This window comes from Paralichthys olivaceus, chromosome 4 (assembly GCF_024713975.1).
Source record: "Paralichthys olivaceus isolate ysfri-2021 chromosome 4, ASM2471397v2, whole genome shotgun sequence".
NCBI lineage: Eukaryota > Metazoa > Chordata > Actinopteri > Pleuronectiformes > Paralichthyidae > Paralichthys > Paralichthys olivaceus.
In genome coordinates this window covers 20,769,909-21,040,093 of record NC_091096.1, presented here as the reverse complement: position 1 = coordinate 21,040,093, position 270,185 = coordinate 20,769,909, and the positions used below count along the sequence as shown (strand labels likewise).

General features: G+C 41.1%; 20 protein-coding genes and 1 long non-coding RNA gene across 39 annotated transcripts; 8 read left to right on the top strand and 13 right to left on the bottom strand.

Moving 5' to 3' along the window:
* Positions 1-23,906: 23,906 nt before the first annotated feature.
* Positions 23,907-34,228, top strand: atad1a (ATPase family AAA domain containing 1a). The gene is made up of 10 exons (XM_020094060.2): positions 23,907-24,062; positions 24,766-24,966; positions 25,132-25,230; positions 25,354-25,474; positions 27,144-27,344; positions 28,382-28,488; positions 28,642-28,731; positions 29,421-29,471; positions 29,677-29,855; positions 31,478-34,228. The coding sequence occupies exons 2-10, from the start codon at positions 24,793-24,795 to the stop codon at positions 31,605-31,607; spliced, it is 1,152 nt and encodes a 383-aa protein (XP_019949619.1). The 5' UTR covers positions 23,907-24,062; positions 24,766-24,792; the 3' UTR covers positions 31,608-34,228.
* A 6,375-nt stretch (positions 34,229-40,603) lies between these two features.
* Positions 40,604-43,235, bottom strand: LOC138407507 (kinesin-like protein K39). The gene is made up of 2 exons (XM_069524180.1): positions 43,087-43,235; positions 40,604-42,745 (listed from the first exon to the last, which is right to left on the bottom strand). Exons 1-2 carry the CDS (start codon positions 43,096-43,098, stop codon positions 40,799-40,801), a joined length of 1,959 nt encoding a protein of 652 aa, XP_069380281.1. The 5' UTR covers positions 43,099-43,235; the 3' UTR covers positions 40,604-40,798.
* Positions 43,236-43,362: 127 nt separating this feature from the next.
* Positions 43,363-45,839, top strand: LOC138407508 (uncharacterized). Its single transcript, XR_011240943.1, has 2 exons — positions 43,363-45,298; positions 45,449-45,839. It is a non-coding gene; the product is annotated as an uncharacterized lncRNA (long non-coding RNA).
* A 34,438-nt stretch (positions 45,840-80,277) lies between these two features.
* htr7c (5-hydroxytryptamine (serotonin) receptor 7c) lies at positions 80,278-107,850 on the bottom strand. Its single transcript, XM_020093716.2, has 2 exons — positions 107,240-107,850; positions 80,278-82,421 (listed from the first exon to the last, which is right to left on the bottom strand). Exons 1-2 carry the CDS (start codon positions 107,704-107,706, stop codon positions 81,683-81,685), a joined length of 1,206 nt encoding a protein of 401 aa, XP_019949275.1. The 5' UTR covers positions 107,707-107,850; the 3' UTR covers positions 80,278-81,682.
* Positions 107,851-113,099: 5,249 nt separating this feature from the next.
* On the top strand, positions 113,100-128,476 carry piwil2 (piwi-like RNA-mediated gene silencing 2). 2 transcript variants are annotated; one of them, XM_020094094.2, is made up of 24 exons: positions 113,100-113,256; positions 114,338-114,795; positions 114,895-115,000; positions 115,456-115,567; positions 116,074-116,252; positions 116,468-116,555; positions 116,756-116,866; positions 117,172-117,289; positions 117,523-117,647; positions 118,684-118,764; positions 118,856-118,969; positions 119,667-119,855; positions 120,005-120,089; positions 120,448-120,540; positions 122,393-122,533; positions 122,713-122,826; positions 123,569-123,757; positions 124,510-124,611; positions 124,723-124,839; positions 125,170-125,258; positions 125,558-125,663; positions 125,895-126,148; positions 126,652-126,759; positions 127,678-128,476. In XM_020094094.2, the coding sequence occupies exons 2-24, from the start codon at positions 114,382-114,384 to the stop codon at positions 127,832-127,834; spliced, it is 3,192 nt and encodes a 1,063-aa protein (XP_019949653.2). In that variant the 5' UTR covers positions 113,100-113,256; positions 114,338-114,381; the 3' UTR covers positions 127,835-128,476. The 2 variants fall into 2 exon arrangements, with proteins under 2 accessions (XP_019949653.2, XP_069380280.1); XM_069524179.1 differs by having other exon boundaries at positions 113,108-113,256; positions 114,371-114,795.
* A 1,083-nt stretch (positions 128,477-129,559) lies between these two features.
* LOC109633830 (poly [ADP-ribose] polymerase tankyrase-1) lies at positions 129,560-143,126 on the top strand. 2 transcript variants are annotated; one of them, XM_020093945.2, is made up of 28 exons: positions 129,560-130,103; positions 130,708-130,932; positions 131,217-131,312; positions 131,770-131,806; positions 132,135-132,210; positions 133,639-133,659; positions 135,288-135,382; positions 135,465-135,531; positions 135,875-136,061; positions 136,210-136,331; positions 136,539-136,630; positions 136,748-136,826; positions 137,001-137,172; positions 137,365-137,444; positions 137,679-137,824; positions 138,056-138,221; positions 138,321-138,540; positions 138,901-139,010; positions 139,245-139,433; positions 139,593-139,839; positions 139,977-140,059; positions 140,378-140,498; positions 140,604-140,701; positions 140,836-140,910; positions 141,073-141,178; positions 141,342-141,528; positions 141,650-141,806; positions 141,905-143,126. In XM_020093945.2, the coding sequence occupies exons 1-28, from the start codon at positions 129,647-129,649 to the stop codon at positions 141,989-141,991; spliced, it is 3,798 nt and encodes a 1,265-aa protein (XP_019949504.2). In that variant the 5' UTR covers positions 129,560-129,646; the 3' UTR covers positions 141,992-143,126. The 2 variants fall into 2 exon arrangements, with proteins under 2 accessions (XP_019949504.2, XP_019949505.2); XM_020093946.2 differs by lacking the exon at positions 133,639-133,659.
* An 858-nt stretch (positions 143,127-143,984) lies between these two features.
* On the top strand, positions 143,985-150,783 carry idua (alpha-L-iduronidase). The gene is made up of 14 exons (XM_020093695.2): positions 143,985-144,318; positions 145,325-145,465; positions 145,565-145,647; positions 145,818-145,925; positions 146,066-146,161; positions 146,712-146,914; positions 147,191-147,370; positions 148,096-148,312; positions 148,480-148,689; positions 148,829-148,950; positions 149,408-149,533; positions 149,926-150,002; positions 150,183-150,283; positions 150,376-150,783. The coding sequence occupies exons 1-14, from the start codon at positions 144,182-144,184 to the stop codon at positions 150,462-150,464; spliced, it is 1,890 nt and encodes a 629-aa protein (XP_019949254.2). The 5' UTR covers positions 143,985-144,181; the 3' UTR covers positions 150,465-150,783.
* A 45-nt stretch (positions 150,784-150,828) lies between these two features.
* On the bottom strand, positions 150,829-152,697 carry LOC109633709 (purpurin-like). Its single transcript, XM_020093735.2, has 6 exons — positions 152,561-152,697; positions 152,317-152,431; positions 151,968-152,104; positions 151,735-151,847; positions 151,440-151,652; positions 150,829-151,150 (listed from the first exon to the last, which is right to left on the bottom strand). Exons 2-6 carry the CDS (start codon positions 152,428-152,430, stop codon positions 151,140-151,142), a joined length of 588 nt encoding a protein of 195 aa, XP_019949294.1. The 5' UTR covers position 152,431; positions 152,561-152,697; the 3' UTR covers positions 150,829-151,139.
* Positions 152,698-159,730: 7,033 nt separating this feature from the next.
* Positions 159,731-162,991, bottom strand: LOC109633653 (potassium voltage-gated channel subfamily V member 2-like). Its single transcript, XM_020093666.2, has 2 exons — positions 161,519-162,991; positions 159,731-160,134 (listed from the first exon to the last, which is right to left on the bottom strand). The coding sequence occupies exons 1-2, from the start codon at positions 162,851-162,853 to the stop codon at positions 159,868-159,870; spliced, it is 1,602 nt and encodes a 533-aa protein (XP_019949225.1). The 5' UTR covers positions 162,854-162,991; the 3' UTR covers positions 159,731-159,867.
* Positions 162,992-167,424: 4,433 nt separating this feature from the next.
* Positions 167,425-177,905, top strand: tmem150aa (transmembrane protein 150Aa). The gene is made up of 8 exons (XM_020093536.2): positions 167,425-167,528; positions 171,095-171,377; positions 171,616-171,663; positions 171,743-171,829; positions 172,233-172,300; positions 173,462-173,589; positions 173,712-173,889; positions 174,435-177,905. Exons 2-8 carry the CDS (start codon positions 171,313-171,315, stop codon positions 174,731-174,733), a joined length of 873 nt encoding a protein of 290 aa, XP_019949095.1. The 5' UTR covers positions 167,425-167,528; positions 171,095-171,312; the 3' UTR covers positions 174,734-177,905.
* A 648-nt stretch (positions 177,906-178,553) lies between these two features.
* Positions 178,554-184,308, bottom strand: rnf181 (ring finger protein 181). Of its 3 annotated transcripts, XM_020093704.2 has the most exons (7): positions 184,177-184,259; positions 183,169-183,378; positions 180,538-180,665; positions 180,313-180,449; positions 179,969-180,084; positions 179,793-179,867; positions 178,554-179,715 (listed from the first exon to the last, which is right to left on the bottom strand). In XM_020093704.2, the coding sequence occupies exons 3-7, from the start codon at positions 180,621-180,623 to the stop codon at positions 179,656-179,658; spliced, it is 474 nt and encodes a 157-aa protein (XP_019949263.1). In that variant the 5' UTR covers positions 180,624-180,665; positions 183,169-183,378; positions 184,177-184,259; the 3' UTR covers positions 178,554-179,655. The 3 variants fall into 3 exon arrangements, with proteins under 3 accessions (XP_019949263.1, XP_019949264.1, XP_069380278.1); XM_020093705.2 differs by lacking the exon at positions 183,169-183,378 and having other exon boundaries at positions 184,177-184,308; XM_069524177.1 differs by lacking the exon at positions 184,177-184,259 and having other exon boundaries at positions 183,169-184,069.
* Positions 184,309-185,055: 747 nt separating this feature from the next.
* pxnb (paxillin b) lies at positions 185,056-205,167 on the bottom strand. 4 transcript variants are annotated; one of them, XM_020093931.2, is made up of 14 exons: positions 205,000-205,167; positions 194,266-194,474; positions 193,481-193,566; positions 193,233-193,372; positions 192,839-193,022; positions 191,957-192,071; positions 190,517-191,821; positions 189,310-189,576; positions 188,741-189,181; positions 188,428-188,589; positions 188,155-188,328; positions 187,988-188,069; positions 187,713-187,861; positions 185,056-187,229 (listed from the first exon to the last, which is right to left on the bottom strand). In XM_020093931.2, the coding sequence occupies exons 1-14, from the start codon at positions 205,010-205,012 to the stop codon at positions 186,963-186,965; spliced, it is 3,594 nt and encodes a 1,197-aa protein (XP_019949490.2). In that variant the 5' UTR covers positions 205,013-205,167; the 3' UTR covers positions 185,056-186,962. The 4 variants fall into 4 exon arrangements, with proteins under 4 accessions (XP_019949490.2, XP_069380274.1, XP_069380273.1 ...); XM_069524173.1 differs by lacking the exon at positions 205,000-205,167 and adding an exon at positions 196,683-196,793; XM_069524172.1 differs by lacking the exon at positions 205,000-205,167 and adding an exon at positions 195,851-195,978.
* A 1,491-nt stretch (positions 205,168-206,658) lies between these two features.
* Positions 206,659-209,632, bottom strand: ctu1 (cytosolic thiouridylase subunit 1 homolog (S. pombe)). Of its 2 annotated transcripts, none has more exons than XM_069524174.1 (3): positions 208,819-209,632; positions 207,818-208,318; positions 206,659-207,659 (listed from the first exon to the last, which is right to left on the bottom strand). In XM_069524174.1, exons 2-3 carry the CDS (start codon positions 208,311-208,313, stop codon positions 207,124-207,126), a joined length of 1,032 nt encoding a protein of 343 aa, XP_069380275.1. In that variant the 5' UTR covers positions 208,314-208,318; positions 208,819-209,632; the 3' UTR covers positions 206,659-207,123. The 2 variants fall into 2 exon arrangements, with proteins under 2 accessions (XP_069380275.1, XP_019949121.1); XM_020093562.2 differs by having other exon boundaries at positions 209,423-209,630.
* Positions 209,633-209,791: 159 nt separating this feature from the next.
* crybb2 (crystallin, beta B2) lies at positions 209,792-211,660 on the bottom strand. Of its 2 annotated transcripts, none has more exons than XM_020093776.2 (6): positions 211,511-211,660; positions 211,104-211,191; positions 210,792-210,910; positions 210,469-210,601; positions 210,229-210,371; positions 209,792-210,130 (listed from the first exon to the last, which is right to left on the bottom strand). In XM_020093776.2, the coding sequence occupies exons 2-6, from the start codon at positions 211,164-211,166 to the stop codon at positions 209,962-209,964; spliced, it is 627 nt and encodes a 208-aa protein (XP_019949335.1). In that variant the 5' UTR covers positions 211,167-211,191; positions 211,511-211,660; the 3' UTR covers positions 209,792-209,961. The 2 variants fall into 2 exon arrangements, with proteins under 2 accessions (XP_019949335.1, XP_069380277.1); XM_069524176.1 differs by having other exon boundaries at positions 211,505-211,574.
* A 3,278-nt stretch (positions 211,661-214,938) lies between these two features.
* On the bottom strand, positions 214,939-217,282 carry LOC109633739 (beta-crystallin B3-like). Of its 2 annotated transcripts, none has more exons than XM_020093774.2 (6): positions 217,128-217,282; positions 216,689-216,786; positions 216,342-216,460; positions 216,110-216,242; positions 215,784-215,926; positions 214,939-215,675 (listed from the first exon to the last, which is right to left on the bottom strand). In XM_020093774.2, exons 2-6 carry the CDS (start codon positions 216,761-216,763, stop codon positions 215,432-215,434), a joined length of 714 nt encoding a protein of 237 aa, XP_019949333.1. In that variant the 5' UTR covers positions 216,764-216,786; positions 217,128-217,282; the 3' UTR covers positions 214,939-215,431. The 2 variants fall into 2 exon arrangements, with proteins under 2 accessions (XP_019949333.1, XP_019949334.1); XM_020093775.2 differs by having other exon boundaries at positions 217,035-217,160.
* Positions 217,283-217,693: 411 nt separating this feature from the next.
* Positions 217,694-244,286, bottom strand: LOC109633737 (uncharacterized protein KIAA1671). 4 transcript variants are annotated; one of them, XM_069524170.1, is made up of 13 exons: positions 244,078-244,286; positions 242,223-242,307; positions 239,561-240,906; positions 239,362-239,452; positions 235,650-238,415; positions 234,027-234,152; positions 222,074-222,189; positions 220,844-221,009; positions 220,509-220,665; positions 220,189-220,322; positions 219,834-219,976; positions 219,374-219,458; positions 217,694-219,284 (listed from the first exon to the last, which is right to left on the bottom strand). In XM_069524170.1, exons 3-12 carry the CDS (start codon positions 240,889-240,891, stop codon positions 219,386-219,388), a joined length of 5,103 nt encoding a protein of 1,700 aa, XP_069380271.1. In that variant the 5' UTR covers positions 240,892-240,906; positions 242,223-242,307; positions 244,078-244,286; the 3' UTR covers positions 217,694-219,284; positions 219,374-219,385. The 4 variants fall into 4 exon arrangements, with proteins under 4 accessions (XP_069380271.1, XP_019949322.2, XP_019949329.2 ...); XM_020093763.2 differs by lacking the exon at positions 242,223-242,307; XM_020093770.2 differs by lacking the exon at positions 242,223-242,307 and having other exon boundaries at positions 234,027-234,149.
* An 836-nt stretch (positions 244,287-245,122) lies between these two features.
* On the bottom strand, positions 245,123-253,166 carry rnf10 (ring finger protein 10). 2 transcript variants are annotated; one of them, XM_020093772.2, is made up of 17 exons: positions 252,467-253,166; positions 251,436-251,620; positions 251,069-251,274; positions 250,890-250,980; positions 250,595-250,779; positions 250,370-250,506; positions 249,959-250,113; positions 249,437-249,559; positions 248,748-248,976; positions 248,317-248,450; positions 248,035-248,152; positions 247,850-247,951; positions 247,606-247,743; positions 247,405-247,496; positions 247,211-247,268; positions 246,357-246,521; positions 245,123-246,254 (listed from the first exon to the last, which is right to left on the bottom strand). In XM_020093772.2, exons 1-17 carry the CDS (start codon positions 252,627-252,629, stop codon positions 246,181-246,183), a joined length of 2,355 nt encoding a protein of 784 aa, XP_019949331.2. In that variant the 5' UTR covers positions 252,630-253,166; the 3' UTR covers positions 245,123-246,180. The 2 variants fall into 2 exon arrangements, with proteins under 2 accessions (XP_019949331.2, XP_019949332.2); XM_020093773.2 differs by lacking the exons at positions 247,211-247,268; positions 247,405-247,496.
* A 444-nt stretch (positions 253,167-253,610) lies between these two features.
* On the bottom strand, positions 253,611-255,979 carry pop5 (POP5 homolog, ribonuclease P/MRP subunit). Its single transcript, XM_020093938.2, has 5 exons — positions 255,614-255,979; positions 255,398-255,540; positions 254,681-254,830; positions 254,510-254,593; positions 253,611-254,319 (listed from the first exon to the last, which is right to left on the bottom strand). Exons 1-5 carry the CDS (start codon positions 255,631-255,633, stop codon positions 254,213-254,215), a joined length of 504 nt encoding a protein of 167 aa, XP_019949497.1. The 5' UTR covers positions 255,634-255,979; the 3' UTR covers positions 253,611-254,212.
* Positions 255,980-256,068: 89 nt separating this feature from the next.
* Positions 256,069-259,277, top strand: unc119b (unc-119 lipid binding chaperone B). The gene is made up of 5 exons (XM_020093937.2): positions 256,069-256,337; positions 257,697-257,810; positions 258,041-258,149; positions 258,278-258,450; positions 258,556-259,277. The coding sequence occupies exons 1-5, from the start codon at positions 256,103-256,105 to the stop codon at positions 258,666-258,668; spliced, it is 744 nt and encodes a 247-aa protein (XP_019949496.1). The 5' UTR covers positions 256,069-256,102; the 3' UTR covers positions 258,669-259,277.
* Positions 259,278-261,653: 2,376 nt separating this feature from the next.
* Positions 261,654-263,523, top strand: c4h12orf43 (chromosome 4 C12orf43 homolog). The gene is made up of 6 exons (XM_020093833.2): positions 261,654-261,854; positions 262,169-262,199; positions 262,323-262,421; positions 262,526-262,599; positions 262,696-262,783; positions 262,879-263,523. Exons 1-6 carry the CDS (start codon positions 261,734-261,736, stop codon positions 263,249-263,251), a joined length of 786 nt encoding a protein of 261 aa, XP_019949392.2. The 5' UTR covers positions 261,654-261,733; the 3' UTR covers positions 263,252-263,523.
* Positions 263,331-268,648, bottom strand: hnf1a (HNF1 homeobox a). Of its 5 annotated transcripts, none has more exons than XR_002203015.2 (11): positions 268,109-268,648; positions 266,885-267,084; positions 266,552-266,729; positions 266,087-266,322; positions 265,827-265,969; positions 265,587-265,728; positions 265,315-265,503; positions 265,120-265,235; positions 264,929-265,013; positions 264,433-264,549; positions 263,331-263,874 (listed from the first exon to the last, which is right to left on the bottom strand). XR_002203015.2 is itself a non-coding variant. In XM_020093825.2 (10 exons), the coding sequence occupies exons 1-10, from the start codon at positions 268,405-268,407 to the stop codon at positions 263,744-263,746; spliced, it is 1,719 nt and encodes a 572-aa protein (XP_019949384.1). In that variant the 5' UTR covers positions 268,408-268,648; the 3' UTR covers positions 263,331-263,743. The 5 variants fall into 5 exon arrangements, 2 of the variants coding, with proteins under 2 accessions (XP_019949384.1, XP_019949385.1); XR_011240942.1 differs by having other exon boundaries at positions 264,433-264,546; positions 266,123-266,322; positions 268,109-268,635; XR_002203016.2 differs by having other exon boundaries at positions 263,744-263,874; positions 264,433-264,546.
* Positions 268,649-270,185: the final 1,537 nt, after the last annotated feature.

Genomic DNA, 270,185 nt, shown 5'->3' with positions numbered 1-270,185 from the left:
GTTTCTCTTAACAGATCTTATATATTAAAGCTAGGGTGAGTTATCCTGGAAAAGCCAGCAAGAGCAGGCTAGAAAATTCACACAATACATCCTACCCCCTCCAATCGGCCCTCATGTTGAAGCTACGCCCCCAAAACTCATAAACGCTCACCGCCTGACAATTGCTCGAAGCCGACTTTTCCGTGACTCGCTAACTTATCGCTATTGCCCATACTTCCACAGCTGAAGAAACCCATCATGTACAGTTAGAGCACGGGCAGGGTGCAGGCCGACAGGCAGGTTGGTGAGTGACTAACAGGTTTGTCGACCAATGATTTCAGTCCAAAAGAAATTAATGATTTTGTTTATCACAGTCCTATGAGGGCCACAGACACCGAACAACTTTATTTAGCCTATCGATGGCTGGACGTGAAGAGGATTTTAACAAATAAGATCAATATTTTTTCAGATATATGTATTACCAACCCTACTTTTAACATGCTCGCATTGCAAAAATGTCTGGGTGCATTACGATGCTCACTGATGAAATACAGACGTTTGATGGTGTTACACTATAGAGAAAGAGCTCATGGTGCTATTGTTCTAAATTCTACAATCAGAAAGTGAGTTAAAGTCAGCTGAAGAGTGATGAGAGTCGAAACACTGTTCATGGCTCAGACAAGATCAGGACAGTTTTAAGTTTCATAGTGTGCAATAAGTTCTCGTTGAGGGTAGGATTCACTGATGTGGGAGGAGACGTACAGCTAGAGTCAGCACTGATCATGAAACGCCGACTGATTTCAGTGCACAGGATTATTGGGGATGCTGTTTATGTCACTTGCCTAAAACCTTGTCAAAGGCACATGGTGTGCAGCAGTGAGGTGTGAGCGGTGCTCTGTGCTATTTCTGTGGTGTTACTAAGCAGTGTGCACATGAACAGATCCCAGGGCTTAGCGAACCACGCTGTGAAAGTTGTCCGGTTTGACTTTGATATAATTCCCTCAAGCTGAAAAGAGTGAGAGCCGCCATTTCAGTCTACAGTATAAGCACATGGCTGTTTATGTGGGTGTGTGAGATAAAGATTTTTCAGGCAGCCATATCTTATAGGAGAGACCTGCTGTTGGACCCCCCCCCCCCCCCATAGAAAAACTGTCCCCATCATTCACTTGTTTGACTTACCAAGTTTAAAAGATTGGCTTGGTTTGTTCAGACAGCTGCTTTATTCGTTTTTATGCTAAAGTATATATGATAAATGTAAAATGTGTTTACATTTGCACTTTAAAATACTCTATCAGATATGTGTCCATGATACTCAGATGAATGGCAATGAGTACTGTTGTTAAGCAATGTAAAACATTAAACACCCAGTAAACCAGTGATGAGCAACTGAACGTGCCGTGTACTGTACTATTTTTTGCTGCTGTTATTGTATTGACTTCAATTTTTCAACTGGCAGATCACTGCTCCCCTTCAAACACTGACACACCTTCATTGACTATTAGTAACAACATGGATTTGTAGTGGTGTATGATTTCTTTGTCTTTTGTGGAAATGGTAGCATCCTCTACAATAGCAGAGCTATAACACATTTCCACATTTTGAGATTTAAATTGGTTTCACATAAACATTGTAAGTGACAGAGTAAATGTGGGTTAATACACTGTATGTGCATTCATGAGACAAGGTCAGTCAGCCAACCTGATCACAGCACACAGTAAACTGCACAGTATCCAGCAGAAGTGAGCTCACTAATCTTGTAACGCACAAATCCAGAAATAAAATTACAGGTTATGAGCAAAGCGCTGCAGCTGCAAGAAAAATGATTATATTCACTGATGGCTCACCAGTCATTTTGGAGAGAATAGGGGCTAGAGCTATAATTTGAATGTGCTTTTGTGCATTGTGAAATCGCTGATTGTCTCCACTGAAACCAATCTCTGAGCTGCAAATAGCAGCAAAAGCCCCTTCCGCCCATCTCCGTAACCCAGAAGTCCCTTTCATCCAATCAGCATGTTGCTTGCATTCACGGCACAAGCCAAGAATGCCTTCGCTTTACATAGGTTGACCGTCAGCAAAAACTACTGATGTAGGTCGTGTGGAGGTTGTGCAAAGATGAAGGCAGCTAATTGAATTGTCACCGTGCCTCTGCTGTGCCATACTGTACTGCCTCGTCATTGGCCGCCCTCCAGGCCTCTAATGACACGGATGAATGGAATCAATCTCACAGCACAGTGTAGTGGTAATGGGATATTCAGACATTCATGCATCTGGGTGTGCAGTAGGCTGAGAGGAGTAAAAAAGCTGGCCAATGAAGCTGACGCAAGTGATCAGGTGGTCTGTCCGATAATGCACTACTTCCTGAATGGAGAAGCTTCAGTTCTCTAGACTCTGTGTTCTCGTCCAGCACTCATTCAGTTCTTCTGTAGATCTCTGGTGAAGCAGTAGCTGGTCACACTCGAGTTTGCATATCAGCCCACACAGACAAAGATGAGTCCATGATAACCTGTACAACTCCTTTTCACAGGAGAGGTTTGGAAACATGGTGGAAATCATGTTTTCTTATTTCTCCACAGCTTGTCAGAGAAAAATAAAGCTCCATCTCTCTGGGAGAGTCAAAGCAGTACTCTGTGCCAGAGTCAGTGCAGGTTCATACCCCCTCCAGATGCTCACTGATGACTCTCCTGTTGTAGGACAGGGAGCACAAAGAGGAGGAGTGTGATGCAAATGTTGGCTTGTGCAGATCTGAATTTTAAGGACATACACACTCTCCTTTCAGGGTTAGGGTATTTCCTTATATACAAATGCATAGTTTGGAGGACATTCTGTTGTTACTGTTGTTTGATTTGTTTCGTGTTTTCTGAATTGTGTGGCATGGAGGTAATGTTTTCATTTCAGTTTGTCAGTTTTCTGTCTGTTTGTCAGCAGGATTATGAAAAACTACTGAACCGATATATTGAAACTTGGTGGAACGTGGGACATGAGTCAAAGAAGAACCCACTAACCTTGGAGCAGATTCGATTAAGTAACTTCTTTATCACTTTTCTTTGACATTGTGAGATTAGACATTTTTCAACATTTTGGGAAATTTCTTAAAATATAGAGGGGGAACAGTAGATTTTACAATTTGAAGCGTCATTTTGCTACACTTTGCGGGTTGGATGACATATTTCCTCCAAACTGTTTGCAACATCCTTCAAGGTACGTTTTCTCCCATTTGCTGGGGGGTGTCAGGGGAGTTGCCCATTCTCCAGTGACATCTATATAAACCACACAGTATCAAAAAGGCAGTGCACAACTTAAGTTCCCTTGAAATGGCAGCTGCTCCGTGGTGTTAAAGCTCATATTCCAGATGGTAAAAGCAGAGATTGTAGCATCAAGTGTGTTTTAATTGATATTTCCATACTTTATCTACCTCCCAGATTTCTTCCACAAAAACGCTAAAAATGACCTTCTCAGCTGCCAGTAGTTCAGTGCTTGTGTATTACAACAGTCTCCAATGCACCACTGTTAACATTTAAAAAAACATCTTGCTTGGTTTTGTGTATTTTGTCGTCTTTGTGGTTTTATCTTGAGCTTCTGTTTATCTTCCTGGCGTGACCTTGTGCTTCTGCTCGGTTCCTTTGTGTTCATTGGGTTTGGACTTATTTTGCCTGTCCACCTAACAACTGGAGTGTCTGTAAGTGTCTGTATCTTTCACATTAAATATTCTTCACTGCACTTACCTGCCTTGGTCCTGAAACCTTACTTTATGGGCAACAAATAGGTCAGTCAAGTTTTTATAGACAGATAACTAAACCCAAGGTATCTCATAGTCAACTGTCTTTGTTACAGACAAAAACATAGATTTTTTTAAATGCTGCAGCAAGTGCTACATTGAGCTTTTTTATTTTAGCCTCACCAGGGCTTTGGACTTAGAATTAGATGTCATTTTTGGCGAATTGAATTTATGTTTCTACACCAATGTGAACTCTTAGGTCTTGTCATTCATCTTTGTTGTGCCTGTAACCATAGTAACCATGACCTTATTGTCATTGTCTTCTTGGATTTAACATTTGATGATTACTTATTATGGATTTTTTCAATTTGACAACTTTTCTGTAAGCCAGCTTCTCTCTTTTGTGTAGCTTCAGCAGATTTTATTTAGTATTATGTTGTGGGTCTTGTCTGCTTTTATTTCTGTTAAGCATCCATTTTGTCAAATTATTATCACAGGAAGTAGTACATGTGACGTATATAGCAGTCAATATGCAAAATATTCCACCAGCTGAGACTCCCAGCTGAACCTGGAGGCCAAGCCTGTGTCAATATGAGCATGTATTGGGTCCTGGTATAGGAATGGTTTATCAATTCAAATATGCAAGAGGAGCTGGGAAGAATAAAATAGCGTAAATGTCAATCCTCTCCAGGATACTTGAAGCTTTGTTTAAATGCCAATCAGAGATTGGCTGAGGAGGAAATGGAAATGAAAGCTGGGAGACTAATTCTCAACAGATGTGACTCATCTCAGATGTGAATTTAGAATATTTATTCAAATATTCATCCTTCCAGATTCCCTTTTAAATTTTTTTTCATTTTACAAGGAAGCGCAGGATAGATGAGCTAAGTGATGGGATGGAGTTTTTTTGTGTGTGTTCTGCAAACTGTGCATTGTGGTTCTTTGTGGCATTGTTGAGGGGTTAAGTGTTATGAAAGATAGAAGTGGCCTCGGTTTGGCACTTTACAGTATTATCCTAGACAAGTTATTGATTTGACCTGTGGGCTGCTTTCATTTGCAAGTTTCAGTCCTGCCTGAGTGCAATGTACTCACTTCTCTCTCTGCACATCTCTGAATACAAATGAGCCTCCTTTTTATCTGTCTAAATAATCAGCTGTATCTGTTCAATGTAGGCAGCTGCTGATGACCTTGCTGTACTTCTTAAAGGGGACATTTGCACAACAAACCTACGTGACAATGCTAGTCCTTACCTCGACAGAGGAGGGCATTTAATATACAGTCCCTATAAAAACAAACAGTTTAAGACTTTCCAGGGAAATTTCAAAGAGTCATCTTGCAAATGGAGGGTCAATCAGTCCAAGGTTGTTCTCAGAACAGAGGAGAGCTTTGATTTTACTCCTTGATAACCTTTCCAATCAGTCTGTGAATAGTTGTAATCGGGAACAGTGAGGCAAAATACATCACTTGCAACCTGCTGCGATAGAAAATCAAACATTAATCACCGCAGCCATGCTCTGCCACGTATGATTATCATCAGTGGGAAGTGTATCGCCATCCAAAAATCAAAACACACCAAATAGTTGTTCTCTGGGGAAAATGTGCCAAAGACAAACTATTTCATTGAGGGCAGTCAAGTGCTTCAGTGAAGTGACATTGTTTACACCTACTTTAATATAAGCAATAGAAACTTTGATGACTGTTTATTTCTGATGGAAATTCTTAGAATGAATTCATAAATCTAAGCTGCAAATACATTGTTTGGATTCTATTCTAGAAAGGAATCTCTATTTGATTTGTGATCTATGCTGATATGCTCCCTTATACTGCATTAGTGTTCTTAACTTGTTTTTTCCAAGTTGATTAAACTCATGTATTAAACAATATACTTGTTTTGCCTTTAACAGGTATAGAAATACATTCACTTGAAACCGGACTTCTGTTCCTGGGGTGAATGAGAGCTCACTTGTGTGGCAGAGTAAAGCGAAGCTCTGGCTGCAATTTTCTTTCTGAGCCTAAGAGAAAACTAACCAAGTCTGTGCCGAACCCAACAGGCATTCCGTTTTGTCCAAAACCAAACCCAAGCCTGACATTTTGCATATATTGTGAAAAACTTTAGTTGATAGCCCAGCCATGACCCAATTTTAATTTCAATATTTTTGTCCAAATCCACACTATACAGTCAAGTAGTACAGGAACCATCCAGCATGGCATTGTAGTGTGTTGGGGGTAGATGTGCAGAGCCTCCCAACATGTTGTGAGACTGATAGACACAAGTTCAGCTATGTTCTAAGACACAATGTTATTTGACATGAACTGCTCTCAGAATAAGTGTGGAGAAAGTGTGTATGTGTGCATGTCAACCTTAAAGTTAAATGTCTTACTTTAGGGTCCTCAGAGATGACATAGAAAGCAAAGCTCAAGCTGCCAATAGGAACATTTCAAAATTATCAATAATTAAACACATTTGAAGGGTGAAAATTGTTTTGATTGTTGTAAAATAATCTATAATTGTGTGATGTGAATTACTCCTTCTCTCTTATTCAGTTACCTACAATCTGAAGTGCAAGTGGATTAATGAGAAAATATAAATTAAGCATTACTTAAAAGAAGATAAATGTACTTTTTTCAAGGCAATTGATTTCCCAGACTTTTTAAATTCAAAAAATAATAAAAATCTGGTGAGAACGACTCCATATGAGGGAAAACAACCACATTTTGGCATTTACATTCCAAAGCTTTATTTACTTTCATATTCACCTCACTAATGGGAATCTTTGTTTTCTTGTAGCAGCTGCGGAGAAGCTAGCGCTGGCCACACTGTCCAATCAGTAGTGATTTATGGTTTGTTTGTTTCATGAGAGAGAAAAGGGTAGCCTTTGATACACACAAACAATTGTGGCTCTGGGTGCTTTTTGCTTCAAATTGATTCTCATCTGTATCTGCTTTGGAAAATGCAATCGCTCAACCTCAAAGATCAATTGCTTTTCAGTTGTATGATCTTCAGACAAAAATGGCAAGAAAATAAGGTTTGTGGATAAAATAAATAATTATGGCCACCACAGAGTCCATACTGAATCAAATATCCAATGTATTGGACCTTTTTATATCTTTCTTGCAACATTGCAACACAATGTTAGGCTTTCACAAACACAATGTGTACAACATGACAGAGAGATTAAAAACAATCATCCCTGCGGCTATAACATGTGTTTTAACCTCAGATTGGTGCTTTGGAGTAGTTCACATGGATACACACTAACACACAGATGGCAGCATCAGTGCAGCACTGACTGACTCACTGTTCATTTAACACAATCATTTCAACCTTTTCCAAACATGAACATATTTGTTTCAGCAAAGGTGAAACACATGTCACAAGTCATGGCTCGCTGGCGGCGTAAGACACACACTGAACACAGCTCTTGCTGATTTCACTTTTTGTGAAACCTGCTATGATAAAAAAAACTTTGCTTCTTGGCAGCGCTGACATTTAGAAATGCCCAGTACATTTAGCACTGAAGACAAACAACAACAACACAAACAGTCCAGCGTGTGTTTTACCATGATTTGTTCCAGAAAGTTTCAACTAGCAATTAGGGAAAAAGAATTGTGTTCATTTAGTCTCATTAAAAGAGCATGTAAAAACCATATGATGCGAGCACATGGTAAAGTATCCGCAAGTTCCCCTAAATCTTTCTGTAAGAATTGTAAACTTTATGGATTATATACAGTATACCACTGATGTCGTCTCATAAAGCCTATGTTACATGTTGTTATTCACTATTTACTTGTGTTAAGAGCATTATAGAATCGACTGGCTCAATGTACCCATTTTTCACAAACTCTGACCGGTCCCTGATGCATCCTCGATGTATTCAACTACAGTAACGTAAAGAAGTAATTGTACTTTATTACATCCCACCATTGCAATGAAATAAATACTTTCAGATGTATTGCCATGATTTTTCAACAATTATTCATTGTCCCTAGAGGATGAATCCTGAGCACTAAAGTAAACTCCTCTGACATTTTTGATCCAGATTGAAATGTCTCAAGAATGGCTGGATGATAAAATGTGATATAGACATGTTCGCAAGGATGAACCCTATTACTTTTAAAAGTAAGGTTGCAAATATGCTAATCTAATCCAGCGGCAATGGTGAACATCAGCAGGTATAAACTTGTCATTTTGAGCTGGTTAGAATACTTATGTTGGCATTTACTTCAAATCAGTGCCTCGTGTGTCTTGTTATTCAAGACTCAAGGCAACTAAAACTACTGCTATTCATTTGACTGTTGGTAAGAGGTGGGATACAGATGTTGTACTTTGGTACCAAAGTCAGATACCAAGGTATAATTTATCACTTGTGGATAGTAATTTAAGCTTTTAAAAGCTGTTTGAAAAGACAACTATTGATGTTTTCTCATTATGAAGTGTAGTTTTTAAGTTTGAACTAAACTCATCTGTCCTGCATAGAATTGCACAAACTCCACATTTATTGTGGCAAATGCTGGAAAACCTACCTGCAGGGGGCCCCGTTTCCCTTCTCTGATGATAAAGAAATCCTGCGAATAAGTGAAGCAAGATTTAGAGTCACTAAGATCTCAGCCTACTTGTTGGCTCTCTGCCCACATATACCTTCCCTTCCTCACTCACCGAAGTCCTCTGAATGTTGTTCTCCATCCTGTATTGACAGCCTTTAGATTGCTTTCCATGCTTGATTGATGAGGAGGTGAAACAAGCACGCTCTATCCTCTTCTTTAGCAGGCTCTATCTCTTGTGTGAGACACTCCATAATTTATTTATGTTGCTCTAAAGATACTGTGCTGTCCTATAAGTCCTCATGACTTGAATAGCTGCAGTACTGTCCTTGTTGCATTCTTCAATGTATTTTCTCCTGCTAGGTGCCGTTCTCCCTCTAAAAAAATCAAATCAAATTCCTGTTTTCCACATTCCAGTTTGAAGATCATGTAACAGAGCCAGCAGTTCTCTGGATGCCACGTTATGCTCTCTTGAACTGCCTCTACCCCACCAATCAGGACATTGATTAGTGAAAAGTGAATATTATTAATGGAAGCTATTATGTTTTTTAACGTATCCCAATGTTCCTGAAAACAATTGTGTACAAGCTGGTGATTAATTATATCATGTCAGGATGATATGTAAAGCGGTGCTATTTTAATGTGGGGTCGTATAGAACACTCATTAATCTTTCTGAGATGCTGCTCCCTGCCCTCGGCCATGTGGTTTTCTGTTTATTCTTTCCTGTATTGCTCTGCATTGTTCTCATGCTTTGTCTCCACAGCTTCATGTTTTTGCTCTTTGATTTCATGAAATTATGTACAAGTAACACTCTCCCTGGCGCTTTGAGCGTGTAGGGACATGAAATGTGTTGTTTTGTAACAAGCCCCCCCCCCCCCCCGCTCAGTGCTCTTCGAGTATGGTCAGTAAGTAGGACACATTCATAAACACGCTGCCATGCAACGAAGACACAAGAAACTGCTGAGTGAACAGGTCAAAGCAAAGTGCCTTTTTGTCCCTGTTTCCAGCTGGTAAACTGTCGCGCCGCCTCTCACTCTGCTCTTCCCCTCATGATGAGAAGGGTTTTGACAGCCCTCTGCTGAATGTTTGATCTGTGAGGTTCCAAGAGAAGGAGCTCAGGCCCCAGGGTTTGACAGCAACGGTGCTGCGGTGCCCAAGGGACCGAGCATCAGCCACTGCTCTCAGATGTGAACTGAGCATTTTCCCCTTCTAACACAGGCAAACATTCCCCAGACCTCAACATGCCAACAAACACAACGTGCAGGGCTGCATGCACTGTCAGGGAGGAACAAGAGCATTTCGCTGTGTTTCCTGTGTGGCCTCGATTCATTCTAACCGTTCAAGACAAGGCCAGGGTGCTCAGGCTCTGACATTTACTGCTCCTGCCGTTGTTTCATTGGAAATTAAGATTTACTTTGGGTTTTTATTACATTTCAGTGTTTTAGTGCTCAGTGTTTACTTGAGACAATAATTTTCATAAAGCACATCCTGTGAGCATGAAATCAACGTTTTATTGATGCTACATAAACTGGTTATTATTTGGCAGTTTAAAATGTTACAACACAGAAAAATAATCGGGGATAAATCAAATGGCAAATCCACAATTGAATACTGTAGTGCAGTTTACGTGGAGAGGAATTTCCTTAACTAAAAAAATTACTTTGAACAATTTGTGCCAAATTTGCAGGAGAATTTCTGTTTGTCCAGGTGAATTGATTGAATTTTTAGTTATAGTAAAGATGTCTTTAGTAATATCATCGTCAATCTGTTCTTACTCTGGTCCTGACTGATCAAATATCTCAATAACTGTTAAATAGGTATGATGTGTCTCAGCAACTATTGATTTCTCGACCTTTCCTTTGGTTCCACCAATAGATCGGCGTTTTTTGATTGCCACCATTGCTGCTTCTGCTGTTTTCCCTGAAAGATCAACCCCAGCCTGACTATACCTCCTCCACCACACTTCATCACACTGCAATGTTATTATAACCACAATAAATGACCACTTGAACTTTTACACATTCTTTGATTTGTATTCTGCCTTTTGTTAAAATGTCTTAAAATTGCATTTATTCTTTCTCCCTCATTGTGAAATGAAGCTATAAATATGTAAACATTGTTTGTTTCAGAAGTTTAATTGCCGGTTGTGTCCTACTTGACTGAAATGTTCATTCTCAGTGTGTGTGCACTTGAGGCCTCAATTTTCCATCTCACTTGTATAAGTTGTATATTAAATTACAGTTCAATTGGTTCCAATCATTGTGATGTCACATATGCTTTTATGTTTGAGATTCAAGGTGAAGACAGAGACTGTTCAGCAGATGAATTTGGAAACAGAAGTTTGCCGTCATTTTCTGCACATACATCATTCTCCACAGCAAACTCAAACATCCAAGTGATAGAATAATATCGCAGCCATATTTCAGAGTGGAGTTGAGCTTTTCTGCCGTGTTTGCTGCCGAATAATTGTGCCACAGTGTTCTCGTCAGTAGTTACTGGCATAGCATTGGCCTGTCATATTGTAATCCAGATGTCTGAAAGGTTGTTTGTTGCCGTCTATCTGTTCTATCCAGATGTGACAACAACAGCCTTCCATATGGCACTCATTACTTATTAATAGTGGCTTTTACAGTACTGTAGTAATTCAGTAATAATTCACAAAACATTTAACTCGCAAAAATTAAAAATAATTTCATCATGGCTGTGCACATAACAGATGGAGGCTACAATATAAAACAATGCACATTTCAAAGATACTAACCTACTACTTCTAATAAAATTGATGTGAAGACTAGTAAAAGCAATAAAAACAATTGAAAATAATAGCAGAGGTTGCCAAACCATAGACACAGTAAGTGTCTTGCAATCACAAATCCAGTCTCTACAGCTCCAGAGGCAGAAATACATTCTACATGTAACTGAAAAGTAAATTCTACAACAGTTTACAAGCTGGAACTAAAGCTGCCTTCAAGTGTCTGATCTTGAATGGAGGAAGAGAAAATACAGGGGGTTGGGCCAGCATTGCAAAAGGAGCAGTCTTTGATACTCATAGTGCAGTTTGTTCTTCTTGGTTTCACAGGTCAAATACAGTTGGCATGAGAAAATCCTCTTCAGAGCCAGAGAATAACAGACTCCACTTACTGTTTCATTAGCACAAACAGAATGAGCCCATCGGCTTTCCATTTAAGTGAAGGAGATAAAACTAGTTCTGCAGATACAAGATCTACCAGTAGCCTAATATTGGTTTTAAAATAATAGAATAGATGTGAATTCTCATAGATTATTATACTTTTTAAAATAACTGATCACTTTTTTCTCTTCAATGTGGAACAATAATACCCATGTTTATTTTTATTCAATAGCAATTAGGCCTATTTATCCAATGAGTGTTGATTGAAGATTTATTTGATTGGTTGTGTTTTAGCTGTCCAACAGTTAAAATTAGTGGTGTGGATAAAACATGGGGACAAAGCTGATTAGTTCAGTCAGTAATAGTCTGCATATGTTCAATGCAGCTACAACAGGACATTGACAGCAGATAATGTTTTCAGCTATGTAAAACATCAGTGGTAAATGCAATGGTGTCAATCGGTGAAAATTAAAATTAAATCCAAAATAAATTGTTGAGCACTGGAGTAAAACATTTTCTCAGCAGCAAGCAAAGCTGCTGTTAAGCTGCAGAGACGACGACAAACCTGTAAATCAAACCTGCATATTGGACTGCTCTCCAAACTCAGCACATTAATGCTGAAAGTATATAGTGTTCCTGGTTATAGATAACCAGCTAGATGCTACTTCATGGATGAAGTGGAATCAAAAGGGTTAAAGGGAGCTAATTATCAGTAGCATAGTGGAAACAGATAATAAATAAAGTCGGTTGTTGGCAAAAACACTTAATAAACCTTTTGGAGATTAAAGTTGTGGAACATTGATAATCAACATTCACTTTCTTCTATCAGCTTTAGAATAACTGATGAGTATTACTGCACCCAGAGCCATGTGATATATGGAGGTAATTAACAGAGATGAGGGTTGTCAGAGAGGAGCTGTTGTTTATTAATGACAGAAGAGCATATATTCAGCTGTGTGTTTATTCACAGTGGACAGAGGAGGTCAAATCTGAGTCATTTGTTCAAAACAGAGCTTCGAATCCTTAATTCTTTTTACAGTGTCCAGAAATTCTAAATTTCTAAATTTAACATTGATGGTTTTCGCTTTGCACAGTTACAGATAATCACAAGGTTAGAACAAATTTTCAGCATCAGCCAGTTTTCTGTTCCCTCACTATCACTCTGTAGCTCTTCCTCTCCTGCTAGGGCTCATGTATGTAAAGGGAACAATACCTGATGATGGCCATGGCTAAGCTTTATGGTTGTTACTTGCAATTCTGCCTGGGTGTGTAACTGTTAGAATTATAAACTATTTGGCTCTTTAAAGACGATGTCATATGATGGAGTGAACTTCATTGCTTAGAAGAAGAGAGCGTAACATGCTGCTGCTGCTGCTTGGAGAAGAACTGCCCGAGGAGAGGAAAGCTTGTGCCTTAATAACATACCGTCCCATATTTCGGATTCATTAACCCCAGATCATCATCTGACTCTGGTGACATGAGCATGAATGTGGTACGTCAGATACACAACAGTGCTTTTCTGACATACACAGCACCATCAGATATCCGCAGGCAGCTATCTTCTGTGAAAAAGCAACAACAATCCCACTGCTCACTGCACAGCTCCGAACAGGAGACAGAATACATTTGAAAGTGGCAGGTGAACATAGTGGAGCTTTCAGCAGCTGAAGACACAAATGCTGTACTTTCATGAGGATTTTTGAAACCAGTTGGTTAGTCCTCTTCATCCCTTGAGGGGCACTGACGATCTGCTTCCATCTGGGTCTGTACTGGGCTGCGTGTTGGGCCTCTCCCTATGTCAGACCAATCTCTTTCAGCTCAGCAGTCACAGTTCCCAACCATGGTGTTCTGGGCCGACCTTGTTTTTGTCTTCCAGGTGGTGTCTATCTTTGGTATCTTCAGTGCCACACTCTTAGTATTTATGAGATTAATACTTCAACTCAAAGGTGGGATGGATATGATGAAAAATGGCCCAGCGGAGAACCATTTTTATTATTGTTCATGATATAAGGAATTGGATGATGCACTGCTCCATGAATTTTTTATAATGACTAAATTGAGTGTTTGACACAAAGGTGAATGATTAAATAGATAGAAAATACAATTCTGTCAGGAATCGTAATCCACTTCTTACTGATTTCAGACAAGATACATGATTACAAGTACGGGGTGACCTTTTGAGAGCTTAATCGCTGTGTAAATGTATTTCTTTAGGGCATAGGAGCTGGACAAAGATCATGAACGTTTGAAAATTATTCACTGTTCAAAAAAAGGGCACCGAGACACACACAAAAAATCCCATATAACTAGTCTTTCCGAAAATGTTGCAACAGAGGATACCTGCAACCGAATCTTGCAGATAAAATTGCAACCAAGTCATATTTTACACTAAAATGTAATTCATTCACCATTGCCAGTAGAATGTAATTAATTAATCAATTAATTATCGTTATTACAGTACAGGGCCAGTAGAGGGCTTCAACACTATTTGCATAGCTGGGATTAGATCAAGTCGTGGGCAGAGTTACTGACCATAGCCAGGAGAGGTCGTAACCATAAATATCATGTTGTAGTGTTGCATGGTGGTTTCCAGAAAGAAAGCCAGTTCAATTGAAGTTGTAGTAGATTCATCTGATCATTGATATGCCATATGTGTTGCTAGTCACACGATATAACGAAAACATTGATGTTCTGTCCTGTAGTGTATATTGTGTTCCTACTCAAGATTAAAAATAAATAAATACACAAGCGATCACGGATATGTGCGTGCCTAGGTTTAATACACATTATAACGTTGTGCCGGGAAAAGAGCAGCGTCTGCAAAATAAAGAACAAGAAGAAGAAGAAATTAGATTGTTTACCTGGGTGTCACGTTTCCATTTCTGCCAAACAGAGCTGTTGAAAACAAGTGTCTACTATTTGACCTGGGAGTAAAAGCAGATCGCACCCATTCCCATTGTAGACAAAAGCCAGATGTCAGTGGGTATTAGTGGGGTTTTTCAGTGGAAACAGAGCTTAGTGATTGTGCAGCACTCAAGGTTTACAGCACAGAACCTGGAAGCGTACAATACGACAATAACAGTATAAACAGTATATCTTTAAAGATGTCTATCTTTGTGGGCTACTGTTATTGCACCACGCAACATAACTCTGATGATCTCAATGAAAATAAGGAAAAAATACGTTGTGCTTAATTTTATGTTATGTACAACATTAACAATCCTTAGGTGATGGAGAACAGCAGGAAACAGCGGAAGAGAAATTGCTATAATAATTAACTGGCTGAAATTGCACCATGTTGTTATGATACACGTCGTCATTGCTGGACCAAGTGAGGATGTCAGTTCTTTACTTTCTGTTCCATTTTAGATTTTTTTTTAAAGGGTGTGATGTAAGTAGTTTAGTGGTTTACTTAATTTGAAAAAAACATCCCATGATCTACCTGAGGAGAGAAATCCATACAGCCAGCAAACATCTGCAGGCCTCTGTGGCTCAGACATGTTGCAGGGAGAGGAGGAGGAAGCACGAGCTCATTCGGGCTGCCAGCCAGTGTCCCCCAGGATGCATGAAACACTGATGAACTTGATACATTGGTGAGAGCGCCAGGAGGTTTCGGCCGAGCAGAGCGCTAACCCAGCTCTAGTGCCAGGAAGAAAATATAAATCTGTTTGACACCGGGCTAGTGAGAACCGCTCCACAAAGCCTCCATCCAGCAACTCTGGCTTATCAAGGAATAATCAGAAGTTCGATTGCATTAGAGGATAAATATGTCATGTGTAGTCATTGCAATGGTGAGGAATAGGTTCCATTGAGGGGGTGGGGGGCGAAATAAAGCTTCTGATATAATTTCCTGTCAAAGCACAAATACAAAAATATGGAAGGATGTTCATTATTTTTTGGACTTTGATTGACGTGGAAAATGTTTTATTATTTCAGACCTGCCTCAGGAATGACTTGATGCATTGAATAACAAATATAGAGGAAAGCTTCAATACCAGGCTTCTTTTTTGTGACTTGCAGAGACGGCAACATCAAATGAGAAATTGCTTTTTCAATGTAAATATACTGTACGTGTTCTGTGTAGCACGTCAAATATGTGTGCTTCTATATTAATATATATAGACAAAACCATATATCACCTGTCACTGACGGTGTCTCGTCTGATCCCGAGGTGTTATGTTTTGCAGCAGTTTTAATCAGCCAAAGTAAATGTTGTCTCTGGATCCCCCAGGGGTGCAGGGGGGACGATGTGTGGAGGGGGTAGGGTGCAGGCAGTGACAGTGATGTGCTATCCTCCATTAGCCAATCCCGGCGCGACGGAGACAATGCTAAATCTCCTGATGGAATCTCCACAGTGACTCAGATAGGCTCCGTACATGCAGCCAGCCATCTCTGTCATCGGTCTTCCCAAATGAAATATAATGGAGAAAACGGCCAATGGGTGATGGAGACCGTTTCAAAAGAAACATGAGTGGTAATCAATATGGCTCCCTGTGCAGCCAAGCAACATAAGACTCCCTGCAACCACCCACTGCTTACCCTGGGCTAAAGTTGGGTGCCATCACGCTGCCTCTATGTAATTCATGATGAAGGTGTCACTCAGAGAATGATACGCCACGGCTGAGAAGGCTCAGCTCATAACGAAAATAAGAGCTTCTTTGTCCTCGCAGAGGAAAAAAGGAGTTGCTCTCGCTGTTCAATTCGGTTTCATTTATGAATTGTGATGATGGATTTGATCTGAGGTATCCCATAAAAAGTTAGAAGTGAGAAATGCTTTCAAAGTGGCACTGAATGACAAATGATACAGATGATGTCCCCCAGGCCTCTGTTGTAGAATAGTTTTCATTTTAATTTAAAGCATTTATTTAAAGGAATATTTTGGGCATTTTGGCAGAAAGAAGATTGATACCACTGTCATCTCATCTGTATGTTTGATATTAAACTACAACCTGCAGCCTTTTGTAGTTTATTTTGTATCCATCAACAAATGCATAGCAACATGTTAATTGGTGGGCTTAAGAGGTGCTGAGTTAATTGACTCCCCAATTTCCACTCTCTATGCAAAGCTACTGTAACTTCACCACTATGTGTTGGCTGAAGTGCTTCGCCCTGGAAATTAAAAAATGCCTAAAGAATGCAGTGATGGGAGGTGGGGTAAAGACACACCACCCCACCCCCACACACAGAGACATTTCAACCACTTACACAGGTGGACAGTACCCAGATAAACCACTGGCTCAGGCAACTGTATCAGCCAGCGGTTTAAACAGTGTGTCTGTGTGTGTGTCTCTGTGTTTGCCTTTGTCTGAGGGACAGCAGAGGGACAGGAGAGGATAGGGGACATCTTTGGTTTAGAGATATAGTTTCAGCATAGATTTGAAAATGAGCGCAGCTTTCCAGATTCCAACTTGGGAGCCGTTCCTGGCAGGGGTTCGCCCAACTTAGATTAGAGGCTGTTAACTTTTTCATCAATGCCATGATATCGAGATTTCAGATGGTTGACTCTGTGTAATTGTTGGTCTTGCAAGGTCCAAGACGGTTTGAAACACTAGGTGGCGTTACGTACCATGTTTGACCAATGACTGTGGTCTTTTTAATGCAATATTAAAACCTGCATGAATGTGTTTCATCAAAAGAAGGTTTACAGCTCAAAACTTAAGTCTGTTTAATCTTGACTAACTATGTGTAAGAAAACAATGTTGTCTGAGAGATCAACTACAGGTCATGGATGTTTTAACATGAATATGCAGCTCATTAAATTTGCATGGTCTCATATTGAAACGATTCAGTTCAGTTTTTACCACATTTTACTGCAAATTGAAATATTCACAAAATTCCCACCAAGTACTCAAGCATAATGTCTCATTGTAATGATTTGAATTAGCTGCAGCCTATAATTACTCAAACAGCATTAGTGAACTGTAGTGAATCAACTTTCTTCGCTCTAAAGATAAAAGAGAGAAAGACTCGAGCGAGATGACCCCAATGTGTCTACAGTACAACCTCAGCAGAGCTGGCTGCTTCCTTATCAAAGACAGTCTTATTTCTTTTGAATTGCACATGGAAGGAGACTGGTAGGCCAGCGTGGATGCCTACAGGTAACCAAGGCAACTCAGCAGCAACAGAAAGCAATGATCAATAATGAATATGTGGCAGGTCATAGCTCAAGAGCTGGGTAGTGGGGGGTGAAGCATAGTTTTCTGTATCCACATGGGGTGCATACAAATGCTCTTCATCTCACAGTCAAAGACAAGAAAGGAAGTTGATATGCTTAAGTTCTTAGAGGTTAACTGTTCCTCTTTTTCCAGCATGCAGACAACAGACCTGCCATGACAGCAGCCCAGGAGGGGAAACGATATCAGCCCATGGGAGGTCGGAAGGGGGATTGCAGAGCTGACATTTTACATTCACTGTCAGGAATCATTTGGATGTGATGTATAGTGTGGCGGAGAGGAGGGAATCATATGCAAGGAGCGTCTCAGTCATGGGGGGGGGGGTGTCATTTTGCCAACAAGTGCTGAGAAATATATGTATACTGACAGTCCTCTGTGACAGCGTCTATCCAGCAGGCTCCACTTCATCTGCACACTGAATGTGTTCTTTATTTATCCGTTCATTTCCATTTGGCCAAGTGCTGTCACCGTGATGAATGGGAGCTGGAACTGGCCAATTGTTTTCACTCAACTGGACAAATCTTACACACTCTGAACTTAAACGTCCTCCATGTAAGAGGAGCTCTGCCATTCTTGTGAAGCCCCACGTAGCCGCCGCCATCCGTCTCAAAAGTAGGGAGACATCTCTGCTGCCGCCACCTCCACCTGACTTCCCCGGGCCTTTTCATTATTAGGATCTACCTGAGGAATTGAGGCTGTTTGCTTTAATATCATCTCCACCTGTCCGTGCTTTATGCCAAGTGGAGACTCTGAGGTGAGTAGCAAGGGCATAATCATGGTGGATGTGTGGAGGCGTTGTGTGGTGATGTAGTTGTTGCTTTGTAGGGTTGTGTTAAGTTAGACTCAATTTGTCAGTCTGAAAGGTTTTGGACCTTATAAGACATCACATTAAATACATTTCTTACTGTACATGATTTTATTCTGATAAATCTTGATGCTATAACAGGCTTGTACTGTGTTTGTGCTAAAAAGTTTGACATTTGAGGAAGAGCAGTATGACTCAGTACTTGTAGATGTTTTATTCACTTTCTTGCTTAGATGTTAGATGTTGAAAAAATTGACACCACTCCATGTCTTTCAGGTAGGTTTGACATAAAGATCTTCCACACACAACCTACCAAAAACCTCCAGGGGTTACTGCTGCCAATAGGTTATGTTTACTTGGGAGGATTAGGCTAAAAAATACTGAAAGTGATTCTGATTTCTATGAGGCTCGGTGGAAGGATGTGGTGTTGGTGAGGAAAGACACCATTTTAATGTCATTATGGATTTGGATCTGGATCAGAGGGAAGATGCAGGGTTTTTTTCACTTTAACATATGAGATACAGTGTTTTTCAACATTTTCTCAAAGAATGATCCATGAATTTTTTCATTATAAAGTTCACAGGAAATATAACTTTTTATTCTGTAATTTTAAGTGTAGTCAGTGGGCAGATTTTTTTCTATCAGGCTTTGGCTGTTTCCTTTCTTTTGGTCTTTATGCTAAACTAACAAAAACAACAAGTTATTCTAAAAGCACACTATCGCATTAGAGTTTGAGAGTTACTCAGTTCAAAAACAGCTTTTAAAGTCAGACTATGTAAAAATACCCGGGGCCAATCATATGAATATATCACAATTGTCAGAGGTGTAAAAGAGAGTAAAGATCAGAGCTGGATTACTGAATAGAAGTGAAGATCATGAATGTCAGCATGAATTGTCTGAATCAACCCAATCTGTCAAACCACTACTGCTGCTCTATTTAATGATAGTCAGAATAATCACATACTTGGTAATATGTATAATTAATGCAGTATACAGAACAATTGACCTCTGACCTTCTCCAGTGCGTCTATGATGCAGGCTATTAATTTCCTCAGGGATGATGAACATTCAATAAAGCTGTTAAGTCACCCTGACATAAACTGAATCTATGCCCATTAAATGTCAAAGGACGTGTTGCAGGAGCTTCATCCTTTTCATTTCTGAAGGATCGTAACATTCAAACTGAGAGATTTGCACAGCAGCTGCGAGCATGTGGATGTGAGCCGGAGCCATGTCATTTGAAAAGTGAGGCCTGTCACTGATGACGGGCGATAACACATTTCCATTCTACATGTAGGGACGAAGAAAATGTTTACGATCAATCCAATGTGACAATCTTCACATCTGCTATCAGCGTGTCCAGCCAGGAGAAATGAACACTGTTACTCTTGGATGATGTTCACCATTTTGAAACTTAGACCGTGACAGCTGCTCTCTCTGGGAAACCTGTTCTTCTATTGTAACATTGGGTTTTGATTTAAGACAACCAATAATGTAATTCTGATCATTATAATTTAACTTCTTACTCTTGTCATTATCATTATGTTTAACATCATCGCAAGCTTTAATGGCAGTGGCTAATTGTGTTCCCATTGTTGACCTCAGAGATGTTGATTAGTGATGTGAACACTCCCCACAGCTGTCATCATTATTATCCTGCTGTTAAATAGTATGTCAAAACATGTCTTCAGTTCTAATAGTTTTATTTTTATTTACAACACATTTCCAACCTGATGATTCACCAAACAAAATGATTTTTCTCCTCAGGACCAATGAGATCAGCTCAAGCTATTTGCACGAGTGGATTTGCCACAGGGAATACATCTCCCTCTCACCTGTCTCGAATGATGGAGCAGAAGGTGAAAACAAATTATCACAAGTCTTTTTACACAGTTTTTTCTTGCATTATCAGTGTCTCTGTTACCATGGTGAGGCATGTCAAGTCATGGGTATAGGGAAAGCTGTCAGTCTGGAGTCTACAGCTGTAATCTTCTTTCTTTGGCGATGTCAGTGGATTGTCGGCATGCGTGAGTTACCTTGGCAGGATGAACAAAGAGTGCGGGATGCCCGAGGAAGCCTCAGCACCGTGTGAAATCCCTTTGTTGAGCTGTATCGAGTCTCACCCAGACATTGGCTCTTTCATGCATCCCTTGTCTGCTCATCCCTCTGTCTTTTTATCTTTGCCAAATGACAATTATAGGCTTATTTCACATATAATAGACATGAATCATTTATATTACATCGCCGAAAAGTTGGCAGATGATCGGTGCCAGAAAAGGAAACAAGGACAGAGAATAGCAGTCTAGTTGTAGAGAGAGTGCATACAGTACATTGTGTTTTTATACCTGTAACTATTAATGCATCTTACAGTTACAAAACATACACTAACTGCACGACTGATAATCACTATTGAGGGTTTATAAGAAGCAACTAATGCCTCTGTTAATGCTTTACCAGTAACAAGCCATTAATATAAACAACTATTGAGTTACCAGGATTGTGAAAGAGCCCTCTGTGTGTTTATCCATTTTAGTAGTAATAATGCACATCTAAATGCTGATAAAGAGTTAACATATACTTGAGGGTTTAACTTTTTCTAATAACCTGATAAGTCAATCTCTACAACTTAATAAGCTGTCATTAAAAAGATATGACCCATGCCTGTTTTTATAAATGGTAAATTATCAAAGGGTCAAAAAGACAACCAACAAAAGAGAAGTATTTCATCCCTGTCACCTGGCAACAGGAAATGTTGTTCATATTAATGGCATATACCTGACATAAAAATCATATGAATATCATTTAATAGCCATTAATAAAGCAAGTACTTAAAACTCATACTCTTTTTAACTTCCTATACTGACCACATTTTCAAGCCTCAAAGAGATCACTATCTTCCTTATGTAAGACAGAGCTCGGTTTCTACAGAGTGGACTTAAAAGACAGCCCACATATGGTCAAAAGCAAATATAATCATGTGATGACTCCGATGCCAGTGTTTTTTTTAATCCTGTCCATTCCTCCTGCTAGCAGGGAAAATGAATAATCCACTCCCAACTGATTCTTTCTCCAGCCAGAGGTAATGTCACGTCCTTAGGGATTGAAAGGTTAATTAACTTCAACATTTACTGATGTGTTAAACAGATTAACTCAGTGTATATCCACTGACCAGTATGAAAAAATACAAGAATAAACCGTAAATATGCAGGTCAGATGTCGCACCAGCACCATCATCTCTGACCAAAACTATCATATATTTTATATTGTCAATATACACACAACCAGAGGCACAACTGAATAAAGTATCCCAGTGTACAGGAAACCAGCAAAGTAAACAACTCAGCTGTAGCTACCCTGCAGACTGGTAAAATAATGAATCACTCACATGTCTCGCAGTGAGTTGGTGCTCCTGTCAGTATTCAAGCCTCCATTAGAGATGTTTCAGTAAGAAATGTGTGTTTTTAAACTTTAAGGCACTGGGTGGGCAGGAGACCGGTGAGTTTACAGTGTTTGTGTCTCTGAAGGACGACACTGTGTGGAAAACAGATGAAAATTGGATTAGCAATTAGCATGGAGCCATCTTTCTCAGCAAAGCTTGAGTGACAACACACACAGAAGGAGACTTCTTTGCTCAGGCCACCATTAATCCACCACATCTTTATGTAGGAAATGGCTGTTGTATTTATCTTTAAAACTGTGTATATAACCTTCAAGTTTTATTTCAGTCTGGCGTGGTGGAGGTATTGACAGCCTTGGGAGCTCAATGTGTTGTTGTTTTTTTTCATTTTTATTTTTCGTCCACTCGCTTGAGAGTGGTTGTTTGGCCAAGGTGCAGGGCGTTGTGGGAGTATGGAGCCCCAGCTGCACTTTGCAGATACACAGGCCTGTGCTTTCATGCCCACACCCATCAAAATGGCCCTGTCAGGCTGCTATCTCCCGGGACTCGCTGCTGCAGTACAGGGGGATTAAAGCTTTTTATGAAGCATTTTCACAGCCAAAGGTGTGAGCAATAGCAGTCTGTGTGCCATTTACCACAACAAGGGTGGACTTAACCATGCTGGACTCTGGAGCCAGAACTGTCCTGGAAGGAATTTTGCATCCAATTTGGACAACTAATTAGGCTACAAAGGAGTGAGACAAAGAAAAGAAAACAATCCCCCTTTTCTAGCACATTGTTCACAATACAGTTAATTATGCTCACAGAGAACTGGGGGAAACTGGGCCAGGACTACATGTCCTGACTGTGAGGATTCCCTTACAATGAATTGTTTTTGTTTATCTTTGCATAAGAATTGTGAGTCTTGGACAAAAAAATACCTAATTAAATCTGTGTACTCATTATATCATTTGATCAAAATGTTGCATGTTGTTGTAGTGGGTTTGATTCGCTTCTATATTTCAGTTTCTTCTCATCAGTGTTAGTCTGTGATGCACTGATTAAATCCTGATGCAGAGGCCAGTCTTGATCTGTGCACACATTGGAACAGCGTTTTTAAATTTAGCTCTGCAATCTGTGACAATTAACAATCCCTTTGGCCCATGTGTGATAAATTGCTTGTAGGAGAAACCCATTTGTTACAGCCTTATCTGTGAGGCTGCAGTTTGGAAGACTGACTTATCCATTATCAGACAGCAGTGAAAATGAGTGGAAACCAAACACAGATTATGGCATCAGATTTAAGCTATTTCTGACTGGGGTACATTTGCATGGAGACTACCCCAGGTTATGCTTGGTTGTTTGGCGTCCAATCATGGTTTAATCAACAGATCCAGACATCTGCAGCCAAATACTAAAGTAGGTTTTGAATTTTAAAAAGTGTGTGCTTTATAAAAAATGAATCCATTATCTCTCCTGCTTCTCCTTTAAGGGCCATGGGGAGGCTAGAGGCAATTCCAGTGGACTAGGCGAGAGGCGGGGTACACCCTGAACAGGTCACCAGTCGACCATAGGGCCAAAATGCAGACAAAAACAACTACTCATGCTCAGAGTCACAGCAACGGTCAATATCTAGCCTCCAATTAACCTAATCCCCAACCTGCATGTCTTTGGGCTGTGGGGGGGAGCTGGAGTACCCGAGAGAAAACCCACACAGACAGAAGAACATGCAAAACTCTTCTCTTAGAACTCTCAGATCCTGTGACCAGCTGCTGGCTGCCCCTTGGTCAAGGCTAAAGGGTAAAGGTGATTGATCTTTTACTGTCGCCACAACAAAACTATAAAACAGCTTATCTTTTACAATTAAGTGAGTTCCCCTTCCTAAGGTTAAACTGAAGACCTGAATATTCTCTCAGGCTATTGACTGTCCATAGTTTTTTTTAATTTACTTTTTATCTTATTATATTATATTATATCATATTGGTATTTTTATTCTTGTATTTTTCTTTGTTTTTATTCACTGTGCAGCACAGTGGACAACTCTGGCGTGTTTCAATCTGCTTTATAAAGAATTTTGAATAAGAGAGATGTACTAACTCAAACCACCTATAACAATCACCACCTATACGTGATACTAACCTCAAATTACACTAATCACTGCCCCTCAAAATCCCCCACACTCATCTGTGTGTAAACTCTGCCATCCCGTGGCTGACTGCGTGAAACTCTTCACACTCCGGAACCAACGCGTTGGTTCCTACCCGAGCTGCAATGCGCGGTGCACCGTAAACGCTAATGTTTTGCATTGTGGTGACACCGCTGCTGCTCCTCGTTGTAGTTAGTGAGTAAAACCATTCTGACCTTGTATCTAATGAATGACGTGATGTTTGTGTTCACTTGATAAAGAGCAGAAGTGACACGTTCAGCTCTTCCATTTTAAAATGTCACAATCCCTCAATGACAGTTTGGTGCTTGCTGGTTGCGTTAGCTTTAGATGCTAACATGCTATTAACAGAATGTAGTCCGTGGTATTAAACCATGGATGTAGAAGTTGTCAGCCTTGGCTGGTGTATAAACTCACACACGCAGTATTAGCAGTAGATATTATAAACTGGTGGCAGACAGATTAGCTTTAACTGGGGGACTGTTGTTCAAGCCTAATCGAGCCGTCATTCACAAATTTGGAAATTAATGCTTTAATGCACATATTTCCAGCTTTATATTTGCAGAATCTTTTTTTTAAGGTTTGTCACCGATTCCCTACGATCCACTCATCAATTCGGCATGCATCTAATCCAACTAGTTTTAGGTTAAGTTATGCTAGCACAAATTACAATCATAATTTTGCTCAAGCTACCTACAGCCTTCCTTGGTGTATTTAGGTGGTCAACCAGTGCGACTGGTGTTCACTCCCTTTAAATATTATTGCTGAAATACACAGTGGATCATAGGTGTGCTTCTGGTGAGCTGCATGTAAATCCTGCTTTTTCCTTAGCTTCATTATTTTCTTCCTGTTTCTGTCTCTCATTCACCTGTTCATCCAGCCAATGGTCTGACACCAGCTGGCAGAGATGCCGTTCAAAGATCTTCCCAGGGAGGCCCTGCTGCGACCCTTGTCCCGGAATGAAGTGGTGGGCATGTTGTTGAGGTTGACCATCTTTGGTGCAGCCACGTACTACAGCATCAAATGGGTTGTAGACGCTATGGATCCTACGGCCAAACAGAAAAACCAAGCCAAGAAAAGGGTATGTAGATCACATACGCATGAAATTGTTCATTACGACAAGGTCAAGGTGGAGAGTGCTGTCAGTGTAACAGACATTGTTAAGAAATGAAATGAAAGACTGGAGCAGCATTTTTGCTCTTATCTTTTAAGTCCTTCTGTCTTCAGCTGTCGCTTATCTCTCCAGGCAGAGCAGTTGATGAAGAGGATTGGTGTGGAGGGGGTCAAACTAACAGAGTATGAGATGAACATTGCATCTCACTTAGTCGATCCACAAACTATGAAGGTAACAGTTATAATCCTCAGTCTGTGACGCTAAGCTGATCAATAAACAAAGACAAACTTCCACTGTGCTCTCCCTGACAAGAGCTAAAGACAGACTTTTTCACAGTCTTCTATCTTCCTGCAGGTGTCCTGGAGAGATATAGCGGGTCTGGATGAGGTTATCAATGAACTGCAAGACACCGTCATCCTTCCCTTTCAGAAACGACACCTCTTAGCTGGATCCAAACTCTTTCAGCCTCCTAAAGGTACCACAGCATGTCACCTGAAAATAACTGAAATGGTCAAATTGTACACATAGATTTAAATTTACAGACTTAAAGATTAAATTAAATCAACTCCTTACAGCAATTGTGAGAGATGTACTTACTAATGGAGTGGAAATGTCACATTGATATCTGGCAATTGATATGTCATTGATATCTTAACTTAAAATGTACACAAAATACAAAGTATGTGATCTGTAACAGAATAAGAAAGAACGTATAGGGGAATCCTTGAATACCTCCCTCTTACAATTAATGACTAATATACATGGTGTGCTTTAAACACTGTCTTACTTGATGATATGCCAAGTTTGTACTGTGGCCAACTTCTTGTTCATATTACGGATTTCGCATCAACACTCTGCTTGTTAGTGAAATTTGTGTTAAGTTGGATTGAGATCAGGAGACAAACTTGGCCAGTGAAGACTACTGTTGCAATAAGAATCAAATTACTGTTACATTCTCTGTTTGACTTCGATCACAAATATTATTTTAAATGATACAGTTTGCATTTCTCCTCCTCATTATTGCCAGACAGCCGTCCAGTACATCAGTTTCCATCTGTAGCTACAGCACATTTGGAAAGTTTTCTGATGCCAAATTTTAAGTTGCAACCTTATACTAAAATGTATTTAAATATGTGTTATCGGTCTAAGTTTAACATCCCATACTGGCAAAGCAAAAACATGATTGTAGAAAATCTGTCAAAATTATAAATAAAGGGCAAAACTGAAATATAATGATAACATAAGTACCTTGTGTCATAAGACATGACACAAGAACATAAGGACCTTTTTGACATCTGAACTTGAACTCATATCTTCCATTTCTCTTCATCATCTTTGTGATGTTTTTTAGTCTTTGCTTGGAGAAAAAAATCAAGCCGTGAAGGTTGAAAGAACTACCTGCAGAACTCAAATACTTTTTTTGTTGAGGCACAGACTTAAGGAAGGCAGCAAAACAATCTGTAACAGTGAAGGTTCAGAGGAGCCACAGTGGCCACAGTGTAATTCTCAAAAAGAAGAAGTTTGAGACAAAAGCTGAATACCTACTCAATCTGAGTGACAGAGTGGGGAGAAAGACCTTGGTGAAAGAGTTTACCAAAAAACCTGATAGTCACTCTTGCCAAATTCCAGAGATCCTGTGTGGAGACGTGAGAAACTCTTAGTGACAATCATTATTGCAGCACTTCACTGGTCTGGGTTTGATGGCAGAGTGGGAGAACATTATTATATTTTTATGTTAGCAGATGTGCAACAAAACAAAAATGAAAAGTTCTGAATATGACCACTTAGAGGAGTACTTTACTTTTGGTTTTATACAAAACTTCAGGATGAGTCATTCTCCAGAATTTACTGCTTTGTGGAATACACTTCCATTCTTAGACTTTTTATCTATGTCATGTAGCTATTAAAAAGTTTATTCTGTGGGAACAGATGTGGTTCAACTGGGGCAACCTCTCTGTTTGTATATGTAGGAGAGAGCACCATGTAAGGAAAGAAAGATCGCCTCAGTGTTTAGCAGTGGTCGATCCAAAATCGTGTGAATAATCTTCATATTTTATAGAACTAGGAATTTGAAAAGGAAGAACTAAAAAAGAAAAGGTTGTCAACAGTGATTCTCAGTATCTGTGTATGTTATGTCCTTACAGGAGTTTTATTATTTGGTCCTCCCGGATGTGGGAAGACCATGATCGCCAAGGCAACAGCCAAAGCTTCAGGGTGCAAGTTTATCAACCTTCAGGCCTCCACACTGACGGACATGTGGTATGGCGAGTCACAGAAGCTGACTGCTGCTGTATTCTCATTGGCTGTCAAAATCCATCCCTGTATCATCTTCATTGATGAGATCGGTGAGTGAATCTATTACCTGGAAAATGTTACTTTATTACACTGTCAGTTGTGACCTTCCTTTCCTTTAGAATTTCATCCTTGTTACACTGAAAGCAGCCTTTAAATCCAGAAGAGAGATATTTCTTTAGCAGCTCATTTATTGCTCGGCAGCTTGTTACAGAGTAGTGAGGGGGGTTTCATATCACTGTTTACAGACACATACCCCTGAACCTGCTAAGCTCATTCATAATGTCCTCTGTTATGTCAGTGTAGCTCAGGATTGGACACGGTGAGCACCGCCCACAGACACAATCGTGACTTGTTTATATTCTGATGAATTGTCATTTTTGAAAGACTGCTGAATCAACGATTCAAACAGTAGCTGATTGCAATGTACCCATGGATTGCAAACAATTACTTTGATTCTTTAGGAAAACTTAAAAATGTGAGGATTCCTAGAAAGTTATACAATATAAAGAACATCTTTCTTTCTATGTGGCTTTTATTTGTGATGGACATTATGGGTATTGGTGGGTTACAAATGTCTGAAATCACTTTCACATTTAAGTCAATGAGAGAATTTTGGACCCCGCTGTCTATCATTGTAAAGTCAAAGTCAAATAAATCTAAAAAATGTTTTTATCTTGTGTGAGTGTTTGTGTCACTTCTAGTTGAGTGTGATTTTTGGCACAAAGTGTGGTAATCAAGTACTGAGGTAGCTTTATTGGCTCCTTAGTAGTTTGTGAGTCGTCCAAAATTATCCAGCCACATTTTTATATCTCACTTTTTTTCAAAACACTGGCAAGCGTCTGTCCTTTTTACCTCATACAGTATCTTTGCCTTTCTTCTCTCCCTCACAGTTCTGGCGTAGGATAACACAACATGCTAAGAGTGATTTGGGCTATATCAGCCTGATGTATAAGCAGGATGATCCTATATCATGCCCCTGGAATAGCCCAAACCAATTTCAACCTTGTTGATTTCAGTCGATTATTCTGACTTTTGTTTAAACTCAGTTTTCGTGGTTTGATTTTGTCCCTTGTCTCTTGTCTGTTAGAGTCATTTCTCAGGAATCGCTCCAGCCTCGACCATGAGGCCACAGCCATGATGAAGGCACAATTCATGAGCCTGTGGGATGGTCTGGACACTTCGTTAACCACCCAGGTGACACAACCAAAGCTTTTTCATATTTAGTTTCATACCCACAAGAATCACACCTTGTACACATTGGAGTGTACACGAAAACAAGACATCCCACCTGGAAGCAGGTGCTTATTTTAGTACAATCTTTTCACGCTGTGGTTCTTATCGTTATAGGTTATGGTGATGGGAGCCACAAACAGGCCACAGGATGTGGATCCAGCCATCCTGCGCAGGATGCCCACCACTTTTCATGTTGGCCTCCCGGTAGGACGCAGACACATGCACCACAACAGTTTTCATGTTTGTAGAATAATTCACAACTGCAATACATACACAATAAAACATGTTGGAAGAATCATGTTTACTCCTACTCTGTTTTACAGAGGTATCCAAAGGTCTGAGACCACTTTCCCATTCAAATAAATAAGGAAAATCTACTTAATATTTTCAAACATTGTTCAATTTAAATAGAAAAACTCAAGAATGATCCTAAATTTGCAGATAATTAAAAATGTTGTGTGCCCCAGTGTATTATCACCTTCATTTTTGACTGTGCTTTTAAATTTACATCAAGTAAAAGAGGCTGAAACGTACTGAAGTGCGTTTCCCAGATTGTCTAATGGATTCTGGCCAAAGCACAAACTATATTTTCTATCCAGTACATTTAACACTTTCTTTACATGTCAGACACACAGTAACTGTACGTGAGCTGTTCATGTTTAACAGTGGAACAGGAAAGGAGATGAAACACTTTCAAAACACTGATGTGTACCAACCAATTGAGAACTTTTTCAGTGAATGATACTTGTATATGTGTGTATATGTTCACACTTGTATATGTTCAGGGAGTTGATGTGTGTCTTAGTGCAATTAGACAGTCTCCTTTATTTTTTGATTCACTGCACATTAATCTGACTCTTTTCTAACAATCAATTGTTATTTTGACTTTGCAGAGCACAAGACAGAGGCAGGATATCCTGAGGCTGATTCTAGCTGGAGAAAACGTAAGATGTGATTTCTTTTCATCCTAATCAGCTGAGGAACAAATAATTTAATTCATATCTTTGTTTTCTTCAATCTTAGTGACCATATTACTTCTGTTTTTTCGCTGTCAAATTACTCTACCATGATCAGTTGGCCGTAGCAAACACAGCTAAAGATTAATTTGCACATTATTTTCTCTTATTGCTGTCCTGCTTTTCTGTTCAGTTGAGCAACGCCATTAATCTGAAGGAGATTGCAGAGAGGACAGAAGGCTACTCAGGCAGCGACCTGCGGGAGCTTTGCCGCGATGCTGCCATGTACCGGGTGAGGGACTACGTCCGCAAGGAGCAGATGAGGCAGATTGCTCAGCAGCTACAGGACTATGAGGAGGAGGACGATGAAAAGTATGACTCACTCAGACACCCACAAGATTCCATAGCCTTTGTGTCCACTGGCATCTCTTTGTTCGACTACAGTACTTCCCTAAACACTCAGAGGTTAGACCACTGTGGGTTTTTGAAAGATATATGTACATACTGTTACTCTCAAACTTTAAATTTGGCTATTTAATGCTGCAATAATCTCATAAATTAATGATTTGACTTTTTTTAACAAAAAGGCAATATTTAGACTGGGATGTTGAAAGTGATCAGTGTAAAACACCAATGGACAATCATTCATAACAAATATTGTCTCAATAAGTTTAGGTTGAGCTCTCTTATTTATTTCAACTGCTGGAATATAGATTGCAAAATAATGTGTCATTGAACTGAGTTTTGTTACTGGTGGATCAGGTGGATTTTTAAAGCAGTCTAAATATCTGTGTAACCCATGTGACAGCTCAGTCAAAACACAAAAAGCTAGGAATGCTACCCAGATGTGGTGAGGTATGTTCCACTGGTGTTCTTCAGTTTGGGGACCCAGAAAGACAAGTTGGAGGAATCTGAGGCACTTATCTCATGGCTATTAAATCACATCAACAGTAAAAACATGTCTAAATAGCCTTTCTTGGGCTGTTGCCAGGTGACTTGAAACCCCTCCAACGTAGTATTGTTAAAAGGAGAAGTAATTTTATTTTCAATAACACTAAACTCATGGTTGTGCGTGCGTGTGTATGTTCACACTGGGAAAGTGACAAAATCACAAACTCACAGTCAAACCATGAACCAGACACCATTCATCTTTCTCTGTTGACGGACTTTTCCTCTACAATTCAATACATGAAGCTAAGGAACTGCTTGCAACTGGGAAAAATGAATTCTTGGTGGAGGTGAAACAGCTTCAGGAACCCATCAGAAAACAATAATGACAGTTTCATTTATGGTTCAGCGGTTTGTCGTCTCTGTAGATTATTTGTCAGTGGCATTCTACAGCCACGGGCTGTGTCTCAAATTGGATGCTTCTCATATGTAGTTCACTGTGTGCATTGCAGTGTGTGAATTTGCGCAGGGTGGTGTCTCAGAACAAACGTGGCTGTTGTGTGCTCATCGAAATGACTCTGGCAATATCTGGCCAAAAACATCTACCGGCTTTGATCACTTGACTTTAAAAGGAACATTTTGCTCTCTTGCGTGTGTAACCTATCATGCGACTTGGAAATGATGCCGACATGTCGCCCTTCTTCAGGCGCCATTTTCATAAGTTTGAAAGTTTGTTGATGGTGACTCCCTATCCAAGATGGCGACCGCTGAGGGTGAGAGGTGTCCATCATTTTACACTCAACCATGTGACCGATTAGAGTTCACCATGCGACATGTTGCCACACCTTGCAGTGTGAATGTACATGTATGTTTAAAATAGCAAGCGTGTGTATGGAAGTATTCACATTGAGTTACGGCAAAAGTTTGATTGATCAACAGCTGATGAATGATTTCATGTTAGTTTCAAATGTACAGTACAGTACATTGATTTATTTATATACTACTGTAATGCACTATAAAGAGTAGTATAATGTATAGTATGGAATTGCCACTGTTGCTCTTGATATTGTATACTTCTCTTCTTGACCTCTGACCTCTTCTTCCAGACCTATGGATGAGGAGAGGTTGCGACCGGTCACCCAGCTGGACCTCCTCTTTGGCCTGGACAAGATGAAGGAGTCTAAGAAGGCCACAGCCTTCATGTTACCCAGCGTGTCGGACGTTCCCCTGGACTAAACACCAACGCACTGGCAGGGAAACATTTTCTTCTCAGTTTTTTCCAAAGTGTGTTACAGCTCACAAAGCAGAGACTGCTCGATCATATCTGAGGTGCTGTTGGGCAAATGAATGGACATATTAATCATCTTTCTCAAACTCTTATTTATTTAGGCAGAGGTTGTTGTTCTGTGCATGTTCATTTTTTTTGCACAGCCTCACCACGTGTACAGTTAAAACACAGTCTTCTCTTAGTGACCCCTGACAGCTCCACTAGAGCAATTTACTGTCACTGTCTTGCTCCAGTGCACCAGGACAGTTTTTCTGGGAGGGGACAAGGCATATTTCATAAAGTTTATGAATCTCATAAGTCATTCAATGTTTGGACTCCAGATCAGCGTCACCATCCTTCAACGTTTGCTGCTTGATTTTTAAGGGCACTTGGAGAGTGCATACCCGCGCCAAGGCTGATTGGCCACTTTATCACCATATTGCATGTATTCAGAATGTGAAAACATTTGTTCATTTGTTTATCCGATCCAACGTTTGGTGGGTTCTTCCTTTGGTCGTGTTCCATCCCTCTACAAAATTCCATGGAAATCGCCTCAGTCATTTTTGTGTCTAATTCTGCTGACAGAGACAACAGACAGACAGACAGCAATTAAAACATGACTTCATTTTAGAGATTACTATCAATCCTAACGATTCAAAGACTTAAATCTTTTTAAAACAATGTTATCTTAGTTCTTAAAATGGTTCAGCTAATCCCAAAGTCTCATCACAAATACTCAGTGATGGATTTCATTAATATCAATTTTCCAAATGAGACGACATCTGGAAAAAATTGACTTTCAGGAGTATCAGTATCCACTCACTCAAGTATTAATCATTTGTCATCATGAATGTACTAGTCTCACTTTGAAAACCACTCCAGCTCTGTTTACTTGCTGTTGTCTTTACCTGAATCAGTTTTCTTTCTCCAGGTGGATATGCTGAAACTATTTAGACTTTTGTTAAGCTGACAAAAAGTTTTATGTCTTCACTTTGCTTTCATTTATATTTATTTTCATAGCTGAGTTTTTATTTTATTGTTTGATCACATTTATTTTTGCAGTAACTTGTAACTTCAAGTAAAAAATTTCCTGCCTGTAGTCATGAGGTCAGCACTGCTGTGGAAGCTGTCAGGTCACAATATGCACATGAAGAAGAAGAGGAAGAGCAGAGTCGGGCAGCCAGGGGTGAAATTTAACAGGTTGGCAGGAGCTGAGATAAACACCACTACATCCTTCCTCTGGGATATCATGAGCCCATAGTCATTGTACATTATGACAGGACTGCTTTAGTTCTAGGCACAAATTCAATCACCACACTATGTGTTTGGTCCAAACAGCCAATAGCAATGTAGCCTGAGTGCAGTTGTTTCCCAGAAGTGTAGACAACAACACGAACATCCACGTATCAAGTGGTACCAGTGTCCTAACTTTAATAGAAACCTCAGATATAATGATGCAAGCGCAGGGAAGCAATACAACACACATCTTTTAATCTTGCTGATCTTTATCCTAAATGGCCGTAAACACATACCTAACTTAACTGTTGTATCTTGTCTCAGCCGTTCGCAGGTGCATCACTTGTATCATGGGTGTTGTGCTGTATGAGTAAAGAAGAGAAATATCGGGTTAAAGTTAAGGCCAAGACTTCACTAAAGTTACCAAGTCTGCTGAAAGGTTTGTTTGTGTGTTAAATACTGCTTTGTAACTTCTCAGCTTCACATTTGTTACCATCCAAAGAGACAAAAGCTCAGACTTTTTTTAGTGTCACATTTACTGTGTCATTATTATTATTAGTGAGCTCCTGTGTTTTTTCCTTTGAATGTTTTTATAATGGACTTTTCATGAAGTGTTTTAATCTATCAATCAGCAACTGACAGCAGTGTTACTTTGACAGCACCCATCAGAGTTACTTTTATTCTCACTTCATGGAGGGCCTTTAAAATGCTCTCAATGAGCCACCAGTGGGAAGTTGTTGTGACAAGCTTTTCTGCCTCTGTACAAAAAGCCTCATTGTTTTCCATATGGTCACAGCGTGTGTCCGTGGGTCTGTTCAAGCCTCACCCGCAGACCTTTTCTCCCATGCTCTCGGAGCTGGAATCCAGGGCAAAGCTGTAATTCAAACATGACCAGGTGGTGGCACTATAGCCTCACTGTCCCTCACTGAGGCAGGTGTCACAGGCTGACAAAGGTACACTGCTTCTATTTTTGATCAGTTTTATAGCATTTTGGTGAGACAATGAAATAGAGAAGCCTGCATACTGGATTGTTTCTTCATTATTGGTTCATTGGGTGATCTTTAGAAATGTGCTGCTCTTCATTTGAGTACCTCAGCTTTCAGTTAAAGGTCAAAATGCCGTGTTGCCATGTAAACCATGTAACTGTCGCTGCTGGCAAGTCTTGTTTACCTTTCCAAAGGTAACACCTGTTTGTTTCTCTCTCGTGCAATATCACTCAAAAGGCTGTTCATCAGTTAGAGACTTGGATTTATGAATACACTCTCCATATGCACTTACTGTAAATTATACTGTCAACTATGTGTACGTGTCTGATATGTTGAACACTGTAATTATTAAATTACACTTATATGGATGTATGCTTGGCACTTGTGGCAATGGCTTTTTTTTTTACCAACGAGGCATATGTTGATTGTTTTGTTTTAATTTTGGGAGTCAGCTACTTTATATTTGTAATCGACTAATTTATTATGATCTGTGTGTACAATCTTTGGAGGGAAATCAGAGTTAATATTTATTACAAATAGGTTTTTACAGAATCGACTAATGAAAAATAAGGTTTATAAATGTGTAAAAGGATTTGTGGGGTACTCAGAGATGTGTACCCAGTTCTAGTCTCCACACAAAAAACAAGCGGTTTAAACCCATGTTAAATATTTTTTTTGCAGACATCACAACCTGAATAAATGGTGGCTGTTTTCCTAGCAGAAGAACAAGTCCACATCCTGGCAGTAGCTCATTCGAATCATAAATTTACACTCCTCTGTCTTTAGTTGGCAAATGTATGTGGTCTAACAGCTGGGTATAGGGGAGGTGTTCTGTCTGTTTAGAAAAACGTCTCTCCCAATTTCTCTATGAAATGGATTTTGTGGTGGTTTCCCTGCTGAGTGAATAGATAGCTTCTTACCGCCACTGGCCCGCCTGCGGGATGCTAGCACCATGGATAACTCTCCCCAACAGTTAAGTTATATATGAACATCTAAAAGATTTTCATCCTTTTGGAGAATGAAAAACATACTTGAAAGCTAATTTCTTGCAGAGGTGTTAGGATTAACGTCAGCATACCTCTGCTTAACATTCGTATCACATTGACACCAGGGAAACACTGTAGAACTGTTACTGCTATATTCAACCTGTGTGTCTGTATACAGTAGCTGTCTTGGGGGGGGTTGATGGGCGAAGAAGTTATTTCCATCCAAGAAACCACACACTTTCCTTAACATGTGGGATGACAGAACACTAAATTGACCTTTCTCTGCTCTGCATGTGCAGCCACCAGCACTACGATGACAAAGCAGCAGGGAAGGCTTCTAACATCCAAAGCCCCAATGTGTTCTGGGATTTCACGCCTAATGTAACCAGTATATTTCAAGAGAGTGATGCCAATAAGTGCAGATAATTGTTGCCTCCAGCGTGGACGGATGGCGAGGTGATATTTACTCTTCAGGTTTTAATGAGGCAAAGTCTGGAGTGGTTTCCACCAACTAAGTTCTGCAAGCATGCATGTCTGAGCTTTGACTCAGAACCATTGATTAGTTATTCATAAAGCTATTGATGTGTTATTCATGAAGAGGGAGTCAAAGTGAAAGTCTCCATTCCGGCTATTTTCAATTAGAGGAGGACAGCTCCCAGTCGATAAACATGATGGAAGAAGCTCTCTCTCGCAGCACAGCTGGCTGGAGATGTCAAAGGCTTCCCATGGAGCAGAGAGCTCAGGCGCACAGAGATTCACTTTTGTCTGGCCATGGTCTGTCAGTACAGCAGCTCTCAGCGCTGGTCTGATGGTCTCAACCTTTTTTCCATCAGATAGGAGAGAGTGTATAATGGTCCCACTCTCTGTGACAGTTCTCTGAAAGCCTCAGTGCCATCGGACATGATCGAGCGAGTCCAAAGAAATCTATGGCAGCTGTTATCCCTGCCGCAGTTCTCAGCAGGATATCCTGTTGCCTGCTGATGCCTGGGGTTTTATAGCCGGGGTAGATAACTCACAAAGCCACATTACATAAGCATATGAAGTGCCATAAATACAGTGGGATTCAAGGAGTCCCAGAAAGAAGCTGCAGAGTGAGAGGACAGCATTTGTTTATCCTCTACTGTGATCATTCTTGACTTTTTAAATTCAGTGGATCGTTGTGTTTTTAACAGCTAAATATCCCACATACATAGAGAACAAACTTAAAGGTTCAGTGTGTAGAATTTAGTGATACAGTATCTATTGTTGAGATAGCATGTTGCAGCTGAACACCCCTCACCTCACCCTCTCCTTCCAAACATGAAAAAGAAACTGTGGAAACCTTCAGTTGTCATAAAAACTCAAAAGGTGTTTAGTTTGTCCACTCTGGACTAATGTGAAAAACATTGTGGCCACCGTAGAGAGGGTCCACTCGATGTAAATATAATTTTCATATTAAAATATAAAGTATTTAAATATAAAGGGCCTTTTCTGGGGTAAAGAAAACAACAATTCATACAATTTAGATGAAACAAAGTACTGAAAACTTCATGAGGATTATTCTACATTAAATTTCTGCCAAAAGTTCCATTTCACCTAAATCTTACACACTGGACCTTTAATTAATTGTGTTTAAATAGATTTTTTTCCAATGTTTCAAACAATATCTTAAATTCAGAGGGAAGTATCATGTTTGAAGTATCTTTCACTATTTACATTTAAGTGAAGAGTCCATGTTTTTGTCTGTACACTAACTTTGAAGCTATAACTAGCAGCTAGTGAACTAACAACTAAGAATTGTCTGGCACTGTGCAAAGGTACCAAAATCTGCCCAATCACACATCTGAAGCTCAATTACTAATGTAATTTGTTGAATTTGTACCAAAATCAAAAGAAATGCCAGATTGCAAGCTCTATTAGTTGCCTGGCAACCTGACAACAACATGTATTTTTGCACTAGTTTTTCTAGCTGTTTCCACCAGCATCATATTTAAATAAAGATTAGATAGGTACTGTATTTATCCCGTTTATGCCATTGCACATACAAGAAGATTATTGTCAGCAGTCCACATAAGAAAGAAAGAGAATTCACTCAGAGAAAAGAGAAGCTCCTATATTTGAAAAAGACACAGACAAATGCATTGCACAAAACATCCCATACAGACAAATTATTGTGCATAAGGGTGTTAGGTAGAAAGTATCTCAGTTTAAAAAAAAAAAATTGTTTATTTAACATACAGAGTAGTATTTTCTTATCTATAACTCTTGAAGCGGACAAGTTCATTTCTCAAAATATGTATTCATGTCCCCATGAATATGATAGATCTGGGTTGGCTGTAGAGACAAATCATGACAAGAAATTCACATTACATTTTTCCATGTCCAAAAAAGGGCAGCCATTCAGGAGCTCCACAGCTTCATTTAAACTTGGCTTGAACAACTATGTGTTTTGGAAGTTATCCAAGAGCTTCTATGAGGCCATTGATAGTAGAATTTTCCAAGAGAATGTAAAAAATACCCAAACTGTAGTTTTTAATGACGATAGAAACGTGTACATTTTTATTACTGCACTGAATACACTGGTAAATCATCATCATCCATGGGTGCACTTCCCCGCCCTTGTGTGTGAGATCCTGCAGCCTCTGTGGGTCTGGGTCTTTGGTTGTGTGCTGTCTGTTTCTGCTGGATGGACAAGAAAGGTCTCGCCTACATTAACCAATCTCTGTATGAGCTCGGCCTGAACCCTTTAATAATGCTTGTGCTTCATTATTTGTGTAAATTCTACAACTGTGTTATTGTAAAATCCTTAGGAGCCTCACTCACCATTAACCTGGGTGCTGTGAAGCAGGGGCAGCAAATGATGCAATTCATGTGTTGACATCACATTAAAATATCTTTACAAATCAACTAAGCTCTGTGTAATCATTGCAGACTTTATGGCCCAAAGGGTTTAATTGAAGTCGCAACTAAAAAAAGGCTCAGGGATGGCTGGGAAGGGGGCAGTTGTGTAGTAAAAACCTCTTTAGGATGATCATTAAAAGCCAAATAAAATAAGACATGATGCATGATGAGACTAAGATACGAAGCTGACCAGCACCCCCTCAGACTTAGTTGCCTGCAGAGAAATTGAGTTGGGTTGTCTGCTGTCTGATTCCCGGAAACACAACCAAGGCAGCTTAGACTGAGTCATAAACCACAATCCAAAGATTAACTATTTGAAATTTTCGTTACTGAAGCTTTTGTTCTCTTCATTAATGGTACTTTACCTGACTTCTTCCTCTTGTTGTGACCAATAATCCACTGATAAAGCAAAGAGAAGCTGTGAAGCAATAGACACGTTTGCATGGACAGCATTATTATTGATATTATCCTAATTAAGACACTACAATGTAAAAAGCCGTTTTTGATTAACTTGAAGCAAAGCAAAACAAACAAAAACTGTATTAATATATAATATGTCTACGTCCTAACAACATGATAAAGTCCTTTTGGAGTTTTAACAGCATTTTGTATTTAACAGTTAAAAACTGCTTGAAGACACGTGACCAGGTGTAAACTAGTAGTAGGGCGTGATAGGAAATGGGAACATGAATGAAGAATGTCTTATTCAGAAAAAGGTCAATAATCCGAATATTGCTGTCCATGTAAACATAGTCAGCACCAAAAAGGATAAAATATGTTACGATGTATCCTACACCTCTGAGTGGAAAAGCTTTTAAATGAAAAGTAAACATCTGTTAAAGTGAAATGTTGGCCAGCAGCTGAGAATATATAATATGATATCAAGGGTGAATTTGGGTAATGTATGTTTATTTCCTGTTCTAACAATATCTAGTCGACAAGACTTTTACTCTAGGTTAACATGGACATCATGTGACTGAAATCACATGACTTCATGAGGGTGATGTCACATAAAGAGGCGGCGCAAATGTCAATCAGTAATATTAACAATATAAATCTGTCATAAATAAGACAATGTTCCGAATTGTTGTGTCTGTGATGTATTCAACGTGGAGAAGACAGTGGGCTGATAGATGATGATGGTCCTCACCTGCGAGCCCCAATAGAATGTAAAATTACTTAAGGAATAATCTGTTATTGTTATTTTTCCTGCTGTTCATTGAATTTTATTGATTGTTTTAAATATGAAATTTGATATAGTATTTTTTAAAAGCCTAAAACATGTGTGCTACATCACAAAGTGACCTGTCCCAGATGATCAAATTCAGGAAGAATTTCATTTTCGGCACAAAGACACTAAAAGCTGTGTAATGTCTTTCTTTCTTCTGGTGTGGTTCTGATGACAGAAAGGTATATGTTGAGATAATGTTTAAAACAGAATAAATTGCAGAAATTGCTAAACATTTCACAGATAACCCAAATTCAACCTACTTTGATTCCAAAATTCTGGATCAGATCCACATAAAATGTCACCTGTTCAAGATATTAGAACTGTGCAGATGGTTTTTCATCAACATTATTTGAGAAAGGTAACATTAAAGAGAGATATAAAAAAAAAAATCCTGGATCCAGACTATGATCCAGATCCTTACCAAAGTTTAATGGCTTCTACATCCGGATCCACTTTATATATTTACTGGGTTCCTCCTTGGGTCATGGCCCCACTCCTCCACAATTTAATGTAAATCTGTTAAGAAGTTTTTGTGTAATCCTGCTAACAAACCAACAAACAAAAAACATAATCTCCTCAGCGAAGATGATAAAAGAATCCTGTGACCACTTCAGTGAACAGGCATTATAAAGTAACAAGTGCTCCTGAGTCATCACAGTGCAGCTTTTTTTACCCTGTTTTTCTCTCACCTCTGCTGCCTCACACCTAACTACATGGAAGGCCAGGAGAAGAGGCTGCTGCATTAGCAGACGTAATTGGAGTGTATGATGGCCGCAACACACCAAGAAAGGTAATCAGAAGGTGTGTGGCTGTGGAGTTGGTGTTAAGAGAAGGGTCAGCTCTTCGGGCTGTGCTACTGCTGCTGTTACCAAGTATTACTTCTTGGACTGAGAGCACTCCCAAATCAGAGGCACAGAGGCAAAGGTTCAACAGATGACCTGACTGAGAGCGTGTCGGGTCCAGATTCATGTTTGTCTGCTCTGCTCTCAGCTGCTCTTCTTGTTTTTTTCTGGACTCCGCAACTGGAAGACAAAATATTTTATTGATCCTGAGCTGATCAGTCACTTGATTAATCGATCTTAGTCTTTCCCTTCCACTGTTTGTATTGGTCACTCATAATGCAGGACGATTATTCGTTGCCGTTTGCTCCGTTACGTGAATAAAACATCAAATTACCTCATCAGTGAACATGACTTACACCTGAGAAACGTCAGGTAGACAACAACTCCCATGATTCTACGTTGCTTCACAATGTCATCATACTAGGTCTTTAGATATTGTTTTGAATGAGAGACTCCTAGTAGCCAAAGTTACATATATATATTTAAATTCTTCTTTTTGTAAATTAAGCTTTGATTAATCACATTCAGGGGAGTAACCAATAAAAAAGGAGCTGTTCTTAAAATCTAAATGATGTTTATATTGTGTCCCTCTCAGTTGTCAGAGTGAAGCGTGCCCATCCACAGATCTTTGAGAGCATTAAGATTTGTTTCATCACCAAAATGAGTCGCGCACAAAATGATTCACAAGGAAATGTTGATATGTATTGTTTATGTGACATCACCAACCCTGTAATAGTGTAGTAATTGATCAGAGCCATGAATCCTGTGTCTGTGTGTATTCAGAAACATATGTACACCGGTTGATACGTTTTTTTTACATTTATTTACAATCTTTACTTACAAAAGCACACAGAGGGTTGGGGGTTAGAGGGTTTATTTTGGGGGGTAGGTGAAGGGTAAGGGGTGGGAGAGAAAGGGGTAAGACTGGGCAGTGGATAAAGGGTAGGGAGGGGGAAGGGAGAAGTAGGTAAGGTAAGAAGGGGTAAATGGTTCAAGTTTTCAGTAAAAACTGTGAGGCCTTTGACTTCTTCTCTTCTTCTTCTTCTTCTGATGCAGCTGCTTATTGTTCTTTGCTTTCTTGTTTGAAGATTTGTGTTTACTCTCCTCTGTCTCGTGCTCCACCTTCACATTCTTCAGTATTACCAACTGTTGCATCTCACTGTTGCTGCGCTCTTCGTCGATCTGAGGCAGCTCTACCTGAGTGCTGCACTCTCCTTCCACTTGAAGCAGCTTCCCCTCACTGCTGCATCCTCCCTCAGACTGAGGCAGCTCCACCTCACTGCTGCACTCTTCTGTGGCCTGAGGCAGCTCCACCTCACTGCCACACTCTTCCTCAGACTGAGCCAGCTCCTGACTTGCCTCTGGTGTTTCAGGTGTGACTTCACACTCATCCTCTGTGCTCTGCAGCTCCTTGTTTGAAGTCATCTCAGTCATGGAGTCACTTTGGTTATTGTGATTGCAGTGAGCTTGCCTTTCCTCAATCTTTGTTATCACAAGCTCAAGCTGGCTCTGTGCACTTTTCAAAAGGTGCACCTTCTCCTTCAGAGCCACATTCTCTTTTTCCAGAGCCTCTAGGTTTCTGATCCAGGTTTCCTGAGCCTGGGTCAACTCCTGGTGCAGGTTTGCCTCCAGAGCTGCACACCTGGCCTCAGTGCTCTTGAGCTCATCTTCTTTTGACGCCAGCTTGGCCATGAGCTCTTCTTGAAGTTGGCTGCACCTCACGCTGTCCTCATGCTCATCCTTGCATTTGAGCTGGGTTTGAGGCTGGCTCCTCTCACTTTTAAAAAGTTCCACCTCCTCCTTCAGAGCAATATTGGCTTCTTCCAGAGCCTCAGCTCTGCTCCAGCATCTATCAGCCTTTGCTGTCTCGTGGTACAGGTATGCATCCAGAGCTGCACACCTGGCCTCAGTGCTCTTGAGCTCATCTTCTTTTGACGCCAGCTTGGCCATGAGGTCAATCTGGGATCTTTTGTGAGCTTTCCTTGTCTCAACTGCATATATGATGAGCTCATCCTTGCGTTTGAGCTCGTCTTGAAGTTGGCTCCACCTCACGCTGTCCTCATGCTTATCCTTGCATTTGAGCTGGGTTTGAGGCTGGCTCCTCTCACTTTTAAAAAGTTCCACCTCCTCCTTCAGTGCAATATTGGCTTCTTCCATAGCCTCTGCCCTGCTCCAGCATCTATCAGCCTTTGCTGTCTCGTGGTACAGCTTTGCCTCCAGAGCTGCACACCTAGCCTCAGTGCTCTTGAGCTCATCTTCTTTTGACGCCAGCTTGGCCATGAGGTCAACCTGGGATCTTTTGCGAGCTTTCCTTGTCTCAACTGCATATATGATGAGCTCATCCTTGCGTTTGAGGTCCGTTTGAAGCTGGCTCTTCTCACTTTTAAAAAGTTCCACTTTCTCCTTCAGAGCAATATTGGCTTTTTCCAGAGCCTCTGCCTTTGCTGTCTCGTGGTGCATGTATGCCTCCAGAGTTGCACACCTGGCCTCAGTGTTCTGGAGCTTCTGGTGTTCTGCAGCCAGCTCGGCCAGGGCAAGTTTGAGAGCCTTAGTCTCATCTTTCCTTGTCTCAACTGCATTTATTATGAGCTCATCCTTGCGTTTGAGCTCTTCTTGAAGCTGGCTCCACCTCACGCTGTCCTTATGCTCATCCTTGCATTTGAGGTCTGTTTGAAGCTGGCTCCTCTCTCTTTTAAAAAGTTCAACCTCCTCCTTCAGAGCAATATTAGCTTCTTCCAGAGCCTCTGCCCTGCTCCAGCATCTATCAGCCTTTGCTGTCTCGTGGTGCAGGTATGCCTCCAGAGTTGTACATCTGGCTTCAGTGTTCTTGACCTTCTGGTGTTCTGCAGCCAGTTTGGCCAGGGCATCAAGTTTGATAGCCTTAGACTCAGCTATGGCTTTAATAAGGTCTTCTCTTATTTTCTGGAGCTGCATTGGTTCACAAACCTGAAGAATAGAAACATACATGGAATTCTTGAGTAAAAACCCCACTCCCACTTTGACCAGTGGTTCCTGCAGTTCCTTAAAAAGTCTTAAATTAAAATCAACAAATTAAGGTTTCAAATTGTCTTAAATAGACCATGAATTGGCTGCAAAGTATCACATTTGCCGGTGTTGTATTTAAGGCTGATGGGGAAATTGTCACGCATATGTGTATTGATGTATAATAGATGTTAAGAGTAATAGATTTACTCAACAAACGTTATGTGTAGTTGAGCTTTAGACAAAACATGAATCAAAAGCAGTCAAAAGTAGGTTGGCCAAGGGAATTGGTAAAACAATCTTACCACAGTGGCCATTTTGGTAAAGGAAGCAGATCTGATAAGCTGTTGTCTTCGTAAATGAAAGCTGCTGGCTTCTCAGTCGAAGGTTTCAGTAACTGTGCCATCACTCCTACAGTCTAACCCTAACCCCTAACCCCAGGATCAAAGGAAATAGTACAAAGTTAACTAGATCAGAGGATCTATAGTTATTTATATCGAGATTAAAGTACAAGGCTGTCACTGGGCGTTTCCAGTTATTGATATCAAAGGATTAAAGTACATGGTTGCCACTGGAGATTGTTGTTTTTATCAGGAATTCTCTGGCACACCTGCTTACTTGGACTCACAGAGTAATTTATATGATTTTGGTGGTCAAAGGGCAAGGTCACAGTGGCCTCTTGAATGTGATATCTTCAATTTTTGAGCAGTTGTCTCTCAACTGAGATCAGCTGATCAGATTTCAATGCTCAAAGGTCATGGTGACCATATATGAATTTGGGGGAAAAAAAATATGTCTACAAAAACTACACTACACAACTACATTGTGATCTAACTGATGAGCTCCTCCTCTGAGGTTAAAGGCGAGTGAATCACTGAAATCACTGGTTAAATTTAAAGCCATTTTCAGACATGACCTGTGGATAAAGGCCAGAGAATTGGGTCCAAATTTTCCCCACAGTTTGCCTTTCACACATGCACAACACAGCGGGAGGTTCTCTGCACAGACGCATTTACAACAGCAACAAATCCTCTGCATTATTCAGGCCAAAGGTGGGGCAGCCAGGTGCAGCAGACAGAGGCAGTAAGCAACGTATTAACTCTGTGGTGGAGATCACGTGATTTACACATAAAAAAAGCTATCAACCCCAGTAATTGCGTGATGTTGACTTTGGGTTTTTCTTCCTAATTGCAAGTAGCCTGTGCTGTGAGGATGACAAGATGGGGTGAAGTATTGCAGATTTTGTTGGATATCATGCAGCCTAAGTCTATTGCCACAATTGGTAGAAAAAGATGAATTAACACTGTGGGGTCCAAAAGTCTGCCTCCATATATCCAGCAAAAGCAAATACCTGAAAAGCCTGTAGAACACAATCATAACACAATCTAAATTTTATTTGAATTGCTGACACTGGATAATCCATAGCTGCCTTAGAAACTACAAATCCTCTAGAAATGCATAATGAGATTCATACATTCTAATCTTGTGAAAACGGGTTATATTTTTAAATCTAAGCCTAGTGTGTGATCATTTGTAGTTGCAGTGTTTTAAAGTTTCTTTTCAATCACCCCTTCATTACAGGCTTTAGTGTTTAATGTTTTTAGATTAGACTCTAAATGGTTTCAAATTAACTGCTGCTCAGCTAATAACAAGGTGTTTTTAAGCAAAGGTGTCTTATTTAAATGGTGACTGGTATCATCCTTGTATTCTTTGAATTTCAAAATAAGAGCTGTCCTATAAGAGTGCAACCAGTATCAGTTCTGCATTCAAATAAGCAAACTGAGTGAAATAACAACCATATAACAACATCGTGACTCCAGCCTGGATTATAATCAGCACACAAACAACAGGGCTCTTTGCCATCTCTTCATAACTGATTACACATGTATCTGGTATCTTCACTGACTCAACAGGAATCTGCTACTGGAAACTTTCTACATCAGGGTGCCTCTGTGTCTAATGAAGGCAATATTTCCTCTTAATGTCTGAGACAGTCGCAGATACACTACTGGTCCACGGGTGAACGAATATTCATTTATAATTTTGTTTAGTTGTGCTTTTCCTTGAATAAGCTACTTGTTTTAACTGGGGCACAATAACTCCGGTGCTCATGCCTCTCTGAAAGAGCTTTAATGACACCCTTGCTGTCACCCGGTGAACATTTCCTTCCTTCCTTCCTTTCTTCATTTGCTTCCCTTCTTTAACTTCTTGGGAAGGAAACATCAACACAACACCAAAGCATCCTAGCAGAATATCGGACAGCCTCTGCCAGACCTCTGTGACACTTGCATTCCCACGTACCAGAGTCACGTCAAAAGGCAGTTGGTGGTGCAGCTAGCTATGCTAAAAAAGCGAGGACAAAAGCACAGCAGCCACGAGGAGAGCGGAGATGGGATAATGATCACTAATTAATCGTGCACCGGGGTCACGCGGCTCATCTATTCACCACCGACACAGGAGCAGGAGGGAATGACTCACTTCCCGCTGAAGGCTCCACACAGGAGGGAGCTGAATGAAGTGAGACATGGGTCTCAGCAAGACGCCTTTTATTAGTCTCAGCCAGTGGTGCTAATGTGTGAGCCGCTCTGGGATGAAAAGGGTTATTTATGCATGTCCAATATTAACGTGTTTATTTATTATTTAACAATGTTTTTTTCTTGAATCCAGTGTTTATCCCTCACAGAAGTCCATGCAGTATAAGGTTGAGTAGTAAATCACATCAAGATAAGCAGAAGACTGGATGTTACCCTTTTCTTATCGGGAGATAGTAGATGTATTTGAATATATTTATCATATTGACTTTCTTTATTCAACGTGTATATAGTCTGTAATTTTCACACAGCAAAGACATTTTTACCATCTTATTGTTGAAATTGATTAAATAGATTTTGCAATGACAGTCAGTGGTGGAATGTAACTATGGCCAGTCATTCAAGTACCATACTTATGTGCAGTTATATACTTGACTCTTTCTATTTCATAAAACTCTACTTCTAATCCACCACTCATCTCTTTGAAAAACCTAATGATCAAATAATAAAATAATGTGCACCACCGATCCATTAACTAACTAATATTTAAATGCTTCTCACAGATTAATTTGTGTGTAAAAATAAATTATTGCACTATAATTGAATAGCAATGGCACAAAAGTTCCATATTTACTGATAAAATTATTACACATTGTGCAGCACAGTGAGGTACAACATGTTATCGATCTACCTCAGATTTATCAAATGTTTTGCTGTTTATCAGTCTCTGCTCAAATAGAAGAGTTTAAAACCATAACCTTAACTCAGGAGCAAAAATCACTTTTCAAACTTGAAAGAAATCATTTATCATGAAAATTACCGATATTGACTAACATGAACCTTTTTATCATAACTGAACTGTCGGTCCTGTTGTCCAGCCCTATAGAAAAGTGCTCTATGGGAACATGAATGCAGAACTTTTTTAACTTGTCGTGAAGTAGTTTTACAGAACTGTATTTATACTTAAACCTGAGTCAAAGATGTGACTATAAAATATATGATTATGCCTGCAGCTGCTAGTTTGGCATCCTGCCCTGCTCAAGCAATAGAACAAGATTGATAAAGACACCGAAGGAAGTTTTTTTAAGTAATCAACACTTCAGAATACAGCCTTTAATTTACAGTGTAATTCTGCTGAATGAAATGCATATCTGCTGGTAGAGTGGAAGAAAACAGATGGGTGTTACAACAGCACATTTCCAAAAATAATAATTTATTTCTCCTGTTCTGTAAAATATCCAAGACTCCCTTGTGCATCGTCTATTTTTTCACTGTTCCTAAATTTAACTACCAGCAGGGATGGGCAAATATTTATTAGTGCCTGATTCATACAACTAAATTATATTGTAAATCACAGGGTGCTTTAGGCTTTTTTTCTCACATTAAAGAATAACATCTGGTGCTGTGCTTCATTAGCTTTGCTTTATGATTATAAATAGAACGGAATTCAACTAATATTCTGCAAAGAGACTCCAAAAACAATCCTTGATCTAAATTTTTCTCACATGGGAATAAATGTAAAGCTACATCAGGTTTATTTTAGAGGAATACACTTTAGCCCATGGACTCCATTAGGTGGTGAACACCATGGAAACAATCTTTTGAACTAGGTGCTTTGGCTATGAAGGAGACTTGGAGGTGATATGCATATGAAGGTGATAAGGAATGGAGCACAAACCTGGGAGGTCTCACGAAGGCCTCTGTTTTGACAGTTGAAGGGAGATGACCTGTCCAGAGTTCAGGGGGTGCAGAGGTAGAAGTGGGTCACTCATTGATGGCAGTGCTGAACTGACAGCTGAACGACAGGGGGGAGGAGAACATTTTAAACTTAGACAGCTAACGGGTGATTGACTCAAGGCGAGTGTGTCAGGTTGTAATTGCATGAAAAGAGCGTGAATGAGCTGGTGGAGTCTAGAGATGGTGAGAGCTGTGCATGTGAGTTCGGAGGCGTGCGCAAGAAGACAGTCAACAACTCCTTGCTGAACTTTCTCTCAGCTTAATCTGCATTCTGGTTTTCTTTGCACTTTCCATTTTGTGCATACTTGAAATCACAGCAAAACTAAATGTCTTGGTAATTAATTTGTGCTGACTGCTTCCTTGATGTTTTCAAATGTGCTGTCTGCATTGTTGTATACTGTGAGGTACATGGTCCATTATAAACCTGCCTGTTTGGAAAGGAGCATTTTCTCGGCCTGTGGTGATGCTGGTTGAAGCTTTCTTTCTGAAACTGTAAAAGTGACCTGCAGTGATTGAGCCCCAGCAAGTAAAGACCTGCTGCAGGACTCAGTCCACACAACCCTGAAGCTGTTCACCTGTTTATTTACAGTTCAATTCTCCCCGAACAGGAGAATCAGTTTGTCGTTGATGTGGATGCATCTATTGACACGAACGTGCTGTTACTGTGACTGACAGACAGAGTATTCTGGAATTATTAGATTGATGGTCGTTGTGCATATTTTGCTTCACAAAAAAGTAACAAAGCTAAAGAGTTTGCTCTTGACATTTAAAACTAAAAATGAAAAATTACCTTTTCTTTTCTTCTTTTCTTCTCTCTCTATGCTGGAAGGTCGACATTTGATTGTGACTGTGAATCACTTTCATAAGTCTTGTGACACTTTGACAGGCTCTGTGGTTGGCTCACTGGTGGACACCTTCAATGAAGTAGACAATAGTGGAATAGAAAATGACTTGACAGGTTCGTTATGCAAATTTCTATATGGCTTGACTTGATGGCGCTGCGCTGGACAAGAAATGAGGACAAAATCTTTATGTTTTGACATCAAGCTAAATTTTGACCAACAGCAGTTTTTAATGAACAAGAGCCTGTGTCCAGAGCATATGAATGAGCCGCCCAGTGAAGAAGCTCTATATCCCATCATGCATTTTAAAGCATGATGCAACGTCTTGCATCTTTATCATTAACATTCTGAGGTGCAGTTGTTGCACTTTTATGCAGCTATTTAATCGGGTGAGTACAACGGTGCTCAATAAGACAGGGATTTCTAGAACAGCTTTGAGTGGAGAGGTTCGCTAATGAATATTCAGACCAGCACTTGAAAGGGATTTTAGAGGAAGGGGCTCCATTTGTTTATGACACTGGTTGCTGAATATTTATTCTCCATCATTAGCAAATGTTTGCCATTATACAGCTGTGGTGTAAGTACTGAATCATGGTCATGGTTTTAAAGAGGGTCTTTCATGGCTTGTGGGGAGACAGAAAGATTCAGTCAGGTTGATAATTGTGTTGTAGATGAATAATATTGGTAAAAGGCCCATTCAGAAGTCTGTCTTTTGTGGATTAGTATGTTAAAGGCTTTTCACAACATCTGGCAGCATCTATGCTTCATTAGCTTCCCTTTATGATTATAAAAGGAGCAGAATTCTGCTGCCTCAGAGGTAATAAGAATGATTTATATGAATTCAAATAACTTGGCTGGCACTTTTCACTTGTTTCTGCCTCATTCCAGGTAAACAATCCTTAACTTCTGGGATAACAGTGATTTTGTGCTTTTAGAAAGTATATGAAAGCTACCACGTCCATACTTGATAAGCACCAGGTCCTGGACACAAGCGTCGAAAACCGGAAGACAAGAACTATCGGCACACTGGTTCAAGTGTGACCCACTAACAGGTCATCTTCAGATAAAGTAAGAAGCAGAGACAGTACAAATATCTGCATGAAGAGGTCATCTGACAAGTCAAGTGACTACCCAAATGAAAAAAAACTAATAATAATAAATGATGACAAATAACTGATGAAAAAAAGAAACAAAAAAAAAGTATACTTCTTAAAATTATAAGCAGGACAGGATTGAAATACAGTTTCTGTCTGATGTCTATACAAGTAGACATACAAGCACTCAACATATAAGTATACATATATATATATATATATATATATATAATTTATTTTTTTCCACTAGCATGAAGCTACATTATATTATAACTCTTACTCTAATTACCATTAAATGAAATGTTTAGTATTTTTAAATTTAATATCACAGACTCTGTTATTATAAGAAACATGCATACACCAGGCAATTAAGAGCTTCACTTATCGCTGCACTTGATTTTCTGGCGTGATGTTTGTCTCTATATAGCTGTATCTTATTTCTGTCTCGTCTGCATTGGTCACTCCAACAAACACAGCCTGTGTCTTCTATTATTTATTCCAGATATAAAAGGAACATAAAAACACAATCTGAGCTGCAGACACTTTTGGACATCCAGAGTATAGAGCAGCAAAAAAAGACAAAGCTTTTAATGAATTCAGCTGGAATCACAACTTTGTGACATTAATTATTGACAGTTACCATTATCAGTGTTTTAAACTCATGTCCACACACGCTGTATTTTGTAATGTAATGTATTTGGCCTACATCTCTCTCCTTGGCATTCTGTGCAGAAATCATATTCAGTCCACATTAAATCAGTGAGTCTGAGCTCCACTGTGCTGCCAGTTCTGCTGACAATGATCAAAAACATTCCCAAATGTAAACTGGGTTATAGAGTCTCTTACAGTTCTCCGTCACATCATCAGCATGTAACCCTGCTACTGCTCTATTTTTACCATCACAAAAACATGACCCTAATTTTAACTAGCTTATATCAGGAGTGCAGTGCCCATTGTAAACCTGCCGGTTTGAAATGGGTTGTTTTCTTGTTCTGAGTCAATGCCCTGGAGCTACTTCAGAATTATTCCCTGTCATTAGTGAGTCCTCCTTAGACTATTCTACCATACACTGTTACTTTTTATTGTTTGTGTGCTGGACATTGTGTGCAGAGCCTCTAATAAACTATCAATGATGCAGAGTGAAAATGTTGTGTTCATCCTAACTGGTTTATCAGCAGGGAAGATTTTATAGTCAATATCTGTCATAAAATTAAAGTCGTTTTTTTTAATCCTTCACTGCAATAACTGCTGTTATGATTTAGACATTGCATGTTGGCTATTTCACAGATCTGTTAAGTCATTGACACAATTGACACAATCTTCAGACCCAAGTCCACAGCTTTTTAAAATAAAAGCCCGGTAATTAAGCTCAGAATAAAGCAAGTGGTAGGCAGACAGACAGACAATCACAGAATTAGTAGTTAGAAAAACTTGAATGTGCCTTTACAGTTATATATAGATAGATAGATAGATAGATAGATAGATAGTATTTTTTGGGGTGTATAGCACATATAAGTAAAGTATATACATTAAAAAACATTCACAGTTATCTACATTTTTGATTTGAAATGGTCCCCTCTCTGCATTACTAATGAAAACCTGTCTTTTGAAGTAAACTTAATCACACTGCAGGGGAAATGTTCTTCACGTCATATTAGAAATAATCGTGCCCTTTGCTGAGGAGGCACTTTGTCAAACGCTAAGCTCAGGGGCTGCGGAGGCAAATGAGAACCAAAAGCTTCCCTCTACAAGATTTGGGCCAAGCACTCACATTTTAGACTCCATGTATGTGACAAGCAGACAGCATAAGACTCACAATTAACTTCCTGCCTGCGAAATAATCACACTGCTCCTTCCAAACCCCCTGTTTGAGGATTAAGGAAACTAAGCGGCAATATGTTTTTGGGGTGAGGTGAATGTGAAGCTATGGCTGATCAACCACAGAAATGACTGTTTCTCCCTGTGATTTTATTTCCTGAATTATGTCTGACTTTATCGAAGGGAATTGCCCTGTCTGATACAGCTACATCTGACAAGTGACAATAAATTAACTAAAACTAAAAAAATGTCAAAACCTGAGTTTCTCTTGTGTCTCAGCGTCAGCGGACAGATACAGGTTAAGCCGGTCCTTGTGGGAGACAGCAGTGGGACCTTGACACTTTACTCACATCTCGATAACCTAGTCAACAAACACGTAACATCACACCTTGTCGCCCAGCTCTCCACTCACTGTTTTTGTGGGCTACAGTTCTAAAAGCACGATCAATACAAGTTGAGCCATCAACTGCTTAGACTCTGGGTTGTCATGACCACGAAGAAGTCGCAGAAGAAAACAAACCCACAGGTCCCTGGACTTACTGAGGAGCGACAACATTCACACCGCCCCACAGCCATAGTGCTGCACGCTGTTGGATGGCTGATTCGAGGCAGCTGCACCGCCAGTGGTGCTGCAGCAATAGCCACGAGACTCAGTAAACACAGAAACATCATTTGCAGCTGCTGCGAAGCTGAAAGTTCACTTTATACAACTTCCCCACACTGTCCACTAGAGAATCAAGGTGAACATCACACATCAGGAAGTGTCTCTGCTCATTGAAATGAAATGTGGCAACTGGTTCCTTGTGTGGTTTGTGGTGTGAAGACATTACCACAGCCTCAAAGTTTGCACTGATTACAAAGAAAGAAGGGAAGTCCTGTTATTTCGAGGTGTATCACTACTAACCACACACGTCTCCAGGAGGAGGAAATTCATGCCTGTGACGATGCAGTGTGGGTAGTATTCAGCTGTGTGCGCACTGCTCTTGACTTGTGGATGACTCTAGGGTCCTGGGAGTCTTGTGACTCGTCTTCACCAACGCCTGACATTTTTTTCACCTCCATGACTCAGCGCAGGCTGCTGCTGCCCTGCTTGACATTCTGATGTGGAACAAACAGCCAGCGGCCTACTGGCTCACCCTCATCAGCAGGAGCTGTTTGTGTCTATCTATCTTTCCCACCCTCCCACTTGCATCCATCCTGTCTTTCTTGTTATTACTTTGATTGCTTTAGTCTGACACCCTGCAGCTCCGCGAGCGAAGGTTGTGCAGCTTAGTGCAAGTATAACCTACTGTACAGTGCAGGGGTAGATAGCATTGATACACGTGATGTTCAAAAGCATTGCTGTGAGCTGTAATTCAGGTTTTTCACAATGAAATTGATTGATAAATATCAGGTCAGAGATACGATGCTGTCTGCAACCAATGATGTGACGATAAGACAACAGTGATGCTTCAATAGACCTCACTCTGTAACTTTAACTAATAGAGTGGTAGAGTCCTGGTTGTTATGTTGTAAAGTAAAGGACAAAACATGACCATAAAATGACTCCAACCCTCTCATGCTTAAAAGTCCATCACTGTCGGCTCTGATATGTGTGTGTACACATATAAAAGTCTTTACATCCGCATGTTCACACACAGGTCTACTATGTGTCACATTAAAAAAAGTTCTCAAACCTGATTTATCTAAAGTCGCTCAAGTTATAAATCAAGAAGATTTATGAGCCATTCTACAAAGACAGACTAGGCAATATTGTGAAATGAGTATTTTTCTCCAAACTCTATATGTATGTAAATCATATCATATCCATTGTAGTAAAAACAACAATGACATGTAATTCAAGCATTAGGGTTTGGGACAGTCACCTCCCAACTGAAAGTACCATAGAAATTATTTTGTCAGCCATATATCAAGCTTACTACTATCTCAAATATTATTATAGTATATTTCATTATTTAAATGTCTTTTTAACCAATTTGGTAAATTAGCCCATATAAATGAAATGAATGGATTTATTTCAAACCCTGAAATATTAGCAAGTAAATAATTAACATTTGATTTGTGGAGTCTGTAAAACTCAAACTGTAAATGTAAAACAGTCATTTCATCAGTAATCCCTAAAGATTTTGAAACCAACATTGTGCAGCTATGTAACGACCCCCCCCCCCCCAAAAAAAACAAGCAAATTCTTCCATTGAACAACAATATATGCTAAATACTTAAGCAACAATGTTCTGTTCAACAGTTGTATTAGATTGGAGTCATTTCTTTTACTTAGCTTCTCTCTGGCTGATAGGATGTTTTAGCTTTGACTTGCCCTTTGAGCTCAGTTAGCCTCATTGCTATCACTCTCTATTTGCTACAGTGCACCACATTTACCTTGGGCCATCTTGTAATTCAGTGTGTGACTCCTGAGTGTCAAATTCGCACACTATATAACACCCATGAAAGCAAAGTAATGCCTAGCGTCAGTGGCATATAAACTTCTGCTGACAAACCCACCCTGCAATGTCCCACACTTTGTAGATGCAAATCCTAAAGGCGTGACACGACAGCAGTGATGTGTTGGACATATCCGTTTGCTGCTCACTTCAGGGTGACGCACTGTTTGTCTAATTTAAAGGGAAATGAGACTCAGTAAACAAGGGAATGATTTCAGACACAGCCCTTGTTTCTCATTCTGTGTGGGACAGCGAGCTTCCCCTCTCCATGAGAAGCTGTGAGTCAAGTAGCTTTCAGTGTACAGTCTGATTTTATGTCTTTTGGCTCATGTTCAACTGAATAATTCCTCCACTCTCTGGCCGTCTCTATTTATAAAAGCCGTGCACCTTGTGAAATGACCTGAAATTGGAAGATAAAGAATGACACATGGCAATTCTTTGATCCCTTGAGTAATAGGACCTGAAAATGTTTGTTCTCTTGACGTGCACTCACGTTAAAATATTTCAGTTTAAAAATGTTCTTGTAGGTGTCACACTAATGTGAACATTTAATTCTAAGAGAGAGAGGACTAAACACCAAGCTTGCCTTAAACTGCTGAATTTAACAGGACACAGAATTGCTAAAGATTTTTATGTTTTATTTTGAATGATTTTTTGGAGGGACATTGGAAATGTACTGCAACAAAATGCCCCCTGACTGATCTGAGAGTAACACTCACATCTCTGTAAGTTACAACAGGCACAAGTTCCAATTGAGGTTATAAGGGAGCTGATAGAGTTCAGTGTTCCTCATGACAGACCTACAGTCCTTAATGGGCCACCATAGTTTAATTTGTCTCTCCAATCTTATTATTAAATAAAACATTTATTTTTAATTTCTCATAATGACATAAAGGTCCCTAACTTGGTGTTTCATGCCATTGCCTCATTGTAGAACCGTGTGCAACACTCCTTTGCCTCACTCTTACTTCCTACACCTATTCTCTTTCTCTGGGAGCACTGGGAGAAATACTGGCCAGTCAGAATACAAATACAAGTACCTGTCAGCTGGGCTCTGTTGCGAACTGAGATGAGAACGAGCTGCATGCTGCATGTGTAACATACTAGCAGCTAGTTATTGCCCACAATATTGAAGTCCCCAACAGTTGGCAACCAGATCAGATTAGTTTGTTTCCTTTGTGAACAGACAAACATCTAAAGGCCAGAGGTCACTAGTCTTGTCCATGCAAGAGTTTAAATAAAGAACAACCATAACCTTTTCATGCAAAGACACAAAGTTTAACTGAGTGAAATCGAGAAGATGGATGAAATGGGTCCTCTGACCAAATTGGGCTGTTGCCAGGTGAGGCTTCAAACCGATCAGGTCGCCCACTTGTGTAGAGTGAAGGACCCTTGTGACCCGTGCATGTTCAGTTTCTGCAATGAGTAACAGCATTCCACTTTGTCTCTTATTCACCAGGGTGAACTTCATTTCATGATGGATGATTCCATCATTTTCAAGAGAGTCACCAAAGGGTAAAGTGGAACTGGATAGACATCAGCAGAAGGGACTTGGAACTTTGCTGTGGCCTGTTCTCTCTGCCCAGTCTGGCCTCACAGTAATTACAGCTGTGACTGAAAGGGTTGTGTATGCACTCATGATTGTTTGTACAGTAAGTTTGCAGAGAGCGGGGCTGGCAGCCTGAGGCAGGCCCCTTGGAGAGAGCTGTGGGTGGAGGGTCAAGCCCCTACAGAGGGAACCTTTTGAATAAAAGCCACTTCACTGAGAGAGTCCAGGTGAGCACATTACATTTTCATAAAAAGAAACAAATACATATTCCACATCCTAACTATATTTATATTTCACTCTCCTCATTTTAAAGTCAGACTGATTTTTTTCGTCCTTGCTTTAAAAGCATCTTTTCAGCCGATAAGCAGAAAATAGCATGTATGAATGAATGCTGTGTCTCCATGTTGGTGTTCATACCACAAAACGATGTAGTAAGTTGCTATAATGCATTGTCTGGACAAACTTACCTTCTCCATGTATATTCTACAGAAATACATTTGAAATTACTTTTTATTTCCATGTTCCGCACAGTTCTGCAGACTGCTGCCCTGGTCTTTCAGTTGTAAATTTCTCTTTCCTGTTCACTCAGAGCTGCTGGGCGGACACTTCATGCGTGTCCAATCATATGCTTTTATGCAAACTATGATAAGTGCTTATCCAATTGATTTCCTCAGTAGTGGCGCTGCATTGTCCAATTGCATGTATTTATGCATATTAAGTTCAACTGAAGTTCAGTTCAACAGTCAATGAATACACAGAGGACTACACAACTGGTAGCCGACCATATGTTCAACTTGATAACAGATGCACGGCCTATATACATTGAGCACTGATGTGACAGTGCAGGTGCATCGTGGGACTGGATGTGGGACGATAAAGCTTCATTCTAGTGTGGAGCTCATAGTTCCTCTTGCATAATCAATGCATTTTTTTGGTTCATATCCAGTAATACTTTATGTTGCCATGTTAATAGCACAGTGTGATGTTGATGAAGGTCCAAATTCACCACAAATAAAAGAGGAAAAACCTCTTTACTCTCTTCACTAAAAAAACGTAAACTTTAAAATGTAACTGAGTAGGCGTAAGAAGTATTCTGCAAAACAACTGCCCTCAAAAGTACAATTTCATGCAAAAACTACTTAAGTACTTGTTACAGTGTATATGTAATGCATTACTACCTACCTCTGTTAATGACTTATATTTATTATTCTTTTGCAATACTTTTTTATTGTACTACTTGTAAAGTGTAAACATACGGAGCAGCTGATTTTCACTCACTAGAGTATATTTGAATATAATGTCTGTTGTATATTGTTTGCACTTTCATCCATTCAACATTTGCTGTATGTCCATTTACAATGTAAGTTCATTAAGAGCATGATTCTGATACAGAGAATTACAAACCTATTTTCTTTTTTAATTTATTATATACAACAACATTGTACCACAATATGTATATTGTAGAATTGAGGCTTTACCAGTGCAGTATCTACATGGCTTCACTATATTTGCTCAAAGTGTGCAATGTTGGAAGTCTGGAAGTTGAAACTACCACTGCAGATCATGGACGAGCTTGAAGCTCTAGGAATCATTTGAAAAAATCCATACCTGGTTCTAGGTTTCACTTTTATTTTTTATTTTATTATAAATATATATACAGTATATACATTGTAGGGCTAACTACAGTGGCTAATAGAACTAAGGAGCAAAGATGTCACACTCCCAAGTTTTGATGAAGAGTGTGGTCATTGTCAGTCATTGTATTGTGGCTAACTATAGTAGCTTGGAAAATTATGTTGAGGGGAAGTTACTTCATATCCAGTCATGCTTTATGTTGCTTTGTTAATAGTGGTATAACAGATTCATTTGCAACAATGATGAAAATAGTCTCATGGTTTGAGATGATTATTTCCCTGCTTCTCTTTGTTTCTTTTTTGTGTGTTTTTTTAATTTTTTTTAAAAAATACAATTGAGTTTTGGATGGTTGGTTAAACAAATAAATCAACACGGCATCATTCCGAGAAAAAGCGTGGTTGGAAAATCTGTCACTATCTGTTATTTTATAATATAATTTGCTGAAGTCATTTGCATGCTGTACAAATAGAAAAAGGACCAAATCTGCTCTTTATTGAAAAGAAACAGTTTGAAAATGTATTCATCTGCTTGCAGAGAGGTATATGAGAAGATCAATACCACTCTATTAACTGTATCTTTGATATGAGGCTATAGTCATAAGGCATTTTAGTATCTTTTGTATGAGACAACAAAAAGAAGAAAGAGGGAGAACTCAGCTCGGCCAGCTCTTAATTTTTTTTCCATTCTTGGCTTTTTTTTCCAAAAACAATCAGTCTTTGCCCAAACTATCCCCTGGCTGTAGCTCTGTATTTAATGGACAGACTCAGGCCGATGAGGATGATTGTAACGTGCACATAGTGCACTCTCATCTGCACCTGGATGGCAGATACACAGAGAGGGCAGGTATTATGTCAATATCTGTCTACTTGCTGGAAAAAGCATGGCTGTCGTGGGAACATACACAGCTTAAGTGAAAAACACCAAATTATGTCGAGTTCTGACTCTCATTGTACAACAGCCCACAGACACGGCGAGATCTCTCCCGGTGATGCCGGTGGACAGTCGGGTCAATGTGTTTGTGTGTTTGAGAGCGACAGGGGCTTATAAAGTGCTCCATACAGCTCTATAATGATGCAGTGGCATAAAACACTTGATATCTTTAGTGTTTTCATGGGTGTGATACCATTTATAGATTAATATGAGACTATGGCAGGACATGGAGATTTTAGAGTGACAGCAATTTTCTCATCAGACGGTGCAAAAAAGGGAATTGGCTCATTTCATATGATGTTGAACATTATTAAAATCCTGACACCTCAACTGTATTTGCTCTATCTCTTATAATAAAAGGATGATGGGTTCTTGGAGCGCTCTGAGAACATCTCTGTTGGTTTTTAATGAAGCTGGCATAGTTCGGATTTCAATTTTCAGAGTAGCTGTGAAAATCTGTGTGGGAAAAAGGACACAATCACGCTGCCTTCCTTCAGCAACTCCTCAAAAAAAGCAGTTCACCGCCAACCTCAACAGGGCAAATGTTCAGTGGCCACAAATAGTAGATGATAGAACAGATGGGAAACTTCATCTAGACAAAGAAAACCTCCAACACAAGCAGCAGCTGGCATGTAGTATGATTAATAGAGAGATACAACTTTATAGCAGTAAAGCTGAAGTAAAACTTGGATAGCTGATTTGTGTAGATCTACAGACCTTCAACATCCCAGAACCTATACTGTAACCTAGAGCTTGTATTTTTATTCCCTGTGCTGCCTTTGTTTTCCTGCATATGATTTCTATTTTTTTTTGTGGTCAGACAAAGGCAGCTGATTTGCACGCAGCAATAAATGCTTCCCCTCCCCGCCACCTGACTCTCTCTGCTCTCATGCTACACTCCTCTCCTCGATCCTCCTTGAGGATAGTGAGGAGGTTGGTTGAGGGGGGAGCAGCAACCTACAAATCAAACATTCGCGCCTCCGAGACATTTCATCATGCAGGGTCTCCAGGGTGGGACTCTACTTTGGCAGGGAGGATTTTTAATCTGGTCTCACAGCTCTGCTTACTGTTGCAATTTGCAGCTATATACAGTGGATCCTCCGTGCTGCCTGCCTGTTGACTCATACATGTTCGGTCATTAATGTGCACTTTGTGCTGTGTGATTTCAGAGTTTTTAAGCTTCACCTTTGGGAAATATGCAGATGATAAGCGCATATATATTCTATGCCTCAGTTGATCTGCTGCATAAACAGCTTGCACTGAGGAGAGCTGAGACCTATGGTGACATAAATGAAAAAGGTCTGCTCCGCTCTGCCTTTTCATTTATTTCTTTTTGTTGCTATTTCCAAAAGTAAGAAAGTTAAATTCCATCATCTCTGCTTCTTGACAGCACACACATGACTGACAGTATCCAACAGGATAAAATGGTGGATTACCTCAACTACATTGGGAATGAATTTCTACCCCAAGAGAGTAATTGATCAAATTTAAGAATCCCAGAGCCATGCTTAAACATGAAGCCAGATGGAGCAGTGGATTGATGTGGGACTGACATGCTTCACAGTGAGCCATTAGCGATGAATCCACATTAGATCAGGATTTCTGAAAGACGCCTTCCTGTGGGGAATTTCTGGACACATCCAAGTGAAGGAAAGACCTGGGTCATTTGCAGAGCAGGGATAACACTTCCTACATGTCCTTTGGGATCCCAGAAGAAGAGCTGAATAGCATAGGAGAAGGAGTCTGGCCTATTATGTGCAACGAAAAAATAGAGGGAGGGATAGAATAACAAAACAATAGCTTTTCACTCTACAAGGGATGCAGCTGCCTGCACAGTTTTTAGTCTGGATGTCCAACAAAGGTTAGGGAAAGATTATTGTCTGACCCTATTCTGATCAGACTGTTTTTACTTGAGCAGCTGTGCGTAGTCCAACACATCTGAAACCGACCTTCAAGGTGAATTTCAGATTTAGAGCACATATGGCATTTCTTCCTACTAATAACAATAATGATTATAACTGCATTTATATAGCAACTTTTAAAACAGCTGTTACAACAGTGCTTCACAAAGAGAGCAGATTTTTATCTGCTATGATAAAAGAATTATTGTAAAAACAATGTAGTAAAAGCCAATGCACTACCCCAATCTTAAACGGGACCACATGCAGGGAACGTGAACCTCAAACTCCTGTGTCTATATCTGAAAAAAACTCAAGGAGCATGATCAATACTCATGCACATCGTGGTACAGTGGTTACTGTCGTCTCACAGTGAGAACGTTCTGGGTTTGAACCTGACTGCCAACTGGGGCCTTTCTGTGTGCATGTTCTCACTATGAGCGGTTACTCCAGCTTCATCCCACAGTACAAGCACTGAAGATAGTGAAGATAGTTTGAGAGTCCAAATTACCCATAGATGTGAATCTGAGTATGAATGTTTGTCTCTGTGTGTTGGCTCTGTGATAGACGGCCGACCTTTTCAGGGTGTACCTTATCGCTAACTCCTTTTATGGCCCTCAAAGGCAGTAAGGCACATGGTTCCCCTCAAAATGTATTCATATAATGTAATGGATAATGGCAACGGTCATATTCAATCTCACGTTTTACTTTGAAAATCTGTTTTTGACTGATTTAACCTATAATTTCCATTTTATGTAATTGTCGAAAGTTATTATACGGTTAGTTAACTAATGACAAAACTGCTGGGTTTCTAAAACATACAGAGACATAGTACAATTTGTCTGTGATTAAATTAAAGCTAATCCGTCACCAGATTGACACTCCATTCTACGGCTGCTGATACTGGACGTATTGAAAGGCAGCATCGAGCGCTGATTAGAAGATGGATTTGGTGACAAAAAATCTAGTTCTCCAGTTACTCAGGCCGCGTTGCCTGTGCACCCCAATCATGCTTTCCTATTAGGCTTTGAGACCTCAGCAGAATATTCATGTGTGAGTTTGAATATAATCATTCTTAGAAAATGAACAGGACAATTGGCAGGAGGATTTGCATATCTTTCTGCTCTGGTGTTAACCCTTATCAAGTCAGGAAATAACACAAATTATTTCACCCAAGACGCTTAGACCCAGTTGTCTTTTGAATACGTGATTCGCTTTGCATTTTGACCTGTATGCTCTATCAGCTGCTGCTCCTACTGGAGTGTGATAACCATGCTGTTGTTTTTATTCTTTGGCCCCATCTTTTAATGAAGGCCACAGTGATTACAGCAGCTTGTTGATTAGCACTGATTATACGTCGCTTTGAATGAGAGCCTTGATCTACGACTAAGATTTAAATGTGAATTAGCGTCAGTGCTAAGGATCCCAACAAGAGGGACAGAGCTACTTAGAGGGCTTTTCTCTGGAAACTGAACCGACACATTCATTCCTGAAATATTTTACTGCATATTAATGTTTCTCTAAGAAGCAGGAAATACCCTGTAGAAAGGCCTCAGAGTTTTTGTAATCTCACAGTCAGAATACTGTGAGAGGAGGTTTTTTCATCCGCAGCAGAGGATGTCTCGTTTTAGAACAAAGCTCTTTGCCTGGTCAGTGCTGTGTACAGTGATACAGGTTTCATAATGTTAAGTGTATGAAGTGGATGAAGTTGACCGCTCACACTCACACTCATCAGCCCACAGGTGTCCAAAACTTCTTGTCAACACAGTGGCAACAATACAAATGAGGGCTTTACTAAGCTTTATATTCCTGTAGAGGTTTGTCTCATATCTGAATGGCTGTAGCTACATAACCATTACATTGTTATGTTAATGGTCATCTGTACAGTTTGAAGTCTTTTTTACTGGCCCCATGACTTTTCTCTATAGCACCAACATCAAACATCATCAGGTTTATGTGCTATGTATTTGCGTTTAGGTGTTTACATCCCCAAATGTCCACTGACAGCATGGTATATTTGTTTACGTGAGAATATTGCCTCTTGCAATACATCATCCACTCATTGAAGCTAAACCACAATAAAACTTTTAATAGCAGAGGCACTCACAGCTCATTTTAATGTTAAGGAAAGCTTGAGGTCCTGGTATAACTGTAAATACTGAATGATTTCCAAGCATCTCTCTTTCATCATTAACTTGAATTTTCTTGAAAAACTCTTTTGGTATCCTTCATGCTGTGAGGCAAGTGCGCTTTTGAGTAACTGCTAGTTAGTACATAATCTTAATGTGCCGCATTTCAAGCAATACTTTTTTTAAGAAAAGCATGTGAATGAGAAAAGCTTTGTTGGGACTTTGTCTGTATTAAAATAATATTTGTGAGCACAGAGAGTCAGAGAGAAGTACACAGATAAGAAACCTGCTGACACTACAGCATCATATAAATACCATGAGATGATGCCATGGCCTAAAGTTAAGTATGTTATGTAGCAACAATTATCAGCTTTTTGAAACTATATAGTTTCTATTGAAACAGTTTTCAACCATGTCTTCAATTTCACACATTGATCATATGCTGTTCAGCCGCGTTTGGTGTTAGCCATGATTTGTATTGTATATCACGTGATGTTCTGCTGATATGTGATGTGTTGGATCAGACAATGTTATGACAATCCGGCATGGGATTATCCGGGTCAGACAAGTTCACAACAACAGGAAAATGTCCAGAACATCCAGGCAAGGAGTGGCGCCTGCTAGAGGCAGGACATAAAGTATAAGTTCAGCTGGAGAAAACAGTGATTTTGTTTCCATGTGGGCCTTTATCACTAAAAGCTCTCAAACCTTGTTGTCTTCATAGTTTACATCTATCCCCTCCAGATTTGTTGTGTGTCAGAAATGTCATCGACACACCCACTCACTGTGAGTACACTTTACCAGTGGGTGCCGGGAGGAGTTCAAAAAAGGTTTGGGAGAAACTGAATCGGACATTTACATTTTTACATGCAGCCCCGCTGGAAAATTTCAGTAGAATATCGAGACTTCAGTGCATATTTGAAAGCAACTATACAGTATTTTTGCATTTGGATTCCACTTCTCTGAAAACACAATGTCCAACAAAGCTTTGATGAGCCAATAGCATGACACAGAAATTGTTTAGAAAGCAGTGGCTGAGTGGAGGCTTTAAAAGTGATGTTAGTGCCTAATATGTATTATATTACTTTGTTATGCAGGAGAGGCTTTCTGTGATAAATCAAGACTGAACCAAAAAATACATTTATTCAGCATCAGTAAACCCATTAGCCTTAATAGCCAACCTTCCATTTCTTTGTTCCTTTCAGGAGGTAAAACAGAGGTTTTTATAGAAGCAAAATAATGCTTGAAGAAAATCCAAAACAACACACTCAGGCCTTATTTCTAATATGACCCGAAGATCTTTGTGTGGATCAAACCTTCATCAACATTCCCACTCGCTGTGAATTCACCGGACAATGACCTGCTCTATTCACACACAGGCTCAATTACATTACATTAGTGGGGTTCAACTGATCCGGACATCTACCTTATCTTACATCTCCCCTGGGAAAGGAATAGATACATTTGGGGTGGTAATGCATGAACAAAAGCAAGATTTTAAACGCTGTATAAACTTCTTGCAATGATTTCATGAGGTTGGAGTTTTCCTTGTGTTATTGAATTCATATCAAGGGATTACTTTGTTCCTATAATTTATCATGAGTCATGTTTAGTGCTAACTGTTTTTTTTCCATATTCTCCTCTCTTCATTTACTTTACCATTTCCATTTTCTATTATCCTGTCTCTAATACTCTCTGCTGTGGGTGCATTTGCATTCCCTGCTGATGGCTTTTTCTTCTGCCTGGAGATTCTTTGTCTAATTTCACTCTCCAGATATTGGGACCTGAAAGGGAGCAGCACTCTCATGCGCACACCACAAAGCCCACTGTGAGGAGTCTGTGATACTTTCAAATCTTGCAACAGGAAAGTGTGAAAACTGGGGGTGTCAAACGGCGAGGTGTTATCTTTTTTCAAGCAATTGTGTGAGTCATCCTCTTTATCATTTTTACACCGCTCCATTTCAGTGGAGGCAGAATCAGTGAGTTGTCATAGTAGTGAGAGATCAAGGTTTATAGCACCGTTCTTCAGAGTGATACAATTGAAAGTTTTTTATTTTTCTTATATATAAATCATAATCAGTCATAATCCCCCATTGAAATGATTCAGTAGTGAGTCAGTGTGCTTTATCAAAGTGAGCTCTTTACCCAAGTGAAAAACTTATGTATTCACAAGGTCAGCAACAGCATATATGTAGAAGAAGCTATGTAGAAGGAATTGATATAAACTGATCAGGCACAACCTTAAAATAACAACAGCTTTTTATGTTGCGGCTGACTATGTATGATGTGCATCATATACAACATGTTGCTCAGGTGTGGTAGAGCAAAGCTTATCATGGCAAATAACCTTCACAAAAAACATTCATTTTTTACGACTTTCTTCTATTGACTTTTACTTATTCACTTTTTCGAATGCATAAAAAAAACCGATCTTCTTATCAGCTTCACATTTGCCATGTTTATCGTTAAGGGCCCAAGGAAGTGCAGTGTTGAATTCGGTGCAATTTGGACACACGATACTTAGATGACCAGCCCTCTGTAGCAGTGGAGACTCATCAACGGGACAATGAAAGCTGATTCTCCAGGTGGGGGTTCTGAGTAGACTTTCACTGAAGTTTGAATAAACAGGTTAACAGCTCTTTGTGAAGCAGCGGTGGCTTCAGGGTTCTGTAGAGTCACTTTGACAGTTTCAAAAAGAAAAGCTGCAACCAATATTACCACAGGCCAAACAAACAGCCCATTACAGACAGGCTGGTTTAGCCACTGCAATACTTTGCTTCTGATTTCATGTCTGTACAAAGCTGAAGTTCTTTTCTATCAGATACATCAGTGTTAATGGTGAGAATTTGGAAAGGGATCATGTCTTTGTTGCTGCTGATCTGACTTCTACAGAGTTGGAGGGTTAAACTGAAAATCTTCAGAGATTGTGATACTTAGCAGAGAGGGGGGGGGGGGGGGGGGGCATATATTTTAATGAAATAGCTTTCGAGATGTGTGACACATGATTATGCGTTGGTTAAACAGTGTGAATGCACTGCATGTCAGATCTGACTCATGTCAGATTGAGGAGTTCACTTTTAGCATTTTGTGTTTGTTACAAACTGGCAGAGATTTTGTCAACAATGACAATACAGAAGGCAGAATGTAACACAGTCAAGCATGGGTGGTCCATCATGCTGCTAGGCACAGGACATGTGAGTCAATGCCATTCAATAATTTAAATGTTAAGCCTCAAAAAGTAATATGTCTCATTATCACTAGGCAGCAAAAGGTTTCTTTTCTCTGCAGAATACAAAATGCCTCCGTCTTTCTAAACATAGCTCAACTTGATCCTCTCTATCTCCCCATGATGCAACTCAAACTTGTCCAAACATTTCAGCTGCTCTCTGTCATTCCATCAAGAGATGAGGATCTCTTCACCAAGCTGCTGTTGGTGTTTTGTTGCTGCCCTGTAGTCGAGTGTCTCTGTGGAGAGGTGAAAGCAAAGAGAAAGACCATCAATGCAATAACGCGGTGTCTCATTTTTATTCATATAAGCTGTGTCCTGATTCAGGGGCTGCATCTTTCAGAGCACTCATGGCGTTCGTTGACTGAATTGAAATGAGACATTCTGGTCAGTACATGGTTTCATATTTGCGTCACCAGCTTTTCCTGCTCATTAAGGCTGTCAGCTTTTTTTTTTTAAAGTGGACCATTTATTCAAATGTGGGGTTATTCAAACTGACCTGTTCGAATGCAAAATATACATTCTAGAAGAAAACGAAAATGGAGGACACTAGCAAACAAAAATGTCCTGCGCTAACAATTACGACACCAAAGCATCTGAGATGTGGACCTACACCAAAGATGGCAAAATAGTTATCGATGCACCCAAGTGAAACAGAAGAGGAGTCACCAGAGAAGAGTGCTGCAACGTTAAGACTTGAGGTGCAGGTTAAAACTTGATTTTTGGAAAACTTTCTGGCCCAGAGTTCCATGTATGCTACTTTGAGCCTCTGTTCTTACTGTACTTAACCTAGGTAGGTCGTTAACTCAACTAACCCTAACCCTGGGATAGTTTGGCCCGAGGTGCAACTGTTGGATACTTCATTGCTCAGGAATGGAAGGATGCATTTGTCAGACGCATTCAGGAGCCTTTGAAATGGGACAGCCTATAGTTGCACAACTGTGACATAATCAGTCTTCAAATGCAGCTCTCCGTAGGATGTGGCCTGTAAACTGGGACACAGCTATAGTCAACAATCCTTATCAGTCAGCGAGTGTCCTCAGATTTTCTTTCAGGGGCTTTTCCCTTCATTCAGCTTGTGAAGCATATTGACACTGAGATCATGTGACTAACTTCTTTTTTTTTCTTTTTTGCAATCAATATCCTGTTTCATTTGGAGACATGAACAAAAAGACTATGAATTATCATAGCACAATATTTGCAATGTCACATTGTCAATAAATCTAAATCTAAATCCTATCTGACAGAGAACAGAGCACTGTGGAGTGACTCTTACAAAGTCAGAGTATCCGTGTTCTTGCTCACTTCAGGATAACAAGCAAATACAAAAGTGACATGAATTTGTGTCACATTTGATAGCGTATCTTTCAGTGTTTGACCTTTGGCCTCAAGCAACCAGTACCCTCCTTTCCTGCCTTGCGTGTGGTGTGACAACAAACAGCGACTGAGTGACTTTTACACTGAGCAGGAACTCCCTGGTCTCTACTTCACAATCTGAAAATATTTGCTTATCATTCCAAAAGGAATTTTACAGCAAAGTGTGTTGGCTTATTGAAACTTCAGATTAAAAAAATGAAATGTAGCCCTGTTTCCATCTGCTATTCTATTTGTTATAAAGGAATATGTGAGACTTTCTTATGGCACAAACATCCTCTTGCTTTGAATCCCTCTATAGTCCTGTGACCTCACAGCTGGATTTGCAGCATCAGCTGTCAGTGTAACTGAAGATATTACAGTCTGAGGACAGTCACGATATGGGGCTCATTTTTTAATCAGAGCATACAGTGCTTTCTTAATTCTTGATTTCACTTGGATAAGTAAGTAATGCAAAGTGAAACTCAAAAAGAGGGAGGGAAGGGTCAGGAGCAGCCATCCATCCTGGCTTCAGATTACCACTTAAATATTGACCACCCTTCTGACCATTGTTACCTGAGTGCTCCAACACTTTCTTCAACTGATCTCTGGTCTGTGCAGACTGCTGACATCTTGTTCAAAGGAGCAATATAAAAAAGACCCCCAACCACCACTCTAATTGTAGGTGACCAGATTCATGCTTTCGGACAGTATATACATTGGTGACCGGTTGTCATAGTAACTGTGCAGACAAGTGCTTAGTAACAAGAAGCATGAACTCTGTCCAACAGCTTTGGATGCAGCTACAAGTCGGTAACATAAAAGTCTGGTTGTTGCTGTAAAAGAAGTAGAAATGTGTGAAGCAGCTGTCAAGTGAATCTCTGTTTGAGAAAGAGAGAAAGACTTTAAAGATGTCACTGTTCCGTTTACACATTTCAAGATTTCTAATTTTTCAGATGGATGAAATTAAAGGCTCAATGGATTATCTTGTAAAAATCATTGTCACAAAGCTAATACAGGGCTCATCAGCTTCAGCTTAACATATGACAGTGACACCATGCAGGTAGTCCCTCTGCAAACATCACATTTCTTTACAGATGATGTCAAATAAGATATAACTTTTTTAATAAATCAACATCACACATTTTAGTACCAGTAAGGTAGGTGTCTAAATGTTTAAATTGCCCACTGGAATAATGTTTGATAGGCTTGTTAATTGCTGAATGTACCATAACCTATAACAGACAGTAAAACGTATTTTGGGCCAGATTTATCTAGTCGTTAGCAAATAATGTTACAATCCAGTAAAAAGTAAAAATGTGCGTACTTCAATTTTTTACCTCCACTAAGGAAGTTGTGTTTTCATTTCCGCCCGTCTGGCAATCTGTCCGTCCGACAGTCTGTCATTAGGATTACTGAAAAACCACTTAGTCAATTTCTATGACATTTTCTGAAGGGCTGGGGCATGACCTAAGGAAAAACCCATTACAGTTTGGAGGGGATCTGGATAAACAGACAGATGCAGAAATTCATTTTCACATAGGGTCTTAGCCTTGGCAGAGGTATGCACTCATCCTTCTAAGTTGGCATTCAAATTGATACCTTTTATTGTTTTAGTCTGTGTTGTGTTTCGGATTCATGCATAAAAGCTCTATTCTGTTTCACACTTCTTTTCATTTTATATGTTGACTATGTGAGTGAACAACTTATTATGTATCGAGTGTATTTTGCATCCAAGTTATTTACAAAACCAGGGATTTGGGACTCATATCAAAAATGTTTGGTCGGAGGAAAAAAAGATGCTAGAAAAGAGTATGATTTCTAATAAGAGTGATGGATAATGGTATCCATGGTATCTGTGTTTTATTCCTCCCACTAAACAGCCTGTACATTCGTTGATTTTAGAGCACTGATCTATTAAATATGCACATGTCAGCTGGTCCATTCAAGCAGCGCCGTGTTCTCCTTTGGAGGGTGAGTAATGCAAGCTGAGCGATCAGCAGAGAGAATCTCAACTAAATCTGCTCTCCCACTCTCACCTCCTGAATGCAGACAAGGTCACAAATGGAGGCGACTCCAACCAAAATAAATTCAGATTGCAACATGCTTGGTACATTGCTCTTCAAGGATTCCTTACTTCCTAGTATGTTCAGTAACCTTTACCAAAATAAGAGTTGTCCCTATTGTTTGAGACAGGTAGCGCTTACTTCTGATGTTATCATGCGTAATGGATGTGGACAATTCCACCACACACTCACCAGGTTTGGGAAAGTGGGAAGTGAAACGATGCTTAATGAATAGACTGCAGCCCTGATGGAGAATAAGATTCATTTGCAAAGAGGATAGTTTTGTTTGGTCCTTCTGAAAAATCTAATTAAGTGTTGTACTGGAAAGATGGGTTAAAAATACTACTAGTACTATTTCTAGTTCTCTGAACTGAGTAACCATGTACTCAGTAAGTGAAAATCAAGGTGTCTGTACATGTGTTTGAGTTTGTCTGTGTGTGACTGTGAGTATTGCACAGTGGTGTTTCCAGGAAAATGTGTTATTTTGCTTATGGTAAATCGGGTAAATATGTGCAGTGTTTGTATGAATGAATGTATGAAATAATACATATTTTATTTTTGTACTGTGCCCTCCAGATGGTCCATCCACCACATGGGTTACATGACATACAATAATATCACATACAGTATAAATAAAGATTCAATGCAGTTGACATTCATGTTCCATGTTACATAATGTACTCCATGTGGATCTTAAGCAGACAAAATGGTAAAAGAAAAGTGACAAAGTAACAAAATAGAATAGCAAATTTAAGGCTAAAATATCTCAACAACTATTGCATTCTATATTCATGGTCCTCAGAGGATGAATCATATTGACTCTGGTGATCCCCTGGCTTTTTTTATTGTATCACCAGAGGGTCAAGGTTTGAACTTGTCCATTGGAATATCCATCCACTGCATCGATTGAGTGTCTGCTCGTCTTCTTGTTCATGGTCAGCGCAAACCAGTATTCATAAATATTTTGATGGGAACCTGTAGTGCAGTATTATTATGAGTATTATTATTACAATAATAAAAACAAAATAATATTGATGATGATTATTATTATAATTGTTATTGTTATTACTATTATGATTCATTATTTTTGACCCACAGTATGGAATTGTGATTAATAAAACTACAGAGAAAAAGCTTCACAGTGAAGAATAATTACTCGGTATACCCTGTATTGTTGATAATAGGCTTCAGATCTATTGATTTTGAGAAAGACTATGTCTTCTGTGTGAAAATTGCTGTCACCTTGCAGGTTATGTTGATGCACTTAACTGAGGAGGTGGTCAGTTGTGGCAGTCACTCTGTGTAGACGCAGCTATATGGGCTTTTAATGGTCTGTTGAGCAAAACAGTAAACTCTGAATCACATTCATTCTGATGATGTATCTGTTCCTCCATGTTTTCAGATCAATAATCATAGACCAGTTGTGTGGCTGAAGCCATAGGGACCAGTATCTTGTGTCAGTGAGCAATGAGATCTCAAGACGGAAGCAGTGACCAACCAACGCTGTCCTTTAAGGCTTGTGTTTTGAAGGTCATTCGGGTTGCATGAGATGCGTTCAGCCTTTGCAAAGCAGCGCTGCCCACACAAAGGTCATAAATGCTATATAAATGTCACAAAACCAATGTGTCATCACTGGTGTTATGCAGGGAATATGCTATATAGCGCCATGGAAATCAATCTAAAAATATCCAATGACACATGATCAGGGAGACAAAATTTGAAATTCCACAAATTGATTTTTGAAAATGTATTTCAGATTTAGGAGCAACACAGCCTTTGGAATGAACTATACACTATCACTTATCAAATAGAGACAACTTTACCTACTTCCTCTTTAGCCGTGGTGACATTACACTGTTCCCACGTCTTCAGTCTAGTGCTGGCAGTCGGTCACTCGCTCGGTCAGTCAAGGTAAGGATGGGTTGTGACATTTCATTAAAATTTGCGTGATCCCCAGAGGATGACGCCTATAATATCTTTAATGATCTCCTGAGTTCGTATATGGCCTTTTCATTGAAACAAAGTTTTGCTCATTGCCCGTTTTCACTTGGTGACAGACATGGTGAATATTGTGATAAATATTAGTGTGCTTCTCTTCTCTTCTCATGTTCCGGCTTTCCAGTGGTCTGTCTCCCACAGATTGAGGGGACACATATGTTTCTATTTTAACCACAACCTGATGTGAATTCTATATTCTTCTGTTTTTACTATTGTGTTTGTATGTGGGATCTGAGTGCTTTAAACCAAGGGTGACCTAAACTCAATTATTATCCTGAACTCATCATGTGTGGCATCTTACACACGACTGAATCTGCTGCTGCTCTGCTAACATGCTGCTGAGGCTGTGAGAGCCATTTAGATTATGCACCCATAAAACCTCACTTCTACAATATACATATTGTGGTAATGTTGTGGTATATCATAAATTAAAGAAGGTCTTATTCTTTATATCAGAATCAGGCTCTCAATGAACTTATATCGTAATGGAACACTCAGCAAAAAACATTGTTAAGACCACTGGAAAAAAACGAACAATATATATATAAAGATTGATGGATGAAAGATGGTGCAAACAATAAACAATAGACAATACAAACATTAAGGAATGCTGAATGGGAAATCAGTACAACATGACTCTAGTGAGTGAAGTGCAAATAAATAATAAATAGAAGTCGTTACAAGGTGGCATATGTATATTTTTATTAACAGTGTTCAGGATATGAGAGAGACAGTTAATTATGTTTTTGGTTTGTACATGTGAAAGACAGAAATCTTGGTGAAAGCCATGTTGTTGATAGACACTACATAACTACATAAATACAAGTTAATTATTATCATTATTATTATTATTATTATTATTATTATTATGATGATGATTAAAAAGACTGGTGCTAGTAGTGCTGCAGGTGATTGAAGTATCTTGGGGGGAAGAGCTTAGCAATGTACATATTGAATGTACATGTCGATAATATTTCCCTTATGGTGGTGGAGACAATGAAAAAATACATGACTTTGATTTTAAAGCTGGCATGTTGAGGAGACTGTCAAGAATAGAGAAGGAGATGCAGAAAACACAACAGGAACAGTACGATTGTGTGTGTGTGGGGGGGGGGGGGGGGGGGGGGCTGCTCCGCTTCTGCATGATTGTGATTTACTGGAAAGTAATCAAGAGAACCAAAACAAACCTGTTAAGTTGAAGTTTTGACAGATCCCTTTGATAAAGACCTTCATCGTCTTATTCTTGCTCCTCGTCACAAATTTGATTGACTGAGGTGCAGTTCACTGTAGGAGTCGTCAGGAGCAACATGTGAGAGCAGTCAGAGAAGGTGAGAAACCTGTGCACCCGCCTGAACCCACAGATCAGCAACAATGTCCTGTGAGAACAGGCAGGTGCAGATTGACTTCTGCTGTAACTGCCTCAGACAGCACAGGAATACCTGAGTGTAGCAGAGTCAATGCTCTGTGCTCACTGACCAACTGCTGTCAGTCCTCACTCAGCACCCTGCTGCACCACCAGAGACTTCACAAAGTGACATGAGCAAGCTGTGCAATTTAGTTCCCACTTCACCCACACTTCACCACTTACGTCTCAGGCCACACACACACACACAGACAAACTCAAACACACACACACACACACACACTCACACTCAGAGTTCAACTCATCTCGCTCACTTTTTAAATATTCCAAACATTGGTACAAATCCAGCATAAGATTCTGAGTGAAGGTTGCTCTAAAACCGAGTAGCAGTCAAACTAAGGTATATAAAAACACAGTGTCCTGTTTAAATCTAACATTTTTCATATGAATCTGTTGACATAAATGGAACTTAGGGAGCCTGTAGAGCATGAGTGAGAAACCTTTTACTATTTGTAATATACATTTATTTTTTGAGGCCTTATTTTTCCCAAGTTTATGCCTCAGAATTTACATAGTTTCAATAATGGTAACTATTTGCTGTTTACAGCACATGTTGTCCTCTGCTGCTTACCTCTGCCAACAAGATTAGGTTTTCCATTTGTTTGTTAGTTTGTACGTTTGTAAGCAAGACTGCAATAAACAACAGATTGCCACAAAACGTGGTGTAAGGATGCAGTATGTTTCAATAAAGAATATATTCATTTTGCTGCTGATCTAGATCAGGGGGTGGATCCAGGATTTATTTCCCACTTAGTTTAACATTGCGAGTGTGGGTTGTTTATGGTGATGTATTCACCAATATCCCAGAGAATAATCTATGGATCTAAATCAAATAAATCAGACTGATGAGCGTCTACAATTTGGCTAATGTTGCCTTATTGAATGTAAAGGGTCTAAGTACCATTCTAGTGTAGATCTGGAGCAACATAATGTTGTAGACTTCACATTCATGTAATTTGAGTGATGTTTAACTTTGGCGGAGTGATATGATATAAGATGTGATGTGTCAGTTTGGTTGTGAGTTCAGTTGTGGATTTGGATATTAAACATACATAGAGTTATACTGTCCTTGTGCTCTTGCTTTACCCACAGCCTGAAAGTAAGTTCTTCTTAAAGCTGGGAGGAAATCTCTGCCTGACACTATCATAGGCCATCTCAATTTTAATTCCCAACCTAATTTATTAAATATATCACACACACACACACACACATATATATATATATCATCATTGCAATAGACAGGCAATGACTGGAACTGATTCTCTTTGGAGAGCCATCTGATGTGAAATAGCAGTGATGATGATGATAATACTCTCAACTGATGGTCTGGGGCCAGTTTGCCATTTCTGATGCTGATGACGTGCCCACTGACCCTGTTGAGGACTACAGACCCTGACCTATGTATCAACAATAAAATCTCTCCTGCTTCTAATGCAGCCTTAAGTCAGGTTATATAAAACATCTATAAAACATATTAACAGTGTATGTGCCTTAGAAAGTGATTACTTGTCATGTTCATTTCTCAGGACGTGTGCAACCAATGCACCAAACAGATGCAGGATGAGCAAAGCAGCCATGATGCATAAGCGTGGTTAAAAGCAAGTATATCTCCAGCCTTTATAAGTCTTTGTAAGAGTCCTTTTTTGAGGAACTGCTCACAGTTGCAGTTTGTCCCGAACAGAGATGCAAACTTCAGTGCATGTCTCCTCAACATGGTGAAACCCTCAGGACAGAGCAGAGGGATGTTGTTGTACCTTCCATAGCTCTGAGCTTGTGGTTACTTTGCAGCTCAATGATTTTGGGTTGTATGTTGTCAGGCACATCAGCTGCTTCCACCTTAAACGGCTTAACAAACCGTTCCTTTTGTTTAGTTTTCATGTCGCGAAACCTCTCGTCAAATGCCTGAAGGAGTTTAGCCAACTTAGCAGCGTATTCAGATGTCACATCAGGTGTTTGTTCTTGCAGAGTAGGGAAACACACACTGTTTGCACACAATGCAGAATTTTACTCTGGTTTTCTATGGAATCTGGTTATGTGAAAGCTTCCCCAATGTCCTTGCTGGGCCCAAACTGAAAGGTATATTATGTATAGGTGGGGAAATCAATAGTTTTTCAATGCATTGCGATGTGGATGGGTTGACTCCTCATTCATGCAGAGATGAAACATAATCGATTCATGTTTTCTGCTAGGTTCATTTCTTTAGCAATGTCCCCCCGCTGCACCACCGCTGCTTCAGCATCAGGACAGACTCACATTCAAAGGTCCAGTCGTCTTTTGTCAGAGACTGTCTGAGCGTCCTCCTTCCACTCTACCGCTGACCTGCGCTAACAACAAACACAAATCGGACCAGAATAGTACTGACGTTCACTTTGTGTTTGTTGATTTAGAGTTTATAAGCACCATGCAAACATTCATGTGCTACACACAACACGAAAGACGCCCAGCCAGGACATCGGGGTTAAAGTGACCATCCATTAATAACTAAATACATGTGGTAATTAAGTTTTTATCAGACAGGCACACACACACACGCACAGATTATCACACAATGCAGAGCTTTATCAAACTTTGTTACAGAAAAAGCGACACCCTGCTTATCCAGAACATAAATATGAATTCAAAGGGTTTTATGAAAGATCAGCTCTAAATGTGAGTGATTAGAAAAGAGCAGAGGAGCAGAGTCATGTAAATATAGTCTTGAGAGTGGTCTATGAGAAATTGTTCAGGGAAAGAATTAAGAGGAGATGAGAGTCACTGAGTGTTTGGCCACTCAGTAAACATAATTTAAATATGGTAAAAGCTGCAAAAGGCAAATCATATTAAAATATTTTCCAGTTTGAAATGAAAAACCGAACTGGAAACATTAGTACTTCTTACTCTCTCTTCAGCTGCAGTGAGCACAAATAATTGCCATTGTTCACAAACCATCAAGTGAAGTGAATGTCAAAGCCACTGCGTGTCATTTTGAATTTCAAATTCGTATGAAATATCCAGCAGTCACACATAATAATACATGATGGCTTTAACTGTTTGGTGAATGTTTTGTACATTATTATCTCCTGGATAAAAAGCCTACTCTGTTCCTCAGCATGACAAATGCTATTGCATTTTAAATCCAGGCCTAGCAGACAAATACTGACAAAGAATTAAGTAACCTGTTATTCACACTGTTGTTTCAAAAGCAGGCTGCTGGGAGCAAAAGGCAGCCCATTATCCTCAATCTGAGCAAACTGCTATTTTCTTTCACTGTTCTCAAAGGACACAAAAGACACAATCAATGTAGAAGACTAGATAGCAAGTAGCTGGTCTGCCCTGGTGACAGTGTGTCGGGTGAAAGGACAAAATGATGAACATCTAATCTCCACTGCACACAAAAGTTGAGTCAGCTTGATGAAAGGAAACACTCACTAAATTTGCTGGAATATTCTAAAAAGTCATTCGGATATGTTTGTTTTAGGCAGAGTTGTTCCTGTAGTAATATGCTGCAGATAATATTTAAAGCAACCTCCCCAATTTTTTTGAGCCGTGTGGTTCCATCAAGTGGGCGTTTTAATTTCCGGAAAATCTACCAGCAGGAGCTTATTATAGATCTGACTGAAGAATCAGCGTCACAAGATCTTGTACTTTTTTATGAAGGGATGTTATTTTTTTTTTGAGATTCCAGTTACTGTAAATGTTAAATTTAGTTAAAAGACAGTGTATATACGTGTGTATTTCCACAATAATGCTTGGGAATTATTCACAGAGTTCATGAGATACCTGACAAAAGATGATTTAGAACGATGCATCTTAAACATATGAGGGCAATATGGAGCGGTATCAAAGCATATGGGCGGCTTTCTAGTGCACACACACATGCACACACGCGCGCTTACAGATCTGTATCACAGATGAATTGAGCACATTAGACAGACTCATCCCGTGCTCATCGTGTAGGAGGGATCTAATTCTTGGCAGTCTGCAGTGTGAATGCGTGAGAATAGAAGGTAATGAGACAACGCTCAAATACTCCACAGCTCGAGTAAAACGCAACATACATGGCGGCACAATCAATGCAGCGTACGCAGAGAGATATCTACTGTGTTCACTTTGAAGTGTACAGGGGCGGGTTCCCTCACATACAGTCGCTTTGATGCTGGCACCCTTAAAAAGCATGCATTTACCTCCTAGCAGCATGACAGAACCTAATTACAGAAAGCTGCCTCCAGAAAATAGAGGAAAGAAACTTTTTTGGCTGTCACTTTGACACTCTGCAGATAACTTCCCTGCATGTTAATTTGCTGGAGGCCCATCTCCGCAGGAAGTGGCAAAGGCTAATATCAGCCTCCCTCGCTGTGATTGGCCGCTGGAGGTGACCGTGGGAGGAAGTTGATATTTCGGGACACACCACGTAAACCGGATTAACACATAATTGACATGTTTACTTGGATATTTATAGCTTCAATTTGATTGGAAAGTGGGGAACAAGGCTACATTCATGGTCCAATTACATTTGAGGATGTTACTGCTGGGTACACATGTGCCCACACTACCTTACAAATCTGATTTACATCGCTCTGCGCTTGCAATTAATTCAAAGTGACCTTGATAAAGGAGTAGGTAATTGAAATGTTTCTTGCAGCAGTGGTTAGATGAATGACCACTTTCATGCTTAATGTAAAAATAGTGACATTGAAAAATAATATAATAGAATCATGCCAAAAAAGCCTTAGGGTAAATTGATTGATTTATGTGTTTTCCATTCTTATTGATCACTCAATGTGCTTTACAGTACAAGTTGTACCTATTCACCTAATTATGGACACAATCATTCAACGCTTCTATAGCCAGTGCCTTTTCTAGCTCACACCAGTCACATACAGACATCAGGGGCAATTGGGTTAAGGATCTTGCCCAAGATCACCTTCTAGGGATCAAACCTTTGTCCTTCTAGTTAGCGGACAACCCGCTCTATCTCCTGAGCAACAACCGCCCCAGCCACAGCAGTGTTGTGTTAGCAGTGTTGTGTTTCTTTATTTTCACAGTTTTGACTTAGGCAACCAATAACAAAGACAGAAAGAGAATGGGAGAAAGGAAGGAAGGAAGGATGGAAGAACATTATGGGTATGCCAATGTCAGTTACATATCCAAAGGTGCTGCCAAGCAAAGACGAACGCTCGTCGTGCAACTAGCTGAGCTCACCGAGTGTGTATCTCGCTTCTGAGATAAGGGAATGGACTGCCATCCTCTCATCCACCACAGAACAGCCTATCAGTGAGTGAATCAGTTCCCAGGCTGGACACAGGCACGTGCGCCTCCGATTTTTCTGCACTCTGAATTTTGGCACCAGCAGCAGCACTAAGGGGCAATTTTTTTCTGCTTGGGTGCATGCAAACACATATACACAGGCTAGCACAGGGTCACTGTGTCACATTTCTCATTCCATTTCAGTTTATATTGGTGGCAGCAAGACCGGCTAGTAAAAACACTGTGAGAGTAAACAATGAGGGATGTAATATATTTCCAAAAATGTATTTGCAATGGAAAGAAGGAAATGCATTCAACACATTTATTAAAACTCATAGATACACAAAGAAGCGTTGACTGTAATATTTAGTTCATTTGAGATTACCGCACGAGAAGCTTGACATCACATTTATCATCTTGTCATGTCTTTATTTGTTTAGAAAAATGAAAAAGAATTCCAATTTTCTTTCTGAGAAAGTTATTTTATTATTTATCTGAGTAGGCTAATCATCTCAAGACACATAAATATATGCATATGTGTTGTTTGTGTTATATACAACACATATAGGAGACTGTAAGCTTGCTTAACAAATAAGTGTACATTCAAATTAATATTTATCATATATGAAAAGAGAGACTAATATTGTGTGTTCATGTGCCAACTATATTTAAAAACCTCTATGGGCAGATAGTTTCACTCCTGCACTACTCTACATAAGCCAGCAGTAGAGATTAGTAGTTGTTTGTATAAAAATATTGAAAACTATTATCTTTATCACTGGTAACCATATAGTAAGTCTATTTGCTGCAGGCGCTGTCAAACAAAGGTTTTCTCCTAATCACCGAGTGTTTACATACAGGAGAATGAGGGACACACAGCAAGATAGTGAAAAACATAGTGCTTCAGATCTCTTTCTCCATGTTTAATCAAAGCTTAAACCCACTTAATTACTGGGGCAGTTTAAAAATAGCAAAGTGAGAGTGTGCATTCCCCCTGTCAACCCCCACAGCCTGTCAGAGCTGGCAACTGAGCCTGTGGGCAGCATATGTGAAAGACTCATCTGTTACTATCCATTTTCCTTTTGATGAATTTTACTACATCACACGTAAATGTTTCACCCTCATCTACCGATATAGAGGATCGTGATGGCACACATCGGGAGCTAGCACGGGAGGCGAGAGGCGCTGCCTACGAGCTCAGGCGCTCTGATGCTCATTCCCCGAGAGTAACGCCTGTTGACATGGCTGCTGGGAGACTGGACATCTTGGGGGAGACACACAAAGTCCACTATGGGGCTGCCTGCTATTTCATGTGCTAAAGCAAATGTCAACATGCTGGCTGAGGGCATGATTCTGCTCTTTACTTCAGGGAGATTCAAACATTTTTATGTCACCGCAGTGCCTCAATAAACATTTGGCCAAAAAACCACATTCAAACAGATTTTGTTCCGTGAAAATCTGATGTGAGTTTTTGTTGTTGCTGCATGAGAACTGAATTATGTAACAGTGTTCAGTGGACTCGGAGAGATGCTTATTATGAGCATGAGAAGTATAATTAGAAAAGTCCTTCTGCTCTAATTGGGAACTGTCCCACCAAATCATATGGCAGACGGCAACACACAGTAACTGGCCAAGTGTTCCAACCCAAACAAGCAAATGATTTTTGGAAGATAATGCAATGAGTTATTAAAAATATTAAAACAGCTTTGGAAATGTGAACTGGCCCCGAGCTAACAAGCCAGTGCAGGAGGCAGCTGTGCACAAAACATGTGCAGAAATGTTTCTTTTTTGGGGGGCACATACATATCCAGATGTTTAATGAGGCAAACCATCAGATCCACATTAGTCAGCAACAACACAGGTTTCCACTGAACTACCTCTGATAGTTTGATATGATAACAGTGGTGGGATGTAAATAAATACATCACTGTGTCTGTACTTTCCTTAAGAAGAAGTAAGATTTATTTTAAGGTACTTTTCATTTTAATCCACTACATATCAAATAGGCAAATATCTGTGCCTGCTTTACTATATGTATTACTTTACATATTCACATTGTTTAAAAGTAATCAATAATTTCTGTTGAATTCTGATCCAATCAGAGCAGACAGGTAACCTTAGACCCTGCCTGGAAATGGATTCAAATGCATTTGAAAGAGACCACAAATGAGACTCAGCTATTTATTAATAAGTGTTTTCAGTACCATCATCTGCAGCATGCTTTACTAATATGATCAAGTCTGTATTATATATATATAATAATATAAATTATTCCTGTATTTAAATGAATATACAGTGAGCGGTTGATGATGTAGTTGCCCACTTAGAATAAGGGATTTACCTTTGGCAAGTACTTTTACTTTTACTCAAGTAGAAAAGTTAAGGTTGTACTACATTTGTACTTTTAATTAATCCTCCACCTTTGAATGATAATGAAGCTGATCGTTTGTTTAATCAGGAAGAATTTCTCTATGTCACATTCATTCACAATTCTCTCTCACTCTCGCCACCATTTCTAATCGGCTGACAGTTGAGTGTTTACAGAAATCCAAACATATTTTGCCATGATTTCAATCCACCAAACATTTTGTTGCCTCCAAACTCTTTACTTGTCTCCTCTCTCTTGCTGTCAGCTGTGATTTTGGTGATTCACTGCGACCCCTAGTCACCTCCAGTCTCCATATCCTCACTTCCATCCCATAAACCACCACCAGTGATCCTATACTATGCACAGGCTCACCCCCTTTCAACCATGATGACTGTATGATCACATCTTCTCTAACTGTGCACGACAATCAATTTTGTTCATTTTTAAGTGAAAGTCTCTCCTGATTGAAATAATGTCAGCCTGTCACCCTGGTCCAATAGTGACCTTTTATTTCAGCTATTAAACTGGAAAAAGTGGGCTTCAATTTAGTGAAAATCCCCCGAAATGTACTTGCACCATGTGTTTAGATACTGAAGTTAAGCCCTATTTTATTACTACAAAAATAAAGTACACTTGACTACTACTTACAATGAACCAGATGTTTTCCTCTTTTTGAGTTCATGTTCATCTCATCCCCCACCAGGTTGAATATCTGCAGTGTGCACCTTCTGACCACAAGACACGAAACACCGCAGATGTCGACCTCTGCCTCGTCCTTGTACCTCTACAGGACAGCTTCAGTCATGAAAGCAAGCAGACAGCTGTCACCCAGACTCTGAATAAAAGATTTAGCTCCGAGCAGACGGAGAATAAAGGCGTCTTTTTTGGGTCACCGTTCTCAGACATGTCTCCAGAGTCCTCACAGCAACTCGACGGCATTGGTGTTAATTCTAATGCCATCAATGTTTCAAATGCTTCCAGAGATGCCTTAAGGTGCATCTTTGTTCCTTGTGATAGACCCATCACTCTAGTCAGCGAGGATGATGAATTTTGTACAGCAAACCGGGCACGTCAGGCTTTTGATGAAGAAGTGCTTCGTGGAGCTAGAAAGCAAAAGGGATTTGTGCAAGATTGTGTCCTGTTTGAAAAATATTTGGAACCTTAACTAAACCATGTTTTGTTGAACGTACAGTATGTCATCTGATGTTACTAGTGTAGAACATACAATGGCATTTTAACCAAGTGTTTCTTTATTTACAAAGTGTGAAACGTGAAATGCTTTGCCACTCCTCCAATTTGTTTCTGAAGGTACTGACAAAGCCCCCTATACAGAGCAAACACAGAGTAATCGTATAGGCAGATCAATTTTACACAATACAAAATTACAATTAATTACAAAATGGTGAAGACACCGGTACATCTGTCTGGATTCAACGTACAGTTCGCTCAAAAAATCGAGGTAGAAAAAGCAACACACTGCTCGACTGACGACATTTGACACAGATTCTTACAGGTCACTAGAGTTCAAATGGGAGTGTAGCCAGGAGGGAAGTGACCACATTCTAAATCGAAAGGGAAAAAATAGAAACACTGTAACAACCAGTCATGAGAGAGTCTAAGGAACATGTCAATTTATAAAGTCAAACTGCAGAGTTCAGCAGGTGTCGTTCGTTGCATCGACTAAGAAGGTCAGTAGCCAAACGTGGAGTGAGACAGATCTAGTGAAAAAAGTCCACATGCTTTTTTAAAACACACACACACTGACTTCATATTATAATGTGGACTTTGCAATTTTGGTGAAACATTTAAAACATTTCTGCTCTGCTGTCAATCACTATTCAGAATGTCTTATGATTTATGTATACAGTGTCATGTACGACAAATTTGATTCATGCAGACACTTAACAAACTACTTTCATTTTCTTTTTATAGCGACAAACACAAATATTTCATGAATGGATAACCACCCTCTCATGTTGCGTTCCAACACCATTTTCCACCCACCTCCACTCGTCTGGCATCACCACAATTTAAACATTTGTGAAACGAGTGCCCCTGTTAGCTTTAGAGAAACCAAATGCCATGACTGGAGATGAAGTAATATTAAATAATATGCTGGAAAAAAATCGCAATACACATCAACGTGTTTGAACTAAAACTGGGATGTGTGATCGAGATGCTCAGAAGTTATTGTGCACAAACATGGTTTTTACTTATCAAACACCAATTTTGCTATTATACAGAAATCTATTTGCTTTCTGTTCTTTTAGAAAGCCCTAGGATGATTGATCGTGTTTACATGTCGTTTCCTTTCAACTACATTATCCCACTATAAATCCAGGGCCAGGACAGAACTGTGGTATATGCACAATAGCAGTGTCGACTTGTGTTGCCCATCAAGTACGCTCTGTGATTTTCTGCTCCAAAGTAGGATGAGTAAGTCACACACACGCTGAAGTGATTGTTGTGTCTGTCTGTCTTCGTGGAAGGGCCAGGAATTCATCAACATTGACTCTCATTCTGTCAGTGTGCGTCTTATCTACAGGCCTGCTGTGAACACGTCGCTCTCTAAGCACCACATGTACAAGCACCGGACCACCATGCCCCACTCAAGATAGGCTGCTGAAATACCCTGCTTTACACCTTCAGTGCCTCGTGTACGCCCACAGCAGATAGTCGACGGTTGATGTTGCGATAACGACAGCGGAGAAGGTCACGATAAGTGGAGCGCAGGTCTCGATTGAAGAAGGCGTAGATGAAGGGGTTCATTAGGGAGTTAGCGTAGCCTAACCAGAGCAGCGTGCGCTCCAGCCAGATGGGCACGCAGCTACACTCCACTCCACAGATAAAGGGCCTGGCAGTAGACAGGATGAAGAATGGCAGCCAACACACAGCGAACACCCCCACGATTACCCCCAGTGTTGTGGCAGCTTTCTGCTCTCTCTTAAAGATGGATATGTTTCTGCGCTCGCGGTTCAGCAGGCGGGACAAGGCAGCACACTCCTCCGCCACTCCAGGTGGCTTCAGGCCCTGCATGCGCAGCGCCTCATTAGCCACTGTTTCAAGGCGTTCGCGCCGCGAAAGGTCGGTGAAACGGTGCTTGGCGCCGCTCTTGCGAGCTGCCCTGAAGATCTTGTAGTACATGACCAGCATGACCAGCATAGGAATATAAAAGGCTACTGCTGTGGAATAGATGGTGTAGCCAAAGTCTTGGCTAATGAGGCACACGCCGGCTGTGTGGACGTTTTTGGCCCAGCCGCAGAAAGGGGGCAGGGTGATGGATGCCGATACCAGCCACACTCCCAGGATCATCTTTGCCATGAGCTGACCGTTCTGCCGGGCTGGGTAGGTGAGAGGCCGTGTAATCCCCAGATACCTGGAAAAAAAGAAGACAATAGAAGTGTCACCAATGTTTCCCAGGCAGCTTTTTAAAATTAGATGAGGAAGCAGTTGAAGGAACCTCAATATTTTTCTTTTAAATACTTTAAAACCTTGTCCAGTACAGTACACCTCACATTCAAGGATGGTAATTCACTTATCACATATAATGCACCTGGACACCCGGCTGAAGGGCAGAAATCTGCTGCCTGTCTTCATTAAGATGAAAGTACAATGCAGTAACATGACATCCGTCTCCGCTCAGTTCAAAGACATTTCAATTAGAGGTCATTAGCTGTCATTGCCTAGTGGGCAATTAGCTGCTTTTCCTTTGGCTTTGGAGGAGCTTTGCGAGTGGGGAGGGAGCTCTCAATCAAACAGGCAGCTCAGTGGTTTCAAATAGCGACAGGCAGTGTTAGAAAAATAAAGATAAAGTGAGGTGTGAAAGACTGGGATTTGAACAAAACAGGGAACATAGCTACAATTCTCACAAAATGAAAAATCTGTGTTTACATCTCTGCGTGTTTTGGCTTTATGCCCACAACCCTCATCGGTAACAAATGCGTCATTGATGAAAGCTGTGTATTTGAGTCTGCAGGCTGTTTATCTTTCTGTTTTCCACTCGATAGTTAATCACAAGATAAAAGGCTTTGGGGAGTGCTGGCCAATTCGCCTCATCGTCCACTAGTGATGATATCAGCAGTGTGGAAATCTAATTCAGCTCAGTCGGCATGGGCAGGATTCTGCACTTTATTCATTGCTTTATAGGTGTTGAAATTGTACACGTGTTTGGTCTGAAGCTGTAACTATATGTTATTATGTTGGCTTTAATGTTTTCACACCATAAATTTGTGAAAGAACCAAAGGCCGTTGGTGAGGCCAGTGTGTGGAATGTACTTAAAATATTCCGATAGATTCAGACTAAGCCATTAACACTGACTTCTGAATTCCATTCCAGTGTTTTTAATACTTTTCTGACAGTGCAGCAACCAAAACTTGTCTGCATACATAAAATAGTGGATCTAAATTTTTAGCTTGCAACAAAATATTAAATTTTAGAAATAGCACATTTTACATACTTGTAGTGCAGTACTTGTTCTAAACCTGCCTGCTTGGAATGTTTTATTCTGTTGGCCCATGTTAATGCTCTGTAGCTATGGTATGGGTAGAAGGCACCATTATTTTGGAGGAAGAGGGTTGAAAAAGTTTGGGAACCCCTAGTATAGAGGAGCATGGGAATGGAACTGCCTAATTTTCTTTATATTTGATGTTTCATTGCTGTAAAGTAAAAAACTCTCCTGAGAAATCCCATATCATAAACCAAGACACTAATTTTGTGGTTCCCATATAAATTCACTTGCCACACTCCATTACCATGTCCTTTTTCAACAGCCCTTAGCTCAGGTTACTTGTGCTCAGTGAATATTACATAATAACTGTTTATTCAACTCCAATCCCCCCAACCACTGCTCGGCCAAGCTAACAACTCTCACTTAAAATGTATTTAAGCTTTACAGAGGGGCACCAAACACATCCAGGCGTACGATGTCAAATAGATACAAGGCAGATCCCGAGATGGGTACACTACATGCTGTGGGAATTCTCAATAATGAATAGCAGTAATGCAGCACTACTCTCTGAATGCATCCTTCAGTAATAAGGAAGGTGGTTCTGCTGCTTATTTGGGAGGGTATTTGTGAGTATGTGTGTCGGGTGAAGGGAACTTTTCCACAACCTATGACTCATCCCTTTAGAAGACAGGTTTTTTTCAGATGCACCCTCATTGGGCACAAAATCCTTTCAGCATGCGGTTAGAGACAAACAACTGCCAGGTTGGATAACATACCACTTTTTTTAACGCTTTATTACAGGTTCCTGCGTGGATTTTAGCAGGATGAGCTGATGTGAGCTTCTGAGGGACCACCGATGGTTTTATCTTTTGTATTTTGACACGACAAGATTAAGCTTTACTGATCCTTGTCAGGCATTAACATGATACAGCAGAAAGGGAAAGGTAGAGCACTTCTAAATGAGGTTTAAATGGACATAGATGCACCCCAAGTACAGCACTACGGTCTACTGAGTGAATAATCACTAGAATAGCACCCAACAGAGCATATACCCACCAAGGCACAACAGTCCCCTCAAATTAGACGACATATTGCTGGTAGTTCCAGGTAGTTACAAAAAACCTACACCTCTACAAAACCACATTTAAATCCATTAGATCCAGTTTAGATCCACACAAAAATGAACACTCTCACCGATACCAGCCCCCTAAATATGTCTTAGTTATTGTGATCAAGATTCATACATGGTTCTTCAAGAAATAAATGAAATGTTAAAAAAGTGAAAAGTGAAAAAGAATTCCTGGATCTGCCTGCTGATCCAGTTCCCCAACAAGATTTAAGGGATTCTCCTTGACTCATACATGATTCTGCCCTGACTCCGAGCTCTGGATGTCTATTTTTAGTCTTGTCTTGTTTGTCCTTGTGTATGGACACTTTTAAATTATGGACTTTTTGCTTGTCTTAGTTTGGTTGTTTGTTTTATTGTGAAATGTTGCTGTATTTTGTCTGTAGTTTTATTTCCTGCTTTTGTCCTGTTTCCCTTGTGATCGTCTGTACCTGTTCAATCATTCTGCCTCCCTTGTGTATATAAGTGTCTGTGCTTCTCTTTGTCTTTGTCAGTTTGTCAACTTTCACTCGTCATTGTTTTTCCCTGTACTTCGTGTTTCCTTAGTTGATCTTGTGACCTTGTTCATTCAGTTTAGCTTTTTGCATTCTTTTCTGGTTTCCACTGTTTTACTGTTTTTTGGACTTTGTTTTTTGAACCCGTATTTGTTTGCTTTAGTACCTATGCCACCCTTCATAAAGGACACCCTTCGTTACCATGCTTCTGTATTTTAGGTCCTACCCTGACACATATCCTCCCACCAAGTTTTTGTGTAATGCTGTTAACAAGCGGACAGACAGAAAAACTACTGTGGATGGAAATTGGTGGAGGTAAAAGTATGCATGACATGATAATACACAAATGTAATGCAAATCAGTTTTGCCGAATTTGAAAAAAAGCTGTAAGAACAACAGTAACCCTCCTAGGTTGCCATGACAAAAAACAATTTGCAACAAATTTTACTATTTTACACAAACATTAACATATTCAGCAACACAGCTTTTATTTGGAGATACATTTCTATCCATCTGGTGAAGTCCAATACTCTTATTGCGCTTAGCTCAGTTTTACATCCCCCAAATCCTAAAGGACTTATCAGCCTTTTTTATTAGCAGCTTAATATAACATTACATTCACTAGCTATTTCTAACTGTGTCTGCTCTTTAGTACAGGGCAGGAAATGTGCACTTTGTTTATGGAGCGTTAGCTGAAAACTGCTGCGACTGTAACTGTGAGAGTGAACCATAACAATGCATTTTCAGATCATAAAACCAAAGCAACAAGCTTAAAGATCTGCAAACGCAGTAATGTAAAAATATTGATTGTATCATTTTCAAGATTTGACATCAATTTTAGGGTCTGCAATATTTCATTTATTGGAGTCAAATGCATAATCAGTGACTTTGTAGTATATTATTGCAAAATGCATAACACATTTAATACCACATTGGATACGTCAAATACTCATAATCAAGCTAAAAACCAGTGGTGAAGGATTCTAATCACCTCTCATAAAACAGCATGCACTTAACAGAAACAGTGACACACACACACACAGAGTTTAGATTTGTTTTTCATATCTCTGGAGGATTTGGGACACATCCACAGCCGCAGCAGCCCTCAGGGATTACTGTGCCTCAGACAGACAGTGTGCCTGAGCTAATGGAGGATTCCATTACTTCCACTAGGCTTCTAGTATAGGGCAGTGTAAAGTGAAGTATTTTCTCTGCTGAAAAACTGTAACTGGCCCTGGTGAGCAAGTGCAACAGCCCTCACTCATCTCCAGGAGCAACTCTGAAACCTTTTTAAGTTTGAGAAGGGATACACGGTGAAATATTTACCAAAATGCACTGCGTTCGGGTGGCACAGTGGTAAATTTAGAGTGTGTTCTCCTCCAAAGAAAGTAATAAGGGAGGGGGAGATCTGTCAAATTACGTTCCTTCCCCCAGAAACTTTCCACCGGAGAATCCTCCCTCATTCATCTCACTTCTGAGACATTTATAATTCCTATGTCATTGCGCTGCAGGGAAATCCAAAATTAGCCTCTGCATAAGTGAAGCATTGCCCATTACAAGGAGAATATCTCTTAGAATAAGTTTTTGGCAGTCAATCTGTGTGAGTGAAGCGGGAACACAGATGCAGATGCTGCCTGAAATCAGACTGTTTTTGTTATAGAACTGTCTCTTCAAGAACATAGAAGTGTATGCTTTTTATCCAACAGTCATCAGTGTGTAGTCAGTGCTTTCATGCTTGGTTGTTTTACATAATGTGAGTGCTGAAAAAAATTCTGAAATCACCAAAGTCCTTGTTCATCTATAGAGAGAGAAAATGCTTATTGTTGCAAATCAGACATCTTCAGAATTTATGAAAGAAAAGCTTGTCTCCTCTAGTCTCGGTTTTACAATGTTCTAAAGCCTTTTTTCGACTGGTCAAAAACCCCCACTAACATCTGGTTTTTATCTGCAATGGGAAACAATCAACATTCACTCCTGGGTCAAATGACTCTACAGCAGCCACAGGTTTTTATCAGCTCTGGCTCGGCAGTGATGGAAACGAAACACCCGGGTAAACATGCTAATTTGTGGTAGTGAGGTGAGAGCTTCTTGGTTGACGGTGCGTTTGTGATGTCGATCGTGACGCACACAGAGAGGCAAACTCAATGGGAAAGGACTTAATCGCCTTTTTTAAGCCAGTTTACCAGTTTATTCCTGCAAATGTAGCTGTAAAAGAGGTATAATACTTTGCTTTTCTCCAAGTGAAAAATAAATGAAAGTAAACATGATTATTAGTTTCTAAAAATATCATCACATATTATCTTAAACTGCCTAGACTGTCTAGTGAGAGTGCCAGGATGTCTCCGACATCAGACAACAGCCTCACTCCTTAAGGAATCATTCAGCTCTCTAAGGAAACTCTGTAAAAAAAAAAAGAAACTGAGCCACTTCTTGCACAACATGAGCCGAGATGTGATTTCCTCCCCAACAGGGAAGAAAAGCAGCACTCCCCTCTCTCTCAGACTTTACGCAGAATCCAGCCTCTCTTTTTAGCTCAGATGAACTTGCAGCAGTTCAGGTCAGGTTCTGTTTTGCTCTTCTTCTTCTTCTGCTCAGGTGAAGGTTAGAATGGGTGAGTAAAATAGCAGCACTTTTCTTTTTTTTAACTCTCATTTAGACTCTTACATAAGCCAGACTGAGTCATCCCTGGACAGACGTACATCTTCCCTCAGATATGTCGGAGGGACAGCTGGCTCTGCTCAGACAGTCTGAGAATAACTGCTGGTATTTAATGTGTTGGGGGTTGTGGCAAATGTATAAATATCCAAATATTGGGGAAGTGACCCAGGATATTGACCAGGTGACAGACTATCATCGATACAGGCAGGTACAGTCTGTCACCTGGTCAATATCCTGAGGGTCACTGATTTCACTGTATAGTATCAGTGCTAAAGGGAATTATGATGCTTTATGGCTACTATGTACACAGAAAGTATGTTTTAACCAGGCTCAGGTCTCAACAGGAACTGTAATGATCACTCCACTTTTCATCTAAACTGAGTCTTACCTAGGTTTAACTGTTGACATTCCCATCTGCCTCTGCAGAACTCTGTGTTCAATGCTAATTATCTAATCTAACACCCTAAATGAAGATTATAAAACTGCTTAAAATCAGCATGTTAGCATTTTTGAATGAGAATGCTAGACGGTTGATAGTAGCCTTTAGCTCAAAGCATACCGCCATGGCACTCACACGGGCTGTGTGGTAAATAGACTGTATTTGTATAGCACTTTCCCAGTCTTATCAACCACTCCAAGCACTTTACTGTACAAGTCAATTTCACCCATGCACACACACACAGTTTTTTCTCTATCCATACACTGTCAGGGGCAATTTAAAAAACAGTGTCTTGCCCAAGGAAACTTCAGAATGCAGACTGCAGGAGCCGAGATTCAAATCACTAACCAGAAGGTCGATGGTTCTAACCTTCTGGATGGACTACATCACATATAGAGAAAAGGGACAACGCTACCCCTTCATGGCCTTCCGCAAAACAAAGTGATAGAGCTTAGAAGTGAATTGGGACAGGGCCAAAGGTCAGCATCTGTCTCATTTTCATTCAGTGTTGCTGAAAACTATGAATTATTTATGTATCCATGATAAATAGAGAAATTATTAAATGTTTTTATGTAATTTTCTACTCAACAGCAAATGAACACACAAATGACACAATTTGTGTTTTCCTCGTAAATTTATAATTTGAATCCTGAAAATTCTGTGGGTTTTTCCTAAATATTATCCCCTTCCCTAAGCTCCAATACTTTTCTTGGCCCCAATCCGCCATCATACAAAGCACAACTTCAGCCGGGCAGATTCAGAGACACTAATACAAAAGCAGAAAGCAGTTGAGAGGCATCATACAGATGACGCCAGACAGAGAAAAACACATGGTGTCAACTACTGTGACGACCACAAACACATAATCAGCCCAGTACAGGGTGAGCTATATATTCCTTTACGTACATTACAAGATAATGTTTGGGAATAATCTCTGATATATGGGGGTGGGGTGGAGGAGGGTTTAAAAAGATGAGTTAGAATAATTGGGTCAAAGACCAAAACAAATTATCTGTAATCCTGAATCATGAATCAGGACCTCGGAGCTTTGGGCTTCACATAAAAGTCTGTTATTCAATCAGATGGTGCCCCTGACAAAAATATTGTGCTTTGTTTTATACTGCTAATTATGTTGCAGCAGTACACTTGTTTTTTTTGGTGAGCTATTTTTATAATTTATTGTTTACTTGAAAGACCCACCTACTTTCACACAGTGCATCCCCACATGTAACTTTAGCTCCTGACGCCTTTATGATGTCTCTTTTACTTCCTTCTAATCTCTGTAAAACATTGTGTGGATATTTTATGGCCTTTCCGGCACAGCGCACCACCTGTCCCTATTGCTGGTTTACTGGCTCTCACAGCAATAGCGTTGATGGGCAGCTATTAGTGCTGCACTGATAAATGGATTCCCCCTCCAACATTTAGCGTGTCCATCCGCCCGGGTGTCCTTGGACCACAAAGCAAATACCCTGCAGGCTCTACACAACAGATGAGAGCAGAATAGTTTATAGAGATGACGCAACTAAAAAAACATAAATAAACTCTGCAACACAAACCACTCTAATTCAATATCACAGCAGATGATGACTGTGAATTACAGTCACAGGCAACTGTTAGAGCTGTTGAACATGCAGCCTTGAGCAGCAAAACCTCCATGAAAAAAAACACACAATATGGTGCCTTAAAGATACAGTGTGTAGAATTTTTTTAATATCTAGTGTTGAAATTAAATGTTGCAGCTGAACACCCCCTCACCTCCCCCTCCCCTTCCAAACATGAAAAAGAACCTGTGGTATCCTTCAGTTGTCATAAAAACTCAAAAGATGTTTAGTTTGTTCAGTCCAGGCTCCTGTAAAAAAGATGGTGGCCTCCACAGAGAGGACCCCCTCGATATAAATATAAAGTATATGGTCATAGAATTTAGATGAAACGAACTAATGAAAACATCATGAGGATTATTCTACATTAAATGTCTGCCAATAGTTCCCTTTCACCTAAATCTTACACACTGAACCTTTAAGAGTTGGTTTACTCAAAATAAATGATTTTGTTTAATATGGAATCTGACAATGTCTGAAAGTAAAGATTCTATTGTTCTAAAGGGGGGATTGAAAAGGGTGCCAGTACCATAGCCTGCATACAAAAATGGTTAACAAGATGGCTTGCCAAAAGTGAGGCCAAGATTGGTGTCTCTGTCCAGGTGGGGCTGCAAATACACGGTCTACACAGCCCACGAAGACCACCTCCTTCATGGGCTGCGTAGACAGTGAAGGTCGGACAGAAATTAGACATTCTGCTTTACAAAGGATTTCCGGGGTCTGCATCACCAGCTCGTTCCACACAAACTGCTGTCACCTAGCAACAGAGCTGCAGTTTGTAACATGGAAAAGTTTGAATGCCTCATAGTTTTTTTAACATATGTACAGTTAGCTGTTTGGTTCAAGCATGATACTCAAGCATCTGAAGTTTTGTATATTTTGGACGCATTTGTCGGCCGCATTCGACGGAGCATAGTTTTGCTAGTTTCAAATGCAGCCTCTGAATTGAGACACATTAAAAGAATCTCAATAAATCCTGCCTCCCCTATGATTAATTAGAATAATTTGATGGATGGAAAGTGAAAAGTCATATTGATGATGTTCAATTTTGGTTTTCTGGTAAGTTTTGTTTTAATTGTTGTTGATCAGCTGACACAGACTCAAACAAACAAACAAACATTTCAGCAAGACCAAGCTACCACAGATTCATTTCTGACGAGTGGGAGGAAATGGAGACGTGCCATCTATCATTATAGTTAATCACAATAGAGAGCATTAGTATAGATGGGAATGATGGTGGACAGTCTTGGACAATGTTTAATGGGAAGCAAAGAGCTGGAGTCCTTGGTATATAAACAGTGCATGTGTATTCTCATCTGCATACATCTGACCAGTAACTAAAATTTTGTTGTGCAGGTAGTTTGCATTTTGGGAAATATACTCTCGCCACATTCATTCCTGTATATTTTTTTTGAGGCTAAAGCCAGCAGCTGGATAGCTTAGCACTAGGACATGAAACCTTTCTTTCCAAAGTAAAAAAAACAACCTACCAGAACCTTTAACACACTAATTATATATTTTTGAATCATACAGTAAACTGAAGCCTGGAAACAATACACTCTGGAGTTTTGTTTCTTAATAGAATGGACACTTGGTCCAGAAAATGTCCGGGACCTGTAAAACCATGTGTTGTTTTACAATACAGTTTGGTGCAGGTAGACAGTTAACAATTTCTATGAACAACATGTTTTTGAAAACATTTAAAATCTTGACTCATTTCGAGCTTTAAACTAAAAACATTTTTGTGAAACCTTTATTTTTCTATTTTTCTGACGAGAACAGAATTTCCTGTTGCACTTCAGGCAAAAACACATTGCTGACATCCTTTATCTATAAATCACTACTGCACTTTAAAGCTGAATATAGGATGTGCCTTTCATTTTAAGTACGTAGTAGTAAGAATTCAGCAATTCCCACCACACACATAATTTAACATTGTTCTCGTCAGCTCCCTCCTCGGTCACCATGTCCCAGCAGGCTCTGCAAACATCATCTGGCCCTGATCTCTCGCTGGTGTTTTTGGCCTCTTCACTGTGGTAATTGCAACGTCTGAGAGCTTTTCTCAGCTCTTCTCCTCCTCAAGATACTTGGAGAGCACTCACAAATATTTTTTAATCTGTGATCCACAGCCTTTTACTCAAACTATCACACACTGGACAGCAGTGTTGTTGCAGCATTGGCTCAACTCATCCGATTGATGAAGTGTTTTTTACAGCTCCAGCATGAGGTGGATTTGTGATGTGGTGGGGAAGTTGCCAACTGAATGGAATGATCAAACTAAATTTTGCAAAATACATCTGATGAAGAATTTGGTTAAATATTCGGTTAAGTTTAAGCAAGTAAGCCTTTTTTACTGTACACATGTACATACTCTTTATTTTTTTATTATTACCTTTGCCAAGGAGTTTATGTTTTCACACCTTTCTGTTTGTTGGTTTGTTTGATTGCCAGTAAGATCACGCAAAAACTAAAAAGATTCTCATGAAAATGGAAGGATGTGGGCCGAGAAAAAAGAAAATCAATTTTGACAATTTTTGATCTGGATGAAAAAAGGTATGTTTAGGGGACTGAAATCTATGAGTGTGTGAAATTTGGTGCAGGTTGAAAATAAAGGAATATTGGTTTTTGGTTCTATTCCTGGGTTCTGCCTGTTTGCTACCGAGTTGGTTTTTTGTTTGCCTACATCTCTGCTTCCAACAAAGACTGTTAGCTTGTTTTTAATAAATCTCACCTTTGTTCTACCAGACTATTTTGTCTGCAGTTAAATTTCAATTAAATTCAAAACAAGACAAATACCAACCACAGATATTTTCTGTCCTTAAGTCTCCAGTTGACTGCCCCTGGTAAACAGATTGCTGTTAGATTTTATGAAGTCAAGTTTCACAAACTTGCAGATTATCTAACTGTTTCTTGTAGTTTTTATTCTGCAGCAGAGTCAAATTGCTAAGAACCTTAATTTTCATGGCCTCACCTATAAATAAATATCTGCACAAAGTAATGAGGTTAACACAACATTTTCATATGCATACACAACACAGAGGCTTTATTTGACCAGTGCTGTTAGTCCACATCAAGTCCTACCTTGTCTCTCTGGTCTTCTGGGTGGTGTAGTGTGTGTGTGTGTGTGTGTCTGCTTCCTGTTAATTCTTTAATGGACTTCCATTATGGTGACAGCCGGGTTGACCAGGTTTGTGATGCAGCTACAAAGCTTTTACAGACATTTCACTTTCCTGAGAAAACTACTTTTCTAAGTGTCCATGCCAGCCACTACCTCAGTTAATTTGAGCAATAAGCAGTAGTGGAAAGTAACTAAGTGTGTGTACTCAAGTACTTACAGGTAGGGTTGGTTATTTGTTGATATCCTCTTCAGTAAGGGTTATCAGGGTTACCAAGAAGCTTTAGGTTTGAATTTAAGATAATTTCCTTGTGTTTTAGTATTATTAGTAGTAGTAGTAGTAGTAGTAGTAGTAGTAGTAGTAGTAGTATTCATTTACCCATTTATTAAAAATTGATAATCTACTTTCTACTCCAGTAAAGTAGTTTGACACCTTGAGTTCCTAATTACGTTGAAGATGAAGATTTTACATAATGGATGACATAAAACAAGGTTTTAAAATACAATGTCATGGATTATTGATTGCATTTTTTATACTGATGCTTCAGTAGTAATCATCTAATGGTGGCATATAATAATATATCAGTCAGTGGTCATCTCACTTAAATTTTGTCCATGCAGAACTTACTTCTAATGCAGTATTGTGGTCCTGCTGTATTGTTTCTTTTAGTATACTAAGTAAACAATCCGGATACTTCTTCCACCTCCATTATTTTGCCATATGAAATGCTATTACTGACCACAGCTACGACCCAGTAACAGTCACAAATCTGCAAATCCATTTAGCCAGATCCCAGAAGCGCTATCAAATATTAATGTGCGTCTTAACGCTCTTTCATTATTATACAATGACTCAAGTCTGTTAGAGGAAGATGAATAAGTGGCAGCGAGTGCGGCTCCCTCTCCTTTTCCTGTCATGACGATGTGAGAGAGCGAGTGTGAAGACACAAGTCCCTCCATCTTTGTCACCTTCCCTTTGGTTCTGTCACTGAGTGCAGCCGCGCTCTCAAAGGACACTTAGAAACTAAATAAGCTCAGAGGAAGTCTCAGATGTGGGGGAGGAATCCTATTCTCCACTTGCTCCGGTTTCACTCTCGACCTTTAAAAGAAATACTAAACAATTTTAGTTACCAAGGATACCACAGGCAGCATCTATTTTGAACAGACAAACTTTCTTCCAATTTGGTGTGTAGCCAGCTTTAGTTTAACTGAAGTGGCTGCACAGCCCAATATATGTCATCATTTCATGGCTCAGCAAATGTAGGAGGACAGTGAGGAGGAGTTGTATCTATCTTGTTCCCTGGGTCAGTAGACACCACCATGTAACATAAAGGCAGGGTTGAGGACAGTGTTTATTTCCACCTCCTATTCTCTTGCTGACCTTTTATTGTTGGGACATGAAAATATCACAGACCACCTACTAAAAAACTACCCTGGCATTCTATCCCCTGAACTCATCATGTGCACACACATAGAAAATATGAGCCTCAATGACGTAGTTCTGATGCATTAAGTCAATCTTTAAAAATGTTCATATCATGTCATATCAATCTAGAGCATAGATCATATTCTAAAATGTCATATCTTAAACTTATCAATGAACAGAACAATCCTCGAAAAACAGACTGAAAGCCCCATATTCTTCTTATTCATGTTCATATCAGCAGAGCATGAGATATGACTACCAACAAAATTGATTGAAACATAATTCAGTAAGTCCGAATTCATATTCCACAAAACAGAAGCATTATTATGTGTTATTATTATTTGCCTCACACAGGACGATGAATGAAAAAATCTTCAATACCTCTCCTACACAAATTTCTACAGTTATTGAAAGTGTCCATAACAATAAAAATGTCCCTTTCCCCTTCTCCTCATAACACTTTTGTGCTTTTAAAAGATCTGCTAAGTTTCAAATATCAAAGCAAAAAGTCTTTTTCACACACTGCTTCTGAAGAGCCAGCACTTTATCACACGTAACATATCGACCAAGCAGGTAGTTTGACTCGTGGTACGGCAAAACCATAGACTGACAACAAATCTTCATTTCCTTCCACTACCCAGAAATCAAAATATCCATCATACTCAATTTTGCACAGTCTGTGCAGTAGTGGTTTGGAATAAAGCAACATGGATGAGGCGAGATTTATAACCTGTACTGCAGGTAGCCATTCTTTGGCTTCACTTCACAAGGTAAGGGACAGGGCACGCTCTTTATGGTGGACCAATAACAAAAGAATTGGCCAGCTGACCATTTAGAGCAGACTGGGCTGAGCTAAAACAACTTTAGACAGAGGGTGAGAAGAGGCAATGAAGCAGTGATTGACATATTAGACAAGTAAGATTTATTTTGAATGCAACAGTAAGAAAATGTACACATCCTCTGGCACAATAAATAGCTTCCACTAGTTGTAGTTTCAATGTATTTTTCAGTCTTTGGACTGTGGGAGAATACTGGAGAAAACCCACACAGACTCGGGGAGAAAATGCAAACTCCACACACAGATGACATATTTAATGAAATAAAAGTGCAAAGCATATCTTCTGAGCCTTTTTTCAAAAGGCAGGTACAACGTGACAGTATGAGTAATACTCTGCTTGCATTGCTTCACAGTTGCCCTGAGAGCTCACACAAAAAACATGATGGCTGAGAGCATCTAAATGATTGGATTTAGTCTACAGGTTGGATGCATCCTTATTATGGAAAATATTCAACTTATAAATCAATCAAGCAGCACAATGAAAACACCTTATCTTGTGCCAGAATAATACTTCAAATAAATAGCAATAATAACAGCTTTAATTATTTCAGAAAAGCTTTCGTTAGCAAGACTGATACCATTGTTTTTCACCAGAAGACAGTAAATTTAATGTAATTTGGTTTTGCAGCAGATGACATACATCACAGCAACAGATATGGAGGTGGAATCTATGCTCCTGTACTGAGCAGTGAGCACCAACCAGATGAAAACAATGACTGATGACAGGAATATTCATTACAAGAGCAATTTCACTGCTGTTTATAGCGTCTGTGAGCAGTGGGAGAGAGAAAAATAATTCAAAGTTATTCTGCATCTTTCTAGTGGAAAAGAACAGATTTAAATGCACTGTATTACATTGATTCGCCTCAGTGCAGGCTAATTTGAAAGCTAGACAAACAAATGCTACTATAGGTGAGCAAACACAGCTGCAACCACAAGTTCACGGTACTGATAATAATTATCCAGTAAAATAAAGGTCACTTTGTCAATTTGTGTTGACAAATCAGTGCACGTAATGACGGGTAAGTAACAGTCAATCTAGACATGATGCTGAGCAGTGCTATCAGCCTCAAATGTAAAAAAAGAAATGATGGTGAATTATTTCTCAGCAGTGTACTTGGTGTACTGGACTGACGTATGATTATCCTAGTGGTCATTACAATCACAGAACCATTCATATGTGTCTATACACCAGTGTTTTGGGGAGATTAAAGCCCTGTCCAAACTAATGTGGGCAGTTTGCGAAACAAACTATTCCGTCTGTGTTTGGGCCTCTCGTCCAAATGAAAACTTCATTTAGTCACTAAAAACTGATTTCACAGCTTACATCGTGCAGGCCCACTGTTGCATTGTGTAATGAGCATGCGCCAGAAACAACAATAACAAAACAAAACCAACAATGGCACCTTTGTACTGTTTTCTTTATGTTTAGTAAGCACTAGGCTCTAAACACAAGTTTGCAGCTAAATGTAGCATCACTGCACCACATTAGCAGCATTCCACAGGCATCTTTTTCTCGCCCAGTCCCAATGTCTCAATTCAGGGACTGCATCCTTTGTAGGCTGCATTTGAAGACCGTCACAGTGACTACACTGTCCCATTTTGATAGCTCCGTCAAATCCAGCCGACAAATGTGTCCTTCCATCCCCACGAAACCAAGGCTCCAACGGGTCGATGCTTCCTGGCCCAAGCTATCCCAGGATTAATTGCGCTTCAGTGTCAAACTAAAGAGTGAATGGCACAGGGAAGCAACAAGACTTTCAGTGCTTAAGTATCACACTTCAACTCAATCAAACAGCTACACGTGTTAAAAAAACGAAGGGGCATTCAAACGTTCATGTCGTGTCCAGCTTGAACCACAGCGTTCTTCTCTGGTACTTGTCGGATCATCTCTTTAGACTTTAGACTATTACCACCGGCTGAATTGCTTGTTTGGGTGTTTGTAGTTGTTTTTGTATTCTCGTCTGGACAAGGTGACATTTGACAAGTGACACTAAAATATCCCTCTTGGCCTCTCAGATCATTGGCTCCAAGTTCACAAAAACAGAAGTTGCAAAACAGAATGTTGAGCAAAAACATCTTATCACAAAAATTAAATCAGTTGATATCAATATATATCATGATATAAATCAAAACACTATTTCAGTTTTTTTGCTTCAGATAGTAAAAAAAGATTTGAGGTGTTACCTCTTATATATACATGATTTCGACACAATTTGCAGCGCATGCTACTCTGCTTCTTGTCTGACTTTAAATAGCCAAAATTTCGTCACACTACCAAAATCCTCTGACCCTTCTTTTAAACAAGACCTTGTCTTCTGAGCCTTGGGCTCTGTCTGTTGGGGTGTCTTCTTCGGTAACGCTCTCGCGCGAGTTCTGTAAACATTTTCTCCCTTCATTTTCTCTTTATCTCGCTCCTACTCCTGACGTACTGATGTGCACGGTTGCAGTAGCTCAAACATAAGCACGTGTGCAGCTCCCGGCTGCTACTCCTTCACTCTGTGCTGTGTGCATCCACCTAACCTGATGTGGCTGTAACTCTATTCCAGCCACAAAAAATAATTTCACAATAATTATCTTTATTGTTTGATCACCCAGACCTATAAGGAGTTTATCAAAGACCACACCTTGTGGCATATATAAGAGATGAATGATTTTCATGCTAATTCACTCAGGTGACCTGCAGACTAATAAAACACATTTCAAATTACCGAGACATGGAAAAAAACAGAGGACAAATAAAACAAAGAGCAGGATTTCCTCTTCAGTCTGCAGTCAGAGGCTGAGTTCAATAGAAACACACACTTGAGGTTGAACTTTGAGGTGATGTAGAGCAACAGTAAATAGACACACCCACACAATCCCAACTCTGCCAAACTGTTCCGAATGCCTACTAGCTAATAACATGTCCTACTTTAAGTTTTAGTTGCCTGCTCAACATGTATTGTGAGCTACTGTGTTGTTTAATAGGTAAACTGAGCTGAAAGATCTTTGCAAAGGGGATTAAGGGATGCCTCTACAGCTGAAACAAACAAGCTTACCACAAATTCTAGCAGCATCTATTTTCTGTGGTTGTCATGGATTCGTGGACATTATTTCAATTTTTCTGAGCACTTCAAGTGTAATTCCATCAAAGGTTGGAGAACAGCTACTAATGGATCTTGTGAGACTGCTTCCAAGGTCAAGATGATCTGCCACTCTCAGCTGTTTCTACGACATTAATGCACTGGATTGAATTTGATGTTGGAGTTTTATTATTCCCTGTGTGCCACATACACAGACGAAGTACAGGGCTGCATACAGTGCAATGACCTAGTTAGTAGGCAGTTCTGGGGTTTGGTATCTTGCTCAAGGGCAGTGATGGGGGGCCATAACTCAATTTGCTGTTTCACAGCAGGAATACAAACTTAGCTCAGTCCCGAGGGTCATATCACCAACTTCTGAGCATCAGTATTCAGCAACAAAGTCACACTGAACATGTCCATCATGCAATACTCTTGTTGGACAGTGAGTTTAGAAGTAACAACAACAAAGTTGTGTCGTCTTCTTTATCGTCACCTAGTGGCTGATTGCAGTATAGGTCATAGATCCCGCCTCTTCCATGTCAGTGGATGGGAGATGGACCAATCCAAAAAGTCAAAGTACACTTCAAATACATTTTTCTCATTTTAGGTAATTCTTATTACACTGTCTTCAATTGTGTATGTTTCTGATAGGTTTGGTTTTATAAGTTATTTGATTATATAGAAATTAGGTGAAACATCATGATTGACAGCTGAGACTGACTTGTGATTAGTCGGACAAATGGATTAACGGTACCTCAATACCACACCTCCACCCTCGATCAGACTCCAAGTGTGAAAGATAACAGCGTTCGTATCTGGGATATTGTGGCTTCATTTCTGGATAGTGGGACGAAGTTATGTTATGTTCACTCAATGATTTGGACACTACAGTATATGAAAAGTGATGAACCTGTGAGAGAAATATCAGACAGTGAATGAATGGATAAAAGCTGTTGCCTTCAGGAGCAGTTTCAAACAGAGACACCAAACTAAACGTGAAAGCACAACATCACTCACTGGTGTAAAATGTTAGCTTCTTGTTAATGGGAACATTCATACAGTCTAATTTTAATAGACCAAATAAATATTCAATTCATGTGCACAGATGATTCGAAGGCCAAAACTTGAGTTGCATAGTTATTCGGCAACAGCAGCAATATGCTAACGTTCAAAACATATTATCAGCAATCCGCAGCGTGGTGTGTGTTTGTTTGTTTGCAGTCTCTCAGCTCCATCAACAGGAAACCCATTATCTCACCGCTTGGTAAATGCTCGGTGGTCCTTTGTTCAATCTTGATGAATAATGGACCCCACCTTTGTTATGCCAAACACAAAGCATGATTTATGCCACAGTAAAGGCACGCAGCACTTTGCCCTTTTCTGCTTCCTGTCCCCAGAGATTGCAAGGTAAAAAGGGTGACAAGCTGGGAATGACAAAATAAAACTTGCATCTCTGTCTACAGAGTGGTTGCTAATCCATCATCGTCTATGTCAAATTTCAGAGGAAAGTACAACATACCCATACGGCTCTGATTTGATGACTACTGGGTGTCCTCAGCTTCTCAGGAATCAAGGGTTTCAAACTCGTTTGTCTCTCTCTCATCTATTGACCCCTAGTGATAATTTCACTTCGACAAAATATCACAGAAACAAAAAATTGGGGTCAGTTGGTATTTACCCAACAAGAGGGACATTATTATTCAAAACATCAGCAGAACACGCCAAAGCATCCTCCTCCACACCCTCATTTCTATCTGCAAAAGAACTCCTTTCTGGATATGACAGCTACTACTCAGATATGATGCAGAGTTGCATCTAATGCTGGTAAAAGTGTTAGTTGCGTAGGCAAGTCTGATTTAAGCGTCTCCCAGCGAAGATGACCAAAAATGAAATTAAATCACAGAGCATGTGATCTGTCAGTGAAAGATGAATCTACGGGCTTGTTAAACATATGTAGCAGTTTCCAATATTATTATTCCCTAAGATGAATAATACCAGCCTTCCTGCAAAAGCCTCTGAATCACTTCTCCCCCTTAACCCTTCCCCTCACTTTGGAGAGTCCCTGCAAACCTCTCCACAGAACTGTGAGGGACAGCGGTAAAAGAAAAGCAAAACGACAACGCTGTGAAATAGGAGATTTGGTGTGCAGGGTTATCATTAGTCATGTCAGTTGTGTCGCTCTGGGGTTCACAGGCTCACCCAGTCCAACACTTTGGTTCAGACAAGTATCTCAACAACTATTAAATCCAACCAAACATCAGCATGTTGCTGTGTCATTGTGAGAACGTTTGCGTACTGGCTCAAACCCCGGCTTTAAGTCAAACCCTGCAGGGCTGCTAGTGTGACTGGAGACTGTTGGTCTTGATTTCTTTTTTCCTCTCCTTGGTTTCTTTATGACGTCAAATTTGGTTTACTCTTGCATCTCAGCCCTTTGCTCAATACCCCATTTTTATGTCAAATTAAGAACACCACTTCCCTAAAGGACAAAATAATAATATGATTAAAAGAGGAAGGGCATTGGTGAAGTAAAGGCAAATGGAAAATAGGGAATGCAAATTGTGCTCAAGGGTTCAAGTGACCTCTGCCTCTCGAGTGGTAATTAGGCCCTTCACCATATCTATTATATATGATCTGCAAGATATTAAGATCTTGTGATGGTTGTAAATCTTTGGACATTTATTTAATGACTAGTACTGTACTCTCTATACTACTTCTGTATTCCAAATCAGTACTATTGTAGGATTTTGTCAACCCATCATGGCATCTCCCAATGGTTTGTGAACTCCTGTTTTGAAGCCTCGACTTCAGCATTTTGGCCAGGGCCATCTTGTTTTTGTTTTTTTTATCAGAAGTAACCATATTTGGAGGAGCAAGGGGTGGAGCCTGACTGAGAGCATGACAATACTGCACGCCCTGTGACCTGCACCCATTGGACAGAATTAAATGGAGCCTGTGAGCTAGTTCAGGTAGCCAACTTGAGCTCCACTACTCCAATCATGTGACATACCACAATAATCTATAATATACACCCACCTTATTAGACGGTGTGAGGATAAAATAACTGTAAGTGTGGTGGGAAACTATTTTGTAGTTGAAAAGTAAATCCCTGTATACACCTTTTATGACCTGAACTCTTTGTGACCTGAAATCTTAGGACCTTGCTAATACCTTTATGACCTTTTTTATTGCTTTATGACAGTCCAAGGAATTATGCTCTATCTGTAAAGGAAACTTATACAAATAAGTTTCCTGTGTCTTAATTCCTGCCTCAAACTGTGCCTACAGATCCAGTCTGAACTGGCTCAGACAAACAGCCTTAGTTCTCCTATATAAGATGCTTGCATTTGACTGTTCTTCATCAGCACTCTGAGATCCCTGGGACTCTCTGTGTTGATCCTTTCTGCAGAAAGCTCCTAATAAATACACAAAGACAAATGTGGTAATCCAGGCTCTCATATTTTCAGATTTACGGTCTATTTAAGCAGAGGAAATTTCCCATCACCCTCTTTGCTTGCCCCACTGCTGCGTTAGTATTGCTGCCAGTTGCTTCAGCCTCTCCACCACCCAATCATCCACCTGTAGGCTCAGAAGGGGGGGGGGGGGGGGGGACTGAACTGTCAATCACAAGGTGTCCATGACGATGCATACTGTGCTTTATTCTATTTTGATCTACAGGGGGCCATAATTTACTGAAGTCATGCTGTATTAGAGAACACTTCAAACAAGCGATTTCAACCATAAACTCTAAAAAAAATATTAATATTATAAATCAAGTGAGAATGAGTTCATTTTCTCATTGACTTCTCTAGAGACTCATTTGTCCAGTGGTCATATGAGAGAATACAAATTTCAAGCACTCAGGGATTGGTTTCCCTTTACGGACCTGGAGTCAATTTTTATAGTTAGAAAATAAGAGAGGTTCCTGGTAATAAACATTTGGATGCACAAATATTGTGCATATCTGATGTTAGTCACACTGAATCTGCTAAATATGGATACACATGCTGTGAATGCAGCATGATGGGGCCAAGCTGCACCTGCTGTAGCTGCCATAGATCTGGTAACAAGCCAGAGCTAAATATGTGTGTTTTTCCAATGAAACACTTAGAAGCTGCTTACACCGTAACAATGGTCCATTAAAGTCAGGAAACCACAGAGTCAACAGACAACAACAAGGAGCTTCCATCATTTTGCTCTCCTCCTTTTAACTTTCTGTTCTCAACCATCTAATCTGTCCCTGGATCCATTCCCACACACACACACACACACACACACACACACACACACACACACACACACACCATCCGATCACATGATCAATGGTCAATTTGGCTTTCTCTTCATGTGCCTCTGTCATAAAAGTCAAAGAGGAAGGAAACTGAACTCCAGTTAGTACAAGCAGCATGTATCAATGATTAACTTGCCAAATGCATTCTCACAGCATTTTTATTTAATGGGGCTCTGAAATATTTTGACAGCAGTTTTGCTCTGGAAGAAGGGCTCGTTCACATGATATGGGCAGTGATAGGGTTTTAAATTTAAATGCATGTTTCCTCTGTGAAGATGAGAATGGTTTGCTGCAGTGGTTTGTAACATTAAACATGTCCCTTGTGGTTTCTAAAAGATCTCAAACGCAGCACTCTGTAAACTATTTGTGATCGCAGGATTTAAGAACTCAGTGTAACATCCCATTAAGCGCTTTCCATCCTGATCTTGCATTTCTTTACAAGCACTGTCTGCTTTGATCTCATCGCACTGGGCTGGCAGGATACGTCCAATTCTCCCCATTTCGGCAGGGTGGCCGACAAGTGGGAAGTGAACAGTGCCTGTGAGAGTGGAGCTCAGGCGTCACATCAAATTACCTGAGGATGCGTCAGCTAGGTCAAGTCATCTGTGTCTGCTGCTGCGGGTGGATGTTGTTTCTCCTGGGACGAACTTTACGCACTGACCTCACAAAATTATGATCATATGTAGAGGGCAGGTCGATGCGGGAGCTGTGTGGGAACTCGGCTAATCAATCATACATCATTTGGCAGAAAGGATGCAAAGGCAGTGGCTAATCCTGCTGTCATCTATGGGCCCTATAGCCTCTGTGATTTCCTCCCTTAAATCCCCTGCAGGAGCTGACGGCTGTGATCACACCTACACTCGTGTTTTCTTTCGTCTGAACCTTGCTGGAAAAGTTTAGATTTCTGCAGTTGTGTGATGTTTTTTTCTTGACCTACATCCCACCAACCTTCCACAAGTTCACATACAGTTAAACCGGCTCCTATTTGATTTGCAAATATAACTAGCGTCAGTCTGTTGCTGTACCAGGCTCCTCCACTCCTCCTACTCTTCTTAGAGGTCTGAGGAGCTGTAGAAAAGGACTACCCTTCCTTCCCACTGTCGTGAATAAATCATTCATATTTGACTTTTGAATAATTTAACATACAACATATTACTCTCAGTGAAGCTAAGACCCGACTGCATCCAAAAGAGATACTAACTTTTTTTGATGAAAGCGATTACACTGAAAGTGCAAGCTGGGATAACTCATGAAAAAAAGCAGTCCCACCTACATTAGTTGAGACTGGAGGCCTTGGGAATGTAACTTCTCTTTTATCCACTTGACAACACTCAGACTGGACTTTTATGATGGCACTGGCTCAGTGCTGAGCTGTATTAGCTTCAATTTGCTGTGTTGAATCTCCACTTCAAGAGGCGGGAGGTGATGACTGAGTACTCATGCGTAAGAATAACTTTCACAGCACTTCCACATACAGTATAAAATCAATAGCAACACAACCACTCTGCAGTTATTATTACATGACCTAGGCATGATCCCAATAGCTTGCTGTTATTTTTTGAGAATATATTTTTCCAACTTTTATAAGGAGAGTTTTCAAGCATATTGAAGGGGGAGAGGCTAGGGTTGGACTTTCACATTGAAAGTAATGGTGGATCATTGTGTTTAGCATTTAAGTGAAATGTTTTTTAAATGTGGAAGGGTACTTTTTACATCCATTGTATACATAATGTACAAATAGATAGGAGTGGTTAGAAAACATTAATGTGACAGTACTTTGATTATCCATATTTACTAGATAATGTCAAAGGTAAATTGATTGTATTTATATTGTGCTTTAAAGTATATTTATACAGCACTTTGGATTGTATTTATTTAGTGCCTTGTCAGTCTTATTTACCACTTTACAGTCACATTCACACACGCATACATACATACATACTATACGGGCGCTTTTCCGATTACACAACATTCATATACTGTCTTCAGCTACCAGGGGTAATTTGAGGTTCTGTATCTTGCCCAGTGACACTTCAGAAGACCGATTAGAGGAGATGCGGATCAAATCACTGACCCTCTGTGGTGGAGAACCCCTCTCCACCTCTTGAGCCTCAACCGCCCCCACTGTGCAATATCTTGATAATGATGTAAACTTGCATAGAATGTGATTGAGAATCATGTTCATATTGCCAACATCTAATGTTGGAGAAGGTTGTATATGTTAATGTGAGAAGATTAAAAACTGATCCGGACCTCTCAACCACACTTAACCTATGATGCATCTTTTTACAGCATGATGTGTAGGTTTACTCATCAGTGTGTATATTCATTCAAAAAGTAGCTGTGGTTGTTGATTAAACTTGTGCCAGCATGGATGGTGAATATCAGAGATACTCTGTTCCTGCAGGATTACAGCAGTCACTCTAGGAGCATCTGTGTCAAGCCATTCAAGTCCCCGCTGGGTCATAAATTCTTTGCCCACATACACTGGGGACCACTCCTCTGGTATCAGATTGCCGATATTGGCATAAACTGCACAGTAGACCACCTCCCCTGGAACCCTAAAGGAGCTCCCCAAGACAATCAGCCTCTCTCTGCAGTAACGCACCTTCTCTCCAGGGACTGCTTTACCCCCACAAAACCCACCTGCTCAATCCTGAGCCTCATTTGCAGCATTCCCCACATTTCAGCTTCGCTTTGCAATGCATGTCCTTGGGAACACGAGATGATACCAAGAGAGCCCTAATCAAAGCTTATCGCGTGCCTAATTGGCAATTCCCATCTTGATGAATTACATCTATGATTCCCAATGTGAATTATCTGCCAAAGACACTCTGCACTGTTGAATTTGAAACAAATCTGATTTCACGGCGATCACTGAAAACAGTTCACAGAACTGTCTGTGCAGCTTGCGTGGGGATAAAAATAATCCCAAACTGACATCAAATTATTTTAAATTCTTGTGTCTGGCAAAAAGGCAGAGGGACTCGGAGATGCTCTGCTCGAGTGCCATGTGTGTTTGCTTGCGTGTATGCGCATGTATGCGCATGTATGCGCATGTATGCGCGTGTGTGTGTGTATGTGTGTGTGTGTGTGTGTGTGCACCTTGATCTCACAGTAACACGTTCAATCATCCACTCTTTCAGGCATGCTCACTCACAGATGGGTCCATTTCTTCTTTCTGATTGTATACTATGAACAATTCTCATCTCTAATCATAGACGATGGCACCTGACAGAGCCAGTTTGCAGAACTTCCATTCATCCTCCTCAAAAAAACTAAGGGAGTCCTGCTCTACAAACACTGCCATTGTTTATTTCCACTCAGATTTTGTATATTTGCTGAGGTTAAGATGGGAACAAATTGAATTCTATGGGCTGGTTTCATGGTGGCCACCTAATGCCCTGACTGAGGAATGACAGGCCACAGATGACACTAATCCCAGTCCCTGTCCATCCATCTTCAGTTATCACTGTAATCACAGTGACCTCTAACCTAACCTCTGAGGGGCCTGTCTGCCTCTAAACAACTGATCTCATTACCTCCCACCTAAGCACAGCCATACCTCTGTCAGTGGCATCACATGCTGACTGGAGCCATCACACTGTATCACAGCATGATATCTACGATCAATTTCCTCCCATAATTTCATTATCCCAATGCATGAACGAGCATTAAACACATAATTCTGGGTGCAATGCATAGAGGTAATAATGCCTGATTGGCAAGCAGGAGGAAATAATCAGATCATCGATACCACAATGTGCCTTTGTCTTCATTAAGGTTACAGAGCAGTGACATCGAGCACTTGACTTTTATTTCATTGTGGGATGTAGTGGGAGTAGTGGACATGTCTCGTTTGTCTCAAGCTATCAGGACTCTGGCTTTGTGAGCACAGACTCCCCAGAGCTGTATGCAGAGTGGGGACCCTGATTGGTGGGGATGGGGGTACAGAGTAGATTTGCAGAATGTAGAATTTGAGGCATCTGTGTGGGCTGTATTTAAATCACTTTGCTAGATTTTTTTGGAGCACCATGTTGATGCCAAACACCATGGGAGATAATGCTCATATTTATGCAGGTATAGTGAGTCAGAAACATCGTATTTGGAATTGAGTCATCTGCTGCTGCTGAACCACATGTAAAGTGAATTCAATTGTTTTTCCTTTATTCTAATGGTGGCATATAAAGAACATGGTTCGTGCTGTGCGCCCTAGACAGAAATGCTGGACCGTTTCAATCATGTATCAGTGTCTTGGCTATATTCGCCGATGAGTGCCGATCCTATGCGTAATAAGCCTATAGGAAAAAACAGTATGCTCAGGGTCAAGCAGATAAATGAATCGTGCTATAAATTAATCACAGTCTGCGTACATTCATTTTCTGGATCAGAGGTTTTAACCGCTCAGATAATCAGAGGAGCAGTTGATGTGGAATGAGGCATTTAAGAGCCATTCTCTGGTGTATAAACGACCATTTGTTTCATGCGTTTCGTTTACAATTCATTACTTCATTTGACACTTGAACTGTTCCCACCCTCAGTGCACTAAAGTGGTTTGGAGCAGCCTATAAAAAGACATATCTGTCGTCTCCGTGTCGTTTAAAACGCAAGACGCACCGCATGCGTAATTTCGGTACCGATGCAAAACTGATGCGCTCCTAAGCAGCTCCGGTCGCTGTCAACTTTGTAAACTCACCTGTCCACGCTGATCACACACAGGGTCATGATGGAGGCAGTGCAGCACATTACATCCATGCCGATGAAGATGTTGCAGAACACCTCCCCAAAAAGCCACTTGCCCCCGGTGAGGTCCGTCACTATTACGAACGGCATCACCACTATGGCCACGGACAGGTCCGCCACTGCCAGGGACACCAGTAGGTAGTTCGACGGCTGCCTCAGCTTCTTCACCACACACACCGCGATCACTACGAGCGTGTTCCCCATCACGGTGACCGCCGTGATGATCGCCAGCATCACCCCGATGATGATCTTCTCGGGGCGCCCGAAGTCCAGCAGCTGCTCCCCGCACGACTCGTTCCACATGGTGGTGGGACCGATGGTGACGAGGACGTTGTAGAAAAGCTCCAGGGTGCCATTGATAACTTCGGAAATATCCTCTTTCTTGTGAAAAGTGAACTCAATTCCCGAAGTATTGAACATCACGACAGCGTTATCCCGGTGGGGATGCAAGGGACGCCTCGCCAGTGCGCTCCAATTACGCGCATATTTGGATATGTGTAACCTGCTCTCGGCTCCTGTCCAGCGGTTTCAGAATGAGGCTGTTGCAGCTGCTCTTCATCAGAGCTGCCAACAATTCAGAGGAGTTCTTGACTGGTTTCTGTTTAAGAATCATCCGTCTGGGGAAGAGCTATGTGGATGGGTGCTCCATCCCTAGAGGGCAAACAAATAAACTTCTGCTCCAAGACTATGCAAAGAAAAAAAAGTAACAGAATCTAAATGTGGCTGCTCCAGAAGTACTTGTTTCTCACGACACTACTCCGAGAAAAATGGTCTGTTTGGTGAGCTGCGCTGCGCAAACCGCACCTTACCATGTGACGCATCAGTGAAGACGCACGCACAGCCAGCTGGACACATACAGGACAGCTCAGACTTTTTTATTTCAGAGAGAGAAAAATCCTCTGATCATCATCATCATCATCATTGCATTTTCTCCTGTAGTGGACAGTATTATTTACTTCTGGAATGTGACGTTGTTTGTCTTGGTTCCCTTGGCCCCCTCACATTTAAGCACTGGAGACAAATCAGAGCAGTGCATCCAGCAGCTCTGATGATGCTGGGAGACAGCGAGGACATATGGGAAAGCTTCCCAGGACTCTGGCTACATGCATCATCGTCCATGCAGCAACAGCTGTGGTGTGTTTGTCCCCTCAGGCTCTGAAGGGGCCAGTGCTGTTTCCCACACACACTATTTCCTCCTGCTCCTTCATATAGCTGCTCCTCCCTCCTCAGAAGCAAGCCACTATAGCCTTGGTGTTTTATTCAATATACCTAGATTTACTATTCAGCCTGACAGACAGGTCGGTAATGATTGTCGCATCAGATTAATGCCAGTGACCACTGGCAGTTTCTGGTAGACCTCCTGCTGTCAGGGAAAATTTAGTCAATTTATTCTAAGGATATTACAGATGCATGTCAGTGGAGATGGGTGAGGTTTCCTGGGTGGAAAACCTCTGAGGGGCGCTCTGGGAGCTTATGCAAAGCAACCTATCAGCTCTTCAGTGCCCCTTTCAGCCCACTGTAGGTCTGGTAATGAGAGGGGTTAAACAGATATGAATAACATGTGACAGATGTTTAGGAAGGAGCACAACAAGAGAATTTTGGATCAGTAAATTTTAGTTGATGGAGTGGTCTCATCTTTGTGGAAGTGATAGGCGATCAGGTACAGACGAGTCATGAGACAATGGCCCCTCAGGACACACATGTGTAAGGGCCCCTGGACCCCTGCCTTACAAGCTCATTCAATATCCCATCCATTCAGGTCTTCAGTATGGATAGGTCTGTCACTAAAGATCTGCATTATATATCTGGGGTATTACTTGTTAATTTGTTGACAGGCAATCTGGGATGACACCAGGCCTGAAGCAGCTGAAAATACAGATCCCTGTGTTCCTTTAAAAAGCCTGTGGTGTGGTGTAGATCAGAAGCGAAAGTTAATTTAAATCGATAACAAGAAAGGACCTCAGAATGTAAAGCTTGTTTTGATCCCCCATCTCTGCCAAACTCCTCTGCGGCCTGTTTGGATGTCATGTTACTGAGGCTCTGTCCAATAAACAAGCCCCATGTGACTGAGTGATGTGTGCCCACGAACGCAGGGGCTCTAATTGGGTAGTAAGAACCTTAATGAAACCAAAACATTGAGTAAACATGTCCTTTCACAGGAATGATGCGTGCTGCCATCAAGCTTCACATTTTGACCTGTAATTACACCAGCACGTCAATCTTTTCCTGATGTTTGTAAATGTCAGAACACACCGCCAAACGCAGTCCTTCAGGTCTCATCCAGGCGTGCTGCATTAGACATGACAGGTGATGCCACTGACTATGTCGGCTTGGAGCCCATCTGTGCCTCTGACATGGACTGGCATAATGTAATCACTCAGTCATTGGAAGTCAAATGTTTGTTCTTTAGACGTAGATTACAGCTGAAGGCAGACAGGTGGAGACTGTCCCTACTTCACAATCCATAAACGTTGTTTATCTTCCTTTCTTTGGCAGCAAATTAGAGATTTGCAAATGTGACCTTAATAAACAGACATAATCAGGCACAGGGCAGGAGCCGTGGAACAGACAAGTAATTCCATCACGGCAACAAAATGTTAGCGAGGAGCAGAAGAACAGGTTTTTTTCCGGAGGTACAACGCCACAGAAATGATCTAGAAAAAACCCAGAGAGGATTTGTATGTGGCTGATCAAGTTAAGATTGAAGCGGATGATCACCTCCCAATGACAGGCAATATCAGTATTATACAACACAGCTGTTTTCTAACAAGTGTCATTTATATACTTTCATTATTTTTTAACTTCAGAAGTCTGAAGAAACTTTCTGTTTAAATCCACAGTATAACTGATCACAGCTTAATAAGGTAATTTATTATTTGGGGTGGTTTTGTGATGAGGTCACACTTAAATACATGTTTCAGAACAAGAAAGAAAATGGTCATTTGAAAAAAACACAAAAAAAGTTACAAAATAAATGAAATAAAAATAACATTTGCTCAGCCATAACAATAAAAGATCCTTTAGCCTTCATGTCAACAAATGTTTCTTGACTTTTTATTCTATAACACAACATTACAGCCGGCTGCTGTTTTTAATAAATTAAATTAAGTAATGAATGCTTGCAGGCCTTTTCTTCAAATGTGATTAAACTAATTCAGCCTACCTTAGGCTGAATTATCCTGTGGATTCTAATAACACTTATTTAGTTCATTGACACCCCTATGAGGATTGATTTGTTAAACCTGAATGGAGAAGTTAAGGTAAAACAACTGATGAAACAGAGAGAGGATCAGAAATGGTTAAGCTCAGTGCTGATCAAGTGACTGCAGGTGAATTCTCTTATTATTCATTTGTGATTCAGACTCATTTTATATGTTTCTGCAACATTGTGCTCCACAGTGTTTCCACTGTTTCTTCACTGTTGAACATGTTTCTAGTGACCACGAGTGAGGTCAGTGTGAATTTAGGTGATATTCATATGACCGACATCATTTATCTAATAAATTGAATGCTTAATTCTAACTGATAAATAAGTGCCACATGTTTTGGCTGCCAGGTACATTTAAGTCTTAATGCTCAGTAGCTCAAAATCTGGATTGATTACAAAAAGGGCAAATTTACAAGATGCACATGAGACAGGAGCAAACATGACATCATGGATGACGCCAGTCACCCTCTGCACACCATCATCAGCAGCCAGAGGAGCCTATTCAGCAAAAGACTGCTTCTTCCCAAATACAGAACTGACAGACTGAAAAACTCCTTTGTCCCTCTTGCCATCAGACTGTACAACTCCTCACTCGGGGGAGGAGGGGTAACAGGAGGACAGAGGATGGGAAGAAGCAGTAGCCACTAGCCACTACACATAACACACTGGATACTGTGCAATAGGTTTTAAACACTGGACACTGTGCAATAATCTCAACACAACTCTTTAGTGACATTTTTCAACCTGTGTGCTGCTACTGTCTTTTTTACTATAAGTTTCTTTTTATTATTTGTTTTCATTTCCTGTAATGCTGCTGGAATTCTAATTTCCCTGAGGGAGTCTTCCCAAAAGGATCAATAAAGTTATATCTAATCTAACCTAATGACAGCAACATTCTAATGTCTAAACAACACCACATCTCTGCTGTTGACCAATGAGGCAATAGGTGTGAACATGCCTTGTTCAAAAACACATCACATATGATGCGTCACAGGGGTCTAAAGCCCTCCAACCACTCTGAGTTGAGAAGTTTATTCCCAGTGATCACTGATTGTGATTACCCCACATGAATCTGAAACGAGACTCGCAGTTTTACATTTATATATTTAGCTGAGACACTTATTCAGAATCACAGGGTGTGCTCAGTGAGCAGTGAGTTAACAAGTTGAAATTGCCATAACAACACAGAATTTGTGGATTTCTGCTCTCGCTGGTTCTTGATGCTGATGGTGTTTACATTCGTTAGAGAAGGTTAATTTGATTTCTCCGTCTGTTACAGTTTGTTCATCAGGTCAATAGATGGCATTACCTCCTTTAATAACAAATTCATTACTAAGCCTTATCTGGTTCCCTTTTATTTTTTGCTTTTAATGTCATGTTGTCCTTCAGACACCAAGGATGAACTGGAGTCTGTTAAAGACTGACTTTGAAAAAGATGAAATAGAAAGAACATTTTAATGATTAAAATATTAACTATCTCGTAATAAGTGTTTTCCATTTAGTTTTTAAAAGTGGACTTCAGGAGTGTTAATCTGACAGCAGTGAGACACACCATCCCATCTGGTCACTTCCCAAAAGAAGCCTAGTTAATATAAAAGAAGCATTTGTCTGCAAAGAGCAGGTGCCAGCACAAAGTCATCACCTCGATACTTCTGGGACCATCCCAGAAGCGTCTAAGACTAATTGCCAATATGCCTGACCGGTGACCTGAAAACTAAAGCTGTGTGGGTTTCGGTTCTTTTAAGAATGCATGACCATCTCTGCTGACATTCATTATATTTCTTAAATATAACAAAGAGACAGAAAGCTATGATCACTTCAATCGACTGCTTCTCTTCAATCCTTTATCTTTTTAGTTTCGCCTTTTTGGAAAGCCATCATCAAGACTTAATTCCTCATGAGTGTCATAAATGGCAGGGACAGTTCCAAAGGACTGTCTAAGCATAGATCACATGTTTGTGTCCGTTTTTGTAGTAATCACACACTAACAACTTTTAGCATTGCCTCAAGTATTTAAATATGACAGATAATGTATGTGTATGGCACAGTCTCACCCCTGTTGAAACTGAGAACTAAACCTAGTAGTTATAATAATGAGTGCACATATTAGTTGGCTCATGTAGAAGTGTTTGATCAGAGATATAATTGGCTGAGTGTGTGAAAATTAGTGAGCAGCTCCAATATCAGTAGATTTGAGATAAAGGCACCATATGGTTGAGCTTGTCAAACATAATATTCAGCACCAGCAAGCTTCCTAAAAATACACCCCATGCCCCTGTGACTCTAGTGGGCCGTAATTGGCCACTGCTGAATAACAGCCTCGGAAAATAAAACTCCTGTGGAAAGATTTTAATGAAATAACTTGCAGGCGATCTAATGAATACAGATATCTTTATTCACATGCTGTCTTTATTATTATTATTATTATTATTATTATTTATTATGAGTAATTCATCTGCTGTGTTGTTGTGATTGTGCTTTATGAAGATGTAATTAATTATTTTATTTTGTTTCCACGGGTGCAGCCTGCAGAAGTCACCAGCAGAGGGCGGTGAAGCTGTTCCCCAGTGACTTGACATGAGAAGATTGACAGGTGCAGTAAACCAATGCCTTACTGCACGAGCTTGATTGATTATCCAATCAGGAGATGGGGGGAGGGGGGCACGTGCCACCGGTCGACCTGTGGAGCCTGTGCCAGGGAGTAGCTTCATGCGGAGCCGGTCACCGTCTATTTCCTGGAGCCACGCATCTGTCGCCTACATGTAAGTTGTTCTGTCGCAGCTCTGCTCGCTAACATTGTTTTGTGTCTCGCAGGAAACTGCCTGAGAGGCTTTCTGCCCAGTTTTATCCCCAACTTGTGTTCGTCCGCGTCGGCTCTGTCATTTTCCAGCAGCACGTGTGTCCCCACCTAGCTAGCTCCTGCTAATGTTCGGTAGGAAACCAATTCCAATAGCACATGTCGCGCATTTACATGAATGTCTATCCACAGTCAGTTCACTTAGTTAACTCGTGAATTGATGGATAATTATTATTCCCCAAGTGTTGAGAGACCTTGACCGAGCCCTTCACAAAGATGGAGGCTGTGCTGTTAACGTCAGGCGCCATCATCATGTCTGGTTAACGTGACGATCATCGACTGTCTTTATATTTCCCCTCTTGACTTACATTTTTAATTAGAAATTAACTTTGAACAGTTCTCTGGGCTAAGTTAATGTACTGACAGTAATTGAAACCTGATCAATTTGTGTTAATGAAGATAAGACTTGAGTCCATCTCCAGACTTTGTTAGCATCACATGTTGAAGAGACCATGTCCAGCACTGGAGTCCAGAGATGGAACTCTGCCTCCTCATGGACCAGCTCCATCAGCCTCCCCACACCACCCTGACACTTGGATGTAGTTGCACCATGTGACAGGACAAACCTGCAGGAGTCCAGCAAACACGCAGTTACTGCACCACAGACTAAAAGATCTTAAGAATGGCCACTGAGGGGGTTATTATAAAATACATTTGCTGGAAATTTGACCAGTTACAAAAAATTGAGATTGGAACAAACGCTTCAATTGTATGAGAAGTCTTCCTCACTCCACTACTACTCCAGTAGTTGGGTGATTGCACAAATATATGGTCCCTCGGCAACTGAGTCCATCAAATGTTTTTGGTCTTGAGAATTTATTCTCTTCACTTAGGTCCTTCAACCTGCCGGTTGTGTCCAATTTTAAGCCTGAATATCTGTGACAGTGCAGCACAAAAGTGTAATGACTTGACATGAAATGACCTCGTTTCTTGCTGTAGTGTGAGAATCACACATTAACCTTTATCCAATGGGTCGTTCCCTTTAGTTTATCCCTTTTGGTTTCAACTGGTGGGATCAGAAGTTGAGTGAATGGATCCCAACAAGCCAGAGTTTCATGGTATGCTGGGCGTTCCTTGGCTGGGGCGTGGAAGAGGACTACAGCCCGAGGCGCTGGCTCTGGGACGTAGTAGAGGGCTGCTGCTCCCAACCGAAGGGCCCGGTGAAGGACGAGCCAGAGGTTTCCCCATTCCTAGCGATACCCCACAAGGACGAAGCGTAAATGTACCCATTACTGAACCTGTGCTCGGAAAAGCAAGGGGACTGCTGGTGCAGTCTGATGATGGAGGATTTGGACGAGCCAGAGGACTGCTCCTCCCAGCAGCTGAACCAAAGGTAGGGCTGGCGAGAGGCGCTATCCTGCCTAGTCTGGGGCCACAGCATGGACCAACACCTCCAGCAACGCCAGGCTTCATAGAAGAGACCCAGACTTTGCAAGCAAAAGAGGTGGGAACCAGTACATGTCTGCACTCCTATACGTTTGCTTGTTTTAATTTCCTCAATATTATTATGTGGCCCATTGTAAATATCTTTCTCTGCTTACAGGTTGACATGCCCACTCATGGTCAAGGATCTACATTGGTCTCCATGTTTAGAGGAATGGGCATTGAGCCCTCCTTGACTTCATGGGGAAGAGGAACACTACCAGTTGGTTGGTATTTAAAACTTGGATTTTAAATATATATTTGGCCTTGGTTAATTGATAAATATTGGTAACTACTGTGCAGTGCCTTTCACAGAAATGATTCAGTCTGTGCCAGTAGTATAGGTGCACCTGCACGCACACTCAGTTTGCTATCAACAGAGCCTGAGTAACAGGAACACAGACAAAGACTAGCTTGTGAAAGAACTGGATTAAATGCCACTTGGTTATGGATAGATTTGTCTTAATAGCAATATAACTCTTCAAAACAGTTTATGTGCTCAATCATACAATGGGTACATACCAAGTAATGCAAATACAGTGGAAACCGCTGACTTTTAAATTAACTAAACAATCTTATCATATATCATATTGATTAAACAATTGGAAATTGGAGAGCCATTACACCCCTGGCCACTGTATGAGCTGAAGAACGAGAATTGATTTGGCAAATTTAATTGCAGGAAGAGGAGCAATTGGAGATATGGGAGAGTTGAAGCTGCAAGATGCTCCAGCTGGTTTCAGTAGCCCAGAGAGTGTTGGCCAACCTGAGGAGGTGATTGGAAGAGGACGCAGGTAGGAAACTGAGGAATTAATTATTATTAGATTTATTGATTAACAGGATTTACTGCCAACACCTGATTATGTCAAGAAGAAAAGATTTGGAAAAATATTGTGATGTTATTTTATAAGACCAGGTCTTCGTAGTGACCATGAAGTCTAATCAACAGCTTCCTCTAGATTAAAGTCTGTTGTCATCAGGTTTACAGATACAGTGCAGACATTGCATGTTTGGCTTTGACATGCTTCTTTCACTCTGTAGCTTTTGTAGACATGGTCAGTCGAATTGAAGGAGTGCTGTCGTATGTGGGGAACGTTTGTTCATGTAAAAGTGTGAGATCAGCTTCAGACTCCTCAAGGTCGACAGATATTACAGTTATGTCGAGAGTTTCTTGTTGGATCTTAAAAATATCTGTCTTTGCATAAACGTAGCCTGTACCAATATTTTGAACTCTGGCAATTATTCTCAATATAAATTGTGATGTGTAACCCTGGCTTCTGTGTAATTTGACCTATTACAGTTTCCTTGGACAAGGTTTGTCCCCACACACTATGGTTGGACTTGGAAGAGCAGCGATGCCCCAGCTTGGAGTAGGAAGAGGACGCCCTGTACTTCCTTCTTTCCCTCCAGGTTGTGTTGGGCCGTTTTCTTTTGCCTCTGAACCACAACCAGCCCCACACTCTCAGCCTTCCCATGCAGGTAGGGAAACTTTGAGAAATGATTCTCCCTATTCAGGGACATTCTTTCTTTAAGATGGGTTAAAGTAGATATTAATGCTTTTGAATAATAAAGTAGTTAAAAATGGCAAGAAAGTTTAATCTGCAGCTTCTCCGATGTATGAGCTCATGGTTTGAGTAAAAACATGTGAACTCCATCAATAAATTGTCTAATGAAACATAAATCATGTGACACAGCCATGCCCCTTGTGCCCACCACCCAAGATGTCCTGGAGCTTTCTTCTTTTGCACAAGCAACAAAAGAGCTGAAAATGGAGTCAGACTCGTGAGTATACTATCTCTCTTTCTCATTTACCTCCCAAGGAACCTGAAACACCAAGCTGACCCCCAGGCAGGTGGTTAAGAGACGGGATGCAAACATGTTTAAAATCCTAAATCTGTCATTTCTGCAATTAATGTGGGTCTGATGAGTTTTTGCATTTGATCAGTTGACCCGTTTGTGAATGTCCATTCTCCTCTGGTCAGTGAGCCACTAATAAAGGCTGGAACAAAAGGAGCTCCAATAACTATTGGCTCAAACCACATCTCGATTGCCTGCAAGAATGAAGCTGTTTATCAGTACCACGTCACATTCACGTAAGTAACGTGTGTTATTGATTTAGATTTTTTTTCTCTTTTCAGCAAAAATCCAACAAATTACTGGTGGAACTTATTCCAAAATTGAATGTGTAAAAGTTTAATCAGAACATGGTTGAATGTTGAAATTAATTTTGAACCAAAATGTGAAACAAAGCTAAATGGAAACCAAAGCATGACTGTTAAGGAAGAGGAGACATGTTTAGTGCCACAGTGTTGTTCCAAATCAGAATTGAGGAAGTCACTCAATACTTTATGGATGTATTCTTAGAAGTCAAGTGCATTTCTGATCATGTATTTTTCAGTCCAAATGTTGAATCAATGGCGATGCGTTTCGGCATGATGAAAGATCACCGCTCAACCACAGGGGACGTAGTGGCTTTTGATGGCTCCATACTGTACCTGCCTGTAAAGCTGGATAACGTGGGTATCACAGTGATTATTTTTGTGCTTGTTTGACTAATGTGTTAATTGAAGATTTGTAATTTTTAGTTGATTTAATTGTTACTGTATGTACATAACTGAATTTCTTTTATCGTCCGTCAACCTACTAGAATGTTTTGAGAAGTGTGACTGATTTTCTCTTCACTGCCCAATCCAAAATCATTGACAATGGCCAGATCTAACACGAGTACCCTTCTTTATATGGCACACAGGTGGTTCACCTCAAGAGTCTGAGACGGACGGATAACGAAGAAATACGAGTACAAATTCAGATGACAAAGATTCTGCATCCCAACTCAGATCTATGCATCCCGTTCTACAATGTGGTGCTCAGGAGGTATCTTCTTTTTAAAATATATAAATTATACACGTTATTATTTTTGAAATACATGTTGGTCAGTATGTGATTCAATTTAGGATAGTTATTTAAGGACCATTTTCTTGCATTCAACTGTGGCCATTGCTATAAATGTGCTGTTTGTTCTCTGTATGTCTAATCCAATTTAACAGCCATTAAGATTCAGATTTATGCAGATACCTCTGTACAAATTCCATATTTTACAGAGAAACTTCTGAAGCAAACGGATATTAAAAATGGAGACTTTATTCAAATGGAAGTGTTCTGCTACTTTTTATTTCATGAACTTTAAAGTTTAATAAATGGGAGAAATAAACTATTTATAGCATGTGCAAAAGTTTGGGCTAATGCAGTACTTAAAAACAGTTTTTCTTAAATGCTGCTCTATTTTTCCAGAATATTTTTGGTGGTTATCGTCAAGGAGCTTGGTTTAAACTGTCATTTCTGTGTGGCATTTTGGTACGCATAGATTGAGCTGCGTCTTGAAAAATGTGTTTGTCATCTTTTCTGATGAGGTGGTCAGAGAAAAACTAAAGATTCAGTGTGATGTCTTACATGTCTTTATTTCACAAATTGCATGGCTGTAAAGACAGTGAAAAAATGTGCAAAGGTAGAAGTAGTGCAAATGTCTTAAGGACTTTCGTAAGTGCAGAATTAGGCATGCATATACTGCCAGATACATAGGTCCCTCCTACTGGTGCACCAGTCATTCATCAAGTACGAGGCATTTTGAACAGTAGACCTAAATTGTTAATGAACATCTGACTTTTTTAGACATATTATAGTTTGGTGCCAAATCGAATAGATTAGCATTTCAAGAAAAGGTACCTCAAATTTAATTTGTCCACAGGTGTCAAACATCTGCATACAGCTGTGTTCTACTGATCTTTTCCACGCACAACCAGACTGCTGTATGTCAATGAAATAATCGTACTTATCACAACCATCTTACTCATGTTACTAGTTGGATGGTTTGATGACGGGACATGACCCTGTGTTGTTCTTGTTTTCAAAGGGTAATGAAAATGGTTGGACTGAAGTTGGTGGGCCGAAATCATTACGATCCAGAGAGCGCAGTCATTCTTGGAAAACATCGGTTAGTACTGTGTTGAAGTTTAACATAATAGGGCACCACTAACATCATGACCTATGCAGTCATCTCATCATCTATTTGTCTGTTTGTTTAGGCTTCAAGTGTGGCCAGGCTATTCAACATGCATCAAGCGCACAGACGGAGGCCTGTACCTGTGTGTGGATGTGACTCACAAAGTCTTGAGGAATGACTCTGTGCTGGACGTCATGTGAGTTCACACAGCAAATCTAAAACATCATCAACAGTATTGGCGAGTTCACGGAAATGTTGGTATATTTTCAAGTCGAGCATTTTGCTGTTTAAATTAAGTGCAAGATCGTTTCTAAAAGTTTAATTGAATAATTTTTCAATAAAAAAATGTTGTTACATACATTAACTTTTTTTTAAGAATCACAGTTTGTCTTTTCATTGCAAGTAATCTGGGAGCTGTGAGGAAGTCTCCTGATTCAAATTGTTTTGGGGTGAGGGGATCCCATTGGATACTAAAATAAAATGAGGAGTGCATCTTTGACTTTCTATGAGGGTACTTGGACATGCTCATGCATGTTTAAACATTGAATATACCATCACCAAGCCACACAGAGCTATATAAATGTCACATACTGTGATGTAGTCATACATATTTAAAAACTACGTTTGACATTCTTGTCCTCAGAGACAGAAATGTGAAAACCTTGACTACTATAACAGTACCCTCTATGAGTGTGTGCGGAGGAAGGGGTGAGTTGAAGGGCAGCGACTTGACTAATGCAACAGGCTTATTTTGTTCTATAGATTATTAAAAAAACAATCTTGCCATGGCTATGCCCTTTCTGTTTGAAAAGAAAAGGTAAAAAAACAAGGTACTGGGCCTTGTATTTAAAAGAAAAGTGGAAAACTGACTTGTGGCTCTTGCTCTCTGCCAGGAACGTGTTGTACCAACAGAGCAGGGAGAACTTCCAAGACGAATGCACTAAAGAACTGATCGGCAGCATCGTCATCACCCGCTACAACAACCGCACATACCGCATTGATGGCATTGAGTGGAACAAGTCGCCTAGAGACACCTTCACTTTGATGGATGGCACAAAAACCACCTTTGTGGAATACTACAGGTGAGACTGCTCTTATCATGGACTTGGAACTGAGGAGGAAAATATTGAATTACAGTGTTAATGCATTTAAATTGTGGCAGCCTATTTCAGAGCAGCAATGAAAGTCTTCCTTATACGGGCTGTTGCATTAACAATCTACATTTTAACAGCAAGAACTATGGGATCACAATCAAAGAGATGGACCAACCCCTTCTCATGCATCGGCCGAAGGAGCGGTCCAAGCCCGGAGGGAAGGTAAAACCGCTCTTATAAGAAGCAACAGTCAGGTTTCATCATGACTGAACTGAATTTGTCTTTACTTAACTGCTTGACAGTGGAGCGCTCAGCTGATGTGACCTGAATTGTTGCGTCAGTGCGCCACCTTGTGGCTACAAAGAGGCCTGCATTCTGTTGGATCTAGCGAGGCCTTGTAAATGCACTAAAATGTATAAAATAATTGCTCATAACAGCTGTCCCTCATAAAAGGGGAAAAAGAGTTTTCCATGAACAGTAGATGAAATTAATACTCGCACAAATGAATACTGTAGGTTTTCCATTGGTCCACAAGGAATATAATGATACCAAGAAAAACACATGTTTTTGTTTATTACAGCAAATCATTACTGGAGAGATACTTTTAGTGCCAGAGCTTTCCTTCATGACGGGAATCCCTGAGAAAATGAGGAAGGACTTCCGAGCTATGAAGGTAAATTTGATGTTCTTGTTCTGTTGTTACAACTTCAATTTAATCTTCAGTCAATCTAATCTTACAACTTCAGTAACAATTCTTCACTTAGCAGCTGTAAAAACATAAATGAGTCAAAGCAAGTTTTTAATAATGTTCAGCCCAGTTAGTCACTGCTGTAGTAGTATCTCATCATAGTTTAATTTCCCTGTCACTGTGTTGATGAGACTCTAGTTAGTAATAAAATGCTGGACCACAAGTTCTAAAGATTCCTTTAACAAATGCATTCGCTAATGCATGATTAAACAATAGACCTGTACTAAATCCTCCCTCCTCCCTTCATGATGATTTTCACATTCAGTTTTAATTTAATATAATTAAGGGGTGTTGATGCATTTTAAATTTCATATTAAAGGTCCAGTGTGTAGATATCACTAAATTCTACACACTGTACCTTTTAAATTAATGTGTGCTGCTGTTCCACTGTACTAGGTTGTACTGAGAGAAAGTTTTCCATCCCATTCATATTAATGAAGGTTGACAAAATAAAAACATTAGGAACACTTCTCTGTATTATCCATTTCACAAATTACGGCCTCAAATGTGACTATTAAAATAAATCAACACCTCTAATAAAAACTCATCATTATAATCCTCATTACAGGAGGATTTATTGCAGGGTATTATACTGGAATTGAATTACTGTGTAACAAGAACCTTTTTTCACTGAGCTGGCAAATTGATACTGAAGACTGTGAGTTAAAACATAAACTAGGTTTGAGTTGGATTTCTTTAGTCATTGAGGTAATCATATGCAGTTCAACAAATTAATAGCAAATGTTTCCGGGGGTTTTTTTGCGTCAGCATGGAAAATAGACTGTAATGTTCATTTAAGCCATTTATTTCACTCATACGTGGTGGTTAAAGGAAACATTACATGACTATGAACAGCAGTGGTGCATAAATACGCACTCAGATGTTTATGCTTCATGTGACCATACATTGCTGCACGTGAAGTCACTTGGGTGATTAGTTACTGCTACTGTGCAGAGTTTGAGACTGTTTCTAAAATACTCCCACAAGATGATCCTGTGTGAAGTTTTGTAGCTGCAGCTTGTCGGGCACAGCCATCTTGCGATGCGCTGTTGTTAAAATCAATCATGTTTGTGTTTGAATGTCGAGCCCTGTTCTTCGGTGACTGTCATTTTTGAAAATATTGCTGCTGATACTGCAGATCCTCAGAAATACACCGACCAAGACCATCAAACTATTCCAAGGCAAACCAGTACATGGTGACCCATCCACTTTGTATGTGAGGAATTGTAAATGGGGAAGGCTTCTTTTATCTTTGAACTGGTTGTCCACCTGGGTAAGGGAACAATCCACTCTCCCGGGAGAAAACCCCAGGAGCTAAATCCTTATTGACAGGTTTTTAACATTGGTCAGAATATCCCAGTCAAACATGACATGTCTTATTGTGTCACTGTAGAAGATCAGAAATTTCATCTCCATCTAGGGCTGCAACTAAAGATAATTTTGAGAATTGATTAATCTGTTGATGATTTATTTTGATTCGATGTGAATTCGGCTTTGTATAGTTTGCAGCTATCAGTCTCTGAAGACTTGAATATAGTATTCAGTATAGTATTCCCATACTGACAACAATTTTTGTGACCGAGTAGTAGGATTGGGCGGTATCCAAATTTTGATACCTTCATACCGTCTCCACATTTTACCGTGGTATACGGTATTATCTGTCCTGCATCTGTATCAGCGGGAGGTTTGTAAATATTTTTATAGAAACTGGTAATAATTAAACCTTTGAAAACCCTGACTGCACACTTACTGAGACTATATTTTTCGTTTATTGTAGGACTTGACCATGCACATCAATGTGAGCAGTGAGCAGCACACCCACTCAATAAAACAACTTCTAAAGAACATCAGCACTAACCCTGAGAGTGTGAAGGAGCTCAGCCGATGGGGACTGGATATTCACTCGGAAGTCCTCGTGGTAAGAATATAGAGCACTTAATAGTTTTGTTGACAGCCAAAACAATGATATAACATGATTAATATTTGTCCAAGATCAAACCCTATCCTTTTAGTCTCACAATGCAGTGAATTCATTTTTTCACGGTAGCTCACTGACATTTTTGACATTATCTTGTGTATTTGTTTCCTTTGGTACAGTTTAAAGGTAGAACTCTGCCTCTTGAAACCATCTGCCTGCAGTCTTCGTCTTTTACCACGGGTGCTGATGTGTCCTGGTCCAGAGAGATTGTCAGGGATCCCTCAATCAGTTCTGTGAGTGTATGAGAGTAATCTTTTTTTGAATAACATAATTAAACTGTAATTGTAAAAAGAAAAATAACAACTGGAAAGTTGAAATAACATTTTCCAGTCTGTCCGTCCCATTCTTGTGAATGTGAACACATCTTTTTGCCCTAAGGAAATTTCTTCAAATTCGAAACAAACATTTAGTTGGACTCAAGGATGGACTGTTCAGTGTGTCCTCTCAAAACCCTTTTTGTTCAGCCTTGTGAACACCTTAAGGGCACCTCAACAATCACTTTGACACAAATGTTTAAAATCAAACGTTTAGGTCACAAAAACCGAGATTTTGCCTCTTGAACATTTCATCTCGTGTCTGCCTTTAGGGAATTTCAGTTTTCGCTTGGACTCAAAGATTAGTTCATTATATTCAAGGGGTCGTGGTGACCTCATGTAAGTCTGGATTGTATCTAAATTGCACTGGTTGGTGAAGGCATACAACCACAGGGCGGTAACTTTTCCAAGAGTCGATAGCTGGCTTATTGTCGTCTTAATTCCCAAACTCTGTTTCTAGTGATGGTGGTCATAGTTTATATCTGCCCTCCTCAAACATCAGTGTGTAGCAACAGAATCAACATGTCAGCACTGAGTTTGGAAGTCGAACAACTGGCGTGAAAGTGGTAACTTAGATGAGCTAACCACTCTTTATCTATTCTGAAATCTTTAAGCTGACTGTGTTGCTTTGTTTCTTCATCTGACTCGTCTTACTCCTTAGATCCCCTTGAACATCTGGGCTATCTTCTACCCCCGGCGCTGTGCCGACCAGGCTGAGGAGCTGGTCTCCACCTTTAAAAAGGTAGCCGGACCTATTGGGCTGCGACTGGAACCACCCATTCGTGTGGAGCTAAAGGATGATCGCACTGAGAGTTATGTCAAGAGCATCCATTGTCAGCTCACCAGTGAGGTATGACATTAAACCGTACAATTTAACCCTAGTTAAATAACAAGTCCAGCACTAAGAGGCAAATGTTGAGATTTAAATGCAACTTGGAGAATTCATAATGGAGCTAAACCTAATTTACAGCAAATGAGGAGTTTGCATTTCTGACATTTGATGTCATACAGAGGAATATTGGCTAAATGGTAGTTTAGAATACTGTACATTGGCTGCAGAAATTATAGATTTATAAGTAATTAGATATTCATACCTCCATATAATGCCCTCATCCCTCCATCCACAGACAAACCCATTGTGACTAAATAGCAGCTACTGGAATCTGAAAGTTGAGTTATGTCTCTATTTTTAACTGCGCAACTGTTGTTGCTGCAGAACAGAAAATGATTGACAGTCGTTCCTGTCTGGTTACCAGGGGCAACCGTAGCAACTGTGAACTGTAAAGCTCTAAATACTTTTGCATGTTTTCAGCCTCTTTAGTCCAAACTGCACTGATGTCTCTGCTTATTATTTTATGAAAGTGTTTTCTCCAGGCAGATGGAAAACCATGTACAATCCAAAACACGACTTAATGTAGTTTCCCTTTTACAATTATCATTTTGGCCATCTTTGAATGCTGTGGTTTTTCAGCAGGCAAGAGAGAAATCTATATATCTGCTCAAGGTTCTTTTTTGACCATGTAAAACTATTGATTGTGTGGAGCCATTGAGGCAAAGCTACAGTCTAGTTTTGTAGATCTTTATTTGTCATCTCTTTTGCAGCCCAACATGCAGCTAGTAGTGTGTGTCATTGTCGGCAACAGAGACGATCTGTACAGTGCCATAAAGAAGCTCTGCTGCATTAAAAGTCCTATCCCATCCCAGGTTTGTAGTGATTGAAGTTGGAGTGTTTTGTTTTTTTAATATTTGACAAGAAAACAAAATACAAATGTAACCAAAGGATGGTACATTCTTTTTATCACTTGTCATCGTCAGGCCATCAACGTCCGGACAATTTCCCAGCAACAGAAGCTGAGGAGCATTGCCCAAAAGATACTCCTGCAGATGAACAGCAAGTTAGGAGGAGAGCTGTGGACCGTCAACATCCCTCTGGTGAGCATCGTGCAGGGACTGAGGAGCTCTGTTGCTCAAACAGATTTCTGTCTATTAGTCTGCAAGTCTGAAGTCTGGCCTCTGGAATCAAATGGTTATCACATAGTAATAGTAGTCTGCAACATTAAGTACAACTCAAACTCATCAACTCTTAAAAGCACAGGAAGATCACGGTTTATCTATTGGGACTGAACAATGAGGCAAATATCATGGTGGGTACTCTGGAAATGATGCACTATATTTGAAGGCCAAATTGTTCAGATTCATTTCGAATCAAGAGATTGTAACATTGCAGTGGATGGAGATATAATGAACCTCTGTCTTGAGTAGAAAAACTTGATGGTTGTTGGAGTCGATGTCCACCATGACACCAGCAAGAAACACCAGTCTATCATGGGCTTTGTTGCAAGTGTGAACAGGTAAAACATTTTTCTTTGTTTTATTTAGATTTGTTTTCTCTGTAGTTGTGTGTAATCTGTCTCATGGAACACAGAGTGCAACCTGTATAACGTGTAGCAGGATTGCACCATGCAGAAAAGCTTTGAGTTTCTTCTTATATAAATGGAACCAGCAGATTTGTGCAGACAAACCATAAATGTTAGTGGTATAAATGTTTGTGTTAACAGAATAACCACATGTTCCACTTCTCTCTTGCACTGCTTGTAAAAATCTGTGTTGCTATCTCAACAACAACTGCATTTGATGTTTTCTTCTCCAGCTCACTGACCCGCTGGTACTCAAGAGTAACTTTCCAGACACCCACTGAGGAACTGATCAAGGGCTTCAGAGTTTGCTTACTGGCTGCATTGCAGAAGTACTACGAGGTAGATTCCACCACTGGGATCTTCTCTTTCTTGTCTTCTCTGTTCCTCTCATCTTGTTCAGAGTCTTGATCAAAGTATTGTTGCAATCTTTGTCTAAAGATAACTGGATAAAGTAAATTTGTTGTGATAGGTTTAAATGCAGACAGGGAATGTTTAGACTGAATGAAAATTGCACAACTTTAGTTTAATTACCAACATCTATATAACTCCTGTGAATGTTTGTCTGTACAGGTCAACCACAACTTGCCAGATAAGATTGTTGTGTACCGGGATGGTGTGTCAGACGGCCAGCTGAAGACCGTGGAGCAGTATGAGATCCCACAGCTGATCAAATGCTTTGAGAACTTCCCCAGCTATGAGCCAAAGCTAGTCTTCATTGTGGTTCAAAAGCGCATCAGCACCACCCTGTACTCCTGCACTTCAAACAGTTTTGGCACTCCTCCACCTGGGACTATTCTGGATCACACCCTCACCCAGAAAGACTGGTCAGTCCATGTGAATATGTTGTCAGTGGATCCTTGTTTAAGCTCTTAGTTTGAACACAATGAGAAGGTTTATCAGAGGCCAAATGGAACAAAAAACTCCACTGTGCAAAAAGCAATCGATTCTGTTAAAGAATTAGAAAAGTTATAACTTAATGCAGTGGTTTCAGTCTGAATCCAACTTTAGGCCATAGATGGCCGACAAAGCAGATTGAGATGGTTTGTGTGGGGGCTGAATATGCTACAGAATTAAATTCACGTCAGCATATCATGAAAATATTGTAATTGATACTCGAAGACAGGAGAGGTCAACATCACAGGGTAGCAGAAGAGGGGCACTGGTTTGTATCCGTGTTTTTTACTTGTGTATATCAAAAATCTTCAGCCCCAACTCCTGGCAACAGTAGTAAATATGTGCACTTTGATAAGGCAACCATCAAAGACTCAGTGTATCTGATGTTGGCTACACAACATTCCTAACCATGAAATGATTTTTATTTATTCAGGGTGGACTTCTATCTGATGGCACATCATATTCGCCAGGGCTGTGGACTTCCAACACACTACATCTCTTTGTACAACACAGCAAACCTCTCACCAGACCATTTGCAAAGGTAGTGATAAAACATTTTCTTTTCCACTGAGTATCATTCTACCTCGTGCTCATATAGATTCATAACATTAAGCCAATTCAGTATGAGTGGATGAGTAAATAATTTGTTCACCAGCTTTTAAATATTTAGAATATATTTGACCAGAACAAAAGTTGAGCAAATCAAGATCCCTGAGGAAATGCATTGGTGGTGGCTACAATTACAGATCACGTGTAAACTCAGACTGAGAAAACAACTTTATTTGGTCTTCTTGAAAACAAGTATGTTCATTTGGAGAAAGAGCGGTAAAGTGAGATCCAATCATAAGTGGTCTCAGCTCTTCCACAATTGCATTCACCAATTCTGGCGTGACCACATGCATTGAACTCTTGGGCATTGGTGCATGAATAGCCATTAAAGTTTGTGTACTTATTGTTTTCTAAATCTTGGGAACAAAGTACATTAGCAATTGTCTTTGTTTTGTGCAAGACAAACTCATCAGAAACCAAACAGGAAAGACCGTTTGGATTCTAATGAGCTTGTTTCCGTTGTGTTTGTGACATGACTCACCAGGGGGAAAACAGAGAAACTCCTATACCGACAATGGGAAGGGAGTCAATTGTTTTTTTGGCAGGTTTACCCATGTTAATAAAAACTAGTGTATACCTTCCAATCTTGGTGTAAAAAGAGGTAATATAAACAGCAGCTGGGTATGCAAAAAGAAAACTGCATTACAAATGAGGAACAGAAGTCTGTCACTAACAGAAACTGAAAAACAATGATCTGGGGAAAACACCTCTTTATTTGTGTGTAGTTAAATGTTGCTGTTATTGTATGTATTGTTTGGTATATCTTCAGGTCAGTGAAATGGAAATGTGTAAAGTCATTGTTTAATCAGTTCTGAAACAAATTTGCAATTTTGTTTTGTCCAAACACCAGGCTGACTTTCAAGATGTGCCATTTGTACTGGAACTGGCCGGGCACCATTCGTGTTCCAGCACCATGCAAGTACGCCCACAAACTGGCTTTCCTATCTGGCCAGTTCCTGCACTCGGAGCCAGCCATCCAGCTATCAGACAAGCTCTTTTTCCTTTGAGCTGCACCAGTCGCTGCCACAAACAAACTACTCAGGTTACAGCAAAATCAGCTATGAAGAGAGACAGTACGGAAAGCTGAGAATGACAATAACTCATTTGTATTAATGAGGGATTCAATATTGACATGTGGCACTTTAACCTTTACAAATTTGGATACTAGATAGTTCACAGGCTTTATCAGACATCTCCCACGTTAACAGTAAAAATGTTTAAAGCCAGTCTGTATGTAGAAGTGTGTAGGAATATTCTGTTATTCTTTTATACAGATTTAATCCACTGGTTTGGGAAGGTTTAATTAATATTTTTATTTGTATTTTAAGCATTATTATGTCATGACTGCCTGTAGAGTTACATGGGATTATACTATAGTTTGTTTTTGATGCCCATTTCACCCACTGGTTGGAGAGTTTAATTGTGATAGTTTATTTACATTTTAAGCATTATATAACTACGACTGCATATTTTCTGCAAGTGTTGAGTTTGTTCTTGGTATTTACTTAGTTAGTTACTTATTGTGCAGTTGAGTGACTTTTCAGCAGACATGATTCTGACACAGCTATTCTCGTTACAGCTTGTAAGACACATTTTCCACCAAAATACGGAGAACTACACTGTTTCAATAAACCTCTTTCCTTTTTACACCTCTGCTCCCACCTGCGCACTGTGTGCTCTGTGCCAGACACCACAACACCACACTAACAAACAAAGTGAATGTCAACGTCAGGAGATGATTCAACTGTCAGATTGCTGCTAGCACAGAGTAGACAGAATTATGACCAGAAGACAATGATTTTTATCATGTCTGAGGATTTTCTCGCCAAATAAAGGTCTGGCTTTGGAACAGCGTCATGTCCCATCGATGAGGTCTTCCTGCCTTTGTCCAACATTGAGCTGGGGATGTGACATACACACAACTACGCAGATTTGCCAGATGAAAGGAAGCCACACTGTTGCAGCTGAGAGGCATACTTGGCACACAAAGGGATTGTGGGAGTTAACTTTTACTTTGAAAGAAAAAAATATTTACAACTTAATAATGGCAAATGAATTTGTCATAGTTAAGGTTAGGAATGAGGTTTTGGTCAGGCTATCATAATGAATGGAAGCAATCTTCATCAGTCATTATCACATGAGATTTCTTCTATTGTTTGTATCTTCCGCCCGTTCAGTTTTAACAAGTTGAAGGATTATATGGGATCTTGTTCTCCATTTAGCATCACTATTTAAGGAAGTGCAATCAAATGGCATCACCTACAAGTGCATGATCCATTTACACAACAGAACAGTTTGCTCCTCCATGAAGAACCCAAAGATCTTGATGCAGGCAGCTTCAAGTTTTCTCTTGTTTGGAGTGAGAGGAAAATCTTTTTGCCAAAAATACGAAAGTGGTGATCATACTGCCCCCTACTGGCTGAGCAGTATTTTTGTCCAGATGCTGATAATTGTACACAGATCCAGAAACAGTTTGGATAATGTGATGTAGATTCTGGTCCAAATGGTCCTGTGTGTTTTGTGTGAGGAGGAGGAGGGTGAAAGGATAAAGAGCTGAACGAACCTTGGACTGATGAAGAAAAAATATTATTTGTCAGTGGTGGAAAACAAGAAACACAGAAAAAACCTATTATACAAGTAGTCGATGGTGATTTCCTGTCTTCACTGTGGGCTTTACTTGGATTTGTGCAGGTGAAATCTAATCGAGTTTTTTCACTGAGCCAGATCCAATGAGAGTAAACAGCAGAGACAGGAAACACGACCACTTTCACCGGAAAGGAGGCTACAGCTCGTACAGTCGCTGAGAGAGAGCTGCTGTAATGGCGGTGTCTCGTCGCTCCTCGCAGCAGCAGCAGCAGCAAAGTACGTTACCGTCCCCGCCGAGAAACAGCTCTCTTTCGGGAGCTCCCCCGGCCTCTCCGCCGATGGCTCTGCTCGGATCGGCCGTCGGGAGCCCGGAGAGCGACAGGGAATGCAGCGGGGGGATCGACACGGCCCTGGCCTCCCCGGACCTGCCGGCCCCTGTCCTGGCGAGCAGTGCGAGCTCCACTACCACGACCTCCGGCGGCGGCGGAGGCAGCAGCAGCGTCTCCAGCCCTGGCTCCGGAGCTGCCAGCCCCGCCGACGGCAGCAGCGGCATCGGGGGCGCGTTCAGGGAGCTGTTCGAGGCCTGCCGCAACGGAGACGTGTCCCGTGTGAAGAGGCTGGTGGACTCGGTGAACGTAAACGCGAAGGACATGGCTGGTCGGAAATCAACTCCCCTTCATTTCGCTGCGGGTAACTACGAGCTAAGCTAATGATGCAGCAGCGTGATGTTTGTAGCTCACTCGGGCTAATGTGCTAACGATGTTGTGTTTTGGTTGACGTGTTCATCAAACCGTGACATTAAACATCCTGTGGACGTGAAACATCGCTGCTCTTAAATCACGAACCGCTGCTGCCGAGGACCCGCTAATTTGACGCAATACAGTTACATTACTGGACGGACAAATGTCAACACTTGTGACATCAAGCGATAAACTAAAGTGTCTCAGCTTGAGTTAAGAGACATGGATGATATCAGCTTGAACAATCAGATAAAACCGTGTGATGTTAGCAAGCTAATATTAGCACGGACTGACGTGTTTACGTTTTAGCTGAACAATATAAATGCTAACTGCTGTCAAAACATGGCTAACAACACGCGTGTTGACATGTGTATATTAGTAGGATATGTCCACACGTAGCTATTTATTTGTGTAGGAATTTTCATCTGAATCAGTTGTGATTATTATGAAATGATTTTAAATGTTATAAGCAGGTCTGGTAAAGTGCACATGCACCACTCCTAAGTTAACATTGAGGAAAAGCTCCATTTAAATGCTTGTTAATCCTCTTCCAGGTTTTGGCAGGAAAGATGTGGTTGAGCACCTCTTGCAGACGGGAGCCAATGTCCACGCCAGGGATGATGGAGGACTCATTCCCCTGCACAACGCCTGCTCTTTCGGCCACGCAGAAGTTGTCAGCCTGCTCTTGTGTCAGGGCGCAGATCCCAACGCCAGAGACAACTGGAACTACACTCCATTACATGAGGCTGCCATCAAGGGAAAGATAGATGTGTGCATTGGTGAGGATCCCTGTTGATTAAGTGCAGTCACGAGCAATCCTGCAAGTCTGAGTGGTTTTGAAGACTGTTCTAGTCTTAGGATTCATTAGAAGCAATTTAGCTCAGGTTCTTGACAACTGGATACAAAAGTCTGACGTTGAGATAACGGTTATTTACATTTGTGCGTGGTGGTGGAAGGACAGGAATTCAATTTAGCAAACAACCTAAATGTTTTCCTACTGACCTCTTTGCTGTGTAAAATGTATTTTATTTTATTTTTTATAATATTCAACTCTCTCACTCAGTGTTACTCCAACATGGAGCTGATCCAAACATCCGCAACACTGATGGCAAATCTGCTCTGGATCTAGCTGACCCGTCAGCCAAGGCTGTTCTCACTGGTCAGTCTCTCTCCACTGTTTATCTCTCACATAAAACATTTGTGACATTTAACTCTATACAAGAAATAATTATGAGTGTGCAGCTTATCAGCCATTAGATCTAGTCACATGCTCAAAATGTCATGGTCAGATAAATTACATTCACACAGACATTTCACATGATTCTGTCCTGATATCAGGACATTTTGCAATAACAGCGTTGGCTAAATATAAACCAGGTTTTTGGACCCCTTGTTTTGAGCTATTGTTGATTGAGCAAAGTATTTTTTTGGCACCTCAACTCTTCTACCTGAACAATGTGTAAACACATCAAACTTATTTTTTGGTTATCCCCTTATACAGAGTGACTGCCACAAATCACAGAGTGCATCCATTTACCAAACAAACACAGGCTAGAATCCAGTTTACGCCACGTAACACATGCCTGGCTCTAATCCTCATGTTTATTTTCATCCAGGTGAATACAAGAAGGACGAACTTCTGGAAGCAGCAAGGTAAGAATCAGTCTGAATGGTCAATGCTCACATTTCCTGCTTGCCACAGTTGTTTATAGCTGTGTTTGTGGTTAAGCTACAGTGAGAAATAGGTAACTTGAAATTTATTTTATATTTCCTGAAGCATTTGTGTGCTTTTATACATGTAGCGGTTAAAACATTAGTAGCAAAAGTTAGCACTTGGTTTCATCTTGTATAATATTCTTACTATCTGTGAAACGACACGTAGACAAAGGAATTCAATTTCCGCGTTAACATTATTATCATCAGTCAGGGTGATTTAGATCAGGATTGTGTAATGACACCAGTCTCTTCTGTCTCATTACAGGAGTGGAAATGAAGAGAAGCTGATGGCTCTGCTGACTCCGTTGAATGTCAACTGTCACGCAAGTGATGGCCGCAAGGTAAATGAGATACTTTTACTGCACCACATCGCACCAGACACATCTTTCTCAACATCTTTGATACAACATGTTGTGCAGGGTTGCATAATCATTATACTGTATTTTAAAAATAGCAAGTAGTGTGAGTAGTCTGATTACGGCTGGATTAGTTTGTGCGGTGCAGATATAAAAAGGATTTATGTCATTGGATTTGTGGGAGGCTGTTAGTGGGAATCACTTTTGTCTAATTATGCATGAACGGTTGCTCCTGTTGTAACATCTCGCCCTTCGTTTTTTCAGCCTCATAACTTTCGGTGTGTGGAGGTTTAGCTTCTGTTTTTTTTTTCTGGAGCTTAAGTAGACCGACCATTCCTTTATTTACAGTTAAGTGTTTTTGTCAATCGTTTTTCAACATGTTTGGATCAAGTTTCGTGAGGGGAGCATCTTTCCTCTTCTTCCACATAAACACTTTTCCATGCCAGATGCTGATGGAGCAGAGCTATTCGTGATCTTGAAATCTATTTGGCAGCACAAGCTTCTGCTCCGATCAGAAAACAAGATGTCAGTCTATGCTCTGCTGTTGTTTTTATTTATGTAGTTTGTTTCTCTGTGTAATTTCTAGTGTCTCCTCTGAACTCAAACCATGTTACTGGAACTTATAACATCAGAATTATTCAGGTCATAATGGGGTATTTTTGGCATTGATTTTGTTTTTATGAGAAGGTTCATGAGAAGGATGATGATATAAACACACACTTCACAGAATGCGCTTAGCAGTTATTGTTTGACATTTAGCATTGCTAATTTGTGCATTGGATTGTTTTTGCATATCATTCCCACATTGTGTCTAATACAATAGTTTTTGTGGGGGGGTTACTTCTTTGTCTGTTTTGTCTGTCATGAATTACTTTTCTTACACATTATTTAGGTATCTTTTGTCTTGTCTGGAAAAATGTCTTAATTTCTTATTGTTGTAAATAACTCAAAGAACATACTCACCACCTCCACCACATCATAAAACATCATAGTCTTGAACAGAATATCAGAATTAGCTTTTGTCATTCATTCCTAACAACGTTTTCTTCAACAGCACTTAAAGAATAATTCCTTCCCTGCCTCTGTAGCAGCATATATAGACATTGCATGATCCAAGCCAATATGCCACTGTAGATTAGGCTGGGTACCATTAACTAGTGTTTCCCTCTTCACAAAGCCATTGAGTAAACCGAGGAGAAGTCACACTTATCCTCCAGCCAGTAACCTTCTCTGGCCCGGTGTCATATTTCATTTCAAACACCATGTTGAAGGAACAGTCAGTGATTATAACTAGAGCTTGTGTTGCATTGACGTAGGAAAGGAGGAAAGAATTGCTGTGAAAAGATATTGTCATTTTTGTAATTTTTGTTTCGTTTTGTTTTCCGTGTGACTCTGGCAACATTTGTCGATCAGTCAACATCCCAAAAAATGCTGGTAAGTCGACCTTGATAACGGCCACTTGATTGATGCACTGTTGTGATCTTTTTTTGTTTGTTTTATTCCTTTAATCCATTGTTTTTATCCGACCAATAAGCTGGCTGTCACTTGTTAATTGCACATCATGGACCTGGGTGTACGGGTCACTCATGTATCCTACCCTGATGCTCCTCCTGACGTGTGTGCGGGTCTGTGTGCGTGTTTGTGTGCGTACCTGACATGTGAGTGAGTTGGGTTGGTGTCATGGTGACTACTCATCTTTTTGGATTTGGAGAGGAGCTCAAAATGTCCACTGCCTGCTTACTTCAGCATCTGTCCTCTCCTGCACACTCACCCACACTTCTTCAACTTTCAATCACTTGCTCTTCAGTCAGTGTCTGATTTGGCTTTGTTCTATTCATCTGTTTTGTGTTTTCTGGTGACGATCACTCATGCATGCCTGACGGCCTGCCCCTCTGCATTTTGTCAAGCGAATCCTGAATCTGTGTCTGTGAAATATGTCTCTTACTTCACGTTCCCTGTTGGATCAGTTGGTATGCAGTACTGAATGGACTACATTTCACCTGTCATTCTAGTGCTATGCTACCCATTGTGGTAATTACTCTCGATTGCTCTTGATTGCTTGTGTCACCCCACACTGCCTCCATGATTCGACTCTCATCCATCTGATTTTATCACTGTGGCTTGAAATCTGACTGTTGGCTTTTCTGGGTTTTACAAATGTATCACTGCATGGAAACTGAGATGAATGATGTCCCTCCTTTTTGATCGAAAGCTTGACCTGAGCCAGATTTTGGAATGGAGAAAAAATGTCACTGAAGCTTGGAACTGCAGCTTTGCTCAGACTAACATTTATTTTTCTTGGCTGAATTAAAGCCATTTGATTTAATGATCTTATACCTTGCAGATATGCTTTACTCTTAACCTGCTTATTATGTCATTGCATCCTTTTACGGTTGGGGTTCAATAGCATTTTTTATCAAACCTTTCCACTAATGGAAAATAAATGTGATTTAAATCTTATTTACTCAAAGTTTAGATTTCAAGAATTTTTAAGTCGCATTATATATACAAAGACTAAGAGCCAAAGCTCAATGTCATTCAAAGAAGTGAAGATTTGCCATGTTTTTATTTAGCTACATAACTACTTACATGTCTTGTTCTCCGCATTTAAAAGACAAATGACTGGAACTTGAAACAACATTAAAAATTGATCAGGCTATTGCATCCCAACCATAAATCTTAAGTTGCACTATTGGACTCTTTCTTTCGGGCTCAGTACATAAAACTTATATTAAAGCCTCTTAGCCTTAGAATATTTTATTTTGCAGATCTTATCAAATGGAAGTCGAGGTAGATGAGTGATTATTTTAAATTCGCTTGTCACTCACTCAGGTCAGACATAATATGGACAGTAAATACATTTTTGTTGCTGGACTTTCTCTCAAACTCCATTGATCTTGCATCATATCCTCCACCATTCATCTGCAACTCACAGAGCATAGCCTGCCACAACACATTGCTTCTGGCCCTAATCAGCTGCTTGCTCCCATGGCCATCGAAGGCAGTGCACCCTGAAGCAGCCAGCGAGCTGTATATGTTAACAGGCTGTTCTTTTTTTCCAGTCAACGCCCCTACACCTCGCTGCTGGTTACAACCGCGTCCGCATTGTTCAGCTCCTTCTCCAGCATGGAGCCGACGTTCATGCCAAGGACAAAGGGTGAGACATCATGGCTGCCTGAAGAACAGTATTTATCATCCAGTCATTTTCACTGACAGTAACCTGACTCTTGTTCCTGCAGTGGCCTGGTCCCTCTTCACAATGCTTGTTCCTATGGTCACTTTGAGGTCACTGAGCTTCTGCTTAAAGTAAGAAAAGTCTCACTTCTTAACTTGATATGCTCCATGTCAGGACTGCCTTCATAGTGCCATGATATTTATTTCCCACGCATAATGGGGGAGTGTACACTTTACCTATATCCTGAGAAAGCTAATATTAAATATTGGTGCAAAGTGCATGATAGGGTTGTGTGGTATATTTATAACATTTAAAAAAAAAAGCTATATTACCTACCTTCTCCACTTAACCCAGGAAATAAATAATCCATTTTATAATTTTAAGCCCATTTGGAGAATTCCAGATTCTGGGAACCAAACACGTCCATTAATTGTACTGTCTATAACCTGTGCCCTCATGTGCTGCTCTCTGCAGCATGGAGCCTGTGTGAACGCCATGGACTTGTGGCAGTTCACTCCTCTCCATGAGGCAGCGTCCAAGAACCGAGTGGAAGTCTGCTCCTTGCTGCTGAGTCACGGGGCCGACCCCACCCTGCTGAACTGCCACAGCAAGAGCGCTGTGGACATGGCCCCCACCCCAGAGCTTAAAGAAAGGCTCACCTGTGAGTTCTCTCTGTCACACACACACTGTGATGAATGGATAACACTCAACTAATAAGTAGCCTGACCCCATTCACACTTAATTAAAAAAGATTTGACCATGAATTGCACATTATATTTCCATTCATTTCCTTTTTCTCTTTCATGTAGATGAGTTCAAAGGTCACTCACTGCTGCAGGCAGCTCGGGAGGCAGACATGGCCAAAGTGAAGAAGACGCTCGCTCTGGAGATCATCAGCTTCAAACATCCTCAGACCAACGAGACAGCTCTGGTCAGGACCAAGTCTTATACTTATGTCTGAGCTAAACATTTTCATATTTAATTACAGCTTTGAAACCAGCTTTAACAGTGTGGATAGAGCTCATTTCCTTACTGGTTGCAAATTCTTCTTATGCCAAATTGTTGTATGTGATTAACAGATTGACATAGCAAAGACTTAGATTTGCTCACACTAATCTAATGATGATGTCTATTCCAGCACTGTGCTGTGGCGTCCCCCCACCCGAAGAGGAAGCAGGTGACTGAGTTGTTGCTGCGTAAAGGTGCCAACATCAATGAGAAGAACAAAGAGTATGTTTAACAGCATTTCGATTTTATGTTCATTTTATTTTCCAGACACATTAAATTCTAAGAACAAAGGATGATGGATCATAAATGGTGATAACTTTCTCGTCTCTCGTCTTCCAGCTTCATGACTCCGCTGCATGTTGCTGCAGAGAGAGCTCACAACGACATACTGGAGGTGCTGCAGAAACATGGAGCAAAGGTCTGTGGTTTAATTAACGTTTTCCATATTCTTTCTGTGCAGCCAACTTTCAAGTAAATGTAAACCATGTTTAATTTGTCAGTCGATTGTTCAATTCACGTATGTTCCATACATGCCTCACATGGTAGTGTGTAGAAATGTGTTGCTGAACCTCCACTGCTCCTCTGACTCCAGGTAAATGCTGTGGACACACTGGGTCAGACAGCGCTTCATAGAGCTGCGCTGGCTGGTCACATTCAGACCTGCAAGCTGCTGCTGAGCTACGGGGCCGACCCTTCCATCGTCTCTCTGCAGGGTTTCACTGCTGCCCAGATGGGCAACGAGGCTGTACAACAGATTCTCAATGGTAAACAGAGCCGCTGCACTTGTCAGTCATTAACACGGTCTGATTTTTTAAAGTCTGACAATGGAAATGCCCTCCCACAATATTAACTCTCCCAAGCTAAGATAAGACAGATTTTGTATTCAGAGGTCTGTGTAGCTTTTCAGTAACATAGGATTTTTATATCTGAGTTATGTGCTGTTGTTTTTTCTCTAGAAAATGTTCCCACACGTAATTCTGACGTGGACTACAGATTTCTGGAGGCGGCCAAAGCAGGAGATCTGGAAACAGTGCAAGTAAGTTAACTTTTTCTTCTGTGATAGTGGCAACAGTTAACTTTTTAGACATGATACCTAGTTTGTTTTATGTATTCATGGTTCATTTTCATTTGCTAATATTGGCAGGAAAACTATTATCACACTTATGTAGACTAGTGGTTGTGAAAACTCTTTAAAAAAAAAAATCCTATAAAGCCGTTAATGACAAAGCAGTCAGTTGAGTTGCTGATTGTCACATTGTGTGTATTGCAGCAACTTTGCACCCCTCAGAACGTAAACTGCCGGGACTTGGAGGGCCGCCACTCTACTCCTCTGCACTTTGCAGCTGGTTACAACCGAGTTGCTGTAGTTGAATATCTGTTGCACCATGGAGCTGATGTCCATGCCAAAGACAAGGGGTAAGTTCTGCAACTACTAGCTTACCTATGGGTTGGTTTTATAATGTAACGAATAAATTAAGTTTTAAAATGTTTGTCGCTAAAAACAATTGTGAATCTTCTGTAAAGCATGAATGTCATTACTGTGATGATGTATTCCTGGATATTTGTAATATGTAAAATGTTTGAGTTTATTTAGCAGCGGTTACAAATACAGTTTTATGAGTTTTGCTTCTGGTTTTCCTCCTCCAGTGGTCTGGTCCCCCTCCACAACGCATGCTCCTACGGACACTATGAAGTGGCTGAGCTGCTGGTCAGACATGGAGCCTCAGTCAACGTGGCCGACCTATGGAAGTTCACCCCGCTTCATGAGGCTGCAGCCAAAGGCAAATATGAGATCTGCAAACTGCTGCTCAAAGTGAGAATCTTTTCAGATCATCTTACAAAAATGTTGTCTTTAATAATTTGAGTCTTCTCTCAGTGATTGTTACGATGATGATCTGTTTGACCTGTTCAGCATGGAGCCGACCCCTCCAAGAAGAACCGTGATGGCAACATGCCGCTGGACATGGTGAAGGACGGAGACACAGACATCCAGGACCTGCTGAGGGGTGACGCTGCTCTGCTGGACGCTGCAAAGAAGGGCTGCCTGGCCCGAGTCCAGAAACTCTGCTCCCCAGAGAATATCAACTGCAGAGATACACAGGGACGCAACTCAACACCGCTCCACCTCGCAGGTAATAAATACTCAATGCTTTAATGAGCCATTGATTTTTTTTTTCCTGGTACCGAAGCACTCACAGTCCCGATGAGGCATTTATGAAAGGGTGATGAAGTGATGGTGTTTTTCGTTGTTTCTAGTCCCTTGTAACATTGTCTCTGATGCGGTACTTTAAATTTTTCCCTGTCTGTTTTCTGTAGGCTATTATTTGTCTGAGATATGAAAGAAAAAACCAACCAAAAATATCTTCATCTGTATATGAACGTATATAAAACGTGTATATATAAAGTTTTAGAAAAGGGTAAATAAAATGCTGCACTTATACAGGATGTTCTGAAATGTACATCATCATGGTCCAATGTCTTTTCCTTCTCAGCTGGTTACAACAACCTTGAGGTGGCTGAGTATCTGCTGGAACATGGGGCTGATGTCAACGCCCAGGACAAAGGAGGCCTTATCCCTCTTCATAATGCTGCATCTTATGGGGTCAGTGTCCATGACATTTCATATCAAATGTAGATCTTGTGCAGTTTGATTTAAGAACCTTACATAATGTCAAATTGGTAACATATTTAAACTAAAATATATTTATTGTGTCGATGGTCTAAATGTTATCAGAAAATATGAAATTGGTTCTGTTTCTTTTTCCTAAATTGAATCATTTTTTTATGGTTCAGAGACTGTCCCTGACTTTTCTTCTGTCTTCTCTCTGTCTCACAGCACGTGGACATTGCAGCACTACTCATCAAGTACAATACGTGCGTGAATGCTACAGACAAATGGGCTTTCACACCGCTCCACGAGGCTGCCCAGAAGGGTCGTACTCAGCTGTGTGCGCTGCTGCTGGCTCATGGAGCTGACCCCACCATGAAGAACCAGGAGGGCCAGACTGCTCTGGACCTGGCCACGGTAACTGCTTCTGTCAACAGCTTAGGAAATACTGTGTAGTTAATATTTTCAGGCCAAGCTTAGTGATTTGAAAGTGATGCATATTGAAAGAAATCATAAAATGTCTAAGTTTGCCCTGACTAGTTCCAGAGCCTCTGAACGAATGCACTTTTTCTGCAGGCTGATGATATCCGGGCCTTGCTGATGGACGCCATGCCACCAGATGCCCTGCCCAGCTGCTTTAAGCCCCAGGCTACGGTGGTCAGTGCATCAGTTATTTCCCCTGCCTCCACGCCATCCTGTCTGTCAGCCGCCAGCAGCATAGACAACCTGGCTGGCCCGCTCACCGAGCTGGCTGCCGCTGCTGCCGCCAGCAACTCAGGGGTGGCAGACGGAGCCACGGGCACTGACCGCAAGGAAGGGGAAAGTGAGTGTGATCTATTTTTGATATCTCATACTGGGCGGTTTACGACGTTGGTGGACACAGAGAAAATGTGGATACTGAAAAAGCGTGGTTTATTTATTTTTCTTTCAACTTCTCATGTCTGTTTGTCTTTTTCATAGTGACAATGCTGGACATGAACATAAGTCAGTTCATGAAGAGCCTGGGTCTGGAGCACCTAAGGGACATCTTTGAGAGGGAGCAGGTCAGCTTCCTCAGAAATACTTCAACTAAAGCTTAACCATTCATTTCACATGAGTATTTGATGTCTGTCACTCAATCAATCCAAGTATAATCCCAGTATATGTTTAAATACACTGAACAGTTTTACATATTGAGATGAACTTATTCCCTTTTTTTTCTGTGGAGCTGTTGCAGTGTGTTAAATGCCACAATTAGAACGGGTCAGAATAACTGTGGTGTGTGCCTCTTTGTTAACGTTGCTAATGTCTGAGCAAACAGACTTCGTCGATTTATGGCTGCGATACATTTCTCAACCTGCTCTATTCTCTTGCTTTTCCAGATCACTCTGGATGTGTTGGCTGACATGGGTCACGAGGAGCTGAAGGAGATTGGAATTAACGCCTATGGCCACAGACACAAGCTAATCAAGGGCATTGAGAGGCTGCTGGGCGGCCAGCAGGGTGAGGAGCCGGGACTTTTGTCTACGAACCATTGTATCACCACAATCAGACATTTTTTAACTTGCACAGAGCAGCTTTAAATTTTAACTCTTGTTTTCTTTTCAGGTGCAAACCCATACCTGACATTCCACTGTGCCAACCAGGGCACTATCCTGATAGACCTCGCCCCAGACGACAAGGAGTACCAGTCTGTGGAGGAGGAGGTGAGTCGACTTGATCTTTTTTTATCTACAGTTTTTTTTTTAATGAGCAGTTGAGAAAAAAATAGAAGAAAATGTGGCACACCATTGGTAATGTGTTTCTAATAACACCATGGTGGTTTTGTTGTGTCGGTCAGATGCAGAGCACCATCCGAGAGCACAGAGACGGAGGCAACGCTGGCGGCGTGTTCAGCAGATACAACATCATCAAGGTCTGAACCAGTAGTACCTTCACAGAACACTGAACTGCTTTTATAGGGAATCTTTCTTTGATAAATAGTCAAATTGAAAACTAACCAAATGCACCGAATCAATATTTTAAATCAGAAATAACGTCCAGCATTTAGTTTGATGTGTCATATTGTTCCTCACAGATTCAGAAGGTTGTAAATAAGAAGCTGAGGGAACGTTACACCCACAGGCAGAAGGAGATCGCAGATGAGAACCACAACCACCACAATGAGCGCATGTTATTTCATGGTAACCAAACACCTTTTTTTTGTGTCAGCTTTTACGTTCAGTTTTTAAAAAACTAGAAGTAACTTCAGACTGTGATTCTTCAGGCATGTATTTGTAATTATGTAAAGCCCAGTTTCAGTTACTGTATTTAATAACTGTATAAATATTGTCACATATTTTTAAGGTTCCCCGTTCATCAACGCAATCATCCACAAAGGCTTCGATGAGCGCCATGCCTACATAGGAGGGATGTTTGGAGCAGGGATCTACTTTGCAGAGAATTCCTCAAAGAGTAACCAGTACGTCTACGGCATCGGTGGAGGCACGGGCTGCCCGACGCACAAAGACCGCTCCTGCTACCTGTGCCACAGGTAACTTTGACTTAAACCTTGACACAGAATATCTTTGTGTTTTCTCAACTTAAAGGATTTACGTGTAATATTGTGGGGATAGACACTTGTATAACCCCTTTCCTCTCATCTGAACTCTCAGGCAAATGCTGTTCTGCAGAGTGACCCTGGGGAAATCCTTCCTACAGTTCAGTGCTATGAAGATGGCCCACGCACCCCCAGGACATCATTCAGTCATCGGGCGGCCCAGCGTTAACGGCCTAGCTTACGCGGAGTACGTCATATACAGAGGAGAGCAGGTACAAAAAGTTTCTTTCCCTAAATCTTGTTTAGGGCTTCGGTATTAATGTTAGCACAAATTCATGTGTGCTAATGTTCTGCGTTGTCTTTCCTTCAGGCCTTCCCAGAGTACCTCATCACCTACCAGATCCTTAAACCAGAGAGCGCAGCCCAGTTAGCGGCAGGAGCGGAGCAGAAGTCATAGTTACCTTACATCACAAACACACACATGCACACACACAAAAAGGACTTAATGCCTGTTATTTTCTCATTTGTATTGCAAATGCCGAAACACCTTTTTATTTACCAAACACATTTCCAGTCTGTTGTCCAGTAGAAACCATGGTGACCAGTGTTTAATGAGCAGTTATGCTGTATAATACTCTCCTACTCGTGGTGATGACTTTTTTTAATCTTTTTGCATCGGCTGCATGTTAATACAGAAGCATGAACGGCCCAATAGCGTGTGTGGGTTAGTCCCCCCCCCCCCCCCTCTTCCTCACCAATCAGGAGGATGCTTGTAGAGACTTTAAAGTATCAGCATTAACAGTTCACCACTCTTTGTCGCCTCATGCCTCCTGACCATGGAGAATCAGCGATCCCTCCCCTCTACACACATACTGTGTCACTGTCAGAGCCTGAAGCCTGTGGACTACTACTGCCCCACTGTATCTGGGCTCATCGTGTACAGAATGGCCTCCAGTAACTGTGATTTTTAATGCTAACGTGTAACACTACCAAACCAGTAACCGTGCATTGTTGCGATGCTGAACTTTCGCCCTGAGAACACTACAAACGCTGAACTGAAATCTGAAATGTTCTTTTTATCGTTTTATTCAAGGCTGGACACACTCGATGGAGAGAGGGCTCTCTGTCAAATCACAGGAGACTATTTTAATGTCATCATAAAGTTAATTTGTATGAGAGCGGACATGTGATCAGTAGCTTGATGCAACTTAAGGCATCACAGTTCCACGAGTTGTGTTTGTACATTGACAGCATCATATATGACTGTGCTTCAAACAGTAGAGCTGGTCTATGTTGACATGTGATTGTGATGCCTTACAAGTCATCAAAGCACCCCTCTGTTGCCATGGTCTCACAGACATCCCACGCATAAGGATTTGCACTTTTACATAGAAACCTATTTAAGTTATTTTGAATTTAAATTGCGAATTTTCGGGAAAAAATATTTGTACAGGTTGTGTAAATGGTTGTGTATAACTGTTGCTGTTTAACAGTACCTTTTGAGTTCAACTGTAAATGACATCTGTATTTTTCTGTTTATGTCTTCTTGATTCTCCCAACTTTTTTTTAAATAAATGTCCCATTAACAGCTACTTGTTAAGTGTTTATTTATAAATGTTGTCAATATTATCATGGCAGTCTTCTCTCTACACAGGATTGTGTTAGAGCTGTTGTTACATATCAAGATACAAAAGACAATCGGGTAGGATTTAACTTTGGTCATTACTCAGACAAAGGTGCCATGGAGGGAGTACCACACATACACAGACACAACATGATGTTCTCAAAGATTTACTCACCAGTCTACAAACTAGGCTGAGGACCGTGGACTTTTCTGTTTGGACTCCCAAGCAATGGAACAAACTTGTTGAGAAGGTCAGGCTGGCTGAGTCCTTATCATCTTTTAATTTGCTCTTTTTAATAAAGTGCTTTTACTGGGCTTGTGGTTTAACAGTGATTATTATCTCTGTTGAGGAGGTCATGTGTTTGGATTGCCATGAACTTGATAGAAGGATGTAGTATTGGTCAGGGAAGAATCCTGTGTGGCTCTGGATCCAGGAACCTTTTTTTTTTTTAGCACTTTCTTTACCAATGAGATTTTATGACATTTTCTTGATTTCTTAGAATAATTCATGGATCTCGGTGAAAACAAAATCTGACATTTTTAGAGAACTGATGTTTCAGATGTGGATCTAGTGAATTGAAACATGGATCACAAGGGGACTGTGGGGCTGGTGGAGGTATGAACTCTAGTTTTAGCCAGCCATGCTCTTCTAGCTTTATTTTGTTCTTTCTTATTATATTTTTAGATTAGCAAAAAAAAGGAAGGAGGCAAATGTGTAGCTGTACACTGAAACAAGACATGATGTATAATAACACCTGTGAATACATATGTTATTATAATGCATCCATGACCAAAGACTACAGTGTCGCATGCAAATGACGTCAGCAGAATCAGCTGACGGCGCCAGTGTCTCGCTGCTAAGGTGAAGTTGAGGTAGTTTCTGTTCGCACAGTGAATTATGTTCGAGGTTTCTGCTCCATCGTGTCGCACACACAATGTGTCAGACGTGTTGGATTGAAGTGAACTCCTCGGGGCTGATCTCACACGTTTCCTGCTCATTTCAGAAAGTCGTGTGTGTCAAACATGGGATGGGAAAGTTTCTCTGTCCTGGTTTTCCTTCTTCACTTCACCCAGACGTCAGGAGCTTCCTATGTGATCACAGCTGATGTGAGGAGAGCAGCAGGAGATCTCAAACACTTCTGGACGAGCACTGGATTCTGGTAAATGTCTATTTTTATTCCCGGCTCCTCGTGCAGAATGCACAACAGAGAATGATAACCATGTCAGAAAGTAGAGATTTTACTGCATTGGGAAAATAACACTGCAGTCAAGCGAGCAGACGTTCGTCTTTTCCTGATTTCAAGTGCGCCCGTATTACAGAATGTATGGCAAATGCATGTAGTCCATGATGCGGAGCGAGCCAATCTATTACTCTACTGTAAAATCCCTTTATTCCATAATTTCTGACAAAGGTTGATACAGTTAAACTCAGGACCATCCTGACTGTTCACTCACTCAGTATCAAGCATATTTACTGTATCAGTTTCTGAGAAATTCAGCCTCAAAGTTCATTATTTTGAATTGAAAAATGCATTATGTTTCAGTACCTCCACCATTATCAGCTAAAAAAAAGGAACTCTGAACTGCTCACTTGAGTCTTCTGTGATTATGAACATGTGTGAATTAAATTCACATCAGCTCGAAAACTCAACTCAAAAAGCCATGATAGGTTTTTAAATGTATATTTTTTTATTGGAGATTGGCACAGTTTTTCTCTAGAGACAACACATGTCAGATCTATGAGCTGGCATCTTAAACATATTGTAAAATGAAGTAGAATTCATTCAGAATAGACACTCAGTGCCTCCACCAAGGATGAAATCACATTTAAATTCACTGCAGGTAGATTTTACTCATAAATGCAAGTCCCATAAGAAATCAATTAAAATGTTGAAAAACACCCTATTTAACAATGTCAAAAAGAGAAAATTCCTGGATTGGCCCCTGATCCAGATCCATACCAATGTTTAATGGGTTCTCTCCAGACTTATATGACGTCCTTCCACCACATTTTGGGGAAATGGTCCAGTAGTTTTTGTGTTATCCTGAAAACTAACAGACATACCAACAAATAAACCATGTTGAATATATTACCTCCTTGACGGAGGTAAAAAAGATTTTTGTGTCATCGCAGTGTTAAACAGGAGATTGTTCTTTTGTGTCCAGCCCTCCTCTTCCGCACACCCAGGCCGACCACTTTGACCTGAGTGTCGACCAGCAGCTGAACCTGGCCTATGTGGGCTCCGTTCCCCACGGAGGGATCCAGCAGGTCAGGATACACTGGATGTTGGAGCTGGTCACTGCACAGTAAGTGAACCTGCTAGTGGAGACCATTTAGTGAAATGAAAGATTTGTCTAATTTGGTAAAAGTTTTTAATCTATTTATTCTGTCTGATGTTGTTGTAGAGATATCGGAGGACGACCTCAGTACAACTTCACTAAGCTGGACCAGCTCATAGATCTCTTGTGGATGAATGGACTCCGACCAGGTAGTGATCCATCACCACAGGCTTAGAAACATCACATCATATCTGTGATGCATCACACTTGCCTTCATGTTTTGGCCTGGTGCCAGGTTGGTGCTGACGGGATGAAACTCAGATGTTTGATTAAGATTATAAAGCTGAGTTCTTTTTTTTCTTGCACCTCTGGTTTTCAGGGTTTGAGCTGATGGGCAGCGTCTCGAACTACTTCACTGACTTTGAGGAAAAATCCCAAGTGGTCGAGTGGAAGAATCTGGTTTATCTCATAGCCAAGAGGTACATCGGTGAGTGCTGAATGATTATTGAAAAAAATGATTTCAACCTGGTTGCATGAAATCTGATATTTTACCTTTTGTATTTCAAAATTGAATATTACAAATATTTGCATCATTTTAACCTTGTTAATGTGGATTCTGAATCACAGACCGGTATGGCCTGGGAAGTGTTTCTCACTGGAACTTTGAAACGTGGAATGAGCCAAACAACCATGACTTTGATAATGTCACCGTGTCCATTCAAGGTAAAGTCAGAATAGTTTTTGATAAGAGGAAATTGTGACGGTAATTAGGTTTATGTGTGAAATAATAACTTGAGTGATGTTATGTGGGATAAGATTTGGATGGAATCAAACTTAAATGCCCCACCAATTTCTTTTTGCTTGTGTGGATAATGTTCAACAGCACAAAATGTCTTGTACTGCCAGACCTAATGTCAATTATCTGCAATGTTAGACAAGGTGACACCATATCACTGTAATGAAGGAGGGGGTCTCCTCCTCCCTCTTCCTGTGCAGTGACAGAAATCTTGTGTTGTCACTGTTCATGTGAGGGGGGGCTCCATTTCATTGGTTTCATTCTTACCAAAGAGCCGTTGAAAAGAATCAGATCGCTCACAAACATATCACTAAATGTCAATTTGTTTTCACGTGTACACTTAATATTGAAAGGATTGTGTAGTAAAGATGCAATAAAAGAGGACTCTCTGTTGTGAGCATGAACAGACACATAGACGTGTAGGTGTTGTGTAGGTGTTGTGCCCATGACCATTTCTCTGGCTCTTTTCTTTTTCAGGGTTCCTAAACTACTATGATGCCTGTTCGGAGGGTCTGCGTGCTGCCAGCCCCCTTCTGAAGTTCGGGGGTCCCGGGGACTCCTGTCATTCCCCCCCACACTCTCCGTACTGCTGGGCCATGGTGCAGCACTGCTACGACGGCACCAACTACTTCACTGGAGAGACTGGAGTCAGGCTAGACTTCATCGCCCTGCACAAGAAGGTGGGATTTTCTAGCTGTTACCTTATCAAGTTAATTTTGATACCAGGTCATGAAAAGTTTCACAGAATGATATAATATATTATATTATCAGCACTTTCACTACGATGTTGGGGGTTTAATTCCCGTCCTGCAGGGACCTTTCTGTGCTGTTTGCATGTTATGGCTGCTTCACGTCCAGCTTCCTGTGGCTTCCACCCACAGTACAAAGACATTCAGATGGAGGTCCAGTGGAGACTCTTTCTTTTTGGCAGCTGACTCTCTGTTTCTGTCCCTCAGGGAGGAGGCTATTCGTTGCCCATCCTCCAGCAGGAGATCCAGACAATGGGGGAGATCCAGGAGCGTTTCCCCCGGTTCCGCAGCCTCCCTGTGTATAATGATGAGGCTGATCCTCTGGTGGGCTGGTCCAGGCCTCAGGGGTGGAGGGCTGATGTGACCTACGCTGCCATGGTGGTGAAGGTGAGGTGAAGGGATGGAGAAGAACAACATGAAAAATCCCCACAGAGTAAAATTATATTTGAACATTGGAAGCTGAAGATCACCGTTTGTCTCGAGTGCAGATGAAAACTGAATTGCTCTCAGTAGTGCTCATTTCTCCACCAAGGCCCAACAGTCATAAATATTAGTATTAGTCCCATAAAAATGTCTGATTTGTTTCATGAAGATCCATGAGTTACTCTCTGATAAATCAACAGAAATGTTAAAAAATAGATCATATCTCACAATGTTAAATAAAGTGAAAAAACATGCCTGGATCTGCCTTCTGATCCGGATCCTCAATGTTTAATGAGTTCTTCCCTGACACATCCCACCTCCTTCCAACAAGCTTCATGGTAATTTGTCTTCTAGTTTTTGTGTATTCCTGCTAAAACAGACAAACAAATGCAGATGAAAAAGGAAGAGGAAATAATTTATTTAAACACATTTGAGAAGATGATTACTCACGCTATGACTAGAGCTCAACCAATTTATCAGTTGATGAATAAGAATCTGCCAATATGAGCCTTTCACAGAGATTTGGTGTCAGTGTTTGCTCATGTGGTTCAATATGAAGTCTTTGATTCTTCAGATTAAACAGATAAAGGTGCTGTGACTGAAGACATCATGTATTTCTCTGTAAATATTTAATGAAATGGAAACATAAGTTAAGTCTAACCAGTCCTCTGTCCTGCTCCCTTCATCAGGTGATAAACCAGCACCAGGATCTGCTGCTGTCAGACCCTAACAGCACCATCAACTACACCCTGCTGAGCAACGACAACGCTTTCCTCAGCTACCACCCGCACCCCTTCACTCAGCGCACGCTGACGGCACGATTCCAGGTCAACAACACCCAGCCGCCTCACGTCCAGCTCATCAGGAAGCCTGTCCTCACTGTCATGGGCCTGCTGGCTTTACTAGGTGACACTCAAGGGTTTTATGAGGAAATGTATGATTGAGGTGTGGTGGATGATGTGTGGATTTTCACAAGTAGACCCAGTGTAGCTAAAGCTCTGCTCTCCCAGGGTGTTGCTCCTTCGTGTGTACCAGTCTCATGGTAACAGCCCTGTGTGTGTTATAACATTCAGGAGAGACCCAGGTCTTGGCTCAGGTTCTGAACGCAGCAGGAACCAGCAACAGCACAGTGGGAATTCTCGCCAGCAGCCACAAGCCTGTGATGCCAGGCGGCTCAGACAGCTGGCAGGCGGCAGCGCTGGTCTACAACAGTGACGACAACCGCACCTCCACCGACACTGATGATGTCACCGTGTCACTGACAGGACTGGAAGCACAAAAGGGTGCGTTTAACAAAAGACTGTTGGCTTTAAGTTATCATATCAAAATATTGTTCTAATAACTAAAATCTTGCAGGACGTTGTTTCTGTATGTGAGCGATTCACTTCAGTGCTGCGTGTTGTGTGTGTTGTGTGTATCCAGGTCTTGCGTATGTCACATATTACATCGACAACAACATGACCAACCCGTACCAGCTGTGGCAGAGCATGGGCAGCCCCGACTATCCCACAGCAGAACAGTTCAGACGGCTCAGGGGGCTGGAGGTAAACAGGAGGATTGGACTCACACAGTTATTATGCTTGGTTGTTTGTCATGCAGGTTGAGTGCAAAAACAAAACAACCAACGTTCGAATAAAGCAGTAAAATTGCTTATATGGTGTACACCACATATTATACATTCATTTGATGAAACATTATGCTGTTTACACCCATCACACTAGTAGTTCCTAAACCCCTGGGGGGTAGCGAGACACAGTACGAAGGTCAAAGGATGATTTTCAGAAATCTAATACAATTAAGAAATGACTGCCATTTGAGGGTTGTGGGCTGAAAAGTTTGGGGACCACTGCATTAAACACTGTACTGTAATAACATGTCTATAAGTGATGGAGGGTGGTTGATTGATTGAAATTACAGAGTCTCACAGGCACAGGCTGCTTCTCCTCTCTAACATGTTTGAGTTGAGTTGTTTGACTCACTGATGAGGTGTCATCATGTCAGGACCCTCATGTTGATGGACCCTGGGAGATTCCTGCAGGCGACACTCTGACTCTAAAAGCCAAACTGTCCGTGCCCTCCGTTCTCCTCATCCACGTTTGTGCTCGGCCCAAAGCTCTGCCCGACCAGGTCAGTACCAACAACACACAAGCAGTGTGAACTCAGAACAACTCTGAGTGCACCAGTTCAGTCTGACCTTTTGTCTTTGTCATCTGTGCCAGTGTTTGTCACTTAAATTTTAAGGTCTTGACCTTATTGTGTTATGATTTGGCACTTGAACTGAACTGAGTAGCTTTTATTTTAGTTTTATTTATTCATTTTTTGCCATGGATTTGTGTGAAGTACTTTGTAAACTTGTTTAGATAAGTGCTTTACAAATAAGGTTGTTATTATTATTATTATTTTTACTGTGTGGCTGTGGATGTTTCTGTGTCTGATTTTCTCAAGTCTCTGAACTAAGTGAAAGACATTAACATCCTGTATCTCAAAGCCTGATTCTATCTGACTCAATGTGTGATCAGGTTAATGGATTACGCTTCATCAGAATCACCAAAGGCCAAGTTCTGATCATCTGGTCTGATCACTGTGTTGATTCCAAGTAAGTTCACAAAACCAATGATTTCACTATGCATGTATCTGCCAATCCAAGAAATTATGAAGGAACTCAGTAGATTGAATCCCTCTGTCATGATGTTGAAATTCAGTGAAAATGTCCACATAATATAGAAGTCATCATGCATTACTCCATTCATTCATTCTCCTGTCCTCATATGTGCAGATGCATCAAGACTTTTGAAGTTGAATTCTCTTCAGACAACAAGAACTTCAGCAGGATTAATACACAGGACACCATCTTTACTTCATACGTCTTTTCACCAGGTGAGAATTCCTCTGAGGTTTTAAACAAGTGATGATAATCAGCAGCATTGTGTTATAGAAATAACATCTTAAAAACACGGTGTGTTCTGTAGTGGACCTAGAAGTCAGCGGTCTGTACCGAGTGCGAGCTGTGGACTACTGGGGACGGCCTGGGTCGTATTCACTGCCAGAGAAGTATTAGAGGAGCTTTAGACCCCGGTGATGTGACACCTTGATAAATGCAGGGTTTAAATCAGATTTTACTGTTGATACTTTCTATACAGTGTCACTTGTTTCATCAGTGGTATAAAATGAAAAATAGATAATAAAATGTCAGTAGACAATGAGATGAGTAATCTGATCACACTGTTACATAAACTGTTCCCATCAGAACAACAATAGATGCATTCATGATCTTTTCTTATCTGTATTTTTTATATAAATTCTATTTTGTATACTTGAAATGTCAAAGATTTTTATATGTTATATGTAGATAATTAAAAGTTGGATTATCATTGTCAGTTTTCTAACACAGTTGTTTTTACAAACACAAGGAAAAGAGCAAGTTACTGTACAAAATTTATTGTCACCAATACAGATGGATAAAGCAGTGCAGTTACACATCACAGTTGATTCTATCTTCACATTCACTCAACCGCTAATAGTTTTCATTTGATTACACTTGGAAGTATATTTCAGTTTTTGGCAGAATAATTAATTGAACATTTTCACTGAAGTTATGAGATAGTTCTCTTCTGTGCTAATTAGAACAGGATTATTCTCCTCTTCGCATCTCTGAGAGGAGCTCTGTCGTCAGAGCAGGATGATCAAACCATGGAAATGAAGCAAGTTCAATAAACTCCAGCTTAGGTCCAATTTAGCAAGCTCCTGTTAAGAATAGAAGAACAAGTGATAGATGAGTTTACATGTTACACAGAGCTTTAAAAATGTATCCTAAAAGTTAAGACTAAAATATCAACAGGGAAAATCTAGATGACCTATTTGTCCTCCTTTTTCTAAATTTAAAGTTAAGAATACACACTCTTTTAAAAAGTCAGCAGTGTTATTTACTTCTAATGTTACAATCCAGAGCATCAGCTATTCCCTTCAAATTCAAGTAACCCCTGGCCAACGCTTCACGATCTGTGAAGCTGAATGTGAAAGACTGAGTACGTACCGGACTGCAGCACAGGCTGGAACTGTCCGGCCATGCAGACCTCCTCCTGCTTTTGGCGAACGACTCTCTGGATGGGTGGGGAGAGGCCACGGGGGTTGCGGGAGAAGACCAGGGAGTAGCCGTCCTCGCAGCTTCCATCCTCCTTCTGGGTGCGGCAGGCGTAAGTGATGGCGTAGTTGTCATAGTCGGTGTCAATGACCCAGTAGTTGTCACCTGTAAGAGCACGAGAACCAGAAGTTAGTCTCAGTTGTGGGTGACAGGGAGCTAGAGGATAAGTGCACCTGAGGAGGCTCACCGCCACTGGACAGGTAGCTGGCCAGTCCCTGGTAGTTCATGAACATCTTGCCGGGGGTAACGGGATCGGGCACGGAGTACTGAGCAGCCATGTCTGCGCACACAACCCAGAACCTGGATTTCAAGCAGAGAAAGATATGTCACGTGTAAGCAGGAATATATCATATACTTAATCTATCAAACTGCTACTAAAGAGTTTTTTCAAAGCGATTTCTAAAAATCACAGTGACCCACCCAAAGAGAGTGACTCTGCCCCTGGAGGAGGCCACCATGGACCCATCGTCTCCAACAGTGTATTCAGCTGAGATGTTGTCCTGCAGGAACAAACCCTCGGGATCTTTCTTCTGCAGAGCGTACCATTTTCCAGCGTACTGTCGAGACAAGTAAAAAACGTCCAAAAATCAATAGATCATTTTATTTGCCACACAAGTCTCTTTTGTGCTTGTGTGAATGCAATGCACAACGCTATTTCATTGTCTGCAGATGATATCCTGGTTTATATGGAGGTTGGATTAGTTTACCATACTTGTCGTGTAACCTTCTATTTATGGAATGATATGTATTCCTTAAAGAGTGTACTCACTCTAACGGGGTCGAAGTCCTCTTTGACTGTGAAGCTGTCCACCACGCAGGAGGCCAGGCTCTGCTCGACACAGGCCAGGAACAGCATCGCCACGGCAAACATTTGGAAGTCCATTCTAGACAAAAACCCAAGTTGATCAAATTATGATTCTGATTTACAGCTGCACGAATCTCAATCAAAACGGCACTTAAGCACCTCTACTGTAAAAAGATGGGTAGGTCCCCTCAAAGCAGCATGTACCTACCTGAGGTGTAGATTGAAGCAGCAGGAGGTTTTCAGTGCAGAGCTGTTGCAGTGTCTGAGCTGTGGTGAGCAGACGGTGTCCCAGTCTTTTATACACGATGCACAGACAAGCTTGCTGATTTATTTTCACTTCTTGAATCTAAATGCAGAGTTTAAATCTACCGCTAATCCAGTTAACAAAATCCTCTGTTATAAGCAGATGAACCCTCAGCATAGGCTTTATGTAATTGTTGTCAATGATGTATAATGGCCCCGGGGGGGTGAAGAGGTGTCCTGAGCCTCAAGTCACATGTCCACAGCAAAGGTTTTTATGTGGAGCAATTGTATTTTGGGAACTAAGGTCACATGGGAACCTTATTATAGGAACAAGTGTTAAAAGTACAGACAAACTGAGTCACACTAGTGAGAAAATAATGTAAATACAGGGTGAATGACAGACTGTGATATGATTTTATGATAAATCTGGGGTGTTGTTTCGTCCATAATCCAGCCATCTTCTTTCTGGGTTTTTTTGTCCATCTTCAGATAAAGTTCCCAAAACTTTGAAAAACAATATTATTCCAGAAAGAACACTGCAAAGATGACTGTGCAGAGAATTCCTGTTATTATGCTTCATAATATTTACAACTGGCCTTAATAACTGGGGACAAAAATGATCAACCTCACTTTTATTATTGATAGATTTTGATTTGAACTCTGATTAATGGGAAAGTGACTGTAAGCGCATCAAAGTATATAGGATTTTCCGATTTTTTACTTTTTATTTGGGTGAAAACATAAGTTGTACAAATGTTTAGTTTTCCAAATCCTTACATATTCAGATAAAAAAATACTCTGACATAACTGGCAAGAAAAAGGTGCATTTTCACTGACAATCACCACAAGTGGAAAAAAGCAACATTTGGCCAAAATAGCCTGCAGAGCAGCGCAGAGTAATGAACTCAGTCCTGTTAGGTGAGCTGCAGACTCTCCGGTGTAACTGCCTGATGACACTTGTTAAGTAATGTTCTGTCATCTTGTCCATAAATGCTTCCAGAGCTCCGACCTGTAATCCCACGCCGAATATACAGGAAACAAACAGCTGAGGTGTGTTCAAGGAAATTCACACCACTTCATAATCAGCAGAGTACAGAGAGATCCAAAAGTGGGACGCAGCTTTATTTCACAGGTAAAAAGTGGTTTTCCTTTGGATGCAAGTATGAATCTAACTATTTTTTTTTTCCAACGTAAATGTTTTTACCAAACTTCCATTTCATCAAAATGTGAAGAATCAAATTTTGTAGAACCGCATCGGAGCTGTCTGTTTCGTGTACTTTTTTATGATACATGTTCATTAAGTGAATCCTTTTTTTTTTAAACTTTTTTTTCTGTCACTGTTGTGGTGTGCTTGTGTAAAGTTGCATGCAGATCACAGTAATCCCTGACGAGTTCCCATCACCAGTCTCCAGGGGATATTTTGGTTTTGTACCACAGTAGCTAAGTAAAGGTGAGAAGCTTGGAAGTCCATCTACAGTATATTTTTGGTCGACCTTGGTATTGTTGTTGTTCTAATAACTAACAACAACCTGTACTTAAGATATTAAGTGAGACCTGTGCTCAGCAAAGTCCAAACTATTAACTAGACACAAGACGAGTCAACAGTATTAACTCTAATCTGAAAACAGAAGACAGGTTTAAATGATGCTGTTGTAGACACACACTTGCTTAACGTCAGGGGAGGAGTTCAGGGTGAACATGTCTGAGCTCGAGCCACATCAGTTCACAGGCTGATGGGACAGAATGAGGCACGTTGCGTGACAAGAAGAAGTGATTGTCAGACTGAAGCTGTCAGTTGATTTTTTCTTCTTTGCAACATACTGATTGAAATTAAGCCTGAAAAAGATCATTCCATAACATACTGTCCAACTAATCAGCTTGGGAAATCATTCACAAATCATTTGCTAAAGTTAGAGTAGTTCAGTCCATAAATGTACATTTTCACACACAAAAAAAAAAAAAACTTTTGTCTTTTTAGACAAAACACTGACATAACCTCATGAAATTATATTATATCTTCTACCGTTATAGAACTATTTACCATTAATAAAAAAAAATAACCCTAAACCTATTCTGTCCATCTTAATCTCTCCAGATAAAAATTACTGCCTACTAGAAATAAAGTACTGAAATAACAGGGTGATTGTAGTTTTCACCATTATGTCAAACAATAAACATCACAAAACTTTATTTGTAACCTTAAAGGTCCAGTGCGTAAGATTTAGGTGAAAGGAATATTGGCAGAAATTTAATATAGAATAATCCTGATGATGTTTTCAATAGTTTGTTTCATCTAAATTGTATTTAATTGTATTGTAATTGTAGTTTTCTTTACCCCAGAAAAGGCCCTTTATATTTAAATACTTAATATTTACATCGAGGGGACCCTCTCTACAGAGGCTGCCATGTTTTTTCCATTAGTCCAGACTGGACAAACTAAACACCTTTTGAGTTTCTTTTTCACTTTTCGAAGGGGAGGGTGAGGTGAGGGGTGTTCAGCTGCAACATGCAATTTAAACACTAGATATCACAAAATTCTACACACTGTACCTTTAAGAGGAATTTCAGGTTGAGGTAAACAATGCTTTTCCCATTCAATTATTAAAGAATTACTATTTGACATCTTAGAGAGAATATTCATATTACAACAATGCACCAAATGTAGTCAGTGCAATAGATTAGACCCATCAAATTTCAAGTGAGACCCACAAAGGTCTCAAGTAGGAAACAAAGGAGCATCATCTGAGAACCATGCATCACAACTTCTTTGGTTGTTCCAATATTAGGACAAATGAAAAACAACTATTTTATACTATGACTCGAGTTTTAATTGCAAAACAACAAGTGATCACTAAAATATTACATCTGTGCTGTAACAGTTTGTGGGGGGGAAACCAACTATACTCAAAGGTCACACGTGAGTAAACAAAGACAAAGACTACAGTGGTCATGTACTTGTGTTTCTATGGCATTGCTTTGTTACAAAATTGAATGAAATAACTTATGAGGCAGCATCTGTTGTGTTACAATGCTGAGTTCAAGAGCCTTGTTTTATAACATGTAAGTCAATTTAAAATTGCGGGCCACCCAGAGAAGTGTTGTATTCTTCAAGGTAACAGCAAACACATCCACAACACATGACTGTTTGTGACCCGACTTTGCCGTCGCAACTCCAGAAAGAGAAGAGGTTGGAAATTGCACATGTACGTGGACATCCTCATGCAGCTTTACTTCAGAATGGTATCTTCATTTGCTGTAAGGAAGAAAGAAATATTTGAGGTTAGTACAATTGTAATTTGACATTAACAGCATGACTGTAGTAACAACAGCTGTATTGTAAGCTGTACAATATTATTATTGTATCAACCTGTATGAGCTGAGCATCATACACGTGTATGTGTGCAAACAGGAAGCTGAATATCTTAAGCTGCTTTCAGACATTGCACTGAACTCTGCAGTTCCTCCGTATTTTCTGCGGAGGAGGTGCATGTATGAATGCAAATGCACGGGTGAGACGATCTGCAGACTTTATCCGCCTGGCCTCCTAGTACTAAGTCTGTAGAAATCCAAGAGCAGTCGATACACGCAGAAATTAAAAATAGAAAAAACAAACTAATATCTCCCAGTGAAAAAGCAGTGACGAAATTGTCAAGAGAGTTTGTGGTGATAAGAGCAGACAATGGTGTCGGGGGTTCTGTAAACATGATCACTTGATCTCCGCAGTGGAATTAATACGTCATTTCCTGCCTCTGTCTGCTGCAGCCGGCTGCTCCACCTCTCACCTGAATAAAAACATGGAGGGTTTGATGCTGTTGTGAACGTGTCTGTGCAGAAGACCTCCCGCTGTGTTGTGCAACGTGCAAAAAGCAGACTGTGGGTAAAGTCAGTAGCCAATTCTCCAGATTTTCTCCAGAGGTCATGTCTGAAAATGGCTTAAGTGAACTAATATATAAGTGAATAAGGCTGAAGAGATTACCTTCTGCTAGTTGCTTGGCAATGCGCTCCTGCTCTTCGCGGACCTTTTTCTCCTCCTCCTCGATCCTCCTCTCCTCAGCTGCGATGGGCTTCAGGTTATCTGAGCAAATTAGATAATGGATGGTAAGTTAGGTTTACAAAGGGAAACTAATTTCCTGCCTTCTATCTCAAAATGACATCTGGTTACATGATCTGAAGTAAATGTACTCTTGAGTTGCATCCAATAAGATATGTATGTCTTGATATAGGTTAGCTATAATAAGCTTAAATGACTTAACAGCTCTAACACCTCTTATGTGACATGCTGCAGGACAGTTTTTTTTTTTTAAACAATCTGACACATCATTGGTTTAAGTGTTTTAAACATGTTTGTTGTGCAGAATGTCCGGCTATAAAAGATGCACATGGTGACTATTTGGAATAACGTACCATATCTCCTTTTGCCATAGATGATGCCAGCGATCAAAGCTGAATACCTGGCTGTCTGTAATTGAGGAAAAATCAGTGAACACATTAGTGAAGTCTTAAAATCTCAAATTAACCTCCAATCAGAGAGTTAAAGGACAGAGGCATCTAGAAGTACTTTGCTGTTTTTGAAACATTTTCTTAGCATAGCTTCCTAATTCACAGCTACATTTATTACTGAGCTGCATTGTAGTTCTGCAAGAACTTATTGAAAAGGTGATCAGGTGCACAGAATTAAGTTGAATTAAACGTGTTTCCAAAGTGGTAATGAACTTAATAAGGTTCAGTAAAATCACAATCTACGACAAGTCGTTCATATATAACAACCTGTAGCAGGCAAAGATAGGACCGTGCTACAGCTAAAGGTAGCAGTTAGCTTCAGCTGAACGTTATCAACCTTATGAAATGATATTATTACCTCATATTGTTTTATTGTACATTATGTCCAATGACTTCTGTTTATGACCACCAGCTACCGCTATGCCACTTCAATGAGGCAGCTTCTCAACGTAGCTTACAGCAGCGTCCGGCTGAGTTTCCTTCAGTGCACTTTGCACAACACATGAATAATAAACACGTGTATTATTGTGGAGCTAAGGCAACACACAAGTCTTCCCTCGTTTGACTGCACAGCTCCTGGACGCTGCTAAAACACAGCTAGTTGGCTAGCATGCTTCCTAGCTCCTGGTTAACATGCTAGCCTGCGCTGCGCAGCTAGAAAACTGAAGGATGATCGTTGTGCAGTGAAACAGGAGCAACCACTGTTCACAGTTTATTTAACAACACAAACCTTGATCAGAGGCGACACAGCAACTGGAGGAGCCATGGTTTTCAGGAGGCTAGCAGCTAGCACCAGAGGTCACTTATCTCCGCAGAGGACTACAGAGGAGAGACGTCTTCTTCAACGTCCTTTTAATGCAGCGGTCGCTGTTTAGCTACTGCCACCTTCTGGAGGGAACTGTCCACTACAATGGAAACTGGTTGTCGTTTTAGATTTTTTGTGATTTTATCATTTAATCTGTAAAAAATAATTAAATATATTGAAATGTCAAATATTAAGATATTACTGTCCTTGCCACAAATCGCAAATATATTGCAAATAAATGTCATACCATTTGCAATAATATATGTATATGTGTCACACGCTTTCTCCAAACACACTGCAGCTTTGTGCGCTAATTCTTACCACCACTCACTTTAAATATCTTACTCTGAGTGTCCAGTTCTTTAAGTGTAGCTGAATAAAATGCAAACCACAGAACATCTATAATTCTAACCTCCATAATAACTGTTATATTCAGTTCGTGTGGTCATTTTGAAGGTTGTTGCTGGTTGTGTTGTTGAACAGTTCTTGGCAACTCTTCCTAATATCTTAATCTCCCTTTTGATATAAATGGAGTTGTGCTGCTGAATTATTGCCATGCATCTTCAACTAGTGGTCATTTTGAAGAATTGCAATGTCTAAAGATATTATTTACCTTCATTACAGCCAACAGTCTTAAATGCACCACTCGTCTGTGTAGAACTCAAAATCAGCAATGTTTCAAATTAGGATTATTTATTATAGCATCTATAGTATTAGTGAACTACAACTGGAGCGCCCATTAATGCACCCATGAAAAAGTTTTTTTCAATAGCAAATGTCATCCAGCAGAGGACAGTAGAGATGTATGCATGTGGTGTGAGCCTGACGGTTCGCAGGAAGCTGTATGATTTCAATGAAGAGATGCAGTTAAATGAGCAGTACAGTGTTTATTGACAGCAGAGTATCAACATACATTGTGGCATGTATTGCAAGCATACTTCACTCTTTGCAGGCAGAACCACTGAACATATGTGAGAAGCAGCACCAGTCCCTGGAGGTTTACTACATGTTGCATGTCCTGATTCAAAGAATTGCAGCTGCAATTAGAAGCAACTAATATTTGTTACCTGTATCTGTATTTTTTTACATGATGAATCCTGTACAACTTTAAAATCAGTGGGGTTCACTCATTCTCTTGTGACACAGACTTCCTCACCCAAAACACTACGATGTTGACAATATTATACATTTTCACTTTGGAGATCGGATTCAAGAGGACGATTTCAAAAACACATTTTGTTGAATAGAAAGATTTCACAACTTCACAAAACATGTACTGAGAGACATTTGGTATGATAAAAACACAATATGCCATATGAGTGGTGCTACACCATTTCATCTGATTGGAAAATACATGTGTTAAGTATGAAAATATTTCAGGTTCATTATGAAACATAGTAAAATTAGACTTGAACAGGCAACACAATGGGAAACATCATTTCATACATGTTTGAAATGTATCTGATGCAGTGTTATAGACACAATCTTTAAGATGTTCTGTGTGCAAGGGGTTGACGGCTGATTGTACACATACTTATAAGTCAGTTTAAGAGTTTTGTCATTAAAAGCATGTTGTGTTCCTGCAATCACAATTTTTGTATTTCTCATTTTAAAGATAGGTCCTGTTCTATATATAGAGTCTTTCTTTTTCATGCTTCTGACTTTAACGTTACAAAAATAATATTTTCTGTATAGAAAAGTAATTTTTTTAAGAGATCATTCAGTCAAACTGCTGCAACATGTTCTCACCATTTGTCATTGCACATATGCAATTATTCGATAGCCATGTACCATGTGACTCCTCGCTATCTTCCCAACATCAAAGACTGCCACAACACATGGGCAGATGTGCAACAACTGGCCACTCATCTCCAGTCTCTGTAACATGTAATTGTCCTTGTTAAATATAATTTTTGCAGTTTTACAGACAAGCATATTTTTATACATATAAAAAGCACATAAGTTCATCAGTGTGCAGGACAATGGCTGCTTCCAAAGCAGTGGTTGAGCTTCATCACCGTCCTGTTGGCAAATCTCACCCTCCCTCGTTTCTTCGAGGAGGCTGTGTACTGATTGGACTTGAGTTTAGAGTAATAGTCTGAGAACTTGTTGAAAAGGATGGATATGGGCAGGCCGTTGAGAATGATTCCAAAAGCGATGCAGACGAAGGCGAAGAGACGACCCAGTATGGTCTCTGGGTAGACGTCTCCGTAGCCCACAGTGGAGATGCTGACCTGCAGGGGAGCGAGGAGAGAAACCAGGGTGGATGGAGAAACATGAATCAGAAACCTGATCAGCAGAGTCGTTCAGTCAGTTTGAATGTTAATGGACCTTTGCTGACACATGTGGTCCTTTTGCCAGTTGCACCCTTACGCAAATAATTGTATTTATCAGGCAGAAAAATAAGTTTTATGGGCTACAAGCCTTGAGAAGACAATACAACCACAAGGATATATCTATTCCTAGTCCATGGACACAGTTAAGTATAAACAAGTGGAGATAGAATAAGTTAAATTAGAAACTATGGATCAACAGAACACACAGCATCACTGCTAGTGTCCACCAATCATAATTTTGGATCCTCGATGCAAAAACACAGGCAAAAAGCATACCCAGATTTACCCAGAGTCTGCAGACTATGAAAAACTCAGTGCTCAAATAATTACACACATCAGGACACTGGAGAAACATACACTTATTCTGCATCTTTCTTGACAACACTTTCAATTGATCATATATAGTATAGTATAGTATGATTACATTATTAATTAATACACCTCTCCATTTATGTTAGACACTGTCTTTTCTAATGAATGTTGTAAATATTTTTATTATGTTTATTTTTTCTTCTTCCTGCTGATTTGCACAAACTCTATAGAGTGAATCTATTCAGGGCGGATCTGACTTTTAGTGAGCAGCTTTGCCCACAGTCACACCCCTGTGTTGTTTTCTGCCAAAAAGCAAACTAACATAGAGGTGGGTCACGTGCTTCATCAACTCAAAGACACCACCCAATTCTACAACTTGCATAGTAGCTCCTCTTATAAAGCAGGAGTTGGTAGCAGAGAGCATAGTAACATTTACCACAACCATTCCTATGATTACAAGGATTATCATTTCCTTCCCCCGGGATTAGAGGTAAGATTCTACCACTCTGTGCAGGGCAGGGGACTGATCTGTTAACGGGTTTGGTCAAGAAAACAGGCAACTAAATCAAAGGTTTGCTTTTTGCATTTTTACCTCAAATAAAAACCTTAAATAGAGTAAATACTTAACAGTACGAGCATACACTGTGTGGTTTGAATCATTGACTAAGTCACACATAAGGTGACACATGCTGGAGCAGAGCTGCTGCTGTAAACCAGGTAGTGCTAGAGTGTAATCTAATGACATCACACAGTGAACACACACTAAATAGAATTAGCATTAGAGTAATTAACGACAGGGCACCTCTGTATACTTAGTTAAATGGGTCCCTTTGGTTTGTTACTTAACTAAGTTATCTTTAAATTTCTTTTACATATCAGTTTATTTTCTTCTTATTTTTAGAATTACTGTATCTTCCCTTCATGTTTTCATTTCAGACTCTTGATTCAGATTTTACAAAGTTGTACTTACAGCAGCCCACCACCATGCATGAGGAATGCTGGTGAAGTTTGTGTGCGGCATGTCATGCTCAACGGTGTAAACCATGGCAGAGAAGCTGAAGATGCCCATGGCGATGAAGAGGAAGAGGCAGCCCACTTGCTGGTAGCACTGACGCAGAGTGAAGCCAAACGCCCGCAGGCCCGTGGAGTGTCGCGCCAGCTTCAAGATCCGAAAGATTCTCATCAGCCTCATGATCCTCAACACTTGGCCCAGCTTCCCCACCTGTCCCACCGCCTGCATGTCGGCCTCGTGCTTCATGTAGTTTTCCTCGTTGTCGAAGAACTCCAGGATGGCCTGCAGGTACTGGGGCAGGATTGCGACCAGGTCCACGGTGTTGAGCACGCTCCTGCTGAACGACTTGATGTCAGGAGTGGACACCAGACGGAGCAGGTACTCCATGGTGAAGAAGACGATGCACATGGACTCCACATATTCCCAGTATGTCTTGCCACTGAGCTGACCTGTGGCAGTTCTGTACTGCATCTCCTCCACTGTGTTGAGAGTCATAGCCACCAGCGAGATCAGAACAAACAGGCTGGAGGCCACAGCCATTAACTTGGCCTGAATAGACGAAAACGGCTTCTCCATCAGGTTCCAGATGGCTCGCCGCATCTGGCCCATGAACATGTCGTGAAACAGCTCCTCATTCTCCTCGATCTCCACCTCGGCCTCCAGCTCCCTCTGGATCTTCAGCTGATCGTTGAGCTCGTCCTGCCTCTCCTCAAAGGAGATGCGGCAGCAGCGATGGGTGTTCTTGATCCTCACACCCCAGTAGTTTATTTCCTCCAGGAAGTTGCGTGGACACAGCTCGTCCTTGATCCACAGCACGCCTGTCCTGTAGAAGTTGAAGATGCTGTGGAAGACGTCTGGGTCCCTGTCAAAGAAGTACTCGTTGTCGGTCACAGTGTAGTCATCGCACAGGTCCAGCTTCATGTTGTGGTCAGTGTAAGTGGCCAGTCGTCCTATTCTTGTCTTGGGGTACTTGGCAGCCATCTTGTAGGCTATCTGATAGGGCTTCCCCCCTACATTGATGTTGATCATGTAGTTCCTCTTGGAAGGTGAAATCTGCTTGACGAAGCCGTACAGGGCGTTGTCATCGTCCTCTTCCTCGTACTCAGCGTAAATATCGTAGATGTCTCTGCTCAGGTCCTGCATGGAGTTCCATGTCTTCACGCAGCTTTCCTTGGCTAGTGGGTAAACAACGTCCGAGGGTCTTCGATTAAGATCCGAATCTGTGACTTTGTAGTTGGGGAAGAGACTCTGTCTTCTGTTCCACAAATTGGCCACCTTGCTGGTGCTCCCCATGATGAACCCCCCCAGACTACAGCTCAGACAGAGCACTCAGACCTGCCAGCATTACTAATGTCTAATATCCCCTTTACTTAAGCATGGAGGACATGAGCAGGATGCCTCATGGCCCCATTAATGTTGCTGACTGAGAGGATCCACGTGCTTACAGGACATCTAAATACCATTATCCCCTGCTGAGCTGCCCGGCTGAAATGACGTTGGCCGTGTGGGACATCTCAACAAATGCCCCTCATGAATTCACCCACATTGAATTTATATAGGTTTATATTAATAAAATAGATCATACACATATATTTACTTCTATCACTTTTGAGAGATTCAAACGAAGCTTAAGCAACAATAAATAAACTGTTATGTATATATATATTTGTTTATGAATGTATAATCACTGTGTATCTGCATTAATCTGGTTGAAATCCCCACAGATTACTCAAGGAAGTCATATTAGAAGATACTGATTGGAAAATACCATTGTGGATCCTTCAGTACCCACATGTTGCTTGTGGGAAAAATATGTAAATATATATTTTTTGTAGATTTATTTAAAGATACCTTGTAAATCTTTATTATAATGTATTATATAATATAGCAAAAGTCATTTTTAAGAATGAACTCTCCTCTAGGTTTGTGGGTTGTCATTTGTTGCACTGGTTTCAGATTCCAATACTGCAGGGGAACAAAGGAAGACTGGTGGATACATAAAAGAGGATAAAGGCGTTAAGCATTAGCCTACTTCCTGATTAGAAGAGGGTGCAGACCTGATGGGAGTCTAGGACATAATCTTTTGTTTTTATATCAAACCTATGGAGGGGCATCTGTGAGGTGTCACCACAAGTTACCTTGACTAACAGGTAGTGGTAATCAAACCAGATGGGCTTTTTACTCAAAGTATCTAACATAACATTGCTGGCAATTGAATCCTCTTATTGGATATCAGATTATTGTCCTGCTGATTAACACTGACCAGAGATGAAGTTCTGCATGGACACTGCAGCTGATGACACAATGAACCTCGCTGTATATTAACCATTACCTATCTTCAAGACACTGACTGACTATAATTGAAATAATTAAGGATTTAAGTTGTTAAAGCAGACATTTAAATAGGACTAGCAGACTTAAGCTAGTCTCGTTACTGTGGTGTGTCAAAAGAGAGGTGAACTGGATTTTTCAGTCACAGGGTCACACAGCTGAGAAAAATGGAAATGTGCATAAGTATGAAATGACATATGTGTGGCACGGTGGTACAGTGGGTGGGTGTCCAAAGACATGCAAATTGGGGTTAAGTTAATTGCTTAAATTAACGTAGGGGAGAATGTGAGAGTGACGTTTTATGTCAGCCCTGCAATACGCTGTTGATCCTTCATGGTGTAACCCACCTCTCACCCAATGACAGCTGGGACTGGCTCCAGCCCCCCCACGGTCCTCAAAGGATCAGCAGTATGGGATGGATGATATATTGTATGATACACTGAATTTGAAAAGCTTCATGTGTTGTTACTCCACAATGAGACTACATAACTTTTGTAAGAGGAAATAACATACGAGGAAAAGTTGGATTCTTAACTTCTGATATGCACCTTGACTCATTTCAATATTGTTGCTGCTACAGTCTGACCTGGTCGGATTTAACTGTGTGACTACTGAGTCACTTTGCTGTCTTTATAGCTCTTATGCTACTCTACTTGTTCTACTGTTAAGGTCAACTGGTCATGGACAGATATTGTCAGGGGCGTTGCAACATGATCGAACCTCCCCTTAAATTCTGTGATCAGCTACAGGAGACTGCAGTGAGACAGTGGTTGGAACCCCCCCTAAAAAGGCCTCATTCAATGAAAACTTTCTGCCAAAAGATTCATCATCTTAAAGACTATGTGATATATGTTGTATGTGTGGATATGATGTGCCTGGGATGGTGGTGGATTATTTTATCTTTGATTTTAAATGAAATTGTATTAATTTGATTCTCATCTTTGATATTTCTTATTCTTGTTTTTATTTGTTGTCTTTGTAAAGCACTTTGTAACAGCTTCACATCATGCAACAGCATTATTATTGTTTTATTATTATAATTTTATATTTGTTGGGGGGCTCGGTTTGACTTGTCATAGGGCCCCACAGGCATTACTCAAGTGTTACTCCAGTTCCTGTAAGTAGGAGGGAGGAAAGAGAAGTAAAATATACAGTTTAAGTGTACATTTTTCTGCTAATGGAAGCAGCACTTATTTTTTCCATACTTGCATTTCACCAGGATTAATATCATCTGCTCTCAAGGTCTGCAGTCAGTCACTATACTGTCCACAAGATTTACGGATCAAATTTTGTACATTCCATTCAAAGCTGCTTAGTAAAACAAGAATGAAGGTTATAATCCCTCCTTTAGGTTTATAAAGCCTCCTGTCGTATACATTCTCTGTTATTTACAGCTAAACACAGATTGTTCAGTAACAATAAATTCTAGTGTTTAACATGACCTTTGCTGATGTGAGAATGCACTGCTCGGACTTATGTTTTTATGTGTTTTTCAACTAAACTTATTTTACCAAAGGGCAAATATCAGCAAAATAACAGTTTACACACCATACAAACTTAAAAACAACAACAATAGTAAAGGCTAAAGTTTTGCATATGTGATGTGGACAAGTGTGCATATACATTCACATGCACACTTGCCAGTGAGAAATCTAGGAGGACGAAGATCTGAAGATTGATGTGTTAAGTCTTGAATTTCTCAGGATAATCCCCTTCAGTGTATCTTAAAAATAAAAATATTGATATCTAAAATATAAAGAATCTGCTATTTCTGAAATAGAGGAGCTCATGGGGTGTTGTTGGAGGACCAGCGTTTTGTTTCGGGCAGCATGAAAGGTACTTGCTCAAACTACTCCATATATTGTAATATGATAGATACGAATACAGCCAACATTTTTTGACCACATAAGGGTACAATGGAGTGTAATTGAAATCAAAATATGGTGATAATCATGATTATTGATGACATGATAGGCTTGTGAAAAGACTAATTTGCAACCATGCTGTGAATGTTTCTCCTTACAAATACTGTCTGTTTCAGGGTGTCATCCTGAGATAGTGACCGCCTTCAAGAGAAGCAGCAAGACTTTTCTGAATATCAGTGGGTTATCTATTGTAATGAACAGATGAATCCAGCAGATGGTGGTATTACACTCATTGCAAGATCAGTCAAACATATCACAATTAATGCTCTGTCCCTGCACTGCTACACTAGATTGTGCTATATGTTTACTGCTGTCTGGCAAAGTGAACTAAGCACTGAATAAATAGTCAGTGATTTAGATAGAGTTATGAGGGTTCTGAGCTAAAGTAGCATTCATACGATTTGCAAACTCACTCTGGTGGAAGCACAGAAGAAATTGAGCTGATCAGTTACTCCTGCTGATAAACTGTCTTGTGATTAATTTGGCTTTAAAAGAAGTTTGTTTCTTTTATCTTCCAAAGCCAAATGATTTCATCCAAATATCAGAAAACTGTGAAAATTCCTTTTATTTTTTCCCACAGCTCAACGTGACCTCTTCAAATGTCTGACTAGTCTACAACACAGATATATTCAGCTCACTGCAATGAGATACAAAAGGAAACATTACAATTTCTCATCTCATATTCAAATGTAAGGAATATTTTCTGTCATACTAATCAATTAGTTGGCCGATCATTGTTTCACTACAAGATCTTAATTTAAATTGATATATTTTCCACAATGATTTGACGATGACCTTCATTTATGGTTGAATGAAAATACTAATGTCATTTTTGTCTTATAAAAACATTTTTATCATGATACCATGTCTACTAGACTGCTCGTGTTTGAGTGTCAAATCATTGATTCCATGTGCTGTCTTTTTAAATAGGAGTTACACAGGTTTGCTTTTCACCTGCAGCAGAAATGTGGAAACCTGTGGATTTTTCAAAGTAATTTTGCCTTTTGTTTGGCACAACAAAATACTTCATAATTTTGGAAACAACATTTTCTAAGATAATTGTTGTATAATTACACATACATACATATATAATACATAAATACACAGATCCATAGCCAAGAATGTGTACAACATTACTTTAAAAACCTTTGCCAGGTTATTATATCATTATTTTTTTTAACATTATTTAGAAATAGACTACATGTAATTCCAGTTCTCTTTTATAATGTCAGGAGGCGCATCATTGAACACATTTAAACTTCTCATTGAGAAGTGAGTAAAAAAGAACAGCATCACTTACCAACAGGAGATAAGCATCACATGTGTCATGCTGCCAAATGCAGTTATGTCAAGACAAGCTGAATTGAATATAATAGAGAAATTGGAATTGCTGACGTGAAAAGTGAATTATTTTGACAAGCAGGTGAAGACATTTATTTGACCCCCTGGAGATCCAGCCTTTTGTTCGAGTTGAGAAGCTTTGCCAGTATTTTCTGGTTCTACCACAAAGTTTTGATCGTATCTCTTCACTCCCTCTAACACAGTCCCGATGTCATTTGGAATCTCCTAAAAGCCAATTTTACGGCGGAGCCCTTACTTTGAAAAGCCTAAGCGGAAGCCATTAACGCGGTTCGCCTGGTCTGCTGAGAAAAGGCTGTTTTGAAAAGGAAACCAAGGTTGTTGAGGTGTGTGGAGAACACGGCAGGCTGAAGGTAGGTGTGAATCCACCGTCCCGCGCTCTCTGTCCCTGCCCTGTCTGCGCCTCGTCCTCCGGGCCGCTCTCGTTTAGCACAAGCTCGCTTTAGTGAGCGGAAACCACGATGCGGCCAAGTGTCAAGTCAAGACAACTGGTAAAGTGCAAGGCTAACTAGCTAGCCGGGAGGAAGCTAGCGAGGCTAACGGTGCCGCTGCCCGGTGCACGGGAGCAGCCCGGGGATGCTGCTCGGTGTGTTCGCTGTATTCTGCTGTGGAGGAGGGGAGACACGTTACTGGGGTTTTAGAGGAAAACACATTGTCACTGTTGTGTTGGGTCTAACAAGTGCAGGGGCGAATATTCCCTGTGAATGGCTGCGGGGGGTGGGGGGGGGTATTATGGCCCCCTGTACATTCACACCAACACAATGACACTTGGATTCTCCTGCGTTTGAGCCCAATCAAAGATATTAAGAGAAATCTAATGATAAGGTTTTATTACTGTCTTACACCTGCAGCCTGTTGGTGAGCTTGTTTTGATTGAATCGTCTTTAATATATATATATATATGTTATAAATACAATATGTTATAAATACTATATATACTATAAATTCTCTTGACAACTTGATTTTTTAGAATATAGGACAAATGGTGAATGTCCCTGGTTTGAAGGTCTTCAGGACAATTTTAGTTACCAACTACCAGTAGATGTTAGAGACATAACTTCCGTTGTGCACCTGAGCATCATCGAGTGTTTTTACCTTGTAATCTATGATAGAGGCTGAACTTGAGGGTACACTGAGGCTAAAGTATATCTGACTGGCTACTGGCTTGTATGGCAGGACTATGAAAGCCATCAGACATCTTTACCTCCATGCCATTTAAACTAAATGCTGACCCATTATAGAACATAGGACAAGATGGAGAATATCCCTTCTACGTTCTACCGCACTAATTAATGCCTACCGCCAGGTCAAGGTAGCGGATGTTAGCTTGATATTCTGACATTATTTTCATTGTGAGCTTTTAGATTACTTCTGATTCAAAGCGACAATTTAGTTAAATTGTTTTCTTTGTCAGTCAGCCCGTTGCAGCAGTACGAATGTCAAGTTATTTTGCACTTTTACTGCAGAACATCATGCATAACAATGTATATTAGACCTCAAATGTTTTTATTATAATATGGAGTGACCATGAAGAATATGAATCAAAAGTCCAGTTCATGCCTCTTGCTCCTGCTGTGGGCCAACAATGTCAAGTGAGTAGTTGTGTTAACATGTGACATGCAGGCTGCATCTTTTTATAGTTTACATAATGTATTCCTCAAGCTGAGATTTGCAAGCTTCACGATTCAGTGTGAACATTGTAAAACAGACACAACATCTGGTGGCCATATATGACAGCACTTAAAAAGCCTTTATAAAAACTCTCCAGCTGACTGTGGTCCTTCAGAAGAGCAAGAGAAACAACCACCATATATATATATCTATATATAGATATATATATATCTATATATAGATATAGATATATATACACCAAGTCATATGAGGACACAGCTATTCTTGAATTTTGAGTGCAGGAGAGGAACATACATGTATGAAAACAATGATTATGTAGATATAAGCAGTGTTTATTTATGGGAATGACACAAGAGAAGAAAAACACAATTCAAACAAAGAGCTCAAAGTACAAAGTGATACCAATATTGATGCATTTCTGTTTGTGTGAGTGATGAAATCTCTCCTGTGTCAAAACCTTAATCACAAAACTTATAATTTAAAAGAGAACAAAGGTCAAATCCACAACATTATTAAAATGGTTGTGTCTATGTTTCCTGCACTCCAACATCCAACCATATAAACAAAAATAATAATAAATAATAATTTTCTTATTTGTGAGTTTGACCTTTCGGAGCTGCGTCCTTTTTGGATTTTGTTCTTTAAAGGAAGCTTGTCTTAGTTCACTGTATATTCTCTCCAGGCAGAGGACAAACTTGTAACTGTACACTGTGTAAAATGATACAGCCTTTGTTGTTCCACACTTCCTCCATTGCTGAGCTGACCTTAGCTGGGCTCTGATTCTCACAAGGGTACACACGCAGACAGTACCTTTCACTACTTCATGTTTCTGGTCATTCCTCTTCAAAAGGTGCTTTCTGTCTCATTGTACTTACTTTATCAGTGTTCGTGTCATTTTGGGAAAAGCAGTAGAGAAACATTTAAAGCTTGGATCCGTAATCTGTTTCATAAACATTTTTTTTATCTTATTTGTTGAAATCCTCTTCACGCTGATGGCCATCAATGAATACATTTTTCTTGAAAATAAGGGGCCCTCGCAGTGCTGTTAAAGACATGGACCGAGTGAAACGATTGGCTGCGTTACCTGTCTGTCACTAACCAACCTGCCTGCTTGTGCACACCCTATGTGTGCTCTCACTGCACGAGTCGAGTCTTCAGTGTGAGAGACATACACAGCTGAAGCGGAGATGATTGCCAGAAGTTAGCGAGAGCATTTTTCAGTTTATCAAATGCATATTTTCAAAGGAACTTTTCCAGGATTACCAATCCTAGCTTTAACTTGTATATTTTCCCATTTTGTTTTGGGGTCTTTTTCAGATTTCTTCTTACAGTTATTTATGCAATTAAGCGTGATGGCAAAATGTGTTTTTTTTATTGCTAGTAAACAGCAAGAGACCATGACCTACAGTTTTTACGTTGTGTCTACCACCATTTACTCTTGTTTTGTTGTCAGGAAGTCAAGATTGAAAACCACTTATTATTAACTTCCTGCATAGAGCATACATGTATGACAGCATGTCAGCTGTCTGTCGGCTTTCGTCTCTGCTGTGTTTTACCGCAGCACTTTTAACAGAAGATGTGGAGCAGCTCTTTGTTGCTTCTTCTTCTTTGAACTCAGTTTTCTGTGAAGGCACTTGCAAAAGCCTGAAATGTAACACTGCTGCAGTACGTTGAGTTTTCAGTGAGATGCACCTGACATTGAATGAAATGTAGAGGCACTAAAAATGTAAAATACACTGCATAACAAAAATAACTTCCAGGATGTCGCAATACCTTCTACCGTTATTCAATCTCAAATGAGTCCACATTTGAGATCCAAACACATTGGTATGAATGGGTTAGGGTTAGTGCGCTGCGTAGGACCATTTCTTTCTGCTGTGTGTACATACATGCGTCCTGGGCCACATTGAACGACCGCCTACTCAGCTGATCCCCTCTGACAGTTTCATAATGACCTGAAAATATTTTTTCACTTCTTAGTGTTTCTCACATTGATTTACTGTATTTATAGTGACCTACTTAAAGCGGTTCACCTGTGATTAACCAGAATTAATATTAATGCCAGGTATGACCACAAGTTAATGATTATAGAGAAGCACTTTTTTTTTTTTGTATTTAAATATTCTTATTTAGAGTGTCATTTATAATTCACAGATTATTCTTTACCCATCGTTGATCTTTCTCTTTATTACTCTCTTGTTTAACACATATATACACATTTTATGTTGTATTAACCTGACTGTGTATTTTATTAATTTACTGACAACTTCTTTTTGTCTTCCTTCAGGTTGCGGCTGGTTGCAGGGCCCCGTGGAAGCAGAAGAGCCGTGCCATTCCCCCCTTTTGTCCTCTCATGCCCCCCCTCCCCCCGTGTGTTCCCCCTGTGTGTAAGTGACCCCACACCCCCACCCGCCCCCAACCTGGTCCCTCCCGTTGTGCCGTCACTCCATCCGAAGCACCCCTCTCACCCCATGCTTGGGACAAAGCCAGCTCACTGCCAGCCCAATGACTGCCTGGATCGTCCTGCCTGTCAGCCTGTCTGCCTTCTCCATCACAGGAATATGGATTGTGTGAGTCAGATCGAAGTATTTTGTGTTCCTGTGACACCTGGCAATGTTGTTTACAAGTTGCAAAAGGGAATAAGTTGATTGCAAAGTCCATTCAAGTGGGGTTTTTTGTGCTGAATAACCTCTTTGCATTAAGGCCAGTGTAATCTTGGTAATTGATTATGGTTGTAGTTGATTCTTCAGAGGTTTGAACACGGTGACATTTGCCATTTCTTGCTTTAAAGTATTCTTTACCCTACAGATACGCCATGGCTGTGATGAATCACCACGTTTGTCCTGTGGAGAACTGGTAAGTCTTCTGTTCATCTAATTTCATTCCAGAAGCTCTAAGCAGGAAATGAATAAAACTCATTGTTTCCCTGCTGCAGGTCTTACAATGTGACGTGCACAGAGGAGCTGCCCCGACCAGGCTTCCCCAAGACATGCTGCACCATCCAGGACATCCCACTCATCAGGTCTCCTGCTCCTCCTCCTCCCTGAGCATCATGTCTGTGTCTCTGCAGAATACAAAAGCAGTTTTGTGTCGGTGAAGGCCCAGAGGCAGGATTTAGTTCTTGTCATGTTGTGGCTCTGTGACGGTCATTAACCCGCACTCTGCATAAAATGCATTTGTTTGATTTGCAAATAAGCCTCTAAACACAGGCGAGTACAAAAGCTGTCTTGTAAAAAGGCATCATATGACTTGTAGGCCTATTAGCAGTGAACATGAAGTAAAGTCTATTTCAGTTTTACAGCTACATATTAGAGCAAAGTGTCGTTCACATCACTTTATTTAGTCCTGTTTATATTGACTCTTCATGTCTGCACAGCACATTGATTATATGATACTGAGAGTATTTGTGTCTTCATGTCCGACAGTAAATGTGGCTCCTTCCCTCCTGAGAGCTGCCTGTTCAGCCTGATTGGCAACGTTGGAGCTTTCATGGGTGAGAACTCATTCTAGAACACACACGCACACACACGAACACACACACACACAAAATATTGTGTGTTCAAGAGTGCGTCCTTTAGTGAAAAGTACTTATTTACTCTGAGAGTTAGATGATCATATTGATAGTATTCCATTCACTGCATGTCTGTACAGTAAACATGAACCCTCTACCAGGCGATGGTCAGCTTTGCTTAGCATAAAGACGGAACAAGGAGAAACTGCTTGCTGGTTCCAAATGTCCAAAATTGAGTAGGTTTGAAAAAAATGTCTAAAAAAAATAATAATCACAGTCAATTAAATATTCCTTAAACTTTTGCAGTGAAATAATAATAAAATGCTGAATCGCTTTCCACAAATGTTGGGTACTGTGGTGTAAAACTCATTGTTACATGCAAATGAAGAAAAACAAGGCAGCTGCTGTCTGCTCTTTAATACACACACAATGACTGAGGTTACAGTTGAGGTGAGAAGTGTTTAATGTCTGTCTCTCCTGTAAGGCCTCTGTTATATCAGTCCTCTATGGTGCCCACAGACATCAGCCACTAACCTCCAAGAGATGTGGAGTGGCTTGAAATAGCCCGTGCTCTCTGATCAATAATGAATGCGGCTTTCCTTCCACTTCCCCCCTGTGTCCTCTCCTCTGCACATGCCCTGTGTGGCCTTCCTCCATTACTCCTCTGCCTATCTTGTTTTATCACCATCAGCTCTGCCCCAATTTCCCCCCTTCTGTCCCTAATTGCGTCTCTCTGCTGCTGTTTTCACTCTCGCATCATTATTCATGTCAACTTCTTCTCATATGCAGTATATGACAAGTTTATTCGAGTGCACATCTTTTGTTTTCTCCCATTTTTACTTTCTGTCATTCCTCTGTTTTTCTCTCACTAGTTTCAGAACTATCCTTTAGCTCTGATCTTTGTTTTCTATATGGTAAAGGAAAGTGAGAACGAAAAACCAAGCTAGATAGTCCAACATCAGCCATTGCATGACCCTCCACCATCCATGTATAGGTAAACCTATAACCAAACAAGAGCATCGTATTCACACAAGCATTTATATAAAAATATATAAATAAAAAGCTATTCATTATCATTATTATGATTGTATAGTTCTAATTGTGTTAGCGTAAACGTGTATTGTCTTCTCTTGTGTTGTTCAGTGGTGATGGTGTGCCTTCTGCGCTACGCCCAGGTGATCGAGCATAGCCACAGATGTTGGGTCAACACCAGCGCTCTGGTGTCTGGCTGCACCAACGCTGTGGGTCTGGTCATGGTGGGCAACTTCCAGGTAAATTTCAGCTGCGATGACATGAACTCACTCAATTCTTAAACCATTCACTCCTTTTTTTTAGACCTTAGATGAGTGCAAACGATGACTCCAAAGTTTCTGTACGTCTGTGTTTCCAATAGGTCGATCATGCCAAATCTCTACACTATGTGGGCGCGGGTGTGGCATTTCCAGCCGGGCTGCTGTTTGTGTGTTTGCAGTGTGTGCTCACCTACCGTGTAGCTGTCACTGCCCTCGACTACTGGATGGCTCATTTCCGGGTGGCACTGGCACTGGGAGCCATGGTCTCACTCGTCCTCAGTATCCTTTACGTGGGTTCCTGTTGATGATCTGATAAATGACAACAGTCTATCCTAGTTGAATATGCTGCATTCACTGACTGGTGTCCTGTCTGATTAGAGCGGCAGAGCAATTGCAACTTAACCCTGATCATATTATGAATGAACATCTGACATCCTGAGGTTCAGCTGCTTGTGATGCATCCCATTATAATATATCAAGGTTATCAGTCTGTTGACATTACTTATTCTCTCCTTCCTGTGCCTCTGTGGAGTCAGTCAAATGAAAAAGAAAAACTTTATTCTTTATTCTTGTAAAGTTACAACTTTATTTCTCATAATATATTGATTTTATTCTTGTGGAAATCTAAGGTTTTGTCCCTTAAACTGGCCCTAATTCTCTGCCTTAGTTGTCATGACTACGACTGTGTGCATCTCATTTACTTTAAACTGAGAATCTCGGAAGTTGTGTGTCTTGGTGTCTTCCCACATGGAAAAAGGGGCTCTACTTGTTTTGCTCATGCATGAACCAGCACTGTTTGTCCTCCTCAACCTGTTCCTCCTCAGGCGGTATCTTCTTCATCCACGAGAGCTTCATCCTGCAGCACGCCGCAGCCATCTGCGAGTGGGTCTTCACAGTAGACATCCTGGTCTTTTACGGAACCTTCACCTACGAGTTTGGCACCGTCACCAGCGAGACCATGATGGCAGGCCTGCAGCGGAGTCACCACGGCTCAGGCGTTATCATAGGCCCCAGGGCCCGGGGCTCAACACTAAGCGGGGCAACTAAGGGCCTCAAGTCCCCCGGGGGGAGCAGCACATCCACACATCTCAACTGTACCCCGGAGAGCATCGCCATGTTGTAGCTCTGCATCACTGCCCGAGGGTGTGAAATGTCCCTGCAGAGGTGCTTCATGGTCTCACGCAGCGAGACGAGATGACGGAGGCAGCGTGTGGACGAAGAGAGTAAGGTCTGATATCTTAAAGCATTGAACCAACACCAGGTTGACCCCAACTATAAAACTATACCATTGTTTTATTTCTGTTACCATTGGTGCAAGCCCCTGCACCTACATGTACTGTAACATTTTCTGTAGCGATGTCTTGAGGAGGGCTGAATGTGTGGAGCCAGTGTGAATGCTGGAACCATGAATGTTTTTAAGATGGCTGTTGATTTGGGCAGTTTTTCATTGGAATAGGTTTTAGTTTGGTTTTCTTTAAATAACTGTGTGTCATGGTGGAAAATGTAAATTACTTAAACCCACAAGGTATTTTCTCCCCCCCCACAGACACCCCTTCAAATGCTTCTGCGTGGCCCACCTGTTCTGGCCTTTAGCTTATCTCTGCACGGCACACTTTTTTGAATGAGAGAATAACAATTTTGCGTTTGCGTAGTGAGTAGAAAACACTGAATGTTTGAGATGTGAATAGTTAACAGTTATGTATGTTTTACAGGCTGTAAGCATATGGCCTTTTTAAAAATCAATCAAGCAGAAATCATCTGTCAAATGATTTGGCAAAAAAAAATCATTGCTTTCACCTGACAATTTGATTTAGTTGCAAAGATGATTTGAAAGCAAATTTTGATGGTATTTTTAAATCATTTTACATAATATATGTATGTGTATCTTCAGCCATTGTCATTCCTGAGGTCATGATCCATTTCACTGACATATGCAAAAAAAAAACTGGTCTGCTCTGTTGTCTACAGCAGAGTAGGGCCACTTAAAGGGGAAGATAATCAGAGACTTTTAGAATGTAAACGTAACATTCGGAGAATATAGTCGTAATTTAATGAGAACATTTTTTTGGGGGGGGGGATAAGCAGCGAGTTGTACTCTTTCTAGTTTGAGTTCCAAAATCTTGGACCAATCCCATTGTTTCTTGAGAAACTGAAAATCCTTTGAATATCACATAGATGTGACCAACGATAGACCACTACCCAACAATCCCTCCTCCACACAAGAGGCAACAAGTCTGTGTGGCTTTCTGCAGAATAGACATATTTTGTACGATCTTTTCAGTCCTGGTACTTGTGATAATGTAATATTATAACTTTATTCTTGTAAAATTACAGCTTTTTTCTTGTGATACCAAACATTATTCTCATGAATCCCTTTTTGTGGTAATATTACGACTTAATTCACAAAATCTCTGATAATTCTTTCCATTTCAGTGGCCGTGATACTCCGTTGTAGTTGTCATGACTACGACTGTGTGTGTCTTAATCACTTTTAACTGAGAATCTCTGAAGTTGTGTGTCTTGTGTCTTTCCATTATTGTCCCACAGTTTGCATGACCTGATGACTTGTTTGTAACATTTACCTTCATGCTACGTTGGATTTCTCACACTCATGTCCTGTGCAATAATCTCCATCAGTCATGTGATAGTTAACACTCAGCTGGAGTGAATAATGCCTTTTTCAGTGTGTTGGAGTTGAACACAGGGCTCTTTTTGTTTAAAAAAAAAACAAACAAAAAAAAAAGTGTGACACCACAACATTTGAAGTGACCTGCAGTTTAAAGTCCAATTATTATCTGACTAACACATTTACAGAATAATGCAATTGTTGTCAACACACGGATTTGATTCCAGGCTGGCCCCTTGGAAGCCTTATTTGATTTTTTCTGTTTTAATAAGTGATGTGAAGCCTGCTCAGTAGTTACAGGTGGAATTTGAACTGAGGGCTGAATGTGATGCTTGTGCCATAAACCTCATGGTGTCACAATGGCAACAGTACAGAGTCACAACCACATGATGCCACACAGGTTGTAGACTGAAGTGAAAATGTGTCATATGTTATTCTTTCTTTCTTGTTGCCAATTCATCTTCAAGTGAAAGAGTTGTGAACTAGCTTTAACACCAGACTGCCACAAACAACCACTGCTCAAACTAAAGCTGACGAATGCCACCCAGTTCACGTTGCACTCCACGATTTAAGTTTCTGTTGAAGTGAGCGAGTTATTTCTCTGTGAGCTGTTTCAGAAGTATGTTTCACCACACACACACACACACACACACACACATACCTGCACAGTGTTCTGCCCTCTGCATCGTGTTTTTAAAGGTTCTAACCACTGGATGCCAGCAATACACACTTTTAAAAGTTCACATCACCTACCTCCTTTTATTTTTTTGTTGGTGTGACGATGTTTAAAGGTGAAAGCTAGCGTTCCAACACGTTCGCCGTCTCACTATCATCTGAGGCGGGGAGAAGTATTTCAATTTAACACAACGGTGACTCACTAATCCACAAAGATCTGCCTCGACAGGTGTTAGCATTTGACAGCTCAGTGGATCGGCTGTGACACAAGATGCATAATCATGTGTCAGGTCTGTTTTCTTTACTCTTCATGCAAACCAATTACCTTCCTGTTGTTTCTGGGACTGCAGCGATCCTGTCTCCTTCTGTAATCTTGCCAAAAAAAAAGACAGGATCCTCTGGAGCTTTGATTGGTTTTCTGTGCAGCAGAAATTAATTGGTGTGAGTACACTGGTTTAGCCTTATCCCTCATACTGTGCCGGGGGATTTTGTTCAGATTTAGTTTTTTCGTGTTGATCTGTAGCCTATTTCCACCATACTGTAACCAATAGGTCACGAGATGTGACTACAAAAGGCAGCTTGTGTGAGCCCTCACATCAGGGTTGGATTTAATCTGCAACACCATTGTTCATAAACCCAAATTTAAAGATGTATTTTACAAAACCTTGTTTTTTTTCTGTCAAAATGTTCAGTAAGCTTTCATGTGATATGTTTGTTCATGGGAGGATCCTGTTTTACTAAAGGCTGCCTGACCTGTACATGTGTTGAACTCCAGCAAAAGCAACACAGAAACAATTAAAATGTATTTGTCTTATTTCCTCTATTTGAAAATAGATCATGGAGGAGTCATAATTCCCTGAAAACAAGTCAACACAGAATTGTGTTTCCTTTTTATAAATTATGTAAATATTTAATGATTTGTCTATCATTTAGGTATTTTAATTTGACAGAGATTTATATTCAAATATGAAATAAAAATGATAAATTATTAGCAGATGGTTTGCATGGGCTCTTCTTTCAACATGAAAATCCTTGTTGTGGCTGGAGGCTTTATGTTTTTGGATTGTCTTTTGTCACAATCTTGTGAACACAATATCTCAAGAACACCTTAAATGGAATCTCTTCTGTTGGATTCAAATCTGAACTGATTAAATTGTGCTTAAAAGTAAAGGTCATTGTGACCTTAAAGAAGTGAACAGAAGAATTAGTTTAAATTTGGTACAAATTCATTTGGACTCAATGATGAGCTGATTTAATTTGACCTGTGAACGAGTTATTTTAAAGAGATAGTTCACAGAAAAATGTAAATTCACTCATTATCTTCTCACCACTATTCTGATGGAGGGGTGGGTGAAGTGTTTGAGTCCACAAAACACCTCAGGAGTGTCAGGGGTAAACAGTGTTGCAGCCTAATCCAATACAATTGACAATAAAAACAACAGGCCTCAATACCAGCGTGGTGTTATCCAAGTGTGCTCTTGAACACGACATCTCAAGTGTGTTTTTCACCAGTTGTCTCTGGGACACAAAGATGAAGTGATTGGATTACCGAGGTTTAAAGGTCACGATGACCTGATTCTGGAAAAATGTGAACAGACCAACACTGCACTGGTTGGTGGAGGCAAACAATCACAGGATAGCATTTCTAGTTTATATTTGTAAAAAGCAGTTGTATTTATTTGTAAGCAGAAATATAACAACTTGAGGTTGACTTCCGTACATACTGCTGATTAAATATCACACTCGGAGCAGTGCTGCAGGTCCAGTATTGTGTGTTACTACACATGTACCAACACCAAACATGGGCTTTTTTCCCCACATCATGGAAAGTCTTGATGGCCAGAAGTGAAATGACAAACCCCTCAAACATCATGGGACAAAGTCTAGAGGAAGCAGTTTTACACAGGAGTGCTTAGGCAGCACGAGCAGTACAACTCCTTCTGTGACAACACGACACATTCACAGAAAGCAGTTTCTTACCAGGTAGACGAGCTCTAACATGAAACACAATGAGAGGGGTTTGGAGTTGAACCACACTGGAGAGTAAAAGTCAGAATATCTCGAGCTCTGCTGCTTCAGCTTTGACTTTTCTTTTTCAGTCTTCTTCAGACACAGAATGTATGGAAATGCATTTTATGATTGATAAACATATTTGTGTTTAAATAATAGCCAGAAGACAAATACAGCATTCGTGTGCGTTTAAAGCTCATGAATTTATGTTTACACTCATCTTAAAATATAGTGAATTTATTCTAACTAATGAGAAAAGAGCATTTTAAATTCTCATGCTGCATTCATGCCGTGTCAAACGAATGGAACCTGGAATGTTAGTCAAATGGGAGCAATCGTCACGGTTACCACCACAAATATAAATTACAGAGACAAGTTACTTTTATTGTTAAATATTTGTTAAATTACATTGTATTTACAATGAGCTCAGTGCTGTTAGCATTGTAACTATTTTGCAAACCATTTATGAATATTTCTGTATTATATTTTGCTATTGGGAGATACTATAAGTGTCAGACATTCCTCATATTTGTCATACTCTAAATAATATATAATAATATATATAAATATAAAGCAAACAGATATTTTTCCAGATGCATATCTATATTTCAAATTCTGTAATGAAATGGCATGAATGCAGCATTGTGTGTTTCCTGAAGCTATCTAATTTTTCTTTTTTATAATTTTCTGTAAAACATCACTGTGCTACAAACTTGCACCACAGCATCGTGTTGTCATGTGTACATGGCTCCGTGTAGGTCCTCCAGCCTGTGTTCCCTCTGTTTCCTCCTCTCCTACAGGACAGAATGAAATCGGTTCAGTACTGACACAGGTCTCTAGAGGGGGATCAGTTGCACCAATAACCACTCACCTTGTCTTTTTTAAACTCCTCATACTCTGGATTGTCAGTTGGTAATTCAAGTCGACAGAGCGGACAGGAGTTAGTCTACGATTTTAAAACACACAAAAAGAGCAGAGCACTGGGTACTGTCACGTTTCTGTAGATTATCTGATGCAAAATGTGAAAAATAAATTCACATGCTTTACCTTGCCCAGCCAGGGCAGTATACATCCTGCGTGGAAAAGGTGTTTGCAGGGCATTTCTCGAACTGTTTCTTGTTCCTCAAACTCCAGCAAACAAACTGGACACTTCAGTCCTTTGTCTGTGAGAAATTAAAAAAGCTTGATTAAATCCCTAAAATATTATTAATCGAGTAGAGACTTGAAAACTACCCTTGCTCTGAGGGGAAAAAAATATTCTCAAATACAAACTATATCTTTAGCATTCCCTCAGGCCTGATATCTGTCTCTGTTAGCATAACTTTCTTCCACTTTGGGTAATAAACCTGAATGTCAAACACATTAATTCCACTGGAGTGCGTGTCTGTCACCTGCTTGCTCTGGAGAAATGACGACCACGGTGAGGGTCTGAACAGCGGTCTTGGCAGCTGGAGGGGGAAGGCGTTGATCCCAGTCTGACAAGTCGAACGCTCCTGAGTCAAGTAAGTCTAAGCCCTGCATTAAAGACCTGAACATAGAGATCGACTGTGGGTCAGAGCCCTGGATACTAACAATGACGTACAGCATCACTGTGAGTGTGACGTGTTCAGACTCACCTGGCCAATTCAAGGAGGGCGTTCTGCCGATACTGTTCCTCAGGGTTGGTGGGCTCACAGTCGTGTTCATCAAAGTAAGACGCCATAATGGTCCAGCCAACGTTTTTATCCTCTTTACATTAAGATACCTGGCAGACATATGGAGAGTGAAGGCTCAGGAGTGTGTAAGAAAAAACAACATCAAATCCACAGCTGGTATTTAAAATGACAATGACTGAATGACCATCCTAACCACAATTACTAATGAATTACCTTCATTTATTGATGTAAATCATTGTAAAAACGTAAAACATTGCAATTCTAAGAAAGTTAGTTATATTAGTATATTTATGACCTGGGTACAGGGTTCCTGTGTGTGTGTGTGTGTGTGTGTGTGTGTGTGTGTGTGTGTGTGTGTGTGTGTGTGTGTGTGTGTGTGTGTGTGTGTGTGTGTGTGTGTGTGTGTGTGTGTGTGTGTGTGTGTGTGTGTGTGTGCGTATCTATAGTTATGGGGGCCAATTTTGGTTGAATACTATCATTGTGAGGATATTTTGGCCGGTTCTCGCAAATTCAATGAGCTGTTTGAAGGTTAAGACTTGGTTTTATGGTAAGAATTAGTTTTAGGTTTGGCATTAGTTGTGTAATGAGTGTCCTCACAACTATAGAGAGATGTGCATGTGTGTGTGTCTGAGAGAGAGAAATAGCTATATTGCTTTACAAATCCCTGAGGGAAAATAAATCTGTCATCACAGCAGAGTCGTACAAAGATCCAATAAAAGAAAACACACTGTTGGCAGCCCTGAGACACTAAAATAAGGTGCAGTATAAAAACAAAGTCGAAAAAACGAGGCAAGAATGTCCCATGTTTTTCCTAAAAATCACACAAATCTAGTAGAAGCCGACGAGCCTCCTTAACAACTGTCTGAAATCATAAAGTTATAACCACTGTCTGGCTACAGCAGACAAAAAAATATTCAAAGCTTTGAAAATGAAATGTTTAACATCTTCTCTTTTCAGAGGAGTGTGGATTTAGTGTTTGGCTCTCCTGATACTCTGTAAGAAAACTGTTTAGGCTCAGAGACTAAAGTGTTGTCAGTCACTATCTGGTGTAATGTAATAAATATCAAATTTTAACTTTATTTATACAACAGAGTTTACAACGTGCGTCGAAAACAAAGCAAGGAATGTAAATTAAAACTTGAACACAGTAAAATGACAATAAAAATAAGTGAAAAAATAAAATGAAAGGTGAAAAAAAACAATATTACATGAAAGCAAGTTTATAAAAGTGGGTTTTAAGAAGTGATTTAAAAGAAGTCACTGACTCTACGAGCCTTATCTCCTCAGGTCGGCCGTTCCAAAGCCGAGGGGCCCTGATGGCAAAAGCACGTTCACCTTTAGTTTTCAACCTCGACTTGAGAACAGCCAGCAGGGCTCCACCTGAGGATCTAAGGCTGCATGCAGGCACATTAGGGGTCTGTCATTCTGTGATGTAGCTTGGGGCCAGACCCTGGCGTGCTTTAAAAGTGATCAGTGAATTCTTCAAATAAATTCTAAAATGGACAGGGAGCAAATGAAGAGCAGCAAGGATCGGGGTGACGTGATGCTGCCTCTTAAGACCAGTGAGAAGCCGATCTGCTGCGTTCTGAACTAGGTGGAGGCGGGAGAGTGACTTTTGGCCTATTCCAGAGAGGAGGGAGTAACAGTAGTCCAGTCTAGAGTGTGTGAATGACTACTATTTTAATTTGTGGTTAGAAAGTGAGTCATTGGTCAAACAGGTCTCCTGGTTCCTGGCAATGGGTGATGATGAATCTATGAGAGTAATTGATTAAATCAAGTGAGAAAAGAAGGATGCTTTTGCATATTTAACTGCTGTTTGGTAGGTTATCATTGCAGCTTTCCAGATGTCATAGAACACATGTCAACCTGCCTTTTTCCATTTCCTTTCTTTTCTCCTGCAGTCTCTTTTTAATGCCTGGGTCGTTTCATTTAGTCAGGGTAGGTGTGATTACAAAGGGAGACCAGCTCCTCTGTGTTAGAATTTGGATTAGAGGCGGATTAAGAGGCAGAAGTAAAAAGATCAGAAAACTAGCAAACCGACATAGGATTAAAAACGCAGCGGCGAACCGGAGCATCATGGTAAAAGGTAAAAGGGATAAAATCACATTAAATAAAACTGCTTTGTGTTCTTAAGGCTGACACCGTTAAAAAGGACGAGATCAAGAGTGTGACCCTTTCAGTGAGTTGGTTCCTGTATTGCCTGAGTGAGGTTAAATGATTGTAGTGTCCTTGGGGAAGCTAAGTATCAGTGATGATAAAAAAAAAGTGCAAATTATTAATTATAACTATTTATTATTTAGGGATCTGTTATTTAAAAGACTACATTTTACAGAAGTAGAACTAAAGGGGGGGGGGGGTAAAAGAGGTTGTCGATGTACTTGGATTGAATGGTTATGAATTGCATCAGAGGAATGATGCTGATTATGGGACATGACACGTTTAGGAGAGCTGAGGGGGGTGTATTAACAGAGATGTGATTTTCGTGACAGGAGCCAGATTGTTGTATTTCAAAGATACTTTGGCAGCTAGCAGTAATTATTACGGGTATTTCGGATTCACCTGTGTTTGGTCCAAGTCTAGAAGAAAAGTTACCTATATTTGATGTGGATCCAATCAGATCAGGGACAGGGGCCTGACAGACATCGTTCGCTGTTGAGCCGATCATTTCCGGTCTCTACAGTTGAGGGGTAATTCCGTGTGGGGTGTTCGCGCACACGAGTCCATGCGCCAAATTAGCGGACAGCATCCGAGCTCCCGGTCTGTTCGGTGAAGACCATCTGGACCACAAAGTTCCACCCGTTTCTAGAAGATATTGAAATTGTCCACGAAAGGCACACCGCGAGCACAGGCAGGGGACAGCCAGGGAAGTGGGAATGAGTCCGGAGATGAGGATCTTAAACAAAGTCCCGTTTTAGGAGTTCAGATTGGGGGACGTATTTCGCGCGGAAGGTGGGATTCGATCACGTCTGGAGCTTTGTTTGCGATCTCACGCGCTTTGACACCGGGGGAACGGAGAGCCTCTCCACCCCTCGCACTTCTAGTTATGGAGCCACCGACCATCGGAGTCGCTGGAGGCTGAGGGGGGTGTTGTGTAGAAGTGTATTTGCAACAGCCTGGTAGTGAGTGTGTGTGTGTGTGTGTGTGTGTGTGTGTGTGTGTGTGTGTAACATCAACAGACGGAAGGGAGTCCCTCGTTGTGTCGTGTTTAACTCTTCATCAACGACCACTGATCTCCAGCGTCAATGTAAACACCAGGAAGTGTTCATTGACACTGAAGTCAGGTGGTTTCACGTATTCTATACTACAAGTGTCAAGAACAGCAGAATAGATACACAAATAAATCCTGGAATTAAATAATGTCCGGTCCACTTCAGACATAAAGGCCGAACACAAGTCTACTGTTAAACAATGACTTATGAACGTGATGTTGCCAATGTTACTAGGGAGTTAACTAAGTTTGATGTACTTGTAGCTGGCGGTAGAAAAACATTAGCGATTCTTCGGCTGGTACAAATAAACCCAACCTGCTGAGAACAGAAGAATAAAGTGAAGAAATGATTATAAATAAAAGACTGGTCTTCACGCAGCGCCTCCACTTACCTGAGCTGCTGCCAACAATAATCATGTCATTCTTCCGGGGTGTGACGACTTCAGTCACGAGGTACTTTGTCCAATCACGGCACAGACTCACGCTCGGCTTCTTCTTCTTGTGCGAGTTTCATAGCAGTTAGCAAACAACAGCGTTGCGTTACCGCCACTGGCTGGTGTGAGTAGAGTACTGCAGCTGAAACCTGGATGTTGTGTTGTGGTGTTCGGAGCGTCACTGTGTGGATGAGTGATGAAGTTGCATCAGAGTGAACAGTCGATCCAAAGTGAGAAAAACACAGATGTCACTGTGTAAACACTGAAACACGACTTTAACCAGGGATTCTCCAGTGGGGGTCTGTGGCACATTTCCAGGAGGTCCAGATTCAATTCATCCATGAAAATGATCGTGATATATGGGTGTTCTCTGTTGACATCTTTATATATACAGTCTATGGTGGAAATATTTCGGATACACATCAAATATCCTTCTCACGCATTTCTCTTGTGCTGTTCTTTCACATAACTTAGTAGAAGTTAGGTGAAAACTATTCCTTGGGTCCCCAGAATATTTTCTATTTTGTAGGGGCCGCTAACTGAGAAAACCTGAGAACTTCTGATTTAAAATACAATTGTAATATAAGCTTTTTTAAATTCTGATCGTATGAAGTTTGAATGATATGGAGACAGTGATTTCGTGCATGTAAACTTATAATTTGTACTCCACACAGGAGTCGTAGATGGATCATCAGCGGGACCATGGTTCAGAGTCTTTGTAAAGTGAGAGTTAACACAATCCGTCTGTGGAAAGAGGTACTTTACAGTTGGACTAATATTTGTGTTTGAAGATGCACTTGAGTTACAGTATTTGATAAATGAAGCCTCTGGATCACATTTTGATACCAAAACAGAATTTATTGGTGTAATCAGACTAGAGGTGAGGAATCTCAGGATTCATAACTACTGACATTCAAAGTGAAAAGAAAAAACAGTGAACAGAAAAAACAATTCAAAGAAGGTATGGCTTTGGTTAAATAACACTCGACTAAATTGATTTGAACAGACAACCGTTACACAATCTCTTAAACAGAGCGAGAGAAAGATTTAAGGCTCTGAGATTTCCCTGAATGAGACGAAAATATCTGCTGCTTGTCATGATTCACTGTGTTCAGACCCAACCTGGCGCTCATATACAGTAGATGCTGCTCAGATATTGAGGGATGTTCTGCGATTTATTGGAACAGACCACGAGGCTCACAGACGAATAACTTGAAAACAACTGTGGGCTGTTGATCTGTTGTCAGTAATTTGCTGAATTTGCCAGTGTCATTAGACGTAGTGCTGTTGGTGCTGATACAACGGCACAGACACACGCTGAAATACAAAGTTACTGGAGTATCACAGACACCTTTGAAGATTTCCTTGCATTATAAACTACTCATTTCAAAAACAATGAACATTCATCAGCTTCTCAATACAGTAACAACACCTGAATGTGTCTCTGCTCTGCTCTCTCACCAGCCTCTTCAGACGAGTGGTTATCACACACGTGTAACACGCTAAGCATCCCAGCGCTTCACTTACAAAGTAGCTGCATTGGATATTTACATCAAAAAAATCTCAGGATCTTCTCAGAAACAGCAACGGTAAAAGATGTTCACAATGTTCTCCCAACAAATTTGTGAGATTCCACTTCGTTGTAAGAGGCGACTGAAACCGTTTTCTATTTTTTTTTTCTTCAGTGGACAACAAATAAGGAATGATTTGGCAGCACAAAAACATGAGGTTTATTTAAACATGTGATGGAGAAAGTGAAATACTGCAGCTAAAGGTGGAAGGCTTCAAACTGACTCACTTCACTGGATTATATTCATCCATACATTATTTTCCTTTGGCTAAAAGCATGTGTGTGTGAGTGTTTGAGATTCTGGTGTTATAAACCTAAACTGACCAATTCTCACGTTTTGATTCATTTAGAAGAAAAATATCATTCATATAATGTTTTCCTAGGCAGAGTGAGTGTAATGACACTACAATCACTTGCACACAAATGAAAATTGTGAAAGTGGACTCAGCCCATTTTTTATCCATTTCTCAAGGTTTCATGAAAAAAAAATCCTCTAAAAGCTTTTGTAAATTGAAAAGGGTTATGTTGTAAGGCTAAAAACAACACGTCACCTGTTCCGTGCTATAGTTTACAGTTTTTCTTCTTTATGGTATCTAAAATGACACACTCAACCAGTGAGCAACAATGTCAAACACGCAGAGTATTTCATGGATTTCTACAGTGTTCAGTAAGATTTCACCACCTTCTAAAAAGAAAAATCAACATTAAAAAGACTTGAAAACAAGATGATGTGAGAGAAATATAAGAACGACAGCTCTTTGCCTGTAGAAAATGTCCAACACATCTGAGGAGAAAGATTTGTTGATTTGAAACATCAGTGTTGATTTGAAAAACTCTCCTCATCTCACTTTCACTGTCAGCGTCATTTAAATATTGAGCATCACACCAAGACTGTTTGACCAACTCAAATCCCACAAATGATTCTAAAGTTGCTCTCTGACTGTCTAGAAACCCACTTTTCTGAAGGACATGTAAAAAGTATTTTTGTCTGGCAGAGTCACTGCGTCTACCTCATTCACATACTCAAACCCCTACACACCTCCAAATCAACCTTTAGAAAACAGACCACTTTTCTTTCTTTGACACAAATACAATCCATTCTCACCCCACCTGTGCTAAAGATGCTTTTGACACTTTCTGAGCCCTGACCCACGTGTGGTTAAAGTGACATGCTCTAACTGAACAGCTTGACGAAGCAGCCATGGCAGTAGGGTTTGTCATTTTGTTCTTTGAAGGTGCCTTTGTTGAGCTGTTTCAAGCAGAAGGCGCAGACAAAGTGCTCCGGGTGGAACTTCTTGGCCATGGCTGTGATGCAGCGGCCAGTGATGGGCTTCTGACAGCCGGAGCAGAGGGAGCCGCGGCGCTCGTGGTAGTGCACTTCACAGTAGGGCTGACCGTCATGCTCAAAGAAGCTTCCATTTACAAACGGGGTGAAGCACTCCTGCGGACACAGAACCAGGTTGTTGACTCAGTCGAGCTACTCGCCATTCACAGTTAATCTCAGGTGAGTCTCAGGTACATGCAAAGATTGTCCCCTGGTGGCTGACTATAGTATAGGTCAAACCTTGCCAGTTCCATGTGAGATAGGACACAGACCAAACAAAAAAATCTCAGTACACGTCAAGTAAAATTTTCCCAAAGATGGTTTAGATTTTTTGTTCTTATCAAACTGATGCATGTTCAAGTGCTAATTTGTGATAAGTTTGTAAATTTAGCAATTTGAAGCTAGAAAAACCACCACACCATGATCACTGTGTAGACTCGAGCCCTAAAACGCATCAAAAATGCAAAATGTCCGAAACCATATTCAGGATTAGTTTTTTTGTTCAGTGGGAGAAAGTGAAGATGGTCGTCTATCTTTATGTCTATGCACTAAATAAAAGTCACCAGTGTGACAGAGTTCATAAAAATTCATGATACTGACCCTGCACACAAAACACTCAGGATGCCAGAGGCTGTTCAGTGCTGAGATGTAATTCTCCAGAATGGCTCGGGCACAGCCTCCACATTTCGGTGCAAACATGTCAAAGTAATCCTTCCTGCAGAAGGCTTTTCCATCCTTTTCATGAAAACCTTCACACGATAAACAGAAACAACTGATTTTATACAATCCATGAAAACAAATGATTACTTGAATGTGACAATTATGGAGAGAACAGTTTCCAGTGATAATAAAAGACAAGGTAATGAAGAAATCACCTTCTGGGCCAAAGAAGGATCCACACTGAGCACAGAAGAAGTGTTCCGGATGCCATGTCCTGTCCAGCGCCGTCACAACTTTCTGAACAGACATAACAACATTTATTGCAGCAGGCCGACTGTAAACCTCAACTCAACGATCACAAATGGAGTCAGCAGTGACTCACATCCAGTATGGGCCCGTTGCAGTAGTAGCAGCGTGGGGAGAACAGGTTATGGTAATCCGTCTCACAGTAAGGCTGTCCATCACGCTCAAAGAAGTTCCTGGAGCCGATCTCCTCTTGACAGTGAGTGCACACAAAGTGTTCAGGGTGCCATGTGCGGCCCATGGCAGTTACCACCTTAGACAGCCAGAAGAGTTGACTGCATTTAGTCTGCAAACTCTTTAAAATATCACATATTTATACTGTAGATAGATTTGCCTCGTGAAAGCCTCTCACCTGTCCTACGATTGGTTTACAGCAGGCACCGCAAACTCCTTTAGCTACTGTCTGCACACCCAATTTGTTGAGGTCAGACTGCAGACTACCGAGCATGTTGTCCAGCTTGTTGACCTGTGTAGGGGGCCCACCAGGAACCCCGCCCTTACCTTGGGCCATAATCTGAAACGATTCAATCATGAAAAAAATTATTTGTGTTGATGTGACAAGATGTTTATGCAATATCCAAGTTTGATGTTACTAAGATAAAATAATATTCACAGTCTATTTATAAGTGTGAAAAACAGAATGGATAAGAGACAGGGGTTCATGCCTGCATAGGAGGGAAGACTGGGTCATACTCTGTTTGGCAGCCTACAGACACCAGCACTTTGGGTGCAACTGGTGCCACTGGCTCCACAGGTGGAGGCCTTGTTGTGGTTTTAAGAACAGGAGGAGGGGGCTCTGACTTAGGGGCAGGAGGTTCTTGAATTAGGGCCGGTGGTGGATGTGAAGCTTTTATGATCTGCCGAGGTGGAGCGGGAACTGGTTGGTGGAAGTGCTTAGGTTGTGGGGGGGGAGAAGGTGGTGGAGGAGGGGGTGGCGGGGGTGGGGGTGGTGGTGGTGGTGGTGGTGGTGGTATAGGAACAAGAGGAGGCTGTACAGCGGACGGTCGCTTATGTTCTTGTACAATAGGAGGGCAACGAGGGGCTGGGGGAAAGGGAGGTGGGAGCACCTTCCTCACAAGGACAGGCGACTCTGGGGGATTCATGATCTGAAGAAGAGGGGAGAAGAACAGAGAGAAGGAGGCAGACACACAGAAAATGTGCAGAACATGGAAGGTGAATTAATAGGGAAAGAAAAAAATATTTGGGACTAACTGTTAACCACACTAAAGCCAACCTTGTCGACCTCACTGCCGGCCCAGTCAGGACGGAAACGCTGGGGTTTGGACGAGACGATGACTCCTTCGGTCAGCCAGTCATCAGACTGTTTACGTCGGCGCTCTGAGCGGCCGATCCCAAACTTTCCCTGCAACTCTTCGATGAGGCGGTCCTGAGAACTGTTCTTGTTCACAATGACGGGTCCCATCTTCCTGCGCAGGAGACCATCTCGGTACATGGGATGTATGTTGGTAGTCTCCTTAGTGCGTCTTATCACTGACTTTATCTAAGACGGAATGATGAGCAGCTTATCATGTGTCCACACCAAACATAAACCAGCTGGAGCGGTTACTGCAGAGCTCTGTAGCTGCAGGTGAGTCACACAAATCACTGACAGGCTGTGAAGCGGTGGTCAGTGGGCTCCGAGTCACACTTCATGCATGTCTTACGTGCTCATGTCACCCCAACCAACACAAGTCCGAGGTCACATTCGGGTTCTTCACACAAAGCTGATGCAACAGGTAAAGAGGTCAGTGGTTTGTGCCATGCTCTGTACTGGTACTAGGTCACAATCAATGATTTACTTGTAAGTGCCAAAACAAAAGCTATCGATTAGAAAGAGCGACTTCCTTTTTACGTTTTCCTTCAGTTCCACAAGTTTATTTTAATTTTCTCCAAGACTGTGTCCTCCATGTGTCTTTTTGTAAAGCTCAAACTATTTTTTGGTGTCTAGTTTCTTTCTAGTTAAATAGTGTCTAATATTGGTATCATTGGAACATCTGGTTTGTCATTAACCTAAACAGTCAAGCTACAGTTGTCAGCTTTTTGATTAAATCAATTAACCATGTAGTGTATGCAAGGTCAAAGAAATACTAATACAGCTGCTCCGCAAGTTCTGGAGGCCCATGGTGTGACCCTTTATGTGACCAGTGTTCTATTTATAGAGAATGTGAGGAGTTGAAAATGTGAATGTAAACAAATTAAATTATTAATTAAAACAAAAACTTCTAAGATTACCTTATAAAAGTGTAGTAGTGAGCAAACTAGTTAACACAAATTGTGTGCCATATGTGCAGTTTTTCAAAAAAACATGAAAGACACTGAGCACAGACTGGTGGAGCAGACACTTGTTGAGAAGCATCAGTCTCACAAGCAGCAACGCAATACAAAGCTAGATTTAAACAAAACAAGCGCTGCGTGTGACGAGCAGGAATGGCGATGCATACATGTCCGGATGCAGAGACTCGGTCTATATTGGGAGTCTGCAGCATGGGGAGGTCCAGGGCAACGTCCGGGGTCCCAGGGCACGAAGACGGGGTCATGGACTCATCCATCCAGCTGGCCTCTGTCAGTGGGGTCATGCTGCCATCTGTGTACAGCCTCTCAGTGTAGGGCGTCATGGTGCCATCCAGGCCATCATGGAAGGACACGGAGAGCTCCTCATCAGCCCAGTCCAGGTCTCCGTTTCCATCAGTGCCTCCGTCCACGGAGTCGTCTGTGATGGTGTTGGTGGCACTGGTAAAGGTGTCAGCCTGCACGCAGTTTCTGTCCAGGGGCAGGATGAGCTCCTCGTGCACCTCCGGCATTCCTCTGCCCAGACACTGTTCTTCCATCTTCAGCTGTGGTTCCTCCACATGCTCTGCTGAGTGATTCTGGGAAAAACCCATAGCTAGCAGCTTGTCTAAAGCCTCATCCAGGGAGGGCTCTTCCACTGGGGCTTGCTGCACAGCGTAAGGGCTTACTCTCTGGGTTGCGGGTGCTGGCTCCGACGGCTGCCGGCTGGGGCTACTAGTGAAAGCCAGTGGGGAAGGGACCATCGATGGGGAGACCGGAGATGGTGAGGAGGTTTTTGAGGAGGCATGCACAGAATGTGGAGATATAGACAGAGCAACAGGGAGAGGTGAAGGAGTCTTTGGCACTGAGAGAGGAGGGGTGAGGTTTTTTGAAGGAGATGGAGTGCAGGAAATAAAATCAAGGTCATGAAAAGAAGCAGAGCCCTTGCTCATAGTCTCAGGAGCACAAGAGAATATACCGACAGTATTTGAGGGTGAGACCCGCTCTACAGATGGACTGGAGCTCTTAGAAGACTTGTGGTCCAGTACAGTGTTAACTGACGTAAGTGACGGGGTGGTGGTGGTATTGGAAGGACTCGGGCTATTTCTCATCAGGTAGGAGTTGGATGAGGCAGACTGAGAGAGGACTAGCAGAGACCTGGTTTGGTTTGAAAGCATGGCAGCAGAGATATCTATGGCAGAGTCCATGTCTAGATCACTGGTTGCAGAAAGTGAAGATATGGGGCTGTGGAGAGGGAGGCGGTGTGGATGGGCCATCGACATACCACTGTCTCCTCCGTCCTCGTCTATATGCAACTCTAGACCAGCAGGCAAAGAGAAGAGGGGAGAAGCACAGGCAGACGGGTGGGACAGACTAGGAAAAGGAGACGCTACTGGGGTGACGGAGGAACAGATTGGAGGATGAGGAGAGCTGGAAGATGCTCCTGCTGGGTCCAGCAGAGAGCCCAAAGAACTGGGCTAGAGAACAGAGAAACGAGAGAGTAAGCAGAGGAAAAGGACAGGAAATCATGGGGGAAATGACAGATCTCCTTGCTGGAGTTTGTTGATTACTCAAGCTTTTCTGGTATTTACCAGAAATATGCTTTTTTTTACCTTGAAGTCAGACAGAGAGGCCATTAGCTCATCTAACTCTCTTGTGGCACAGGAAGCTGAAATTCTGGCTTGTTGTTGAGAGGGGGAGTCCAAGTCACTGTGACAAGCAGGGGGGCTGGAAAATATACAAATATACAAATGATTTTCATTCATTTTCATAAAGCAAATGTGGAAAACCTACTAACAGTGCAACCCAAAATATCTACTGTCTAGATTCCCACAGCTCAGAGCTCTAACACACCACAGAAACGTCAGAGAATTAGCTTCAGCAGGCATAGTATTTTCTCACATCTTCTTTTAAAATTTGTCATTGAACATGACAAACACAACAAAACAAACTAGGTACTATTTTCTTGTCACTGAAATGGTCTTGTTAAACTGTGTGCTGACAACTGTTTAAGAAGTTGTGACAGGAAGTTGAAACTTCTCTTTAGCTCTCTCAAGCTCTAATTTTATTCTTCACATAACTACTTCCACATTTTCTGCTGACAAATAAAAAAATATTGCCTGTGATGAAAAAAAGGCAAGATGATCAAGGCTGATTGCCGCTATCACTCTATACACAGGTTTTCATCAATTTGTTTTTATCTGGCACACAAAGATTTTTGGGTGGGAAATGGAAAATGTCTTACGACGTACATAAAGCATGAAGAGAGAACAGCAAACAATATGAGATGTGGACTGTAACTTCCTCAAATAAATAGCTTACATGTAATTTTCCATCCTATTTGGGGAGTGATCTTCACTGTGTGATGTTTGCCTGTTAATCTTAATCTTTAATTAAAAATGACATCTTCTTGTTGCACTAACTGTTAATGTCTGTGAGTCAACTCCTAAGGTTTGCATTAACAGTAGTGAACGTAAACGGTAGATTGTCTGTACCTGGGTGATGGCACTGAGCCTTCCAGCTCGTCCAATAGACTCTCCACAGTGGGTCGGGTTTCGTCCAGCCTCGTTCCGTTCCTCTTGGGTTTCTCCTGAGGCGGGGGGCTCACCATGATGTCAGGACCGCTGCCATTCTCATAGTGGGTGATGCTGCAGGAAGGTAGGGGTGGAGCTGCCTCCTCTGCGGACACATTAGCAGTACAACTAAAGCCCAATTCATGCTGCTGAATTGAATCTACTCCGTACCTCCAGCATAGCCAACGCGTAGATGTGTACCCTACGTACGTACCCTGTGTAGGCACAGTGCATTGGCTACGTGCGTACCTACGGCGTAGCTTTGACACAGAACGAAGAATCGTCCTTAACTCTGCTCACTACACTTTGTGTCTACCTGTTGTGGGGAATGAAGGGGAGCTTTGTTGCACTGCATTGAGTTCTAGCAGCAGCCTGTCGAGCTCAGAGAGGTTACTGCCCAGAGCAGAGGTCATGGCTGCTGATGACAGGTCAGATGACTTCTGTTTGTTTGGAAAACTGAAGAGGAGACATAGAGGGAAACTGTCAATCGCAACTCCTGCTAAAGAACACTGATGATCAACAGATGATCAACATTGGGCAAACAACAAGTGTGTGGCAGACTACCTGTAGACGTGGTCCTCTTCAATGTGAGACAACGGAGAGCTGCTACTGTCTCTGGACCATGAGCTCTTCTGTGCTGAACCTAACGACTGCAAAGGACACACAGTTAGTCTACTGAATAGCCCTTGTTTGAACTTTTACTTGGCTCCCAATTAGACATCATTAGTGACAAATTAACTGTGTGTGAACATGACTATTCATATCTCTTATCTGTAATCACAAAATATGATTCACATGCACAAATATACATGAGATTTATCACTTAAAATTTTATTTTAACCTCTACTTATATACATATTTCATTATATACTATTTCTAAAACCTTGTGTTGCAGAATTGCACCATCTCTTGCTCAGTTAACAACAGGTTTGTGTAAGGGCATCACGGAAAATAATAAGTAATAGAATAGAATTGCACATAGTACAATACCTCCAGCAAGGCCTGACAGTCCCCATGAATTAAAACAAGCGTCAAAGCCATGGTCATATTATATTTCTCACCTAAATACGGGTGGTAGATATAGGTTTCTTTCATAACCACATTTACACCCACAAGATCCAGATTTTCATTTGGATCTGCACCAAAATACACACTCATAAACAGCTGTCTGCTTAACATTTTTTTCTCATCAAGATCAATGAATCATTCAATGAAAATGTTCAAAAACATTCAGTGTTGCAATGATTATGAAAGTGACAAAATGTCATGGTTCCATCCATTTTTTGTATAATCCTGATAACTAGCAAACAAAACTTAACATCAAACCACAGTGATCTACAGTAATTTACCTGCTGAGAGGAGTGGTGCGAGTCCGGCTGATCTATCAGGGAACCATTCAATGCCTCGGCTGAGGGCGGAGGTGGGACTGGGGGTGGAACTGACACATCCTGGTAAGAATGTCCTCCCGTAGGGATGGAGTAGGGGGTCTCCTCAGGCAAGAACACTGGTCGCTTTGAGATGTGGGATGTTGTTGATTCCAGGTCTGCCAGCAACGCGTCTGAAAGAAAGATGTTTATATTTGACTGACTTGATTGAAAGGTGGACTAAAACCAAGAGATTTCATAAACCTAACAAAAGGAATCACACATTATGTTCAAAACACAGTGGGGCTGCGTAATTAAATAAACAAAATCTTTCTATTTGCTTAATAGCCCTTGTCTTACTTTCATTGAAATAACAATCTGTCCATGTTCCAACATGGTTGTCCTGGAGACCAGTAAATTCTTTACAGGGATTGTTGGGTTCTCCGAGGCGACTACCGACTGCGGTGTCAGACTGTAAACTGACAATGGTGGCGAGTCGGCTCCAGTTTCTCATTCCAACGTGTCACCAAAAAGACATTTCTCCAGACGTAAATCATTCAACAATAAGGTTAGGCCCAGTCACCATCACAGCATGGTAAAGTACATCACAAGCTCAACATACACACCTAAACCCATTGGGCCTTCATAAAATATCCCTCTGAAATCCCCAACATACTTTTTCCATCAGTCCACACTATAAATACAACGCTGCTGATAGTAAGAGCTACCTGTCACTGAGCTCGATCTGTCAGTTCAGTGTGATTTACCTGTGTGAGCGACGTACACAAGTGTTTGTTTAGTCTCTGTTTGATGAGCATTAGTGTGAATGTAAAGAGTCAGACTGATAGACTGACAAAGAATCAGACAGACGGATAGAAAGTGTTTCTGAATCCTGTCCAGGGCTAAAAGAGGGAACAGTGTTACCCCGCTGAGTGTTCGGAGGAATGCAGGAACAAAATAGACTCTTACATCACACAATCCGTCCATCCTCGGCCTGTCAAGAATAGACCCCAGTAACCACCGGCTGTGTGCTGTTACACTTCAGAGGCTTTGACTTGGGGTTGGGTTTAGGGTTTAGTTGGTCTGTTTCAAGTGATCACTGTACAAAGAAGCAACATGGAAAATGGTCCGAATAACCAAGAAGGTGGCTTACTGAACTGGCTCCTGGAACTTAAGACGAAAGTCAACAATAGCACTGGAAACATTTCCATTATTTCAATAAACATGATAAATATACAAACATATTATTATTTATGTTTAGACCATTTGTGATGTTTGCCGTTATCTAAATAATTCTACTTCTCCAAATTACTAACCATTAATTCAAACAAAGTTGTATCATAGTAGATATTTAACTTAAAACCGTATGTAAAGTCATAGAGTGAACAGGCCACCATGCTGCTCATTGAAAATTACACCTCCTCCACACTTCACAATCAACTGGATAGAAAAAGCAAATACACAAAGTATCTGGAAAACCAATTCATCACAAAAATTGAAGGTCAGAGTAATCGAGCAATACAAACATTTAGCTTTTGGATCATTAGAGAAGTCCAGTTTCTGTACTCACATTATTTTTCCTCCAGCCAGGGTTATATATATATAAAAAGATGTGTGTGTGTGTTTGTGCGCATGCGTTTGTGTGTTTGTGTGTGTGTAATGTGAAGCAGTCAACAGTCCAGACAAAGATTGTGTGAGCAACAAGGAGCGATAACATGCTGCCAGTCTGCTGGGGGGAAGGGGGAGTGGTCTGAGGGCAAATAATGGTGTGACAGTATTCTTTCAACAACAGTATTGTTCCAGTGTCCTTACACCTAATAACAAACACTGGTAATCCAACCCATGTCTTCATTAGTGTCTCCACAAGTTTGAATTATTATGGGATAGCAACTTCACATATGTCTGACTTTTACATGAAATAGAAAGCAGATAGAAATGTAAATGTTCAACACAGATGAACAAGTGTTAAATGACCTGGAGTCTCACACATCTAATTTTAAATTCGCTCACGAGTCCTCGTGGCAGTGGTCAATCCTGAGGGAGACCCTTTCCAGAAAGTAAATGTTTTAGTCATGAAGTTTGACATAAACCACATGGGAGCAGGAGCCTATTTAAAGCGGTAAGCTCAGTAAGTAGCCCATGTCTGTGCAAATGTGCTGAAATATCATGACCATCTTAAAATAATCTGCACCTGGTGCTGACATGCGAAAGAAGGCGTAACTGAAGTTGACTTTGTTGCTCATAAAACAAAGCCTCCATATAGGAAAAATAACACAACTGGTTTTGGGACAAAGGGGAGTCATATAAAATACAGTGCGAGTATTTAGCTTTAGATTCACTGTTAATCTTGTATCAGATTTTAAAAGCTGTCAAATCTTTTAAGAAAATGCACCAAGACTTACTATTTATCGTAATATATTCCTAGAAAGTTCTTCATTGCCTTGAACCCAAGGACTGCCGCACAGCCGGAGGCCCTCCAGTTGGAGACGAAGCCAAGTTTCTGAGACTCCATTTAAAATAGTGTAATAGGACACATCATCCCCTCCCACTTGCTGATACTACACATCTGTGAGTCAGACCCAGACCCATGAAGTCCAGATTAGATCGCCACATGGGCCATCTATCACAGATTCATTGTTTAAATCAAAACACAAAGGTTAACGCATTCTGCATATATTCATTCCTATAGTGGGAAATAAACAGCTTGAGTATATATATAGAGTTTTTCTACAGAAGATGAAGCGTCTAACACATGAAAGATGCAAAAATGAAGAAAATGAAAGGAAAAAAAAGAAAATATCAGGGTGAAAAAGCAGAGCCATACATGTATAAGACACCAGCGAAGATGTTGATGTGTTGTTAACAAAAACATGTAATCTCCCCAGCAAAATGAATACGTTACATCCTGCCTGTGTCTGCTGCTCCATCCCACACCAGGTTTTGTTGCTGTTGTGATTTGTTGCTGCGCAGAGACCCCCCCATGTGATAGTGAACAGAATATCTGAATAACAAAGTGATTTGATCGTGTAACACTGTGAAAATGTGTTAATTAAAGAGAAGAGAAAATAATCACAAAATAAATGTTGATGATAAACAAATCAGAGACTGAACCTCACTTCATAAAACATGACTCAAAACCTGCTTTTAATGCAGTTTATGATGTGTATCTTACATTTCTAGTTATTTGTTTTCTCTGATCAGTGTCTTTGTGCATTGTTGAAAGCGCTAAATATACAAAATGCATTATTATTGTTACTAATTTAAATTTAAAAATAACTGCTAAATATAGTAACATTCCCATTCTACACACCCTCCATTTTATTAAAAAATACACAAAACTGTTTGCTTTAACTATTTCCATGCTTTGAATCCTATCATGGATTGCAACATAATCTCAGCGTGCGATGGACAAACATGGGTTTTGCTATTTGAATATAAGGATTTAAAAAACTGAGCATCAGGGAAAAAGTTACTCCACAGTCTGATAGATAGTCAGAAAATAGTTTTTACGGAATTTAAAATTTCCAGCTCACATCCTTTTTTTAGCATTTGACTAAGCAGTCAGCATTTACACACACACACACGTTGTTAGTGACTTCATCATTGATATAATTTGCTACAGATCATAAAAAGGATGAAGTTGAAGATGATAGCAAAAGGTTCACTCATTTCCCTGAGGAGGGCAGCAGTGAATGTGAAATGAGGAGGGACACCAGCCTGTTGACCAACATCAGACGAGTTTGGTCCTGGACGAGTTAAGAAGTATTAAGAATGCACTGTGAGCCAACTAACAGGCTAATCTTTTCCATTCCAGACAGGGGGTAGTAGCTGGGACGGACAAAGTCCAATTTTGGCCCTGACAACATCCTGACTCAATAGTCCATTGTGCAAATTCTGAAGGAATAAAAATGTCATCAAACAGGGGACAACACGAGACACAAGACTAATAACTCAAGAGGAATCGTTCAATCTCAGTCAAACAATACACAGATTTACTATGACAGTAGCTCCCTCTGTCATGGGATTCATCTGTGGTCACAGTGTGGTAACTAATCTCCATTTTGTTCAACAAACAACTCTAAAGTTATGTTGACACAGTACGCATTCTTCTGGCAGTGGGTACATGTACAGTCCTGCCTGTGTCCACACCCCCTCCTCACCCAAGGCCCTGCCATGGTCCTGCACTGTTTATCAGATGGGAGCGAAGGTGCATGGGGAATTCCACACATTCCTCTCTCTCTCCACTTTGGGAATCAAAATGATGCTTTGTAATAAAATCTACTCAAGCAGAACACACATTCCTCCAGAGCCGCTGGACTCCAGGTAGAGAGACGCTGGTGGGGAATGTGCTCGAGTACAAAGCAACATCTGTCGGCCCAGAAAATGAAAAGGAAAAAAAATGTGTTGACAATTACAGGTCCCGTTCCACCAACTACAGCATGCTTTGAATTCCAGGATAAGGGAGATGTCAATGTTTTTACTGCCCATTTCCCACAGAGCATTGAGTGCAGAGCGGACAGGCAAGGAAGGAACCAAGGGTCATCAAATCTTTTCTATTAGGAAGTGGGCAGTGGTGATGGGCCACCAGCGTCCACAGCTCACCTGTTTATAGCCAGGCAGCAAAAAAGCAGAACAGGCCACAGGCCTACACCGAAACCCTACCCCATCAGGCCAACCCAACATGATATTTATATCAAACAAGACAGGCAGGGGCCGGGGAGAGGGGGCGGAGGGTGAGATGCCAGTGAGACAGGCAGGGAAGGCTGGGTAGAAAGCAGGGACAGAGATTGTGAGTGAATGAGAGAAATTTGAATAACAGATTAAATGATGGTGCAAGAGAGAGATAAACATTAAGCCTTATAGCTTATAAATCACAACCTGCTTCTGTAGTATAACGCACATAGCCATACAGAAAAAGAATGAATGAGAGTAACCACATACTATCAGAAAGAGAGAAGCATCTTGGGGTGATTACTTCAAAATAAACATACCTAAAAATACTGTACCCTGCCAAGCAGCCCCATATCCGAAAGATGACACCCACCACTTGAGAGACTGCTAGACCAAAATAATAGCACTTCCCCAAAGACCAGTAAATCAGATGGTAGGGGAAAGTCTAAGGACTGATGTAACACTCAGTCACTGAGGACACATTCATAGCCATGTGTGAGGACTGTATGTGAGTGAGTAGTCCTTTGTGCTGTAAGAAGAGTGTAATTGGGTATGTCGGATGAGGAAGATCCAAAATTGAAAGGCTGTGTTGTCTGTCTTGCACTATAACGCTGACTGAAACAACCCCGTTTCACTATATGACAAAGACATGCAATATGCCTCTAATTTAAAAAAATAAAACCAGAAAATCTCTCCACAAATTTCCCCTTAAAGATGAAAAACAATAAATAACATCATAACAATTGTAGATTGTTTTTCTGTCAACTGATTGTTTCAGCTCAGCTACAGTTTAAAATTGGAAATCCAAAACTGTCTGATTAAAGTTTAATTCAAATAATGTTTGAAAAGCACGATGTTCACCCATCTTATCAAAATATGACCTTGGGTTTCCCCCACTTGAGTAATCCAGCAGGGACTCAAGGATTCCTACTACATTACCCAGACCTGTCTTCCCTGGGCCAAGTTACAAGGCCTGGAACCAGGAAGGTGTGGAGTTTGTGGACACAGCATGGCAAGAGGAAAAGAGTGCAGAGGGTGCTGCGACTGAAGCAACAATGAGGTAACACTGCATTTACCAGTGAAAATGCTGTTCTGGCAGCCGGATCACAGTTTGAAGGCCCACAGCTGCCCCCTCGACCAGTGTTTGCTGGCCTCCAGCACTGACTCCACTCATTGTTTTTTTGCCTCTGTTTCCTCAGGATGTAGGGCAGGGTCTGTTGCCTAAGCGATGAGGTCAGCCATGCAGCTCTTTCTTCCCCAGACCCAGAACAGGATGGGTGTGGAGCTCGGGAACAAGACTGATTTACAGTCAGGAGCTTCCCTCTAGCAGAGCCAGTGAGCCCAGTGGTTAGGGGCGGTATGCACTAACCTTGCAGCTCTCATGGGGTGATGATAGCTAGTCTGGTAACACAAACTCTGTGCTGCGGACACACTGGGACACAGAAACCACTAAAGACCTTCTAAGATCTTTTGGTATGCTGTGCAAATGCTGTAAACATTTAAGACCACGCTGCCTTCTACAAACGGACAACTCTCACTCCTTGCTTGGAGAGTACAGCTTTCGTCTCCAAGGTGATCAGATCAGTTATAGTAAATGTAACAGGACTGCAGTGTGTTTACAGAAGACATGTGGAACAGGTGCTGCTGTTTCAGCCAACATAGCCACCTCCAGTAAATACACAGGGGCCTCTGTTTGTCCGGAAAATAGAGCTGAGTGGCTCACACTGTTTTCAGGCCTAGCTGCGAGAAAGAGTACCTGTTTTCTGCTGTGTTATTTCTAAGATGGATGAATGAGCAAAGAGTGTGCACTGGCAGTTACTGAAATCTACTGTGCTTTATTCTTAATTTAATTCCTCTTCAATGTTTGTACTTGCAGAGTGTCAACAGTTCATCAAATAGTCCCATGCTGGTTGTTGAGCTTGGTCGCATTCTGGAAACTCACAAACTAAACAGTGTTAATTGATCTGGGCTGCATGAACCCGAGTGACCCTGAGCTCCCAAACCTAGTTTGGTTATGATTTGTTTAAATGCAAAATAATTCAAGGAAATGCACAATGCAATTATAGTGTCAGATTGATTTTTAAAGCCCCTTTAGGAGTTTTTAACTGGTTATGAAACAGTATTTTAATATTTCTGTCTCTTATTGACCTACAACAGCAAATGAGGCAATCAGGGAGAAAATTGTCTTTTTCTATAAACTATTCTCAATGTCTGTCGGGATGGGCAGTTAATTACACTGCCACCTACTGAACCAGGGGACCTTGATGCTGTTGGTCCACTTCGAATGAGGCTACTTGGCTTGGAAGTTATTACCTCTGCTAAAAAAGATGTTATGTTTTTATCAGCGTGTGTTTGTTAGCAAGATAATGCAAAAACTGCAGGAGGATGGGATGTGGGTCAAGGAAAATCCATCTAAATTTTGGAGCAGATCCAGATCAGGACTTTTTTCCACTTCGTTAATAAAAACCAGGCATTGGGAGTTTTTTTTACATTTTCACAGATGTGTCCATTTTGGTGTGGCTGGATTGAATTTAAGGGAACTGTCTTTCCATCCATTAGCAGGATTATGCAAAAAATACTGGAAGGATTAGAAGCGTCCTTCTAGTTCTCCATTTAGTCATAACCCTCAAGCCTTATGTATGACTGCACTAATCCATCTTGCTTCAGTGTTAACCTGCAGACACAGAGCAGGGCTTCCAAGGCCCAGTGAGGTCAGCCTGCCTGAATCTCACACAATCCTGAGGAATTCACAGAGAGTCGACTGGTGGCTACTCACTCCACAAACAAAACACAGAAACAGAACATTATATCAGTAATGACAGCGAGGCCAGGCCTGGATGCCACCTGACCGGGACCATCAAAGACCGATCAGAGAAAACCTCTACAGACTGAAAGAGTGCTCACACTCTACTGAGGGAAACCCCTTCCTCGAGTGGTAACCAGCGTGGGCAGAACATTATCCACAGATTTAAAGAAGACGAAACGAGAAGAGCCTGATCAGGTTTCCAAACAGCTCTGTGTAGACCTGTCAGTCATCAGTGAGCCTCAGGTCAAGGACCAGTGGGAGCACATTAACTGGAGGTTTACTGGAAGAACAGTCAACCACATTGATATAGTATTTACAAATATTTAACATGGTTTGTTTTTGCATATTTAGAGAGGGTGTGGGAGGGGTTTTCTGCAGGATGTGAACAAAAGAGTTTACTCTTTCATCGCAGAGCAGTTGAAATCCTCTTAAATGAATGGTTTCGAAATTGTCATGCTAGCAGACCTCAGAGCTCAAAGATTTATCTTAACAATCTGTAAACGTTTGCAACTACTAGAGGATTTGTGTTTGAGGAAAACTGAAAACCAACAGCCCTGCCTTTGGTGGCACAGAGCTGATAGTATTGGGTAGGAGGCGAGTCATGACCCAGAGAGCGTTTGGCCTTGGACCCTGACACAGAATGATGTTCGAAATTCCTCAGCAGCCTCGCCCCCTACTTTAGACTGCTGTTCTCACTACTTCAGTGAGACTGCAGGCGGCCTCTCAACCAACAATCAGCCCTTTCACTAGCCCGTGGTGGCTCGAGCATCTAACGTACCCTGGAGGTATTCTCACAGCAGGCCAAGTTCCAAATGTGGCCCATCATCTCTCCACTTAAACAAATCCATTTTACTGCCTTTCTACTGAGGGAGGTCAGGACAACAGGAGCATTCCTACTGATACCTGCCAGGAAATCAAGTGGTTTATTCTGAATTAGCAAGGTAAATATAGCAAAGTGAGCAGCTGGGGAAAACCATAACAGCAAAATTAGAAGTTCAGAGGTTCAGTGGCAAAGGTCAACGGCCAGTGAACTGCAGAGGTGACTGGTTAGAGAGAGGCACAAAAAAATAGATGGAGTTGACAGGCTGCGTATAGATAGACAGTCGGGATATATTATCAGCTGTGGTTGATGCTGGTTATAGATACAGGGCTGACGATAGTATCTTAACATCGAGCTGACAGGATTATTTAACAGATTATTTAACAGACAGAAAAATAATGGTAACAATTTTGATTGTTTGCTGTTTTTCTCTTTTGATATCAGTGATAATTTAATGTTTGGGTGCTGAACTGTTGTTCCTACAAATCAAGCAAATTGAAGTCAAGACTTTCACAATTGCAAGTGTAACAGAGTTTATTTGGTGTTATTCCACTTGCTCTCTCTCTCTCTATATATATATATGTACCCCTTCACTGGGTGGCGCTGTTGTGATGTTCGGGGGGGTTGTTTTGTACATCTTTGGTTTTGTGTGTGAGAGACTTCTGGTATGGGAGGTGTGACGGTGTGGTTCCAGGCAGGTAACCAGGCTGGCTCCAAACACTAAAAAGAAGAATACAATTCCTCGGAACTGGGAACGTGTTTCACTCATCATTTTACAAAGAAATCCACAACGCAGAGTAAACACTAGACCAGTCTATCCAGAGTGTCACTGATCATTGGTTACACAAATATTTTGTTCCATAAACAATTCACTAACAATCAATATTAACTGACATTGCATTAGTTAGTTATATAGATGGTAACAAATTATTAACTTCCCAAAACAGATACAAACTAAAATAAAAATCTTCCGGCTCCTTAAATTCAATCAAGCTGCACCAATTTCACACACTCATCATATCAGTCCACTAAATATGCCTTTTTTCCTATCTAGATCCAGGACACCTTATCTTGTAATGTTAAAGAAAGTGAAAACAATTCTGCAGCAAAATATAATAGGTTCTTTAAATACCACTTCCTTCCACCAAGATTCCTGGAAATCTGTTCTGTTTTTTTGTCAAATCTTGCTTACAAACCAACCAACCAAATCTTACAAACCAACCAACCATGGGACAGGGTTGAAAATGTCAACCTCTGTGGGAGGTAATTTTAAAATGTACCTGCCACAGTGGCCAAACGTTATTTCCTATCATTTAACTGTCTGATGTAAAGACACTTTGAATTATTACTGTAAAATAACTCATCAGTTAACCAAGCATTTGTGCAGAATAGAGTGGTTTGAATCCCCAGCAGCTCCACCAATTCAAGGTCTGCCATGCCTTCCTGGTCATAGACTGTTACTGGCACTGTTACACCAGTTTAATATATAAAACAGATTCTGTAGCAGCAATCAACCGGATAACACACAAGGTCAGGAGACGACTACAACTTTACCACCTATAACCAAGGAGCAAAGTGAGAAACCATGAGGTTTCCATGGAGGGTTTATTATAACATTTACTGCTATTAAGGGATCTGTTATTTTCAAAGAAATTGTACGTTTAACACAATGCAACCGAACAGGTCTTTAATGACATTTCATTGTGTTGCTGTTTTAAAGGACGTCTTCTTTTTAAACTAAATTATTATAGGACAACACAGTTTTTTTGGGACAGATTTTCAAATTTCCAACTGTCCCAATCCCACTAGTGTCTCCTGTGTCCAGGCTCGGTGAGTGAGAGGAGGGGGACAAAGTGGAGAGTGTGCTCACCATCAGGACTGCAGAGACATTGAGAAGCAGCGGGGCCAGGCTGGGCTCACACCGTGCTGCACGGAGCAGTCTAAATGGGGAGGCCTGTTGACTCCACCACTTCAAAGCTGGAATGAACAGCCCGGGGGGCAGAAGTTGAGGAGGTAACTTTAAAGCTCGATGTGAAAATGTCAGCCAAATATCCCCTCCCTGTGGCGCACACTTTTAATGAGAAACAACGCCTTGAGTGAGCGGGACACCGCGTTGTTATCCTCAGAAACACTGAGTTTAAAAGGTGGCGGTGAAGGCTAGCCACTGTCCAGCCGCTAACTTACTGCGAGGCGTCAGTGTGAAGAAGTGGGTGAAACGTGAGGCGACAGGCTGAGCTGAGCTGAGCTGAGCTGAGAGCCTCTGGGTGAACTTCTTCCAGCCTCTCAGCAGATGTGTGAGCGCACAGGAACACAAGCTGCTCTTTTCAACGTGAAACCCTGAGGAGACGTTCCACTCCTCCACCCTGAAGTCCGCCCGCTGCCCACCGAGCACAGCACGGAGCGAAACAACCACTGCACTCACCTAGGTCGTCCATGTTGGCTCCTGCTGCCGCTGCTGCTGCTGCTGGACGGTGTCGGTTTAAAGTTCGCTCAGCTTCTCCTCTCAGGACCGAGTCTGACTTTTCCTCTCACTACTTCTCTGCTGCTGCTGCTTCACCCTGCAACTTACTCAGGACGGGGGTCGGGAGCGCGCAGCCATATGTGCATGTGTACTTCACCGGAGCGCGCTTAGGCTGAGGCTCGGTGATATAGGGACATCTAGTGGCCACGGACAGGAAATACAGACAGATAGATGGGTATGGATAGGCACAGACAAGACAGACAAGATAAACAGACAGACAGACAAACAAGACATACAGACAGGCATACAGACAGGCATACAGACAGACAGACAGACAGACAGGCATACAGACAAGACAGACAAGACAGACAGACCAGACAAACAAGACAAACAAGACATACAGACAGACAAAACAAACAAGACATACAGACAGACAGACAAGACAGACATGACAGACAAGACAGACAGACAGACAGACAGACAGGCATACAGACAGAGTTCAGAATCAAAATCAGGTTTTATTACCATTTGGGCAAGTATAAATATTATAAAAAATAGGACACAAAATTAAATATAAAAAATACTATAAATACCAGGGGAGGGTCGTGCAATACGTTGAAAGTAAATACTAGAGTGTCACAGTCACATCAGGAAGTCTGTGATCCACCTACAGATGGAGTCAAGCACGCTCAGCTGGTAGAGCTTGTTCTGAAGCAGAGCAGCTGAAGTCCACAAACAGGATCCTGCACCTGGACTCCCCAGGAACCTACGCTCCTAGGGAGTCCAGGTGCTGCAGGATGAAGTGGAGAGTCATGTTTACTGCATCGCCTACAGATCTGTTGGCGAACTGTAGAGGGTCTAGTAGGGGGTTGGTGATGTCCTTGAGGTGGGACAGAACAAGGCTTTCAAAAGACTTAATTACCACAAAAGGCAGGGCGACGGGTCTGTTGTCATTATGTCCTGTGGTCCTTGGTTTTTTGGGGATGGGGATCATGGTGAAGGATTTTTAGCAGGCAGGCACATGACATGTCTCCAGTGAGGTGTTAAAAATGTCTGCAAACAGAGACAGCTGATTGGCATAGTGGTTCAAAGTTGGTGGGGAGATAGATTCAGGTCCGGCTGCTTTGGAGGGGTTCTGTCTCCTGAAGAGCTTGTTAACGTCCCTCTCCAGGATTTAAAGGGTTGACACTGTGGTAGAGGGGGACAGGGGCACTGTGGTGGGGAGGTGTTAATGCACTGGAGTTGAATTGCTGAAATGTCAGTTAAATCCAGGAGAATGGGTTGTTCTTAAACTGTGCTTAGGACCATACCATAATATACAATGGGTGAATATATGAACTTTGAAAATACAGGAATGTGTGCTTGTGTGTATTCAAGTATGTATTAACTGGATATATGTAAAAATACGCAATAAACAGATTTGGAAATTTAATAATACATTGAAGTGGTTTACCATCTGCTTGAACTTACCAATAATATCAATAACCTGGTAGCAAGTATATTTAAAAATCTAAGTTTATTACAGAGCACGGGGCATTCACAACAGAGGCATGCAACATTACAGAAGTCTGAGCCAGACAAACCAAGGGGTCTGGAGAAACATGGAGACAACGCTGAAAAGGTGGGACAAAGCATTTATTAAATTATAGTTCATAAAACACGGAATTTGACCTTGAATGTGATCATATCCATCCCAAAGACTGGTACACTGGGACATTAAGAGACAGCATCAAATGAAGAACTAAAATATGCTGACAGTGTGAGATTATAGTGCAGTGGAACCAGGCATAATCCTCTCAATTTGATTTAGCATTTGAACATTTCATACTATGATGCCTCCAAATGTTTAACAACTCAATAATGAAATGGAAAAATACAAGCTTGGAAAATACTGAAAATCAAACCAAATAAATAATTAGACCTGTAAAGATGCATCAAGACTTTGCTTCACTCAAATGTGATGCATGTAAGCTGTTGATTCCCCACTTTAGTATTTTCCCATTTAAAAAAGATCAAATACGATTTATGCTAAAATGTCATTATATATTTTCAGTCTGATAGTAAATAGAAGGGGGATAATAATTGTCAGAAGTCTACAGCTTTTAGTTTCCTTTCTTCTTTCTCACTAAGGGGCTGCTGGGAGAGGAGTTTGTCATGCAGACGGTGGTGTTTGCCGATACCCAGCTTTGGCAGGCCTCGGTTCAGCCCCTCCAGCAGCACGCAGGCCTTGCACAGTGCCTGGCTGGAAATGTAGCCACACCGATTACAGGTCCCCTGCACAGGCATCTTGACCCCCTCCCGCACAGAGAGGTTCTCACCGGAGTGGATGATATCCATGATTGAGCTGGGCCTTACACTCTCCAGGTCCTTTAAAAAGGTCCTGGCGTGGCCACGATACGCATTGGGAGAGTAGATACATTCAGTGGAAAAGTAGTCCAACTTCTTAAAGTAAGCGTACAGAACAATCTCCTTCTCATATGCGTATTTGAGGGGCTTGCAGCGCGGCACGACCCCTTCCCCCTCACTAGTAGTGGAGATGGCAGTGCAGCGGCGTAGACGAGCTATATCCCCCCGCAAGACGTTCATCAGAACTGTTTCTGCCACATCATCAGCGTTGTGACCTGTCCAAAAAAAAAAACACACAAAAAAACAGATCCAGCTACTGAAACCAAACCCAACAAAGTATTTATGGTTTAACATTAAGACTGAAACTGCTTTAATCTGTACATTTCAAGGTTGAAAATCTTGTATTGATAGTTTAAAAGGGCTTTGACGTTACCTGTACATATCTTGTCCACTTTCAGCATGATGGCTCCTCTGTCTAGCGCCTGCCTTCTGAACACTCCACAGAAGGTGCAGTTATTTTTCAGTCCCACCTGCTTCACTATAGCATCCATAGTCCAGCCATACAGCTCCTCATAAGATACAATCATCAGTGGCAGTTCATACTGTTGCTGATTCCTCTTCACGGTCTCCAACGAGTCGTCCCGGTAACCAGTGATTCCCTCATCCACTGAGAGAAGCATAAGTTCAAGGCCATAGTTGTATCGCTCATTTAGGACCTTCATTACATGTGCAAGCACTGTCGAGTCCTTCCCTCCCGAGGCAGCGATACCTACAGTTTCCCCAGATTTGAAGAGCTTTGCTGCCAAAATTGTCTGATGTGTCTCCTCCTCAAAGGCCCAGAAGAAGCACTCCTTACACAACGAGTGGCCCGTTTTTGGACGTTTCAGCACAGCTCGCTTCTCTGCACAGCTGCTGCACAGGACAGGCATCTTGACTGTTGACAGAAGTTGTGGAATGAGGTTATAAAATGCATTTCCAAATCTACAAAGCTCTGTCTTATTGTTGCTCACACTCTGTGTTTACTATAGATTGGTTATATCGGTGTGCTTAAATTGTTTAAACAAGAAAAAAGATAGATATCTTGTTCCTATACAAGACAGTAACTTATATAAACAAGATTATAACCTGTTCTCACAAATTAATTATTGTCTTTGTACAAGATGGAATATAAAAATGAATACCACCTTTCAGCAACTTATGGGAATCCCACTATGCTCCCACTTAAAGCAACAATATGCACCTTTCGTTTACTTTAAAATTGCAGCTTTAAATTTAGTTTGCATATTTGGTGATGAAATACGATCTCCTGCAAGAATTGTATAACTTACTGATGTATTGCCAGAATCAGGCCCAACAAGGTCAACAGTAATGGTAAATTGTAGATCAGTTAAAAAAAGTAAATGAAAAAAAAACATGTTCGTCTCAAATACTCACGAGGAAACTAAAATATGAGGAATTCCGAACAGAGTTTGGTGTATTTGTTACAGCAGCAGATCTCCTGGTTCAGTAAGCCAAGGACCATGGGTAATATCCACCATCCAGGTGTGTTTCAGCTCAGAGAGTGGGACCACGCAGTCAGAGATCCACTCAACAGATCGATGGGCTTTGGTTTTTCTCTACATGAAAACTATTAATCGTTCAAACTCTGAGCATAAAACACCACATGTTGCTGAAGACGGCGGTGCTGCTTTAATATAAATGACTTATCAGTATCATTTAAGTAGAGAGACTCAAAGACTCCTCTGGACATAATAACACTATGTGCTTCCAGAAAGATACTGTCAGTCATCTATCAGTGTGCTATCTTAGGAAAACTAAACACTACACATATGCTACTTGGTGGTTCAATAGAAAAACACCTTAGAAATAAATGTTAAAGTGTTCTTACTATAAGTAAAGCACACAAATGGCATTAATCGTCAATTTTACTCAAGTTATTAAAATCGAATGATACCAGATTATGGCTCGTCAACATTCAACGTGTCTCGCTAGCTAAGCTAAGCTAACAGTAACATTAATGTTAGATAAGGTTTCATACCAACTTCTCCGATGAGCCGAGCTCTGAGCTGAGAATGAGGTGGAAGTATCCCAGGAGAAGTTCGATCAAATATTACTTTTCTTAGTAAAACAACTTGAGTTTGAAATGACTGAGCGGAGCTTGTGTAGCATGTCGCTTCATCGTCTGTCGTTCTTCTTCTCCGGTCAATAGAGCGTGGGGGCGGATGTAAGTCTCTTCAGCACAGCCTATCGACTGGAGTTGGACTGTGCAACTAAAGCTGTAATACTGACAGCCCTGAAATGTGTCTGGTACCTTCATTAATCATTAAAGATTACTGATGTTATTCCTTTAAATCAGTCTCGGCAGAAGTCTGGCAAAGAGTGATGAGAGGTAAATGACACAAGCAGGTGAAATGTAAGCAATAAGGATTTATTAATCTGCATCAAAGAATGTCACTACTGCAACAGCTGCAATGGATATCAAAATGCTGTATAGTGTAAATGAGGGACAAAGGGGGTGCTGCTGGGGGGGAGAAAGGCGGCCGAGGTCAGGGTTCACGACAGGAAAGAGTCACAAACTTAGTTGACGGGGTGAAAAGCACCCCTCTGATGCCACTGCATGTCTCTGATGCGACGAACCGACTGGATCTGAGGAATCTGGGCCCCGAACTCAGAGCTGTCCTTGTACTCCCCCTTTTCAAACAGGTACTGATAGCCTCTGTAGCCTGGGTACTGGTAGCCCACCCAACTGGTGGCACAGAGAAGGGGAAAAAGAGGAGAGACAGTTAGAGGTCAAAGGTCTGAGATAAATGTGGTGCACAAGATTTGTTTGCAGGATGGACTCACGTGCCACTCTGAACCCGGACAGAGGAGACCTTCTCCTGGTAGCCGTGTGCGTGGAAGCTGGGGACATCATCGTCTATGATTTCTATCTTCTTCCCTGCAAAGCTGGGGTTTTCGTGAAGGACAATCTTGTGCTCCTGGCTGTCCTGGGAAAGCAACAAAACAATCCAGTGGGTTAAGTCTGTTTAAGTGGGTTTGAGTGATTGGGGGGGTGTAATTATTTTTAAAAAGTGGGATTTTTACCACTTTAATCGGGCGAAAAGCAACAATGGTGTCACTGCGCCTGCTGTTGGTCCAGGAATCCCAGCGAGGATACTCCCCCTTCTCAAACACGTACTGTTCCCCTTTGCAGTTGGCCTGCTCGTATCCCACCCATCTGAGGGGGCAGAGCAGACACATGGAGGGTTGTGGTTGGTGCAGGGGCAAATATGCATATATAATAATATAATAATAATGTATTTGTGCTCTTCTGTGTGCCATCCACAACTGATTCAAAATTATTTCTCTGTGTGTAAGGTTCTAAAGTCATTGTCAAGTTTTCTGTCTGTCTCCACACCCACACTCACGGTCCACACAGCACCAGTATGGAGCCCACTTTCTCCATGCCTGCTTCCAGGAGGTTGTTACTGGGGCCAGTCAGCTCATGGCAGCGTCCCTGGAAGTTTTCCTGCTCATAGATAACCAGCTGCGAGCCAGTTGGAGAGAAGAAGAAAATACGTTTAACATACTGAAACAATTGTTTTTTGCTACTTTTTTCAATCTAAAGTTGCCCGACTGATGTTTGGAAGATACAAGACCTCAAATCGGGAATGCACCCGGGCTCACAACACAGAAAGATGCAGACTGAGCTGCTCTGTGTTTGCTACATTTCCTCTCACCTTAAACGCACTGGTGCCTGGCTGCTGCTGCTTGGATGCAGGGTTCTGGTGGTCTGTGGCCATAGTGAATGGATCGGCAAGGAGGAAACTGAAAAAAAACCCAGCAAAATAAATATAAATGTATTCTTTCTGAAAATATCTGTGGATGTTCATGTGATTATAAAAGATTTATAGATTTAAATCTGAAATATAAGCAGATCGAAAGGCTTTTAATCCCTTTCTGAATGATTATGTATCTGTTTCTCTCCCTCCAAAACAGATTCACAGCCTTCTGAACATAGAATCACTGCAATGTAACATGGGAAATAATTTCATGAAGTCAACACTAAAATATTAACACTGAGCAAAGATTATATCTGTAAAGTTGACAAAATAGAGCACAACAGACATCAACCGCTTACCAGTACCTGTCTGTGCCAGTGTGTTTGTGATGGTGTGATCAGCTCAATATATACGGGATGCCCAGGGGTGGAAACTCTGCCAACAGTACCCCACAGTGTCCAAGCCGGCCTGCAGATCGGCCTGCCATAGGCCCAGCACACCGAAATGAGGGGTCACCATGTAGCCTCCCCCCACCCCGGGGTGTCACACTCCCACAAAGTTATTTCATTAGTAGCCAGTTTTGTCCAGCCAGTCATTGTTCGACATCCACATGATTCAGCACAAACAGTGCCAAGAGACCTGCACCTACAATGAGAGGGAGAGAGAAAAAGAAGGGTTGTAAAAGATGGGGTTTACTGTACTGGAGAGTAGTGGACAGGATTGAATAACAAACCCTGCTGAATATTTACACAAGTGTAGGTGTATTTAGTATTTCATCTAGAAAACACTGCAGCTAATGTGTGCAAAGCCAAAAAAGAAGCAGCTCCAAAGGTTTGCTTGAAGTTAAAACATTGGTCCACATGAGTAAAAAAAGTACAGTATAATATGTTTTTATGTCCCGGAAGGAGGTTTTATTTTCTTCTGTGTTTGTTAGATAGTTGCAGGATTATGCAAAAACTACTGAACAGATTAACATGAAACTTGGGGGAAGGATGCAGCATGTTTTCAGGAAATAACAAAATTAATTTAAGTGTGGATTTGGAACCCGGGGGCAGATCCAGGATTTTTGTTTTACTTTCCTTAACGTTGCGAGATAGGACGTCTCTTAACTTTTGCCACGATATCTCAGAGAATAACTCATGGATCTTGCTGAAAAGAATCAGTTATGTTTAGTTGCAGATTCATTCAGTTTAGTACAAATCCAAATAAAAATCTTGATCTAGTGAATTACAATGTGGATTCAGTAGTGCATTATTGAGCTGTGTACTATTCTAGTATATTTTTTGATTCAGAGGTACTTTTCCTGAGAATCTATTTTATTCTACTTTGTCGCCTTTACAATTCAGAGGAATATCTTGTAGTTTTTGCTCCATTATATCTATCTGATAGTTGCAGTTACAATTCTACTAAAGAGTGATCTCCCCTCTAAATGTCTCTAATTCTTTCAATTAAATAACAGTTTAATAAAGACATCAAGACATACGTTGATATCATTTTGTGGAGGAGTCTTTGTTTTTCTTAAATTAATCACCTCACAGCCATTGGATTTATCTTGGTACTCTTTGGATGAGGTCGATTCCATATAAAAGTCTTCACCTCCATTTACTAAAAAAGTTTTTACCTGACATAAACTGGTCAGCTAAGCAGTGAATAAAAATAAAGAGCTTAGAGAGAAAGAACTTCTTATAAAACAAGTCAAATAAAATGCAACACAAAACTAAAAACTATATACATTGAAAGGTAAAATGCTACTTGTGCATTGATGCTGTATTTACAAACTAATACTACATTATTACTACAGTTAGCTAGTAGTTTGTGATATTTTTGATGATTTTTTTTTTACTTTTACAAACATAAAATATGAATACCTCTTCCTCTGCTGGAAAATGATTGATTGATTTCTTGTAATTTGTTCAGATGACACTTTTTAGGGCAGATAGTCAAGTCAAGATTTAGATCTGAGGTTTTGTGGTTCAGCAATACTGCGTTTCTTGTGTCTGTCTTGTGTATCAATATCAGTGATTCCTGTCCTCAAACACCTCACCAGGGCAGCTGACCTAACCTTTGCACTCTGGCCTATGTGAGGAAGTCTGTGAAGATCAGTGCCTGTGGGGACTTTCCAAACAAAACCAAACAACAACAAAAAAACATAATTTTGTCTTGTTGAAGTTGTGTTTGCACTTTGAAAACACAGAGATAACTTTCTGAGGAGTCACATTACACATCCCACCATCCACCCGTTATCATAACTGTGTGTCCTTCATGGGTTGCAGGGGGAGCTGGAGCTAATCAGCTGACATGGGGTGAGAGGCGGGGTACACTGTGGACAGGTCGCCAGCCTATCACAGGGCTTACATGCGACAAACAACCGTTTTACTTTCACATTCACACGTCTCCAGTTAGGTCTTTGGCAGAAACGGGGAGGACATCACATAAAACAACTCTAGGTTATGTTATAAAGTCTTCCTGGTGAAGACTGTACAGATACAGTTAACATAATGTATAACAATAAACATATGTAGTTTAAACATAGTGAATTGAATTGAACTTAATCAAAATGGAATAAAATGTGAGCCCTTGGTGAGACTGTGAGGATCTTCATGTCTCCAAGGATTTTGCAAAAGTCCGACCTGTCAATTTTAGTCGTCATAGACACATGTGGCTGATTATAGGTGGTGACTTTTTTGTTTGGATATCATTTATTTTTAGGCCGGCTGTGGCTCAGGAGGTAGAGTGGATTGTCCTCTAACCAAAAAGTTGGCGGTTCAATCCCAGCCTCCCCCATTGCATATGACAAAGTGACCTTAGGCAGGACACGGGACACAATGCGTGTAGAATGCTTTGAATGTGAGAATGGCAAAACCTGTACTGTAAAGAGATTTGAGTGGTCATCAAGATTACAAGAGTGATGTGTAAATACAGACTTTATATTTTTACTTCATTACAACCGATTTCAGTTCAGCAGACTGTATGTGAGAGCATTAGTTCATTATCTCTGTTTTTCATGAGATTTCAAGTTCTTATTTCAGAGGTGAGAGACAATAGAATGAACCTGAACTGTTTATTACAGCATCATCTGTCACTGGCTGATTCAAATCACAGCTCCCGAGCTTATACCTTGTACTTATAAAGACTTTATTTACTTGTGCATGTGTTGATTGTGTCCAAGAGTGCAGCTCCATGCTGTAGTGCAGCACTTAGACTGAACATGACACAACATCCCGAAAATAAGTTAGAACACACCCTGAAAATGATTAGACTGTGTAAGAAATCCACATAATCTTTATAGAGTGTGGACCAAACTAAAAAACCCCTTGACTCCTCTGACGGATGTTAAGATAACACAGATGTGTTTTCTTAAGGCTCACAGTTGGCAGACTGCATGTTTTTGCATGTACTCATTAAAAAATCTAAAACCAGTAGGGATGCACTGGATGACACATCCTGTTTATGTCTGTCCCACTCTGTTCTCTGTTGTTCATGTATTTAGGCACCGAAGAGAAAAGTTTGGACATGTCAGTGACTTCTATTAATCATGTTACGATGGTAATGATTTCTGTTTTTGATTATTACCTCTGTATTACAGCAGAATAGTCATTATGTCATTATGAAAAGTTAACACATCTGCGGATTGTGGAATGTTATCATTAGACTAATATTTCATTTTCCAAAATGGTAATCATAATTTGAAGATTATTTTAGTGGCATCGTAATGTTAGCTCTTAAGATTAACCTGCTGACCAATAATGATGGATGAGGATCATTACCCATCAAACTCACAATGACGACTATGGAAGGGAATGCAGTGCACTCTGTTTTAATAGCAAGCATACATACAGTATGACATCATTTCCATTGCTGTTGAGCAGATGCGTGTCTACATATTCTCTAAGTCATGTGCTCCAATGCTACAGTTGTCATACTGACATCACAGGGGAAACACAAACAGTAAATGTGTCGTGTAAATAAACTGAGCTCATCCTAACTTAGAAAATATGTGGGTGACACTATTTTCACATCGACATCATCTCTGATTGTGGCTTTTTCAGTTTCAGTCACCTTGACTAACAATAATCATCAGTAACATGACCAACAAACAGGGCCAACTCCAGGTCAAACAACTTTTATTCGCCACTGAAACATACATGGCATCCCTCACTGGGCACAAGCAGCAGTTTGCCATGGTTAGGTTAAGGCAGAGGGCGGGCACTGTCAGCAGCGTGGGGGAGGCTGTGGGAGGGGTCGGGAGGCTGTGGGAGGGGTCGGGAGGCAGGCGAGGATACTGCTCAGCTGGCTCCAGCTGAGGCAGGAGGGGCAGGAGGTACTGGGGCGGGGTCGGGTTCGGGGCCGGGAGCCGGATCCGGGTCAGGAACGGTGAAACAGCCTCTCTTGTGCCACTGCATGTCCCTCACACGTCGGACAGACTGGATCTGAGGCGCAGGGGCCTCCCAGTCATTCCAATGCTTGAAATCACCTCGCTCGAAGATAAACTGGCGCCCTCTGTAGCCTGGGTACATGTAGCCAACCCATCTGGAGGAAGGGAAAACAAAGTGTATGATATTTGTCACATAAAATACCACATTATAATTATGTATTAGTTTGTAATAATAATAATCTGATTGAAAGGAAGGATCTTACGTTCCGTTAAGAGCCTTGACACTTGCTACACGATCCTGAAAACCGTGGCCCCACAAACTGGGCACATCATCATCGACAATCTCCATCTTTCTACCAGTATATCCGGGGTTCTCATACAGGTGGAGCTTATGCTCAGCACTGTCCTGTGGAGGGGAAACAGACACAAGATACTTCCAAGTCCTTCAAATGTCTCCAGTCAGTGCTGACTGTTTGTTAATGTTATGTAGGAAGGTCAAAGAGGGAGTATGTGAAAGTAATGTGTGAGCAAGCTTCAGTATGAAACCATGCACATATCAGTGTCCGGAGGAGCAGTGTCAGTCACCCACCACTTTGAGCAGCCTTAGAGAAAAGAGGGAGTAGCTGTTCTGACTGTTAGTCCAGGTGTCCCAGCGTGGATACTCGCCCTTCTCCAAGATAAACTGCTCCCCTGTGAAGCCATGTCGATCATAACCCACCCAGCTGAGGGGGGGAAAGAACAACACAGATGGTAATGTGACAGGTGCATATGTGAAGAAGCAGCACTTGAGCTAAATTAACTGATATATGCACTTTACTCACGGTCCTGACTCAACAATCACAGATCCAACCTTCTCCAGTCCCTTCTCCGTCACATCTTTACACTCAGCAGAAAACTCTGCCTTGCAGCCCTGGAAGTTCTCGAACTCAAACAGCACCACCTGGATCACAGAGAGAGACCTGCGTGTTTTCAGACTGCATAGCACCGACACAGATTCATCTCATTTCCCACTGGAGAAGTTTGAATGGAAGGCCTCCATGAGATGAAACATATCATCCACTGATTCATCTTATTGTTATTGTAAGATAGCATACAGAAAGGGTACAAAAGGGAAGTAAGTCAAAAAATCCTTCCCTGATCAAACTGGTTTTTCATTTGTGGACAGTACCTTATACGTGGCTCCAGCTCCACCCTGGCTCTTCCCTGCAGCCAGCTGCTCCGGGGCGCTCTGCTGCTCCGACATCCTCCTGATCCACTGCTCCTCCACTTTTTGGCAGCAGCAGCAGCAGCACACACCCAGACAGATCACCAGCCATCACACATGTACACACAGGCACAGGAGGAGAGCTCAATGTCACAGTTGCAACTCATAACTCACCCTGAAAAGATTTTATTTATTTTGTCCTAAAGCAGCAAAACTCATTTGCAGTATAATATTCTGTTTACAGGAAAACACAAAAACCATATTCCTTATCAGGTTCAGTTACAGTCCATGATGTCAAAATCCTTCAAACCTGGGTCTTCACTGATGCAGCACCATCTAACTTCATTGCACTGACATTAATACACTTGCTATTACTTTCCTGTGTCCAGAATGAGGCCTTTACCTGGATATGCCTGCTAGGAAATGGTAGTGTCCCTCTTTCTCTGTCCCACTTGGTGTTTGCTGGGGTTGAGCCATTAGAGGGCAGGGACAGGGGGGGTATTTATGGTTTATTTCTGGCAACAACAGCAGAAACAGTGGAGCTGTTGATACAGCAAGTCTGTCGCTCACATTGTGTCCGAAACGCTGCTTCTCAATAGGCAGCTGTGTTGGCACACGCTGCCATGCCCGTCCGCCTGGCTGCCAGCGAGCGCTGTGTGCGGGCACAGGGAGAGAGCGCCAAGAGGATTCAGCAAACAGCCCTGCTCAGCACAAACACACACACACACACACACACACGCACGCACGCACACACACACACACATACACATACACACACAAACACACACTAGACTACACCCAATCTCAGCCATATCAAACCTCCTTGCAACTTTCCAACAAAAAGTTTTGGTTTCACCTCTTACTTTCAATGAGCTGCTGATATGATTGGAACCTATTTTATACTGACACAAAGATCAAGTTTCACAAAGAAGTGCACAAAACAAAGAAATACTGAACAGAGGCCACAGCTTAAGCCAAGTAAATTTTATTACGAATTTATTCGCTTTAGGACACTGGCCAGTACAACACAGTGTAATATACATCTTTCCTTTCAAATAAAAAAAGACAAAGAAGGACATAAAAATAAACCCTCAAACTTTATGAATAAGTAAAACGTCCATGTACAAAGAAACCAGGGGCATTCGCTCCAAAGACTCGATCGTCACATTCACTTGCATTGCATGAGCACTCCGACAATACAGAAGACAAAAGATAGCAACAAGAGGGGGCAGAGGTCAGTGCTGTAGTGCATCAAGTGACAAAGTGCTTTACAGAAACGCAGAGCAAGTGGGTGGATGGCAAATATTAGGAGATTAACAATTAAGCAGGTGCAAAGAGACAACGTTTTTGGAGTTATATAGCGGGTTGTTTGGAGTGATAGAGGGTAGAGTCATGTAAACAATGTAGTGAATGAACCATCCCCTCCGCTAGAGTAGTGTGAGCCAACAACCCGACTCTGAGCAAAGCCCGGTGTGAAAGTAAAGATTGTGCATGCACATTAATGGGGACAAAAGAGAGGGAAAATTGCACATTCATCGGAAAATCAAAGATTCATGATCTGAGGAGTGTGTGAGCACTACAGGGTGAATGTATGGCTTGTAACGGATGCTTACAGCTACAATTGATTACAGGAGCTGGGACAGGCTGATTACTTTTTCCACAAAAGAGTCAAGAGTGTATTTGTGCTGAAAAGGAGTGTGCATGATTGACAGGTGCAGAATTCAGTTGGCTTAAAGTCCCCCATCGGTCCTCCACAAAGACAAAAAGACGAATAGACAAAAGACACACAGTACAGTACGCAGCAGCCGTGACACTGTTAGTTTGTGGGGTTCATCAAGGTAGAGCCTCTGCTGTAGTGATGCATCTTAATGTTTTCAAAACTAACTCTCTGTCTTTTTGTTAAATCAACGATAATACAAATATAACATCTCCTGATTACACTTACGCTACCATTATATACAATCCCGAAAACAATCAAGTCAGAGGTGATTTGTTCTCTATGTTCAAAAACATCATCTGCGTCTGAAATGTAATCCTATGGCAACGCTTGTACGACTCCCACCATCACAAAATGACGCGGCAGACGTAGTCGGCTCATACATATCGGTGAAACTAAATACAAACATCTCGCAGAGGATAGGCTGGATTGTCCTCCAGCATGTGATGAAGCACATCCAGCATAAGAGGCGACATGGTCCCAAAATAATTTGCTTTTTCTATCTCCTCATGCTCCTCATCATTGCTGCTCCTGGTCCCTATTTAAAGTGTTCATGTGAAGTCCCCCCTGGTGCAGGAGAGCTCCACAAGGTTCAAGCATGAAATGGATAAAGCAGAGCAGCCTGATGTTCTTTTTCCTCCTTGCTCGTTCTTTTCTTTTTCAATAAGTCAGAGACTCTATAAAAAAGGCACCATGCACAATTATCGACCCAGACGGGGAGAGAACCCCCGAAAAAAACAAAGGAAAAAAAAACACATCAGCAGCTGTAGATTCCCATCTCTCCTGCTCTCTGGGTCAAACGTTAAGGCTTCTGTTTCATACAGACTCATCTGTTAAGGCAACCTTAAGGGAGAGGGTGAGAGGAGAACAGGGGTCAAAGATAATAACTATGACATTTCCTTTTTCTTTCAAAAGAAAAATAAATATCTTACCTCATTATTTACTTAGCTCTCATTTTCATATTGACTCAAGCGCTTCTTGGACTTCAGCTCTTTCAACCACTGGGGGGAGTCCTCACTATAAAGATAGCACAAAGACAGCGTTACTAACACAAACATCTCAGGTTGAAAAAGAAGAGCCATGAACCTGTCAACTTGGAAAGTCGAGTATTCGGGAGCTTTTGGTGATGCGCACAAACACTGAGCATTACACAGTGAAATGTTTAAATCATGTCCTGCTTCCTGCATGCTCTAACCAGGCTCCACCCCTCGTTGTGGAATTTTCCTGTTGTTGTGAAAGCATCTGACCCGGACATTCTCCTATGTTTTCATATGTGAAAGGCAAACTCCGGAAAAAGACATTTTCTCGGTTCATATCTGAAAATGCTTTAAGTGCAAAGAAGAAATCCTTGTCCCCTGGTAAAGTATTTTTCCTTCAAATGGAGTCTCTTACCCATTTTCTTTCCCACCAGGTGGGGGCAGTACACGCGCTGCCCGTGGAAGGAAGGGAGACTTAGGGGAGCGAGACAGCTGGGAGGGAGAGGGAGCAGGTGCTTCAGTTTGAATGTCAGACTCACTCCTCTTCTTCAGCTGGGCCTGAGAACAGAGATGGGAAAAAAGTTTGAACTATGAACAAGAACCAAATACATGAGAAGAGTCTGCAAAGGGTACGCTTAAGTACAGCTGTACAGGAGGCAGTGATGAATAAAATCAGATTCCACTAGTTCACACATATTTCATATATTCAGAAAGCTCTCAGTAGAAGATTTTTCCTTCTCCGCTTTTCTTAATCAGAGGTTAATGCTCACCTTTAAAGCTGAGGGGTCCATCCCAGGGAACAGGGCGACCCTTTGGGGCTGAGAGGCTGCAGCAGGGTGGAGGTCAACTCCTCTGGTCTGCTCCTCAGAGTTTGAGTCATCCTCCTTACTCTGAACTCTTGCCTCTGTCGTAGAGCAAACGCAAATTTTTCTTACACATCAGCGTGCAGTTGTCACTTACATGACGTAAAAGGTCAGTTTAGTGAATATTGTAGTAGGAGTTTATCTGATCTTTTCAAGATTTAAGCTGCTTTTGTTTGGTGTACAGAGGATATCAACACAAAGATTACAGCTCCATGTAAAGTATAAACCTGTGGAGTCTCTGTAAAGCCAGTCCTCTGCGGTTTCTCTCTCTGCCTGTGCAGGAGTCTGACGGGCGGCCCTGCTGGGCCGTGTCCGTGGTGCTCGTTTCTTCCCCAGCTGGGCTCTGGAGCGGAGGACGCTGGTGTCTAACAGAGTGGTTGGAGCCTGAACAGCAAGACACAGAAACAAAATACGATGAGTTGAGATGAAAACATAAATACAACACAAGTACACAAGTTAAAAAATGAAAAGACTTAAATGAAAATCTAACCAATTAGGACAAAACCAGCATCAGAGGCTCATGTGGTGAAAGCTGAGCTGTGTTAACTCAGGTGACACTTACATCAGGGAAAGAGAGTGGCTGGTTGTCAGATGACGATTGGGCAAGGAAGCCATCCAGAGTATCAATTTCAAACGGTGAGGCAGAATCACCCAGCATGTGTGGGGGAGTGGGCTTCCTCGGTGATGGGCTGAGGTTGCTCTCTGAGCTGGGAGTGGCAGGAGTGAGGCTGAAACGGATTAAAAAGGAAACACATCTGAAAACAACTGTGTGCAGTTACAATCGAAAAGTTTGAGTCATAGCTTTTCTTTTGTGTCAGCACTGCAGAAGCTATAATCTAGATGACATAACTAAAACAGACTGTGAGCCTCCTCTGTCACCATGACAGGAAAAAACAGTGATTCATATAAAACTAAAAGTGCCCTTGGAGATTACATACGTCCGCCCAAGGCTAACGCCCAATCTCGTCATTTAAGAAAGTGACAAAAAAAATCCAAGATCCAATCCCAAATTTCATGTGTTCTTCCTACCCCACCCCTTTTCTTACAGACAGGCAGACAGATGGCAGAAATTAAAACACAACCTCTACAACAAATATGCTTTACTATCTTTTCTTTTAACTGATGGCTGACAACATTGATGTTGTAATGTTATTTTCTGACCACAGGGGGTCAGTGATAGATTGCAATGTAAGACACAAGAGCACAGGGCTGTGCTGGAGTCATTTGAACTTTATAATAAACTACATTATTTCCCAAAGAGACTGAAGTCAAGAAAAAACAGTTCATTGTGCTACAATTGTGGTTTGTGTGGTGTGAGGTACCACCGTTATCTGGCTTGTTGTACGGGAGATGAATCATCTCCAGCATGGAGGTTATGTTTTCACCTGTCTGTTTATTTTTCGAGCAGTATTACAGATTACAAAACACTACCAAACTGCCCTGGTGGAGGCCTGGGAAGAATCCATGCGCTTAAAGGGCCTGATCCAGGAACAAATTGTAAACAAGACCTAATAATTGCTGTTGCTAAGGACCTTGAACCCTAAACACATAACTTATTAAACAGACTTTTAGTCAATACAATCTCTCGCCAGTTATTTTGCAGCTGCACATCCTCCGCTACTAAGAGCATAAATAAATGTAAATAAATGTCTCTTGTCCTGTTTTAACATATGCAACTGGATAAACTGGTGAGGTAGTTGTGTTTTTTTGTGTGATGTCTTTTTGCAATGCGTTGGACAGCTCGGATTGGTTTGGGATCAAACACGGCAAACGCATATAAAAATATGTTTACCTGTCATCAGTGCGAAGTCCTGTGTCCCAGGTCCCATACTGACTGTCAGTCTCATGCACCGGAGTTTCCTGGTCGTTCCCCTCCTCTTCGCCGCTGACACTTTGCTTCTGCTGCACCTGGAGGTGGCAGGGAGGGGGAGGAGAGATGGGGGAGATTATTAATGAATGGGGAGGAATACACAGTAACAGATCCACTCTAAGAGATACCAAAAGCAAATCTCACCTGAAACTAATCTGTAGGTGGCATTCTGACCCCAAAATTAAGTTTGGTCTAAGTCTAAATTTGGATCTCCATTAGTCAAAATTATTTTTAATTGATCAATAAAACATTATCATGAATAATAAAAGGACAGTAGCTGGTTATCTGAGTTGTTGCATCCTCTTGAGCTTTAGCAACCAGCAGTGGTAAGACGCATAATGGAAGGTGAAGGGATGAGTTAATGGACACTGGACCAGAGCGGGGACAAAGACGGATGATGGGTGCGTGGGTGATCGAGCGTGTGTTTGCTGTCTACTGAACCATGCCTCTTTTAATGAGCCGGGTACAGAGGACATACTGTCTCCTAACCACACAGAGCTCACAGAGGCACGCCTGCGCATGAACCGATAACCCTGGCCTATATAGGAAAAACACAATAGAAAAACCCCTCAGTCCTCAGTCGTTGCCTGAGGGCTGGACACAGAAATGTGATACACCTGGCTCTGTAATTGCCCAGGTTCCTCGGCTATGATCGCAGTCCGCCACCAATGTTTATATGAGCAGTGGCTGAATATCACAACTCTCATTCTTAAAGTTCCATGAATGCTATCCTTGATTTCTTTGTGTATGTGAAAACCATGCTTCCTGTTAAAAAAAGATGTCAGGAGAAACAATGAGACAGAAACAACTTTGAGGTGGAGTGTGATGGTGAGACATTTTAACTGAAGGAGCGTGATATATCTGTTGAGAGTGAAGGGGAAGTAAAGAACAGCAGTGCAGTGTCATTCATCAGCTCAGCCTTTCCTGACAGGAAGACAGAAAACAGAGAACAGTGAGAATGGCATTCAGCACTGCTCCCTGCATCTGAGAGAAACCTCTTGTGCTCAAGTTCATCCTCTTCTCAAGGATTTACAGCACTCACACTTTTCACACTGACATCACAGGGTCAGAGCACTTAGCTTGAAATACACACACTTCTAAGTCACTGACAACAATGGACAATAACCCTGAGTTTAAAACAAACTGGAGGGTGAACATGTATAAAGAGTAACCACTTGTCTATTGATCAATTAATCAATGATGGATCAATTAAACAAGGCAGCTAACTCAAAGAGATGTAAGGCCTCCCTCTGACAACAAGCTACAAAACATATTACAAAGTAACGAAGTTACTTCTGTATCAACAACGGTAGATCAATACATGTAGCCATTAAAATGACCAGTCACAGTTACAGGGAGTCTCAAAGCTTTAGACAAGTCAAATTCAAGACCTTTTTTAAACCACTGGGAACCAAACTTGTGATGTAAACATACTTTTTTTACTAATAAACATTTACGTCTGTGGGACTCCACCGACTTGATCCCCATCGTTCCAAGCTAGAAAGACTTTCTACATGCAGTGCAGTTTGCTTCACGAGCACTTCCAGCCACTGGCTTCAACCACCATGAGCACTCGTCATTCTCAAGCCACTTATCGTTAAAGTCACATTTACCCATGTTCATAAATGAGCTATAGGCTGGCCAGAAAGGCATAAGTTAAATGCATAACCTTAACCAGAGACGGACTGACAACGCAACGCTTACCACAACTACCAATTCCTAACTTACTGAAACTACTTTGGTCTGGCTGAGTAGAGACATTTTCTTGGTATCCGTTTAAAAGACCTTTTATTTGTAAAATTGAATTGAAGACTTTTTAAAGACCAGCTGCCGCCCACATTTGTCAAAATGTAAATCTAAAAATAGTTAAAGAGAGGGATGACACACAGAGAGATGAGATACAATAACCAGGAATATGTGGAAGTCACCCTGCCAACTTTCTCATTGCTACACACATTGTCAGTTTCAGGACGTTGTAGAAATTCTCAGACACAAGCAATTTTGCAGTTTTATCTATTCTCATCTTTCTCTTTTCTTCACACAGCTACTGTCTTTACTACAGCAGGCCTTTCTATATTTTAACGTCCCATTGATTGACCTATTTTTTAGCAGCACATTAAGAACAGAAGAGTCTTTTCAGGTGATTTAAAGGTCCAGTATGGAGCACAATCTTTGGTCCAGACTCTGCTGCAGACCCTGGTCTCATGCCATCTATCTCTCTTCTTACATGTGACTGTACACTGCCATCACTGCAAACATTTTAAATTCTGCTTGTAAAAATTCCTATCCTATGTGGCGGGTGTGTTACGCAACCTCAACACTCCCAGAACACGCCCTCACCTGATCAGCACAGGAAAGGAACATTGCCTTTGCTGGAACATGTTGAAGAGCAGCGCCACTGCACTGCTTATAGTCACTGCTAACACATATGGCAGGCTGCTCAAAGCAGAATGAGCCTTTTAGTGGATCTTTAAAAGGCTCTTCCATTTATCAGTCAGTATAAAAAGATGCTTTTAACAGAACGTGAACATTTTCCCTTTCTCTCTTGGTCAGACAGGTTTAAAACTAAATACTTTGAAGCACTTTGTTCACTTTTCTCAGTTGCAGGTGTGGGCTATATCATCCACAAACACAGAGACTATGGTTGATGACGAAAGCTTACTGAGCCAGCAGGTCCAGGAGCAATGATTTATGTCTTTTCCTTAATAACATTAAGAATATTCAGCTTCCCACTGACAGGAAGGGTGCGCCAGAGGAAACAACATAACAAAGAGCGGATGAATGGAAGGTTGAAGGAGAGAAAAGGTTGATCACCAAATGGGGTTAAACTGACAACAAGAGAAGGAAGGGGCTGGATCGAGGCCTTGGTAAACTTCTACCTGATAATGCACTAATCACTGAGCACCACACACAACCCACAACACAATCACATGGGACAGAAAACCAGTGGTTTGTGGATCGCTCCTAAAACCCAAGAGTTGAAAGGAAAGTGAGTAATTACATTGCTGTGCTGAGAGAAGGGAAGGGATCTGGTTTTGCATCACAGAGTAAACAGCCACTGTAGATATAATAAGTGTGTTTACATGAACACATCATCCAAGACACAAGCTTACAAACCAGTTTACGCCACCGGTGAGGAATGTGTGTGCATCTGATCTCAATCAGTGCTGTGGTCTTTCCAGTCAACATGGACATGTTTCAATCATAAAAATCTGCTGAGATGTTTACATTAGAGATGTTCTGATAGCTTTCTTCCCTTCCCGATACAGACTGGACTCTGAATATCGGCTGATATTAAGTACCAATACCAGTGCATTTAAAAATATAAGAACTTATATGATGTATTTTAACAACTGTTTGCCACTAACCCTGTATGAAAGTTTTGATTGTTATTATTGTTGTATGGGCTATTGCTAGTGTTGAAACTCTTTGTTGTACAGTAAACGCTGACGTTGTACTCATGGGATTTTCTAGTGTGATATATTGCCAAATTGCTGATATTTTAGCTAGCTTTGGCTAACGCTACAGCATCAGAAATCACTTCTCGGCTGCTTCTTTTTTTTTACCTTTTCACCAGATTTCCCAAATAATAATGCATGAATCTTGAGAAAAAAAAGGCACTCCCTCTTTCATTTATTATTATTATTATTGTTTGTTTTAGAAAAGAAAAAAAACCCACTTTGCTGTTCAAACACAGCCACTACAGCATCCGAAATGTAATACCCCAATTTTGTTTTTCGGCTTATTATATAGCATCAAAAAAAGATCTTTCAAAATGTTAATATACAGTATATTTTGATGAACTATCTATTTCTTGAGGAGTCACCCATTGTGTTTTGTAAAGTGTGCGAATAAAGAAATCAATGCTAAAATAAGAAATCAAGCATATTTAGGGAACTGATATGTGTGTGTGTGTGTGTGTGTGTGTGTGTGTGTGTGTGTGTTGGGCCTTGGTGAAAGTATGTTCTACACAGTGGCATTGTAGTTATAAATGGGATGTGACCATCTCAAACACTGTTAGACTATTAACAGTCATTAAAAATACACACATTTAGTAGCAACATCAGACCTACAGTGCATCACCACTCCCTCTCCTCTGCTCATCTGCTCTAGTCAATGGTCAATGTGACTGAGGGTGGAGTGGGAAAATATACTCTGCATGTACTTGTGCACACAGCAGTAATCAATATCAATATCCTACAGATATTCAAAACAACTGCTCCCACGAGCACTAATCTCATGTCAACAAATGGACATTCTAGCCACAGAGGCAGCTTACATTAAGACACGGTGTGCAGGGCAAAACGAACAGTGCTGTGTTATTCTTTCATTACATAAGTTACATACAGCCAATATCTCAGTTTTGTACAAAGCATCTGGTAAGAACGGCGGGGAAGAATGTAAAAACCTGACTTGGCTTAGGAATTTAGCCCCGAGAGCACTGGACCTGACTTAAAGGATTATTCTCGTTATTTTCAGTCTGAGGTTTGTTTTCCTGGATCTTGCCAATATGACGAGTGTTTGAGATCAAATGTTTGACACATCGACGTGTCTCCAATCTGTTCAAAGTGCTGTTGTGCAGTACACACATACAGGGCTAATAGCTGACCCCAAAACTGATACGAAGATAAAACAGCTACACTACAGTCTGTACATGGTTATAATTAAGGTTTTAATAGCATATTCAGTCATTTGCATATTTTGTAATAATCATTAACTTCTCGAAAAAAAAACTGTTATGTCCTACCATCGTGTGGTACTGGTCCCAAAAAACAAAACAATTCATTCTGATTGGTTTGGCTTGATAATGCTCTTTAAAACTTCAAAATGCCATATATTAACATGTCATTCACTTTAAGTCCACCTCTGGAGATATTTCTTTATGTCCCTTTGACTCCTGTTGTTTGTCATTTTGGCTGCAAATGTATGTCCACTGATGGGAGTTGACTTAACTTTTATTAAATATGATGTATCATATTATGATTTTCAATATGTCCTAAATAAGTTAAACTAGTGGTTCCCATGAGTTTCCTGCCTGCAGGTGTCCACCATTCATGACACAGGGTGGGGGATGTCTGAAGTCGAATTCTGGTCAACAACAACAGCAGTTGGCAGTTTATATTTATACAACATCTGATATGACACAAATGTCAGTACTTAAATGGTATAGAGATTTGGAAACCTGTCAACTCACAAAGTCATCTGAGATTATGAAGAACTGCGAGCTATCAGATGTCAATATCAAACTGTACGTAGTGGCACAGTCGTGGGGGATCATGGAGGCAGAGTTCAACTACTCAAACTGGGATTCAGTAATACTAAGTTTCTAAAATCAAAACGCATGGGGATATTAAGAACTGTAAAGTCCTCTGGTTAACTGGATACTGACAGTTAGTGTCAAAGCTCTATTGGCTGAACACTTTCAGCTGTCATACACACCTACACATTTCCATTTGCTGCTCTAATGGCAGCTGGAGCAACTCTATACCAAAGAGTGCATCAGATCCAAGGGAGAGAAAGTTGTGAAAAAACTAAACCAGCATAACTTAATGTGGCAGATGGTGCAGTTTTCATTTGTCACTTTTTAAACCTGTTCTGATGTTTTTGGGCTCCAAAGGAAAAGCGTAGCCCCGTTGTTCACATCCTCTCACCCCTTTACTGGCTACCTGTGCGTTTACCATCGACCCAGTGGGGAGACAATTAAGCTGCTCCGTCAGACCACAATCACGACTGGTGATATCTAAGACAAACTAAGTCACGTCAACACACCTGACAGCCACATGTACGTGAAGAAAGAAAAAGCTTATCTTTAGGTGTTATGACTCATGAGGTGTTGTACAGCACTTCGGCAAACAGGCGTAACCTAAAGATAGGAGCAACTGCTGCAATGTATCCTTACATGGATTTCTACATCTGTCCTTCACATAGAGAACAGAGCAGTGTAGACGTCAGGGTGGAGGCCAAGAAATCCCAATGTGCATTCATCTCATCAAGAGATTAGTTTTTGTTCTTGTTTCAACTAGTCCATTTTATGGCTGCAGAATCAATAGCAATAAAATAAAAGTCCAAAAAACATCTCAATACTAAATATACATAATATATTTATAACCAATTTAAAACATATTTTGCTTTTTATCATGTGTTGGTCACTCTCTGCTCATAAATGATATGTAAATTATGATATATAATCCAGCTCTAGTCCTAGTGATTAGTATTATCACTAATAACACAATAAGTAGGTGACCTGAAGAACCAGAATAACAACGGCTTTGCTAAACCAATAGAGACAAACAAAGAATGGTTTACGTTGTGCCAATGACAATATAAGACTGTGGTGGTGAAAGTATAGACAGAGAATTTCGAGAAGCAGCAGGAGCTGTGCAAAACGAGGCAGATGGATAAATTCTTGACATGTTTGGCCAGAGACCAAATAGCTGATGAGGGAGCAGCTGTTAACATGGTGACATCAAAACAGTGGTTGGACATTTCAGAAAATGTGAAAATACTACAGCTGAGCACGTACAGGAGTAACAAGAATGACCAGCTCTATTGATCAGTAATGAACCTTAAAGGTGGCTGGTGAATATGTATGATCATTCTTTTAATCTGGTATCAACAGTGGAAGCTAATACCAGTGCTTCCCTGTACTTTAAATGTGTGTTGTCTTACAGCAGTGGGCGTGTTGGGTGCGGTGCGCCTGCGTAGGGACAGACGTTGCTGGCTGCGCAGTGAGAACCTGCGGATGGACTCCCTGCTGCGGGAGGCCAGGGAACGCAGGGAGTTGGTTCTCTTGAAGTCCCCAGTACCGTCCTCTCCCCTGCCTCCCCTCTCCGCCGGGTTGGATAAAAAGCCGAGTGCCCCGTGCAGGGAGCGACGGACATTTCCCACCCATCCTGACACCTGAGACTGAGCCACCGACAGCTTGTCTCCCAGATACTCCATCACCAGCCACTACTGGCAAGACCTGGAGTGCTAGAATAGAGTCTGTGAACTGAGCTGTGACTCCTGTTATCACAGCAGCAGGAAAGCATTAGAGTCTAGTTCTGCTGAGAGGTGGTGGTCCGGGGACAGTGCCCTAGGTATTCACTGATGTGTGTTGCTGGGTCAATACTGCAGCAACGAGGAAGGTGACACAGAGAAAAACAACACAGCTCAGCTGATTTTGATGTTGGTGGCGTCTGCAGCACAGACAACACCAGTCAGTCACTGACCGTTACAGGACTGAGCTGCTCTTCGGTTTCACTAAATGGTCTTTCTGCAGTGCAGTCCCACTGGAGCCATCAGGACTCTGTTTCAACTCATCACTGTCAAGGTTCCAGGATGTCGGCCCTAAGTTAATTGTGGAGCTTTCTAATGTCGATTTCAATGCACACACTAATGATAGCTATGATACGCCTGGCAAAACACCCATGTAAAGGTTACGTAAGGCCAGCACTTTCTATTAGATATGCAGGGTACTACTCTGTGAGAGAGGCTGGAAAACTGCTGCGCTGTCTACCAACATGTTTCTCGGCAATGTTTCTCAGACCGAAAGCAAAAGTACGAGCAATATCAATCGAATCCGCAACCTGCGCTTTTAGTTTGACAAAACATTCAGTTATGTGATACCATCATATGGCCTGACTGGGCTACAATTATTAGAACTGGATTTTCAACAACACTATGTGACCCCCCCCCCAAGGCAAATCCTCCAGGTGTGAGTTTCTCTGTCCTGATCCCAGCCTCAATCAGCCTGGCAGTACTTCCAGGTATGAGGTTGATGTGTCTCTTCCAAAAAAAAGGGCCCAGGTTAAAAGTTGAGAAATCCATCTATCCAACGAGGCCACATCCCCATACTGCGTGGTACTACGTTACCTTCTGGCTCAAAGCTGAGAGGAGAAATGGTGCAAGACAGCTGGTGGCACAAGGAAAGCTGCTGTAGTCATTCGTATTCCATAAGGAAAACCAGGGAGAAACCAATGCAACGCAAAACAGAGCAAACAGGAGAGAGTCCTGTGGTGGACAAGTCAAATCCACAGGAGAAAAAAAAGACGGAAGGAGAAAAAATGTTACTCTCCCCTTCTTCTGCTGCAGGTACAGGCAGGTAGGAGAAAATGCGTCAGCAGCGCTGCTCACTGTACTACAGCGCTAGGACTCACAGTCAAGGAGAAACTGGGTGGAGAGAGGGAGTGTGGAACAGAGTCAGGGAGAGTGAGAGCGAAAGAAAGGGAGGTCCCTGATTCAGAGCGGGAGGGAGAGAGGGGAGGGTTGATATATGTTCTGCGGTGCTCTGTCGCTCCAGCCTGAATCAGTTGCAGGGCAAGACAGAGAAGTGTCACAGCCGGAGCAGAGACGCAGTGTGGACAAATGAGGAGGGAGAGACGTCACTTCATCCAAAACAGACAGTGACAACGCTAAAGAAAGTGAGGATGATATAATAAGATAGGAATGAGAAAAACTATAAATAGATTGATTAGACGTGCATGAGAGACAAGAGTGAAAAGACAGGTGTGACTCTAAAGAGAGTCTAATGTGAACCAGTTTGTTAACACAGTACAGCCGAAAGCAAGAATCACAACAGCCTGCAGTCAACGTTTATTCAAATCAGTCAGACTTGTGCAAACAGCAACACATGCTACCAACTTAAACACGTCTGAGTTGTAAGGTGCCAGTGAGCTGGTGGCCTAAATAAAGCCACAGTGGGCGACTCCAGACACACTTCAGAGAGTTGACCTCAGAGCAAACTGGGACAGAGGGGCTCATAAAAGCTGGATCCCTGTCCACATATGCCCCCTGCAGGTAATCTGATTATCTTTTCTGTGAAGTGTTCAATGTGAATCCGTGGTGAGGTTGTTCGTTTCCAACAACACACAACAGACTTATCTCACATTCTCCTCAGGTTGACAACCGTCGTCTCTTCCTGAGTAATCTGACCTTCAAGGACAAGCTAAGTTAGCCTCAGCTCAAAAGCTTTACTCACTTCCTACATATTTTACGTTTGCATATTTTACGTTTGCATACAGTTTACATTTTGTATGTCTTGCTTGGTGGTAAAGACATACAGGAATATTATTATTTTCCTGAAACATATGGTACCAAAACTATATTTGCTTTATCAATATTCCCTCTTCTCAACTTAATTATCATGAGAACAAAATCCTCAAAATTGCAGCTGAAGCAATTAATTATCTAATCTGGCAATCCAAAGAAATGTAATTCATATGTTAGTCTTTATAATATGTATTGATTATTATAGCTTTATGATGAGTACATTTATAGAAGGTAAGTCCTTTGTTCAGATGAATATTTACTGGACTAATCCAAAAACAAAATGACAGACTACTTGATCATGAAAATATACGTTAGTAGCAGCTCTACTCAAAACAAGCATTTTTTAAATCAGTTATTTGAACATTATTTCCTACCAACATGTAAACCTAAATTTTGTCATAGATGAGAGATGGCAAAATGGTTACGTTTTCTTGAGTGGTAATTTTATAAATATTGTAAAATGAATAAAACTAGACATGAAGAAGGAAAATATCACTGCTCCCTTATTTTCCTAACACTCCTCCTCCTGAGCATCATCTACTGGAAGTGACTCACCAGTGGCCTCATCAGTCTGTGTGGAGCCCTGCTACAAACCGACCAGCATCCACACATGAAACAGGATGTAGCTATAGTAAATACAGAATACTGGTAACGATCCATACATACATTCAGTGTGTTAAATAAGATGTATTATCTTCTAAGATAATAGGAGAGTAGTTCTGTCACTTACCCAGAGGCAGTGTGGAGTCAAGCAGCATGACCACATGTACAACATAGCTCTCAGCCCAGTGCCCATCTCTGCTCTGCCCCACTCTCCAGCCTCAGACCCTCTGACTTCCACCAGTGATGTCACCACACAACTATTACCTCATCTGTGTGAGTCTGAGGATGCACCAACCACTCAATACAACGTGGGGAAATAAATCAGATCTAATATCTGCCCACACTTATGGAAATAAGGTATTAAAAATGTGTTTCTGTTGTTCAATCTGTATTATCTGGTACTATCACATGAGTCTCAGGGATATTCTTTCACCTGGTCCAAAATATAAAAAATGCTGGGATTTTTTTTAATTTTAAAATATTCTTCTTCTTCCAAATCATTTGTTTGTTTCCACTGTTATATATAATGATGAATTGAAAAGCTTTAGTTATTGGATCATAAGGATGTAATCTTAGCTTCACGATATAGTGACAATACAGTATATGTTAATAAATAAAATTCCTGTTAGTTTAAGCTCTGTGTTTGGTATTTTCAATGGTCTAATTAAAAAAAAGAATTGCTCTGCACTTTATCAAATCACCACTTTTCAAACAAAAAGCACAAACACTGACAAAAACAAAAAGAAAAGTACTTCCCCTCACACCAAAGAGCGGCATCGACAGACTGAAACACAACCACTAGATGGCAGTAGTGACCTTTGAACTCATGGTGAATTAATCCGAGCCCTGTGTCATGGCACTGTGCAATTATAGGACACAATATACTGTACTCCTGGGTTCAGTGTGGAGGCCTTCAACCGGGAACTGCAATTACCGTCTCAATGACAAAGAGCCGACTGAGCCCAACCCTGCACAGCTGATAAACACAGACTGGATGTGTTTGAAGGCATCTAATATTTGAGTGTGTCTAGTTGCAAATACGCAGACAAACTTTGGCTTACCAATGTCAAAAAGTAAAAGCAGACCTGAACTACAAGGTTACGAGCTGGAAATGACAGGTGTTTCCAAATGGCACAGAGGATCACAGTCACACAAATATTACGTGTCTGCGCTGCTGCAGGACACATGATCATTACGAGCCATTTCACTTCACAGGTTTCCCTGAGCCATGCTGACAGGTGTCTAATAAATGAGCAGTAAGGGCAAGTACTCATTAACCATTTATCTAATCCAATCCTGAAATACAGGCCTGAGAAGCTGCTCGGCCGCCACTTCCCTGGAACATGACGTGGGATGGGTGGAGGTGAGTCTAGCAGGCCATGCCATCAACATTAGTCACAGACTCTCTACTACTTTTACACGGCGGCATTGTGCTGTCAACCATCAGCCAACTAACTGCATTCCACTTTGACCTACTGTCTGTCTACAATGCACGAGACACACACAAACAGGTATATGCAGCTATCCCGATTAAGACTTTGCATTGACTTCATTCTGCATAGCCTAACCAAAACCTTATCCCTCACCTTTACCATGACCAATTTATGCCCAACTCTAACCACATTTCATACCACTAACCTTTAAAGGTCCAGTGTGTAAGATTTAGGTGAAATGGAACTTTTGGCAGAAATTTCATGTAGAATAATCCTCATGATATTTTCACTAGTTCGTTTCATCTAAATTGTATGAATCGTAGTTTTCTTTACCCCAGAAAAGGCCCTTTATATTTAAATACTTTATATTTACATCGAGGGGACCCTCTCTATGGAGGCCACCATGTTTTTTACATTAGTCCAGAGTGGACAAACTAAACACCTTTTGAGTTTTATGACAATCAAAGGCTACCACAGGTTCTTTTTCATGTTTGGAAGGAGATGGTGAGGTGAGGGGTGTTCAGCTGCAACATGCAATTTCAACACTAGATATCACAAAATTCTACACAGGGTACCTTTAACTGAGGACCTAAAAAATTATGTTTTGCCTCAACAGGCTACAAAAACACACACACCTCCCTCTCCGTCTCCACAAAGCTGTGTGAGAAACAGTCCAAATGAAAAGGGTGACTGTAACAATGGACTCACACCCTGTCATCAATCTGACAATCTTAAATCTCACTACTGGGGTACTGGTTTCCTGGAACGCAGTATTAGTAAAGCAATGGCCGAGCTGCAGCCTGACTCACCCAGCTGTGGCGGTCCCGCTCTCTGTGTGCGCTGCGGCTCCTCATCCTGGAAAGGCTTCCCTCTACAGTGCTGCTTGAAGGAGCAGATCGCCGTGACACACTGCGAGACCGCATCCTGCTCAACTGCTAACATCAGAAAGGGGCCAACATGAGCTCCTCATAACGTTAACCTAATACCATGATGCTTAAGTGTTTTGTTAATCTGTGAGAGAAATGAATTACCACATGATAATTTTGATCAGCCAAACTTGTAAGCTTTGGCTTTTTTCGTGAGGAGGGTGTGAGTTTGTTGTTGATGGATTTATTTTTTCTCAGCAACTGCGATACACAGTGAGCGTGCAAGTTGGACACCTATTTTTAAACCAAAAATAACTGGGAGAGCCGCAGTATTCATGCCCTCCCACGCGCTTACAAAGAAACAAACCTATAATTAAGTCCTCAAAGGAGTAGAAGAAGGCTCAATAAATCAGCAAATGTGCATTCTAAGAACTTGTTATGAAACCATATTTTATATTGTATACAATTTGTAATTATAGTTATTTCAACGATGAACTTTATTATAAATAACTATAATTAAAGAGAAAACACAAATACAACCAAATATATAAAGGTATTGGTAAGTATTTGAATAAGTATTTTTTATGTAAATGTAAACATGAATGCGCATCTTTTAGGGTTAACCCTGATAACAAATTGTAACAGTGCCACTGTATTAAGGCACATTACTCTCCGCAGGTCAACAAGTCACTCTTCCCCTCTGATGTTTTCTAATCACTCACGCGTAGGACTGATCTTTATAAAGACCTGCTGAATTCATATTTACAATATGTTCCTGGATAAACAGGGCGTCGCTTATACTGCAACAATGCAGTAAAAACATAATTTCCTATGTCATAATCTGCAGGAAGAACTTCTCTTCTGTCTGCAGGCGTGTGAGCATGTGTGTGTGTCTGCTAGTCTCTGTCCCTCAACTGATAATCACATTTATTTAGTCAGTTATCAATCAATGATGTCGGACCACATGTTCGGTCACTTTAACCCTCATGTCATGACTGTGCACGTTACGTTTCTAGAGACTTGGTACAGGGTAACTCTATTCCATGTCTTACATTTCTATCAAGGAAAAGTTATATCATGATAATTATCTATAACAGTTTATTGTCCAGCCCTACATAGACTCTACTTCCTGAGAAACTATTTTTCAATTTCGGAGCTCGTTTTGGTCATAACTTGGAGTTATCTATACAAGAGGAGTGTAGCAAAATAACATGTATTCTTTTAAATCCTGCATTTACATATGTTGATTGTACTTTATCATAATCTACCTATTTGATTCAGTCATTAATGTTTGTATTAGTTCATAATGGTGTTAAATCATTTCCAGATTCCATTTTCCTTTTTTCTATGCAGGAACAAGCTTTTGTTGAATTTTTAAATTTTTGCTGGGAAACTTTTATAAAAAGAAATATTACTTATATGATTGGATTTGTCCTCTTTTGTAGATATTAGTGAGCCAAGCTGCTTTAAGGTTAAAAACAGAAGCTAATATAAATTGTCAGCCTTGACAAAGATTTTTACAATACATAAATCAACAGATCAAAACGTCTGTCATGGTAGACTCACCTGGGATCCCTGTGACCTCCTCTGGCTCCACATTTCCCCCTTGCTATCTTGAGTCTGTGGCTCACTGGGGAACCATATCTGACTTGGGGGGGCGCTGCTGTCATTGACTCCATCAACAGAGCTTCCAATTTTGGCGTCTGTCCCAGGAACAGGGCTCAAGTACTGTGGCTTGTCCACCAGGGCAGACCAGTGCCTCTGAGGAGCCAGGAGCCGTTCCTCCTGCCTGAGGAGGAGTTTCTCTGGGCTGAGTATGTTGGAATGTTTTTTGGGTTCGGCCACAGGCTTGTCCACAGACATCTCGACGGGCCGCAGCTCCCATGGATCCTGAGGAGACGCTGTCCATACTGGGCTGGAGAAACCCACTGAAGCCTGATGTGGCACTTTCCAGCTAACATCTCTCTCAGGTGTGGGCTGTAACCTCCAGCCAAAGCCAGTGTCCACTCCCTGAGGAGCAGGTACAGGAAACAGGTCTTTACTGGGGGAGGGCTGGGTTTGGGATGTGAAAGTGTCGATATCGAGGATGGCAGGTTTGTAAGACTCTTCAACTCTTGGAGACGGCTCTTTCCACCGTGTTGCAGGGTCACTGCGCTGAGAAGCAGGTTTGGGAAACTGTTCATTTCGTTGCACGGAGTCCAGATCCAACACTTTGGGTCTGAGGGGTGACAACCTCACACGCTCCTGCTCCTCTTTCTTCTGCTTCTCTTTTAGTCGCTGCCTCTCTGCTTCTTGCTGTTTGGCTATCTGTCTCATTTTATCTGCCTCCTCTCTCTCCATCTTCTCCCTCAGTCTGCATTTTTCCAACTCCAAAATCTGTTGTCTGTCCCGCTCTACCTGTTTTTGCTTTTCAAACTCCAAGAGTCTTCTTCTCTCCATCTCCATAAGTCTCTCCAACTCCTCCTTCCTCTGCCTTTCCCTCTCCAGCTCTCGTTGTCTGGACCTCTGGTTTTCTAATTCCTGCCTCTCAATGTCTAGTTGTCTCTGTCTCTCCAGCTCTCTCTGCTTTTCCCTCTGCCTATCCATCTCTCTCTGACGCTCCTTCTCAAGCTCTCTTTGTCTTTCCCTTTCTTTATCAAGCTCTCTCAGTCTCAACATTTCCTGCTCAAGTGCCATCTGCTTTATTTTCTCTGCCTCTTCTCTCTCCCTCTTCTCTCGGAGTCTCTGCTTCTCGAGTTCTATAAGCTGCTGCCTCTCCTTTTCTTTCTGCTTCTGTTTTTGAAACTCTAAGAGCTGCTGTCTCGCCAGCTCCTCCATTTTCTGTTTCTCCTTTTGGATTTCCAGCAGCTGTCTCTCCTTGTCCAGCTCTCTCTGCCTCTCTTCCTCCCTTTGTCTTTGCCTCTCCTGCTCACGCTGTCTCTCCTTTTCCTGTTCTCGCTGTTTCTCTCTTTCAATCTCCCGCTCCATTTCCAATTCTCGACGTTTTTCTTTCTCAAGTTGCCGTTGCCTCTCTCTTTCCAGTTCTCTTTGTCTCTCTCTTTCCAATTCTTGCAGTTGCTGTTTTTCGAGTTCTATCTGCTTCTCCCTTTCCAGTGCTCGTTGCTTCTTTTCAAACTCTTGTTTCTCCTTCTCGAAGGCTTTCTGTCTTTGCCTTTCAAATTCTCTTTGCAGCTCTCTCTCCTTCATTCGTGCAAATTCTAAATGTGCCTGATTTTCTAGTTCAAGCTGTCTCTGTGTTTCCCTTTCAAGTTCTTTAATTTTACCTTTGTGTTTTTCTGTACCCTTTTTCTTTCCAACCATCATTTCCTCTGTGTCCTGTCCGTCCAGTGCTGGTCTAATCTCCCTGTGTGGCATGTGGCTCCTCATCAGCTCCTCAACTTGATCTTGAGAGGTTTTTCCAAAAGCTTCCTCTAATGATGGATTCCTCCTAACGGGAAGAATCTTCCCTTGAGAGCCGCCAAATGCAGACCTCACAGAGAAATCATCAAATGGCATAGCCATGTCCCCCATATTTGCTCCTGAATCTACAGGAGAAACTGGCTCCTGCATTTGTCCAGTCAAAGCAAAGTAGGTCACCCTGGGTTTCTGCTGTTCTTCTGCCTGCAGGGTTTTCAAACGTTTAGGTGCTGCAGCCACTTCCTCCTGCTCGGCATCTCTGCGCCTCTCTTTATCCACAGCCATCTCTCCTTCCCTTTGTGATTCCTTTAGCATCTCTCTCTCCATGCCTGCGTCTTGCTCGTGGCCCGTAGAAGTCCACTTTGGCAAAGCTCCTACTCTCAGAAATCGTGGCTGCTGATCTGGTGTCACTGACAAAGTTGGTTCTGCTTGTGCTGTGCCAGTTCTCTCTGCTGCCGGATGGCTTCCTTCAGAGCGCCTGGAGCGTAGCGTCATGGCCTTATCTTCCCACTGAGCTGACGGGACAAACTCACTCACTGCCCTGTTCTCTTCAATAGCCTGCACCGTGTCAAAGGCATGTAGCACCTGCAGAGGACTCGATGGAGACACAGGTTCTTTATAGGTGGCAGTGACCAGAGTTCCCTCTTCCTCACCATTTCCTCTCTTTAATGACAAGCTGCTGAGCGAATCCTTGGGCTTGTGTGCAGGCTCGCTCTCATCCACCATCAGCACACTGTGCCTCTCCACAACATTTTCAAACAAGGATGCCCGCACTGTCTGCACTTCACTGCTGGGACCACTGTCCTTGGAAGAAGCATCAAGCATCTGTCCTGCCTCAGGCCATTCATGCATGAAGACTTTTGTGAGTTGCTCTTGAGAATCTTTAAAATCTACAAAAGTCATGTGGTCGCTGGGCTCTGGAGTGAACTCTTCATTCTGAGAAAATAAAGATATATTTTGAGAATTGTTAAGCGCTGACAGCAAACTTGCAACTAATTTTCAGTTTGTTTAATTAAAAATCATCATTTGAATACTTGAGGCTTGAAATGAGGCTAATGCAAAAAATAAAAGCTTCAAACATCAAATTTGAACTGAAACACTTTTCACTACAAACCCAGCACAACAACAGCACAGGAGAAAATACAGCACACAAAAACGTTTACGTGATTGAGTGAACAGATCTGAAATGATATCCCCTTGTTCTGGCTTGGCCTCATAACAGTGGGTGTGGCGCAGAGGTGGTAATCAAAGCCTCTCTGTGTTAACCTTTTTCCAGGGATCTCCTCTCTGCGTTTCATAACCAGCAGCCACCGGGAATGGTTAATTGTGCAGGCAGTCTTAGGTTACACAGCTATGTACATCTGTGGCAGTGACATTGTTTTTTTACTTTACCTCCAATGCCCCATCTCCCCTAGGAAAATTGTCCTCCCAGTGCAGACAGACAAGGGTCAATTTCAACACTGATTTTGGTGTGTGTGTGTGTGTGTGTGTGTGTGTGTGTATAAGGTGTAATTTTACAGTGGCTAGATTAACATGAACACCAATATTGCAATATTAACTTGATTAAGCCAATTGTCTGTATAAGCCATGTAAACAGCATTCTTTGGTTACCTTAATTCAAATTAGGTCATACTCGGAATAAGCGATCATCAAATTAAGACGTGAGGTATTAATATCTTAGTCACATCATATAAACATGTATACACCTGAATTACAACTTGAATGTGTTCACAGCATTTTCATCGACATACAACACTCACTAACTGCTTGACAGAGCTGTACCGCTTGCAAATTTTGAGAATAGTTTACAGGATAGTGTTTCCCAGCACTGCACGACAACAGTTTATTATTGCTATTCTCATTTGTCTAGTCCCTCTCTTACCCTCCTCTGAGGATCTCTGATGATCTCATGGTGGTCTGTTGCCTCACTGAGGGGAACACTGCCAAGGTCGGGTGACCTCTCGGATGAAAACCTGATGAACATACATCACACGAGACAAAAGCCATGCATGACAATGGGATTCCCGGACAAAGACATTGAGACAAAAGCAAACTGAGGAGACATCAGGAGCAGCTCATACCTTTTAGTCAGGTCGAGGGGCAAGGGGCGGGGCTTCAGCGCTGGTTTGGGAACAGGACTCTGAGTTGGTGGCGTATCCTCTGTCAGCTGCTTGATGAGCTTTTTAACGCCTACTGGCGGTTCGTTTTCAGGGACTTGCTGCACTGGAGAGTGAAGATCTGAGCCTTGTCCAGTGGCTCCAGTTCCCGGAGTGGAGGATGAGTCTAAGAGGAGACTGATTCGTGACTTGATGCTAACCCTAAGCTTAGTCTCATCAGTCTCTTTGACAGACATTTCTTCTGCCCTTTTGTTGCTTTGGTCTGAGATGACAGGCTTGGCTACGTCATCAGTACTTTGTGGTGTGTTACTCTTTGGGGTTTTCTCTTGCTGCCTCTTCAGTGGCAGTGCCGTCTCCTCTGGAGTGTTCTCCTTAGTGTTTGCTTTAGGACCTTTACGGTGAAGAGAAAGACCGATGGATTCAAACTTGGATGTGAGATCAGCTGAAAGCGGCCGTCTCCCAACCCAGCGAGGGACCGGATCTGGGGCCTCTGTCTTGGTTGGACTATCAAGGAAAATTGCTGACACAGGTCTTGGCCTGGAGCCTCTGGGATGGGGTCTCAGTGGTACAGCTATCTCAGGTTTATCTTTGTCCTTTTCTTCTTGCTCCTGCCCTACCTGAGCAAGGAAACCCATGGACTTAGCTCTAGTAATGGAGGCCCCACCTTTGCTGGATGTTGTCTTGTCCTTCTCATATTCTGTATTAGTGGTTCCAGACCACTCTGCAGCTGGGTGTTGTTTAAGGCTCTTGGAATACCCTAAGCTTGATGCAACAGGCTTCCCCCTCTCTGCTGGCACAGGAAGAGTAGGTTTAGTAGGGTCTCCAGGGTCAAAAGGTGGTGCTGGTTTAAATGGCTGGACTACTGGCTTGGTCGTTTGTCCAGTGTTCACCTTATTAGTCGTTTTAAAGGAGGTAGAGGCAGGACGGTTGGGATTAGTTGACACTGTCCTGAGTTTAACTGGGGCAGCTGGTTGCTGTGGTTTTGGGTTGCATGGAGGCTCTGGTTTGTATCCAGGAAGACGAGTGGACTCTGGTCGGGGCCTGGTTTGAGGCTTTGGGGCAAGTATGGGCTTAATGCTGGGGTTGCTATCCATTGTAAAAGGCTTAGGAGAGAGTCGTGGCTTGGGTCCTGGGACAGGTTTGTTTGGTTCTGCGGTGATGATGTGGGACTGGTTGATGGAGGGGATCTCGATGAGGCTCTTATTACTGGAGTCAGTCAGAGGATTCAGATGAAGTCGTCCTCCTGCCACTGTCCTCCCCACCTCGCTGGGCTGAACCTCTACCTGAGCAGCCATCGTCTTCAACAGCACCTAGAAGGAAAATAAAAGTACTCCCATGTGTCACAAAAAACTGATGTATGGTAATTTTTAATAAAGAGGTACTCAACCACAGCACTGCATCATGCTAAAGCAACTCAGAATAAGCCTGGCTCTATCTAGCCATTACTGTGGACTTTGTCTTGGGAGTGCCTTACACTCCACCACAATCATACACCTAAGTGAGACAGATATTTACACAAGGTTATTGATCATTCTTGCAGATTAAAGCACACGTGTTGGTAGCTAAATTAAGGATAATACAGATTTAACATTGACTGTTTTTAGTCATCACATTTACACTCAAAGCCCAGAGGATATTTTGACATGACACAGTAGAGAGAGCGCAGGTGTGAATGATAAATCTATTGGCAGCTGAAGTTTTGTCAGCTGCTTCATGCTGGCTCCCTGTTACACTAACATGGCTTACTGCAAACAGTAACCTGTGGGTTTCTCCTATGACAAATAATAAAATGGTCTTTTCCACTACATGCTATTGTTAATAACATTAACAATGGCTCAGGTCCATTTAAGTGTCCCAGTGAGCCAACATGCACAACAGGAGGCTGGAACTGGCAAAACTCAACAGGATGCAGTCATTTATTATGTACACTGCATTTGTTTAGCTACATACTTTGTCTACTCCTAATGCTAGCTGCACAACATTTAATTTGTTTTAAATGAGCAACAAAGAGGAGGTGTTAAAATGTATACGTGACTTGATGCAACTTAATTTTTTAAGACTTATTTTATTATTTATCAAATACAAATGTGCACCATTACGCTTTATTACTGGTACATCAATAGTCAGATCAGCGTCCATTTAAGGTGGCTCCTGAGACAGGGGAGGGGTTGGACAACTGTACAATGTCTTTGTTTTCATGTTCATGTTGTAACAGGCAAATCAGGCCCTGACGGTGAATGAGGGATTCCACTGCAAACTCACACCAGACTGCCATTAAAGAATCAGCCCCTCCCCTAATGAACTTTCACATGGTTATCTTAAAGTGGCTCTTCAGTCTCCAGTAAAAGTACCGTGATAAATAAGATCATCTGATTTCAACTATCTTTTTTCATTTCACACATGATTATCGGCTTTATCAGTTGTTTCTATAGTGAGATGGAAGATAGAAAACTTCACAACTCAAGTACTTCTGTGCTTGCCCTTTAAGACGCTCCTTCTTCATGTCTGATAATGCCTTCCACATGTTGCTGTGTTGAGACACTTTGCTACACCAGGAATGATTCTTTTGGGAAAAAAATTAAACCCTGGATGAAAAGTGATGCAAACAATCCCCGGCATGTCTCACCTGACCAGATGTCAACAGTCTGCCTTGGAGCTCTGGCTTTTGTTGAAACCAAGGAGCGATGTAATATCACAAAGGAGGAAAGGGCCTGAGAGGATCACACGTTGTGTCAGCTAAGCACACAAGCTTTTCACAAATCAATACTGAGATTGAGTTTAAGACAGTGGTTGGACAAATCACAGCAGAGCTACTGCAGGGCAGTGCAGATAAGTCGTCAATGTTGTGTTCACACGCCCCCATTCAAATAGATGATAATGTTTACACTGACACAGACATGAGTAAACATAGTCACACCCGTACATAACCACTGACGTCCAAACACAAAAGAAAAACTAAATGCACAAGGAAAATCCTTAACTTTATTAACCTTTAGCATGTTTACTTTTTCCTGCTGTCATATTTGCTTTACGTCCCTCATCTCTGCTTACCTGCCATCACTCACACACAAAAAGTCCCATATTAATGTACATTCAATCTGTGACAGTTGAAGCTATAAATCCAACAAACATGGCTTCTTGCTGTCCTGTTCTGTTCTTGATGAACCATGTCTTGCTGCGTCAACTTGTTCTTACTGTGATCTAATGTTGTACATCAATTGTTAAGTTACACTGATTAACTTCTCAGCTGCAGGTTTAACAATTTTAATCCATAAATCTACTGTGCTAAAGGGGTAAATGTAAAGAAACGGTTTATGCTCGGCTAACAGATGGAAACGTTGAAAACTTGATCTTAAGATACTGAAAGGAAACGCTTTGGCTAAAATGGAATGCCAAACATTCATTTTGATCGAGGGTCTAGTTGTATAAAAGGAATTCCCACGCGTTGTCCGTCTGATACAACCTTACACATCGTGTATCTTAAGCATATTCATTACTGACAAACAATATCAACAGTGAACAACTGTTTCCCTCTGCCGTGAAACATACATATAGTGAAGATTAAAAACATTTGGCAAGCATTTTTAACAAGTGTAGCAAAAGTCAGACACATGTCTTTGATTTGCAGCAGGAAGTGGTAAAGGGTGAGCCAACATAATGTTTGTTGTGTTTGACTGTCAAAAGATATAAAGTGAGTAACCCGGCTCAGCCAGTTAATCAAAGCTAACGTCCTATTGACACACACAACACACAACTTCATAACAACTGATGTATCAAGACAAGGAGAACAGCTCCTCTCAGATGAATTCTAACATAAAGTGCAACAAAGCTTTAAATTATAATCCAAAGAAACATTTAAAGCTACGAACTAAGTTGTCTGCTCTATTCTTAGGAGATTGTGCACAAGTGTGGTATTTATCAGGATTAATAAATATATGATCCAGTAGATAAAGTTAAAATGGCATGTGCCACAGTTCACCAAGAGGCTGGGTTTATGGTGCCCATAAAAAAACAACACAACACATGGAGACAATCAGTCAGGAGGTGTTTTGTTAGTTAGTTAGTGATTGATTAAAATTAATAACAAGAAAAAAACTCTGTGAATCAGCAAGGCTGCATTAACCTGGGGATTTTCCTCCTTAATAGCTACTTCCCTGTCCCGTTGTAGAAGTGGCAACAGGTGTCACCTCTTCCTCCTGCGAGCTCAGCCCCAACACTCAGCCTCGTATTCAACCCACCGCTGACCTGAGCAACAGCACATTTCACTTCCTGCCGCTGCGTCCAAGTCTTGAATGAGCCCTCAGAGCAAACGTCCACTTTAAGCTGTCTAACAACACAGATGAACGACACACGCACCAGCAGCTCGCTGGTTAGCCACCGTGAGCTAACTACTCCTCAAGAGGCTGGAGTCGCAAAATGGAAACACCGACAGACCGACTGACCGAACCTGTCCTCCGGTGCGTGTTTGATTCCCAACTTACCGAACAGGAAAGTCACTTCATCTTCTTCCGGCGTCGAGGCAACTTCGCGTGTTTCTGAAGTGAGCAGAGGGACGGCGACTCGCTGGATAGTTGGTTAATATGGAAGGCTAGCAGTGCGGCTAACTTAGCTGGTTTACTGAGCTGCTGCCCTCGTCTCAGGTTGCAGTGTTGTTGACAAGCTGGACCAGACACACTGTGACGGGTCAGCCTCCACACAGCCACACACGGCTTCCGGGTTGGACTTTCAAAATACGTTCATTTTCTTCCAGTGTCTAGTAATTAAGATTTATTCATAATGGTTTTTGCTACGTGTGTTTGCACTTACTCAACACTGCACATTCCAACCTGCTTCTGATTGAGCTGTGGGTGCGTTAGTGCAAGCATGTGTGGTAAAAACAGTATGTTAGAATTTCTAGAAACTAGAAGAAAATTAATAAGCAGAAAGTAGAAACGTTTGTGAAATAGTATTTGCGTCATAATACAACATCTGAGAAGGAATCAAATACCAATTTCTCTTTAAAAGCTTCGGTTCAACTCTTATTTTTGAAGGCTTATCACCGTGACATCCGGTCTGAAGTTGAGCTGAATGTGTCGAACTTGTCGTCTTTAGCTTGTCGCGGCTGAAAATGGATAATGCGATTGGGAGAGAATATCCCATCACACCTCTATAACATCAATCTGTTTTCTCCTAGGAGAGAAAAATATGAAAATAAGTCCTTAAACAATTATTTTTATTTTGACTGATGTCTCTCTGAATGAAAGTTCATTGTCATGTGAGGAAGACAATCCATAACTGATTCCTTATCATTCATCTATTTATTTAATGGAGCAAGGTTAGTGTCAGTGTTTCTGTGGCTGAGGTCCCTCACAGTAAATATATTGTACTACAAACCTCAAGTTTATGAGGACTGCCTCCATGTGGACAAAGAAAACCACTGCAGCAAAAACACAGCAGCCAATGTCCTAATTTGAGGATGAATGTTCTATCTTAACCAAACATCACCCTTTATTTATTTCAGCAATTCATAATCAAACAGCCAGGTCATTGATTGTGCATAAGTGTTTATTCATTTCAACAGACTAGTTACATTGACTAGTCTATAAACTTGTTCAAACTTAAAGGTGAGTACAGAACCCTCAAATCAATTTTTTTTTTTTCACTTTTCCTTATGTTTCACACGCAGTCTCCAAATGTCAGCACTTATCCAACTCCACGCATTTTCAACACTGAAATTAAACCAGGGGAGTAATGTTAACAAGTTAGTAAACATTCTGGGATCACAGAGGAGAAATTGAATGAGAAGAATGTGTGGTCCTTAAACCATCTTTTGTGGTTTAACAGGTCATAATATAATGAGGTTCTGCAAATACAACAGATTTAATCTCTTCAATGATACAATACTGCCTTTTTACTTCCTCACAATGATATTAGATCATGTATTCATGATGCAGTTAGAAAATACTAGGGAGTAGAACTCAGCAGCTATCCCCAAAATCTATTCTGAAGGGGGATAATGTCCAAGTGTAAATCATCACCTGGGACAAAGCACTGAAAATAAACAGATCTCAGTGTTTATCTGTTGTAAGGTGAAGACCAATCATGTCTGAGCACTGAGTATCTTGGAAACATTTACAGGGTGCAACGTACCTGCAGCTGGCTGACTGCTACTGTAATAAAGCACCCTAAAATTTCTTATCCACTTCACTAGTGGGTCCAAGATTCAATGCTCAGAGTCAGATTCAGCAGAGTTGGAAGCCATTAAAAGCCTAATAAAAATGAGCAGCTTATTATATTCCTTTACTTAATTGGCATCTGAATTGAATTTTACTTGTAGGGCTTCCAGTGTGGCAGGTTGCTGCTGCAAAGTTTTGACTTGGTTTTCCAACAAACCAACAAAATATTGCAAATTAAACTAATGGCATTACACGCAAACTGCTGATCAAGCCAATGGAACAATGACTAAAGCAGCATGAACTTGCATACTAAAACCTATCATCATAGCTTATAGTTGCAAGAAAGATATGCATGAAAGTAAAAACACAAGCAGTGGGAAGATCAACACAGGAGACAATTGAGGATGCTTAAATGAACTTCAGTGTTGTCTACTTTGTGTGAACCATGGAGGTACTGAACAAAAGTTTCTGCTTTTTCTTTTTCTTCTTTCCTCCTTTCTCATCTGAAAGAGAAGAGAAGCAGGATGAGTGCAAGTCTAAGAGCACACCCAACGGCTTTAGGCATAAAAAAGAAACTTGATTCAGTTGTTTCATTGATGGCAGACCTGGAACAACCACAGGTTGTGGAGCAGAAGCTGGACCACTGTCCAGGTCCAGAAGTGCCTTCTCAAATGCCTGGCTGAAGGAGTTCTGGAAGCTGGGCACCGGGACTCTGTCCGACCCGTCGCCCTCTCCATCGCTGTCCGCTGCCAGGGGAGCTAGGAATTTATCTACACAGCACAAGACACAATAATAATTTCCAAGAGCCCTTCAGGGAGTTCCACTTCATAACAGGTTTGGCAGGAAATACACAGTTAAACACAAAGCTCCAGTAATTTCTCTTGCACACTTATCAGTACAAGTACATAACTATATTTTCAATCCAGCTGGATTTGAGAGCTTGACTTACTCTTGTGGAAAGGATGTTTATAAAAATAACTTGTCTACGTAAACTGTAGAAATTATAGTGATCAATTATTTGGCTCCAGGATTTAGTAGAATCAACGAGTTGAGTGATATTCATCTGAAACCGTGTGGTCTGACACTAATGCAGTTATTTTAGCTGCTCCAGTAAAGTTTTGTCTGACTGCTATACCTCGCTATCAAAAAGCAGCGTCCAGTTATCATTTATTGCAACGTGTATTTTGAAAAATGAAACCATTTAAGTACATGACTCTAATGAATGCAGGTATTGGAACATCAACATAAGATGTATATCCACTAATGAACTCTATAACACCAGAATCCATTGTTTGTTTGTCTTGACCTTTAAAATTCAAAATTAGTCTGTCAATTAAAACTAAACTTTAAGTACACATTTGTAAGTGATGCACATTTCCAACTCAATACTAAAAACTCTATTATTTTGGTAGGCTCATTTACTTTAGGAGCCACCACAACAGCGGCAGTCTTGCACTACCTTTCTTTAGAGTGATCCTGGGCCCAGCATCAACTCTGGCTCTCCCATCTCTTAGCATCTATACAGGACACAGTCAGGGTCACACCATTTCAAGTATAGACGTTACGTACTACAACTTCAGCACTTCAATTAGGTTGGGCGTTATACTGACGACAAGGATAGTCAATAATGCTGTGTGTGTTTGCCATACACACCTGTGCAAAGGACATGCAGTGGGAGTCGTCCTCCATACTACCCACAACAGGTGAAGGGCTTTGCCCGTTCAGACTCGGGAATGTCATCCCATCTAAGACAGTAGAGAAGATGCCTAATTCACATCTCTCGTCATAACCCATAATGCTAGCTGATGAGTGAAATGATAGTATAATAATGTGCAGGGAGGGAGCCGCTCTTACCAGAGGAGGGGCTGCAGCTGAGAGGTGAAGAAGGGGCAAAAGTGAAGTCAGGCTGGATTGGGGCGCTGCTGTTGTTAGGCGGAGAGCCAAATGCTGGGAAATGCTGAAGGTTCTCAAGTCCAATATGCACCTCAGGATCTGAGGGAGCCACACAAGTTCAAGAATTTTGTTAGGAAAGAGAGATTTTTCAACATCTTTCTGGACAATCATTCTCAGCGGCTGTTGTGAAGTGCTCAGTACTTACATCTACCCTGCTTCTTGTTCTCTTCAATCTCAATTCGCTTCTCACGGCGCTTTTCATCCCTCGCTTTCTTCTGCCTCAGGCGCTTTCTCTTCTCCAAGTCGTCTAAAAGGTTTTGTGGTAATTTTTACTATAAATCTCTGCCACAACTGAAAATTAATGTCCTGAAACAGGAACAATTTTCTGACCTGCAAATGTGTCCAGAGTTTCTTTGGAGAGGACAGGTTGCTGCAGAGCCAACTCACAAATACTGAACTCACACGTGAGAGGCAGATGAGCCAGATAACGATGCCGACGACGGATCTCCTGCAACAAAGCCATGATGGAGACATGTTTGCCACAGTCAAACAACTGAAGTTTAGAATTTAGCACTTACGGAAAGAAAAAAATACTCAACATAAACTGAAGTTTAAATGATCCTTATCTGGGTTAACAACTAGTAAGTAATTAGTGTTTCCTTATTTGCTGACCTCTGTGACTGTGTGTCCCACTATCTCCACTACTGTGGCAGTGATTGAGTCTGGGCTGGCCTCCAAGCTGCCGTATTCCCGCAACAGACAGCGTACATTCACAGGATGCAGGAACATCTGCTGGCAGTCATCGGCTGGAGGGAGAAATAAGTCAGGGAGAGAAAAGGAGATAAGAATCAATGCTGAAGTTTAAACATGAGTGAAGAAAAACAACTGCCTATACAGCCAAGGCAAACAGGTTTCCTGCACTTTGCATTGGTCAGACTCCATTGTTTGTTTCTATGATTTTAACAAATATTCCAGTTATGTTTAATAAAGAATGTTAATGTGTTTTTTTAAACACAAAAAAACAAACAAATTAAACTTCAACATGTTTTAATGGCCATGGGAAACCTCACAAGGCTAAGGCAGGAGAGTGGAGAATGACCCACCTTGGTAGAAATAGTAATAGGGTCCGTGCACCATGCTGGCTGGAGGACGGCTTGGCTGTGCCTGGTCGGCCGGGCTCTCCTCTTCGAGTTGGGGCTCTGCGGCTGCATAGTTCATAGCCTCAGGAGGCTCTTCCAGCACACACTCCAGACTCCCTTCAGGGGGGCCTGGCAGCTCGTCTGGGAGCTCCGCCACCTCGTCATCAAATGCGGAGGAGTACTGCAGAACAGGCTAGGAAGAGAAAAAATAAAGTTATCATATAAAACTTATTAAGTACAATAAAGAAAAAACAAGAGGTCAAAACCTAGAATATGAAATGTGTATGGTGAAGGTGTGACAATGTGGAGTGGAGTGGAAAACATAAAATGCTGATTTAAAAAACGTTTGCATTCTTTCTAGTCTCAGCCAGTTTTAGCCATTTGGCTGTTTATACATCGGCTCTATCAGACATCATACAGACTTTATTTTAAGGAGCTGGCAGTTCAATGTCAAGTTCAGCTGAGTCAGACATTTGCTTTCACAAATATAGTTCCTCCTGGAAAAGAAAGGTTCAAGTTGCCAAGTGGTCCATTAGTAAACAGTTTGCACCTACAGCAGACAGCAAAACTCCCAAAACATCTGCCGATGTCATTTGGGTGCGCAGCAATGGACTGTGAAAGAAAGTGTAGAGAAGATGCATTTTTAGACTCACCTTGGCACTGGAGACATTAGTCACCACTTCCTCCACAGGAGGATCTTCCAGAGTCAGAAAGGAAAGGTCAAAACTCTCGGCTGCAGTTGCCTTCTGCTGCTTCTCCAGCATCTCCTCTCGCTCCTAAACCACAAAGACACAATATGATGATCAGCTTACGTGTGTGTATAGTTTTATTCTGTGTGATAAGGTAGGTTTCATGTTTGACTTGGAGACATGCAAGAGACAACTGAAGGTTTCCACAGGTTCTCTTTCAATTTTACAGGGTGAGGTGAGTGGTGTTCAGCTGCAACATGCAACTTCACCACTAGATGTCCCTAAATTCTACACACTGAACCTTATATCGAGTCACACTGCAAGAACTTTAGTATTTTCGTTCCTGCATGCCTCGATATACGTATTTTGCAAACACTCATTTCAGACGGGAAGTTTTGGTAACCTATGCACCTTCTATTACTTTATGTACACAGAATAAAATAATGAAGTTGTGAAGTTGTGAAGTGAAGTTGTAGCTTTATTTACCTGCAAAAGACAAAGAGCGCTCTGGATGAAACAGCCTTGGGCGTCCTCTTCATTGCTAAGTTGACCCTGCAGGATAGACCTCTCCTCCGCCACCAGGGTCAGGACCTGCGATGGGGAGGTCAGCAGTAGCTTGGAGTACGGGCTAAGACACGCATCTAGAAAACGTAGAGAACACTTGTCAGATTTCTTTTATTGAAGAATTATACACATACAGGTATATTAACTCGCTCCTAAGAAGGAGAAATGGTTCTCTTAAATTTCTGTCTACCTCAGAAAAAGAAAACTTATTAAGCACAAGTCATATTGTTCTGGGACACAAAAACCGGTATGCAGTACTGCTGTAAAGGTTTCTTATCACAACACTCAAACAACAAACCACTCTTTACAAACAAAGGTGTCACTGTCTCTCACCTCCGAAGCGAACAGGCTCCTCCACCTTTGTCCACTGAGAGCTGGGCATGGCCACCAGAGCCCCCTTTTCCCTCCTCATCAGTCGCATGGTGATTACATCACCGACTGCATATTGCCTGGTCTCCATAGCAACCACACTGCAATAAGAAATGAACCATATCAAACACAACATAAGCTGCTAACATGTGAATGTTTCAGTGTTTACATTGTCTACTTCTCATTTACCTCTTCAGGTCAGCAATGTGCACAGCCTCATAGCAGATGGGGCACTTGGACCAGCTCTTATCACCAAGAGAGAGGTAGTGCAGCATGCATGGCCAACAGAAGATGTGTCCACACCGGGTGATGCGGGCTGCCAAAGGAGGGTAGAGGCAGATGGGGCAAGACGGCACCTCATGACTGTAAATGCGCTGTGGACGTACACAATCAGATTATCATCATGTGTATTTGTACATTCGTGAATGTGTGATTTATATCTTGTTGTACTGGAGGCACTGCTCAACAGATACCAAGCTCTCACCACTTGCTGCACACAGTCCCAGTTAACCAGAGTGTCTGGATCAGTGAAGTGAGCCTTGTAGTCCTGGTCATCAGTCACAATGAACTGGCAACTGAAACACACAGAGAAGGTTTGAAGGTTTAATCCCACATATTCAGCCTCTCTATTTCATATTGTTTGCTGTATGAGGGGCCACTTACTTGGCCTGGAGGAAAAGCTCCTTGTTGAAGGGCTTGTGCTTATGGCCCCATTTGTTTCGACGGCCCCAACCGGAGTTGCCGCCATCTCCGACGCCACCGTTGCCTCCGCGAGGTTCAAAGGTAAAGTTCAGCAGGTGGTTCAAGCTTATCTTTTTCGGTCCAGCAAACTGAGCCGGGCTAAACTCGGCCCGGCATGTCTCTGCTACCTGGAGAGGCACAGGAGGAGAACAATGTGTAAAGGACAGTTTAACTTAAAAACTAATGTTGTGCCTTTTTTCAAAAACTTTTTCTTATTCTTAATCACTCACATTGTGGAAAGTCAGGTTGTAACAAAATAAATACAAGGCAACCTTCTACAAATACCAACCTCTTCTCGTCGTCCTCCACCTGTAACGCCATACTGTCGCCCTCCACCTCTCTGAGGGGGTCTCTTGTCAAAATTCTTGCTTTTCTGTGAGTTGGTGCGGCGAGGGCCTGGTAAACTGTCGGTTTTAGGAAAGGTGGGCTCACGCTTGCGGCTGTATCGCTTGGAGCCTCCATTATTTTTACTTTCTAAAATTTAAATAGAAATAGACATTAATTACATGAAAAGAGAAATGTTCTATTTCAATACAACTACTTCACTTTGTTGATGCAGGACTTGTGACTGACGTGACTGGTGGAAGTAAAAAGCCTTCTGAGGGAGTTTATAACCTCGGTTCTTAGGGTCATTTAGGCAAATAAATAAATCCAATACTTTAAAGGTCCAGTGTGTAAGATTAAGGTGAAAGGGATCTATCTGCAGAAACTGAATATAAATGAATCCTAGTGATGTTTTCAATAGTGTGTTTCATCTAAATTGTACACATTGTTTTCTTCAGCCTAGAATGGGTCCTTTATATGTAAATGCTTTATATTTACATCAGGAGCGGGTCCTCTCTACGGAGGCCGCCATGTTTTTTTTACAGTAGCCCAGACTGGACAAAATAAACACCTTTTGAGTTTTTATGACACAGGCTCGCTTGCATGTTTGGAAGGGGAGGGTGAGGTGGGGGGGTGTTCAGCTGCAACATGCAGTCATGTAAGTGGACTTCCATGTGAGAAATTGCAGAGAGGTTTGAATATGAATCAGAGTTATATGTTGGATTAGCTTGTACACAATACAGCTTGTTGGAGTTCAAACTTTGGTTTTGCAAGACAGGCAAATGTATGCATTGCAACTACAGTGCTGTGAGCAGATATGAGCCACGGGTGTTTGGTGGGTCAGATGTTTAGACGGCGACGTCAGCCATACCAGATAAACACCGTGTGCGCTACGGCTAGGCCCCAGCAGGCCCCAGCGCACTGGGCGTGCTCAGCTGCGGACACTTGCGCTTGACAGTGAGGGATTGTGTGTGTGTTTCACCGGCGCCTTTTCACCTGTTTTGGGTTTAGATTCTCCCGGTGCTGGGCCTGTGGAGCTGGAGCGAGGCGGAACCTTGGAGCTGGTGCTGCTGTTGGGGTTTTTCTCCATGTTTGGGTCCGGGTAGCGAGCGGTGCTGGGGACGAGCTCTGGGCAGAGAGCAGCGGAGCTCTCTAGCATCAAACAGAGAAACGGAGGAGGAAAGCGGGTTGCGGTGAGTGCGGGTCAGGCGGCGAAGGCCCTGATTCATTTCTGTCAAACGCGGAGACCCCATCACGGCGACATCTTGACAACTCAACCAACCAAAGAAAAAAAGAGACACGATTTCGGCGTCTCAAGTAATGGAGTCTGTAGGAGGAGAGGACGAACGCTCGCCACGCGGGGCCAAGACCCCCACAAGACGCTGTTTCCTCGCTAAGGAAAACAGCGCGCCTTTAACAAGGCCTCTGATGTTTTCCACTGGGTGGAAAACTTCTCTAAATGGAGAATTTCTCCAAAAAAATATCTCGGTCCGAACGAGCTCACACTAATGGCGACGGGTCGCCAGACAGGAAGCTGAGAGACCCGGATGTTTCTTGTACCGCTTGCAAATTTGTTTACGTGATGAGGGCCTGCTAGGCATGTCGGGAAATGTAGTATTAGTAGCTGTATCAGCTGTAAGCTACGGGTAGACGATATGATCATAAGTATATAAAACATTTACTGTGTAAAATATAAACAAAATCAATCATTGTCGATGAATGTCACTGTAGCTCCTGAGAGAAGGTTATGGTTTTTCTTGATGGAGAGAAAATGACAAACATTTTACAAATCTGACGGATATCACTCCACTGTGCATGCACATGCCTAATCAATATATCTCTGAACCTTTGTTTGCTATTGACGAGACTGTAAATCAATTGACTATAAATTAACTAACTGTATAAATACAATTTTTATACAGTCTACAATACAAATTAGGGTAAGTGTTAAGGTTTTTGCGGTTGTAAAATTAGTTTACTAGAAGTATTGTTGTTAAAAGTTTGACTGTGGTGTAAAAGAAATGTTTGGACACCATACTGACCCAATCATGCCATTACCATGAAAGGCTATGCTATACCTTATAATATCAGCAAAATGTATTCGTCTGTGCATCTTTCATAAAATGTTTAGAAACTGTACTCCAACAATTTTATGAATTTATTTTTTCAAAACAAAATACACAAAATATGGTAAAAAATACAAAACTAATTCTTGAAACCTAAAAAGTTTCCTCTGAACAGTTTCTTCAGATCATGGTCTTATTTTGTGATGCAAATACAATAATTTAAAGTTAGCCATATGCAAAATAAATAGTTATTAAGTCAGTGTCAGCATTAGGCTAAAACAAAAATGATCCACATCCACACACTAGCGCTTTAACTAAGTTTAAAATAAAACACTGCAGTGTGGATGTGGATCATTGGTTTTAAAACAAAAATGTAATAGTAAAGACTAGCATTAAACATAACCATGCTGTGAAATGATATTCATGCTGACCATGGGGCCACCCTGCAAACCCAAATTTCCTGTGACAAACTTAACGTTAACATGTTCCTCTATTGAAGACAGTGAGTTTTCATTTGGTAAAAATCCACTGAAGAACAGCAGTAAACCATGTATCTACAGTTGCATTTCTTCAAATGCTTCATATCTTCCCCCCTGTTAGTACTGTATAAAGATAGTCCGAGTCAGTCATCCAGGAAGAACTATGAAGTTGCAACCTATGACTGCATGCCGTGATGTCAATCTTCTTCATCTTCTTCACTCTCTAACTTGTCTTCAAACGTATCCTTCTTTCCTCCTGGTATGGAGCATTGAAGAATTGCTTCACGAACCTGTTGTTTTTCCTCTGTAAATGAAAAAAGAGGAGGAACCAGTTAAATGCTGGTTTTGACAGCATTGTATTTTGGGTGTAATGTGGTTTCCAGTACACTAAAGGCTGCTTTGACAATTTAAAATGTTCTAGGAAAAAAATTGAACGGACTACAGTATGTAAGTGCAGATTCATTCCGGTATAAATAATTTTATAAATACCATACCTTCATTTTTACATTGAGGGAGCAGTCTGTGGAGCTGTTGGGTGTTGTATCGGATCAGAAACTTCTGACATGTCCTAATTGTTCCTGGAAAAAAAATAATTTCCAATAATATTAATGATTGTTAAAGTTATGGCTAACTCATAACAAAATGTGTCTTGGTGTTTTTCTTACCTCCCACATGCAAACAGTTTAGAAAACACGGAATGTTCTGGCCACGAGCTTCAATACTTGTTATAAAAGGCAATGCAGACCAGAGGAGTTTGTAACAACTTTTGGGGAATCGTAGAAATACCATTCCAGTATGAGCGTTCAGATATTTCACTAAAAAGGAAATAAAAAACAGTGACACAGAGAGATTAGTAAATACTCCAACATCCTGAAAGATATGTGCACATGATTCTATGATTTGCAAACTAATTTGTGAAGTACCTTGATACTCATGACATTAAATTTGTTATTTTAATCATTCACATCTAGTTTAGGATTTAATATATTGAATTTTAGATTTTATACTCCCACACTAAAGTTATTTGTAATTTTTTCTACAAGCAGCAGTGGCCATTCACTGAAACATGCTACTCCTCTACTTCACTAAATGTCACAGAGAGACTTCTATTGACAACATAACCATTTTGTTGAAACACTATTGCTGCAGTAATGATTATGAAAATATGAACAAATAGTAAAATTGTGATAATAATAATTATAATAAGAGTTGTTTTGATACTTGAGCTAAATGTTCTGGTTGTAAACTTGAGGGCTAATTTTAACTGGGTGATCAAATAAGTTCCCTAAACGCAGATTGTGGGATAATTACTTAATTTTTAGATTGTAATTTCAATGACTTGATAAAAGCATTTAAATAGCTTTAAATTCGCCGCTGCTCACCAGAGAAGCCGATGAGGCAGTGAGCTGCTCCATAGTCTCCGTGTATGCGGGCCACTGCTGCCCGCACCGCGGTCGCCACAGCTCGGTCATCCAGCTGCAACAGGCGGCTCCGGTTCGACACGTTGACCTCACACAGTAAATACCTGTAGACAGAAGTGGAGCCGTCAGAACTGAACTGTGACCGCGTTCAGTCACACATGATGGCCACATGTTTACCTCCTCTTCACCCGCACCATCGCTGCTCTCTTCTTCCGTGGGAACTTCCGTCAACAAGCCAATCTGCGACGCGAAGCAAGTATGGCGCCACGTAGTGGACATTCATGGCGACGCCTGATGCCTTTGATTCGATGCACCGGGCAGCGCGAATTTCCAGTCAATGCACCAAAGCCGACTTCTTAAAGGCTGAATGTGTTCCAGAAAGGAGGGATGGGAGATGATTGTATGATCCGGTGTGACGCAGGGTGTTGTTTACACCTGCAGGAGACAGCACAGTGAAGCGGAAACGGGAGGGCCCGCACTCCACTCCATTCACACCCCCTCTGTAACTATGACAACCCCCCATCGCTCTCAGCCAATCACGGCCTCGCTTTCCCGTCTCCCGTACACGTTGTGCGCCATCTTGAAATTACACCCGCAGTCAGTCGGGTCGCTCCCAGAAATTAGCAGAGCACAACAACTCCTTCCTCCAGCGGGACGGTGTCGGGTATGAACGGTTCCCGAAACAAACCGACACAGACTCTCAGCAAGGGACCGGCGGACACGGACAGCGGCTCGGAGGCGACCCACAGGGAGCGAAGGACCGGCGGAGGCATGCTGAAGAAGCTGAAGTCGAGGCGCAGTCAAACGGAGAAGTGGCCTGTGGTCACCGAGGATGAACTCCGGGCTCTGGGAAGAGATATTTCCCCGGATCATGTCCTGGGTCTGCGGGCTGTCACGGAGGGTGAGCTACGTTTACTCGGTTCAATTAGAGCCGGTTTAAAACAGCACCGCTTCCACGAGCATCATTCATTTACCCAATGCTAATGTAGCTAAGCGACACACGCTCAGACCAGCTGACTGGTGAGTCCCCTCGTTGTTCTGGATCTTGTGAGTAATGTTACATAAGTTCAGCACATCACGCTCCTTGTGTGTCCATGTAGTGAGCCCCCCCCCCCCCTCATTGTTTGGCGCTAACCAAAGATTAAAGGTGTTGCCAGGGGCGCACCTAGGAATTTGGGCCACCCAGAATGAATATTGTCAAAGGCCCCCTGACCTACATTAATGTGTTTTCTGTGGAGAGTTGTGTATCTTTCCATTTGAGACACGTACTTACTAAATGTCTTGCTTTATTTTGATCTCCGGCCATCTTTGAAGGAAACATCTGTCTTCAAGTCAGGCATTTAACTCTAGATAATCTCCTGACATTCTCTGGAGGGGCTGTAAATGAGAACCCAAATGTCTGAGCAAGAGGCTATGAACTTATGCCCTTGCTTCTGCGTCGCCTACACGTAGTCGGGCGCCCTACGCTGCACCCCAATGCAAACTAACTCCCCAAAATTGTTACTACTGGTCTGGCGACACAAGACTGCAAGAGCATTTCCAACCGTGCGGGAAATGTGACCACGTTTCTAAAACACAACAGATGGGAAACTGAAAAGAAAAAACGTGAAGAGAACTGAGGAAAATAAGCGGTGCCAGACACTAAGAACACATCAGAGGAAGTTCAAGAGTTCATGTCTGAAAATGGCTTATGATCACCAGCCTGGGCCGACAGAGGCAGTCGATCCATTTTAATATAAAGGAATCGATTATTGCCACTTTAGATAATCAAAATGGTTATCAAAACTGCTTGAATCCTCTGACTCAAACCCCAGGGTCTGTCATTAGTCACCCTGCCCACCACAGTTGCAGCTGATGCATAACGACCCTCATTGTTTTTGACATTTTTGTGCACCAGACAACAATGTCATTACTTCCCTTCTCTTGCACAACACTATGTTGAAAAGCTGTGAGACAGTTTTTTTCGTAGTATTACTCATGACTGCTGCAACTCACAGGAGCCAGAAAACACATACTAGAACCCTTGTTGCTAAACAAGCGCTGTCTCAGTTCTTTAGGTTAGAACTGACATAGCATTTGGAAATGTTTGTATTGTGAGATTTACTACAGTATATAACATACATTTACTAGTAAATCTCATTAAAAATGACTAATTTTAAAATTGGACCGACTGCCATAAGAGTAGTTTATTGTTAACTGGGTAAATAAGGGATTAACCCTCTTTTTTTCTTAACTCAAACTCTTTTATTCCACATTCCAGACTATCTTTGCAAACCTGAAGATAATATCTACAATGTTGACTTTACTCGGTTCAAAATCAGAGATCTGGAGACGGGGACAGTCCTGTTTGAGATCGCCAAGCCTCCCAACAGTGGTAAGTTATGTATTAACTTTTGCCACTCCACCAAGCGTAATTTATCCGTCTGACCTGATTAAAAATTATTGGAAAAAGTTTTATATTGATCAGTTACATGTGATAGATAGCACAACATGGATCTAGTAAAAAATATGATTATGTAGCTATATGCATGCTGCCGTGTTTTGTTATTTTTCCCTCTCCTGTCAATATTGTATTCCAACTAAATGAAAATATTTCTGTTTTAGGTCCAATGGAGAGTGAAGAGGAGAGTCCAGATATTGACACCAGTGCAGGGCGATTTGTCAGATACCAGTTTACACCAGCCTTCCTAAAACTGCGTACTGTTGGTGCAACGTAAGTAAATGGGCCATAACACTCTGAATGAAAACAGCTGAGAGCATAATAATCAGCCTTTTGTCTTTTAAGTCTCTAATCAGTTAATTGCAATTATTGCCTTTCTTTTTTCTCTTTCCTAATTGCAGTGTGGAGTTCACAGTGGGTGACCGGCCAATAAACAGCTTTCGTATGATTGAGAGGCATTACTTCCAGGGGCGCCTCCTTAAGAACTTTGACTTTGACTTTGGCTTTTGCATTCCTAACAGCCGCAACACATGCGAACACATTTATGAGTTTCCACAGCTTCCAGACGACCTCAGTGAGTTCTAGGCTCTAGCCACATATTTTATTTCTCTGGGATTATATTTTCCACAATAATTCACATATATTAATATTTGTTTTGTTTGTTCTTCACCTCCTTTAGTTCGCCAAATGGTGGAGCACCCTTATGAGACCAGATCAGACAGTTTCTACTTTGTGGACAATAAACTCATCATGCACAACAAGGCAGATTATGCCTACAATGGTGGTCTGTAATACCAGAAGGGGAAAATGTGTGCAATACCTCCCAGGAGATTGAGTTCTTGGATTACATCCATCCAAAAGCTTCTTTTCGGTGGACAGAAGTATTCTCTCCTTTATCTACATTCCTACAAACGTGATGACAACTTCGTATTCAACCGACCACATCTGCCTTGTTATGAAATCATGGATCCATTCATCTGTACCTCACAGAGCTCAGTTTCTTGGACTCTGAGGAATGTTCTGTTAAATATTTCTCTGTTAAATCTGACTGAAGCCTTTTTGTTCTGTCTTTGGGTTTGTCTTACAAGTATCATGTTACTGCTTGAACACTTCTGCCTTAAGTTTCTCTCTGTCTCTGCTGGAAAGGGACACTTTTGAGTCGCAGACCTCTCATGACAAAGCTTGTAGACTGTGTTAGTTGTTACTTCATTTAGTTAAATACATAGATGCTAGCAATGGAGGCTTATTTGAGCTACATTTTACACATGATAGTTGTGTTTCCTTTGTGTAAATGTGAGAATTAAGTAGTTGATTTACAGTATTGTTAGTTATAGATGATCATGTAGCACTAGTTGACATTAAGGTCCATTTTTCCTTAAATATATTATCAGTTGTGACTCATTGGGACTGTTTGTGTCAGATATTTATGCTTGGTGTCCATTTTATATGACGCATTGTTTGGCCGACCAATCTCTTTATTTAGGAGAACATTTTATTACTCAACAACAGGATGTGCTCAGTTTCATAATTTCACGTGTCATCTTAATTCTGCTGTCATTCTGCATTTTGCTGTCAACTTTAAATCTGTTGTTCTGTCAGACTTTGAGACATACAAATAGGACAAGACAGCAGGACAATCAGAGTTACTGGACTTGACACATGTTGCTTTAAACACCGTCCATGCCTAAAACGATTTAGTCTGGTTGATTTCATCGTGTAATCACAAGGTTATTTAATCCCCTGAAGTCGACTTTCCTGTTTTATTCAGCACTGTGAATCCCACTCAGTTGGAGCTGAGTTTAGCCACAGTAAACGTCTGCTGTGCATTCAGGCCCTCAGTCTACCAATGAAATACACACTAGCACACTACATGACAGAACAGAGTGAAATAACTTGGTAGTTGTAGAACCTGGCCTGTCTCTTTTTCTGTTCATGGAAGCCTTGTGGTGGTTTTAGATACTTACTCAGATATATATATTTGGACATTTTTTTTGCCTTTATTTGATATACAGATTGAGCGTGAAGGGGTGGGGGGGGGGTGACTCACAGCTAAGGACTGCAAGTTGGAATTGAACCTTCAGCCATTGTAGAGGACTGAAAAGGTGAAGTGAGCTATCTGGTGCCCCAAAATTAACTTTTTCATAAGTCTCCTATTAAGTTTGCTTGTACAATATGATACAACTTTTCACAGCAGCCCTGCTATAAATCCTACCTTAGATTTCTATTTGTCGTTGACACCCGCAGAGAGGAGTTGATTCACTTGAATCATTCAGGAGGCAGTGATACTGTAAAAATGTTTTGCATTTAGTGATAGATGTTCCTAAAATCTGCCAAGAGTGACGGTTTTGCAATGAACAGTCATGTCAAATGTCCATAACCCATTGCACACACTAACAATGAAGAGTTTGAAAATGGTCCCAGCCTGCAACATCATTTTCAGTCTAAATGTCCACTCTGATTAGCGTGCTCATTCCTTTGATTTTCATATTGTACATAAATGAATGGAAATCAGCAGCTACCTTAAAGGCTGGAAATAATTCTTAAAAAATTGTGAATGGTCAGAATTTGTAACAGTGGCATGTGTAATCTGTAGTTAATCAGTCAACTCATGCAAGAGCACCAGACCAGTCTGAAAATCTTTCTACATAAAGGATCTGGGTTTCCTTTCACTGTACACTGCAGTACCACATCCAGTTGCTTTGTATCCAGATGATCATCATCACCCAGGTGTTTTTTTAAAAACGGTTTTTAAACCTTGTGCTTGATCCAGTTGTGAGGCAAACACTACAATGCTTCTCTCACCCATATGCTGAATTGACCTATTAAAAGCAAATGTGCCATGTCGCAGCAACCCACTGTCCTGCCATGTGAGACACAGGGGACTTAGTGCAGGATAGGACATTTCATAGACTCATCATATGTACTTTATTTAAAAACTTTATATTTTACAGTTTGAATAATCAGTAACATCTCATTGTGAAGCCCGCACTCAAGTTGGACATCAGGCAGACATTTGGACAGCCATGATCTTTGCCCTCTGCCCCGATACAATGTTTTGTTATTTGGACTTAATGGATGTCCGTCAATTGTATTGCTCTTTGGTTGTTGTAGCTGAGAACATTACCTTGTTTTGCAATGCGGTATCAGTCAATGGTATTTTATCTTAAAGCCTGATCATCTAAGCACACTATGTTTATCCTCACAAACATGACTGAGTCACTACATGAGTGACACAAAAGGTTGGGGATCCAAACTGTCACCTCCCCTTTTTACATGGGCTGCTTTGACAAATGATACACCGACGTCATATCAGATGTATCGCTAATAAAAATGTCCTGTTCACTTTGAAAACCCAGTGCTCTTTATGAGCAGATTATCAGGGATGTTGGGAGCTTATCTGTCTTCCAGCTGGTATCACAATTGAATCAAAGCAGGTCATCTGAGAATGTGGCCTGTTCTGGACACCAAACAATGTCTGAATGAATGTGAATTTCCGTGTAATTGTAGCAAGCTGAACATTCGAAAACAAACAGGATTTTTTTTTATGTGACATTACTCCAACACCATTTCTTTTTCTGTGTCGTTGTTTTTTTTTTTTTTACTGTTCATGGAATGATGATATTTTGCACAAGGTTTTTCATCATCTTTGACTCCGGCTGTAATTACAATGAGGATGCTAATAAACCTACTTAGCCTGACTTTAGTTGCTTTGCTTTGATTGCTGCCTGTTCAAACGAAGCCGGCGATGAATAAAAACACAGGAGACATGAGCCTCTCGCGGTCTACGACGAGTGGACCCCATTTCCCAGAATCCTCGGCTCAAAACAGACGACGGCGGCAGCACATGCGTGCTGATCATGGCGGCCCCAGTTGAAAAGATGGTCGGCGTGTCAGACGAGTCCAGCAGCAGCAGCGACGACGAGACGCTGAGGAGATGTCAGGAGGCCGTGTGGGAGACCCGAGCTGTGGCGGAGCAAGGTGAACGATTTGTTGTTTGTTTGTTTGTTTGTTTGTGTGAGAGATGACGTCAAAGACCCCTGTCGGAACGGTGAAGTTCACCCACAATCCCACTTCTCCTCCATGTACAGATGCGTTAGCTGAGTGCTTCAGCTAATGTTACATGATTGTCATTAATATACATTGTGTTCCTCTAACCTCTGTAACGTCCTGCACCGAAGCTGTAGCTTAGCATGCTACTCCACCTGTCCAGTGTGCTAGTATATCATCAGAGCAGCATGTCATTATTTACAGTTCATTTCCTGATCACTTGTTTTTTGTCTGTGTGTCTTTAGAGGAGGACAACAGTGTGAAGCAGTCTAAACGGTATGTCTGTGCTGTAACCACTCACTCAATAGCCATTCTGTATAAAGCAGTAGTGTAACAGTTGTGACCTGATAATACACTTTATTCATAGTGAACTTTTAATGTTGTCTTGCTGTGCAACAGTGTTGTCGTCGCTGACCATGAACACGATGGCAACGAGCTCCAGGTCAGCCAAGGGTTCCGAACGCACGTTGCTAAAAAGTTGGGGCATCTCCTTGACAGGTAACTGTCTAAAAAGTCTCACATGTGAAAGTGAGCTTTTTTTAATGTGAGGTAAAGTTGCACATGTTTTTTCTCACCTCATTTATTCTGTCTGTTGTTGTAAGTTACATTTCAGAAACACAAACCAAATCTTCATCCTGTGTGGAATCAGCGCAATGCGATGATGCAGATGATGAAGGTAACGTTTCTCTTTCTTTTAAACCTTTATTGCTTTTATGAGTTTTATGCAGTCTTCTTTTTAAGAAGGGCTATTCATTATTTTTTTGTCTTCCAGGATTTCGTTTGTTTTCTACATCCATCCCAGGACCGACAGCTGAGGAGCTTCCAGCTCCAGTGAGGCGTCGTCCAGTTCCTAGCTCAAGGTTCTTATTTAGTATTCATTTGTATTTTCATCAAAAACGTTGATTTTGTTTTTATACCTGTAAATGTATCATCGTGAATTCTCTGTTCTTCATAGTGACAGCGACAGTGAGATGGAATCAAGGCTGAGAGAGGCAGCTGTGTCGCTCAAAGATCTCTTGCCCTCTTTGACACAGCCTTCGACGCTCTCACCTCCCTCAATGGAGCCTCTCTGCTCAGGAATAATAAAGAAAAACAAAAAGGTGGCTGAGGGAGAAGAGGGCCACGTTGTTAAGAAAAAGAAAAAGAAGAGGCAGGATCAGGAGGAGAGTGCACTGGACACTGAAAGCTATCCTGTAAATGCTCACAGCAACAATGAGCATAGGAACTCAGAACAGGAACACACACAAGTCAAAGTTAAACGGAAAAAGAAAAGGAGGCGAGAAGGAAACGAAATGGAAGAAGCTTCAAACGGAATTTCGAATAAATAACCTTTTACTGTTCTAGGATGATTGTCTATGTTCCATTCTGCCATATTCTGTCACAAGCTTGAAATGATTGGATGGTGAGATATTATTCAAAATATTTTAATATTATTGCCATGGTTATACTTGAAATTACCACACTTTGTCATGTAAGAGACTCACTCAAGTGTGAAAACACATTTATAGGCAGTGAGATAAAAAAAATAGTAATGTGTGAACTGAATTTAGCATTTCTGAATAATACAAAACATTTTGATAAAAATACATTTTGGATTTGATTTTTCAGTGGATTCTCTCTTGTTTTAAATCTTCTTTAATGTGGATCCTTGTTCATTTTACAGTTGAGTCAGAGAGTTTTTTCAAACAACGAAGCTGAATCATCCTCCTCAGCCCCAGACTCCAGGTTTCTCTGGAGACGTACACCAGAGGTAGCTGTCCATCACAAAACACCATCAGTCCATCTCATATTGAGGAGGCACTGCATTATCCGAGCACCCTTTACTGTGCTGTAGAGACCATTTGTGTAGGGATGTAGGAGCTGATATCTGGTGAAGGTGAGAGGAGGTGAGACCGGTGTCTGTCTGTCGTCTGAGACGCAGGATACAGCTCCAAGCTCTGGGAAGATGCAGCTGACGAAACATTGAAAAACTAGGTTTATTTGGACACCAACGCTTTTGGCAAAATTTGTTTTGAATGTTTCTTTCTAGTGATTCATTATAGATAAAAAGAGAGGACAAACAGCTGTGTGAACACATGTAGCACCTAACAACTGTTTTCTACTAATAGATAAAACCAAATATTGGCAACCTGGGCAGAGAATTAAGTTAAGTCACATAAATACTTTGTTTTCTGGATGAGTAAGATGAGACAATCAATACAACTCATTCATTGGTGGAGCCTGGGAATAGTTCTCTTTAAAACTGGAAACAACAACTAGCCTGACCCTGACTGAAGATTTAAAAAATCCACGACTATAACAATTTTCTTAAATTTTTACACTCAGCGAAATTTTAAAACCATGTTATGTCTCTGATTATTTCTAGTAGGTCACATTTGAAGAAGGGCTTTTGTCTGACACGTTACTTAACAGGAAGGTAAAATAAATATGTATATCGGAGCATGAACTGGTGTGCGGACATTTCTTTTCTTCTGGTTTTCGTCACTTCCATCCAGCACCTAGTGTTTACCAAGTTTGGATGTGCATGCTTTTTTGAAGTTTCAGATTATTTCTTGACCAGAAGTTGTGACTCCTTGGATTGTTGCTGTCATCCTGAGGTTGTCAGACAGCTAACGAAGCCAAGCTGCTGCCACCAGAGTCATAATAAATGAGCAGAAACGAGAGGGATATTAATCCTTTCATCTAACTTAGGACAAGAAGACAAATGTTTTGTTGCTTTAAAATCGTATGTGTTGACATTATTGCAGAACATCATAATTTCTCAAATTCATCTATACCATCTTTATCCCAGGTGATTTTATCCAGCCCATGGTTTAATATACAGTAACATCAATGCATTCAGTACCAACTGTCATATTAAATGATAAATTTAGCGCTGAAATGTTCAAAAATCTTTCATACTAGGTAGGATAGCCTGTTAATATTTGCATAGTTAGTAGTCAACCCAAACATGTTGTATTAGGATGTAGATGTCAGTGAATACACCTTTATTTACGGCTGCGTACCTGGCCCAGGTGTGTGAGGCTGCAGGTGCAGAGACTCTTCCTGTAAAGTCGGGTCCGTCTGTTCCTCAGGATCTGCTGTTAGAATCTAAACAAACCATGAATGAACATAAATCAAGCACATTTTACTAAATCATTTAATACTAAATATTGCTCTGAATCCTTTCTTCTAAAATCCAAAACAGAGCAGTTACCGGTCTGACAGTGGCAAGGCTGGTCAGATTCCCCAGGCTGCTGCTGTCAGTGATGACCATGGTTTGTGACAGCAGACTGGACGGGTGGTACTGTGGTGAGTCAGACTTGTTGTACACTGAAATGCGGTACAGATTAATAACTCCACACTCACCTCAACATGTTTAACTCATCTCATTGTATTGCTGTAGCCTTACTGTGACAGGGCAGCTGCGTCATGGTGGCCATGAACGGACTGGCACTCATGTGGCTCTGAAGCTGTTGTGATATTGGCAGATGTGAAGAGGCGTGAAGCTGCTGTTGGAATGAGATTGGCTGAAGCGTTGTGAACGCACCCCCCACATTGTTTAGGATGGGTACGGTCTGAGGCTGCGTGGAGGCTAAACCTGTGAATCAACGTGTAGAACACGGGTCTCAGATTTTTTTCTTTATTTTCTTACATAGGACAGAAATGAGACTGAAATGTTACCGATGAGAAGTGAGGACTCCCCCAGGCTCATGACGCTGGGCAGTGAGGCCATGATGAGGCTCTGGGAAGAAGCAGGGGAGGAAGACAGACTGTGGAGGGAGGTCAGAGTGCTTACTGGGGGCAGTGGGCCACTGCTGGACACCTAAGACAAGAGGACAACTTGATCATCATGGCAGCAGCACAAACAGGTACCATACACCATACACTAATGTGGACAGGAACCATTTCACATGCTCTCACAGGCTTGTGGCTATGGGTCTCGAGGAGTGTGTGGCTGGGCTCCAGTTGGACAGGGCTGACCACTAGACGTCCCACTCTCTCTCCTCCGCTACCTCTGGCTGAGCTCATAGTGTCACACAGGATTTGCTGGCTGTATTTCACACCTAGAAAACAACTCAAGTCAGTCCCTAAGAAGACAACATCCAGAGATCTGGCCATGGGAAGTCCAACTTTGCGTAACAGAACACTCATTCTCCTTAATTTCACTTTGTCCTTTTAACCTGTTTGTGCTTGTCTGAAGGGTGTTAGGGTGTTACCATGCTCCGGGCTTGGAAGGTTGAGGATAGAGGATGAGGCAGATTGGTTGGTGAAAGGCGTGTCGAGGGCCAGTTTGTGACGGAAGGCCTCCTCTTTTCGGCGGTTTGCAAACCAGTTGTACACCCGAACTTCAGTAACCAGGTTGGAGCCCAATCCAGCAAGCTGAGAGGGGGACACTCCCCTCTGGAGACATTCTGCCCTGAGAGAGGAGAAACGTACAGACTTTAGCTCATCAGAATTTGACAAAATAAGAGATATTCTTTAGAAACCACTTTGAGTATGACCTATGGTTGCTTAACATACTGTAGGTGTCAGCATTTCCACCATACACACATACCAGGAACACAAAAGCTTTTTTTACCTTTTTGTTGTCAGATTTTTTTAACAAGGATGTACGAAACGGACATGTTATCTTCCCTTTATCTCACCTGTTACACTCCTCCACCAACCCCTCTCTCTCCTCCTTGCTGGGGTTCTTCTGTTGTTCGTATGCATGGAAAAGGATCTGCAGCGATGCCGGACCCCACTTGAACCTGTTCCTCCGGCCTTTCCTCACATCCTCTTGCTCATCCACCGATGCAATGCCATGTTTGGCATTGGTAAATTCTGGAAGAAAATGGTACTGTGTTTTTCTCTTTGTCTCGGTCTCCTAGAGGACTGATATTTGATGAGTGTGTGAAAATGTGTGTGTGTGAAATATGATCAGTGGGTAAAAGCAGAAACTTGGGTCTGTGCAGCTTCACATCTGCTTCAGTACTCACGCTGGCTGATCTCGCACTGCTTCTTGACGTACCAGCTGTACAGAGCCGCTCTCTTCTGGTTCTTCATGGGCGTTCCCTTGTTGAGGTGCTGCGAGAGGTGGGACTGGTTGAGTCCCGTGGACTCCACCACCTCTCTCTGAGGGAGATTGTGCTGCTGCATGTAGCTTTTCACCATTTTTGCAACATGCCAGGGGTCCTCCCTATTAGAGAAAGACCTTTTTGAGGTGCACCTGCCTCTTGTATCTTCCTATAATTAAAATTTTTTGAATGATGTATATCCCTTTTTCTTTCCCCCTATATTTCTGGGTGTTACTGGAAAAGTGCTTAGCAGGTACAGGTTTTCTGTTTTACATTGGACATAAAGCATCACCACTGAGACGGAAGTAGGGGGAGGCTTATTGACAGAGAGAGATAAGGGAAAGCACACAGGGGCAAAGTCCAGGCCTTTTAGATCACTGAAGGGGAAAAACATGTAAAAGATTTAAAAAGCCTCATTTAACCCTTTCTAACTATCAAGTCAAGAGCAGTGAAAATACACAAAACAGCTGAAATCTCAAACTTTTACTGATTTAAATTCATCTCAGATAAAAATATTTAGGTATATTAGAAGCAAAATAGCATTTTATTACTTTTTAAAACATTTTCATCTCTTTTCCAATCCGTGTATTCCAAATATTATAAATAAGGTCTTAGAACTGAATGTAGAAATATGACTTGTGCGTTGTGTAAACATGAACTCTCATGACCAGCCCTCCTCCATTAATCTTCACCTATGCATGTAACTTATTTATTAAGAAATGTCCGGAGAATAATGATGGGGGTGGGTAATTAGTAACTAGCAGGAGGAACCCTCTTTAAATTCGCCTCAGAAACCAGATTGCGGAGACCAAGTGAGAGAGCGAGAGGGAGAGGGACGGAGAAGCAGGAGAAAGCGGGAGGAATTGGTAAAGAGAGAGTCGAGCTTAGGTAGATAAAAGAAGGGTTAACAGGTAAACTGCTGTGTCAACTCTCACATGCTTAGTTGTGATTGTGCAGGAGGTGAAAGAAAAGCAGGCGGTATTAAGAAACAGAGGTGATGGTGAGCTGAGGCATTTTCAAATTTAACTAATCATGTCCTATTGGGAGGCAAAGACAAATTGCTGTGTGAGAACAGCAGTTGTTGAGAGATTAAGGCAATTTGGCTGTTGCCATGGAGCTACCAGAGAAGTGCTGGGATCTACTTACTGCAGGAGCTGGTCGACTTCTACCTTCAGTTTGGCCGCATCCTCTGGGGAAAGTTTCTCCAGCTCACGGAATATAGGCGGTGGGAAATCCATTTCTCCCTCTTCTGAGCTCTCGCCGTCCCCCCTCTCTCCCTTTTCAGCACCAGCGCTCGCCCTGTCCTGCTCCAGTTCCCCCAGGGCTTGGACCAGGACGTCCCGGGACAGTCCGGATTCCAGCAGGGCCCAGATCATCTGCTCCTGAAGGGAGGTCAGACGGCTCGGCCTCGGCATGGCTGCCCTGGCCGTCTCCTCTCCCTCCATTAGTCTGATGCCTTACCTCGCTACTGCTTCGCAAACAAACACTGCTGTTATGTGCACTACCACGCTCAAAGGACAGCTGGACAGCCAGCGATGGGTCTCATTTTAGCCGTAGTCCCAATTCAGCTCCACAGAATTCAAACTTTCATTTTCCTCTGTGTTGAATTTCCTGCCGAGGTGTCCTGAGCTGCCTGTTTTTAGCTCTCCACCTGCTGTTTTGCTTTCAAAGGTCAATTTTCTTTTTTCTTTTTTAACCTTCCTCCTCTTCACCCCCTCCTCCTTACATGCGCCCTGTGAACTTTGTCCCCACTCTTGTCAGTCCCCAACAGTGACCAAAGTACAGTTTAAAAAAACAATAAATAAAAGTGAGGAGATCTTAACTGCAAACAGAGCTGCGGAGGAAACCTGATCGCCTCTCAAATCAGCCACAGAGGACAAGTTATGAAAACATAACAGAAAAGTTGTAAGGTACATTTATATGTGCAGATATTGTGATTCCACACAGGAGCTGACTTTTGGGAAAAAGGTTGAATTATGATTTCCCACAGTTTAATTTTGAAGCAGGGAATTAAAAATGTCTATAGGTCAAAGTTTAACATAATAAATTGAACAGATTTATTCTTAGATTAGCTGAATGGAACCACAGCATGACCTGTTGTGCAGTATGAGCCACTTGAGAGTGCTGTTGTGCCATCTACACATGAGAGCAGCCCAGTGACTTCAGGTTGTGGCCTGTTCCACACACACTGTGAAGAGAGAAGAAGAGAAGAGGTAGAGATGACAACTTTTTAAGTCCTCTCTGAAATTTCTTCAGAAAATGACTTGTATTTCCTTTCAGTATTGTTTTTGCTTGTGTTCATTAATGCCTGTATGCTGGATGGTTAAAAAAAGTATTAAGAGAAGTCTACATAAAAAAAAATCTACACAAGCCTGCAAAACTTAAACTGCTAGATTGTTAAAATTAACATTATTAGAATGTTATAACTGAAAATGATTGTTGTAGTTACATTTTATTTGTTAAGCATGTAGATTTAATTTGGACTTCTTTATAGTTTAGAGCAACATAAGGAATGGGTGACAAATCTGTATATATTTTTGGTGCGTTTAAAAAAAACGTACAGGTTAAATATTTTGCGAAATCAGTCAGAGCAAAAAGAGACAATTCTCCTTAAAACCTCATAATACATCATGCATGTGAACTAAATAAAAAAAGGGTTACAGGGGAAATGTCTCTTAAGTGAAACTGCAAAGGGCAACAGAAATGTTACAAAAGACCCAAACTAGACACTGGTGTATTATAATATTAGAATATAAGGAAGGATACACAAGTTAAAATGTCTGGGAACCACTGGTTTCACATTAACAATCAATTCTATTCTATAAATGTTAAAAAGTGCATTATTTCACTGTTGTGGAGTAGAAGTATCGCATAGCGTACAGTTTCTGTTTCTGTACAGTACTTGACTAAAAGTTGCAGTTAATTTCCACCACTGGTAACTTGTATGCATGACTTGACCTCAATTTTGATTATTTACTAAATGTTCTCACTTTGTGTGTGAATATAACATTGTATGTGTATCGTTATGATTTATTTTCCTTTTAAAGCATCTTAACTAGACCACTGACCCCCAGCTGACAAGATGCTTGGTTTTAGATAGAACAGACAGAATATTATGAAAATATGGATGAAAGTATAATAAAAATAAATAATTCCCCTTTTTGCCAGGGATTCACTGAAACCCCTCTGGGGCCTTTAGGGGTCCCCTGACCCCACTTTGAGA

Excerpts from the sequence above, each read along its gene's own strand:
- LOC109633830 (XM_020093945.2), top strand. The coding sequence starts at position 129,647 with ATGGCGGTGTCTCGTCGCTCCTCGCAGCAGCAGCAGCAGCAAAGTACG. Across the intron at positions 136,631-136,747 it reads ATCAATGAGAAGAACAAAGA|CTTCATGACTCCGCTGCATG; the intron begins GTATGTTTAACA and ends CTCGTCTTCCAG. Across the intron at positions 140,499-140,603 it reads GCTGCTGGGCGGCCAGCAGG|GTGCAAACCCATACCTGACA; the intron begins GTGAGGAGCCGG and ends TTTTCTTTTCAG.
- c4h12orf43 (XM_020093833.2), top strand. The coding sequence starts at position 261,734 with ATGGCGGCCCCAGTTGAAAAGATGGTCGGCGTGTCAGACGAGTCCAGC. Across the intron at positions 262,422-262,525 it reads TTGGGGCATCTCCTTGACAG|TTACATTTCAGAAACACAAA; the intron begins GTAACTGTCTAA and ends TGTTGTTGTAAG. Across the intron at positions 262,784-262,878 it reads CGTCCAGTTCCTAGCTCAAG|TGACAGCGACAGTGAGATGG; the intron begins GTTCTTATTTAG and ends TGTTCTTCATAG.
- ctu1 (XM_069524174.1), bottom strand. The coding sequence starts at position 208,313 with ATGCCTGTCCTGTGCAGCAGCTGTGCAGAGAAGCGAGCTGTGCTGAAA. Across the intron at positions 207,660-207,817 it reads AGTGGACAAGATATGTACAG|GTCACAACGCTGATGATGTG; the intron begins GTAACGTCAAAG and ends TTTTTTGGACAG.
- piwil2 (XM_020094094.2), top strand. The coding sequence starts at position 114,382 with ATGGATCCCAACAAGCCAGAGTTTCATGGTATGCTGGGCGTTCCTTGG. Across the intron at positions 115,001-115,455 it reads AAGAGGAACACTACCAGTTG|GAAGAGGAGCAATTGGAGAT; the intron begins GTTGGTATTTAA and ends ATTTAATTGCAG. Across the intron at positions 116,867-117,171 it reads CAGTACCACGTCACATTCAC|TCCAAATGTTGAATCAATGG; the intron begins GTAAGTAACGTG and ends TGTATTTTTCAG.
- pop5 (XM_020093938.2), bottom strand. The coding sequence starts at position 255,633 with ATGGTGCGGGTGAAGAGGAG. Across the intron at positions 254,831-255,397 it reads CTGCCTCATCGGCTTCTCTG|TGAAATATCTGAACGCTCAT; the intron begins GTGAGCAGCGGC and ends TTTCCTTTTTAG. Across the intron at positions 254,594-254,680 it reads AAACTGTTTGCATGTGGGAG|GAACAATTAGGACATGTCAG; the intron begins GTAAGAAAAACA and ends TTTTTTTTCCAG.
- LOC109633653 (XM_020093666.2), bottom strand. The coding sequence starts at position 162,853 with ATGGGGAGCACCAGCAAGGTGGCCAATTTGTGGAACAGAAGACAGAGT. Across the intron at positions 160,135-161,518 it reads ATGCATGGTGGTGGGCTGCT|GTCAGCATCTCCACTGTGGG; the intron begins GTAAGTACAACT and ends GCTCCCCTGCAG.
- hnf1a (XM_020093825.2), bottom strand. The coding sequence starts at position 268,407 with ATGGAGGGAGAGGAGACGGCCAGGGCAGCCATGCCGAGGCCGAGCCGT. Across the intron at positions 265,970-266,086 it reads CTTCAGACAAGCACAAACAG|GTGTGAAATACAGCCAGCAA; the intron begins GTTAAAAGGACA and ends GTTGTTTTCTAG. Across the intron at positions 263,875-264,928 it reads GCCTCACACACCTGGGCCAG|CTGCATCTTCCCAGAGCTTG; the intron begins GTACGCAGCCGT and ends ATGTTTCGTCAG.
- unc119b (XM_020093937.2), top strand. The coding sequence starts at position 256,103 with ATGAACGGTTCCCGAAACAAACCGACACAGACTCTCAGCAAGGGACCG. Across the intron at positions 257,811-258,040 it reads CGCCAAGCCTCCCAACAGTG|GTCCAATGGAGAGTGAAGAG; the intron begins GTAAGTTATGTA and ends TTTCTGTTTTAG. Across the intron at positions 258,451-258,555 it reads ACAGCTTCCAGACGACCTCA|TTCGCCAAATGGTGGAGCAC; the intron begins GTGAGTTCTAGG and ends CACCTCCTTTAG.
- pxnb (XM_020093931.2), bottom strand. Across the intron at positions 191,822-191,956 it reads CCTCTCTGTCTGACTTCAAG|CCCAGTTCTTTGGGCTCTCT; the intron begins GTAAAAAAAAGC and ends TCTGTTCTCTAG. Across the intron at positions 187,230-187,712 it reads CTGAGTGTTTTGTGTGCAGG|GAGTGCTTCACCCCGTTTGT; the intron begins GTCAGTATCATG and ends CTGTGTCCGCAG.
- LOC109633739 (XM_020093774.2), bottom strand. The coding sequence starts at position 216,763 with ATGTCGGAGCAGCAGAGCGCCCCGGAGCAGCTGGCTGCAGGGAAGAGC. Across the intron at positions 216,243-216,341 it reads GTGATTGTTGAGTCAGGACC|CTGGGTGGGTTATGATCGAC; the intron begins GTGAGTAAAGTG and ends TCCCCCCCTCAG. Across the intron at positions 215,927-216,109 it reads CTCTAAGGCTGCTCAAAGTG|GACAGTGCTGAGCATAAGCT; the intron begins GTGGGTGACTGA and ends TCCCCTCCACAG.
- atad1a (XM_020094060.2), top strand. The coding sequence starts at position 24,793 with ATGCCGTTCAAAGATCTTCCCAGGGAGGCCCTGCTGCGACCCTTGTCC. Across the intron at positions 25,231-25,353 it reads TCGATCCACAAACTATGAAG|GTGTCCTGGAGAGATATAGC; the intron begins GTAACAGTTATA and ends ATCTTCCTGCAG. Across the intron at positions 28,489-28,641 it reads ACACTTCGTTAACCACCCAG|GTTATGGTGATGGGAGCCAC; the intron begins GTGACACAACCA and ends TTATCGTTATAG.
- idua (XM_020093695.2), top strand. The coding sequence starts at position 144,182 with ATGGGATGGGAAAGTTTCTCTGTCCTGGTTTTCCTTCTTCACTTCACC. Across the intron at positions 145,926-146,065 it reads CATAGCCAAGAGGTACATCG|ACCGGTATGGCCTGGGAAGT; the intron begins GTGAGTGCTGAA and ends TCTGAATCACAG. Across the intron at positions 150,003-150,182 it reads GATCACTGTGTTGATTCCAA|ATGCATCAAGACTTTTGAAG; the intron begins GTAAGTTCACAA and ends TCATATGTGCAG.
- crybb2 (XM_020093776.2), bottom strand. The coding sequence starts at position 211,166 with ATGGCCACAGACCACCAGAACCCTGCATCCAAGCAGCAGCAGCCAGGC. Across the intron at positions 210,911-211,103 it reads CAGGCACCAGTGCGTTTAAG|CTGGTTATCTATGAGCAGGA; the intron begins GTGAGAGGAAAT and ends ACTGGCTCGCAG. Across the intron at positions 210,131-210,228 it reads GTCCGGGTTCAGAGTGGCAC|TTGGGTGGGCTACCAGTACC; the intron begins GTGAGTCCATCC and ends CTGTGCCACCAG.
- tmem150aa (XM_020093536.2), top strand. The coding sequence starts at position 171,313 with ATGACTGCCTGGATCGTCCTGCCTGTCAGCCTGTCTGCCTTCTCCATC. Across the intron at positions 171,378-171,615 it reads ATCACAGGAATATGGATTGT|ATACGCCATGGCTGTGATGA; the intron begins GTGAGTCAGATC and ends TTTACCCTACAG. Across the intron at positions 173,890-174,434 it reads CATGGTCTCACTCGTCCTCA|GCGGTATCTTCTTCATCCAC; the intron begins GTATCCTTTACG and ends GTTCCTCCTCAG.
- LOC109633737 (XM_069524170.1), bottom strand. The coding sequence starts at position 240,891 with ATGGCTGCTCAGGTAGAGGTTCAGCCCAGCGAGGTGGGGAGGACAGTG. Across the intron at positions 219,977-220,188 it reads TGGACCCCTCAGCTTTAAAG|GCCCAGCTGAAGAAGAGGAG; the intron begins GTGAGCATTAAC and ends CTCTGTTCTCAG. Across the intron at positions 219,459-219,833 it reads CCTGGTGGGAAAGAAAATGG|TGAGGACTCCCCCCAGTGGT; the intron begins GTAAGAGACTCC and ends CTATCTTTATAG.
- LOC109633709 (XM_020093735.2), bottom strand. The coding sequence starts at position 152,430 with ATGGACTTCCAAATGTTTGCCGTGGCGATGCTGTTCCTGGCCTGTGTC. Across the intron at positions 151,848-151,967 it reads GGCAGAGTCACTCTCTTTGG|GTTCTGGGTTGTGTGCGCAG; the intron begins GTGGGTCACTGT and ends CTTGAAATCCAG. Across the intron at positions 151,653-151,734 it reads CAGCTACCTGTCCAGTGGCG|GTGACAACTACTGGGTCATT; the intron begins GTGAGCCTCCTC and ends GTGCTCTTACAG.
- rnf10 (XM_020093772.2), bottom strand. The coding sequence starts at position 252,629 with ATGCTAGAGAGCTCCGCTGCTCTCTGCCCAGAGCTCGTCCCCAGCACC. Across the intron at positions 248,977-249,436 it reads CTAATGTCTCCAGTGCCAAG|CCTGTTCTGCAGTACTCCTC; the intron begins GTGAGTCTAAAA and ends TTCTCTTCCTAG. Across the intron at positions 247,744-247,849 it reads GAACAAGAAGCAGGGTAGAT|ATCCTGAGGTGCATATTGGA; the intron begins GTAAGTACTGAG and ends TGGCTCCCTCAG.
- rnf181 (XM_020093705.2), bottom strand. The coding sequence starts at position 180,623 with ATGGCGTCTTACTTTGATGAACACGACTGTGAGCCCACCAACCCTGAG. Across the intron at positions 180,085-180,312 it reads CATTTCTCCAGAGCAAGCAG|ACAAAGGACTGAAGTGTCCA; the intron begins GTGACAGACACG and ends AATTTCTCACAG. Across the intron at positions 179,868-179,968 it reads TACTGCCCTGGCTGGGCAAG|ACTAACTCCTGTCCGCTCTG; the intron begins GTAAAGCATGTG and ends TTAAAATCGTAG.
- htr7c (XM_020093716.2), bottom strand. The coding sequence starts at position 107,706 with ATGTTCAATACTTCGGGAATTGAGTTCACTTTTCACAAGAAAGAGGAT. Across the intron at positions 82,422-107,239 it reads TGTGTGATCAGCGTGGACAG|GTATCTGGGGATTACACGGC; the intron begins GTGAGTTTACAA and ends CTTTTTTTCCAG.